The 219455-nt window shown below is 37.9% G+C and overlaps 2 protein-coding genes across 7 annotated transcripts; both read left to right on the top strand.

Moving 5' to 3' along the window:
• Window positions 1-1280: 1280 nt before the first annotated feature.
• Window positions 1281-83836, top strand: STK38L (serine/threonine kinase 38 like). Its single transcript, XM_077870651.1, has 14 exons — window positions 1281-1438; window positions 52265-52409; window positions 56146-56197; window positions 62937-63059; window positions 63316-63399; window positions 70279-70402; window positions 71864-72018; window positions 72772-72874; window positions 73063-73124; window positions 75589-75706; window positions 76112-76235; window positions 77381-77476; window positions 79954-80045; window positions 80152-83836. Exons 2-14 carry the CDS (start codon window positions 52276-52278, stop codon window positions 80277-80279), a joined length of 1395 nt encoding a protein of 464 aa, XP_077726777.1. The 5' UTR covers window positions 1281-1438; window positions 52265-52275; the 3' UTR covers window positions 80280-83836.
• Window positions 83837-90233: 6397 nt separating this feature from the next.
• Window positions 90234-207341, top strand: BMAL2 (basic helix-loop-helix ARNT like 2). Of its 6 annotated transcripts, none has more exons than XM_077870645.1 (16): window positions 90234-90385; window positions 130322-130472; window positions 131963-132064; window positions 148704-148861; window positions 155217-155296; window positions 156634-156726; window positions 158446-158563; window positions 159416-159559; window positions 182838-183078; window positions 183453-183559; window positions 183713-183863; window positions 184765-184823; window positions 185586-185694; window positions 199693-199768; window positions 201525-201633; window positions 203110-207341. In XM_077870645.1, the coding sequence occupies exons 1-16, from the start codon at window positions 90355-90357 to the stop codon at window positions 203244-203246; spliced, it is 1866 nt and encodes a 621-aa protein (XP_077726771.1). In that variant the 5' UTR covers window positions 90234-90354; the 3' UTR covers window positions 203247-207341. The 6 variants fall into 6 exon arrangements, 5 of the variants coding, with proteins under 5 accessions (XP_077726771.1, XP_077726773.1, XP_077726775.1 ...); XM_077870646.1 differs by having other exon boundaries at window positions 90340-90411; XR_013364109.1 differs by lacking the exon at window positions 199693-199768 and having other exon boundaries at window positions 203110-203249.
• The last annotated feature ends 12114 nt before the right edge of the window (window positions 207342-219455 follow it).

Here is a 219455-nt window from a genome sequence, read left to right as displayed (position 1 = left end):
CAATCATGTTTGATCACAATTAAACCTCCTTATACTCGTATGTAGCAATTGTGGTTTCTTTTTTTTAAGGGTTTTATTTATTCATGAGAGACACACAGATACAGGCAGAGACATAGGCAGAAGGAGAAACCCTATAGGGAGCTGGATGGGGGACTCGATCCCAGGATCAGGCCCTGAGTCAAAGGCAGACACTCAACCACTGAGCCTACCAGGTGACCCTTATGTAGCAATTGTTATTTGAGTCTCAAAAGGACCCGATATTGGGGGAACTGATTTCCTCAATAATTCACTAATTACCAAAGCAGTGCTCTTTCTGTTACCATCTATATATGAGAAAGCACAGGGTGTAAAAAAAAAAGAGAGAGAGAAAAGAGAGGAGTGATGTCATGATGCCTCCCTAAGTCTTTTCCATCTATCACTTCTTCTTGGTGAAACTAAAGATAATTATATTCTCTGTAAGCATAATAACAGCTTCATATATTGTTTTAGAAGTCTCTAGAGGGCAAGGGTATAACCCCTCCAGTATTTAGATCAAAGATAAGTCTGTTGACAATAACGATTCTCTTATTTGGTTTGTCCAGGAACGTTTCCTCCAACGCATCATCATCTTCACAAAAGCCACCCCTTTGAGTCAAACCACAGGGATTTCCTTTCTATTTCTCAGATCCTACATCAAGCAGCCCAGTACTGCTGGTTATTTTATATTTTCCACGATAAGCCAAGCAAGTTCTTCGTATATGCCTCCAAGTTTTGGTGGCTTTTCCAAATTCGAATCCCTTTCAAGTCTTCGCCGTGGAGTCATGGTTGAGATGGAAAAGGGGCAAGAAGCCCGAGTGGTTTCTAGATGCCACAGCTACTGACTGAGCGAGTTGGTCAGCCAACCCATCTTTGTTGACCACCTTTTCCTAATTTGCAAAATGTGCGTTTTCGTATGTGTGTGTGGTTATCTCTAACCCCCTTTCCATTTCTAGCATTTTTTTGCATCATATTGTGAAGTCCGGAGAAAAACTGCATCACTCAGGACACGTGGCTAGTATGGCAACACACTGGGCGCTCTCACGTGAGGCCTGAACCAGCTTTACGTAAAGAGGGTAGTTGCCACCGTCCGGCCAACTCCACCACGCGGACCACCAGGAGTTCACCAGGCGCAGGCGGGGCTGGGGGCGGGGCGCAGAGGAGCCCGCGTTGACGACACAAGACTACTTCCGGCTGTGGTGCGTATGACGTCAGAGCCGAGGCTGACCGGCCCAGCCACCGAGAAGCCGCGGAGGGAGGGCTCGCGAGAGTTCAGGAAGGCCGCCCCGAGATTCCGGCGCGGCCGCGGGCGCCACCTCCCGGGGGCGGGGCGAGGGCGGAGCGGGCAAAAGGGAGCGGACGGGCCCCGGGCCGGCTGCGGTCCGTGCGAGGCTGAGCCGGCCGCGGGCGCGACCGGAGGCAGGTGAGTACGCGGATGCGGCGCGCGGCGGCCGCGCTGGGGGTGGGGGGGGGGGCCCGCTGGGCGCGCCGGCCGCAACTCTGCGAGCAGGGGCCCGGGGAGACGTGAGGCGTCTTTGGGCGTCCAGGGACAGCCGGGTGATGCCGGGGCTGGCGGCGGCTCCAGGGAAGCCCCGGCGACGGCCTTGGCCCTCCTGTTCCCCGAGGACCCGGACAGGTCGCCCCGAGCCCGGGGAGGGATCTTCGTGCCGCCCTGCCCCTGTCCCCTTCCGCTCCTCGGCCCCCGAGCACCCCGACCCCGACCCCGACCCCGACCCCGGTCCCTGCCTGGGCTTCATAAACAATAACAAATGTCGCGGCACCGCTCCTGGTGCCCCCCGCGCGCCCGTCCCGCGCCCCGCAGCCGAGGTCGCCGGGGCGGAGGATTCGAGGCAGGGCTCCCATTGTGGGGGCTGCTTGTGTACCGTTCCTAAAAACTGATGCGTCAGATCGCTGAACAGTTCTCAGAGCCACACGGCGGAGCCTCCCAGGCTCCCAGGAGCGCGGAGCGCTCAACACCGGTCGCAGAATCTGTCCCTGCCCCTGGCACCCTAGACGCTCTCTTCCGACATCATTTTCTCCCACTCCACCCCCACCCCCCTTTATTTTATTTATTTATTTATTTATTTTTTGCCTCATTACTGTCGGGGGCAAACGAGTGCTTGTTTGCTAAGGGACTAGGCAAAGGTTGTACCCGATGGAGAAGGAGACGCTTCGTCCTTAGAAAGTTACCAGGTTGACAGCCAGAGAACAAACTTTATTTTCCAAACCAGCGGCCTCCCGTTTACCGATGCGGCTTTGTTTTTTTGTTTGTTTGTTTTGTTTTGTGGGATCGCTTTTCGGGTTGCAAGTTTGGAGGAAGGATATAAAAAGGAATGGGGGAGGGGGGGCGGGGAGAGCTGGAGGTGCTGGAAGCGGTGGCTTGTCCAAAAACTGTGATGCTGTTGTTCTCGCTTGGTAAAATGCAGCAGCAACGCTCTTGTCTGTTTCACATAACTTGTGATAAGTTTTGATAGAAGCCAGTTGCTCTGAAAAAGGCCTCAGTATCAGCTGTCTTACTGCTGAAGTCTGGGGAAACAACGCTTAGTGTTTTAATTTATGCCTCTTGGTTGTAAGATGGGAGTGAAAGCTTGTCTTTTAGGGGGTGGGCCTGGGGTGGGGACTTCCACTTGTCAGGTCTCCCTACTTTAAGGCAGGATCTATTGTTGCTTAAGCCCAATTTTAGTTACCCAGTGCAGATTTTTTTTTTTTTTTTGGTCTCAGTTGTATATCTATATAAGGTCCTGGGAACCTCTTGTGTTTGATTTTTTCTTTGTATGCCTCAGGATATATAAAACAATTAAGTTTACTGTACTCTACCCAGTAGCTGAAAGGTATTATATGTGAGTTAGCCACTATTGTGACTATTTGAGGAAGAGAAATTAGTTCAAAATATGATGTTGAGATTACATTTGTTCATTGCATAGGTTCATCAAAGTACTTTTTTTTAATTTTTTTATTTTTTATTTATGATAGTCACACAGAGAGAGAGAGAGGCAGAGACACAGGCAGAGGGAGAAGCAGGCTCCATGCACCGGGAGCCTGACGTGGGATTCGATCCCGGGTCTCCAGGATCACGCCCTGGGCCAAAGGCAGGCGCCAAACCGCTGCGCCACCCAGGGATCCCTATCAAAATACTTTTGTGTGAAAAATCCTGATCTCAAAAAGTAAAGTTTTTTTTTTTTAGTTTGATGTGGCTTAGCTTTGTATTTTTCTCCTGGTTAAGATGGTTGATAATGTTTTCCATTTGGCTGTGGATGTGTTTAGGATGAGACATAAATTGGGTGTAGTTTTTGTACTCCTTTGAAAGGCCCTGCCACTGAGGAATGAAAAAAAAATTAGACTTAGAAAAGCCACATGAAATGAATGCAGTTCTTTTTTCAGCCTTCTGTTTTTTAGTTTGAGTCAAAGAATAGAGACTAGGAATATTTGTGCATATGAATGAGTCAAAGAATAGAGACTAGGAATATTTGTGCATATGAATAGGTGTCCTCAGCAGTATTTATGTTGAAAAAGGTGGACACTATAAAAACAAAGGAAAATTTGTAGAAAATGGTAACAAAGCAAGGCACTCAATTCAGCCATTTGTTTTTAGAAAAGTTCTGTTCTCTCAAAGTAAGGGCAACATTACTGTGTGAACAAAGTTGGACAATACTTTAGAAAGTGCTTCCCCAGTGATCCAGAATAAGTTGGATGCTTGTTTGATGTGTGTGTGTGTGTGTGTGTGTGTGTGGCACTTTTTTAAAGAGGGAAAAGGGCACAAATCAGAGCCAGAAAGATTTGCATCTCAATGTAATATTAAAATGATTTTATTTTACATAAATAGTGTAGGGTGAATCAAGCAAGCATATTGTCTTTTAGCATCCCCAGGATTACATTAAAATCAGCAGATGGGCAAGTTATGATTAGGTTAGACTTGACATATGCAGAAATTATGCTACTGTATTTTTATATTAAAAGTACCAGGGGCTTTTTAAAATGAAATAATGCACATAAGCTTTTGGGGCATAAGAAATTTTTAAGAAGTAAGTTTAAAAAATATCCTTAGCACTTTAAACATATTAAATTAATCCTTCGTTCCTCCTTCCCTCTCCCCACAAAATTTCATTTAAGTCTTAAGAGAATGTTTAGCAAGGTAAGAACAGTATTTAAGTGCAATGATTACATAAAGCTCTTGTCTCCAGGTCAAGGTTTGCTAACTGACAGGGTATGATTGTTCAGAACCTTTAGAAAGAGGGAAAAGAAGGACAACAGTGAACAATATTTGCTGTCTGGTGCACTCAGACGAGCTGTAGTCTCTATCTTTAGAGAGATACAATCTAATGGGAGAGAAATGTACCCAAATAACTGTAATACACATGCATTTTGTGGAGAAGCCTAGGAGAGGGATTAAATTCTACTTAGATCAGCTAAGGAAGGTTTTGAGTAGGGAAAGGTATTCGTGTAAATGATTTGGCTGATGTAGTTGTAATCATCACGATAAGTAAACACTTTATATAATGCCGATTGCTGCTAAAATCTTACATGTACTAATTTACATGGGCTTAATTCTTTTTTTTTTTTTTTAATTTTATTTACTTATTCATGAGAAACAGAGAGTGGCAGAGACACAGGCAGAAACAGGGTCCGTGGAGGGAGCCTGACGTGGGACTCAATCCCGGGACTCCAGGGTCACGCCCTGGGCTGAAGGCAGGCGCTAAACTGCTGAGCCACCAGGGATCCCTACATGGGCTTAATTCTTATAACCACCATATGGAGTAGGTATTTGTTATTCCCATTTTGCAGTCAGGGTAACTGAGGTACTAAACCAGATAACTAGAAAATGACAGCACAAGGACTCCAACGCAAGCATCTGGTTTATACCTGGTGCTTGTGCTTAATCTCTGTCCTTGTTTTCTCTTCCATTCTCAATAGTCTTTCTCAGGTCTTTTTCAAAAAATTGATTTAGGAAAATACATTTCTCTGGCACATAGATTTAACTTACTTTTCTAGAAAGAGCTTCAAAATGAAGAAAACCCAGGTAAATAAGTTATTTTTGGAATGCTAGGAAATCCATTTCAAAAAGCTGCTCTTGGTGCAAATTAAATGTAACCATTGAGTGGGACTTTTGATAAATATGACTTATCACTTAGTATCATACCCATAAGGATTTAGAAATGAGAAATTGTAACTATATGAACTCCTTTGCTTAATGGAATGTTTGAATCATTGTATATTTTGGCTTGTAACTTAAAAAAATCACTTGGCACTGAGTATTTTTTGGATTGAATTGTGAAGTTGGAATTCAGTTAATGATTGATAGTCTCAGCCCTTTTAGTTTTTTATTTCCACAAACAGCTAAATATACTATGCCCGAATCAGGTTTTTTTGTTTGTTTGTTTGTTTTTTAAATATTTTACTTTTAAGCAATCTCTGTGCCTAGGGTAGGGCTTGAACCCCAAACTCCAAGATCAAGATTTGCACGCTCTAACAACTCAGCCAGCCAGGTGTCCCATGAATCAGGATTTTGAATAGAGGGTTGTACATCTATAAAATGAGGGAAGTTCAATCACTGATACTTTATGTTAGGGCAACTTTGAAAGCTCTTTGGAATTGTAAAATAAAAGGTGCCATAGAAATGCACTGTGCTGGGGCACCTGGGCGGCTTAGTGGTTGAGCACAAGTCCCTCATCAGGCTCCCTTTCTCCCTCTGCCTGTGTCTCCGCCTCTTTCTGTGTCTCTTATGAATAAATAAATAAAATCTTAAAAAAAGAAATGTGTGTGCCTAGTATATAGGCCTACTCAGTAACTTAACTGCTTCTTTGTTGAATGAATGGTCAAATGATTTTATTAATGAAATTTCAAGAATGTTTCACATTTGTTACTGGTTATTAAAGTATTGGGATCATAGTAAACTCAATTAGATACAAAATTTAGGGGGGAAAAAAAGTATATCTGATACTTCAGCTCCTTTGTCAGTGTCCTGATTGACCAAACTCACAATAGAGTTCTAGAGGTGTATTTTCTAAGATTGAATATAGTAAGTGTTCTCTCCATGTCTGAGTTGGGTGGATTGTAGAAAACCCCCACAGTAGGATAATTTATAGTTGATAAGCTTAAAACGTAATAGGAAAAGTAGAAGAACTAAAGCCAGAATTTAAAGCTCATATATTATTATAATTAGACAAAAGTGGCAAAACAAGTTTAAATATATATATATATGTATGTGTGTGTGTGTGTGTATTTTTACACAGCTTAAATTAATAGTAATGGCATAGTATTTCCATGTACCACCATTTGATTGACAACATTTTTAGTATCTTCAGCCTATAATTTCATGCAGATACTTTTACAATTTTTTCTTTAAATTAAAATAATTTTTTTTAAAGACTTTATTTGAGAGAGAGAGTGCGTGAGAATGCAGGAGGAGGCACAGAGAGAGGGAGAGAGAATCTTAAGCAGACTCTACACCCAATGTGGAGCCTGATTCAGGGCTCCATCTCCAACCCTGAGATGACCTGAGCCGAAATCGAGAGTCAGACCATTAATCAACTGAGCCACTCAGGCAACCCTCATGCAAATACTTATAAGGCAAGTATGCTTTGTTATAAGAAGAAGTTAATGTTTCTCTAAATACAGGTTTAGTTTTGAAAGGTTATTATTCTTAGTAAAGAGGAGTGTGAGTTGGTCCCTCAGAGGGAAACCAGATATACTCTCACCTCCTTGCTGGTAGAAATTGTTGGGTATCTTTTCCCCTAATAGACTAGAAAATAGACTTTAAAAATCCACTGAGACGGGTAGCTTCCCTGTTAGATGATCTCTGCACAGGTCTTAGAAAAGACCTTAGCAGTGACAGGTCACATGGTGAGCTGACCATTCACTCACGTTGGGTAAATTCAAAAAAGGCCTCGAACTTTGGCAGTTTTACGATACTAGCACTTCTGTTATGCTCTGCTTCTAAACTGGTAAACAAGCTCCTTGCTTTCTCCTGAATTAACACCAGACCAATTGACAACCCAGATTAATGTTGATTCTCTGGCCACACATGCAGGTTTCTTGTTCTCCTTGTCTTTTGCGGACTCTTACGGATTCCATAGGTATAGACTTTATTGCCACTTGTAAGTCTGATCCCATATACACAGCAGCATCCAGTGTTTACCTACCTCTTAGATTTCTTACCTTTCCCCTTGTTTTCTTATCTTTTATAATTATTTGCTATCTCTACATCTGTTTCCTAACTTTGGAACACTTTCATTACTTTTGCAATTACTGAAGATGATGGAGTTAAAAAATATTTAACACCTAAAATCAGTCACAAATAAAACAACTTCCCCAGAAAAAAGAACAAGAGGATAGAAACCTAAATGACTTTGCATGGTTGTTAGTACCATCTATTTTTGGCAAGCAGAGTTGGTGTGCCTTTGCTATGGAGCCTAGCTTTCATTCTGTCTAGGAAGAGTTAAAAAGGTGAAAATTCAGAAACAGGCTTCTGTACACATCAATAAGCACTTTTTTTTTTTTTTTTTTTTTTTTTTTTTTTTGCGGGGGGGAGGGCTGTCCTGCTCTTTCTCCATACAGTCATTGCTATTCTGCTTTTATGACATTGAGATTTTGGCTCCAATTCTGTAGATTCTTCAGTAATCCTGAAGACACAGTATGTAATATGTCCATTTAACATGAAAAAATGCTTTGTGTTATCTGTGTTCCTCAAACTTTATCTCCCAACAGGAATTTATAGACTTAGCTTTCTGTCTGTCACCTTCCCTTCTGACATGTTCTTGGCTCTTTTTTCTTCCTGAATATCACCAGTGTACTGGTCTAATAATAATTTTATCAACAACAGTAATCACTCACTTATCACTTACTATGTACAAGACATAACGCCAAGGACTTTATATAAATATCATCTCATTTAATCCCTGCAGCAACCCTATGAGTTATTATTTCTGCTTATACATGAAGAAACTGGAGTTTTTGGAGGAGTGACCAGGATCATGTGGGTAGATAGTAAGTGATGGAGTTAGATCTTGATCCCTAAGATCCAGTTTGCTTTCTCTTGTATTGCTTTGTTTTATTTAAAATAACTCATCCTCTGCTATTTAATTTAGTTCCTTCTTCTAGTCCCACCTGAATTTTCTTTCTTTCCTTTTCTTCTTCCCATTTTTAGGAATTATTTACAGTTTTTGCACATCAAACATAAATTCGTTTAGGAGAAGTATACAGAAATAATTCAACTTTACTTATATTTTCTTGCTTTTGGGGAGAGCTATTGTAAGAATAGTAGTTGTAGCCCCTTACATTTGTATTGTGCTTTGTATTGTATTGCAATCCTCCCTCTAATTCAAATCTTTAGATTAAAGGCTGCTACATATACTTTCCTAAGGACTGTGCAAAATTAGTTGATGACACAGTTCTTGCCCTCAGCAATTTTAATGCTGAAATAAATGATAGAATCAAATGTTCTGACTTCATTCAAGCCAATTAAGAGCAGATAAATATTGCAGCAGAGCATTTTCTTAAAAGGTATTATAGTTTTGAGATGTGAGCTGCCTTTTCGGTCAAAATTGAGAGGTTGGAATTTAATTAATTGATTGATTTCTTTTTTAAAAAATATTTATTTATTCATGAAAGAGAGATACAGGCAGAGGGAGAAGCAGGCTCCCTGCGGGAGCCTGATGCAGGACTTGATGCTAGGACACCAGGATCACGCCCTGAGCCAAAGGCAGATGCTCAACCGCAGAGCCACCCAGATGTCCGGAGAAGTTGGAATTTTAGTTCTGCATTTCAAATCATGAAACTTAAAAGTCCTTCATTCTTGTGATTCAGTGAATGATGGTTGAGTTGCTACCTACCTCATCCTGCGTACAACTGGCATTTAACTAAAATAATTATGGTGAAGGAATGGAGTGGAGGGAGGGAGGACAGATATCACTTCAAAAGTGAAATTGAAGAAATGGAGACCCTAACCAGGTTTGATGAGGTATCTTACAGTGTCACTATTGTAGGAAATTGGATGCGAACTTTAGAATGGACAAGCAACATATATTGAACTCTGGAAGTTTGAGAGCTTATTCATTGCTCTATCTTTGAAATTTTATCTTGTGCCAGTATCTTGTTTTACTAGATTTAATTTTTACTAAACTGTGGATATTTTTTCTTGGTTAAGCACTTACCCATTGAGTTGGCCCCAGTATGGAAATACCACACCATGTTTGCACTTCATAGATTTTTGGTATTTGTCATCAGAGGCTGCTGGCCTGGTTTATAATACTAGGGTGTTGCCTTTTGCTGTGTTTTTACAATAGAGATCCATTTCATTTGGACACATCTTTTAAATCTGGTTGAGGATATTCTCCATATGTCCACTATTATTTAGCCAAACTGAAAAGACTTTTTCTATTTTTGTGGCTAGAGTGGAAAAATTTCAATCCAAATTGCATGTATTTGGCCCATCGATGTTCTTAATACTGGCAAATCCTAAAGGAATCACAGACTCATAATGTTTTAGTGAGGTTAATCACCATAATTCACCATTTATCGTCTATTTGCAGTGCACTGTATTAGGTGCATGGCAAAATAGAGATGAGTAAAATGTATTGCACTTCCACTTAGAAAGGTTCAATCCAGTAAGAAACATAATGTATGGGTACAAATAACTGTAATTCAAACAGAAAGTGATAAGTGAGTGACAGGGCGCTTGTGGGAGCAGAGGAAGGAGGGATTGCTTCTGGCTGGAGAGATTAGGAAGGCTTCCTGTATAAAGTGAAATATGAATTGGCTATTTAAGAGTGAAGGCCAGGCCAGGCAGAGGGATTAGCCTGAGGTGGATATATCTCTATAACACCTGATAAATTCTATGTTAATTATTTACTTCTCTCCCTGCCCTATTGGATTTGAGCCCAGTGAGCTTTGAGAACAGGTGTTTTTCAGAAAGCTTTTCGTTCTTTGCATCAACTGTGCAACCTGGTACATTTAATTAAAGTCATACTTTAGTAACATTACATTGGCAGTAGTGTATTTGGAATGGATTCAAGGGAAGAGGGACCAGAAATGAGAAGGCCAATGAAGAGACTAATCTATTTTTATTTAGTTTTAAATTTTTTTGAGTATAGTTGACACATGATGTTACATTAGTCTCAGGTGTACAGCATAGTGATTCAACTTTTCTATAAGCTTTGCTTACCACCAGTGTGGCTACCATCTGTCACCACACAATACTATTACGGTATCAATGACTATGTCCTTTATGCTGTGTGTTTCATCCCCATGACTTATTCATTCCATAGCTGGAATCTTCTACCTTCCATTCCCCTTCAGCTATTTGGCCCAGCCCCGATCTCCCCTCTGGCAACTGTCAGTTTGTTCTCTGTATTTAGAGGCCTGATTCTGCTTTTTGTTTATTTGTTTCGCTTTTTAGATTTGACATATGCATGAAATTCTTTGGTATTTGTCTTTCTCAATCTGACTTATTTCATTTAGCTTAGTGCCCTCTAGGTCCATCCACGTTGCAAATGGCATGATCTCATCCTTTTTTATGACTGAGTAATATTCCATTGCATAGATATGACATCTTCTTTATCCACTCATCTATTGGTGGACACTTAGGTTGCTTCCATATCTTGGCTATTGTAAATAATGCTGAAATAAACACTCAGGCATGCATATATTGCTCTAAATTTGTGTTTTTGTTTTGAAGAGACTAAAAAATCCTTTTTTAGATAATAAAGTTCTAAATTAGGTGGGATTGGGAAAGAGAGACTTGAATGGATGGGTGTTGCTCCTCCATCTTGAGACCTAGGAAGTTCTTTCACTGTGCGAATTACCTATGAGGCACATGTCATGTACCAGAAGATTACAGTGATGGAAGGACATGGTGCTCCCTCAGACAGCAGACAGGTGACTACACAGCCACACTCACAGGTATAGAAATAATTGCAATAGCACATAGCCACTACCATGAAGTAGCAATAGGAGGAGCATCTAAGGAAAAGGAGCACCTATTTGGGAAAATCAAAGAAGCCTTCCAAGGAGGTGGTAGTGTATGAGTTTAGACTTGAAGGGTGAGTAGGAGATTTTCAAGCCAAAAAACAGCAGGAGGACATGATAGCATAGAGATCTAAGATACTGTTTAAGACAGCCACAAGAACCTGAGTTATTTTAGTATTAGGCTGTGGGGCTAGGTAAGATAAATGGGCTCATCTTAATAAAACAGCTTTTTATTTGCCATGTTTTTTTAAGTCCTTTTTTTAAAAAGAAGATTTTATTTATTTCAGAGAGAGAGCACAAGCTGGGGGCAGGGGTAGTGGGAGAGGGAGAAGCAGGCTCCCCGTTGAGCCAGAGACCCCAGTGCAAGGCTTCACCCCAGGACCCAGATCATGACCTGAGCTGAAGGCAGATGCTCAGCTGACTGAGCCATGCAGATGCCCTTGGCATGGTTTGTTTTTATTTTTTATTAATATGTTTTTTTAATATTATCCAGCTCTACCATTCTGAGCTTTTGTAAGGAAATATTTCTGTTGCCTCTTACAGCCTAGTGGAAGTACCTCTGCTGTGTTTCCCACTCCTAGCCAGCAAGTATATTGCAGGTGATAAATTGTCTTTTGCTTCTGTTTTGTGAAATTAAACAAAAAAGGTAATGAATGATACCAAATAGCCAGAGAGATAAAGAGAGAAAGCAATCTACTGAAAACCTTTCCTCTGATGAATGCCTAGAGCCACTAGGATTGTTTTATACAGAGAATGCAGCACCAACACATAGCTTCAAGAGCACTTGACTTGAGGGAGGGGATTGTGGTAGGAACACAATTATTTACCTTTACCATAAAGTTTTATGGAACCTATGAAAATTTCCCAGAAGTGTAATATCTAGTGCTGAAGTCCTTTTGTTCTGGTTCTAGCTTTGCTTTTTTTTTTTTTTTTTTTTAATCTTTTCTACTCTGACCTTTACTATACTATATAACTTAGCATGACTTAAACTTTAAATGATGTCAAACATGAACTCTAATTTGTTTCCCTCCCACATTTTCTGGTCATTGAGAAACCTGCATGGGCAAGTCATGATTCTGAACTATATGTATGGAATCTGTATCAGATAGCCAGAGCTAGGAAGCTAGGTTTTTCACATAGGTTTCTTATGGGTTGGGCCACTGAAACAGAATATAGTTGTTTTCTAAAGACAACCAAAAAGTCAATTAGAATTATATCCATTGTATTCCAGGCTGGGACTTGGCAGCTGTGTTAGCTTTAGTGCCATTAGTGGTAATAGTACAAGTTCTGGGCACTACCAAGAGGAAAGTGAAGACAAGAAGGGAAAGAAAAAGAAGGGTTGCAGAGTATTGGGGGAGGAAGAATGAAGGGGGCTGGAAAAAAGGCTAAAAGGAGTCAAATGCCTCTGATACCTGTTCCAGGTGCTGCTTAGTGGAATGTGTGCCATATTTTAAGATTCAGTTGAACTGCCAGTAGTCAGGTCTGGCATGGATGTATTGTTATGCCAAAAAAGACAGTTTGTCTTAATCCAACATTTCTGGATTGAATAAAACCAAAATTTGTATATATACCTGCACCTCTGTTTTTAGTATTGAGCAGAAAGGGAACCAGAAACCAGCACCTTTTAAATATTAGTGAAAGTTACAGGTACATTTCTGAAATGTAGTAAAACATTTAAGATTTAAGCCCAGTGTTATGTACATAGCCCCCATCGGACAGAGGTGGCTGAAAGGGAAGGGATGCGTAAGTGGGAACAGATGGTTAGATAAAACTGCATTTTCCTACTACTGGTAAACAGGACCCACAGAAGGAAAAATAGGGTAAGAAATTAGATCTAGAGCCTGTGGTCTCCTGTCCAGGTAAACCAAGTACGTTTCACTTTCAGGAAACAAGAAGCTTTAGTTCTTCAAAACGTTTTTTCCGTCACTGGCTAACAAAGCCAAAGAATAAAAATAGGCACACCTTTATTTTTTCTGTGATGGTGATAAAGTTATTTCTCAGACTGTGAGAAATACTGGATTGAATGAAAGTCTTTGACTCATGTTCAGAGCTGAAAGCAGCTGTAGGGGTCATACAATCAGATTCTCTACTGTGCGTTTCCTCTAATCCTTGACAAGTGGATGGTTCATCTTTATCTAAATATTTTAGTTACTGGGTAAAGGCAAAAAATTTAGCAGTTTACAGGACACCTGTACAGGATACAAAAGGACTTTCATTCCTTTTAGTGGCTGGTATTTTCCAGGCTTCTGTCCCCTCTCCTCATTTCTTCACCCTGCACATGCTCTGGGAGCTGGATAATCTCACATGCTCTGATGTCTTTAGGGACCACTCTGTGATGATCACTTCCAAATCTGTATATCTTGCTCAGACCTCTTCTGAGCTCAGGACTCTATTGTCCATCTCATTCCTAGAATATTTAATATCTAAGATGTAGACTTCACTTTTCCAGCTCCATAAATTGAATTGTTTTTGTATGTGTTCAGAAAGAATCAGGATTATGGAAATTTATTTCAATTTAGCAAGTGATCAAGAGACTAGTATAAATACAAGAATGCTAATTAATGAGCTTATTAATATAACTGTGAGTAGAATGGAAGCATGCATCATATGGTCAGCACTCTGTCACCCACTAGGACAGTCTTTGTGGGACGTGTCACTAAGCCATGATAGCCTGATGGAGCCTCTTTCTTATAAGGATGCATCTGCCCACTGGTGCTCTAGATATGGGCAGCCCATTTTAATATTGGACAATGTTAGGGGAACATAGGCAAAATCTTGCATGTTAAACTCCTGCTTCTTTCCCTCTAGATTAATATAACAGTGTTCCATTAATACAATTTCTTGAGCCAGAAGAAAACAAAATTGACAGGGTTTCAGCTTCCTTCCTTTCTTTTTTTAAAAAAACAGACTGACTGACTGACTGACTGACTTATTTATTTATTTATTTATTTATTTATTTATTAGAGAGAGAGAACATGAGTGAGAGGGATAGAGTGAGAGGGAGAGAGAATCTCAAGTGGACTCCATGCTGAGCATGGAACCTGAGGCAGGGCTTGATCTCATGACCCTGAGATCACAAGCTGAGTTGAAGAAGCCAGAGTTGGATGCTCAACAGACCGAGTCACCTAGGTCCCCTGCAAGATTTTAGCTTTCTTAATTCACAGAATTAAGAAATCCTACCTCTCAGAAACTATACCCTGTTCACTTTTAATTGGACTTGGGTATTCCAGATATTTTCAGTCACACATTTTTTGGAATTACTTATGTTGAGAGCTAATTTCTGCCACTCTATTTCATTCATGCTGATATCACTCCCAGAGGGTGATTTAATTTTCAAATTATGTGGGCATTTTTCTTTGTCTCTTTGTACTAACTATAAGGCATTGCCAAGTATTGCAAACTTCTCCAGTTATGTGCTGACCAGTACAGTGTACAATATGACATTCACCTTTCTTTTTCTTGACCCTTATGTCTATTAGCTTAGCTTAATACTAAGATTGCATAAATTTTGGGGATGCCATTTCCCATTTTTAATCTGTCAAGCCTTGTTCAATGAAAATCTTTAGTTGTTCTTTATGTATGTAACAGTTTATCACCATTTATGCTAGCATTTAAGTTTTTTGAATCCAAATATAATTCTTTACCTTTTCTCTATTAAGGTTCATTGGTTAAGGTTAATCTTCTGTTAAAGTTGTTTTGGATTAAAAAAAAATTGTTTTGGATTTTGACTCCACTGTCCTCCTTTTGATTATTCTCTCCAGATTCCAGTTTGGGATAAGGATAGAACTTTATCCAGTTCACTGATAATAGAATTGCCTAAGCCTAGCAAGTCTTGCGGAACTTACTTATGAGTATTATGAGTTTTGTTGCTTAATCAGTTATAAACATATCCAATACTCAGCCTATTTTCCTTCATCGTTCTCCCTTCCTCTCCCTAAAAAAACTGGAGAGTGGGGTTTGATCCATACCTTCAAGAGCCACAGAGATTATTTGTCATTTAGATTTCCCAACAAAAGAAATAATAAAGTTACTTGGCTGGACTTGTTCCTCTTGAATCCATGCAGATTTTTAGTGATCACTCATCTTTGTCTGTTCAAAAGCCATCTGCTTTAGTATCTGTTCTAGAGTTTTCCTTGGGCTGGATGATAAGCACAACAGTGTTTTGTAACATTTTGTAACATCCATGTTCTTTTGTAATGTTCATGTTCTTTCCTCATTTTGAAAGATTGGGCTGTTCATCTCCTGTCTTTTAGCACAGCTTTCTGGTCTTCATAGTTCGTCAGAGTACTTACAGCACTTGGGCACATTCATACATGGTCTGAGATAGGCAAACTGAGCAGTTGGCCAGGTGAGAAGATTTGCAGGGCATTAGGGTGCAGTTCCTTATGGCCTCCTGTATCCTGGGCTTCAGCTCTCTTGTTGGGCACCTACTTTTGGTTTTTGTTTTCCACCCTCCACCGAGAAGAAAGGTGGAGCTCCACGGGTGGGTGGTGGGTGTACACCTCAGTGAGAGTTCTCCTTTATAACACAGGGGTTGTACCTCCTCAGCAAGGATGTCATAAAACAGAAATCTATAAACCATAAAGTGGTATGCAAGTGTAATATTTTTAAAAAGCCAAACAAGTGGTTTTTCTTTTTCCCCCCTGTCATATGTTAACTACACCACTTACCTTAACCCACTTACCCAGGCCTGTTGCAAATTTTCCCTTCCAGATGGAAACTCAGAAGCCCTTAATGGTTTTCTTAAGTTCAGCTCATTGTGGGCATCTGACTTCCTGAGACCATCCTGTGTTTCTTTTATAGGCATCCATGTTATGTATGCCTCCTCTCCATTTCTCTTATCTGCGTCTTTAAAATGTAAGTTAATTGGAGAACTCTTTGTGCAGCCAGTATTTTCAGAATCTTCCCCCTTTTCTCTGTCATTAATATTCTTTGCAGTTGATAACTAGAGTTCTATTTTTTTTATACCAAATCATTTTGAGTTTTAACATTTTTTTGTACATGACCAGGATGAATAGGGGCAATACTGTTTGGTTATACCTTTATCCCCCAGGTTTTTCTGACTCATTCCCTTTCTTTAATCCCTTCTCTCTTACTCTTCTTTCCTGGATACTTTCTGGTGATATAATTTTAGGAATTATTTACTCTAAAACCTATAAGTTTAAACCTGGTACTTTGTCAGGTCCTGGATACATATAGAACATTTTCCTTATTATTCTTTTAAATTCATTTTCAATTTATCATTTACTTTCAACAGAGTTTAAGACAGACAGTGTGGTGTGTCCAGGGAAATAACCTTGATTTCTACTTCCTTAGTAGATTCTTTGCAACACCTAGTAAAATAACAGATATTTCACAAAGGCTTTAGTGTGAGAGGACATAATAAGTATGAATTCCTATGGGTATAATTCAGGAGTAATCCAAAGTCCTGACGGTGTCTACAAGTGCTTCACATTCTGGTAATTCTTTTATCTCTGAACTCTTTTTCTTACCACTCCCGTGTACTTGCACTTCTTACCAAGCCAATCTCCTTGCTGTTTCTTACAGACACTGCTGCCTCATGGCCTTTGCAGTTACTGTTCCCTCTTCTTCCATCTTTTTCACATCATTCAAGCTTCCTCCTCAATGGAACCTTTCCTGATGATTTTATTTACCATTTTAACGCCTCTCTTAGCCCTTGCACACACTCTCTCCCCTCCCCAGCTAGAATATAAGTTCCATAAGGGCAGATGTCCTGTGTCACCTGTTTTCTTACTACCAAGAACAGTACCTGGCCCATTGTGGGTGCTCAGTAAATATTATTCAATCAAAGCTAGTTTAATTAGAATTGTATTATTGAGAGCTTCCTAAAACATATCATGCAGCTTCCCGTTTAGAGTCTCAGGCAAGATTTACTTTTCTGTTCAGTGAACGTTCTGTAATTTGTGTTCTCTAATGTCCCACATTCCCAGCCATTGTAACTTCAAAATTGCTGTCAGGTTTCCCAGTATTTCCATTTAGCCAGTTAATTTCTTCCCATGGTCACATTCATATTCTGAATGTTTCTTTCCCTATTTGAGAGATGGAAGGTTTAGTAAGGCATTTATCAGATGCCTTGATTTTTAGCTGTGGAAGAATTAGAGCAGATATCCCAAAAATTGAAGTCTTCATTACAGCTCAGTTTATTTATGTCAGCTTCAGTCTCTAGAATATTCCAAATCAGCAATTCTTCATGCTCTACCTTTCCACCATTGCTCTATTCTGGTTCAAAGTCCTGTCCCATCAAATCTCAGTGATGCTTAATGGCATTATATTTACTTATTTGTAAAACGGCAGTTTTCTTTCTTTAATACTCATATTCTGATATGTGTTTGCAGGAACCTAACACCACCTTGTTGCTAAAACCCCCTCCTGTTTGTTTTCCTGCAACAAATAATTTGCTAGACCTCGTTGTCATTTTTTTTCAGAGCATGACCAGCTTCTTTCATAGTTACAAGAATATCTGAACTTTTTCTACTTCTTTGATTCTAAGCTTAAAGTCCACTTGATCAGTGAATCAAAATTACATAGTGACTTCTGGGAATATATCCAAAGGAAGTGAAAACACTAACTCAAAGATGTTTGCATCCCCATGTTCATAGCAGCATTATTTACAGTAGTCAAGACATAGAAACAACCTAAGTATCCATTGATGGATGAATGGATAGAGAAATTGGTTGTGTGTGTGTGTGGGGGGGGGGGGGGGCACCTGAGTGGTGCAAATGGTTAAGCATCTGACTCTTGGTTTGGGCTCCAATCGTGATCTATCCTGGTGTCGGGCTCTGAACTCAGTGTGGAATCTGCTTGGGTTTCTCTCTCCCTCTCCCTCTGCCCACGCCCACTGACTATGTCGCACACGCTCTGTCTCCGCCAAATAAATAAATAAATAAATAAATAAATAAAAATTTAAAAATAGAAAAAAAGAAATATATACACACACAAACACACATGCAACGGAATATTATTCAGCCATTAAAAATGAGGAAATCCTACCATTTACAACAATATAGATGGACCCAAATGATATGCTAAGTGAAATAAGTCAAAGAAAGAAAAATACATATGATCTACTTATATGTGGAATATAAACCAAAACAATACACACTCATAGAAAAAATGATCAGATTTGTGGCTACCAGAGTTGGTGGGGAGGGTGGGAGGATAGGAGAAAGGTAGTCAAAAGTACAAACTTACAGTTACAAGATAAGTAAGTACTAGGGATGGAATGTACAACATGATGACTATGGCAAACACTGCTGTATGGTATATAGGAAAGTCGTTGAGAGAGTAAATTCTAAGAGTTCTCATCACAAGAAGAAAAAAGTTTTCTTCTTTTGCTTTCTCTACTTACTGTATCTGTATGAGATGATGGATGCTAACCCTATAACGGGTCATTTCACAATGTATGAAAGTCATACCATCATGCTGTATACTTTAAATTTACAGAGTGCTGTGTTATCAATGATAGCTCAGTCAAATAGGAGAAAGATTACCTAGTGATTAGAAAAGGTTTTAGATCTACCATTTTAACTGTGTGGCTTGGAACAAATGAAATTACTTAAGTCTTCTAAACTTATTTTTATAACTGTAGAAGGGGCAGGGAATGGGAGCTACAGTAAAGTAATGGCTGCTTCATGATGTATTCATCCTCTTCTAAGAATTAAGTGACAGAAAATGATGATGATAAACTTTTATGTTTGGTTTACTATTTGCCAGACACAGTTTTAAGAGTGAACATATATTAATATACAGTGTATATGATGTTTAGTGTGTTTAGCATATCCTTAGCCCACGGGAAGTCAGGAAATGCTAGGTATCATTAGCAGCAGCAGCAGCAGCAGTTCTCTGTATAAACATATTCATTTCTTAGTTTTTGCAAGGTACACTTTCTCATCAGCCAAGAGTCCGTTATAGATGCCTATATGCTAAGGTAACCAGGCTTCCATATACCATTATATCATTCTTTAACTCCGTCCAGTTACTAAAAGAAACTACAAGAAGTCTCACAGCAGTCCCTTCAAAAAGCTTTGATTTTAGGGGTAAGGTCCAGACAATAATAATGCCTTTATTGAGAACCCAGGCATTATGCTTTGAAATTGAATACAAATTATTTATTTAAATTTATTTATTATTATTATTTTTTTTTAAAGATTTTTATTTATTCATGAGAGACACAGAGAGAGAGAGAGAGACAGGCAGAGACACAGGCAGAGGGAGAGGCAGTCTCCATGCAGGGAGCCTGACATGGGACATGATCCTGCGTCTCCAGGATCAGGCCCTGGGCTGAGGGCAGCACTAAACTGCTAGGCCACCCGGGCTGCCCTATTTAAATTTAAAGAAAAATTTCAACTTTTATATATAGAAATGTTGAAAACTGGTTTTCATAATTTATATCTAGTGAATTCTATATATGCTTTAATTGACTCAGCACAAAATGGATAAGTTAAAATACCTCTTCTAAAAGGCAGAAAGCATTATAGAGATTATGCTAAGTGTTGATAGGTCATGCATTCTAAAACATTACCTTTTCCGTGGAAGAAAGAAAGTCATTGAATAGTCAGGTTCTGAAGTAGCTCTTAATTTTATAATGATATAGGTATGTGTATTTAAAGTAGACTCAATAAAACAAAGTATTGTATATGAACTCATTTTAATGTGACACTGTATCCATTTCACCCTGTATTTAGGAAAGGTCAGATAATAAAAGATGATGTAGAGAGCCCTTTGAAGACTCTAAAGAACTTCATATATCTGGGCACTACTACTCTACACATGAAAATATTTCTCATCAGTTGGCAGTTCCCATCTCTTAATCAATAGCAGCATGGCACCTGATTTACATAATAGCATTTTATGAATAAATAGGACTCTGCTCAGATCTTTTGTTTTATTTTATTTTATTTTTTTTTATTTATTTATGATAGTCACACAGAGATAGAGAGAGAGGCAGAGACATAGGCAGAGGGAGAAGCAGGCTCCATGCACCGGGAGCCTGACGTGGGATTCGATCCCGGGTCTCCAGGATCGCGCCCTGGGCCAAAGGCAGGCGCCAAACCGCTGCGCCACCCAGGGATCCCCAGATCTTTTGTTTTAATAGGCATTTCTCTTTGACATTCACTCCAGTCAAAGCCCTCTTTCAAAAGACCTAGTACTTATTGTCATGGAAATTAGAAGGTGTTTGAGATCCTTATTACTACACCCTTGGAAGAGACTTCAGAACCCCCAATATGATTCCCTAGAACTCTGTCCCTATTGTTCCAGCTATGGGGTGTGGAGACCCCCTGTCATCTCTATAGTGTTACACCTAATGGGCCTCCATAGTAGTGTGCTGAAATCATCTCCTGCTATATTCCTTAGGATGGTGCTTGACCTGGCCAAACTGCTACGATATATGTAGCAGTATATATAATGCAGCAAAAGAAGCTGGGGCTGAAGTCAATTACTTCAGTCAACAAATATTAGCATTTTATTTGTGTTGTGTATCATGCTAAATGCTGTGGGGGACAGAATAAGGTATGGCTCTTGTCCTCAAGGAATATGGAATTTAATAGATGACTAACGTGCATGACAGTAAATCCTCTTACATAGGAGTATGGAATTAAATGCCTAAATGTGAGATTCGTAGTAAGTGCTAGACAAGTTCGGAAGTAAGGCATAAACGAGGTTGGAGATATCAAGAACAGCTTTGTAAAAGAGGAAAAATTCATGAGATTCTTTCAATACAAATAGAGAGGGAAAGGAAGGACTATTTTTAAGATATTCTACAGTTTGGTGGTAGGGTTGATTATGGTATGTCTGTTGGTTAATGAGGAAGGAGACTGGAGAATAATGGAAAATAAAGTTAAGTAGTTAGGGTGGAGTCAAATTATGGGGTTTAATAAAAGCCAGGCAAGGAAGTTTAGATTGGAGTGGTAGAAAGGAGAAGGCTTTAAATGTTTTTGAGCCAAGGAATGATAACATCCAAGTTCTGTAGAAGGAACAGTGACTTAGAGATGGCAGAGAATGACATCAGGAAGACCTCCTTCAAACACTGATGCAGTTATGTCACTGACATTGTGATCAGGGCCTGGACTGTTAGGATGATGGAAATAAGAATGAAGAATAAGCTGGGATGGGAGAGAGATTTGGACAGTTTGTTGTTGAACCTGAAACAGCAAAGGGAGAGGTTGAATTGCTTTCCAAGCTTTCTGATTGGAAGAAACGCAGGTGCCGTGGACAGAAATGGGGTTGCTGGAAGGTTGGCTGTGGAGGAAAAGTATGCATTTACTTTTGTCCATAATTATTTATAAGTTATCTGTAAGGTCTTTAGGTTGAAATGTGCAGCAGAGAAATACGAGACAGCAGGCTGAATGAAAAGATAGAGTGAGTTACTCATCTGTGGAGAGTCTTGCCTAAAGTCCAGGGAAAGGATAAGTTCTCTTTGAAGACTGGCATTCATGGGTAGCTTCTCATATATAAATCTGAAAAGAGGGATCCCTGGGTGGCGCAGCGGTTTGGCGCCTGCCTTTGGCCCAGGGCGCGATCCTGGAGACCCGGGATCGAATCCCACATCGGGCTCCTGGTGCATGGAGCCTGCTTCTCCCTCTGCCTGTGTCTCTGCCTCTCTCTCTCTCTGTAACTATCATAAATAAATAAAAAAAAAAATAAAAAAAAATCTGAAAAGATCCTAGTATTTGTGTTGAGTGAAATTACTCTATAAAGTAATTTTCCCCTTCGTGATAAAAGGCATGTTAAGCTATTTTGGGAAATTAGAAAATTCAAAAAGTTATAAGGGAAGAAAGATAACCATTGACAGACTTAGTTGGCTTTCTTTCTGGTCTTTCTTTTTTTTTTTTTTTTTTCCTATCCTAAGAGGTAGGTAAGATAGACATATGTGTATGTATATGTGCGATACACATATGTATATACAATTGTGGACTACTTTTTTCTCTTGCATGCATATTTTTCTTTTTCTTTTTTTACAACCTTGCACTGTTATATGCTTTTGTCACTTGCTTTTTTCATTTAACATTGCATCATAGTAATTTTCCCATGTCATGAATGGCTGCTTAAATATACTCTTTTTTTTTTCAAACAAACTTTTTATAAATTTATTTTCTATTGGTGTTCAATTTGCCAACATATATAATAACACCCAGTGCTCATCCCATCAAGTGCCTCCCTCAGTGCCCATCACCCAGTCACCCCCACCCCTCATCTCCTCCCCTTCCCCCTCCCCTAGTTCGTTTCCCAGAGTCAGGAGTCTCTCATGTTCTGTCTCCCTTTCTGATATTTCCCACTCATTTTTTCTCCTTTCCCCTTTATTCCCTTTCACTATTTTTTATATTCCCCAAATGAATGAGACCATATAATGTTTGTCCTTATTTGACTTATTTCATTCAGCATAATACCCTCCAGTTCCATCCACGGTGAAGCAAATGGTGGGTATTTGTCATTTCTAATGTCTTCTTAAAGAACTGCACTTTTTGAGGGCACCTGGTTGGCTCAGTGGTTGAGGCTCTGCCTTCAGCTCAGGTGGTGATCCCTGGGTCTTGGGATGGAGTGCCACAATGGGTTCCCCGCAGGGAGCCTGCTTCTCCAAGCTCTGCTCATGTCTCTGCCTCTCTCTGTGTCTCTCGTGAATAAATAAAATCTTGAAGAAAAAAAAAAAAGGACTGTGCTTTTTTTCATCATTTGGATTTACCATTATTTAATCACAGTTCTATTGTTAAACATTTAGATTACTTTAGAAATTTTTTGTTTTTCTTAATGATATAGTGAACCTCTGTGACATAAATACTCTTCAGCTGTTACTTACACATGAGCTCTCTGAAAGCTGAGACTTTTGTATCCTTAGCACCTAGGAGAGTACCTGAACACCATAATTGCTTAATTTTTAAAAAGTTCTTGACAGAATGAAAGAAGACCATTACATACTCAGTTCCCCTGACTGCCGTAATTCTAATTCCACGAGGACTTGGGAACCATCCGTGGAAGTCTGGCTGTAAGGAAAGTATTGACCATGTATGGCCATAACCAGGTGTTCTTGCTTCTGTCACAGTAATATTTGTCATTCTCTTTTAATAAATTTGTATTCTGATTTCTATTGAGGCTTATATTAATTTTTGTTTACTTCTAAAAGATGGAGCTACCTTACTGATGCTAATAAAAATCCAATTTCTGAGCCTATAAGGCTGTGGATTGGGCCTGGATTGTGGTCAATCATCAAGGTAATGAATGCCACAGTCAAGAGCCCTCTGAAGAAGACAGTCTGAGGCCTTCACCTTGTAAAAACCCATGGTAGTACTATGTTTCCACATATGAATTTTCAGATGGTACCCTGAAAAGACAGATGTTTGATTCTTAAAAATATTTTAACATATTTGAAATACAAAGACATTATGTTTGACAACCTTTTCATTAACAATATATTTCATTGCCACCCAGAAGTTGGTTTTTAAGAGGAATAGTGTATGCAAAAGTTTATGATGCTTGTTTAATCATAAAGAAGTTTTAAAAATAAATGTGCGATGTTTATATTTTCTTTCAAAGAGCATTATCATATTATTTTCTTATGGTAGTAAAAGCATATTATGAAGAATTTTCAAATTCAGTTCATAGATTCGTTGTATCTAGGGAAGACTTTAGTAGAAAATTAGAGAATTTCTAATTTTATTAGAAGACTAATAGAAAAACCTTTTAACCAAGAGATCTGATTTGAAATGTAGATTTTTGTGCTGGCAGCCATCTATTTAACTCTACCTAAATCAAATAAAACCCTCTGCCTATTAGTCTACCATGATCCTAAAGGCTGTAGAAATACTTCTTCAAATTCCATCTAGATCTCTTCTGTTGTACTTTATGTAACTCTCATGTTCTGTCTCCCTTTCTGATTATTTCCCACTCATTTTGCCTACCTCATATTTTGCCTTTTATCACAATAATGTTAGATTCATGTTCATATAACACAGAATTCAGTTCACTTAGTTCCTGAGATTCTATTTGGTAATGGGTTTTGATTCCAACTGTCCAGGGTTTGGCTTGGACAGATCAGTTACCAAAGACTTAGACATCTAAGTACCTTTTTACTAGAATATTTTTTTCTCCTGCTCTCACCTCAGTCTTGGGGTAATATTATAGCTAGTATGACCTCTGTGTTATAAAATGTTTCCCAATTTGTATTGTATGAAACACAAGTCCTGAAAGAATCACTGTGTAACTCACTATGTTAAAAGATGCCAGAGTCAAAAAGTTTGGGAAATTCAGTTTGTTCTCTAAGAGATTAACTTGTTTAACCCATTATTTCCCAAATTTATTTCACTAGTGGGACCCATTTTCCTTCAGACCCAAGAAATGTTTTGCAGAACACACTTGGACAAAAGATGCTTTATATCATTACTTTATTCTTTTTCTACTTGCAAATGAATTTGACTCAATTGTAAATTTCAGTATTTTGTTTCTATTGCAGGTTTTAAGTTATTTCTTACATTTTTTATCCTGAATAGTTACTTTCCTACTCTGAAATGTCTACATTGTTTCAATGATGAATTCATTATGTAGACTTAACCAGAACTCTCTCTCTCTCTCTCTCTCTCTCTTCTTTTTTTTAAAGAAGGCTTCTCGCCCAGCATGGAGCCGACTGCAGGGTTTGACCTCATGACTCTAAGATCAAGACCTCAGCTGACTGAGCCATTAGGGACCCCCACAACTTTTCTAAGAGGAATATGTTAAATTGTTTTTATTTAAATTTAAATTGTGTTATATATAAGAACATAAAATGTATCTGTGCAGTGTAAGAAAAAAAAAATAATGAAATAGATACCTAAGTAATTTCCATGGAGGTTAAGAAATAGAACTTTACTAGTATCCCAGAAGCTACCCATATGCTTTTCCTCTTTCAGTGGTAAACCAGTTGTCTTCCATTTTTGTTAAGCATCCCTTTGCTTTATTTATAGTTTCATCACCTATGAATATATCCCATTGAGTGAATATTATTTTTTAGCTTGCTTATTTCTGAACTTTATATAAATGGAATTAATGTATATTCTATAACTTACCTCTTTTTTCTTCCCCAACTTTATGTTTGTTTCTGAGATTCATCTGTGTAGTAGTACTTTGTTCATTTTCACCGATGTGTAGTTTTCAATTATTTGACTATACCACAATATTTTTTTGGTTCTACTTCTATTGATGGTCATTGTGGGGTTTTTGTGTGTGTGTGTGTGCAAAGTGCCCAAGTGACCATTGTTAAGTAATGCCCCCTGTACAACATGTGTATCCTTTTGGCATATGTCTGGGAGTGCAATTGCTTGGTCATTGGGTATGTGTCTGTTCAGCTTTACTGAAAAAGTGCAATTGCTTGGTCATTGGGTATGTGTCTGTTCAGTAAAATACTGATTTTGTTCCCCAAAGCAGTGTACCTTCATCAGTAGTGGATAAGAGTTCCCATTCTAATTCCTCAGCAACTAGATCTTGACAGCCTTTAAAGTTTTGCTGATCTAGGGATGTGAAATGGTATCTCTTGGGGTTTTAATCTTCATATCCTTGACTAGAATTGTAATTGAGCATCTTACATTATGTTTATGGACCATTTGTATTTTCCCTTCTGTGAAATTCCTATTTGGGGTTTTTGCTCTTTTTATTTTTTTGTTTGTGTTTTTTAAATTGATTCATAGAAATTCTTCATGTATTTAAAATACACTGTTTAGAACAGTGCCTAATACAAGCAAGAATTATATAAGGAAAGCTATTCATACTATATTACCTTTGTCATATTTAATTCTTTGTTTTTAAGTATTGCAAATATCTTAAGCTAGTTGGTGGCTTATTTTTCATCCTATGATGCTAGTATGGTTTTTTTCCACCTTAGTATTTTAATATTTGTAACTTTTAATATGTATGAATTAAGTTTTTTACAAAATCTTTTTTAAAAGATTTTATTTATTCATGAGAGACACATAGAGGCAGAGACATAGGCAGAGAGAGAAGCAGGCTCCTTACAGGGAGCCTGATATGGGACTTGATCCCAGGACCCCGGGATCAAGACCTGAACCAAAAGCAGATGCTCAACCACTAAGTCACCGAGGTGCCCTTTTTTTTTTTTTTTTTTTTTACAAAGTCTTAAATATATATACAAAACGATGGCATATTCATGGTGGATGTTATATTTCATGGTGGACGTTATATTTCATAACCTATCATTTTTCAATATACTAGTACCATTTTTTGTTGCTATTTTTTCTTAACCCCAGGAAACATTAACCTATTTAATCCCTATTTAATCCCTTGTTCAAATTACTATAATTTTATTTTCTATATTGTAGCCTAGTTGTAGGTGCATCTGTCTCCAAGTGTCTTGTGATTATTTTGAATAGAAAATATTTTTAGCTTCATAATTTCAAAAGTTTAATACTTGTAACTTAGGGACTGCTTGAAATCTGTAACAGTTGCCCATAAGAAATCCAATGAATCCTAATCTATTATTAAGATTGAGTCCTTATGATGTTAAATCACAGACTTAAGTTCTTTGAAATATACAACTTGCTGACCAAACTGTCAATATATTATTTTCTTGGCTTAGTGGTAGTTCAGAGATCTAATTATCTTTCAGTAGATTTTCCACATGTTGGAAGGGATGGCAAAGGGACATGTTAAGCTGTATAATTGTCAAGTTAACAACAGTGGTGAGAGAAATGATAATAACAGTTTCTTCAAACTGACCACATACCATGTGTCAGGTACTGCTCTAAATGTATTACTTGCATTAACTCACAAGAAACCCTTTGGTGGATAAGAAAACCAAGGCTCAGACAGATGAATTTATTTCTCCAAATCAAACAGCTTAATAAGAGTACAATCAGGGAGTCAAACTCAGGCAATCTAGTTGCAGAGTCTTAGACGTAGATTAATAAGATGTTTATCAACTGATATCTGAAGAAATATTAATTACTTTTTCAAAATTAATTTGTAGTTTAAGAGAATAATTCACCTAAAACTGTTTTGTTTTTTAATGTGATGGTGAAAGATTGGGAAACACATTTTCCATGTGATAGATGGAATCAAGTACTTTTAGGTTAAGAGAATTTTCCTCCTCATAATCTTTATTTTGGATTTAAAATACTCTCATTGGTTCCTGAAACAGTTTTCTTTAGGTTGCTGTTATTACTTTGGCTGTTGGTTTTTTCAGATACAATTTTAATTCAGCTGTAGTTCTTTATTCATTTAACTGTAGATTAAGTACTTAGGTGAATTAAGGTCAGTGCATTTCCTCTAAAAATTATAGGGGTAAATGACTAAGTGAAAAGAATGAAACAAGTTATAGCTTCTTACCCATTCTGTTTTGAGTAGAATTAGCACAGAGTTGGAACAGCTATGTATAGGAAAGGTAGTTAGTACTGAGGTGATTGGCTGCAGTGTGTTATGCCGATGACTCAGATAGGGTGTGTATCTTAATGGAAAAGTTTTAAAACTTTGCTATGGGATTTAAATATTATGCTTTTTCCTCTATTGCTTCCCCCTCAAGGAAGGCCTAGGAAGGTAGTAGCTCTTTTCCCTCCCTTGTATGGTCATTCTAAAGGATTGCAAATTAATTAGCCGCATTCAAGGCATCACACAGATTGAATTCCATATTTGTCTTGGAGGGAAGTCCAGACTTCTGTTTGGGGTGATTGAATCTGTGCTTTGTGAGACTGGGTGCAACTTCCTTGTATTCAAGGGCGGGATCATCTTGTCAACAACCAGATGCCTTCTTAGCTGTAAGTCACTTAGAAGAAATGAGCCCCCCCCCCCACACCCAAATGTAGTTTATTTTTAATGTTTCTCCCTACCCTTTTTTATCACCTCTGCCCCACATACAGACAGTGCATCAGAGAAATATTGCACCTGCTTGTTACTTGACAGTAGATTCTGTGAGGATTAATTGTAGACATTGTTTTCTCTGTGGGTTGGAGACAGAAAATTGCTCTTTAACCTTTCCCCAAGTCTCTGATAAGTACTGAAAACTTTGGCAGTTGAATGTGGACTGTAGAAGAAATACATAAGTAAATATTGGGAAAACAAAAGTAAATGCACACAATAAAAATTTGGAAAATTACTGTTTTCCTAAATTAGCTCCTTGAGTTAAAGGTAGTCTTGATGTGTCAAGAAGAAACTTTGCTACTTTTTTTTGAAAAGACTCTCATGATCTTTATGCTATGCTAACAAAGACATTTTGTGTTTGATTTGCTTTTTTTTTTTTTTTTAAACAACAGTGGGGATTTTATACTTTGCTGATTCCCATGGAGTGGTTATGATTTCTTTCATGGAACAGGTGCAGTATTAGTGGTGGGCGCCCTGAACCAGGAGCCTAACTTGCTGGTTCCATTTCTAAATGTGTTACCTTAGGCAACTCTTGTCAACTTTCTGAACCTCAGGTTTTTCATCTTTAAAATAGAGATAGTAATACCTGCTCACCTATCTCACACGGTTTGGGAGAGGCAGTTAGTCCTGCACAACAGTGGCAAAGAGTTCTGGGCTACTGAGTCTGACAAGCTTATTTTGGTTGTATAACATCCGATAAGATACACATCTTTTCTGAGCCCAATTGTTTTTCTACCACTAAATGGCAGTAACCACTTCTCAGGATTAATGAGAAGGTCAAGATCAAATGGGTAGTGTATGTAAAATGTTAAGCCTGTTACCTGGCACGCAAATCTTTTAAAAAAGATTTTATTTATTTATTTGAGAGAGAGAAAGCAGGAGGGCATGGAGGGGAGCAAAGGAGGAGGAGGGAGAGGGAGAAGAAAGACTCCCCTCTGAGCACAGAGCCCAGTGCAGGGCTCCATCTCTGGATCCTGAGATCATGACCTGAGCCAAAGTTAGATGCTTAACCAACTGAGCCACCCAGGCACTCCATACCTGGCACATAACTAATGTTCAGTTACTTATTATAAATTATACATTGTTATTATTATCAATTACATTTGGGATAATATTAATATTTTTAAAAGTTGTAGGTTTGGAATAGAATAAGATTTACAAATTTTGATATTTAGTACCACAAGTTTACTGCTGAGAAAATATAAAATTATAAGAAGGTAAGAATTAAAGGGCATAATTTTCTAATTTCAGAGTAATAGGCATAACAACAGGACATTGTCCAGATGATGTACTTTTCTGGGCTCTATATTTTATTTTTTTATTCAAACAAAGATAATGGTTTTTGAGGGAAGAAATTTGCTTTTGTTTTATAAAAATCAAAACAAAAGTTTATATAGTTTCTGACACTTAGTCCTGACTGAATACCTCTAATACTTTTCTTAGAAGTGCCCTTCTTGGTATTTAAAAGGTACTATGTAATTTATAAGAGAAAAAAATATCTTCTATTATAGTTTACACATGGCAGTAGTCTAACTCTTAAACAACAACAAATTAGCTATCCACTCTATTATATTAAGACATAGGATCATTGCTGATACTGCCTAAACGTCTGGGGGGATGGGTGGAGGTTTGTAGAGTAGCACAAAAATCACCTGGAAAAGAATTTTCATCTTTCCTTACTTGTGCTTTTTATCAAGTCATTGCTAATATGACCACATGGCATTGTCTGTTTCATTAGTTCATTAAAACTCATCACATTCACCACATAACTGCATTTGTTAAGCATCTTCAATGTGCTTGATTCTGCTTGAAGCTGATACCCCACCAGTGGTGAATAGATACTGTTATTTCATGCTGTAGCTTGTATATTATCTTAAAAGATGGGGGGAGGGATATAGTAGAGTACCTAACATCTGCATTTCTAAAGCTGTAACAGTGTCTCAGTAATCTCCACTACTACTGCCTTGGCTCAAGCCCTCATCATATCCTGCAGGACCATTGTAGTATCTCCTGACTACCAAGTAAACCTTGCTTCCCTTCTTTTACTTCCTCCTCTGTTCCCCAAGCACCACAAACCACCACCAACTTTATGTTTCTGCTCCAACAGTTCATCTAAAATGGAAATTGGACTGCATCATTTCCAGGCTTACAGTCTTTAAAATGCCTTCCTTATCACTTTTCAAGATACCATACAAATTCCTTGGTATAACATTCATCATTTTTTTTCAGTCTGGTCTCTACTTTCTTATCCAGTGTCATCTCCTGCCACTTAACTTTCTCCTTCTGCGTATGAGATTACTTACAATTCCTTACTCTCTACCACTGTGAAGGCCTTTGGCATTTTCAGCTCCATCTTCGCTATCATCTTATTTTGTATTGTCATTTGTTTATATATCTGTCTCCCACAATTAGATTGGATCTCGAAAGCAGATATTCTGTGTCATTTTACTTTGTATTCTACCCACATGTAGCACTGCCTGACACATCATACACATTCCCTGAATGTTTGGCAAATAAGTAAATGAGACATTAAAGAAACTCCCACTTGGCCATAGTATATCACTAATAACATTTGCAGTTTTTTTTTAAAGATTTTATTTATTTATTCATGAAAGACACACAGAGAGTGACAGAGACACAGGCAGAGGGAGAAGCAAGCTCCATGCAGGAAGTCTGATGTGGGACTCGATCCCGGGATCCCAGGATCATGCCCTGAGCTGAAGGCAGACGCTTAACCACTGAGCCACCCAGGTGTCCCACGTTTGCAGTTCTTAATTGTGCTATACAGTAACTGTAAGTCAGTTCTATAAACCCAGTAATCATATTATAGTTAAAAGGGAACTTAATATTATCTCATCCAACCCTTTCATTTTTTTTTTTTTTTAGATAGATAAAATCAAAGACACTCGAGTACCTAAGTCAGGACATACAGCTGACCCGTTGTAGTGTCAGGACTGACTGGCTTGGCTACTTGACCCCCTGGCCATGAATGGGCCTAACAAATTGAAATGGGGCAGGACTTTTAACTTGGTAATCATTAAATCATTTATTTTAATTTTGGCTTTTTTTTCCTAAAAAAACTTTATTGTGGAAAAGTTTAAATATACACAATAGGAGAGTATAATGTATTTCCATGTACCATCACCAGCTTGAACAGTTACCAAGCATGACTAGTACATTGAGTAGTAACTTGCATTTTAAAAACAATTTTGCCTCTTCCATTTGAGCTTCACAACTCTTAAAGTATGTAGGGAACTATATAGAGTACTTCACTTCTATGTAAAATGTACAATCCACCAACCTTCCCAATTTCACTTTATAAAAGCTAGAGTATGATGTGAAGTGATGTTTTATGATTTACAGTGTACCTGATTAGAAGCAGAGTTCTGAGGCTTGTGTGTGAGAAGTGTTCACATCCGGCTGTGTTCTCTGCTTAATTTAAAGTACTAATAATTACCTCTAAATGGTATAAACAACATGGAGAACTAAAGAGAGAGAACCTTGGAGGGTTAAGTCTTAACTTCCCGATTTTAATGAAACTGACTTTTAATATCAACTCACAGGTAAGTTTTCTACTAATTTTCAAAGAAAATACTTTTCCTAAAATAATGCTTACTGGCATGTCAGTGGTAAAGAAATCACTGAGATGCCTTGCTTTGCATTATCTAAAAATGATTTTTAAATAAATAACTGTAGAGTTTGCATATGATTTAAATTAAAAAAAAAAAAGGTTCCACCCTAATTCCTCCCAACCAATATTCCCAGCTATGTTTAGCAGTTTTTTTTTTTTTCTCCTTGGAAGGAGATAATGTTCATCCTGTTTATTCAACTAAAAAAAAAAAAAAATCTTTTCTTTCTTTCTTTTTTTTTTTTTTTTTTAACAAATCTAGTGCTGGTAAAATTTTCTGACTCAATAATTTTGGAAAGAATACCGCTTTCCACAAATAGATGAGCCCACAGACTAGGTCTTCTGAGTGAACTAGTAAATTTCCATGATGTTGGAAAACTGGGTGGAGGTTTTTGTGGATCCAAGTCCTATGGAATTGGGATTTTTCAGATCGCATATAGGGGAATAGGATAAGATTCTGGTACTGGATAGCCCCCTAAGCCACAAAGTACTGGGGGGATTTGTCATTGGTTTAATCTTGTATGGGCCACACTTGGCGCACACCATTGTGGAGTGGTTGCAGCAAGAACAGTGGGGGTGATGTTCGCCTATAGGATCTGGGCTCTTCTACTAGGGTGTTGTAAATCAGTCTTGATTTATTAAGCAAATTGAGATCATTACTATTTTTCTCCACACAGACATTTACGTAGATGTCATTAAATTTTGATTACTGGGAAGCATTCAATAAAGGTAGAACCAAGCTACTCAACCTACTGGTTTTTTTAAAAAATTTTTTTTTTTTTTTTTTTATTTATGATAGTCACAGAGAGAGAGAGAGGCAGAGACACAGGCAGAGGGAGAAGCAGGCTCCATGCACCGGGAGCCCGACGTGGGACTCAATCCCAGGTCTCCAGGATCGTGCCCTGGGCCAAAGGCAGGCGCCAAACCGCTGCGCCACCCAGGGATCCCCAACCTACTGGTTTTTGTTGGGCACACCAGCAGCCTGTACCGATCTTTCCCTGCTCTGAAGCCCTGCTTATATCACAAAGGCCCACCCAGGCTTATTTGTCACGCACACTAATTGTTTCTATGAGTTAGTCTTGCTTTGTTCAAAAACATTATGGGATTTTAGAGTGCTCTTATCATCTCTTACTATTTGGGTCTCTTCCTACTAGCGGAGCATCTGGTGTATATTGGGTGATAATGATGCCAGTAGTTTGATCAGCTGTGTGGAACTATTAGCTGGTTTCTTCTATTTTTCATTTTTGGTTATCCTGAGGCCCTAACTGTCTTGCAAACAGCATTTAATAGGTTTATTGAATATCTTATTTTATTTTCTGTCATCAGTAACAGACACTGTGAGTTTGGATGCAGCTTTTTAAAAAGGACTGCAAAAAACTTTTACCTTCAATCTGGATAGTTGGCCCTCAGGTGGCAGAAATACATTGGCAAAAAACAAATCAAAATGGTAATTTGAAATCTGAGGCTAATGTTGGGTTAATTTAAACCATGGTTTTTCTTCTTTTCAAAAAGACGATATCTGGGAACTCTTGGTGGCTCAGTCAGTTAGGCATCAGTCTTAATTTTGTCTCAGGTCATGATCTCAAAGTCCTGAGATCAAGCCCTGAGTTGGGCTCTGCACTCAGCAAGGAGTCTGCTTCTCTCCCTCTCTCTCTCTCCTTCTCTGTCTGTCCCCACACACCCCCCCCACACACACACACTTGCATGCATTTTCTCTCTCTAAAATAAATCTAAAAAAACAACAAAAAAAAAGACAATATCCAACCAAAATCCCAACAGTATTTTTATTTTTTATTTATGAGAGAGAGGCAGAGGGAGAAGCAGGATCCCCATGGAGCAGGGGGCCTGATGTGGGACTTGATCCCAGCACTCCAGGATCATGCCCCGAGCCAAAGGCAGACACTTAACTGACTAAGCCATCCAGGTGCCCCCAACAGTAGTTTTAATTGAACTTTATAGGCAGATTCTAAAATTCACATGAAAGAGTGTGTAAAAGATTGGGGGAGGGGAAACAAGGAAAAAGGGGAAAGGCTTGCCCAAGCAGGTGTCAAAAAATATTTTACAGCCCTGAAAATAAAATAGTTGGTTTAGGTGTGAGAATGAATGAATAGATAAATAGAGCAAAGAGGAGTCTCAGAATGGATTGTTACCCAATGGTTATCTAGTGCAAAAGTTCTGTAGATGGTCTTACTCCTAAGTCTCAGTACACATATTTTTTCTTAGTTTTTAAAAAAGTTGTCCTCTAGGGGCACCTGGCTGGCTCAGTCGGTAGAACATTCGACTCTTGATCTCAGGGTTGTAAGCTCAAGCCCCATGTTGAGCATAGGGATTACTTAAAAATAAAATCTTTTTTAAAAATTAAAAGTGTACAACATGATATTTAAAAAATAAATGTCTGCTGTATTCTTAAGTATGACTCTCTTTAGTTTTGTGAAAGCTTGGGGTATTTTCACATATTTTATAATGGAAAGAGGTAAGGAAAATCACATTTGTAATAACGAACATGATACTTCAGAAACAAAATACTCTGTGAAGAGGGGCTTACCCATTTGAAAATAAAAGTCAGATGAGAGACAATGTAATTAAATGGGTTGTGAGCTTTGGCCCTGGTATGAGGCAGACAGGGTTCCATTTATGAGGTGTATGTCTTTGGGTTGGCAACTAAACTGGGTCTTTGTTTCCTCATCTGTAAGTCTGGAAACATCTACTTCATACAATTGTTAAAAAGATGAAAGATTGTTGTGCATGTGAAACGTGTAGCACTATTCAAGATCTAAAAGTAGTTGATGAAGAGTTACCTATGGTTTTATTTTTATTAATTAAAAACCTTTAAAAGTACGTGAAGGATTTGTTTTTTTAAATTCTTAGATAATTATAAGTCATGAGGATTTCAGAAAGGCAACTTTATTCTCAAGTCAGTTTACAGGTTTTGTTTGTTTGTTTGAGGAAGACAAGCAATTTTTCCCTTAGCAAAATGGACTGCAAATTTAAGAAATTTGGATTATGGAATCATAAGAATCAAAGGAAAACAGTGCTGATTCTAGCTACCTTTTTCTTATTTGCTATGAGAATTTGGGCAAGTTAATTGCTACAGTTGAAGTTCTTAATTTTTATGGAGAATCTGAGAAAAATAAATGGGTTTGAATTTCAGTAGGAGAGATTTAGGTTAAATGTAAGAAGAACTTTCTGATAGTAAGGCTGCCAAACAGATAAGAGAGACTCCTTTGTCACCAGTCTGGAGACCTTTCTGAGGTTATTTCAGGGCTCCTGGGAACCCATCTTGAAGCAGCTTAAATGTGGACTTCAGCCCTAACATGGCAACTTTGCTGGGTTTCTGACTGCTACTCAGAGTTGATTAATCCTCCTGCTCACACAGTAAAGCCTTCTGATACTTTCCCCCTATTTAGACAAGTAAACAATGACAGCATAGGATAGACACTATGTTGTTTAAATAACCTGTGAAATAATTGCAAAGGTTCCCAAAAGATTATAAAACTCTTTATACAGTTTGTACAGCTATTTGGGCAAGAGGGCATGCTGAATGGAGGAAGGTTAACATAGCCTCATTTCTGGGAGGATAGGTTAGTTATTTCTTTTAAAATTCTGTAAAACCAGGAACTACACAGTGCTTTCAGATTTATTAAGAATAAATAAGGTGATCCTGTAAGAAGAGACCAGTAATTCTTTTGAGTTGTCTTTCGGAGGTTAACAGATTTATTTTTGGCTTTGTCAAACTGGCTGAGTCTGGTCATAAAGGGTAGGAGTGATGTTAGAACAATAGAACAGTAGCCCAGGAGTCAGACAGGGTTCAGATCCCCACTCTGCCACTTTCTAGTTCATGGCCTCTGACAAGTAACTTAACATTTTGGAGCCTCAGTTTCTCATTTGTTAAATGAGGAAATGGTACCTCATCCACTTGTTGTGAAGACTAAGTGAGATAGTGCACACAGTACTGTCTGGAGCAAAGTAGGTAACGTGCTTAGTGATGTAGCCATGGTGATTATAGTGATAATAATGACAATGACATTGGCTAGTTGCTTCCCAGAGAATCATTATCTATGCTAGGAAGTCTTCTGCTGAAGAGTAAATTGGCATTATTTTAAAAAAGAAATTATATACGCTGGTCTAAATAAATAGGGTCCAAATAATAGGGTCTTCTTGTTTTCACTATTTTTAGATTTTATTTGTATTCAAGTTAGTTCACATAGAGTGTATTATTAGTTTCGGGGGTAGAATTTAGTGATTTATCAGTTGCATAAAACACCCAGTGCCGTTACATCAAGTGCCCTTCTTCATGCCCATCTCCCAGTTACCCCATCCCCTGCCCAACTCCCCTCCAGCAACCTTCAGTTTGTTCTCTATATTTAAACAGTCTCCTATGGTTTGTTCATCAGTTTTGTTTCTTAAAATCCACAACTAAGTGAAATCATATGGTATTTGTCTTCAACAATAGGGTCTTAATGTTACATCCCAATGACAGAAAATCTTACTGAGCCTGGAAAACCCTTTCTACTTACATTCTTAACCTTTGGGTTGTGTGACAGTAGTTTTAATTCGATCTTATTGATTTGTAAGAAAGTGCCCTGCTTCTAAATTAATAACTGTAGTTCTTACATGAATTCTTCATTCTTTGACTTTTTTCTTAAGTTGTATAAACCAAAATTATTTAAATAATTGGCATTAATGTATGACTTAAGCTATAGAAAATAGCTAAAAATGGGCTATGATAGTTATATTGTTAAAATATAGTCTCATTCTGTTAAAGAATGGATTTTTCAATACAAAAGTGGGCAAGGAACTTAAATTAGGTAGCTTATAAAAGAAGAAATAATTATTTAAAATATATGTAACTCATTGTAGTCAAAGAAATGTGTAAGCAAAAGTGGGATTTTTTTAAACCTATCAGGCCAACAAAGATTAAAGAGATGGACAGTGCCCACTGTTGGCTCCCTCATATTTCTATAGATGGTCAGTTGGCACTATCTATCTGCAAAGGAATCTTATATAGCAATCAAAATTTAAAATGTGAAGATTCTTTGATTCAGCAATTGCACGTCTGGAAGAATATAATATGGAAATAAGAGAGTGCGCAATCTGTGATCAGATATGTTCACTGCAGCATTGCTAAAAATACCTCCCCAAAATGGAAGCCATCTAAGCATCTGTTAGTGGACATTGGTGTAAAACTATGGGACTAGAGAAAATGGAGAGTGCTATGGTCTAATAGCACTAGAGTTCAAATCCTAGTTCCATCACAGTTAGCTGTATTATCTTGGGCAAGTTACTTGATCCAGTTGAATCTTTCTTTCCTCCTTTCTATGAAGGAATAGTATTGGCACACACTTTTTTAGGGTTTGTATAAGAGTTAAGTGAGATGACTCACATAAAGCACAAAGCAACTCATTGTATGTTGGAAAATGTTATTACTGTATGCTCCTTAAAAAAGATAAAATGGGTCTGTTTCTATTAAAATATAAGGGAAAAAGCAAGTTACAGAGCAATTTATATTAACCCATTTGTATTAAAACCACATCTGTGTGTATATTTATGGACATGTTAAAGTTTGGGAAGGTCTCCTCAACAGTTGAAAGTTCAGTGAGCACGTGACTAAAGTTGAGGCACTGTTCAGTGCTTTCACATAGTCAGCCACTTTATTAAAATTTGTTAATATGTTTTAAGTGCTTGGAATAATACCTACACTTTGTAAACTACTTAATAAGCACTAGTTATTAATTCTCACATGCCACCATTATCTCTGTTTTGTAGATAGGGACACTGATACCCCGAGAGCTCTCAGAGTTAGTCAGTGACAGAGCCAGAATTTAAATCCAGGCAGTGCAACACCAGTCTGTCACCCAACAGTTAAAACTGGATGTTATGGGTGGTAGGAGTGTGAGGTCACTTTCATGTTGCAATTTATATATTTCTGGGTATTTTCACATTTTTACAGGAAACATTTTACTTTCATAACTAGGAAAAGGATATTTCCAGTTTGGAAAGAAAAAAGTACATTTTTATATTTTAGGAATCTTATTTCATGTTACAGAATACCTACGGCAGATTCCAGACATCGCAATATGTGTCACTTAGCTTTGCCCTCATGCTCACTCAGATGTCATGGACAAGGAGTGTCCATGATTCCATGTAGTATATAAGATTTTGAAAACCTCACTCTGGGGAATATTTTTACAAGGAAATAATTATTGATTGATAGAGGTAGGGTCCCAGGCTGAATTGAGATCACTTAATGGTGGTTAACTCCTGTAATTGAAATCCTAATTGCTTTTAAGAAGGCTTTGGTCATAATATTTTGGTTTTTAGAAAGTTTGGAGTTGGGGCACCCGGGTGGCTCAGTGGTCGAGCATTTGCCTTTGGCTCAGGTCCAGATCCCGGGGTCCTGGGATCGAGTCCTGCATCGGGCTCCCTGTAGGGATCCTGCTTCTCCCTCTGCCTATGTCTCTGCCTCTCTCTCTCCATCCAATAAATAAATAAAATCCTTTAAAATGAAGTTTGGAGTAAAAATGTCACTCTTCATTATCTGAAAAGCAGGCAGAAATCCGTTATTGATCCACAGATCTGTAATCCTAAAACAGTGAGCAGTGATTCAGCGTTTGACATGGACATCAGTCAAACCAGATACCTGGTAGTACAGAGCTTGTCCCTGGCGGTCAGTGTCCTGATAGCTGGCTTCTCCACGGGGTAATCAGAGTCCAGTAGCTGCCACTGCACAGTGGACTCTCCTGCTAGACCGGCAGCCCCACCTGAAGGTCCAGAGACTGGTTCCAGTCCAGGCTTTTCCACCAGATGGCCAAATGACTGTGGGCCACACTTCTGTAAACTGAGGGAGATGGATTAGATAATCCAGCTTTTGTTTTCAAGTTCTGGGATTCTAACAGTCTTGTGCGTTGGTGAACTAAATTTGCCACCTTCGACCTTTAGTGAAATCAAGAAAAAAAGGCTGAACAGAATTAAACTTGTAAACTGATTTATGGAAGGATTTGCCAGTATACTCACTTGAATTACAGGATATCCTTGATGACAATAAACTATACAATTTACTTTTTATTCCATCTTAGGCATTTTCCCCCTTGCCTAAAGATCACAAGTCAATAAAATGGTGTGACCCTTTTTGATACTTAGCTAATCAGCCGTTCTTTGGGTATTAATTATAAAGGTCAGTGGCTCTAAAAACTTTTCTTTCTGCCCTAGAGCTTTAAGTGTTTTAAATGAGGTGGAGTACCTTCTGGATTTTCTCATGGTTGCAGAAGGCAAGTCATCTGTGTTTAACACAATATCTGAATCTTATGAGTCACATGGTACGTCTGCTTTTAGCTGGGAGCAGTTTTTGTTGGTCACTTGTGATGGTCAAAAAGTCTCTTGGGAGAGTTTAAATGACTCAAAATAACTAAAAGTAACTCAGAGCTACTTACATCTTAAAATTGTAAGCTTGGTGATACCATGTTTTATTTTTAGTCTAATACAATTTTTGCCCTTAGAAGACATTGCTGCTTCTGGCTTGTATGATATTAAATTAGTCTGATCTCTTGCAGTAAAGTGGTTGTCGTTGAGAAGGAACAGCAAATAAGATAGCACAGTAAGAATTTTAAAACTAAAATGAAGGAATGTAAAAGAAATTGGTACAACGGTGGAATCCACGTCCCTCTTGAACCTATTCCATGACGTAGAAGCTTTGAATATTTTTGAGTGAATGGGAAAATTATGAATTTATATATTTTTAATTAAAGTAATTTTGGTAGGAATTTCTATTTTACATTCTCACTTAAACTTAAGCCTATTTTCAGGTTTCATTTTGGGTGTGTCAGTCTGTTTCTCTCTCTCTCCTATTACCATTCTCATTCCTATTAGAAGCTTACTTTTAAGAAAGTGAAAGTCAGGAGTCCAAAGAGGAGCAGCTTCTTCCATTTGAGCCACTGAGTGATGTATGTGTGTGGGCTGCTCCCCAAAGCTTGCTCCTCCCCTTTCCCTTACGGTGTGTCACACCACCTCTCACCACTTCATTGGTTTTCTCTGGTCACACCAAACCTTCACCTTTCGGCACAAAATAGGCATGTTTGATTGTAGTGGTGCTTTGAATCAGACTGTATCTCCTTTAAAGAAGGAGTAAAAGGGAGTGGGGATCTTTGAAGCTAGAGCATTCATTTTGTCTCTTATGACTTTGGAGTAGTTTCCTTACCTTAGGGAAGACTTTTTTTTTTTTTTTTTTTTTTTTTACCTTAAGGAAGACTTAAAGTTGATTTAGTTAAGATCTGTGCTGCCCTGTTTTTGTGATTTTGACATGGGCCTTTGGAGTCACCAGTAGGCAAGTTATTTAAGAAGAACGTAACAAACAGTTTGAGCCCTTGTAAACACATTTAAGTATAAGCCACTAAAAATCTGTTTTCCTAAAAAGAAGTGTAAGATATGACTGGAAAACTGTTCAGAATTCTCATTAGTCTTGTGGTTTGTGTTTAATTTTATTCCATGACTCAGACTTTTTACCGTTCTTCATTATCTTCCACTAAACCAGAACTAAGAATTTGGTTCATAGGAAAAAACTCCTAAGTACAGTGGTACATCAAAAACCACCTTTGTGGGCTGAAAAATTTGGTTTGATTCCCTTTTACTGCTCCCACGTCTGCCCTCACACAATTACTCTTGAGTACTTTTTTTTCTTCTTATAAAAATCATTGTTTTCCCATTATGGAAAAATTTGAATATTTAAAAAATGATAAAGGACAAAATTTAAACTGTCCATACTTTTTATGCCATAATTTGCCGCCCTTTTTTTCATATTGTTGAAGCTCATATTTTATGTGTAGCTAGAGCTTTGTATTCTGTTTACTTAATATTATTTCTCATGTTAAATTTTTTTTGGAGAAATTTTCTTCAGTATTTCTATGGTATTTCATACTATCATCATTCCATCAATCATTTTACCTAATTTTAAACATTTGCTTTATTTGCTATTTTAAATAATGCTTTGATTTAAAAACAACTCTATAAATCTTTGCTGCAATTTTAATTTTTTTCCTATGATAGATTCCTAAAGGTAATATTATCATGTCAAAAAACCCCACAGAACTTTAAGGTTCTTAATACAAGTTGCTGTACTCCTTACCAGAAAGGTTTATATTCCTTTCAATTAACATAAGCACTGGGAGTAACATCATCAACCTGGTGATGTAGATTGTTCCCAACTTCAGCCTCCCTTGTTAGACCAACTGGCAACTACCTTTAGACACCACCATTGTAATAATCCCAGAACCCACATGTGAGGCTGAAGCAACCCTCTATATCACAGAGACTGAGATGGACCACATACTCTGACTTTGTTGCCACACCCCCCACCCAGGCCGGCACAGTGCTGTACCAAGAAGGCCTCCCTGGGCTTATGGTTTTTCCAGTGGGAAAAAGAGCCCAAGGTGGACATCCAGCTCCTCCAGCATTGTGGGATACATCCAAGGATACCCACTTGGATCTTTCCTGTCAGGAAAGATCCTCCCTGAGAAAATCTGCAGGGCTCTACTACTGGCGATTAAATAGACAGAAAAGGAGAGTAAGGTTTATACACCCAGTGCTCAGATCTTGGTGGACCATATTCCTGCTTACAGTGGTGCTTGAGCAGAGACCCCAGCCAGCTGCTCTGCCTCATTTATTAGGGAATTGACTGACAGCTCTGCCTTATTTGGGTCCCCAGTGAACAGGCTATACTGAGTATGGAGGCTGTTCTGTGGCCCTACCAGGGCAGAGAAGCACCTTCACAACTCTGCCCAACTACTGAGTACAATCTTCACTCCCATAGGGCCTATTCTACAGTCCCATTTGGGCAAGGAGCCAAGCCAGCTGCCCTGTTAAGTATTCTATTAGGTATAGCCTCTGGCACTGCATAACCAGAGAACCTGAACAGTAACCCTGGACAGCCTTACAACCCAATCTATGGTACTACCAGTTGCAAAGCCCACCCTACAGCCCTGCCCTACAATGGAGCACAGCCTGTGGTTCTGCCAGATTTTTGAACACAGCCTGCTGCCTCCCCCAGACAGGGAGCCCAGCCAGTGACCTGTCCAACTGGGAGCATAGCCTGCAGCCTCACCCGATGAGGAAGCCTGGACGGCAGCCTTGACCATTTGCAGAGCACAATCTTAGCCCATCTAACTGTAGAACACAGACAGAAGCCCCTCCAAACCGGAGAACTCAGCCAGCCATCTTCTCTAACAGTGGATGGAGCATAGCCAACAGCTTACCTGATTGCGAAGTGCAACCTGAGACCTTGCCCAACCTTGGAGCACAGCCCTACAGTCTGTTTGATTACAGAGCATAGCCAGAGGCCCTGTCCAACCACAAAGTCTTGTCTGTAGCCTTCTTCAACACGGAATCCAGCCAGCACCACCATCTAATCAAGAAGCACAGTCTGAGACCCCACCCAAACAGGAATGATAGTAGAAGCCAGGCCATAGCCCTGCCCAATCTGGGAGTCCACCATGCCATGGAACACAGCCTGTGACCTCACTTAACCAGAGGTAATTGTAGAATCAAGCTAGTGGCCCCACCTGACTGCAAGCACAGCCAGCAGCTCCACCTGGTCAGGAAGCCCTCTCATTGCCCTTGCTTGATTGTAGAACCCAGCCAGCAGACTCACCCAACCACAGAGCCCAGGTAGTTGCACCCACCCTAACTTCAGAGCATGGGCAGTGGCTTCTCCCAACCAGAGACCCTGGTAGGAAACCCTGCCTGCCTATCGATAGATATTACCAGCTGATCTGTCCAGTATCCCAGGCCGAGCTGACTGGTGAAGGTCTTTCCCTGCTGAACCTTTAAAATCTGGAGGAAGAGACCAATTACGTAAATGGCAGATACCAACACAAGGAATCAAGAAATGTGAAGAATCAGATAAACATGACACCACCAAAGGCAACTAATAAAACTCCAAAAATTGACCCTAAAGAAATGGAGTCTTTGAACTATCTGACGAAGAATTCAGAATAATCCTCTTAAAGAAGTTCAGTGAACTACAAGAATATACAGACACACAATGAAGTGAAATTCAGAAAACAATGCATGTACAAAATGAAAGTTTAACAAAGTATTTTGATGGAAACTATTTAAAAAAAAACCCTAGAGCTGAAGAATATAATGAACTGAAGGATTCAGTTGAGAGCTTCAGCAACAGACTTGACAAAACAAAACAAAGCAAAAAACCATACTTGACAAAGGAGAGAAAAGAATTATTGAGTTGAAAGGTAGGTTATTTGAAATTACCCAGAGGGAAAAAGAATGAAGAGTGAAGAAAGTCTACAGATTTATAGGACATAATCAGGAGATGGAAATACATATTATGGATATGTATATTATCATGAATACCCAGAAAAAAGAGAAAGGGACAGAAATCTATTTAAAGCAAGAATGGCAGGGGCACCTGGGTGGTGGCTCAGTTGGTTAAGCCTCTAACTCTTGGTTTCGGTTCAGGTCATGATCTCAGGGTCATGAGATCAAGCCGTATTGCTGAGCACAGAGTTTGCTTGTCCCTCTCCCTCTGCTCCTCCTCCTGCTCTCTCAAATAAATAAAATCTTAAAAAAAAAAAAAAAAAAAAAGCAAAAATGGCAGAAAACTCCCCAAACCTGGGAACAGAAATGGGCATCCAGATTCAGGAGGTGCATTGATTCTCAGTTAGGTTGAACCCAACAAGGGCTATACTAAGACACATTGTAAATTGTCAAAAGTCAAAGAAAAAGAGAATTTTGAAAGCAGAAAAAGAAAAACAACTTGTTAATACAAGGGTGCCCTCATAAGACTAAAGTGATTTCTCAGAAGAAACTTTGCAGCCCAGGAGTGAATGGAATGATATATTCAAAATATTGAAACAAACAAACAAACAAAAACTGTCAACTGAGAATACTATATGCCCTACATTGTCCTTTACAAATGAAGTTAAGATAAAGACTTTCCAAATCAACAACAGCATTGCCCCTAGACCTAATTTACAAGAAATGTTAAAGTTCTCTTCTTCAAGTAGAAATAAAAGAATATAAAAGCATATGAATGTGTAAAACTCTGGTCACATTCTTAAATATTGTAATGGCAGCACATAATTCATACCATAATTCACAACTCTGGTTTAAAAATAAGGATCTTAAAAATAAGCATAACTAAAATAATTTATTATTGAACACACCATATCAAAGAAATGTAAATTAAAACACCAGTAACCTAAAATGTGAGGGGTAGAGAAGTAATGTATAAAGTTTCTGTCTGCCATTGCAGTTAAGTTGTTATTAGTTTAAAATAGGATGTTATAAAATGTAAGCCTCCTGATAACCACAAAAAACCTGTATTAGAAACACAAAAGATTATGAAAAAGAGTCAAAGCATACTTTCAAAAAAAAAAAGAAAGAAAAAGTCATCATTCATGAAACAAGATAGCAAAAGAGGAGGCAAAGACCAAAGGACATAAAAAATAGAAAACAACACAATGGCAATATTAAGTCCTTACCTGTCACTAATCACCTGAAACATAAACAGATTAAATTCTCCAATCAAAAGACACAGAATGACTGAATGGACTAAAAAACAAGACCCAATGATGTGCTGTCAAGAGACTCATTTAAGCTTTAAGGGCACACATAGACTGAGAGTGAAGGGTTGGAAAAAGTTATTTCAAGCAAATGGCAATCATAAGAAAGCAGGATAGCTAAACTTAAATCAGACAAAATAGACTAAGCTAACAAATGGTCAGAAGAGACAGAGAAGGTCATTATGTAATGATAAAGGGGTTAATCATTAATCAAGATTATATAATAATCATAAATAATTATGCACCTGACATGAGAGCACCTAATCTATAACATAAATACTAACAGAAATAATGGGAAATAAACACCTATGCAATAATAGTTGGGAACTTTAATACCCTTTAATGCCCCCTCTCCATAATGGACAGTTCATTCAGATAAAGAATCAATAAGCAAACAGCAGATATGAGTAACACTAGACCAAATGGACCTAACAGACTAAAACAAAACATGCCATTCAACAGGCCACAACACAAGTCTTAACAAATTCAAGAAGATAGGAATTATCTCAAGTATCTTTCTCTGACAACAGTGGTGTGAAATCAATAATAGGAAAGCTGGAAAATTTACAAATACATGAAAATTAAACAACACACTCCTGGACAACTAATGAGTCAAAGTGGAAATCCAGAGAGAAATAATTTTAAAATATGAAACAAATGAAAATGGAAACCCAACATACCAAAACTTATGGAATGCAGCAAAGGCAGTTCTAAGAGTTTATAATAAGTTTATAGTGATAAATGCATACATTAAGAAAAAAGAATGATCTTCAATATCATAACATTACTCCTCAAGGAACTACAAAAAGGAGAGCAAGGTTAACTGAAAGAAGGAATTAATAAAGACCTGAGCAGAAATAAGTAGAGAAGAAGAAAACAATAGAAAAGTTTAACAAAAATTTTGGTTGGTTCTTTGGAAAGATAAACAAAAGTGAGAAACCTTTAGCTAGGCTAACCAAGAAGAAAGAAAGGATTCAAGTAAAATTAGAAATGAAAGAAGATATTACAGCCAATCCTGTAGAAATGCAAAGGATCATAAGGGACTACAGTGAACAATTAAACACCAACAAATTGGATAGCCTTAGAAGGAATAGATGACTTCCTGCAAACATACAATCTACCAAGACCATATCCTGAAGAAATAGAAAATCTGACCAGACCAATAATGAATAAGGAAATTGAATCAGTAATCAAAAATCTCTTAGCAAAAAAAGGCCAGGACAGAGGTTAATATTTCTATAATATGTAAGGAACTCATGTAACTCAATAGCAAGAAGAGTAAATAATCTGATTCAAAATGGACAAAGACTTAGATAAATATTTTTTCCAAAGAAGATATTCAAATGGCCAACAGGTAACTTAAAAGGTAGGTAATATCACTAATCATCAGAGAAATGCAAATGAAAACCTCAGCGAGATATTACTTTCACACCTGTTAGAATAGGTATTATCAAGAGATAACAAGTGTTGGTGAGGATGTGGAAAATCGGAACTCTTATACACTTCTGGTTGAAATATAAATTGTTATGGAGGTGCCCCCCAAAGTTAAAAATAGAACTACCCAATGTTCTGGTTATCTGTCCAAATGAAATGAAATCATTGTCTCGAATAGATAGCTGCACCCCTATGTTCATTGCAACATTATTCACAATAGCCAAGACATGGAAGTAACCTAAGGGTTTATTGATGGATGAATGACTAAAGAAAATATGGTATTTTGATGTAATAGAATATCATTTGGCCATAAAAAAAGGACAGCCTGACATTTGTGACGATATGGATGGACCTCGAGGGCATTATACTAAGTGAAATAAATCAGAAAAGGACAAATACTGTATGACTTCACTTACACATGGAATCTAAAAAAAATTGAACTCCCTAGAAATAGCAGTTTGTTGGCGGTTGCCATGGGCCCCAAGGTAAGGGCAGTGGGAGAAGGAATGGGTTAGAGGTGGTCTTAAAGTGTACAAAATCTCAATTACAAATTCTGGTGATGTACAGCATGGTAACTATAGTTAACAGTACTGTATTGTATATTTAAAAGTTGTTAAGAATAAATCTTAAAAACTTCCCCCCATAAAAATTATAAATATACGATGTGATGAAAAAAAATATATACGATGTGATAGATAACTAACTTTATCATGATAACCATTTCATGATGTATGTATATACTGTATTTACATGTATCAAGTCATTACTTGGGATATCTTAACATTATAAATGTTATATGTCAATTACATCTCTGTAAAGCTGGAAAAACACACATACACACAACAGATGGTATATGAGAAAGTCATCTCATGATTGCCTGGACCAAAAGGGTTTCCCCCTAAATTATGGCTATTTTCACACAGGGAACTTATGTATTATTTTAAGGTTTCCATTTACTTGGGAAAATTGAACGTTTTCTAGATGTTAGCTATTTTTATTTATATATTGTCAATCAGTGTTATTTATCTACTTATTATTAGGGTCCTTATTTTCCCTATACAACTTTAATGTTTAAAATTTAAGCTTTTCATACATTTTAAGAAATGAATTTGTTATTTTTAGCATATACTTTCATACTTCAACATATACTTTTAGTATGCATCGTTATTTTTCAGTTTTCCCCCAAATACTGTCTTTTAATCTTGTTTGATATCCATATTTGTATATTCCAATTTTTTAAAAAGATTTTTATTTATTTATTTATTTACTTACTTATTTACTTATTTATTTATGAGAGACAGAGAGAGAGATAGAGAGAGAGGCAGAGACAGACAGAGGGAAAAGCAGGCTCCATGCAGGGAGCCCGATGTGGGACTCGATCCCAGGTCTCCAAGATCAGGCCCTGGGCCGAAGGTGTCTCTAAACTGCTGAGCCACCCAGGCTGCCCCTGTATATTCCAAATTTTTATGTAGTGATATGTAGCACTGTTTTTATTGTGATTTCTTTTAATACAGTTTCTGCCAATTCAGAGATCACATAGTTACTTATCTATATTTTCTTGTAAATTTTTGAAGTTTAATTTTTCTTTTTTTACTTTATTTCCCTTTTCTTTTCCTTTTTTTTTCTCTTATTTTTTATGTTCACCACTATGAACCATTTGAAATTTATTTTGCCCCTTGGATTGGAATGAACATCTGGCTTGCTTAAATAGAGAACCAGTTGTTCCAACAAAATAAATTGAATAATTCTTCCCTTCCTTCCACAGTCTATGATTAGGTTTCCTCATAAAAAGGCTTTTTTTTGGTTTTTGATCAAGATATTCTTAGGTATTTTATTAATGTTGTTCTCCATCCCCTTCTCCTTGCTACTTTTGTGAACAGGATTATTTTTACATTTCTAAATATAAATCTTTAAAATTCACATTTTAGGGGCTCCTGGGTGGCTCAGCTGGATAAGTGTCTGCCTTTGGCTCAGGTCATGATCTCAGTCGGGGTTCTGGGATTGAGCCCTGCATTGAGCCCTGCTCAGCTAGGACCCTACTTCTCCCTCTCCCTCTGCCCCTCCCCGCATTGGTCTCTCTCTCTCTCTCTCTCTCTCTCTTTCTCTCACTCTTGCTCTATTTCAAATAAATAAAATCTTTAAAAAAATAAGATACACATTTTATTTTTATTTATTTATTTGTGTTAAGATACACATTTTAAAGCACAAATTTTAAACTGAGTCTGGTGACATAACTCAGAATCAGACTTGAACTTAATTTTCTTTCCCTACTAATTTAGCTCTTCCTATAATTCCTATTCTTGCTAATGATGTCACCATTTACCCACCTAGCCCAATCTAAGACCCAGAGGTAATTATAGATTTCAGTCTTTCCAGCTGAATATCTGAGTCTATCTTTTAATCTTTTCTGCTACTATCTTAAATTAGGCCCACTTTATTTTATACTAAACCAGAGATTGTGATTTCAAATGTTTACCAGAAGCAGTCAGGTAATAAAATGCGTGAAGGAGGATGCTGTTGGTGGACTTGGGCAGGATGTCCTGTATTGCAAGGGGGCTGCTGTTTCTCTATCTGGGCATTAATGTGGGTTCATATTTGACTAAGCCGATTATTCAAGAGGACTAGAAATCTGAATTCTTGTGTGAAATCTTCTAATTTCTAAGTCATGGTGCAAGTCAAACAAAATATGACTGCAAGCCACAAGTTTGTAACCCGTGACCATTTATTATTGTGTCCCCCTAACCTGATTTACTTTCCCTCAAACTAATCTACTCCCAGCTTCTTCACCATCCTCCCTGTACTAGCATAATCTCTCTGAAGTGCCAATCAGACAGGATTTTAGAGGTGGTTATATAACTGAACTAACATGAGTTAGTTCCTTGGTTGACTTACAGATGGAAACTACATCGGATGGAGTTGTTGCACAGTCAACTTTATTTGCAGCAAATAAGGAGATTGTGGAGAATGTGTTCCAGAGCTGTGATTCTCCAACAGTGAATGGGTTCCTTTTATTTAGGGTTAGGGTGAATATTTAGAAAGGAGATCCTTGTTATATCATGTGTAGAGGCAGGCATAGGGTCACACATGTGTCTCAAGGAAACATGCCTAGACATGCATGTTTGTTATGTTAATGAGGCTTATGCTCCTTTTTGGGTGGAGAATTTAGCATCATAATGAGGTGGAGGTCACTGTTGGTCACCCCATGGTCCATCTGTGCAGGTATGAGTGGGCGGATAGGCTCAAACTGATCTGAGTGGTCTGGGCCTCCTGAGCCCTTCCCCATAGCAGTTGTTCTAGTGTGAGGGGTAGTTTTGGTTTCCATAATGGGATGCTATGCCCTTTGGGTCTTTTGCCTGAGTTAAGAGATAAGTTGGAAAGAAGAACTTAAGGAAAATGTGGAATAAAGGTTGGTAGGTACATGCAGGTGGGCGGTAAAGTTCAGTCTTAGGGTCTTGGTGACAAGAGGCTTAACTGCACTAAAACGTACCATTTTTAGGAGAGTTCTTGATACTTGGGTAGTAAGTGCTCAGTAAATGTTATTTGTTGGCTGTTACCTTTCACTTAGTTAAAAGCCCTGAATGACTCGCATTTATGCTTAGTGTATTTTAACAGGCAGAAAGGTATTTTATCATAACTCCTACCTGTTATGGAGCTCTACTTTCATCTTCTGCTATTTCACTGAATATACTCAAGCCATGTCTAAACTCCTGTCTATCAGTCTGTTTCATACCCTTACACCTCTTCCTCCCCTGCCCTGACTTGTGAACCCTTATTCCTCCCCACCCACTCCAAGTTTAGTTCAAGTATCTCCTCTTCTGTGAAACCTTTGACTACTCTTAAACCCTTGAAGAGCCAATTTCTCCCTTTTTTGCATCCCCATAAGATTGTGAACTCCCTAAGGCAGGGACTATATTTTATCCTCAGCATTCTCAGTGATTTGTGCAGTGCTGGTACATAGTGTAAATCTGCAGTAAATGTTAGCTGTAAATAATACAACTAGAAAGAGTTAGTGCTGGAACTTGAGCCTCTACCTGACTGAATTTCTTGCTCTTCATATTGTACTGCCTTAGAGGAAAGAAGCTGTGGCTGCCCTATATTAGGGACCCAGGATATACAGTCTCCTATCTGAGGACCTATAGTAGCTCAGGGCATTATGGTTGCAACTAAATGCATTTAGAAACATTTTTATACTCCAAGGTAATACAGTAGCATTAAGGATACTCTTTTCTCTAATAAGTGGTATGTAAGGTGAAATCCCCAGTTAAGTAGTGTGTTTTGCCAGTCAGGTAAAGCAATTCTGTTTTCCTACTTTAGAAGTTTGATGGCAAATGATTGGAGACACTAAATCTATTTATAGGTAGCTTGACTGCCAGATTTGTTATCGCCTTTCCCCAGGCTTGATAAACGAAAGAATGTTGGACTTAACTATTGGTAGTGTCTCCATTAATGACTAGGGGAGTCTGGAGAAAACATGTGGACAGGAAATTCAAGGGCACCTAGTGTTGTTTTTTTATCAGTCCAGGAATTCTAGACTTGCAAATTGTATCCTGTTCTTTTTCTGACTAAAGAAAGGGCTTCAGTAAAAGACAAAGGACAGTGTTAAATCCATTAGAGGAATAAATTTGCAATATAATAAGTGCCAGTCATCTAGATCATTCTTTGTAATAATTTGGTCACTCTTGTTCTTGGTTTTGTTTAATTTGAAGTTTTTAAAGCCTATTTGTGTCTGCTTAGAAGGAAATTATTTTTTCTTTTTTTAAAGCTCTTTTCTAAAGGATATTATTTAATCAAGACTAGGGGTGGGATTTTGTCTTTTTCTGCAATTATATCTCTCAAGTAGGATTTTTCCCCCTGAAATTAACATAACACTAAATGATTCTGTAGTTTTTAATCCAAAGAAAACTATTACACATGAAACATATAATTTCAACTCCATTAAATTTGAGTTCTGTTACCATCATTTAGTGAATGCCTACTCTGTGCTCAGCATTTTGCCAGATGTTATAATACTTTATTACAAAGATGAATAGGTTTTGCTCTAATTTGGTTTTTAAACACAGTATACTATACTTTCAGGTATGTATGTATAACTAGAGTGGAAAGGCTTAATCATGATTAGGTTATGTAGTGTCTGGAAGTTGTTTTTCATTACTCAACACCCACCTTTGAATTTTGGAGTTAAACTCATTACATCTTCTTAAGATGGGAGAAACCTGATCTTGTGTTTAATACCTCTTTTATAAAGACCTCAGATTCTTACATTCTTATCTAATACAACTTCATATTTATTTCTGTACTGTTGATGCATACAATTGTTTAGAATTGTTTTGAATTCCGTAGCATTTTTTTTTGTGTTAAAAATGTCCCCCAAAGTTTTGCTCAGTAATAATTCTGCTCAGCTCGAGCTCCTCAGTTTTTCCTCAATCTGGGAAAGCCCAGTCAGCAGGAGAACTTAGTGCTGGCCATCTCCAGCTACTTTAAAGTACCTTGGGTGAGATAGTGATCAGTCTGTTATTTATTTATTTTTAAGAATCTGCCTTAGTCAGACACCGTTAACATTGATTGATTGATTGATTTTATTTATTTATTTATTCATGAGCGACACAAAGAGGCAGAGACATAGGCAGAAGGAGAAGCAGGCTCCCTGTCGGGAGCCTGATGTGGGACTCCATCCCAGGACCTTTGGATCATGCCCTGAGCCAAAGGCAGATCTGCTCAACCACTGAGCCACCCAAGCATCCCCCATTAAATGTTTAAATTGAGTAACAGTTCTCTTTGTTTGGATGCCATGCTCACCAAGCAATCTTCTGATCCTAATTAAAAGCTTTACATCTGGCTTGCTTGCAAGGATGGAATGCATTTGCCAGAAGATGCAAGTCTCTGTTCCTTGTTGCTCAGTTTCTTAGTGTGTAAATCAGTAAATTGCTATTATGTCATACATATCAGTCTCTTGTGAACTCTGTTAGGATAAAGTAGCTTCCAGAATTTGATTACTCTGGGTCTCTGGAAGCTGAAGGTCAGAGCTTGCTCTACAAAGTCCCTTGGCAGCCAGTCAACTGCCTTCCAAGGCCATACCCTGAATTTATCACACATCTTTCTTTCTGACTTCCACAAGCATTACTTAGGTGTTATTTCTTTGTGCTTTTATTTAAGAGGCATCACAGATGATTTTGGTTGGTTGGTTTTTTCAGTATTCACTTTTTCTTTTAGATTTAAAAAAAATTATTCATAAGAGACAGAGAGAGAGAGAGAGAGAGAGGCAGAAACATAGAGGGAGAGGCAGGCTCCTTTCAGGAAGCCTGATGTGGAACTGGATCCTTGTACCCAGGATCACATCCGGAGCCAAAGGCAGACGTTCAACTGCTGAGCCACCCAGGGATCCCACTATTCACTTTTTGAAAGGACCATATGGACCTTGGATAGCCATAGTTGGGTCTTGGCTGTTTTTCTTCCTAGGAATTGGCAAAGCAATTTGAAAATTCTTGATCAGGTTCAGATCATCTGGACAAATGAGAAATGGATCTGGAACCCCTGGATATTGCTCTTTGTTAGAGCTTCTAAGTTTTTTTACCCTGTCCAAATGTTGAAAAAATGTAACAGGCACTTCTTGTGTTTGATGAGAATTATTTGTGAACTTAAATTCCATATGCCTAAAGGAAGCTCCTTAGAACACCACTGCAAGTTTTATCTCTTCCCCTTTTGAGGATTTAGGATGCACATTGGCCTATTAAAGAAGCTAAGAATATGAGGATAGAAAGTGTTTTTCTCCTGAACAATCTGTGTTTATATGTTGTTTCAGTTTCGGTTACTATGGCAATGACAGCAGGGACCACAAGCACCTTTCCTATGAGCAACCATACCCGGGAAAGAGTGACCGTGGCCAAGCTCACGTTGGAGAATTTTTACAGCAACCTAATTTTACAGCATGAAGAGAGAGAAACCAGGTATAGTAAAGGCTGGTCAGAATTTTCTGTTTGGTTTAATAAGCTGTTGTGTTGCAAGTGGAGAATATAGACATGTTGTCCATTAATAATATAAATATTGTGGATCCTTATATGATGTTTTTAGGTTTCCTATTCAAGCTGACAGTGTCTCTAGTTATTTTCACAGAATGGTTTCTTGACTGTGCACCTATACGTTAACGTCACATGTCAACTGATATCTTAAATAAAATATTTCCAACCATAAAATTATATCTTTATACTTTATGAATAGTTAATATTATTAATTATCCAAAAACATGTATAGGGTGCAAGTGCAGGTGGAAGAATAAAAACATGAACGACATGTTATTTTGCCTTCAGAAAACTCTAGTAAGGGAGTTAATATCCATAAATATTACATGAAAGAGTGAAAAGCATCACAAAGAGAAGGGCAGAGAAGGGAGAGATTGCTTTTGACTGAAGTAACTGGAAGGACTTCCTAAATGGTAGTGGCATTTATCCGGGCTCTCAAGGAAGAGCATTAATTATATATGCATTAATGGGAGAAGAAAAAGATAAAAGAGCAGGAGGAAGGATATTACAGACAGAAGAAATCACCTTTGGTGCTGGGTCAAGCAAGAGCCATTTAGTTCGAACTGGATTCAGCATATCCTGGGAGCCTTAGACACTTTGTTTTTTCGTGGGTTTTTTTTTTTTAAGATTTTATTTATTTATTCATAGAGACACCACACACACACACACACACACACACAGAGAGAGAGAGAAAGAGAGAGAGAGAGGCAGAGAGAGAAGTAGGCACCATTTAGAGAGCCTGAGGTGGGACTCGATCCAGGGTCTCCAGGATCTAGCCCTGGGCCACAGGCGGCGCTAAACCACTGCGCCACCGGGGCTGCCCGACACTTTTTTTTTTTTCCTGACACTTTGTTAATATAGCTATTCTCTTGGGAGTAGAGAGCCTTGAAGATTTTTGAACAGAATCAATGATCATGGGTGTTTCTCTAGAAGAGTACTTTAGTTGTGATGTACAGAATGGATTGTGTGTAGAGAGGTAAGAAACAAGAAAGGCTAGTGATGTAGTCCAGACACATGAAAAGGAAGCTTGAATTAGGATGGTGACAATGGAACAGAATTTAGGATTAAGAAAGGTGGACAGTGTGGTGCCTAGCTAGGTATGAAATGTTGGACAGGTCTAACTGCAGATCAGCCAAGCTGAGCAGAAAATTGAACTAGAAAACAAAACTTGAGTAATTATTCAGAAGTCAACCTAGAGACACAGAGTAGGAAAATATGAAGGAAAGTTAAGAAATATGGAGAATGGTGAGGAGAGCAAACATCTCCAACCAAAGTTCCTAAAGGAAGTGAAGAAAGAAACTCGAGTGGAGGCAGGTTAAACTAAATTCAGCATCAGCAGAACTTCCAGAAGATTCAATTTAGCTCTAAGGAAAGTGATCATAAATGGATCTGAGTGTAAATGTGTGGATATATCTCAACACGAATGGCATAAAAACAACAACAACATTGGTAATAATGTCTTAGACATTTTTAAAAGTAGAATTAAAATATTTTCCAATGGTAGACTATCAGTCAGGAGGAAAGTAAGTGGAATTAAAGTGTTTCTAGAGGTCTTTGTATCTCCACAATAGAGGTACAACATACAGAGTGGCAAAGATCGATTCATTTCAGACTAATAGAGTTTGTAACTTCCAAACTGGTAGAAGGGAAACATGGAATGAGAAAAAAACCTGGTTCAAAATAAGGCAAGGGGGAAAAAAAAATCCTGAAAAACCAAAAAGTCGACACAAATAGAAACCACGCAATCAGAAATGAATCCAAACATATGAGTAATTATACTAATTGTGAATACAATGAAAGTCTCTGGAAATCATCCAATCACCAAAGGAGAATGAACAAAGTAGAACAGAATCAGGGAAAGAAAGACTGCTTTATCAGGAGGCAGACAAGTTATGCATCAGAATTTTGAAGACTTGTTGTCTTTTCTTGATGAACTCTTTCAGTAATTCGGTTTTGCCCTCTATTTCCAAACAAAGAAAAGAATAAAAGTATCTGCTGTTATTTAAAAAAAAAAAAAAAAAAAGTCTCAGCTTGGTGCCATGGAAGTCCTAATCAACAATCAGCCCCTTTTTTCTCAAAGCTTGTGCTTTAGGACTACATGTGATGAATTTTTAAGGCTTAACTCATTGGATATATATACATAATCCAAATAAAGTATGAATCAGAACAAAATGTCAGAGCATTTAGGAAGAAAACTGTTTTCTTTAAGGTTCAAGAGAAGTCCCAGGTCTTCTCATTTAGATATGGTAGAAACGGGTGACGGTTACTGTTTCTCTCTCTGGAGTAAGGGATGACTTCATGAAGTATTAGTTTTGGCAAGTACTGGGGAGAGGGGGCAGTAGAGATTTGGCAGTAGAATGAAATTGCTTGTATATTGATGGGCGCTCCCAGGTTAGTGGTCCTCCTACACTGTGGATTCTGTCTGCAGAGGAGAAAACTCAAAGTCATTCAACAAGCAGCCCTGCAGTGCCCAGAGGCTCATGATAGCAGGCCTTGAGCTTATTCCATCCTAAGGGCTGGGCTTAGAAAAATAGTGTGTATAAAAAGATTAAAAAAAAAATCAGTGCGATAAGCACCAAGGTGTCTGTTACAAATGTTGAAGAAGTAGGCAGAGAACATGTCAATAGGTATCATTGTCATTGGGGTGCTGATTTATGAACAGGCTTTAGATATTTTTGTGATGAATTTCCCATAAGAATAATGGGTTAGGAAAGAGCTTACCTTTAGACATAGTATCATAGATGACAAATACTTAAAAAAAAATGTATATGATGATTTCAATCCTCAACCCTTATATTCCCCTGTAGCTAAATCCTGGAAAGTTAGTCTTATTCTAACATACTCCAAAACTAATTCGGAAGAGCTCTCTCAGCTTTATCCTTAGGAAAAACCAATACTATAGAAATAAAATAATTGATATTCAGTTGGAAATGAGTTGCGAAATTTGTATCACAGGCATCTCTGTAGTTACTAGTTACTTCATCCATCTACCCCTCCCCCACTCCTCTCCATCCCCCTGCAGTGGTTAGGTTAACTAACTTCAGTGGTGTCGTTTAAAAATTATGTATAACTGGACTTGGCGATGCCTAGAAAAGCAAAGGTTCTGGTGGTTAATGGTTTTTTTAATGTATAGTTTTCAAAGAATCAGAATAAAATACACTCAATTACATTGAACATTCTTTCTTGACTGATTAGGACGCCAAGCTTAGACTTCAAATGAAGGACTTACACAAGCTCATTTAGCTAATAATTATTAGGATCAGGATTCAAGCAGGAATATCCACCTTAAATATTTATACTTTGAGTCACTATAGTTACCTTTGTATACTTCTTCTAATGTAAACATTGATAAATGTTAATGATTTTGGTGGTTTGAATAGTACAACAGATTTTCCTCGTTAGAACATTAGTCACCTTTGCCAATCATCGATTTGAGCAGCATTAGAGGCAAATTTTTCATTTGGCCAGTATGACAAAGTGAAATCTGGGTTGGGTTTGTATTTTGAGAAGGAAAACTATTCTTAGTGGTTATTTTGATTCAACTTGAAATATTTTTTTTTTTAGCATAGAAAACTGATGTAAGCTCAAATAAATAAGTGAACATTTCTTAAATGGTAATAGTTAGGAATGTATTTAAAATTTAAATTATTTTTTCTTTGAAAAGGCAGAAGAAATTAGAAGTGGCCATGGAAGAGGAAGGATTAGCAGATGAAGAGGTAATGTTAGCTATAATTACTGTGACTGTAGTTAATGATACTATATATTTAAAAGTTACTAAGAGTGGATCTTAAATGTTTTCACTATAAAAAAATTACTTATGAGGTGATGGATAGCCTTATTGTAGTAATTATTTCATGATATGTATGTGCATCAAAACATCATGTTATAGACCTTAAGCTTGCAGTGCTGTATGTCAGTTATATCCCAAGAAAGTTCGTGCAGGGTCAGGAGGGGGTTAATTACTGTTGAATAACAACCTGGTGACTTTTTCATTTATTGATATCAGATGATTTTATAACTTAGGTAATGTAGATTTTGTCATTTGAATATGGGCTTCTTACTTTGTTGCTATGATGGAGATCCTTAAAAGGAGGCAGCTTTTTATGATTTCAATTCTAGAACATAGATTTAGTGAACAGGGTCTATAGGATCCTAAGTGCATAAAACAAGAAAAGTGGGCTCCAAGAAGAATCCACAAATTACCAAATCTTCTCATATTTTTTCCTGAATATTGCTTAAAACCATCCAGTTCTCTAGTCCATGCCTCTACCTTCTTTTAAACTACTGTGTGTTTCATTTGAAGAAAAATGCCTCCATCTGGTCTCTCTCTTCCTGCAATCCGGGCTGTACTCCCACCCACAGGTTTTCTGCACACTCCAGAGTTCTCTAAAAACAGGTTTGATCCATCACTCTTTTGCTTACTACCTTTCATTGGCTCCCAAATACTCTTGGATAAGGATAGAGTCTTTAATCTTTAACATTAATGTGCAAGACCCTTCACAGTTTGGCCTCTGCTTTCTCTCTCTAGCTGCATCTCTTGTCCCCCACTCGCATGCTGGCCACCACTACTGAGTTACTTTAACTTCCACACGCTTGCCTTTAGACCTTTCATAGGCTTTTTCTGCTGCTTAGAACTTCCTTACTCTTGCCCAATTCTCATTATTCTTCAAGAAGCTCTGGGTCTCAGTTTGGGCCTCAGTTCCACTGGGAAATCTTCCCTAATCTCTTGAAGTACTCCTCCTACATTTTACATTAACACTGTTCCTGTCCCTGTGGCAGCCGTCAAATATCATCTCCCCACAGTAGCAATTTCATAATGTCTTACTCAGCATTATTCCTTCAGCAATGGTGGAGAGCCATATATAAAATAAATATTTGGTGAATTAAGTGAACAATGACCTTTCTCTCTGGGAGTTTACCAATTAGAAGGAGACATGATATATGTATGTGTGTAAAAAAATATGTATACATGATAGAATGTGGCAAATTTTGAAAATACAAGGATATTCTGTATAAGGAATCAGAAATTGATTTAATCAGAATCGAATCTTAAAAAAATAAGTAGATTTACGTTAGAATTAAGACATATATACAAAATAATTACAGAACAATGAAAGGACACAGTAAAGGAAATAGCAACATAAATTGACAGCACATAATGGAAATGCTAGGCTTGTAGTAGTTTATTTTTTTTTTTTTTTTTTTTTTTTTTTTTCTTGTAGTAGTTTATTAAGAAATGTACACTTTGTTTTCTAGGCAGTGGGAGATATAACTATGATTAATTTAAGTTTTCAGGGATCAGAAAAGAATTTCTGTATTTAAAGAGTATTCTAAATGATGATTTGAAATCAAACCATTCTTGAATCTTCCCTATACCTTTCCTAGGACTGTACCTGTATTTTTCTGTTGAGAATGTTTAAATAAAGTATCTTATGATTTGCACCAAATGTGGTTATTTTGTTAATCAGCTGACTCAATTTAGAAAACCCAAGTATTTACATAAAATTATTACAAGAAACATTTAAAAAACTCATTTAATTAAATTCTTTAGACTTTATTCGAGAAAGGTAGTGATTTAAATATGTATTATAATCAATAAAGAATAAAGCTAAACAACCTTTTCTTACATTTATTCATTAATATTAATAACTTATTAATAATCTTATAAGCATATAATGCATATTACATATCATTATATATACATATATATAAATCTTAAGCAGAAGATCCTAATTTGAAATCTTGAGAGAGAAATTATAAAAACAGATGCTCAGGGGCCAAGCAGATAACATGAATAGGGAAGCTGGCCAGGATGTTTTCATGACATCTTAGGTTATACAATCTTTTTGACCAACACACTTTGTTTCACATTCAATTCCCAAGAATATTTTTTTCACTTCCATGAAGAAGTAGATTCTTTTTTTTTCTTTTTCTAAAATATCTGATCCTTGCAGTTTATCTTTTGATAAACTTTACTTTTCACTTTACTGAAAGGAAACAAGAACATCAGCCCCATTTTATATGTCACCTGATGACTGACATCAATGGTGGAGACTGTGACCAATTAGAGACCTGATGTCCCTCAAAAGGCAACTGACTGCCACTTTGACCCAGTGTGGCCAAGTTTCTGTTTTTCAAGAAAAACTGGAAATCTGGACTTTTATGTGAAATCACCTGCTTTTTAAAATATTGGCAAATAATTCAAGTGTTTTAAAGACAACCTGCAGGCCAAATTAAATACATCTGTGGGTTGAATACAGCTTCTAGTTTGTAACCTCTATTATGCAGCAGGAAGTGCTAAGTACATTTAGAGTTATTTTCCTAATTAACTTGTAGAAAATGTGATATGATTTATACCTAAAGATAGTGGCCAATAATAACTATAAAACTTCTAATATTTTTCTGTGAAGATATTTTAATTCCACAAATGCTTATTGTTAGGCTCCATGCTAGATTATGTCAAATTCTACAAAATAGACATTCTCCCCTAACCTTAATATTAAATATGTTGGAACTATCATTATGTGAAGTGGATTTTTCTTTTTAAAGATTTTATTTGGGCAGCGGTTTAGCTGAGGGTGTGATCCTGGAGACCCGTGGTTGAGTCCCATGTCGGGCTCCCTGCATGGAGCCTGCTTCTCCCTCTCTCTCTCTCTCTCTCTCTGTCTCTCATGAATAAATAAATACAATCTTTTAAAAAATAAAGATTTTATTTATTTGAGAGAAAGAGAGCGTGTGCACAAGTGGGATAAGGGGCAAACGGAGAGGGAGATTTTCTGCTGAGCAGGGAGCCTGACATGGGGCTTGATCCCAGGCAGGACCTGGGGATCATGACCTGAACTAAAGTCAGACACTTAACTGATTGAGCCACCCAGGACCTCTGGGGTGGATCTCTTGAAAAAATAAAATTGTTTTATAAAAATCTAGTTTTAAATTGAAAAATAGTATTTATCTTTAACTTATTCATAATAGAAAATCTTCGTAAAATAATTTGTGAAAGTTACTTGTGAAAATTAAACCATGTAATGTGGTTCATGTAGAGCATATATGTGGAGATGAAGTTGCCAGCTGAACTCTTTCATATCTCAGAATTTGTAAGTACACTGTCTTATACAAAAACTGAGCATCCCACAGATCGAGAATTGGAGGAACGCCCATTTAAAAAGGAATGGAGAAAGGAAAAAAAAATGTATGTCTAGTTTTGTCTCATTTAAGCAAATCTTAACAGACATGGAATATTATTCACTCTAATGGAAAAACAAAATAGACAAATTTAAGCTGCAAAAGGGAGCTATGAAATGTTAAGCATGTCCACAGCTTTTGTTGTCCTCTTTGGCGAGAAAGGATATGATTACCACAAAAACATTATTTGGTTTTTAAGGCTACTTACTTAATCTATGCAAGTCATGAGCAGATACATCAACGTGCTTTTTTCATCTCTCTCTCTCTATATATATATATATGTATTTTTTATTTAATTTTAAATGTAAAAACTTAATAGTTTTTAAATTTTAATTCCCGGTATATAGTCAACAATGTTATATTAGTATAATATAGTGATTCAACAATTCTGTACATTACTTAGTGCTCATCTTGTCATCAGTATATTTTTTTTAAGATTTAATTATTTATTTGAGAGAGAGAAAGCAAGTGCGTACAGAAGGGAGGGACAGAGGGAGTCTCCAGCTGAGCGTGGAGCCCTACTTGGGGTCTCCCATCTCAAAATCTGTGTAGTTAAAACCAAGAGTTGGATGCTTAACCAACTGGGCCACGCAAGTGCTTCATCAATATATTTTTTAGCTGTAGCTTGCTTCACCTCCTTCTGGACTGCAACACTAATTTTATGACTAACACCCAGGGGGGCACCAGGGTGGCTCAGTTGGGTTACTCACTGGACTCTTGGTTTTGGCTCAGGTCATGATCTCAGGGACGTGGGGTCTGGGCTCCGGCTTAGCAGGGGGAATTTGCTTCCCTTCTCCCTCTTCCTCTTCCTCTCCCCATGCTTACACTACTTTACGTCTCCATAAAATAAAAATAAAACTTTTAAAAAAAGACTAATATCTCGGAATAGGGTTTTGTTTTTTTAAGTAATGTAACAATGTTATAGTGATGTCCCATTTTTATAGAATTATGTGTTCCATACACTTGTGATTCTCCCTTTTTGCCATTAAATAGCTGTACCCTAGACTACATAAATATTGTTTACTTACTGTATTATACAAGCTATTAAATATTAGTGAACATTATTTACTTTAGTGGCCTCTTTTCTGTTGATTTTGAGCACAATTTATGAAAGTATGTAGTGAGGTCATCTTTTCCATTCAGATTAGACGAGTTTCTGAAACTACACCCAACTGTACTCCATTTTATAGACCACAAAGTTAGAAGCCGTGGAAGAGTTTCAAAATTCTTAAATTTATTCATTTATATAATTAAAACAACCCCCCCTCCAAACCTCTTTACTGCTTTGAGAGACACGATACTATAGTGCCACCATGTGGTCTTTTTAATTAGTCTTAAAAAACAAGCTGATTTGGGGGGGCTCTTTTGTTTTACTATAGTTCATCAGTTATTTTTTAAAAATCATTCAGTGGGCATTTTTGAACAAAAGAATTTTCTTTCTTTTTTTCTAAAAAGATTTTATTTATTTATTCATGAGACAGAGAGAGAGAGAGAGAGAGAGAGAGAGAGGTAGAGAGGTAGAGACACAGGCAGAGGGAGAAGCAGGCTCCATGCGGGGAGCCTGTGGGACTCGATCCCGGGTCTCCAGGATCACACCCCGGACTGCAGGCGGTGCCAAACCGCTGTGCCACCGGGGCTGCCAGAGAGAGAGAGAGAGAAAGAGAGAGAGAGAGAGAGAGGTAGAGACACAGGCAGAGGGAGAAGCAGGCTCCATGCGGGGAGCCCCATGTGCGACTCGATCCCGGGTCTCCAGGATCACACCCCGGACTGCAGGCGGTGCCAAACCGCTGTGCCACCGGGGCTGCCCACAAAAGAATTTTCTTCACCGTTTCTACCATTGATGTGCCTGCGTACATCCACTGATGTACGACAGTACAACATCTGATGTACATCAGTACAGCTGAGCCACACAGATTGCCCTGTTTAAAGATGTTTAAATCAAAGATATAACTCCTTGATTTCATTTTATTACATTAATTTTGTTAGAAAAAAAATTTAAAAAAATTTTGTTAGAAATATCAGAATTCGCAGCCCTGTGGCTCAGCGGTTTAGTGCTGCCTTCAGCCCAGGGCCTGATCCTGGAGACCCGGGATCCAGTCCCACGTCAGGCTCCCTGCATGGAGCCTGCTTCTCCCTCTGGCTGTCTCTGCCTCTCGCTCTCTGTTTCTCATGAATGAATAAATAAATAAAATATTTTTTAAAAAAAGAAAGAAATATCAGAATTCCATTGCACTGGTGATACACATTTACATATTTCCATTTAATTGACTGTTTGCCTTACCTTTTTGAAAACATCTATGCAGGAGTAGTAAGACACCATTCAGTGGTCATACCTTGAGCTGCGTTTGTAAGCAGTGTTTCTGAACTGTTCTGGTTCTGTTGACTTTGACTTTCCTCAAAATGGAACTCCTGAAAGCCTGGTAGGGTTCAATTGAAGATGACCAGGTGCTTAATTTTTTTCATTTTGTTTATTTCCCACTGTGTGCGACTTCTGCCAGGAACTAATGGAATGTCAGCAGAGTTTTGTTTGGTAAGGGGGAAAATGAGGTTTAGAACAATGAAGTAAATGCCTCTTCCAAATATGAACTTCAGGTATTTTATGATCTTATCAACCTTAGAATTTTTTTGGTGATCTTTGGAGAGTGCATTATGAAATTCCTGACTTGAATATTTTAATGAACTCTTCATGTAATTATTATTTTTTTTGCAATTTCATAGTTTTAGGAAGTTGTGTGACAAATCTCAAAGCAGTTTATTAAAATTTATCTAAGAAGAAAGTTCTATCATAAGTAAATCATGGAAAAAAATAAGTAAATCATGGAAATGCTGCTCTAGTATTATTTTTGGTGTCCTACGTCTCAGTAGTTGTTACAGAACTACCCTGGAAATTAGAGAATTGAAGCAAAGTAGATTGCATGACTGTAAAATTCATGATCAGAATACTATTAGCATTTCCTAAAGCTTAACTTTTATGTATGAATTAAGGTCGTATATATATGAATAAATGATGAACTTCATTAAGATGAAATATTTAATGGAGTTCACCCAAGAATAAAGATTTATTAATTGGTAAAAATAAAAAATGTTTTTTCTTTAGATTGTTTTATTCTTTCCAAGCTTACCAAATACTCAACTTTGGTAAATAAGTTCTAACGCTAGTATATAATATTTAGATACTTCACCCCCATTTTATATACTTTAAGTATTACAGGCTTACTTTATAGCAATCTAAATTTTAGAATCATCCTTTTAAATTGTCTTTTTTTTTAATAGAAAAAGTTACGCCGATCACAACATGCCCGAAAGGAAACAGAGTTCTTACGGCTCAAGAGGACCAGACTTGGCTTGGATGACTTTGAGTCTCTGAAAGTTATAGGAAGAGGAGCATTTGGAGAGGTTACTTCTTTTTTAAAGAAACTGCTGTTGAAAATATATAGCTTAAGAAAGCTTAAAATATGTATTCCAATAGTTTAATAGGTATTAAAAGTTTAATGTATCAAAATAGCTTAATTTTAAGAATTCCTAAAATATAAACAAATATGAACAATGGCAAATTGCAACACTGATCTCTTTAAAAGAATTCACCTTTTGCTCCTAAATCAATAGTAGTGACTGTTTAACACTGATAATATGGTCAATTTTTACATTTTAGGTGCGGCTGGTCCAGAAGAAGGATACAGGGCATATCTATGCAATGAAGATATTGAGAAAAGCTGATATGCTTGAAAAAGAGCAGGTATGAGTTCTTTAACACATAAAACCAAAGGATTACCACCGACTAGGTATTAGAGTAATTATTAATATTGGAATTTGTAAAAAGAAGTCTGCATATCTCACGCCTTCTAGCTTATTACTTTTTTGATAGCCTGTTTTATTGTTCCTTAAGTTCTTATAGTTAAAATCTCTTCCAAATTTACAATCTGAAAATGTATTAGCCTGTTCAGGCTGCCATAAAAAAATACCACTGAAGAAAAAAGAAAGAAAATACCACCGAGTAGGTGTCTTCAAACCACAGAAATTTATTTTCTCACAGTTCTGAAGGCTAAGTCCAAGATCAGGGTTCTGGCAAGGTTTGATTTCAGGTGAGGTGCTCTTACTGGCTTGCAGATGGCTGCTTTCCCTCCAAACCCCCAGAGAGCATCCTCTTGGTGTGTGCACAGAGAAAGAAGGTGAGCTCTCTGGTGCCTCTTCTTACAAGGACACTATCCCACTCTCCCTCCATGACCTCCTGGAATCTTAATTATTTCCTTAGAGGCCCCATCTCCAAATTCATTCACCCTGGGGGTTAGAGCATCACCATAGGAATTTGATCCATAATAAAATACTTCTTTTCTGACTTTAGTGAACATAAAGCATACTTTATATGCTTTATGCATAGTTTATATTATTAGTTTATTATGTTCTGACTTTCTTAATTCCTATCACATTTAAGCAAGACCATTCTCCCAAGAATTTGCTGATTTTACATATTTCCAAAATCTGGAAACCCCTTCTCCCCCAATTTCATACTCCTGGATTCTCTGTTTCCTGTGACTTAATGCAGTATAAGCATTGGCCATAAATCTGAAAACATCAATAGTATTATACCAATAGTATTAGATCAATAGAATTAGACCAAAGTCCATGTCCTCATTAGACTCCTCCAATTCTTCTTACTTTGATTCCTACGTCCTTCTCCTCAGCTGGACCAGCCTTGGGTAAGGGAGTGGGAGCTGCTGGGGCAGGTTCACCAACCCCTTCCTTACACATGAGGCTCCTTTTAGTAATTGCCTAAAACTTACTTATTACAGCAGTATAATATTGGTTTTTATTTAAAATGGCCCCCCTTGAATTTTCACTGCATTTTTTCACTTTATTTCTATTTCATGCCTTCAGCAAGCATTTACTGGGTGCCTATGAGGTGCCAAATGTGCCTGTGGTGTTCTAGGTTTAACACAGATCTAGACAGGATTAACAGGACAAACCTGATCCTACTTTTTTTCTAATAGTGGGGAAATAGGCAGACAGCTATTTCAAATAGTCATGATTGAAAAGGACTACAAAGGAAGTTTTTACAAAAGGATAAATTGATGCAGATGATCTGGGGTTAGGAGGAAGAATTAGATCAGGAAATGTTTCTCTAAGGAGGGAATATTTGATGAAAGACTGAGGAAGAATGACAGAAGTCTGATAGAACAAATATTCAGGGAGCAAATGCAGAAGACCTGAGGCAAGAATAATCCTGGCCTGCTTGGATAAGAGAAAGAAGCCATTGTGGCTAGAATTCAGTGTGAAAAGAGTGGTAGGAGAGGTAGGCAGGGGATCAGATCACGTAGAGCTCTGAAAACCAAGATAGAGTGTCTGGGTTTTATTCTAAATGCAATGGGAGGACACTCTTCTTTTAAAAGGGGAATGGTGGGGCGCCTGGGTGGCTCAGTGGGTTAAGCATCTGCCTTTGGCTCCAGTCATGATCCCGGGGTCTTGGGATCCAGCCTGGCATCCCTGCTCAGCAAGGAGTTTGCTTCTCCCTCTCCCTCTGTCCCTCCCTCTGCCTGTGCTTTCTCTCTTGCTCATTCTCAAATAAATAAATACTTGAAAAGGGGAATGGTATGTCTGATTGATGTTTTATAAAGATGAATCAATCCCTTTCCTTGCTGATAGGGGAAACAAGAGTTGAAGCAGAGAAGCCAGGGACGCCTGGGTGGCTCAGCAGTTGAGCATCTGCCTTTGGCTCAGGGTATGATCCCAGATTCTCGGGATTGAGTCCTACATCGGGCTCCCTGCAGGCAGCCTGCTTCTCCTTCCTCTGCCTGTGTCTCTGCCTCTCTTTCTGTGTCTCTCGTGAATAAATAAGTAAAATCTTAAAAAAAAAAAAAAGAAGCCAGTTGAGAGACTGTGAACCAATTCCAGCCAGGATAGGATTGTGGTTTATTTTTTTTTTTTTTTTTTTTTTTTTTAGGATTGTGGTTTATAGCAGAGAAGCTGAAGAAAATTTAGACAGATTAAGTATATGTTTTAGTGGAAGCACCAGAAGGATTTTCTGTGATATCCTGTTTATTGGAGGACAAGAAGATGGGTGAGGTTAGTGAGGGAAAAATGGGAAAATCAGGATAATACCTAGAGTTTTATTTAGGAATGGGATACATGATAGTGTTATTTTCTAATTTAGAAAGACTGAAAAAAGAACAGGTTTGGGAATAGTGGGAATAAAAATGTGGCACATTTTTATGCATAATATGCCATAAAATATGATATTTTATGATATGATAAGATATTAAGTTGACAGTTGAACAACTGTTTGGGAATAGTGAACAGGTTTGGGAATAGTGGGAATAAAAATGTGGCACATTTTTATGCATAATATGCCATAAAATATGATATTTTATGATATGATAAGATATTAAGTTGACAGTTGGCTGGAATATGGAGAGAATATGGAGAGAAGTTTGACTAGAAATATAATTTGGAAGCCATCAACATATTGATCATATTTAGAGTAATGGAACAAGATGAAATTGTCTAGAAAACAAATATAGATAAAGAAAGAAAGAGGGCTTGGATCCAAGCCCTAGGGAACAATAGGCAGAAGAGAAACCAGCAAAGGGGACTAAGAGAGACCATCTAATCAGGTAGGGGGAAACTGGGAGAACATGGTGTTATGGAAGCCAAGAGAAGAAAGTTTATAAAGGAGGAAGTGAGTGGTCAACTTTGTGGAATGCTGCTAAGAGAATACAAGAGGAAAACAGGCCAGTGGATGTCACAATATGGAGATTTTTAACCACTTGATGAGGATATTTCCAGTGGACTGCAGGGCAGAAGCTTAACTGAAATGGTGAGAAAGAAAATGGGAAATAAGAAGTGGGGAATGTGAGCACAGATAAAGCTTTCATGTTCTGCTTTATGAAGCAGAACAAAGAACAGATTTGTAAAGTGAGACTTTGGGTAAAAAGGATTTTTTTTTTCTTTTTTTAAAGACGGGAAATGTTTTGATGTTGATTGGAAGAATCCAAAAATTAAAGATGCAAGAAAGCGAGGGCAGGTAACTATAGGAATACTGTGGAAGACAGAAGAGTTGATCTTTGATAGGAGTGGATACATACCTATCCATTAAAACAGGAAGAAGAGGCAGAGAAAATGGGACCAAATGCAGGGTGGTTGATCTGGCAGTGTCAGGTGCCAGGTTCCCCCCTGAGCGCAAATAAGCGAGGTCGTCATCTCAGAGCAGAGGACAGGCAGGTAGCTTGCTGGAGATGTAAGGAGAGAGAATTTGTGAAATAGTCACAACTGTTGACTCGAAGGGTGGGAAAGCAGACTTGCTAGGGAAATACAGTTGCATGCCCATCGAGATTTATTATCATGAATGTAAAGTGAAACCAGTTGGCATGGTTGGGTGACCTTTCTGTAGTAATCCTTAGTTGCTCTGGGTAGATACAGAATAGACAGAAATTGGAGTCTAGTTAGGGTTAGTGGTTTGTCAGGCAAATACAATGGAGGCAGAGGACAAGGGAGGTCAGAGTGTTTGCAAAAGAATGATCATAGTGTTGAATCTAGGCTGAGTAGAAAAAGAAATGAGGTTGTAAAGAAAGTAACAGAAAAAGTTGTTGAATCCAGGGGAGAGAGATTAAAGTATAAGAATAAGAGATCTGGAAGGATAAAAGGTGGAGATTGGAAATAGAGTTGATTAAAATTGAGATTTTAGAGGGGGTACAGTTATTGGTGATGAGAAGGACAAGAAGATTACTGTGGGGCTCAAAGTGCAGTGGTGGAAGAGATCATTGCAGATGAGGACGTCAGTAGGTAGGGTGTTTGATAGTTCATCCTTTTGGATATTGAAATCTATCCACAAGTGGAAAAGCGGGAAAGGAAGTTGGTAAGCCATGAGATGAAATCATGAATGAGTGAGAGGGATTGACCAGGAGCTCTGTTTTTGATAGCTTTGAAGTTAGATGGTGGCTGAAGGAGTTCCACAGCGTGCAAGGAGCTGCAGTGAAGGAAAGTGTCACAGGGGTTCAGAAGCAGCATGAGAATGAGCACAACCCTACCCCTATCACTAAGTAAGGCGTGAGAGAAAAGCAGGTCATTCTTGAGAACTCACTATTCAGGAACACAGAACCGTCAGTAGACAGCCTAGTTTCAGTTAGGATGACAAGGTGAAGGAACCATCCAGAGGTGACAGGATATAGGACTTTTTTTTAAAACAGACTGATTCCAGAGGAAAGATATTTGGAACTCAAAGAAGGTCAAGGTTTTGAATTGTATTAGAGAATTACAGATAATAATAAGAATAAAGATCTGGGTCAAGATATAGAGCCTCTGAGACAAAGAGATAAATAGGATCTAACTAAGCCATATGGGATTAGTCCTGGAGAGGGTTTTGGAGGAAGGACAAAAGGAGCAGTTAGTTCCAGCTGTAGTCTTTAGTTACTAGCCACCTGTAGCTAACCTGAATTGAGATATTCTATAAATAGCAAATATATACCAAATTTTGAAGACTTTGTGCCAAAATAATAATTTTTATATTGATTACATACTGAAATGGTAACATTGTGGATACATGGAGTTGTATGAACTATATTTAGTTTCAAATATTTCACCTTTTTCTTTTTACTTGTTATATGGTTACTAGAAAGTTTTAAATTGTGTATGTGGCTTTCACATACTGTATTTCTGTTGGACAGCACTGATCTAGAATATTTTGCTAGAAGTTGAAGAGCTTCTGAGCACTGTTCATTCTTATGCAGGGAAAATCTCACTGGAGCCCAAACGTCAAGTCTATTTGCATTTTGTTATTGTTTTTCCCCTTATATAAATTAATCTGCATTTGCTACCATTGAATTTCATTTTAGAAAACCTTTTCTCACTCAGTTTTAATACATCATTATGTTATGTTTATATTATATCTACTTTAATACCAACCAATCCACAAAGTAGCAGGTTATCTCTCTGCTACTGTGGTACTAGGTTACCATGTATGATAACTTCCTATTCTTTGAAAACAGAGGCCCATTTTGAAAACATCCTGTAATCTGACTTCAAGATATTTAAAAACAATTAAGCCAAGTTTATGACGTTTTTCCTGACAGCAACCCATGCAGCATCAAAGGTTTAAGATTTTTCCTTTACTAATTTTAAAATGCCTTGTAAAAGGCAACAGGTATGAATTTTGATGCCATTTTTCACTTTGTGAAACAGATCCAGAGAGATCATAAGGTTTTTCATGTGAGAAAACAAGTTCTTAGTTTTCAATTGTTTTTCCTGTGCTTTGATCTCAGAGCACTTATTGTACCAGGTAATAAATACAGTAATCCCATTTATGACATTTTAAGCAGATCATATTTCATTACCATGAAAAGGCTTAGGAAATCTGGGTCCTCACAGTGCTTTGGGCTAGAGTTCTAAAAATGCACAATGATAATAGCAAAAGGATAAAATCAAATATTATTGTTAATCTTTGAAGAAAATATATAGATATATTAATGCAAAAGCATCTGAAAATTGATTATACCGACCTGACAAATTACTCAGTTTATAAAATTTTCCAGTCTATAGAATACTCACATGAAAGTTTCCCTAGTAATTGTGTGTCTGGCAAATCAGCAGCAAAATCTCCCAAAGTAACACTAATTTGCTATAGATCAGGTTTATGGATATCATAGAGGTTTTGTATTTAACAAATACTATAAAGTTATTACAGACCAAATAATACAGAGTTACTGTAAACATTTCTACTTGTTAAAAAAAAAATCCAAATGTTTAAAGATCACATGAGGCTTTTTTTGAACTAATAACAGTTAAAAATAGTTTGCTAAGGACCCTGACTTTGTCAGACCAACCTATAAGGCATTGCTTACTACTTTTAACTTTCAAAAGTCAGGCCAGGGGCGCCTGGGTGGCTCAGTTGGTTAAGTGTCCACCTCTTGGTCTTGGCTCAGGTCATGGTCTCAGAGTTGTGAGATCAGGCCTGCATTAGACCCTGCACTCAGCACAGAATCTGCTTGAGATTCTTTCCCCCCTCTCCCCTGCTTCTCTCTCTACTCCCTGTCTCTCTTTCTCTTTCCCTCTCTCTCTCTCAAATTAATATGCCTTAAAAAAAATATCAGACTAGTGGGGCCTGAAATTTATATGACAAAGCCAGGATCCTTGGCAAATAAGGATTCTGGTTGCAAGGTTTTCTTTTTTTTTTTTTTAAGATTTTATTTTTATTTATTTAGGAGAGACACAGAGAGAGGCAGAGACATAGGCAGATGGAGAAGCAGGCTCCCTGTGGGGAGCTCGATGCAAGACTCTATCCCAGGGCTCTGGGATCACACCCTGTGCCAAAGGCAGATGCTCAGTCACTGAGCACCCAGGCGTCCCTGTTGGAAGATTTTTGGACTAATCATTTTTCTCGGAGGCCTCGGCTTTTTGTAATGTACCTGTGGATCCCCCTCTTTCTAGGCCTAAAGATAAAAGCTAAAATAAACGATTTCCTGAGGTTCTCTGTATGTAATGAGAATATGAACATGCATATATATTTCAAATCTTTTCTAAAACTCCCCCTTCCTTCCTATTAAGGAACTAGATGGATAACTGTAAGAGATAAACTTGAAAAATGTGTAACATGTTGCAATTCTTTTTTCAAAATACATTCATCTAGGTGGCCCATATCCGAGCAGAAAGAGATATTTTGGTTGAAGCAGATGGTGCCTGGGTGGTGAAAATGTTTTACAGTTTTCAAGATAAGAGAAATCTTTATCTGATCATGGAATTTCTCCCTGGAGGTAAAAAACATAATAGCAATGACAGCCTGACACAAGCACACCTTTATATGTAATTATTATCCTGTTGACTAGGTTTACTCTTCTGTTCCTAGCAGTCATGGTTCTCAAGTTGTTCCTCCTGTAATAATGCTAATTTTTACCGCAAAGCAAATTATTTTGAAAGAATAATAAATTTGGTACATTTTAAATATCACCAGTCTGCATTTACATTATATAATTAGTTAGATTGTTATAAGTCTAGACTTAAGAACAATAAGTCACTAAAGAGAAAGACAACCCAATGGGCCAATGATAGACAATATGGCTAGTCTATAAATACACAGGAAAATGTTTGTTCAACTCCGCTCATATTCAGGGGAATGCAAATTAAAACGAGAATGAGATACCATCTCACACTTATCCAATTAGTAAGAACATTAAGAGTCTGATGAGGCTGTGGGAGAAACTGGCCTCTCTGGTATCTAAATTAATCTCTAACTCTTAACAAAGAGCAATTCTTAGATACCACTGAAATTGAAAGTGCATGCGTCCTACAGCCCAGCAATTTTACAACCAGTGTATTCCCTGAAGATTCTCCTGGAAGAGACCACTGAAAGCATTGTTGTGATAGTGAAAAACTGCATGCAAGATAAATGTCCATCAGTAGAATGGATAAGTAAAATGTGACATAGTTATGGGCTGAAATATTTTTTCAGTAGTTAAAAGTCAGGAGCTATATCCATTTCAGTGAGATCTCAGAAACAGTGGAGTAATAAAGCAAGCTGTGGAATTAAATGTGCAATTGATACCATTTATGTAATTTAAAAAATATATAAAAGACTATAATTTCATAGATTAATATGTATGTATATGAAAACATTTTAAAAATAAGCTATAAGATACCCACCAAACCAAATCCATGATAATGGTTACTTAGCAAAAAAAAGGGAAAAGGGAATAAAATGGAATAGAGGACAAAGAACACTTCTACATTTTTTTTTAAAGACTCGAAGTATCATAAAAAATGTTAACAAGTGTCACTTCTGCGTTGTAAGTTGACCATTGCTTATTCTTTGCCCCCTTTTTTAAGAAAAAATTCCTTGAAAATAAAAGAATGTCTTTTAGTGGGATGATATTCTATTTTTGATGGACTCAAAGCTCTGAACATTTTTGAAACAATACATCCCATTTCCAGGTGTGCTTATCCTGATTCATGTTTGCAGTTCATCATATTTTCCTCAGCAACTTATTCTGGATATTGAGTAGTGGATATTACTTCATTAATTATCTCTGCTCTAATTTCACCTGCTTTCTACTTTAAAAATCATTAAATGTCATGAAACTTTGGTAATGCAATGACATTTTTTTTACTTGGCCCTAGAGACAGTTGGGTGGGTCATACAATGCAAAAATCAGAAGAGGTTCTACAGATACAGAGGAAGCTTGAGGTGTTTCTAATACATGATATTTTCCTTTATGTAGGTGACATGATGACATTGTTAATGAAGAAAGATACCTTGACAGAAGAGGAGACACAATTCTACATTTCAGAGACTGTTCTGGCAATAGATGCAATCCACCAGTTGGGTTTCATCCATCGGGATATTAAACCAGACAACCTTTTATTGGATGCCAAGGTATGTGAATGAACTGGTGACTTACTGGGTTGTTGATTATTTTATGGAGTAATAGAGCTGATTTTGTGATTGAATGAGCAACTACAATTTATATTATTGCTCAACTAGGTGATATCATAGAATGATACAATGGGAGAAGACTTGGGAGTGAAATAACATCAAGGGAGGATGGCTGTCTTTATCTTCTTTCATTTTCTACTTTTAAAAATCATCATCATTGGGCACCTGGGTGGCCCAGCTGATTAAATTGTCTGCCTTCAGCTCGGGTCATGATCCCAGGGTCCTGGGGTGGAGTCCCATGTTGGGCTCCCTGCTCAGCAGGGAGTCTCCTTCCTCTACCCCTCTCCCTGTTCCTGATCTCTCTCTCTCAAATAAATAAATAAAATCCTTAAAAAAAAATAAATGCAATCATTATAAAAATTCTTACATTATAAGAATTCCTATAGGGTGATATGTAAAATTATAAATATTTGATGATGATGATTTTCTTTATTAAAGATTTTTATTTATTTGAGAGAGAGTGAGAGAGAGAGCATGAGCAGGGGGAGGGGCAGAGAGAGAGAGAGGGAGAGGCAGACTCCCCACTGAGCAGGGGCCAGAACCCTGGGATCATGCCCTGAGCCAAAGGCAGAGAGGCTTAACCAGCTCAGCCACCCAGGCGCCCATAATGATCATATTTACAAAAATAATTTATAATAAGCCTTTTGTTTCAAAGTTAATATAATCTCTTGTTTTTTCTGGATTTTTTTTTAGGGTCATGTAAAATTATCTGATTTTGGTTTATGCACGGGATTAAAGAAAGCTCATAGGACTGAATTCTACAGAAACCTTACACACAACCCTCCAAGTGACTTCTGTAAGTTTGATTTTTTTTTTTCTTTCTGGGTAACGTAGCGTAGCTGGCTTAATTCGTTGTTGTTGAGCACTAAAAGTTCTCTTGCTCTCCTCATTCCTTAAGCCAATGTATTTTACATGTATATTTGTGAATTTGTCTTTTGGCGGAGTTTCTCCCTCATGATTATGATTCTCTCTTGTTGAAATTAGCATTTCAGAATATGAACTCAAAGAGGAAAGCAGAAACATGGAAGAAGAATAGGAGACAGCTGGTAAGTTTGCTGTGTCTTTAAGAAAGTTTGCCCTAGTCCAAACATTTCATTGGGGATTTGCTTGATCATTTTGCATCTTCACAATGATTAGTACTTACTTTGTAGCAATGATAGAGCTTCTTTTGGGATCACATAGTTCTCTTAGTTTCCCTGTAACATTTCCTTACCTGTAAAGTGAGTGCTGATTTTTTATGATTTAACAATAGAGTATTTTATGGCTTATACCTATAATTAAGTAATCTGTTTACTAGTAATTAGTACTTAATATAAAATTCACTGAGATGAGTGTGATTGTAGTGAATGCCTTGTGTGTTCCATTTTACATACTTATTCTGAAACAACAAATGCCAATCAGCATAAGTAAGGTGGTTGTGTGTTTCTAAGAATTTCTTTATAAAGTAAATAGGAAGTTTGGCATGTTAACAGATAAACCAAATAAAATTAGAAAGCCGACTGTACCACAGATAAACTTAATTACTCTTAATTACTACTTTTACCTCCACAGTCTTTCTCCTTTATTACTTCGCAAATAGAACTGTTTGCTTCTTTTCCTCTTCCCTTTATCCTGTTAACTAGGTCCATGCACATTATCAGAGTCAGGAATGTGCCTTTTGACTTTGTTTTCCTAAACTCTTGTTCTGTCTGGCACATATAGACACTTCATAAATATTTGTTAAATTCAACCAAGAGATGAAAGGGAAACTAAGTCAGCATTCCCTCCGAGTATTGGGTCAGGTAAACAGACTGAAAGATAATAGTCTGATACCCTCTCAAACCAAATAAAATGGCCTTTTCATGGTTGAACTCATTCTGTCATTGGCCCAAGTAATTAACTACAAGTTTCCTGTGCTTGTAAAAACATTTCAGTGTTTAAAAGCTTTTTAAATGTTTTAAAACTATGGAGCTATGAATTAATGACAGAAACTTCCTTCTACTTTTCAATATGCCACTTTCAGATCACATATTACAACTGAGAGAAGGACTGCAGTATTTCCTACTTTTACGGGGAAAGATGAATAGTGCTTAAAAATGTAGAAGGGAATTCTACTTACAGAGTATTCACAGGTGGTTACTTTGGTGCATGTTTTACTGTTCCTGGGCCATCCTCATGACTTCTATCAATGTTTATTTCCCAAGAGAGATGTAGAGGGGACTCTTAGTATTTTGGGCAGGAGCTCCTTTAGATCTTAAATCCCTCCTGCCAACTAAATGCCAATCAGCAACCCCCAACCTCCACCCCGCAGGTCCTTGAAATAACAAAATCTGCTGGCACACATTTTCAAATGGTCCCTAGCATGCTGCCCTTAATTGAGAACTACTGCCTTAAAGAAATTATTTTTGTAAGATTTTGTGTGAATTAAGAATGAAAAATTCCATTGCTTCCTAATGGATAAGCAGTGCCCTGAAACTAGGTGTATAATGAAAATACCTGATGTTTATATGTATAGTAAGTTGTAGTTTGTTTGTTTGTTTGTTTATTTATTTATTTATTTATTTTTAGTAAGTTGTAGTTTAGAAAGCAGAATTCTTTTCTTATTTCACCCTCCTATCAACTATGTTAGGACTGTGTTATTACTCCAGTTTTCTGTAAGCAGAAGCTGAGGCTCAGACAGGTTGAATAACTTACCTGAGAACACATTAGTAGGGAGTGGAGAACTCAGGCCCACTGGGGTCAACCTCTTTATTCTTTTTTAATGGATTGTTAACCTTAACAATAAAACGATTATTTTACCAGCAAAAGTGGGTTTATTCAGGAATAACAGAAAATTGCACTTCAAGAATGCAAGCTATGGCAAAACCATTGGCAAATCCAACAAAGAAAAGAAATGGTATTTTAAGGGAAGAAGGAGGATTTGGAAGGGGATGTTTTGAATAAGAGTCCATTGGAGAAAAGCTGGAGTTCAGTGTGGTGAAGGTCTCTCCTTGGCCGATTTGCAGGGGTAGTTAATTTTTCATAGGTGATGCAGTGTATGTCTTTTCTTGTTGGGGCCAATAATTGATGATTCTTCCTACAGGGTCTATAGTTGACAGTCCCTGTTGTAATTACAGCAAGTAGTATAGTAGTATAGCTCCCCTTCTAGCATCCTGAGTCCACTTTAGTGAGCTTTCCCTTTATTAATTTTCATAGGACTTAGGGCTAAATATATAAATAATTTGAGTTTTTTTGGGGGGTCAGATATATCTAAAATAACATATTATCTGACCCAGTATATATCACTAAGCTTCCTATGTGATAAAGTATTAAATGAGAAATTAGCTGCTGTTATTTATATATAACATATATATAAGTATATATAAGTACTTATATAAATATATATAAGTATATATAAGTACTTATATATATGTTATATATATTTATATATATAAATATATCTTAAATATATATATAATTTAGTGGTGAGCCATTCTCAGATCTTTCAACAAATATTTAAGAATGCTGGTTTGATAAGTTTTTCCTTTGCAGGCATATTCTACAGTTGGGACACCAGATTATATTGCTCCAGAAGTATTCATGCAGACTGGTTACAATAAATTGTGTGACTGGTGGTCTTTGGGAGTGATTATGTATGAAATGCTAATAGGTATGTTTTATCATTTGTTTATGTACCTACTGTATGAATTTCCATGAGTGCCACTGATTGAACATACTGCAGATACCACGGGCTAAAATGACCAGACTCTTTGACATATCCCAATGTTAAATACACAATAATAAATACCAGCAAACTTTGTAGGGATTCAGGAAGAGAGTATTTAACCAAAACTCCCATGTGTCAAAATTGTATCAGCATGGCCTTTCAGATAAAGGGGGCAGTGCTTTGAATTCTTTATTTTGTTGCTTTTATTAGCAATCTTATTATAAATTGATGAATGGTGACATTTTTATTGTTCATTAGAGCACTTAGGGCTATTTTGTTCTTTGTGGCACATACACAGTAGGTACAGCATATTTAATTATTAAAACTTTTATTTTCTCTGATATGTAGGGTATCCGCCTTTCTGCTCTGAAACTCCTCAAGAAACATATAGAAAAGTGATGAACTGGAAAGAAACTTTGGTATTTCCCCCAGAGGTACCCATATCTGAGAAAGCCAAGGACTTGATTCTTAGGTTAGTGGTTAAATCCCTAGAGGAGTTTATGGTATTTTAAAACTTCCCAGGTGGGATGCCTGGGTGGCTCAGTGGTTGAGCATCTGCTTTGGGCTCAGGTCGTGATCCCAGGGTCCCAGGATCGAGTGCAACATCGGGCTCCCCACAGGGAACCTGCTTCTCCCTCTGCCTGTGTCTCTGCCTCTGTGTGTCTCTCATGAATAAATAAATAAAATCTAAATAAATACATACATACATACATACATACATACAAACTCCCCAGGTACCTAAAAGATCATACTGCTCCTTTTATTGTGGGGGGAAGAGGACCACCACTGATCTATACAAAGAGATCAATAAAGAAAATGTGTTTTTTAAAATCTGCAAACAATTAAAAGGTAGTATGCAACAAAAAAAGTAAGAGTTAAGAAGAGGACAGATGTATTGTTTCAAAGGTCACTCCTGTTGGAATGCAATCACCCTATTTCCTTAAAGAGAAAAGGGAAAATAAATTCATATCACAAGTCTATATATGAAATTGTTTCTAGGCAAAGGATTCCATTCTGTTTCTCAAATAAGATAAAGTGTGTGGTATTGTTGGAAATGGCTGCAAGGAATATAAATTGGGAAACCTATGAGAACAGCTAATTGACGGCATATTATCAAATATCTTTAAACTCTTTATGACCTTTGACCCAGTAATTCTAGGAATTTTGCTTATGCAAATAATTAGATGTGTGTAAAGATTTAGGAAGAATATCTTTATCATGATGTGCTTTTAGTAATGAAAAATTGAAAACCATCTAAATGTTCAACAGGAGTGGACTAAGTAAACTATAATATTTCCACATGCAAATTTTAGGAAATGAAGTTCTAGAAGAACATTTAATGAATTTGGGAAGTTTTCTCAGTATATTAAATGAAAAAATTCACCCGTATTTCAAAAATTGTAATAAAAGATTAAAAGGAAATGGCTTCAAAATGTTTACAGTAGTTGTCTCTGTACAGTGCAGTTACAGAGGATTTCTGTTCTTTCCCATATTTCCCACAGTAAACAGAGCTGACTTCAGTAAACAGAGAAGAAAAATGAAATGTTTGAAAAAAATGCAAATAGAGTACTTTAGATGTAATTTGCATATGATCATTTCTCTGTTTCCATTCTCTAGATTTTGTATTGATTCTGAAAACAGAATTGGAAATAGCGGAGTAGAAGAAATAAAAAGTCATCCTTTTTTTGAAGGTGTAGACTGGGGACACATCAGGTATGCTTATGGGCTTCAAAATTGGAGAGGTCTGAGTGAAAATTTTCTTTTTTTTTTTTTCTTTTTAACTAGCAATCAATTTTTTCTCTGATTCTGCTGCATTAAATACAAGAAGTAACACTGTTATAATTTTATTAAATCAGTGTTTCCTGGATTATATGAGAGAGACTATAGTGGCTGTAGCTTAATGACTTGTTTTAGCTAATGTCCACTTTAAGGGGGAAACCACATTCTGTGCACCTGTTTTGATTTTTATATTCAGAGTTTCGTGATGCAGGCTGATGTTAGCACGACAGAGATGTATTTCCATTTCATACTATAACCCATCATTTTTGTCCTATTATATCATACTGTATACTATATCTCCCTCTAATATACCATCTTCTTTATGAAGTTGTAAGAAGACACAATCCCTTTTTTTCTTTCAGCATTGTGGGAAAAGTGAAAATGATGCAAGTCACTTTTAAGAATTTGCTTATAGTTTGTTGTAAGTGTTGGCCTTTATTCGGATTGTGGCCAAACTACCTTCAATAGTTCTGGGCTGTTCTTTACACAGTGATAGTTTAGAAAGATAAAATTGATCATGCTGTTTTCTTCCTTCCCTTTGCACTTAGAGTAAAAATAAGGAAACTTAACTGCTTTCAGGACTGTGGGGTATGGCTCTTCCCTCATCTGTACCACTGGCATGTTTTCTGGTCTCTTCCAACTCCTTCCACCTCAGGGCTTTGTCATTTGTTCTTGCTTCTGACTGAAATGCTCTTCTCTTTCTGCTCATTCCTGTCTCTACTCCTGCCCTGCGTGGCCAGCTCTTGTTCATCCTTCAGGACAGCATATGTGTCAGTTCCTCCATGCAGATCTTCACTGGAACTCCTACTGTGTGCCAGGCACTCTCCCTGTTGTAATAATAACTAATTTTTTGACCACTTATTATATGCCCAGCACTGTTCTAAGTATTTTATGTATGTTTGTTATTTTACCCTCATAATAAACCTTATAAAATAGGTACTATTATTATATCTATTTTACAAATGAGGAAACTAAAGCACAGAGAAGTAATTCGCCTACAGTGTCACAGCTAGTAAATAATCTAGCTAGAAATTTCTTTTTTTTTTTTTTAGCTAGAAATTTCTAACTAAAGTTGGACTCCTGGGTGTCCTGGTTCTTAACTGCTATGCTGCATTATACTGTACCTACCTCATCTCATTGAACAGAATGATGATTCCCCTTTTTTACAGGTGGAAGGATGCTTAGAGACCATTAGTGCAATCTCTTGCTTTGATAGTAAAGAAATTAGTCACAGAGCAGGGACTTGCCTGCCTAAGGTCGCTGCTAGTTAATGACAAGAGATTGGATCTTAGGACACCAGGGTGTGGTTCTTTTCACTAAACTAATATAAATTTATTAAGTTTTACATTAAGCATCACATTAAATAATGTTTATCACATTAAGTATAAATAATTTGGAATAATTCTGGGAAAAATACCCAGGCTTCTAGATAACAAGCTTTGTTAACTTGTCACCTACTACATCCAGTTAAGTATGTGTTGAAAAAAAATGGAAGGAATAAAAATGGATAACTTCTTTTAACTAGTTCTATTTTTAAACATTTCTAGCATGGGGATCCCTGGGTGGCGCAGCGGTTTGGCGCCTGCCTTTGGCCCAGGGCGCGATCCTGGAGACCCAGGATCGAATCCCACATCGGGCTCCCAGTGCATGGAACTTGCTTCTCCCTCTGCCTGTGTCTCTGCCTCTCCCTCTCTCTCTCTCTCTCTCTGTGACTACCATAAATAAAAAAAAAAAAAAAAACATTTCTAGCATGATAAGGTATTTTCATGACTGATTTTTCCTAATGTCCCTGATCCCCTTAAAATTTAAATGACAAGGTTTTGGGTTTAGATTTTATCACAAATGTGTAGTGATAACTTCATCCTTTGAGCCCCTTAATTTCCCAAAGGGCTTTTTTCTTTTTTAAGTATCTTTTTTTTTTAAAGTAATATCTATACTCAATGTGGAGCTTGAACTTGTGACCCCGAGACCAAGAGTCATATGCTATACAATTTAAGCCAGACAGATGCTCCCCACTAATGACTTTTAATTTACAAATCCTCTTATCCCTAGGATCCAGTGCCCACAATATCCAGCATGTGTTATATAATTATAAAATTGTTTAAACAAAATTTCTTCTGTTCTACTTTCCCTTTCATTAACCTTAACTCTTATTTTTCCACTTTAAACAAAACAGAATGAGAAAGTCTAGGTGCAGAGAAATAAAAATTCCAAGCAAATGGTAATGTTTTAGTAAAATATTTTACTCAACTATGACATCCACTTAAGTGTTTTCAAGTCCACAATAAAATTTCCTTGGCTCTTCTAATATCTATAGAACAACAAGCAGAATTTGCAAGTAGAATTATTTTTGGAAAAATTAAGAGTTCAAGAAAATATACCATGCCACTACTCAATACTTTTTTTTATAGGGAAAGGCCAGCAGCGATCCCTATAGAAATCAAAAGCATTGATGATACTTCAAATTTCGATGACTTTCCCGAATCTGATATTTTACAACCAGGTAAGATACTCTATAACACGATTAACACAATGCATAGTCTGTGAAGATGTTGACATGTTCACTACTGAAATTCCTTTGCTCTTGGTTCATTTTTCTATCTTTCTAGTGCCAAACACCACAGAACCTGACTACAAATCCAAAGACTGGGTTTTTCTCAATTATACCTATAAAAGGTTTGAAGGGTTGACTCAACGTGGCTCTATCCCCACCTACATGAAAGCTGGAAAATTATGAATAAAGATCACATTCGTCCACAACCAAGAGAACTCAGGTAGCTGCATCACCAGGCTTGCTTGGCGTAGATAACAATACACTGAAATACTCCTGAAGATGGTGGTGCTTATGACTACAAGAGGAAATTCTACAGGATTAGGATTTCTAAGACTACTACAGGAATTGGTTGGCAGTGCCAGCTGGCTTTTTTTTTAATATTTTATTATTTTTGTTAACTTTATTATACGAAGGTACTGGAATAAAAGAAACGTACATCCCTTTGTAACTGCACTGCCTACACGCGTATTAAGGTCCATTCTGCCTGTGTGTGCTGTGGCTTTGTACTGTAACACCTCTAATCAATTCAGGAGAAACATATCATTTAAAGCAACATAGGCTAACCTATAGGTAACACTGCAGTATTGCTGTTTACTGCAAATCTTATGGGTCTAGATAATCAAAAAAAGCCATCTTCCATAGTTGGTGTTAGAGTATTTGCCCTATTGGTTTGGACACCTATAGAATGAATAGATATGAAGACAATTTCTGTACTGGTTTTAAGAAATTTTAAAAAGAAAATACACTGGTTATTTAAGAAATAGAATTTATCATCATGTTATTTCACAAACTGCACAGTCGGGAGTGACAAGTTTATAATAAGGAGGAAGCTTAACACCTTCACTCGAGCACTCCACTAAAATATTTACTTTGCATTCAGAAATACTGATGACCTTTATATAGGTAGTCTGTACACTCATAGGGAGATGTACTGTATCATATAAAATGTAAAGTTGCTTTTCTTGTGACAAAAGGACTTCTTTTTTAACAAGAGGACATGGCATTATTTTGATTTGATTATGGTGAGTTGAATTTCAGAAATGACCGTGAAGGCTGCTTGTAGAACTGGTGTATTTTTATTAAACTATTTTTTTAAATGTCAATCTTCTGATCATGTAAATGGACTTGTAGAGAACAAAGAGGTATTTACTTTGGTTTTTCTAGAAAGTTGTTACATATCATGGATGGTTACATTTTATTTCTTTTGGTGAAAATTTTTCCTTTGATAGCACTTGTATTATTGTGCCATTATTTTCTTACACTCCAGACGTACCAAAGATCCTGAACAGAGTGGATGTTCACAACTGAGTAGAATTTTCCTTTCCTGTGAAAATGCCATAGTCAGGCACGACAGATCTTTGACAGAGGTCAGCTTATTGAAGGGCAACATCGTTCATGTTCAGCTACATCACTGTGGTTAATGGAGGTGGAATTAAGGAAATAAATGTGGGCCAGGGGCGGGGGGTTGGGAGGGGAGGTTGTGATGAGGATGGGGAGATGATGTCAGCATCAAATTCTTTAGCTGTTTCCTGAAGGATGAAGTCATCTTTTCTAACTCAACACTTTAATTCTAAAATGACTCTGAGGTTTTGGTTTCATAAGTACCAGTTAAGGAACAATACTTTATCAAATAATGATCTAATGTTTGTCTTAACTGTTAATTGATGAAGAGTGTTTTAAAGATACAACAGTTACAACCATAATCTATGATCAAAATCAAAAGCAGTGATTTATTTGTAGCTATGGGGGAAGAACTGCATAGGATCATTGTGCAAATCTACAGAAGCTTTTATAAATGTTGCTGCTAGGTAGCTCCACAATGTTTCTACAAGGCCATCCTGGTTTGTTTGTTTTTCTCCCCCTGTTCTCTCTCTTTCCCTCTTCCTTCCATTCTTTCTTTCTAGTATTTGTTTGATATTTATTATGTGTTCATCCAATAGTTCATCTCCATTTCTCTTATTTGAGTCATGTGGCAGAGAATCTAGAGGGGAGAGAGAACTATTAAAATTCTAGAGGTCTCAATTTGACCAGCCCTGGTTCTTCTAATTATAACTCATTCTAATTTTAAAAAAATATGTTACTGCTGCTCAGTTTTATGATATTTTTTTCACCCCACTCCATCCCCTCTTTAAAAAAAAAAGAAAAAAGAAAAAAAAGGACTGACTTTTGTTAGTGTGACAGTGAATGATTAGGATAGGAGGAAATTACATCATTTTCTAGTTGAGATATGGTAACTATTCTAGTATAGAACAATGTTGTTAATTCAAGTTGACAGAGAGAGAAAGAGGGGGGTGCAGTTACTTATGTTTACTTTTTAATTGATTAAGAGGAGAGCATATTGGTATATTGGTTTCCATCTCCCTTATTTTTATTAGCGGGAAGAACTTGGAAATGGTTAGGATTTCTTGGCACTGGAAGGGCAGTTCTGGAAAGTTTACTTTGTTTAGTGTCTTACTTTTCCCTGGAGTTAACAGAGTGATTCACAATCTTTGGGGTTTCCTCCTCATCACAAGCATTTCTTAAGTGCCTATCTAAAAGTAACTGAAGACTGTGTCTGTCCTTTGGAAGCTAAGAATTTGATTCATTATGCAAATTAGCTAGATAATTTGCAAAGCACCCTTGTGATTGAATTTTCTCTATTACACACTTACATATTTCAGGTGAACCATATAATTTAAATGACAAAACCCTATCTAATCAACTGGGCATAATGACATTTTCTTTAAATTAGACTCTATTTTGAATTAAAAGAGTTTTATTATAAACTGTGTGTTTTGGTTTTTCTAAGTATATAGAAAGCTTGTATAATTCAGATTATTGATTTCCTGAATTAATGTAGACTTTGACTTTTTTATTAAAAAACCTTTGTATTAAAGCAACTTATGTTATTTTTCTTTTATGCTTTTCTTATTAACCTAGTTTAAATCTTTAAATTTATTGCAGCATCTAAAAACAAAGAATTTCTTATAAATTAATCTTTTCTGAATGCAATATATGGCTGATTTAATAAGCTATAGGTCAATGGAAAATAACATGTGGAATACCTAAAACTTTCTTTGGTTGCTACGGTTTAAGATAGGGTTTCATTTATTTCCATATTAGCATACTACTTCTGTTTTTAAAACATCTGTGTGTCTTTATGCAAATCTGTAAATTTAAAAAATATTTTTAAGTTCATTTATTTTTGATGTTTTATTGTAGACAACCTTCAGACAATCAAACAATACTCCTGGTGGAAGAACCAGCTATCCATTTTTTGATGATCTATAAATTACTGAGTTGAGATTTTAATCAGTAGAAAGGTCCTCTAGTAACTAAACACATTCTCTCTGAGTTGTTAAGGTTCAGAACATTCAGAACAACTGTTTTTGCTATAACCATGACTGTTTCTGCTTGTCTTTATTTAACATTTATTTTCTCCTTAGAAGTGCACTTATTTCTGAAAAGTTTTAATGAAACACTTAGAACAAACAAATACAAAACACTTGGGACTACTAGATATATTTTAGATTTTTATGAAAAAATGTGAGGGCATATTGCTACTTTAAGAAGAAATGAAGTAATAAAAATAGTTCTTAGTTATTTTTTAAAAAGCAATATAAATTATTCAGCAGTTGTCTAGAAAAATGATCATTGGGTTGTCAAGTTCTGTGTTTAGTTACTGAGTTTCAAAAAATGTTCTGGTGGCATGAAGCCTTTTCATTGAAGGTAAGAAAAGAATAAAAACTATGTTTATAATATTTCTGTGATGAGGTGTTTTGGTTTTCTTTTAAAGTTTTGAGACAAGTGTTACCCAAAACTTAATGAAGACTTCTCTATAAATATGTTCAACCTTCACACTTAAATATCACATCAAGAACAAAATTAATATTTGAAGTTTCAGTCGTATTATGTTTAAACAACCAAAATAGTTACACAGGTTTGTATAAAACTACCCCACTCGGGGGATCCCTGGGTGGCTCAGCCGTTTAGTGCCTGCCTTTGGCCCAGGGTGCGATCCTGGAGTCCCAGGATCGAGTCCCGCGATGGGCTCCCGGCATGGAGCCTGCTTCTCCCTCCTCCTGTGTCTCTGCCTCTCTCTCTCTATGTCTATCATAAATAAATAAATATTAAAAAAAAAAACTACCCCACTAGGCTAAAAATCAATTTGCAAGCAGAATTAAAATTGAAAATGCCTCAAGGGGGATCCCTGGGTGACGCAGCGGTTTAGCGCCTGCCTTTGGCCCAGGGCGCGATCCTGGAGACCCGGGATCGAATCCCACGTAGGGCTCCTGGTGCATGGAGCCTGCTTCTCCCTCTGCCTATGTCTCTGCCTCTCTCTCTCTCTCTCTGTGACTATCATAAATAAATAAAAATTAAAAAAAAAAAAAAAAAAAGAAAATGCCTCAAGGGCAGCCCGGGTGGCTCAGTGGCTCAGTGGTTTAGCGCCGCCTTCAGCCCAGGGCCTGATCCTGGGGACCTGGGATCGAGTCCCACGTCGGGCTTCCTGCATGGAGCCTGCTTCTCCCTCTGCCTGTGACTCTGCCTCTCTCTCTCTCTCTGTGTGTCTCTCATGAATAAATAAATAAAATCTTTAAAAAAAAAGAAAGAAAGAAAAGAAAATGCCTTGAAATTAAGTTTAAAATGCCTCAGAATAGCACAGGAATTAGTGATATAAGCAGGTGCCATTACATCCTGTCCTGCGGAAGGCACTTATAAGCAGTCATGCTACTTTTTCCACTGATCTCAGAGGGAGCCAGTCAGAATCTGCTCATCCGAATTACACTCTTAACTGTTTCTGACTTACATCATTTCAATAATGCCATTAAGACAAAACAAAAAAATAGTAAAAAAATAATTTAAAAAAGACGAAACAGTAAAAGCACTGAATGTGAAAATTTGGACATTGGAGCAAACTTGGAGACTAAGTGCATCTTCTTTCAAGAGCATCTTCTAAAAAAAGCGTCTTCTGATAAAAAACTTATATTTGTATACAAGATGCTTTCACTTACATTATTCATTTTGTTTTTTGTTACAATTCTGAAATAAATATGATTACCATCATTTTACATATGATGAACATGAGGCTGAGTGTGACTTAACCAAACACTGGTAATAAATTTCTCTTGAACCAGAGTCCCCCACACCATACAGCCTGCTTCATTGACAAGTTACCTCATATGCTTCTAGACCCCAGAAAAGTACATGGGGAACTAGTGACAGGTTTGTCACTTTGGATACTTTTGACTGCAAGTATTAGAAGATGCAAGTCAAGATGACTTCAACAATAAGGAAAATGATTATCTCACATAACACGACACAAGATAGGGAGCTTCCAGGGTAGTCAATTGAGTATCTCAAAAAACAACATCAAGAACACAGATCCTTTCCATTTTACTACTATGTTGTTCTCATAGTGTTAGCTTTGTCCCTGGTCTTGTTTTTCAGAAGAACTAAATGGCTAGAGACACTAGGCATCAAATCTTTCTACAACATGTAAGTCCTTAGAAACTACTTCTTGGGTACCCTCTTTTTAAAGATCAAGTAAAATCTTTTCCAGAAGCATTCTAAGCAAAGTAACCTTCACATTTTATTGGCCATGATTATGTCATATATCCATTCCTACAACAGTACCTGACCTGGGACTGACTTAAAACTAATCAGGATTCACATCCCTGGTACTAGGGTGAGGCTTACCTAAAGCGTGTGGTTACCTGATACCAGAACCAATTGGACTTTTCACATTCAAGCTCCAAGATAATCAAAAGAGTGCTACATATTTTTATAGCAATGGATCTTACTTAAAACCACCACACCTGGATTTTCTTGCTGGTTCTCCCATAGCTACATTAACATCTTTCCCGGCCCCCCAAAACAGGAGTACAAAGTACCACTGTGCTAGCCCATGGCTCAGCCACTGCAATCCCACTTTTCTTGTCCTTTGGAGAACCAAAAGTATTAGTGGGTCTCTGGACCTCATACAAACAGAATAGCTGTATGGCCCAATGACCAGGGTTTGGTCTCTTCGGGGCTGGCTTTTGCCATCCCTCCCAGCTCCTAATCATTTCTCCATTGGTATCACTGCTATGATACCAGTAATAGAAAACCTCATTGATTTATTTCCCCAAGATCCAGCTAGGAGTGGGGTGGCCGAATTATATATTGGCTCAACTGCTTTGTCTAACTTGAGCAGATGGGCTTTGACTAATAGAAATCAGAACATTCCTCAGGTGAGGTTGTGCTAAATACCACAATATTATCTCTGAATTACTTTATTATTCATATGAAGATGTTCCTTATCAAACTCTTAGACATAGGATGATTTTGGGGGGTAAAGATTTATTTATTTTGAAAGAATGGGGGGAGCTGGTAGGGGCAGAGGGAGAAGGAGAATCTCAAGCAGACTCCCTGCTAAGTGCAGACCCCCCCTCCCCCCCTTGCCGGCCTCCCTCCAACACAGGGCTCGATCTCACAACCCTGAGATCATGACCTGAGCTAAAATCAAGAGTCTGGACCCTTAACTGACTGAGCCACCCAGGCTCCCCATCATAGGATGACTTTTAAGTCTCTTCCAAAAGGAGAAACCCATAACAGGAATGGGTTGTCCTCTTAGGTAAGATAATCATGAACAGAACTTGAAGAACACTCCTGTCCAATTGCATACAACATGAGGAGGACTGAAGAGGACCTGGGATACCATACTTGTTCTAAGAGTGTCCAAAACCTGCAAAAGCTGGGGTGCCAGGGTGGCTCAGGATTGAGCCCCACACTGGGCTCCCTGCTCAGCGGGGAGTCAGCTTCTCTCTCTGCCTCTGCTTCTCCCCTCTGTGTGCTTGTGCTCTCTCTCAAGCTCTCACTGTCTCTCAAATAAATAAAATCTTTTTTAAAAAATGTAGGGGATACATGAAATTTAAAAAAAAACTGCAAAAGTAAAAATTAGTTCAGCTTTTGACACAATACACAAAATAATCTCTAAGGGAAAAAGAACACTAAGCAGTAACTCCATATCTAAAGAGATGTCTGCACAACCATTCCCTCAGGCTTGACCTATGTTCCTTTTTGTATTTTTCTTGGAATTTTAGTTTATTGCTACTTTTGGTCTCTAGTTAGTAGAAATACACAATTTACCACCACCACCCCCAGCAATGGGGGCTTATTAGGAAACTTGATTTTTGACAAGTTGAAGCAGTATTTCCTAAGGTACTTAAAATGTCTTGAAATCAAGAAGGGTGCTCATTTGAAATAAGGATTTAGAACTACAAAATCAGGATCTCTAGGAGTGGGTCTGAAATTCTGTACGTTATCATGCACATCCAACTTTGGGAACCACTGAAAAAGACAGGTTGGACTTTTCCAGACCTCATCAATCACTGTGAGAACACGTATATGAGGTGACAGGTGCACAGCAGGTGAAGTACAAGTAAGTCCACACTCACGGCAGCGCCTGGCACACTGTGGGCACTCTATAAATATGCGTGAACAAATGAATGAAATAGCGGCATTTTGTGGGCAGCTCTACTTTCCATACAGCTGATCTCAAAATCTCATTTTTAATAAAAACATAAATCAACTCTAAGAGCATTGAAAAAGAATGTAGCTTTACTAAAGTTGTTATTTTCCACGGAAATAATGTAAGAGGGTTTGCATTACACAGTGAAGTTCCCTTAATATCCTTTTATTTTTTTAAGATTTTATTTATTTATTCATGAGAGGCAGAGGGAGAAGCAGGCTCCATGCAGGAAGCCTGACACACAGGACTTGATCTTGGGTCTCCAGGATCACACCCTGGGCTGAAGGCACTGCTAAGCCACTGAGCCACCCAGGCTGCCCCCCCTTAATACCCTTTTAAAAGATCTTTCTCAAATTTCCACTCTCTGTGGCTGCACCACCTCCCTCCTCTCTCTCATGAGTACATCCTCCCGCACTTACCTTCTCTGCCCCTCCTCCCCTTCATAGGCCAACCTCAAGCTGATCTTCCCCATACCAGACGCCTACTGTAGGCCTGTCTATTCCTCTAAACACAGTTGGCCTCCCTGTTTCTCCCGACTGCACTCCCACTTATGAGCCTGCTTAGCAGAAACATGAATCTTCCCCAGTATTGACCCTTCATAGAATGTTGGGGGTGGGAGTGAAGGGACAGTGGCCAGGAAAAAAAAGGTAGTTTTATTTTATTATTTTTTAAAGATTTTATTTATTCACGAGAGACATACAGAGAAAGGCAGAGGGAGAAGCAGGCTCCCTGTGGGAAGCCAGATGTGGGACTTGATTCTGAGAATCCAGGGCCACGCCCTGAGCCGAAGGCAGACGCTCAACCACTGAGCCACTCAGGTGCCCCAAAGGTAATTTTAAAAATAAAAAATTTAGTTATTTTCTCCAGTCACTCAGGAGCTCGTTAATGGGTAATTATTTTTATATTTACGCATCATTGGAAATGGTATCTACAATGTAACTGTACTCTGAAGCAGGTGGATTTTTTTCCTTTTTCTTTCTTTCTTTTTTTTTTGCCCTGGACCAACGAAAATATCTAAGTTGTCTTAAGGAACCCTCAATCCAAATTACATTGTTACAATCCCAGCAGGAGGTTGGCAAGCACAGGAATTTATAATTTTGAGGTAGTGGTTGCTAATTCCACCAATACTGTTCCTCCCTGAGTACTTGTCAGTAATGCAAAATTAACAAACTAAGGTCACCCTGGGATTAGCCATGATTCCTGAAAAGCCACGCTGTCCCTGGGCTTTTGGTGAGAAAAGGGCATTGACCAGAAGGAAACATACCATGTGTTCTGCAAGTTATGTTTCAAATCACTTCTGTTACATTTTGCCCAAGGAGAAAATACTAGAAAATCTCTGCTTGGAAATGAGATTACCTTCCTATCCATCTCTGTTTTATCCTATGAGGCATAATATAACTACTTAAAAAAAAAAAAAAAAAAAAAGCTCTGGAAGGGAAAGCCCTAGAGGACAAAGAAAAAGTAGCAAGCAGGATTTAAACTTCAACATTAAAGGGAATGCATGTCAAGCTATGAGACTGACTTGCCCCCAGAGAACCCTATGGCCTGTTCTCCTTGAGCATTCCTTCCTCCTATCATATTTAGGTTCTGGATTTCTTTTCTTTGGCTTTCAGGCTTGGGTGGAAGTGAATCATCATTTCTAAGAAATGAGGACTGCAGTGATTCACCGGTAAGCTTACTGGATGGACACCAGGCTATGAACTCCCAAGGAGATCTGACTTTTACAGTCTGGCTTCTCCCATCTACTGAGTGATCCTGGCCCCGGGGCTCATGTCTGAGCCTCTGTACATACATAGTCTGTTCGGTACATTTTAGCCAGGGCCCTGCTTTACCATGAAGGTGACATTGCGCACGCACCCAGGTCCTCGACTACCTCCCCACGTGCTGACCCCTCCCCTCCTCGGTGTGCATTCCTGAGGGCGGCACAGTTCTTCGCACCTCCCGGTCCCCCCGCTTTGGAGGGCCGCAGCCGCCTACTTCTGCCGGGCAGCACCGACCCAGTCCCCTGGGCCAGGTCTGGCCTAAGGAGCCCTCGGAACACGCGTGCAGCTAGTCAAGACGCTCTAATGGAGAGTCACTAGGAAAATTAATAGATGTGGCCTGGCTGATGCAAAGCTTCAGTGTTTTCTCTGCCGCTCCTTTACTCCACCCCCTTCCTCTACTGGGCAAAGCGTAACCGAGGGGGGGGTCTGGGGACCAGGGGGCGGGGAGGGAGCAGTCCGCTGCGCCCCGGGAAGAGCGCTGTCCGGGGACCCCCGGAGGCCCTTGCTCAACCGTTGCAGGAGCCAAAAGCAGTTTTGTCGGTGACCCTCGTCTCGGTCCCTTCGCACCCTCGTCCCCGCAGCGAAGCCTTCCCTCGCCCTCGCGGTGCAGGGCAGTCCTCCAGCGCCCCCACCTGGCAGGGACCCCCGTCCATCCCTCACCTGCCCCCCGCCCCAGGGGGCACAGCTGCAGCCCTCGGAGCACGCACACCGCGACTCTCACGGGGATCCCGGGACCCTGGCCTCAGGCGCGGGCTCCCCAAAGGCTGCAAGCGCAGCTCGGGGCCCCGCGGCGCTCGGCCTGCAGGCGCGGGGCTCGGGGGCGGCGCCGCCGTGACTCCGCCCCGCGCCGGGCCCCCGAGGCCGCCCGCTCTGCGGTCCCGGGTCGGTGGGGGCGGCCGCGTCCCGCGGCGGGGCCGGCGCAGGGCGGGCCCCGAGCTCTCCCTGCCGCCAGCCCCAGCCCCAGCCCCAGCCCCGGGGCTGCGGCGCCGGCCGGGCGGCTCCTGCGATGGCGGCTGCGGAGGAGGCTGCGGCGCCAGGTGAGGCTGCGAGGCGGCGGCTCCAGGTGCGCGCGGCGCGGGGGGCGCAGCCCCGAGCCCCGAGCCCCGAGCCCCGAGCCCCGCTCCCGCCCGCACCCGGGGAGCCCCGCGCGTGCCCCGGGAGGCCGGGGGGTGCCCGGGCTCGCCGCCCGCTTTCGCGTCGCCCGCAGCCTCCTTTCTCGGCCGCGGCTGCATCTCTGCGCGAAGGGGAGGCGGCGAGGGACCAGCGCCGGGCAGCGACGGGCGAGCCCCCCCGGCGGCCCCCGGGACCCCGCTCGGCGTCTGCGGGAGCCGCTGCGCGGGCTTCTGCGATGCCCTCCTCGGGGGGCGCTCGGGCCCCCGAGCCCGCGTCCTGCGCCCCCCGCCCCCCGCCCCGGGCGCCGCGGAGCCGCCGAGACCCCGGGAGCCCTGCGGGGAGCCCGCGGCGGAGGGGCTGGCGGCCCCGCGGGGTCCCGGGCCCCGAGCCCCGAGCTGGAAGCGCTGCCGCGTCCCGCGCCCCCTCCACGGCGGGCTGCTCGCCTGCGAGGCCTCCCCGGGCCGGCCGGTTAGGGACGCCTGGAACCTACTTGTTAAAGGGGAGGCAGGAACAGAAACCCACAAGCAACTGGAGGAAAACTGGCAGAGGGGATTCCAGGGAAGCAATGGACCAAACCCGCGCTTGCCTCGTATCACGTGGTGATGAGTTTTGACTCTTCTCTGAAGCACAGCAGGGGGAAGTGGTGCTTTTGAAACTCTAATAAGGGACCCCCGGGTGGCGCAGCGGTTTAGGGCCACCTTCAGCCCAGGGCGTGACCCTGGAGACCCGGGATCGAGTCCCCCACGGGGCTCCCCGCATGGAGCCTGCTCCTCCCTCTGCCTGTGTCTCTGCCTCTCTCTCTCTCTCTGTCTCTCTCTCTCTCTCTGGGTCTCTCATAAATAAATTAGTTAAATTAAAAAAAAAAGAATGAAACTCTAATTACAGTTAAGGGAACTTGGGGTCGTGGGGAGATTTCCAACACTCTCATTTGAACTGTGCCCTTTTTTCTGGAAGATAGAAAGATGTGAGTGAGCGCTGTTCTAGCAAAGAGAAGGCCGTATGTATGGGTTAAGCTCAGACATGTCGCTGGGGTTATTTACTTATTTAGCCTTAGTTTCTTCATCTGTAAAATGGGGATAATTACAATATCTGGCTTATAGGATTGTGAGGACCAAATGAGATATAAAATGCACTTAGGTACGTATAAAATGCTTAGCCCAGGGCAGCCCCGGCGGCCCAGTGGTTTGGGGCCTCCTTCAGCCCAGGGGTGTGATCCTGGAGACCCGGATCGAGTCCCACTTCGGGCTCCCTGCATGGAGCTTGCTTCTTCCTCTGCCTGTGTCTCTGCCCACACACACCCCCCCGTGTCTGTAATGAATAAATAAAAATAAAATCTTAAAAAAAAATGCTTAGCCCAGTCCTTGAGGAATAGCAAGTGCCCCATAAACATTGGCTTAATACAATTATTAATTTGCAGCTCCCATTTGCTTTGTGAAGTTGGTGAGCCTTGTCTGATTAACTAAAATGTTATCACAAGTCAACACTGGCCAATTGAAAGAATATTTTGACTCTACTGAAAAAAGAGAAATATGAAAATGCACCTACCCATTCAGAGTGGCGTTCACTCTGAATAAGCCTTATGGGCTTATAAGTTTTCAGAGAAATAGTTTATTGCTGTTTAGCTGAATACCAAGTGTACATTTGGAAATGGTTAAAATTGATCTATCTTAGGTAAGAATAGCAAAATTTCCGTGGGGGCCGGGAGAGCCTGCATTTATTGAGGTCCTGTTACGTATCAAGCATTTCACAGGGGTACCTTCCTTAGTGTCCTAGCAGCCCCATGATGTAGGTGGTGTTATCTCCATGTTGCTGATGAGATGAGAAAACAGGTTGGGCCACAGTTCCACAGCCAGAGAGTGACAAAACTGAAAAAAATCTGTGGCTACTGGCCATGCTGCTTTCCTTTCTTTCCTGTCTCACTGGGTGGTGCTAATGAGCAATGCGTGTACTTTTCAGATACCCTCTTTAGATGAAAAGGGTGAAAAAAATAGGGTTATAAGTTCCCCTATCCCTGGAGGAAATAACATAACAAAACAGGGCTCTCTATCAGAATCCATGGCCATCTTTTCCTTAACACAAAATCCCTGAAGATTTCTTTTTCCCTAGGCAGTTTCCCTAGGCCCTGGTAACACAAATCTGTAAGTGGTGGTGGGGGAGAAAACCCCCGTGGTGCTTACACAGCTGAAAATAACTTTGGGGCTGGTTTTGGCAATGGTCACCAAAAATCAGCTGTGCCTAACGTAATTGCCTGCTCAATTTTTTGACAGGCTTATGGTAAACACCAAGAGTGAGCAAGCTGCCAAGTGACTGGGTGTCCTCCTGGTAAATGGTTCCAGAATCCTTGGAGTCAGGAAGAGGGCAGTCCTGCAGGAGCAGCGCATTTTCAAGACTGTCAGGGATGGCTTGAGTCTTGGCATTTGTGGGGCAGCTTTCTCCCCTTCCTTTTGCTTACCATGGCATGTTGTCACCTGCGAGCTAATCAGAGCACTCTTTCTGAGATGTCGCTCCGCAATTATAGTGGCTTGAGTTCATCTTTGTGACTCAGAAATAAAAAATCATGTGCCGGTCAACTTTGCATAAGCTACCACTCCTGGCCTGGATCCTTAGGGAAAGTTTCAGCCTGAGATGCATTACCCAACATAAACCAGGATGGACTAAAACTGCTTTCACAAGTTTGGGAAGGTGGGGAGGGGTTTGGGGAGGGAGAGGAAAAGAGAATGGGGAAGAGGGATGGAGTGAATAGAGAAGAAGGGAGAGAGTAAAGGAGCAAGATGGAAGGAAGGTGGAAAGTGAGGGACAGAGATGGGGAGATGAGGAAGGGACGGGGGAAGGAAAATGAGAGATGGCAAGGAGTTGGTAGGGGGAGAAGAGTGAATGGGGGAAGGGGAGAAGGGTAGGGACTGCCAGCCCAGTGACGTTTGACTCCAGGAAAAAAGAAAAAGTAATCGAATGTTTAAAATATATAAGGAGGGGCACCTGGGTGATGCAGCTGGTTAAACATCTGACTTGATTTTGGGCTCATGTCATGATCTGGGGGGCCTGAGACTGAACCCCACATAGGCGAGTCTGTCTGAGATTTTCCCCTGCCTCCCCCCATTCCCCCATGTGCTCACACACTTGCGCTTTCTCTCTCAATATAAATAAATAAAATATACAGGGAAAGCCGAAACATATAATAAACACAGTCATTTCACTTTCCTTTTTTTCTTGTGGCAAGACTCCCTGATTCTTTTTTTTTTTTTTTTAATAGTTATTCATGAGAGAGAGAGAGGCAGAGACACAGGCAGAGGGAGAAGCAGGCTCCAGGCAGGGAGCCCGATGTGGGACTCGATCCCAGGACTCCAGGATCATGCCCTGGGCCGAAGGCAAGCACCAAACCGCTGAGCCACCCAGGGATCCCCAGACTCCCTGATTCTAAAGCATGATCTCTTTCTGTGCTGTGAGCATCCTTTCGAAATCTCTCCCTTTACATAATGTTCAGGAAATCATAAATAAGGTAATAACACCTCATTCTAGTAGCCCTGATTTCAGGTGTCCCATTTAGTTGAAAACCTCCAGTTTTCCACCGTGACAGCGGAGTTACGCAGGTGCCTGGGATCTGGGTGGTGAGTCAGCCTCAGTACCATCGCCAGCATTATCAGGGACTCAGTGACCAGGTGCCCTATAGGAGATGAATGTCCCTGAGACCTTTGTCTGCTCTGTGAGACAGTGATTTCCTGTCCTGGTTTCTGCAGGTCTGCTCCCTGGAATGCCCCCTCTCCACCAACCCCAAATACCAGCCCTCCTGTAACCCACCTGCCTCACCCAGTGCCTCCCTCCTTCTGGTGGCAGGAGGCTGTGAGAACTTAGAAGAACCTATAATTTGAACTCTTACTGGTGCTGGCACTACAGGTGGAAGATATTCCCTGCAGTAGCTTATAGTATTTCTGGATGTTTACTGATAATTTATGAAGCACTTGGCTGTGTACCCCCCCCCATTTTCTTCTCTTATGTGAAATCACGTTTACTGGTCCCTCACACATACCATTTAAATTCTATCACTTTATAATACCTCACCCCCTCTATTTTTAAAATTTAAAATATTTCCAAGGGCGCCTGGGTGGCTCAGTTAGTTAAGCCTCCGACCCTTGATCTAGGCTCAGGTCATTATCACTGGGCATGAGCCTGCTTAAGATTCTCTCCTCCTCCCGCTGCCCCTTTCTCCTGCTAAACTTTAAAAAAAAAATCTCTTAAAATGTTTAAATGAGTCCAGTTATATAATATTAAAACTCTTACTTGAAAATGCTTAAATGTTGTTTGACATGATAGGAAATTTGTTATTTACCCAAGTACATTACTGGTATTTTGTTTCTCTAGTCTTTAATCTTATGGTTTAAGTCTTTATATAATATATTTACAGAGAGAGAAACAAAAGCTGGAAAAAAAGGAAATGTGGAGAGAATCACTCATTCTTCCATCAATATGGTTTACATTACAGGATATTTATTATTGAAGGTCAAGATTATTGCCATAAAACAGTAGTTGCCAAAGCACTCAAAATGTTTTATTCATGGAGAAAATGCTTTACTTATAATATTTATTTTTTTGATAGATAAGAAATACACTTTACCATACGTTCCAAATGTATCACAGGGAAAGTGGAGAATCATCCACCAGCTTTCTCTTCCAAAATCCCTCCACTTTGTCTCCTTGTCTGTTATGTGAGGGAATCTACCTTTTCCCATATGTTTTAAACTTTGCTACCTCCAGGCATTGCTCAGGCTATGGGCTGCTCCTGCCTTCCCTCCAGATAGGCGCGTAGAAGTTTCAGGTAGTCTGGAAGGCTGAGCTCAGGTGTCACTATGTTTTCAGCTTGCCTGTGGAGGAGGCGATCAGGTGTATAGGGAAATGGGCATGAGCTTCGGAACCAGGCCATTGGGAATGTGATTGCCAGTTTCATTATTTACTAGGTATGTGACCTTGGCCACATTAGTTCATTGCTCTGAGCCCCAATTTCCTTGTCTATAGTAAAGTAAAATCTGCCTAATTTGGAGGGTTGTGTGGGGATTAAATGACACTATTATAAAGTGTTAAGTGAAATCTGACATACATCAAATGATCATCCCCCTTTTTTCCATAAAATCTTCCCAGAACCTCTCCTCCCCAATGGAAATGCTTCTCCCCTTCTATTTTCACTTTGTTGCTTTTGTGTGTGCCTGTTCTAACACTCGGCCTACTTGCCGCAGGTTACTCAGGTAGATTTCTTAGTTCCATTCCTGGGTTGATTCTTACTCATCTTTACAATCTCCGACTCCTTATACCTGTTAAATGCCTAATAAAGATTTGTTGATTTTAAATGAATGATGATTGGTCTAAGGCGTGGACAGGGCTGGTTCATTCATAAACTATCCATTAAATACATACTACTGTGCTAAGTGAACAAAGACAGAAATGGTAAACAAGAAAAAAGTTTCAAGAGCTTATAAGTAGGTGAGAAGCCGTCAAAATATGCGTAAGACAAGACAGAACCTAGTTAAGATCTACAGTTTAACTGCTACGAGTGAGCCTCCTCACCCAAAGTTGGGAGAAATTATATCTAGGTCATGCAGCAGGGACTCCCTGACCCTCAGAGAAGGTGCCAACTTTAGTATCGATGGGTAGATAACTTGGGGAGGCAGTGAAGAAGAGGCTCTGAAGAAGAGGGTCTTTCAGGACAGAGCATAGGCATGGATATGGAAAGTCATCAGTGATGTGCTTGGAAGAACTGGTGGTAGTATCTTTTTTCTTTTTTTTTTTTTTTTTTTTTTTGGCTTTGGCTTTGGATAGGAAAAATTGGAAAAGGAATTGCCCAGGGAAGTTGCATTGTTAGTGTGGTGGTGGGCTTCCCCTCCCACGCCTGTGGTGCAGCACAGCTGACCCAGAAAGCCCAGTTACACAGGCAGTGATCGGCTTGCTCTCTAAAAGGAAAGATACGTATGTCTTCCTTTTGGCCCCTGGTCAGCAAGAGAGCTTCTATGTCACCTTGAAAGACTAATTGTGGCATATTACAGGTCAGGAAAAAAAAAATGGCAGAGGTCTCAGTTCCTGTCAGGCGATTGGATATTAAGTCTTGGCCTTCACTCCAAATCCTTCTGGACCACTTTCTCTCATCATCTTTTCTTCCCAGAAAAAGGAGCTGCCTCTGTCTTTAAATCCATTTCACATTCATCTGAAAAGCATCATCAGAATTGTTTCATTTATTCCTATCACAGCCTGTTGGGAAGTAGGTATCTGGACTTGTAATGACCTTTCCTATGTTCTTCCACTGTCCCCATCGCTGACAACCCCTTGATGGGGACATGCGCTCCAGGCACATTCCCAGATGCTTCTTCCCAGGCTGCTCCATGGGACAAAGCTGAATAATACCCTTAGCCTTGACTCCCAGCATAAATACTTAGTGCAGGTTTGTAAACCGAAAGGAATCAGGTACCCTGCACGTCTGAACATGCTGCGAATGTGAAAAAGCACTTGTGGAAACACTCATGTGTGATAACCTCAGAAGATGTTCTTATTTTGATTCAGATACAGTGCAGAGAATCTCAGGTTTAGAAGTTACTTAAAAGCAGAAGCTCTATACATATTAAAGTACCTCTTGACCTTTTTATTCCTTAGGAGAGGAAAATATGGAAAGAATAGACCATTATTGAGCTGGGATAGTACCAAAGCCATATGTATTTTACAGAAATATAAATTTTATTTTAAGATTTTATTTATTCATGAGACAGGGGCAGAGACATAGGCAGAGGGAGAAGCAGGCTTCTTGCAGGGAGCCTGATATGGGACTTGTTCCCAGGACCCCAGGATCATGCCCTGAGCCAAAGGCAGGCACTCAACCACTGAGCCACCCAGGGGCCCCAGAAATTTAGAATTTAAAAGATATATCGATATACAGTAGATGGAATTGAAATTGAACACTTTATAAAGTAGATATTGATATTTAAATAAGTGATTGTGAAGATTACTACTTGTTTCGTCAAAGATCTATAGAAAATATGGAAATATTGAACAGAATTTCCAGCTCAGTGTGTATTTCTTACCAGCTCCCTGGTTGGAGGATTGGCGGTCCTCCCTGAGCTACGAGGTACCCCAGGTAGGCTGTGCTTGTACCAGCAGAGAGGCAATATTGGTTTTAGTAGGTCATCCCTTCTGTAAGAGTTACTCAGACAACCACACTGACCTAGAAAAAAAGAGACCAAACCCAATTTTCCATGCATCCTGGTGCTAGTGGCTTCTTAGGACAATTCTCCTTTTCTTTAGCTTTTGGCCTGAGTTCAGCTAGCACTTTTGGCTTATCAGTTTGTTTCAACAATAATCGTAGCTACCTCTGGGGCATGTGTTTGGTTTTAAGCAAAGCACCCAGGACTTGGGTGGGGGGTTCACATTCACACTTCAAATTGTAGAAGGCATCGAGGACAAATTATTTATCAAGAGGTTTAAAAATAACTGTTTAGGGATGCCTGGGTGACTCAGCAGTTGAGTATCTGCCTTTGGCTCAGGGCGTGATCCCGGAGACCTGGGATCAAGTCCCACATGGGGCCTCCTGCATGAAGCCTGCTTCTCTCTCTGCCTGTGTCTCTGCCTCTCTCTCTCTGTGTCTCATGAATAAATAAACAAAATCTTCATATAAAAAAACTGTTTGTTACCTGTTTGTCTAAGAAGAGCCTGGAAGCAGCTTTAGATTCTGATCATCATTGTAGCTATGACATGTGAGGCCTAGATAGTAGTAAAGTCACAAATGTCATTTTGGGTTTTATCACTTTTAAAACTCATCTCATGTTTCAGTTTGTAGAACTTTTAACAGTTTGCCTGTTGCAGTGTCAATGCTTCCCTCTCTCCCCCACTTTTAAAGGGTCTTTCTTCGAGAACAGTCGCCATTTAGTGAAAAGATACACAAATATTTTTGTGAACCCTGACAAATATTTTTCTCAAAGATAAACTGAAAGTGTTTCATTTTGTTAATGATTTAGTTGTCAGGAAGCATTGTATCTTTTTTAAAAAAATTCTTAACATCCACATTTATTTGAGAAATCTTAAATAAAAAATCTTAAATGGAGTGGTTGACATAATATTATGCAAGTTTTAGTTGTACTACATAGCAAATCAATTGATAGTTATATACATTACAAAATGCACACCGTGATATGTGGTTTCTTCTCTCATACGAGGTTATTATAGTATTCTTGACTATATTCCCTATGGTGTACTTTTCATTCCCATGACTTACTTATTTTAAAACTGGAAGTTTGTACCTCTTAATTGCCTTTCCCATGGTCCCCCTTGCTCCTCCCCTCCGGCAACTACCAGTTTGTTCTCTGTATTTATGAGTCTGTTTTATTGTTGGTTTGTTTGTTCATTTGTTTTGTTTTTTAGATTCTCCATGTGAGTGAAATCATATGGTATTTGTCTTTCTCTAACTTATTTCACTTAGCATAATACTTTCTAGGTCCTTCCATGTTGTGAATAGCAAGATTTCATTCTTTTTTATGGTTGAATAAGAATTCTGTTGTGTATATACACCACACCTTTTTGTCATCTGCTGCTGGACACTTAGGTTTGTCTCCATATCTTGGCTATTATGAAAAATGCTGCAATACACATAGGCGTGCATGTATACTTTCAAATTATAGTTGACATTTGAACAACATGGGTTTGAACTGTGATGGTCCACTTAAATGCAGATTTTTTTAAAATAAATACAGTATGGTAACTGTCCATGTGTTTTCTCATTATTTTCTTAACATTTTACTTTCTCTAGCTGATTTTATTGTAAGAATACAGTATATAAGATCTATACAAAATATGTGTTAATCAACTATGTATATTATTGGTAAGGCTTCCAGTCAAGAGTAGGTTGTTAGTAGTTGTTATTGTGGAGTCAAAAATTATATGTGGATTTTTGACTGTGCAGGTGGTCAGGCCCCTAAGCACTGTGTTGTTCAAGGGCCAACCGTGGTGTTTTCGTTTTCTGGGTAAATACCCGGAAGTGGAATTAATGGATTGTATGATATTTTTATTTTTGAGGAACCTCCATCTTGTTTTCTGGAGTGACCTGCACCAACATTCCCACATTTACATTCCCACAAACAGTGCGCAAGTATTCCCTTTGCTCCACATCCTCACCAATACTAGTTATTTCTTGTCTTTGATACTAGCCATTCTGATTGGGTGTGAGGTGATATTTCATTATGTTTTCAGTTTGAACTTCCTTGATGGTTAGTGAATATCTTTTCATGTGTGTTGACCATCTGTATGTTTTCTTTGGAAAACTGTCTATTCAGGTCCTCGGCCCATTTAAAAAATCAGATTGTTTTGTTGCTGTTGAGTTGTCTAAGTTCTTTTTACATTTTGAGTAGGAGTATGAACCTTTCATTGAGTGTATCATTTGCACATATCTTCTTTTGTTCAGGAGGCTGTCTTTCATCTTATTGACTTTTTTTTTTTCTGTGTAAAAGTTTTTTAGTTTGATATAGTCCTGATAGTTTGTTTTTGCTCTTATTTCCCTTCCATGGGGAGACAGATCCAGAAAAATGTTGCTAAGGCTGACATCCAAAAGTTTATTGCCTGTTTTCTTCTATGATTTTTATGGTTTCAGGTCTCACATTTAGGTGTTTAATTGATTTTTGAGTTTATTTTTTTGTTTGCTGTATGAAAGTGGTCCATTTTCATTCTTTTGCATGTAGCCGCCCAGTTTACTAACACTGTTTATTAAAAAGACTATTTTCTCCATTGTATATTCTTGCTTCCTTTGCCATAGATTAATTGGCCATATAAGCCTGGGCTTGTTTCTGTGTTCTCTATCCTGTTCCTTTGATCGATGTGTTTGTTTTTGTGCCAGTACTGTACTGTTTCGATTATTATAGCTTTGTAGTGTATCTTGAAATTTGGAAGTGCGTTACCTTCAGTTCTGATTTTCTTTCTAAAGATTCCTTTGGCTATTCAGGGTCTTTTGTGGTTCTATACAAATTTTAGCATTATTTGGTCTAGTTCTATGAAAAATGCTGTTGGTATTTTGATAGGGATTGCACTGACTCTGTAGATTGCTTTGGGTAGTATAGTCGTTTTAACATTAGTTTTTCCAATCCATGACCATGGTATATCTTTCTATTTATTTGTATCATTAGTTTCTTTCATCAATGTTTTATAAGTTTTCAGAGAATAGATCTTTCACGTCCTTGGCTAAATTTATTCCTAGGTATGTATATATGTATGTATGTACTTACTTACTTACTTACTTACTTATTTATTTAATGCAATGGTTAATGCATTAATTTTTCTTTCTGCTAGGTTGTTATTAGAGTATGAAATGTACCAGATTTCTGTATATTAACTTTGTATTCTGCAACTTGACTGACTTTATTAGTTCCAGTAATGTTTTGGTGGAGCCTTTAGCATTTCCTATACGTAGGATCACGTCATCTGCAAATAATGACAATTTATTTCTTCCTTACTAATTTGAATGCTTTTTATTCCTTTTCTTTGATTGCTGTGGCTAGGACTTCCAGTACTGTATTGAATAAAAGTGGTAAAGAGTGGACATCCTTGTGGTCTTTCTGATCTTAGAGGAAAAGCTTTAAACTTTTCATCATTGAGTATGATATTAACTGTGGGTTTGCCATATGAGACCTTTATTATATTGAGGTATATTCCCTCTATAACCACTTTTTTAAAGAGTTTTTCTCATGAATTGTGTTGGATTTTGTCAAATTTTTTTCTGCATCTATTGAGATGATCATATCATTTTTATTATCATTATTGTGGTGTACCTTGTTGATTGATTCATAGACATTCAACCATCTTTGCATCCCTGGAATAAATCCCGCTTGATCATGGTGAATGATCCTTGTAATGTATTCTTATATTTGGTTCACTAATATTTTGTTGATAATTTTACATCTATGTTCATCAGAAATATTGGTCTATAATTTTCTTTTTTTATAGTGTCTTTTTCTAGTTTTGGTATCAAGGTACTGCTGGCTTTACAAAATAAATTTGGAAGCATAGTTTTTTAGAGTAGTTTGAGACAGATAGGTATTAACTTTTTTTTAAGGTTTTATTTATTTTAGAGCAATAGAGCATGAGCAGGGGGAGGGGCAGAGGGAGAAGGAAAGAATCTCAAGAAGACTGTGCACTGAGCATGTAGCCCAATGCAGGGCTTGGTCTTATGACCGTGAATGACCTGAGCTGAAACCAAGAGTTGGACGCTTAACCAGCTGAGCCACCCAAGTGCTACTCTCTCTTTTTTAAATGTTTGGTAGAATTTTCCTGTGAGGAAATTGGATTCTGGACTTTTGTTTCTTGGGTTGTTGGTTTTTTTTTTTTTTTTTTATTACTGATTCCATTTCATTACTAGTTAGTAATCCATCTGTTCATATTTTCTCTTTCTTCTTGATTCAGTTTTGTAAGAATGTATGTTTCTAGAAATTATTTCTTTTAGGCTGTCCAATTGGCATATAATTTTTCATAGTAGTCTCTTATAATTGTATTTCTGTGGGGTCAGTTATCTCTCCTCTTTCTTTTCTGCATTTATTTATTATTTCTTTAAAATATCTTTTATTTATTTATTCATGAGAGAGAGAAAGAGAGAGAGAGAGGCAGAGACACAGGCAGAGGGAGAAGAAGCAGGTTCCCTGCAAGGAGCTCGATATAGGACTAGATCCCAGATCCCAGGACCACACCCTGAGCCGAAGGCAGACGCTCAACCACTGAGCCACCCAGGCATCCCTTGCTTTTATTTATTTGAGCCCTCTTTTTTTTTTTTAACCTGATGAGTTGGGCTAATTGGTTACCAATTTTCAAAGAACCAACTCTTGGTTTCATTGATCTTTTTTTATTGTTATTTTATTTTTTGTTTTTGGGGCTTATTTTGTCCCTATTTTGTATTTTCTGCTCTGATCTTTATTGTTTCCTTCCTTCTACTTTGGGCTTTGTTATTTTTTCTAGTTCCTGTAGGTGTAAGGTTAGATTGTTTGAGTTTTTTCCTGTTTCTTGAGGTAGGCCTTAGAACTTCGCTTTTAGAACTGCTTTTGCTGCTTCCCAAAGATTTTGAATCATCATATTTTCATTTTCATTTGTCTCTGTGTATTTTTTAATTTCCTATTTGATTTCTTCATTGACCTATTGGTTGTTTAGTAACATGTTTAGCCTTCACATGTGTGTATTTTTTATAGTTTTGTTTTCTTGTAATTGATTCTTAGTTTCATACCATCGTGGTCAGAAAAGGTGCTTGATATAATTTCAATTTTCTTAAATATATTATGACCTATTCTGTAGCCTAAAGTATGATCTGTCCTGGAGAATATTTCTTGTGTACTTGAAAAAAAAAGTGTTTTCTGCATTTTTTTGGATGGGATGTTCTGTATATGTCTGTTAAGCCCATCTGATCTAACGTGTTGTTCAAAGCCACTCTTTCCTTATTGTTTTTCTGTCTGGATGATTTCTCCATTGGTGTAAGTGGGGTAGTACAGTCCCCTACTATTATGTATTATTGTTTGTTTTTCCCTTTATGTCTGTTACTTTATATATTTAGTTGCTCCTATGTTGAATGTATATATATTTACAATTGTTCTATCCTCTTTATCATGTAATGTGTCTTTTGGTCTCTTGTTTAGTTTTTGTTTTTAAGCCTATTTTGTCTGATATAAGTATTGCTATCCTGGCCTCCCCCTCACTCCCTGTTTCCAGTTGCATGGAACATTTTTTTTCCATCCCTTCATTTTCTGTTTTTATGTGTCTTAGAGTCCCTTGTAGGCAGCATGTAGATAGGTCGTTTTTTCTCCCCAATCATTCACCCTGTGCTTGATTGGAGCATTTATTCCATTTACATTGAAAGTAATTGTTGAGAGATTTGTACTTGTTGCTCTTTTGTTAATTGTTTCCTGATTGTTTTTGTAGTTCCTTTCTCTTCCTTTATTCTCTTGCTGTCTTCCCTTGTGACTTGATGACTTCAGCCTCTACTTCATTTATTTCTGCTCTAATCTTTATTTCCTTTCTTCTACTTGCCTTGGACTTTGTTTGTACTTCTTTCTTTCTGTCCCCTTTAGGTGTAAGATTAGATTTTTTTTTTAGTTTTCTTATTTTCTTATTTCATTCTTTTGTATGTAGTTGTCCAGCTTTACCAACATCTTTGTTGAAGAGACTTTTTCCTATTACATATTCTTTTCTCCTTTGTCAAAGATAAACTGACCTTATAATTGTGGGTTTATTTCTGGGGTCTCCGTTCTGTCCTATTGATCTGTGTGTCTGGGGTTTTTTTGTTTTTGTTTTTTTTTGGGGGGGGGGGCATGTGTCTGTTTTTGTGCCAGTACTATACTGTTTTGATTACTACAGCTTTGTAGTATAATTTGAAATCTGGAGCTACTTTGTCTTTTAAACCATTGCTTTTTGCAGAAAGATAAAGAAAAAATAATAATAAAAATATAAAATAAAAAGAGGAAGAAAAAGATAATAGAAGAAAAAAAGAACAAGAAAAGAATAAAACTGACCAAAAGTAAAAACGAGAAAATTTAAAAAGTAAAAAAAAATAATAATAAATTAATTAATTAATTAATTAATTAAAAATACAAAACAAAAGCAAACAAAAGCAAAAAAGCAACACAAAACCATGGTTTGTTTGGTGCCACAGCACCCCAGGGCAGCTGGTGTGGACTTGTGGGTCCTGTGCTCCCTGATGTTGTAAGCTCACCTTGAGCTGGACCCTGCTCAGTGTGGGCTTTTAAGGTGGAGGGGAACAAAATATTTTTGTAGTTCCTTGGCACTTTAAACTGTTTTGTTTTTTTTTTCCCTTGTGCCTCAAGGTGACCAGGGCTGATGTGTGCTTGAAGATCCTGGGCTTGCTGAGGTCACAAGCTCCCTGTGGTAACCAGACCTACCAGCTATGGCATCTGGATCTTTGCTTTTAGGGTGGAGAGGAGACAATATTCCCACAGTTCTTCAGCCCTTTTAAACTCCTTTTTTTCCTATGTTCCAGCACCAGTGGGCTGATGTGGATTTGCAGATCCTTGGCTTCCTGAGGTTACAAGCTTTCTGTGATGATCTGACCCACCATTTATGGCATTGTGACTTGCTAATTATGGCATCTGAACCACCCCTTATGATGTCCAGATCCTGCTCTGATTTGGGTTTTTAAGGTGGAGGGGGACAGAGTGTTCCCATAGCTTCTTAACACTCTTAAATCTGGCTTCTTTTTCTGTGCCTCAGCATGACTAGGGCTGGTGTGGGCTTGTGGACTCTAGGCTCACTAATGTGGCAAACTCACTCACTAAGATGATCCAACTCACCTATTTTGGTATCCGGATTCTGCTCCAATCTAGGCTTCTAAGGTGGGATGGGAACATAAACTGCCCTTCTCCAAACTCTCTAATATGGAGAGTATTCCACAGCTCCTCCGACTCTTGGCAGGTTTCTAGTGCTAGCTCTCTTACATGCCAGTGGCTCTTTGAAACCATGGCTTTCCTGTGTGCCCAAGGTCAGCGGGATCTGTTCCCAGTTCCTCAGTACTATCCCTCCCCACTGCCATTTGCAGTGTTGAGGGTAGAAGTTCCCTGTTAACTGTCTCTTTCCTTCTTCTCTTGCCATTTTTTCTATCCCTGGTAGTTCAGTAGCTGTTCAGTCAGCCCTCATTTCTTCTTAAGGAGGATTTATTCTATTCAGAGGTGTAATTTCGTGAGTTCAAAGTCTTCCTACATTGCTATCTTGAACCTGAACTCTCATTTTACTACTTTTGTCTTAACCTTCACACTAGCTTATAAGTAATTTTTAAAAAGATTTTATTTATTTATTTCATGAGAGACACACAGAAAGAGGCAGAGACATAGGCAGAGGGAGAAGCAGGCTCTCTTCAGGGAACCCAGTGTGGGACTTGATCCCAGGCCCAGGATCACACTCTGAACCGAAGGCAGATGCTCAACCGCTGAGCCACCTGGACAACCCTAGCTTTATAAGTAATTGGTCTACTACCTTTGAGAGAGAGAGAGAGAGAGAGAAAAGCAGACCCCTGCTGAGCAGGAAGCTTGATGAGGGGCTTGATCCCAGGACCTGGAGATCATGACCAGAGCCAAAGGCAGATGCTTAACTGACTGAGCCGCCTAGGCACTCCAATCTACTACCTTTGCTATATATTTTCTGTTATGAAATTTTTACCTTTTATAATTTTCTTCAAGTTCTGTTCTCTTTTTTTTTCTGCTTTTTGAGAAGTCCCTTAAACATATCTTGTAAGGCTAGTTTAGTGGAGATGAACTCCTTTAACTTTTATTTGTTTGGAAAATTCTTCATCTCTCCTTCAATTCTGAATAACATTGCCAGGTATGGTATCCTTGGTTGAAAGGTTTTTTTTTTTTCCTTTTAGCACTTTGAATATATCATGCCACTATCTTCTGGCCTGTAAAGTTTCTGCTGAAAAATCAACTGAGCTTTATGGGTTTTCCCTTGTACTTAATTATTTGCTTTTTTCTTGCTACTATTAAGATTCTCTCTTTAACTTTTTTTTAAGATTTTATTTTGAGTGAGAGAGCACAGGCAAGGGGAGGAGCAGAAGAGGGAGAAGCTGACTCCCCACTGAGCAAGGAGCCTGATGTGATGCTTGATCCCAGAACCCTGGGATCAAGACCTAAACCAAAAGCAGACACTTAACCCAGGTGCCCCTCTAATTTTTGACATTTTAATAATTATGTGTCTTGGTGTGGACCTCCTTGGATTCATCTTCTTGCGGGCTCTATGTGCTTCCTGAACCTGGATTTCTTTTTCTTTCTCCAGGTTAGGGGAATTTTCAACTATTATTTCTTCAAGTATGTTTTCTGCCCCTTTCTCAATCTGTTATCCTTCTGGGCCTCCTATAATGCAGATGTTAGTGTCAGTGTCACTTAATGTCCTGGGGATACTTCAACTTATCTTATATTTTAAATTCTTGTGTGTGTATATACACACACATATACACAAAAGTATGAGCAATACTAAGAGTGGGGGAAAATATATATATATATTTTTCAATCTCTTTATTTTGCTGTTCAGCTTGGGTGCTTTCCTTTACGCTGTCTTCCACAATAGTTGATCTGTTGTTCTGCATCCTCTATTCTGCTGTTGATTCCCTCTGGTGTATTTTTTCATTTCAGCTATTGTATTTTTTTCAGCTCTGACTGGTTCTTTTTAAATATTTTCTATCAATTTCTTAAAGTTCTCACTTAGTTCACCCACTCCTCTCATTTGCTGAGCATCTTTTTTACTATTTACTTTGAACTCTTTATTAGGTAGACTGCTTGTCTCCATTTTGTTTAGTTCTTTTTTCCTGAAGATTTGTCTTATTCTTCATCAGGACCACATATTCCTCTGTCTTCTTTCTGGCTCTCTGTGTTTGTTACTATGTAGGTGGGTCAGATACATCTCCTGGTCTTGAAAGTAGTGACCTTGTGTAAAAGGCATCTGTGGGGCTCAGTAGTGCAAGTACCCCTAGTCATAAGCATTAGGTGCTTCAGAGGTGTCCCCTATATGGGCTGTGTGTGCCCTCTTGTTGTGACTGGGCTGTGACTACTACAGGTAGGCTATGGGTGGACCTGGCTTCCCTCTCCCTGGTATGGGTCTCCTGGAGGGGTGCCAGACCTGACTGAGGCTGTCTACCTGGTATGGTATCATGAGGCAGGAGCCCCTTTATAGGGGTGTCTTCTGGAAGGGGTAGATTGGTTGGAGCAGGGCAAGTGGTGCTAGAATGGTATTGGAAAGTGTGAGAGCTGGCCCCCACAAACTTCTGGCCAGCTCAGCTGAAGGAGGGTAAGAAAAATGGTACCCACCAGTACTTCCATTCCCAGAGAAAGCTCCTACAAATCCCTGCCCCTCTGGCACATGGCCTAATGTTAGTAAGTCTCCTTCATGTGTAAGCAGACACTTTTCAAACTGCTGTTTCTGTGTAGGGTCTTGGACTGAGCAATACTAAGAGTGGGGAAAAAAATACTAAGAGTGGAGTCTCGGTTTCCTGTAGCCCTCCCTCTCTCCTGGAGTTATGCTCTACTGATTTTCAAAGCCAGATGTTATGAGAGCTTGTCTTGCTGGTGCAGTTTAGGGCTGGGAGTGGCCAATGTGGGGCCTGATCCTCTCACGACCCTAGGAGGACCTCTGTGCCTGTGAAGTCCCTCCTGCTTGTGGGTCTCTGCCACACCAGGGATTTCATCCCTGCCTGCATCTTCTTCCCTCCCATCCTTCTTGATGTGGCCTTCTCTTTATGCCTTTGGTTGTCAATGGCAGATCTGTAATGCCAGTCTTCAGGTTGTTTCCAAAGTGAGTTGCACTGTATGTAGTTATAGCCTTGGTGTGTCTATGGCAGGAGGTTGAGCTCGGGATATTCCTGCTCTATCATCTTCCTTAAACTGCAGCCATTGTATCTTTTACAGGTTCTGTGGCATCTGATGTATCCAATCATGCCTAATTAATATTAATCATGATAATAGTGTGTATCCTGTTTTCTGTTTACTCATAAACTACAAGAATTATATTTTCCCACGTGTAACAATGATGTGGGTATAGACCATCCAAATCTAAGTGTGTTTTTGTGCTTTTTGGAAAAACATGCTGATGTTCAAAATGCTAAACCTTGTATTCTTTTTATGCATGAGGATCAATCCAGTCTGGAACCAGTTAGGGGACTTTCCTGTTTCAGTGTGGAACTGAAATTTTGATGAACTACTGTTTCTTGCTTTTGCCTATACCTGGATTAGTTCATAATGCCTATGAAATGTTTGCCTTTTCCAGAATGGTCATAGTCAGGGAAGCATTCTTCAGTACTTATATTACTCTGATTATATTCTGCATCACAACTGAGTGGTTTTCCATGACTGAGATTTCCTCATAGTCATAATGGGTGTTTCTCCTACCCCATGGCCCCATTTCAAAAGCCTAACATAGTCTGGCCTCCAGAGATTTAACCTTTTAACCTGTCCTTCAATGCCTGCTAAACATTTGGATGTGTTGCCATTTCTGTGAAGTGCTAATGTCCCAAACGGACCTTCTGTTGGGAGGGAATGTGGAATGGTGACCTACTTTTGGGTTTAAGAGGATCTGAACCCTTTTACTTAATTATTGTGTGATATTTGGCATGTGTATCAGTTTGGGCTCAACCAGTGGAACAGACCAATAGCAGATGTATGTAATAAGAGGTTTATAGCAAGGAATTTGCTCATGTAACTGTGGGGGCAGGCTGGGCAAGCCTGGAATCCACAGGGCAGGCTGTGAGGAAAGGCAAGCTAGAACTTTCAGACATGGGCTGAAGCAGCTGTCCATAGGTGGAGTGTCTTTGTCTTGGAAGAAGCCTCAGCTCTGTTTTTAAGGCCTTTCAACTGATTAAATCAGACCCACCCAGATTATCTAGAATAATCTCCCTTAGTAAGGTCAACTGATTATGGACTTTGAGCTTTAATCACATCTACTAAATACCTTCCTGGCAACACTTAGTGTTTGAATAATTGAGGACTGTAGTCTAGCCAAGCTGACACAGCAGAAAGGCCATCAAAGCAAGTTACTTCACTTCTCTGAGCCTGCTTCCTCATCTGCTAGACTACCACTGTAGGGTTGATGTGAGGATTGCATAAAATAAGTTAGGTAGACGGTATGGTGCCTTGCACGTAAGGATTCAGTAAAAGATCATTCTATTTGTTGTGGTGGTGGCAGTGGGAGGAGTGACAGTGGTGACTGTGCTCTCACTGACAAAAATGACTTAATCCTGTTTTTTTCTTTTTTCTTTTTTTTTTTTACTTTCCTGATCATTCTGCTTTACTGAAGTGGTTGGCTTCCTAACTTGGTATTCCTGCTTAAAATTTCTTCTCCATCTTCATTTTTCTTCCCCAAGGCTGTAATGGAGGCTTAAAGTAGCTCACTATTCTGTCTCTGAAAAAATGTCTTACTGAAATCCAGGCACACGATTTTCATAGCCTTCCTTGATGTATCTGTCAATAGTACCACTTCTTTCACCAAAAAGACCTCACCTTACTTGCTTAAAGCTAGTGGAATAGAGAACTGCCTTCTCCAGTGGCATCAAAATCTTTCTTTTTTCTGGTCATAAAATATTTATTAAGGTATACTTTAGGGAATATAGTGAATATAAAATTTAGGATCACAATATGAAGCAATTTCACTCCTCTCAAAAGTCAGCCCAGCCCTCAGTGCTCTGCAGATATAAAACCACTGGTAAGACTTCCTAAAGGCAGTTTGACTAGGACAGAAGAGGCATTTCATGAACATTTACAACTAGAGCATCTGAATACCTCTTGTAAGTGCAAAAACACACCACGTTACACTAATGCAGCAACAATGCATTCATATTGTTCTCATTAGTCATTAGTAGTCAACTTTGCATAGAACATCAGAAAAAAGCACAATGGCACTCAAAATGGGCTAAAAAATGAATCTCCCCTTGCAAAACACATTGTAATGGAAGAAGACATTTTTTTTTTAATTTCTCTAAGTGACTCAGAGTAGATATGCATGAGAACTGTTTCTCTGTAAGAGGCTATCGTTATTAAGTTCTGCTTCTTTTCCTTTCATTTAAACTGCAGTATAACCCGTAGCTGGGCAAATAATCGTACACTCTGAGTCTCACTTTTCTCAGCATTCAGGTGAGTGTCTTGGACAAGATGACTTCTTTTGTTCCTTTAGCTTCCTCTTAATTTTTTATTGTAAATTAAGAAAACCAGATATGTTTTTAGGATGTTCTCCAAAAATGTTACAGTAATTTTTATCTTTGAAGATCAAAAGTAGTTTTTTCTAGATCAAAACAGATATAAATAACAGGCAGCACTTAAATATAGTTGAATTAAGTAATAAATAAAAATTTACCTGGGGAAATCTTTCCCTTCCCCACCCCATCAGTAAGAAAGAATGTCTTTGCCTGGGTGGTGAAGTCAGTTAAACGTCTGACTCTTGGTTTCAGCTTAGGTCATGATCTCAGGGTCGTGAGATATTTATCAGATTCTTCACTGGGTGTGGAGTCTGCTTAAGATTCTCTCTCTCCCTCGCTCTCTGCCCCACCTCCCCTCAAATAATATTTTTAAAAATGATGTGTGAACAAATGAATGAATTTAAGAACTGTTAGAGTCTATAGGCATGCCATCTTTGGCATTGAATGTCACACAGGCAAGTGAGTGGGCCATATTCCTCATGGCTTAAAATGACCCAGGTGGATCTGGTTACCTGTGTGACACATCCCTTCTACTAGTAAGGAGGGGCCAGGGATTTCCCAAGCTTGCTCAGTGCAAAGGCATATCCTGCAGAGCATGTATGAGGTAGGCTGTGGATTTGCTTATATTGCTCCCATTGGGATATGTACTAAAATTAGCCTTAAAATGAGCAGATGTGGGATGCCTGGATGGCTCAGTGGTTGAGCATCTGCCTTCGGCTCAGAGTATGATCCTGGGATCCTGGAATCCTGGGATCAAGTCCCACATTGGGTTCCCCATGGGGAGCCCGCTTCTCCCTCTGCCTATTTCTCTGCCTCTCTCTGTCTCTGTGTCTCTCATGAATAAATAATTAAAATCCTTAAAAAAAATGAGCAGATGCCCTGGCCTTCATGCACAGTGTATACTATAAGGCTCTCCATATCTGCTTTTGAGGGCACAGTGTTCAGAGTGGAACACAGACCAGTTGTTTGGGTGTGAATGGGAGAGAGAGAAAGCTTATGGCTTGTTCTCACACCCTAGAATGAACTTAAAAACCTATTTTCCAGTTAGTAACACAACCAGGTAAAAAGGACATGGTAGAAAAGAGCTAGTCTAATCCCCTGTTGGGACAGTCACCTAGTAAGCAGAACTCATCAGTTGTGGTCTTAATGTATCCTGCATATCGTTCCAACTGTACATATTCATCAGGCTCCTTACAAGCAGATGTTCTGCTGTGGGGGCTGGGAATATGACGTTGACACAAAAGATCGCTCCTTCATGGAACCTAAGATCCAACAGATCCTTCCATGTATCCTGGAGTTCTAGGTGTTATCCCATGGCTGGAGTGCTGGTGGCGATGTGGTGAAATGGATTTATCAGGGAACAGGAGCTATTGTACAGTCTTAGTCATTGAGGAGCATGGCCCACTCACTTGCCTGTGTGACATTCCATGACAACGAGGTTATTCCTGTGGAGTGTAACAGTTCCCAAGTGGTTTCTCTTTTCTTTTCTTTTCTTTTCTTTTTTTCTTTTCTTTTCTTTTCTTTTCTTTCTTTTCTTTTCTTTCTTTCTTTTTTTAGAGTGAAAGAGCACAGAGGGGCAGGGGGCAGAGGGAGAGGGAGAATCTTAAGCAGGTTGCATGCCCAGCACAGAGCCCAATACAGGGTTTGATCTTTTGAACCCTGAGATCATGACCTGAGCTGAAAGCAAGAGACAGCCACTTAACTGACTGGGCCACCCAGGCACCCCCACCCCCAAACTTAATTTTAAGACATGAAGCCCAACACAGTGCATGCAGCTGGGACTACTTAACCCCCGAGGCTCTGACACCTGCACAGTGTTTAGTCTTACTCCCAGACCGCTTTCCCCAGCCCAACAAGTTGTTTTCCTATCTGCTGAGTGATTCTCTGCATCCATTCTAACCATTCAGAGCTCTTCCCTCGTGTGAACATTTTGCTTCCTGCTGTAACTCTTAACTTGAGGTTCTCACTTTGCCTATGCTGTATTTGATCACAGTGAGTAAATTCCCTGCTGTTCTCTCTTTAGCTTTTTAGTTCAACATGCCAGCCAGACATTTGGTTTGGCAATGTAAATGTCATACTGGTCACTTTTGCAGATGGTATATTTTGAGGCATTAGTCAATTTGTTAGATATAATCTGAATCCAAAAAGATGCTGTTAGAGTGGTGCCAAAGAAGATTAAACTTAACTCCAAAAAGGGCCAGTACCTAAATATTAAAAAAAATGCAGATGTATGAAAGGTAAAGATGTGGTTTAACAACAACCATAGAAAAGACAGATTTGGGTTTACTTAAAGTCCTGTTCAGGAGTGTAAATACTCACACAGCAGTACCTCCTCCATCAATGTCTGGCTGGATGAAAAAGGCAAAGAACTTAATCAACTGTGAAACTCTTTTTCTTTCTTGTAAAAAGAGGGAGTTAAATTAGACCATCTGTAATGCCAGTTACAATTCTAAAATTATACTGTCCATTCATTCATTTATATAAAGCCCTGATATATTAAATAAAAGATAATGCAGTCTTATAAATAATGAAAGAATAGTCAAAACATTATCAATAAGAGATTTGCTCTCCTCTCTGGGTAGACAATTCCTGGGTGTTCTGATCACATCACACATCAAAGGGATTTTTGGGGGTTAAAGTAAGTCCAGAGAGAGCAACCAAGCTAGTGATAACACATTCTATGAGTGATGTTTGAGGAAGTCAGATGATTTGGACCTGGGGGAGAAGAATTTAGGACAAAAAGTGTAGGATATTATGGTTGTCAACTAAAGTTTGAAGAGTTCTACCTCAGATGACATCTCCTTCATGAAGCCATTATAGAGTATTGTGACTTAGACTTCTCCAAAGACACTTTCCATTCTAGCTGGTAGTTGGGTTACTTCTCTACTTATAAGACTGAGTTACTTGAGAGCAAATGTCATGTCGTACTCATCTTTGCATCCTCTCTGGCTTCTAACACAGTGCCTCGTACAGTAATAAGTATGCAAATACTTGTGACTGAATTGAAAACTCATTTAGGGATGCCTGGGTGGCTCAGTGGTTGAGTGTCTGCCTTTGGCTCAGGGTGCGATCCTAGAGTCCTAGGATGGAGTCCCACATCAGGCTCCCTGCTTGGAGCCTGCTTCTCCCTCTGCCTATGTCTCTGCCTCTCTCTCTCTCTCTCTCATGAATAAAATAAAATCTTAAAAAAAGAAAACTCATTAGACTTTTTAGATACAGAATTGATGGTTAGGAATTAAAGAGATATTTTGGCCTTCCAAGGAGTAAACTTTTCAAAGAATCGAAATGTCGTTAAATCACATGACTTACAGTGAGACAGCACAATGCATTCTTCAGAATGAATCAAATTTAAGAAGGCTAACAATGTCCATTGTTGCTGAGAGTGTGAAGCAACTAAGGTTCATACACTGCTGGTGGAAATGAAACAAAGAAACAGCAACACAATTTGGCAGTTTTTCAGAAAGTTAAACACAGCCTGTCTTACAGTCTGGTCATCTAAGTGCTTAAGACAAATGAGAACATTTGTCTGCACAAAGACTCGTACATGAATATTTGTAGCAGCCTTGTTTTACAATAGCCCCAAATTGGAAACAAGTCAAATGGCCGTCAACAAATAGATTAGATTGATAAACAAAATATGATACCCCCCCAAAGGAGTGTAAAAGAGGAAACCACCAATATATGCAACAACATAGATGAATCTCAAAATCATTATGGGGAAAAAAAGCCAGCTCAAAAGGGTATATATTGTATGCATCATTCTATTTGTATACAATCCAGAAAATGCCAAAAAGTCACTCTGTCTGGGGTTAGGGTGGAGGGAAGGATGGGTTACAAAGAGCATGGGAAGCTTTTCTACAGTTTATTCTATAGTTCTTAATTTTAGGGTGGTTTTTGATATACAGAAATTTTAACTTAATGCTTCTTTCATGGCTTTTACCTTCAGGATCACCCTTCAGAAGCCCACACTTTAAGATTATGTAAATATTCATATATATTTTCTTATACCTTTGTGATTTTATTTCCCTATAGTTAACTCATTTGTTCATTACAAGTTTATTTAGATAAATAGGGGGAAATATAGATCTAATATTTTCAGAATAGTTAGGAATTGATCTAATACGAGCTATCGAATGATACTTCATTTCCTCAATTGTTGAGTGTGAGTGATATGTCAGGGATTATATTAACTGAGAATACAAACATGGTTCCTGCCCTCAAGGAGTTGTGTCTAGTGAGGCAGACTGACCAGTAAAAAGATAATTGTAGTGAAGTGGAATAAGCTCAGTAATGGGATCAATTACAAAGTGCTACCATAATCCCATAGAAGGAGCCCCAGTCGGGTGGCAGGTTTTAGGGGTAGTAGTCAGAGAAGGCTGGCTTCTTGTAGGAGTTAACATCTGACCCACGTCTTGACAGGTAAATTTATGTTACTCTTATTTGAAAACAGGACATTCCAGGCAAAGGATAACTAGGCCCAGGGAGGCAGAGCCATGAGGGACTGTGATATGATTGGGGAGTGTCCCCTAGTGCCCTGTGGCTGTTGCTTGACTCATGAATGAGAGAACAGCACAGGATGAAACCAGTAGGCAGACTGTACTGTGCTATGCAAACCCTAATATTACATGGCATCTGAAATTCCATAGGGAGCACAGTTAGATTTTGAGCAAGAGAAGGAAATAATTAAATCTGTTGTGTAAGAATCACACTGCTAATGGTTTCCAAGTTGAATAGCTTCATAGAACACAGCTTTTAATTCAGGCACTGATCACAGTTTTGAATTATGTATGTGATGATTATCTCCTATGATCTTCAGAAGGAGTGGGAGAAATTTATTTTTTTATTAATTAGATAATTATTTTCATGTAGAAATTTCATGTAGGGATTTTTTTAAAGTAGGCTCCATGCCCAGCATGGAGTCCGATGTGGGGCTTGAATTCATGACCCTGAAATCAAGAGTTGGTTGCTTAACCTACTGAGCCACCCAGACGCCCCTCTGACACTATATTTCTGATTTAATCTAGCTTTGCAGCCAGTCTGGCCCTTAATTTGACTTGTACCTTAGTTATCTCAAGAGTTACACCATCATTCAATCTGATCATGTATGAGGGTAGAGATAGATGCACATTGGTGTCCATTTGGGTCTTATACCTTGCTATAAGTCCATTATACTCAATTCAGATAGATAAGTATTGTACTACTGGATATATATCCAACAAAACTTCACAGATTCTAAAAGTCTTCAACATTTATCTCATTTTTCCTCACATATTGAAGTAATTTAAAACAATAAGAATAAAAAAACATAAAATTTAATATTTTATATAGCATTTATCATTTCTTTTTTTTTTTTTAATTTATTTTTTATTTGTGTTCAATTTACTAACATACAGAATAACACCCAGTGCCCGTCACCCATTCACTCCCACCCCCCGCCCTCCTCCCCTTCTACCACCCCTAGTTCGTTTCCCAGAGTTAGCAGTCTTTACGTTCTGTCTCCCTTTCTGATATTTCCCACACATTTCTTCTCCCTTCCCTTATATTCCCTTTCACTATTATTTATATTCCCCAAATGAATGAGAACATATAATGTTTGTCCTTCTCCGACTGACTTACTTCACTCAGCATAATACCCTCCAGTTCCATCCACGTTGAAGCAAATGGTGGGTATTTGTCATTTCTAATAGCTGAGTAATATTCCATTGTATACATAAACATTTCATAAGTAATTTGGAAACATTATATTTAAAGGCCATATGTATAGTAGCCCAAGAGGGTACCTGGGTAGCTTAGTTGGTTAAGTGTCCAACTCTTAGTTTCAGATTAGGTCATGATCTCGGCATCATGAGATGGAGTCCCACATTGGACTCTGTTCAGCAGGGAGTCTGCTTGGGATTCTTTCCCTCTATGCTTCCCTGTGCTCCCATTTTTCCTCTCTCTCTCTAAATCCTTAAAAAATATAAAGGCTGTAACATAGTTCATCCCATGACTACACTTAGTTTTTTAGTTCCCTTGTTTGTTGATACCTTTAAGGTTGATTTCAGGTTTACACTGTTGAAATATTTTAACAAATTTCTATGTACAAAAGTCTTTGTATCTTTAATAATTTTAGGATAAACTCAGAGAAATAGAATAGCTGGGTCAAAGGACAGAAGTATCCTTTGATAGAACTTTCCAAATTGCCTTTTAGAAAGGTTCTATCAAATGTTATTCCCACTAGAAGTATATGAAGCTGAGAGCCTCTTTATTCTTACCTCTTCTTCTCCAAAGCTCCTTTGCCAGTATAACGATTTATCAGGATTAATCAGTTTGATAGGGGGAAGAAGTATCTCCTCACTGCAGGGATTCTCAGGTTATTTGTAATGTGGTCAGCTCAAATGTGAAGGAGCTGATGATCTGGGAGTTGTAGAAGCTAACCACTCTCTTGTGTATTTCAGAACTAGGAGATGAGGTTGGCATTATTTAAGCCCCCTTGCCATTTTCAGAAATTATTCCCCATTAATTATGTTCATTTAGGTTTTCTGTTCATTTCACCCTCCTCTATCCTCATTTGAATCGTCTATCTCTGGGATGTTACCTCTGTCTTTTCTTAGACATTTTCCTCTCCTGTCAATTCCCTGATGTCATCCAACAAAACTTTGGTCTTTCTTCTCTTTTCCACATCTTCTGTCTTCACTTCCCTGCAGCACGCGATGGGCATCTCTTACATAGACCCTTGAATAAGGTGGAAACACTTTCCCTTTGAACCCCTAAGTCTCAATTCTGCCTGAGGATTATAATCTACTATTTGGACAACTCTCCCACTTTTCCAAACATTCCAACCACCTGCCTCTTCTTTCAGCTCCTTCTCCGTGTCTCTTGCTTTCCTACCTAGCCTGTACTCTGTGACTATTTTACTACGATATGGACATGACTTACTCATTTGTCCTTTGACCTTCTGCATACTTCCCTGGCAAGCGACTGACTGTGGGTAAGACCGTCTGTCTTCTCTGCTTTGGTTCTCCAGCTATCGTGCAATCATGGACAAAATGGTATGCCAGCAAAGCTCCACATCCATGGAATCTAGGGGTGTATGGTTTCCCCTTTACCATTTGGAACTCAAAGCAAGGAACAGAGTCTTAAAGTAAAAAATAAAGCTAAATGCATTTTTGTTTATGAGGTCTGAGATAGTCATACTTTGTCCCAGGGTCTTCCACCTGGGTTTCTTTCTCACCATATCTGAGCCTTCCCCCTCTAAAGTGATTTAATTTTAAGAACCATCCTCAGGACTTACCTTTTAGATATTCTTGCTATGTTTGATGCCATGGCCAAGAGAATAAAATTACCTCCCTACATAGGAGAGACTGATCCCTCTGTGATGTTTCAACATCATATCTAGGATATGTAGTGCTTGATCCACAGGTGGGATCCTGATCCCCACATGAAAGGTTTTTGGCTTTCCCTGTCTGGTGCATGCCATCAAAGCCTTATTTTCTCAGCGCATCTGGAAAGTGTTCAGAGTATAGCTCTGAGTGCAAGCTTCATTACAGAAATGAATAGGAGCCCAGGTAAGAAGCCAGCCATTCAGGTTGGGCAAAGGGTGGAATGCATTAGGATGAAAGTTGTAGCTTTTAACAGGAAGACTAACTTCCAGTAGGGAGGACAGTGCAGAGGTACCCCGTGCCTTGTGAGAGGTGGCCCATGAAATAAGGGGGGCTGAGATGCCATGCTAGGCAATTTCATTAGCTCCCTGCTAATAAATAAAGCTCTGATTTCTCAGTGGGACATCCAGGGCCCTCCATGAACTAGTGCAATCTGCCTTTCCAGCTTAATCTCCTGTTTCACTACCTGTCCAGCTCTACTAATGGATTTGCTGTTCCCCAATAGGTCTCTCTCTCTCTCTCTCTCTCTCTCTCTCTCTCTCTATATATATATATATATATATATATATATATATATATATATATATTCCTATTTCTTTCTTGGTTGTATGTATGTCTTATAAAAGTAAGACACAAGACTTATAAAATTTTGGAACAATACATAAAAAGAGAAGAAAAACCTTTGATTGGCCACTCAGACAAAATACCTGAAAACATTTCACTCTTTCCATGTTTTTTTCTCCCCTGAGTATACATTTTCTTTGTTTCTTGTTTTTATATAGTCTGTGTCTTTCATCCTGCTTTTTAAAGTAAACGTTGCCTAAGCATTTTCCATGTTCATAAAACTCAGACACATCATTTTAATTTTATTCTTTATCAACAATAGAAGTTTATTTCTCACAATTCTGGAGACTGGAAATCTGAGGATGCCAGCATGGTCAGCTTCTGGAGAGGATACTTTTCTGGTTGCAACCTGCCTACTGCAGAAAGAGAATGAGCTGGCTCTCTGGCCTCTTGATAGGGGCACTAGTTCCACTCATGAGGAAATACCCTCATAACCAATATACTTCCCAAAGGCCCCACCTCCCAATACTATCACATTGGGGATTAGATTTTTAACATATGAATGGGGGGGTCACAAACATTTAATCCATATAGCAGCATCTAAGTAGGTTCTAAGGAAAAAAAAATTATCTTCTTGTTTCTTCCTCAAATTGCCAAATTGATTGTGCCAGCCACTCCAAGAGCGGTCTCCTTGCAGTGTTGTGTAAGGAAGGTGGGGTGGGCAGAGGGAAAGGTGGTGGGAGAGCAGTTTGCTTTTGAGATTCTCTACGTGATGGGTATCAAAACCTCACTTTGGGAAACCTGTCAAATAGCTGAAGCCCTGACTCTCCAACCTTGCAAATGATGACAGATGTAAGAACTTTCTATGGAAGAACTACAAGGATTGAAAACAATGTTCATGTAGTGGGGCCAGATATACAGACAACAAGGCAGTGTGGCTACTGAATAAGAGTTATGTGCTTTCAACGTCTCTGATCCTTGGGTTAAAAATTTGAAACTCTGACTTTAAATTAAATAATGGCCTGTTAACCTTAAAAATAAAGCTACCAGTTATTTTACTAACAAAAGAGGGTTGATACAGGAATAAGAGAGAATTACAATCTGGGACAAGTAAGCTGCCAGAAAACTGTAGACGACACTCCAGCACAAAGGAGAGAAGTGCCCTTTCATAGCAGAAAGGGGGCAGTGGGGAAGGCAGTCATAAATGGAAGGCCCCTGGAGTAAACTGAGGCTGGCAGTGTCATGCTTCTCGTTGGCTGGATTGTGACCATCTCTTATTGGCTAGGTTGTTGCTGGCGGATAGTCCCATAGTATCCAGGGGCAGAGAAAGGGACCCTCTTCCTATTGGGTCTCCAACTGAGGAGTGGTCAGGCCTCAGAGCACTGCTGCTGAGCCTCTTGACTCCATTTTTGTGAGGTTTCTCATTAATTTTCACAAGGGCAAATACCAACTAAAGCTTTGCTTCAAATGCAGCAACTGAATGGAGCTACAAAAAAATAAACACTTTCCTGGGCGACAACTTAGAATTACTTCTTGGCAATTCCTTCATCCAAGCCACATCCATTCACCAAAGATGGTGCACTTTTCAACAAACAGGAATAGTGGCGATGCCACAAATAAAACCCTCTCATGTAGGAAGAGACATTAAATGTCGTGGGGTTTTTTTGTTTTTTGTTTTGTTGTTGTTGTTGTTTTTTACCTACAAAAACAGGATGTCAATTTATTAGTGGATGCAAAATATCCCTATCACAGGCCTTGTCTGGGTATCCATATGGGTCCTTCATTTTTCTCCCTGGAGGTAGACCCATGTAAACATCCTGTCTTTAAATCAAAGCTCAATTTCTCCTCCTCTGCCAGGGTCACTGAGGCTGAAATCATGGGAAAACCAGGTTTTCATGGGAGCAATTTTTCTGTAATAGTAAGGTACGTGTTAGAGTCTGAATACTTTTCAAAAATAGCAATGTGAAGGGTCTGTCCACACATTCTGAGAACAGATGGGAATTTGAAAAATGACACACTTATGCCCCTGTATCTTACTATCCCTCTTTTATCCTTATTTTGAGTAAGATATTTTGCAGCTTCAGAAACTAATCTGTCTAAATATCTGCTCTTCCTCAGCATTCAATGGGCTCTTTTTTTTTTTTTTTCAAAAGATTTTATTTATTCATGAGAGACACACAGAGAGGCAGAGACACAGGCAGAGGGAGAAGCAGGCTCCATGCAGGGAGCCCAATTCGGGACTTGATCCCGGGGCTCCAGGATCACGCCCTGGGCCAAAGGCAGGCACTCAACCACTGAGCCACCCAAGCGTCCCACAGTAGGCTCTTCGGATTGACAACTCAGGAAAGGTGGTCACTGAGAGACTCTTTCATGCATTTTCTAAGCATAGTAAAAATTCAGACATAAATAAATCTTGAGGGACTTTCATGATACCTCAGTGAATCTAAGCCTCATCCTTATTTTGAATTTTCTAGGTGATCAGCATTTCTGCATGGTGAATAATGATCTGGGGATCCGGTTTCTGGTCAGATAGGTCAATTTAGTATGTGTTTTGTTTCATATGTGAGAAGGTAAAATTTATTTTGAAAAAATCCAATTTTACCCATTAACCTTGTGTCAGGAGATGCATTTTCTAAAACTTGACCCTGACATGTATTCACTGATGCAACAACTAAACGGCATTATTAATGACGGCGTGGGATTTTACTGAATCCATTTGTTTTGCCACCTGCTCATGATGTTCCTTTAGCCTGAAAAAAAAATGTTGCTGTTATCCCATCACCCCAAATAGAGTGAGGTGTTCTTCTGTCTGTGTTCTTGTAGCATAAACTCATAACTGCCTCTAGATCTAATTTCACCTACATGTGCACATATTCAAGATGATAAACTTCTTTAAAAAAAAAAAGATTTGAGAGAGAAAGAAAATGAGCAGAGGGAGGAGAAGAGGGAGAGGGAGAAGCAGACTCTCTGCTCAGCAGGGAACCTGATGCTGGCTTGATCCCAGGACCCCAAGATCATGACCTGAGCTGAAGGCAGATGCTTAACTGACTCACCCAGGAGCCCCAAGGATAATAAGCTTCTTGACAGCAGGTTACATTATGCTCTTAATAAATACTAAATACTCTCCTGAGCAAAAGCTTTTTCATGATTTGTATATTATACTACCTATAGATGGTATTGTTTATGAATAGTACCAATTAGTACTTTATCTATTATGTGACTAAGCATCTTACAGTAATATGGTAGTGATAAACAGTTTTTTTTAATTTTCTCTTGTAATGCATTACCACAAACCTATAAAACAGTTACTACTTGTTATTCTAGAAAGCTACTTCAGACTGCCAAATCCCATATCACAGGGGAAAAAGGGAAAAACGGAGGGGAAAAAACTGGTAAAAATGAAGTAGTGGTAGGAAGTAGGCCTACTTGTTCGTGAAATAGAATCTGCATATCCCTTATTGTGGGAATTTTATTATTACCAGCAGTCCAGGGGGGTGAATCTGTTAGTTTGGATTTCACATCTCTTTCAGTTTCTCTTTTGAATGTCTTGGGGGTAATGAAGTGAAATATAGTTTCCTCTTTCAACAAACTCTGTTATGTGTCAGGCTCTGTGCTAGGATTTGGGGATAACAGATGATATGATCCTCAAAACTTTCTAGAATTGGAATTTACAGTGGATCTCCTAAATCGTTTTTCTGCCTCTGTTCAGTCTATGAGCTGAAACCTTTTGGAATCCTGAAAAGCAGGATATCAGTGAAGCAATGGAAAGTACCAGAAGCAATAAAATTGAAAAGTGTGAGCATTTAGCACTGAGTAGGACATAGCATCACTTTCGTGGCATTCTTGACAAAAGTTCATAACCTGAATTTAGTTATGAGAGAATATTAGATGAGCTTAAACTAGGTGACATTGTGCACAACTGGCCAGTACTGTACAAAATCCTCAAGGACAAAAGGAGACTGAGAAACGGTTACATTTTAAAGAAAACTGAAGATGGATAACAGACTCTAAATGTTTCATGGGATCCTGGATGGGATCCTGGACCAGCAGATGGACATTAGGGGGGCAATTAGCAGCATCTGAATATTCCTGGTCTTGAGGTTAAGTAAGACATTACCATTTAGGGAACCTGATTTGGAGTATGGATTCTCAGAAACTAAGAAGCAAATGTTTAAGTTGTGCAAATTGTTTTAAGCACAAAGTTATTCATAGGTTAATTTAAATGTTAACATATAGCACATTACTTCAATGAAATTAGGTAGTGGTTTAAAGTTTAAGTTGTATGAAAAAAACTTATTTTTTCCATCCTGCCATTGCCTATGAATGTGTGTGTGCCTGTATGGATGTATTTTCTTTCAAGCATAATGCCAAATCCTAAATCTGAACCCTTTGTAAATGAGTCTAAACCAAATGGCTGCTCGTTCTCCCCTGCTTATGATTCCCATGCAGCTGCTAATTTTCCCCAATTTATTTTCATCTTTGAGGAACTGATACTGAATGACAGACCTTTAAAATATTATACTGATGACCATCACCAGGGAAATGCATGTAGAATGCTAATGTCATTTTATTTTATTTTATTTATTTATTTACGATAGTCACACAGAGAGAGAGAGAGAGAGAGAGAGAGAGAGGCAGAGACACAGGCAGAGAGAGAAGCAGGCTCCATGCACCGGGAGCCCGACGTGGGATTCGATCCCGGGTCTCCAGGATTGCGCCCTGGGCCAAAGGCAGGCGCCAAACCGCTGCGCCACCCAGGGATCCCCAGAATGCTAATGTCATTTTAAATCACTAAAACCTTTGTAAAAGACAAGCATGCTATCATTGTTCAATCTAAATACTGAATTATTTTATTGAGTTAAATAACACATACTACCCAACTCAACATCAAAAACCCCAGTACAAAAGGGCAGAGGACCTGTTAGAAAGTGGGGGAGGGACAGTCAAGTATCTCCCAAACTGAGAAGACACTTTGAGACTGGAGAATGAAGCAGGCCACTCTGTAGAGTTTACACAGAGTTTTATTCAGGGTAACTTACGGACATGGGGCATCAGGTGGAGGATGATCCATGGCAGCTGCATAGTTATTCTCACAAAGTCCAGACTTTAGTTCACAGATTTTACAGAGTGAGGGGACACACAGAAGGGCACTGTAGTGAGACCAAAGGGCTCTCATGCACTTGTTTGACAGCTACCCTTTAATTAGATCTTGTGACATTACCTGTGCATCAGAAAAGACAGAAGACTGTGTTATCTCTAACAGATTCATGGGAGGCCAAACTAAGCCTTCCCACCATCCCAGTCTTGGCAGACATCTCTAAGGTATGTATATTAATCTCCGAGGGGCCAGAACACATAGCCCCAAGAGAGGTCATTGATCAAACATGGCCAAAGATGGAGTCAGTATTGTCAGCACTCTTACAGGCCTCAAGTAGACATTTTCCCAAAGACCTACAGATGGTCAGCAAATACATGAAAAGATGCTCAACATCACTAATCATCAGAGAAAGAAATGCAAATCAAAACTCCAATGAGCTATCACCTCACACCTGTCAGAGCGGTCAAAATCAGAAGACCAGAAATAACAAGTGTGGCGAGGGTGTGGAGTAAAAGGAACCCTTGTGCACTGTTGATGGGAACATAATTTGGTATAGCCACTCTGGAAGACAGTATGGAGGCTCCTGAAAAAACAACAACCCAGAAATATCCTATGGTACAATAATTCCTATACTGGGTACTTACCAAAGAAAATAAAAACATGGTTTGAAGAGATATATGCACCCCTATGTTTATTGCAGCATTATTTACAGTAACTAAGACCTGGAAGCAACCCAAGTGTCCCTTGAGAGATGAGTGGATAAGGAAGATGTGATGAATACATATATATATATATATAGTCAATATATATATTGTATATGTATATAATGCATATATATGTGATGAATATATATATTCTTATATATATAAGAATATATTGAATGTATATTCTTCAATATATATATTCATCTATATATATACATATATATATATTCATCAAGATGTGATATATATTTGTATACACACAGCCATAAAGAAAAGGATGAGATCTTGCCAACAGCATTGACGGATAAGTGAAATAAGTCAGATTGAGAATGATAAATACTATACAATTTCACTTATGTGGATCTAAAAAACAAAATAAGTGAATAAACAAAAAGCAAAACCAGACCTATAAATACAGAGAACAAACTGATGGTTGCCAGAGAGAAGGCAGTTGGAAGGCAAAATGGGTAAAGAAGAGTGGAGATACAGGGCTTCCAATTTTGGAGTGAATAAGTAATAGGAATAAAAGGTACAGCATAGGGAATATAGTCAATGATATTATAATAGCATTGTGTGGTGAAAGATGGTAGCTACACTTAGAGTGAGCAGAGCATGACGTATAGAGATGTTGAGTTACAATGTTGTGCACCTGAAACTAATGTAATATTGCATGTCAACTATATGCATATAAACTTTTTTAAAAGTAGGAATATAGTATAAAATACTATTAAAAATAGTATTAGTATTTAAAAATAGTATTAGTATAATGTATAAAATATATATATAAAATATATAAAAAGTAATGGTATAAAATAATATTAGTATTTTCTTAAAAGTAGGAAAATAGTATTATAGAAATGTATTAATAAACTAAATGCTATTTTTCTGGAAAAAAAATAACATGTATTATCTTCACCATTGAGAAGTGACAATTTGGTGAGGAAAGACAATATCAAAATATCAAAGCATATCCCTTCAAAATGAGTTGTAGAAAAGCAGAATTAACTTTCAATTCCTAACACATGGTCTCATCTAAATAAGAGTATGTGGAGGCTGAAAGTAAATTGGAAGATTAAAAATGAAATCTTCACTCTTTATGAGTCACCTTCTAACAAAAATCTACTACATGAAGGCTGAATTGTTTCCAAAGAACAGATCTTTTCATCCAGAACTAATTAGTCCCACTAACCCATATTTCCTTTTGTTTACAGAAAGCCCTCTGCTTTGAATATACTTCTACTGACATAGCAAACTTAAACTTGATGGAACATAGCTAATTATGGGGCAGTACTCCCATACTCACTAGGGAACATACAAATAAAGACCCTTAGAGCTTTAGGTTTTGATTTTGTGAAAAGAACATTATTTTGGCAGCCTAAAGACGGTCCATTAATTATTTTAAAGGTTAGGAAGTAGGATTGAAATGTGGAGATCATGCTTCCTAAAATGAGAGGCAGAAAATTCTTTATTTTTGTTTTGAACTTATAACAGGGAAACAGTGTGCTTGCTTGAGTATGTTGGAGGATTGGAGGTGGGTGGGAGGGTCTGGTATTATATATACCAGGGTGAACTATGGTTTAGTGTTGTATTTTTCCTATTGGTTTGTGATTTATTGTAAGAAATTCCCCACATTTTTCTGTGGAGACAGATACTGCTCTGTCACTCAAAATCCACTGGATTGAAGTCTGCAAACTGAAATTGGAATTAATCTCATGTTGTCTGGTAATCCTGAATTGTTCCAATTAAGAGAGTCCAAGCCTAGAAGTTTTCAAGTTCCATAAATCAGAAACTTAATTCCCAAGTGGTCAATAATCATTGATAGAATTATTCTCCCCACTTCTTTATTGTGAAATGTACTGTAACTTACAGAAGATTGTAAAAATCCTATGTGTATGTTAAAGAATTTTAAAGATTTGTGAACTCACACCTGGGTTAAGACTTAGAACATGAATTTCTTAGAAGCCCCTGTGTGTCCATCACTGATGGCATCCAGATGTAGCTTTTCTTCTCCCAAAGAGAATTCTGACTTTGCTTTTCTGTATGGTGTGGCAAGCTCTATTGATATTGGTAAATATATATATATATATATATATATATATATATATATATATATATATATATATATTAGTTTTACTTTTGAACTTTCTCTATTTTTTTTTTTTAAACATGCTGTGGGGTTCCTGGGCGGCTCAGTTGGTTAAACCTGGGACTGTAGATTTCTGCTCAGGTCATGATCTGAGGTCATGGGATCAAGCCTCCTGTCGGGCTACACTGGGTGTAGAGCCTGCTTAGAATTTTCTCTCCCTCTGCCCCTCCCTCCTTGCTCTTGTACACCTGTTGCAGTCTCTCAAAGAAAAATGTTTTTAATTAAAAATAAACGGGGCACCTGGGTGGTTCAGTCGGCTAAGCATCTGCCTTCAGCTCAGGTCATAATCCCGGGGTCCCGGGATCGAGCCCCACTTTGAGCTCCCTGCTCAGTGGGGAGCCTGCTTCTCCCTCTGCCCCTCTTCTCTGTGCGCCTTCTCTGTCAAATAAAATCCTCAAAACAATAAAAATTAAAAACATGCTGTATGTTTTTAGCTGTGACTTTTTTTTGCCCAGAATCACTAGTTTGAGATTCACCCGTGTTGATATCAGTACTTTATTCATTGTTACTGCCATTAGTATTTCATTTAGTAATTAAACCATCCGTCTGTTGAAGGAAATTTACTTTCCAGTTTTCTCCGATTTTTATTTTTGCTGTTCAGTTACAAGCAGTGCTGCTAATGCATTTCTGGCACGTGTCTAATATGCATGGAGTTTCTCTATGTACCTGGGACTGGAATGCTGAATCATATATGCAATATTCAACTTTATTAGGTAATACGGAAATAGCTTCCAAAGTGATTGGAGCACTTTACGTTCCCACCAGTACAGCATAAACTTCTCATTCCTTTACATCTTCACTCACACTTGGTGTCCTCAAACTTTGTATCACTAGAGTTTACTTTGGATCTTCCTAATTACTAATGAGATTATCTTTTTTTTTTTTTTTTTGAGATTGAGTATCTTTTCATTTGCGTATTGACTGTTGAAATTCTTTTGTAGGGTGCTGGTGTCTTTTATCCAGTTTTCTATTGGGTTGGTCTTTTTCTTATTGATGCAAAGGCATTCTTTATATGGTCTAGGTATTAATCTTTTGTTTATATGTGTAACAAATATCTTTTCCCAGTTTGTGACTGACTTGTGGTTTCATTTTCTTTGTGGTGTCTTTTAGTCAACATTAACTTAATTTTAAGATTGTATTGTTCAATCTTTCCTTTATTATTTCTACTTTTTTATGTTTTGGAAAGTTCTTTCTCCACCAATATAATGAAGAAATTGTCTCCTCTAGAATCTTCTTTGTTACATTTCTACCTTTTACATTTAGGACTTCACTCCAGCTGGAATTGGTTTTTATATTTGGTATAAGGTAGGGGGTTCAATTTTCTTCTTTTCTGTACAGAAAGCCAGTTGGCCCAGGACCAATTATTAAAAAGCTGTTTTCCCCACATTGATCTGAAATTGCACTTCAGACGTTTAGCAGGTGTCCACATATACATGTCTGGGCCCCGTCTACTTTTCCTTTGGTTTTTCTGTCCCCACAAGAATACCACACTGTATTATATGGCTTTGTAATGTCCTGATATCTGATAAAGCAAGTCCTCTCACCTTTCCTTGGCTATTCATGACCCATTGTACTTCCATGTGCACATGTGCGTTTTATGTTATTTGTGAAGTTCTACCAGAAAAAAAAATTTTTGAGAGGAATTGGATTACATATCTATTTTAGGAAAATTGCCGTCTTTATGATATTGAGGCCTCTATTCCATTAGCAATGGCCTATCTTTCCATTTACTTAGATCTTTTTTAATGTTTATATAAATTTTTATAATTAATAAAGATCTTATATACTTTTATTATATTTATTCTTTGGATACTCTATTTTTTGAGATTATTGTAAATTGTATCTTTTTTTTTTTTAAGAGTTTCTTAATTTGAGAGAGACACAGAACAAGTATGAGCAGGGGAAGAGCAGAGGGAGAGGGAGAAGCAAACGCACTGCTGAGCAGGGAGCCGGACATGGGACTTGATCCCCAGGCGCTGGGATCATGACCTGAGCCGAAGGCAGATGCTTAATTGACTGAGCCACCCAGGCACCCCTTAAAAATTTTCTTAGTGTTTGTTACTAGTGAATAGAAAGACAATTGATTTTTATATATTGACTTTATATACAGCCAACATGCTATACTTTCTAATTTTAATAATCTGTTGATTATTTTGGATTTTCTATATTATTTCTCAGTAATAGCAAAAAACAATTTTCTTCCTTCCCAATTCTTATATCTAATATCTTTTTTTCTTTCTTACTCCACTGGCAAGTCCTCTACTATAGTGTTGAAAAGGGGTAGTAATAAAAGGTGTCCTTGTTTCTGATTATAAATAGAATGCTTTCCATACTTCCTCATTAATATTTCTATATTTATTGAAATGATCACCTTTTCCCATTAGTTAGAAATTATATTAATTTATTTACTGATATTAAACCAGTCTTGGATCCTGGAATTAAACTATCTTGGTCATGATGGGTGACTCTTTGTATACATTTCTGAATTTTCCTAATATTTTTGTATCTTTGTTCACAAATGAGAGAGGCCTATAGTTTTCTTTTATTATACTGCCATTGTCAGGTTTTAATTTCGAAATTATGGAAGCCTCATAAAAAAGGACTTGGGCCAATGTATTTCTTTTTTAGTATATGTTGGAATAGTTGCATAAGAAAGAATATGGTGATATTCAGGTCTTTATTTCTTTTTGCTTCAGTTTCTGTTAAAATTCTCTAGAATTTTTGGATTCATCTAAAATTTCAAATATTTAGGATGTTGTTCATGAGATTTTTACTGTCTTTGAAATCTCTAGAACATCTAAAATTATAACCCCATGTTCATTCATATTTATTTATGTCTTTTTTTCTTAAAAAGTTTTGCCAGAGTTATTACAATTTTCAGTGTTTTAGAAGAATCTATGTTTAGCTTTTTGATATGCACTTGTTTGTATTGTATTTCAACACTTCTGGTATTAGTGATTTCTTTTCTTTGAATTCTTTGAATTTATTTTACTGATCTTTTTCTAGTTTCTTAAAATACAGATTAGGGGGATCCCCAGGTGGCTCAAAGGTTTAGCACCTGCTTTCAGCCCAGGGCGTGATCCTGGAGTCCCGGGATCAAGTCTCACATCAGGCTCCCTGCATAGAGCCTGCTTCTCCCTCCGCCTCTGTCTCTCTGTCTCTCTCATGAATAAATAAAATCTTTTTTAAAAATACAGATTAAAATTGGGGCACCTGGGTGGATCAGTTGAGTCATCATGGACAGGGAGGCCCACTTTTAGACTATAGGCTACTCTGATTTTTATATTTCATAAAACATTTAATAAATCACACTTTATACAAAAAGGATTTTATTATTGTATTTTGCAACTTAGGGTTAAAAATATCCACATCTTTTGATGCTATTCTGGGATGCTAACCAAGCAAGCTTTATGTACCACAGTACATATTTGTGATAGTTAGAACAAACATAGATTGTAATAATAGAAGAATATTTAAGTAGCACGGCACCCTGGTGGCTCAGTCGGTTAAGCAGCCAACTCTTGATTTCTGCTCAGGTTATGATCTTGAGTCCCTTCACCAACTCCACACTAAGTGGAGAGCCTGCTTGGGACTGCCCTCCTTCTGCCCTTCTTCCCTGCTTATGCATTTGCACACTCTCAATGAATGAGTGAATAAAATCTTAAAGAATGTTTAGCTATGACACATCTACATGATGGTATATTGTACAGCCATTAGAATCCCTTATAAAGAATTTGTAATAGCACTATAACGTTACCACAATGATTTGTAACTAAAGTAGAATATACTGTACACTATGATTTCTTTTTTTTTTCAAAGATTTTATTTATTCATGAGAGACAGGCAGAGAGAAGCAGACGCCATGCAGGGAGCCCGATGTGGGACTCGATCCAGAGACTCCAGGATCATGCCCTGGACTGAAGCCAGGTGCTTAACTGCTGAGCCACCCAGGCGTCCCTGTACACTATGATTTCAATGAATTTAATAACAACTATGGAAGAAATTCCAAAGGGAAATATCTCTAAATGATAACATCAGTTGGTGACATTTGATTTCCCTTTTTATTGTGTTTTCCCTATTTTCTACAATTCTTTTATAATTCAATGAGGGAAGTCAGCTTTAAAATATGGACTAGTAAATACATTTCTAACTAGTATTTGAGTGTACATAGTTTGTCTTTCATTCTATGTTGTAATTTAGTTGATATTTTTAAAATATCAAGATAGAAAAACCATTTAGAACATGTGAGAGGGATATATATAAAGTAAAAGTTAATGCTAAAAATAGATATCCTATTATGCTTTATCTCTCATAGACAGGATACTGATAGATGAGAACCAGTGCATTTCTCCTGTGATTTCCAGTCATATGAGCCAATGGACAAAACCAACAGCTCTTGGATCCCTCAGCCCCCATGTGATAGAGTTCCCAAGAAAACGAAAAGGAAGTGATTCAGACCCATCCCAGTAAGTGAATTTATTCCTCTAACCCCATGAAATCTTTCATTCTAAGGAAATCATTTAAATCAAATTTAAATAATTATTTTCAGTTACATGGTAATATTTGGATAGGGGCGATTATTTACCTACCCAACTGCTACTTGTCACTGACTAATCTGTAACTTTTCCATCCAGCTTTGAAGCTTATTAGATATCTAGAGGGGTCAGCTGGAGTCTGAAAGATAAAGGAACATAAGGTTAATTTGCTTAAAATTTATGGTCACAGCAATTGCTTCTTAATTGAATTGCTTAACCATGAGGAAAACATCTTCCTGCATGTTTTGCTAAAATGCTAAATACCATGTTGCTTTTTCTTATTCATCATTTATATGAAAACCAACCCTTGATCAGCTGTGGCCAGTTAAATCATATAAAACTCTTGTTTTCCATGTTCATTAAGCCAGGTAAATAATAAAGTCAGTGTTGAGGATACTTGCCATCTCCTTGTTTATTTTTGTTGTTTAATGCAGCTTGCAGCCCCAAATATTCTTTAATAAACTCCCCAATGCCAGAGTTCATATAATGAAAATGTTAAGACAAAGTAAATATTACAATCCAGAGCAATCCATTTTAGGCTAGTATTTTACATAAATATGAAAGTTGATGGTAGTTCTCCAAGAATGAAGGGAAAAATTTTGCATAGGTGGACATGGTGAGGACATAATGAAATAAACCAGCTCTTTTTAAATCTCTTCTCCCCAATATACTTTATAATTTAGCTAAAACTCCGAAGACAGCAAAATCAGTGTTATTCAAGTGTAAGTACCAATGTACTACCCAAGTCACATATAAATGATTTGAAGGTTGTCTACTGTTTAGGGTTGTCTGTATTCTCTTAGACTCTTCCATTAAGGTGAATAGTCATAAATAACTACAACTGACTAAGTGATTGTCTAGAACCGTTTGCTGTTTTACATCCTAAATTATCAGTTTAGAGTCCCTATTCAGCTCAAGCTGAAAGTGATTTTAAGTCCTTCTTTTTCTTCAGAATCATAAGCACCGTTGTTATTTCTTAGCATTTAAGTAAGATTGTGGCTATTGAAGTGGAGCAGTGAGTACTAGAGGTAGCAGTTTTATGCCACATAGGGGGCATGGTTGAGACCTTACATGGTTTGGGAGTGAATGGGAAAATGGTTTCAGTGGTAGGGGAAGTAATAGAAACATCCAAAGTAGTGACAGATAAAGATTTTTTGGGAAAAGACAGCACTGAAGATTAACCAATTGCCCACATTTTAGAAAATGAGGAAGCTGGGAAGCAAAAATATCAAGTGGCTTACCTAACATTACACAACTAGTTAGGATGCCTGATTGTTAGTGTGGTGCTTTCTTCATTACACCCTGCCTCCTATCTCTCTGCACCTGAACAGAATAGGGTACTTCTAGCACATAAGGAGAATCATGCTGTCCATTTCCCAACATGTATGGGTAGGGGTGACCTAAGACCTCCTTCCTTCCAGGTCGGGAATCATGACAGAAAAAATGGTGGAAAAGCTCTCCAAGAATCCTTTTACCTATCTTCTTTCAACAAGGATAGAAATATCAGCATCTAGTGGCAGCAGGTAAGTCCTGGACTTCCATTCAACATATAATTTCTCCTTGAAGGTGTATAATGGCAGTAGACAGATATTATACACCCCACTGATTTGCTCATTATCTACCTTAGAGCTTCTCTGTTTTGCCCCAATCCTTCTGTCATTTCACCATTTTTCATTCCACTAATGAAATGATGGATGTCAAAGTATTTTATGAGTTTTTACAAAATACTGATTTTGTAGCATCTTTCCCAGAGACTCAGGGCATGAAAGCTAATCAGTGGATATGAAGTTGATTTCACTGGTGGAGCCTCAGAATATTGGGTATCTTTTTAAACAAAGAAGAATGTATGAGAATGTTTACCATTTCTGCAGCACTCTTGGTTTTGAATGGAGAGCTGGTTCTTTTAGAGGGTCATTGATGAAGATTCCCTGGAATGTAGTCATTAAATACTTCTTGAGTACTATGTGACACCCAGTGGACTAAGAGGGAGATAAGACAGATAAGACTAAAGAAACATGTACAACTTAGGAAGATACAGATAATTATTAAACATTATGATGACTGCCATAATACACACCTTGGGTACTGTGGCAACAAAGACAGTTGGGCATTTAAATAAGATTGAGATAAGGAGGAAAGGACAGTTTCCTGCAGAGATCAACTGAAACTAAGTTTTAAATGAAGAATGGAAGTAAGTTATTCAGAGCAGGAATAGAGGAGGTATTTTTAGGTAGAAGGAAAGACTGCAGAGGCATAGGGCATGAAATATGAAATAGCACTCTGCTAATCAGGAAACAAGTGGCTGGCACAATACAGCAGAGGACATACATAGGTGGGTGATCCATGAGACTTGGGAGATAAACATGGACTAGGTCAAAGAGATCTGTTGAACTAAAGAATGTAGAGATTATCTGCATGCAGTCAGGAAAACAGAAGGATTTTAAGCATGAGAGGACTTGATCAAATTATGTTTAAAGAAAAATTGTGGGCCTTTGAGCTTTTTTTATTTGCTAAAGTATATATAACATAAAAATTGCCATTTCAACCATTTAAAAATATTTTATTTATTTATTCATGAGAGACAGAGAGAGAGGCAGAGACATAGGCAGAGGGAGAAGCACACTCCTTGCGGGGAGCACAATGGGGGAGCTCGATCCCAGGATCACACCCTGAGCCAAAGGCAGACACTCAACCACTGAGCCACTCAGGCATCCCTCAACCATTTTTAATGTACAATTCAGTGGCATTGGTTACAGTCACAATGTTGTACAATCATTACTACTTCCTACTTCCAAAACTACTTTATTACCCCAACTAGAAACTGTGCATTAAATAATAAAACTCCATACTTCATCTCCTTCAGTCCTTGATAACCTGTGGCCTATTTTCTAGCTCTATGATTTTGCCTATTCTAGATATTTTATATAAGTAGACTCATGCGGTGTTTATCCTTTTGTGTCTGGCTTATTTCACTTAATGTTGTATTTTGAAATTTCATGTATGTTATAGCATATATCAGAATTTCATTCTTTTTATGGCTAATATTCCATTGTATGTATGTACCACACCTTTGTAACAATGTTACATTAGTATCAAGTGTACAACATAGTCAAACTTCTCTTCTCTATACATTATGCTATGCTCACCACATAGCTACAGTCACCATATAATGCAATTACTGTATCATTGACAGTATTCCCTATGCTGTGCCTTCTATTCCCATGACTTATTCAGTCTGTAAGTGGAAGCCTGTAACTCCCATACCCCTTCACCCATTTTGCCCACCCCCACCCTCCTTCCTTCTGGAAGCCATTAATTCTTTGCATCTATAGGTCTGATTCTGCTTTTTGTTTACTCATTTGTTTTGTTTTTTAGATGCCACACGAGTGAAATCATGTGGTATTTGTCTTTCTCAGTCTGAAATTTTCACTTAGCACAATACCCTCTTGGTCCATCCATGTTGCTGCAAATGGCAAGATCTCATCTTCTATATGACTCTCTAATATTCTGTGTGTGTGTGTGTGTGTGTATACTACTTCTTTATCCATTTGTCTACTGATGGACACCTAGGTTGCTTCCATATCTTGGCTGTTGTAAATAATGTTGCAATAAACACAGAGATGCATGAATCTTTTCAAATTAGTGTTTTGATTTTATTGGGTAACTACTCAGTAGTGAAATTATTGGATCATATGGTATTTCTGTTTTAAATTTTTGGGAGGAAACTCTATACTGCTTTTCACAGTGGCTGTACCAATTTATATTGCCACCACAGTGCATGAGGGTTCCATGTTCTCTACATCCTCGCCAATACTTGTTATTTCTCATCTTTTTGTTTTTAATTATTCTTACAAGTGAAAAGTGTTATCTCATTGTGGTTTTGATTTGCCTTTCCCTGGTGATTAGTGATTAGCATCTTATCATGTGTCTGTGGATCATCTGTATGTCTTTTGAAAAATGTCTATTCAGGTCCTCTGCCCATTTTTAAATCAGAGTGTTTGGTTTTTTGGGGCATTGAATTGTATAAATTCCTTTTTATTTTGGATATTAACCCCTTATTAGATATGTCACTTGCAAATAGCTTCTCCCATTTAGTAGGTTGCCTTGTTAAATTGTTGGTTTCCTTTGCTGACAAAGGCTTTTTATCTTGATGTAGGTCTGATAGTTTATTTTTGCTTTTGTTTTCCTTGTCTTAGGAGATATATCTAAAAAAATATTGTTACAGCAAATATCAGAGAAATTACTGCCTTATTACTCTTCTAGAATTGTTATGGTTTCAGTTCTCACATATAGGTCTTTAATCCATTTTGAGTTTATTTTTGTGAATGGTGATAGAAAGTGGTTCAGTTTCCCCAGAACCATTGGTTGAATAGACTTTCTTTTCCCCATTGCATATTCCTGCCTCCTTTGTCATAGATAATTAACCATATAATGGTGGGTTTATTTCTGGGCTCTTTATCCCATTGATCTGTATCTGCTTTTGTGCTAGTCCCATACTATCTTGATTATTATAGCTTTGTAGTTTATCTTGAAACTATGATACCTCCAGTTTTGTTCTTTTTCAAGATTACTTTGGCTATTCGAAGTCTTTTGTGGTTCTGTACCAATTTTAGGATTGTTTGTTACAGTTCTGTGAAAAATGCTCTTGGTATTTTGATAGGGATTGCATTGAATCTTTAGATTGCCTTGAGTAGAATGGATATTTTAACAATATCCTATTCCATGAACATGGAATATTTTTACATTTATTTATGTCATCTTGAGTTTCTTTCATCAATGTCTTACAGTTTTCAGAGCAGAGGTCTCTCACCTCCCTGGTTAAGTTTACTCCTAGGTATTTTAGACTTTTGGGCACTCTTGTGAATGGGACTGTTCATGTAAAATCTTTTTCTGCTAGCTTGTTATTAGTGTATAAAAATGCAGTGGATTTTGGTATATTTTGTATCCTGCAACTACTGAATTGATTAGTTTTAGTAGTTTTTTGATGGAGTCGTTAGGGTTTTCTATATGTAGAATCATGTCATCTGCAAATAGTGACAGTTTCACTTCCTCCTTACCAATATGATTGCCTCATTTCTTTTTTTAGTCTGATTACTGTGACTAGGACTTCCAATACCATGTTGAATAAAAGTGGTGAGTGGACATCCTTATGGTATTCCTCATAGAAGAAAAGTTCTTAGTCCTTCACTACTGAGTATGATGTTGGCTGTGGTTTTTCATACATGGCCTGTATTGTGTTGAGGTATGTTCCCTCTAATCCTGCTTTGTTGAGAGTTTTTATCATGAATGGTTGTCGAATTTTGTCAAATACTTTTTCTGTGTCTACTGAGAAGATCATATGATTTAAAAAAAAAAAAGATTTATTTTAGAGAGCATGAGCAGAGGGAGAGGGAGATTGCCTAGTAAGCGGGGAGCCATATGTGGCTCAATCCCTCGACCCTGAGATAATGACCTGAGTGGAAACCAATAATCAGATGCTTAACTGACTGAGCCACCCAGGCACCCCAGGAAGATCATATGATTTTTATCCTTCATTTTGTTGATATGGTATATCATGTTGATTGATTTGCAAATATTGACCCATCCTTGTATCCCCAGAATAAATCCCACTTGATCATGTGAATGATCTTTTTAATGTGTTCTTGAATGTAGTTTGCTAATATTTTGTGGATGATTTTTGCAACTATGTTTATCAGAGATATTGGCTTATAGTGGGTTGTTTTTTTTTTTTTTTTTTTTTTTTTTGGTGTGTGTCTGATTTTTGGTATCAAGGTAATGCTGGCCTCATAGAATGTATCTAGAAACTCTCTTTAGATTTTTTTGGACTAGATTGAGGAAATAGGTATTAACTCTTCTGTAAATGTTTAGAATTCACTTGTGAATCCATCAGGTCTTGCTTGTTTGCTTGCTTATTTATTTATTTGTTTGTTTGATGAAGAAGAAGAAGAAGAAGAAGAACAACAACAACAACAACAAGAACAGGACGGGGGAGAAAGAATCATAAGCAAGCTTCACACTCAGCATGGAGCTCAACATGGGGCTCAATTTTACAACTCTGAGATCATGACCTAAGCTGAAATCAGAAGTCAGATGCTCAAATGACTGAGCCACCCAGGTGTCCCTGGTTGTTTATTACCAATTCAATTTCATTACTAGTAATTGGTCTGTTCAGATATTCTATTTCCTCCTGATTCAGTTTTAGAAGATTGTATGTTTCTAGGAATTTATCCATTTCTTCTAGCTTGTCCAATTTTTGCTGTATAATTGTTGTAGTATTTTCTTATAATCCTTCCATATTTCTGTGGTGTTCTTTTCCACTTTAGTTTTTAATTTTATTTATTTAGTTCCTAATATTTTTCTTGATGAGTCTGGCTAAGGGCTTATCAATTTTGTTTATCTTTTCAAAGAACCAGTTCTTGATTTTATTGACTTATTTTCTTTCTGTCTGTCTGTCTGTCTCTGTGTCATTTATTTCTGCACTAAACTTAATTATTTCCTTCCTTCTTCTTTGGGCTTTGTTTCTCTTTTTCTAGTTCTTTTAGGTGTATGGTTAGATTGAGCTTTTTTTCTAGGGTTTGTTTTTGGAGCTAGGTTTGTATTGTTACATATTTCCCTCCTAGAACTGTTTTTGCCATGTCCCAAAGATTTTGGACTGTTTTTTTTTTTATTTTTCTCTATATGTTTTTAAATTTTTTCTTTGATTTCTTTTTGACTCCTTGTTAAGCCTCCACAAGTTTGTGGGGGTTTTAGGATCTTTTAGTGATTGATTTCTAAGTTTCATACTGTTGTGGTTGGAAAAGATTTGTGGTAGATTTCAATCTTAAATCTATTGAGACTTGTTTTGTGGCCTAACATATGATCTGTTCTGAAGAATGTTTCATTTGCATTTAAAAAGAATGTATTCTGTTACTTTAAGATGGAATGTTCTGTATATGTGTGTTAAGTCCACCTGGTCTAACGTGTTGTTCAAAGCCACTGCTTCCTTATTGATTTTCTGCCTGGATGAAATACCCATTGATCCATTGTGTGTTAAAGTCCTCTGTCATTATTGTATTATTGTCAATTTTTCTATATTCATTAATGTTTGCCTTATGTATTTAGGTGCTCCTGTGTTGGATGCATGGATATTTACAATTATTCTGTCCTCTTGTTGGATCAATCCCTTTATCATTATATAATGGCCTTCTTTGACTTTCGTTACAGTCTTTGTTTTAAAGTCCATTTTGTCTGATATAGGTATTGCTACTCCAGATCCAGATTTTTTTCCCTCACTTCCCTTTGCATGGAATATTTTTTTCTAGGCTTTTACTTTGTCTATGTGTCTCTCTAGGTCTGAGGTGAGTCTTTGGTAGACAGCATTTTTTTTTTTTAAATCCATTCTGCCACCCTGTCTTTCAATTACAGCATGTAGGTCATTTACATTTAAAATAATCATTGGGGGGGAACCTGGGTGGCTCAGTGGTTGAGTGCCTGCCTTTGGCCCAGGTCATGGTCCCAGGGTCCTAGGATCAAATCCCACATCAGGCTCCTTGCAGGGAGCCTGCTTCTCCTTCTGCCTATGTCTTTGCCTCTCTCTGTGTGCCTCTCATGAATAAATAAATAAAATCTTAAAAGAAATAAGTAATTATTGTTAGTTATGTACTTATTGCCATTTCATTATTTTTACCTGGTTGTTTTTGTAGTTCTTGTACTTCTTTTCTTATTGTCTGTCTTTGTGATTGATAAGTTTTGGTAGCATCATGTTTGGCTTTAAGTTAAAACACATTCCCCTCCCCCCCAAAAAAAACTTTATTTAACCCTGTCCTTCATGTTATACATATATTGTGTTGTATATCTTTATTCATAATTTTCTAACATCTAATTGTGGCAATTTCTTTTCTACTGAAAGAAGTTCCTTCAACATTTCTTGTAAGGCTAGTTTAGTGTAATAGAATTACTTTTGGGGGAACTTCAATTCTGAACAATAACCTTGCCAGGTAGAGTAATGTTGGTTGTAGGTTTTTTCCATCAGTACTTTGAATATATCATGCCACTTTCTTTTGGCCTGCAAAGTTTCTGCTGAAAACTCAGCTGATAGCCTTATAGGGTTTTTCTTTTAGGTAACTTTTTGCTTTTCTCTTACTGCCTTTGAGAATCTCTATTTTTTAAGTAGACTCTGTGCCCAATGTGGGGCTTGAACTCAGAACCCCGAAATCTATCTTTAACCTTTGACATTTTAATTATGTGTCTTGGTTTGGACCTCCTTGGGTTCATCTTACGTAGAACTCTGTGCTTCTTGAACCTGGGTATCTATTTCTTTCCATACGTTAGGGAATTTTTCAGCTATCATTTCTTCAGATAAGTTTTTTCCCTTTTTCTCTTGCTGCTTCTTCTAGGTCCCCAACAATGAGAATGTTTTTTCCCTTGATCCCTTAATCAACCTTCATTTGTTTATTATTATTTCTCTTTTTGTCATTCACCTTGTGTGCTTTTCATTAGCTTATCTTCCAGATCGCTGATATAGTCTGCATCCTCTAATCTGTTGATTCTCTCTAATGTATTTTTGTTATTGTATTCTTCACCTCTGATTGGTTCTTTTTTACATTTTCTCTCTCTTTATTGAAGGTCTCACTGAGTTTGCTCACTCTTCTCTCCAGCCTAGTGAGCATCTTTATGATTGTTACTTTAAATTCTTTATCAGGTGCAGCCCAGGTGGCTCAGAGGTTTAGCGCCGCCTTCAGCCCAGGGTATGATCCTGGAGGCCTGGGATTGAGTCCCACGTCCGGCTCCCTGCATGGAGCCTGTTTCTCCCTCTGCCTGTGTCTCTGCCTCTCTCTGTGTGTCTCTTATGAATAAATAAATAAAATCTTAAAAAAAAAATTCTTTAGCAGGCTTATTATTATCTCTATTTCATTTAGCTCCTTTTTCTGAGGTTTTGTCTTATTCTTTCTTTTGGAACAAATTTCTCTATTTCCCCATTTTGCTTGACTTCCTGTGGGTGTGAGTGTGTGTGGTTTTTTTTTTTTTTTTAAGATTTATTCATAAGAGACAGAATGAGAGGCAGAGACATAGGCAGAAGAAGTAGGCTCTCTGCAGGAACCTGGTGTGGGACTTGATCCTGGACCCTGGGATTACACCCTGAATCAAAAGCAGACGCTCAACCACTGAGCCATCCAGGCATCCCCCTGTGTGTGTTTCTATGAGTTAAGCAGAATAACTACTCCTAAATTTGTTTTTAAGATTTTATTTATTCATGAGAGACACAGAGAGAGAGAGGCAGAGACAGAGGCAGAGAGAGAAGCAGGCTCCATGCAGGGAGCCCAATGTGGGACTTGATCCGGAGACTCTAGATCACACCCTGGGCTGAAGGTGGTGCTAAACCACTGAGCCACCCAGGCGTCCCTCTACTTCTAAATTTGAAGGAATATTCTTATGTATGGTCATCCCCTATGTAGATCTTATGTGCTTGGTGACTTTCACTGGCTGGAGATGTGGCTGGCATGGGCTGGGTGTCCCAGGACTCTCCACACAGTGGGCACCCTGGTAAGACAGGGTCAGTGTTGTCCCTGGGTTCTCCCTGCAGCAGGTGCTCTGGCAGGATAGCTAAAGCTAGGGTGGCTGCCTGCCAGTGTATCTCAAAGCTCTACACCTAGAGGGAACCTTGGCCAGATATTTGAAGCTTACACAGGTATTATTCAGAGTATCCTGGGGGCTCTCCACACAGAGGGCACCCTGACAGGACACCTGAAGTGCATGTAAAGCTCGGATTTCTGGAGGCACTATTTGTAGTGGGTGCCCTAGTGCAGTGGCTGGAGCTGAAGCAGTGTGTGGACCAGGAGACCCCTGAGCTCTTTGTACAGAGGGTGTCCTGGTAGGATAGCTGAAGTGGGTACAAACAGGTATGTTCTAGGACTCTGTTCAGAGAGTGCCTTGGAGGGGTGATGGCTGGAGCCAAGGCAGGGTACATGCCTGGGAGGGAAGGGGTGTTGGGTATTCTGCACAGGAGTTGCCATTTATCCATTCACCTGTTGGTGGGCATTTAGGTTGTTCCTATCTTTTGGCTGTTGCGAATAATGCTATTATTATTTATGAACATTGATGTACAAGTATCTGTTTGAGTCCTTGATTTAAATTCTTTCCAGTATATACCTGGGGAAATTGCTGGGTCATATGATAATCCTATGTTTAATTTTTGAGGAATGACAAAACTGTTTTCAACATTGGCTATACCATTTTACACTCATACCAGCAATGTGCAAGAGATCCAGTTTCTCCATATCCTTGCTGACATTTGTTATTTTCCATTTTTGAAAAGAATATAGCTATCCTACCAGGTATGAAGTGGTACAGACTTACATTTTCAAAGAATCACTCTGGAAACAGCATGGAGGATGTGCTGAAGGGGGAAAACCCAAGAGGCAGAGAATATAGCTGAGAAGTTCTTGCTAGGGATTGTTTTCTGACTATTGGTCTAAGAGAATGGTCCTGGACAGCAGGGCATGGAAAGGGAAGGACATATTATGATACGTTTAAAAGAGAATTGCTGATTGTTGGTTAAGGAAAGCAGGAATACAGGAAATGTTCAAATTTTCTGACTTGGTTACCTATGCGGAGCATGGTGTCATACACTGAGATTAAGAGGTAGATGGTGAATTCAGTTTTGGACACAATGAAAACATGGTTATTTCTGGGATCTCCAACTGGGCACTTGGATATGAGGTTCTGGCACTCAAGGTTGAGGCCTTGTCTGGAGATATAGATGCATATATCATTGATATGACTGTGACCGTTTCAGAAAGCCATTGCAGTGATTAGCATGGATGCAGTCCTTGGGGGAAATATATGGAGTGGGAAGACTTGGGGGCTGAGCATGTACTCTGGTGACACTCAGGCCTAAACACTATAAAGGGAGGAGGGAAATCTACCACAAATGTGAGAAGACATGGCTCTGATGTAGGAATAGTATCTCAGAAACCAAAGGAAGAGGGTTTTAAAAAGAGGAAGGCATGAAAAGGAGCAAATCTGTAGAACATTTTGATTGTATTTGTTTCTAATTTCATTTGTCTTTGATTTAGGGAGAAAGCCTACATTTCATTCAAAATGCAGTAAAACTAGTTGTTAAGGAAAGCTTTCACTGTGTTTTGGAAAAAAATATGTTTCTGTTGTATAAGATGCTACCCTAAGAAAGTGTGTCTAAGTAATGTGACAATTATTAATGTCAGAAAGTTTATTAAAATCCCTATGTAAAAATATGACTATAGGCCGAATGCCAGCGTGGAGAAAAAATACAGATAGTGAACTTACTAAATACCTACATTTTGCTGCAAACAGGAAATGAATTGTTTGGCTGATACACGATCATATGTCTTTTTTCTGTTCTACCAGGGACCATTAAATAATAGTATATTTGGATTTCATAAGTAGAGTAAGTTTGTCACCAAGAAGGCAAGTTCAGTGTTCATTTGCCAAAACATCTGCAATCAAAGCAAAAGCATGATTTAAAACAGCCAAAATTTACCTTTTGAAATTGAGGTGATGTGTATGTATATATAGTTCCAGACCATTAGCAAGGAAATCGTTCACCTGTTTAATTATTTTCTGTTTTATTCCCTAAATATGAAGTCTGGCTAAAAAGGGAAAAGAGAAAAGAAGCTAACTTAATCTGACCTGGTCTTTTGCTTCAGAGACCAATCACAGAGCAGACAACGATCAGTGACAGGAGAGGCAAGGTGGAAGGCATACCAGCCTTCACAGAATAAGCTTCATCTAGCCTCCTCTTAGGTATATGACCTTGGGCAGTCGTTAACCTTCCCAGCGTCACTGCCTTTATCTGTAAAGTGGGGATGGTAACAACTACATGATTCTCAAATGTGAGAATTAAATATTTTTGACAAAGTACCACAACTATGAAGCTATTCTTTAGACAGAAGGAAAAGCATCCCTTAAGTTTTGATCTTAATGGTCATTTTTTATTTGGAGTATTTATAAGCATCTCTTTATTTATAAGCATCTCTAATAAAGTTTATTAATTTTTTTCTATAAATAGAATGTATTATTATTTAAGCAGGAAACTATTACTCAAAATACCTCAAGTAAATAAAATAGTTCAAAGGTAGGTTCAGCTTTTTTCACAGCTCAGAAAAGGATCAATTGTTGCATCAAGAGGGAAATTTGACAAGATGAATCAGAAGCCTTAAAATAGTTTTCCCTAAAATTATATTTCTAAGGGTTTATCCTAGGAAAAATAATCAAATATGCATGTGCCATAATAGTATTAGCCATATTATTTCTAATATTGAAAAATTAGAATATTGAAATATCCAATAATAGAAATGATTAAATTATGGGCTATTTAATCAATTAAATCCTGCTCCCCAAGAATATTTGAAGCTATGGGAGAATATTCATGTTACAGTGTTTAGTGAATATGATATGAAAATTTATACTCCAATATCTGAATTTTATTATATAACATTCTATATATTATACATTCATATATATATATTCTTTAAGATTTTATTTATTCATGAGAGACACAGGCAGAGGGAGAAGCAGGCTCCATGCAGGGAGCCGGATGTGGGACTCGATCCGGAGATTCCAGATCACGCCCTGGGTGCCACCTAGGCGTCCCTCACATATATGTTCTATTTATAGATGGAACACACACCTACATAAATAGACTACACACATACATATCTAAATTAAATAGTCAAAGATGATTTTTTTTTTTGTATGTATCGGGACACATGTTTAAGAAAGACGAGAAGGATGGGATGTCTGCCTTTGACTCAGGGCATAATCCCAGGGTCCTGCTTCTCTCTCTGTCTGTGTCTCTGCCTCTTTCTCTGTCTCTCATGAATAAATGAATAAAATCTTAAAATATTAACTGTGATTATTTCAAGGTTAGATTACAGGTGTTTTCCTCTGAGTTTTTCAAGTCCCCTCTCCTCAAAAAATGATGCATTCAGAAATAAATATTTTATTTTATTTATTTTTTTTTTTTTCAGAAATAAATATTTTAAATATATATTTTAAAAACATCCTGCATAATTTTCTCTCTTTTCTTTATATGTAATGATCAGCACTGATTCTTATATTATTGTCTCTCAGTCTTTTTGGTAGTCTGAATGTTCTTTTCTAATAGGTTCTTTAGGAAGAGCTCATAGGATCAATGTGCCCCGAAATTTGGCAAATGTTAATAGTTTGTTTGCAGTTTTGTAGTTGGAGGTCAGTTTGGATAGCTATAAAATCCTGGACTCATATTTCCCTTCCTTGAGTATCTTAAATTTGTTAAACTATTTTCTTTGGGCATTAAGAATTATTGAAAAATCTAGTGACGATCTTGTTTTCTTTTCCTTATTGGTGACTTGGCCTTTTTGCCTTGTTAATTTTTTTTTTTTTAAGAGTTTTACCTATTATATGAGGCTGGCCCATGGTTGGCCCTACTGAAATGGTTTTGGTATATTTTCAATGTATAATTTCAAGATTTTTTTAATTTTAGGGAAGTGTTCTGGAATTGCAGTTTTAATGTTTATTTTGTTCTATTGTTTGGCATTCTTCATGATCCCTATCATATTTATATTGGTTTTGTGTGTGGTGTGAGAGGTTGGCTTTTGTGTGGATTACTTTCTATTGAATGTTTTTAAAATCCTTTTCACCATTTGAGGGTTTTTTTTCTTATTGTAGTTCAGTTGACAGGGTTATATCAGATTTGCATGTACAACATAGTGATTTGACAGTTCTACACAGTACTCAATGCTTACAATGATAAATGTACTCATCATTTGTCACCTTATGATGTTATTACGATATTATTGACTATATTCCCTCTGCTGTACTTTTCATCCCTGTGACTTATTTATAACTGGAATTCTTACCTCCAAATTCCCTTCATCTATTTTGCCAATCTCCTCAGCTACCTCCCCTTTGGTGACCACCAGTTTCTTCTCCATACTTTGTTTTGATACATTTGGAAATATATTTGAAAATTATATTTTTTATTTTTATTTTATTTTTTTAAAGATTTTATTTATTTGAGAGAGAGAGAGAGAGGCAGAGACCTAGGCAGAGGGAAAAGCAGGCTCCCTCCAAGGAACTCGATGTAGAACTCGATCCTGGGACTCCGGGATCGTTCCCTGAGCCAAAGGCAGACACTCAACCACTGAGCCACCCAGGCATCCCTATATATTTTTTTAAATACTACTCAATCTGCATAATTTTTTAATGAGGAACATATTTTGTCCACATCTGTTTATTTAACTTTAGTAGTGGTCTGGTAGTAACTACATTTCTTAATAAATACACATACATGTATGTATATATATATTCACACATGCATATATATATATATATTTGGCATATTATGCTAGGGACTATACTACTGTTAATATTACTGGCAAGTGAGGACTTTCCAGTTTGCAATGATATTAATTAAAATATTGACAAAATAAATTCCTTTTGTTTAAAGATCTGAGATGCTCAATTCATTTAGGCTATTTTAATACAGCCACCATGAACTATTTGGTTAAGCCAGCAATTGTTTTGAAAATTACTTTATTCAGTATTATTTATATGAAAATTATATTTCTCAGAAATTAGCATGACATATTTTTTAAGCCAAGCACCAGTTATTGTTTACTGTCAGTTAACATAGTTTTTGTTGCTGTGATGGGGATGATGTGCCTGTCAGCCTTGGGAGAGCTACTCCTTGTGTCGACAGTAATATTCATTTCCGGTCATTAGGAGCTCAGGGTAGCATTTCTAACCAAAGACTTACTAGGAATTAGGATGATGGTACTTCACCTCACATTAATTTTCTTTTGAGAATTACATAAAAGCTGTTTTGTATAGTTTGACATTTTATCCTGCTTTTTTGTAGAATGGAAGATGGTGAACAACAAGTAAAAATGAATCAGGTGCATTGAATCATTGAGATTGGTAGACGGTGGGTAGAAAAGGGTGCCCATGCAAACCTTTAGCCAACGTAAAAGGCGATGTCAAGACAGAATTGATTCCTGAATGTTAGGTCTGTCTCATTTGTTATGCTCTGATAAGTGGTGATTATCAAGTACCTGTTACCTTTTCTATCCACTTGAATAACATTTTGTCTTAATGTGCCTTTAAATTTTTCTTAGAGGGATTCTTTCTTAAAATATTTTCTTTAAGCACCAGAGAAAAGTTGATTCATGCTATAAACAAATCACAATTACTTATGAAAAGCATCTGATTGTTAGGAATTCATCATAAACTCTTTGTCAGTTTCAACATATTCTCAATGTCAGCAAAAATTTTTCTGTATCTGGCAACATGGCCAGATCTCAGTTTTGCTTTATCTTCACTTATTCTGGTTTTTGATATGATTTACAAAACACTGACATGGGTTAAAGTGGAATTAACAGTACATAGAATTAAGAGCAAGCTCCCTGCTGCTAACTTGTCAAGCAGAGGACCAGCCTCTGGCAAATAGGCCTTTCCTTAATACCATCCTCCAGAAATCTTTTCACGTGCATCTCCTTCAAGTAAAGTGCCTTATTCAAAAACTAGCTATTTCTGCCTTCCTCTGAGTTTCCTATCTCTTATAATCATCATTCATTGTTCTCACAGTGGCCTTGCTCCACCACCTGTTCTCACCTGTCTCTAACTCCTACCTCTGAGATAGAACACCCCATCTGCTGTACATTCCTGGAATCAGGCATCTCTGTCCACTGCTATTGTCTGTGCTAGTGGGTAATACTGGTAGAAACGAGAGGTGATAATTCTAGCAAGAGGATAACTAGAACATTCTTCTAATCATAAAATTTTAGGGACACCTGGGTGGCTCAGCAGTTAAGCATCTGCCTTTGGCTCAGGGCGTGATCCCAGAATCCTGGGATCGAATCCCACATCGGGCTCCTGCAGAGAGCCTGCTTTTCTCTCTTCCTGTGTCTCTGCCTGTCTCTGTGTCTCTCATGAATAAAAATATTTTTTAAAAAGCATAAAATTTTAATCTAAAAATTACTCATGAATGGACCAAAGTATGAGTCCATAACTGAATTTTATGTGAACATACATATAATTTGAATTCCATCCAGTTCACTCAAAAGTACATCTTTTGTTCCAGGAATGCATTACCCAAGGGTGAATGTTTGGCGAGGGAGGGGAATATTATCTTCAGCAGTTTTCATTAGTGTTCTCCCCTCCCTCATTCTTTTATGTGGAAAGATTACATTTCCTTTTATCTAATTTAAAGTTGCTATAAAGACAGGTCAAAGCAAGTCTCCTATTTCTTTCCCATCAGATTGTCTTTTTAAATTCATCTTACATGGAAATTCTGGAGGTGCCATGATCTAAGTGTTGTAGGAGAAACAGACAAATGTTTATAGTTAAGTAATATGAAGAGTAAAGAACTTAATTCAAATGTAAGATAAAAATGTAAGATACACATTTTCCCCCTACATTTTACCATCTATGAAGAATATCAGTGGCGTCTTCTGGTTAATTGGCAACATTTTTCTTTCTTTGTGATGCATTAAATAATACTGAATTTCTGACAGATGGTGGCTTAGGTTTGGTGACATATGGTAGTAGTATAAAAGATATTGAGGTAGCTGAGAGAGGAAGGTGATTAATCATGCAGTAGTCACAGAAAGTTTACTGGGAGAATAACCAAGCTTGGTTTTGAAGAAGGAATAGATTTTTTAAGGAATATAGAAGGGAAGGACATTCTAAGCTTAGTAAAGAGCAAGTCAGAGGAGATGTGAGAGACTTGGCATGTGCAAGGATTAGCAAGTCATTTGGCATTGCCGCTGAATAGTAACATTTGGAGATGTTGGGAAAGCATGGAGAGATGAAACTGGAAATGAGGGATCAAGCCAGGTCATAGAGAACCTTGGGATGTCATTAGGGAGCTTGGCTCTCCCTCTTAAGCAGTGAAAATACATTTTAGCAGTTTTATACAATGGAATTAGATGACTTCATTTGTTTTAGAATGATAATTCTGGACGTCAGGGTTTGTATAGACTGGAAGTGGAAGACCCTAGAAATATAGCAGGTTAAAAGGCTTTCACGGGTAGTGTCATGAGCCAGCACCTAATGAATTAAGGCAGTGACCGAGTGGATGGAGAAGAGAAGACATATATAAGAACTGTTTTAAGAACTAGAACCTATAGGAGTTTGTGATTATTTGGCTCTTCAGAGTAAAGGAGGAGGAAGGGTCTAGAATGAGCCTAGTGATGTCAGCAACCAAGATTAAACTCTACAGGAATAAGTCAGGGGTAATGGAGGAAGGAGAAATAAAATGGGGTAAATTCAAAGAACTATTCATTATGGGGTTCCTTGAGGCTTAAGGCACTTGTGAATCATTCAGATGTGTAATTCAAGTTCCGAAGCTCAGCAATGGGGTGAAGTGTGAATGAGATAGAGATGTAGTAGTAAGTAGCTTATGAACAGCTCTAAAGGCTTGGAGAGGAGGAGATATCCCAGGGTGAAGCTGTGGGGTGAGGAGAAAGTAGAGCCAAGTGGGGAACTTGGAGACACCGCTATTTAAAGAAAAGAGGAAGAGCCAATAAAGAGACTAAGGGACTGAGCGGAGCAGAGAGGATGGAGGAGCAGGAGAGGTCACGGGAGCCAGCGGAAAGATGAGGAATGAAGTACTGTCAACTTCAAGGCAGGGATCAGCAAGGAGTTGCCTCAAATAAGGATGACCCCCGCCAGGCATAGTGTCAGCGGTTGGGGGCTTGTGCAAGGTTGATTTGAACAGATGGAAATGTGCCTGCTTGAGAAGGGAAAGGCGGGGTGGAGATGATGCTCTCCAGAAGCTGGCCAAGAAGGGAAGACAGTAGCAACATAAAAACCCCCAGAAGTGAGGAAAGGTGGGGGAAGAGGTTCGCACACACCTGTAGCCCCATGGGAGGGAGCCATGGAGGAGAAAGAATGAGGTGCAGATGCTGAGGATGGAAGCCCACACCAGAGAGGACTGATCTGTAATAGGAGGCTACCCAGCTCTTCCTCTTGAGACTGAGGGAAGTTCTCAAATGACCGACAGGGCTCCCAGACCCATCTTAGTTCGTGAAGGTTTCTGGAAATAAGATAGGGAGGAAGGAGCATGGAGGAGAGAGGAGCCTCCTCAAGCTCCAGCCAGTGCCTCCAGGGTAACTGGGCGTCTACTCAAGGTCAAAAAATAAAGAAGGTTCTTTTCCTTCTTAGAGAAGCTCATAGCCAGACAGAAAAGCGGAGGAGAGATAAAATGAACAACCTGATTGAAGAGCTGTCTGCAATGATCCCACAGTGCAACCCCGTGCCACGGAAGCTGGACAAGCTTACAGTTCTAAGAATGGCCGTCCAACACTTGAAATCTTTAAAAGGTGAGTTTGGAAAAGGCTTCTGCACTTGGATCTGCAAAGTCCTCCCTGTAATCGAGGTCCCGGATTCATTGGTTTTGCTGTTGGTGGCTATTGAAATTCTGTACGGATGTGTCTTTCAGCTTTACAGGCATCTGGGGGTTTTTTTGTTTGTTTTTGTCTTATAGGCATCAATTTCGAGGCTTGCTCATATTCTGTATGTGGAGAGAATACTAATCTGGGTATCGAAAATCTTGGTTTCAGGAAAAGCTTTATCTTAAATGCATGCAGTAGGTCTCTCCATTTGTGTCATCTTCAATGTCTTTCATCAGTGTCTTAAGAGTTTTCAGAGTACAGTTCTTCCACTGAGAAAATTTATTCCTAGGGATTTTATTCTTTTTGATGCAATGGTAAATATGATTGTTCTCTTAATTTTCTTTCAGCTAGTTTGTTAATAGTGTAGAGAAATGCAATGGATTTCTGTATGTTGATTTTGTATTCTGCAAGTTTACTGAATCCATTTATTACTTCTAATAGTATTTTAGGGAGTCTTTAGGATTTTCTATATGTAGTATCTTTTCCACATAGAGTTACAATTCTCCTTCCTTACCAATTTGGATGCCTCTTACTTCTTTTTCTTACCTGATTGCTGTGGCTAGGACTTCTGGTACTATGTTGAATAAAAATGGTGAGAATGGGCATCCTTGTCTTTTTCCTGGCCTTAGAGGAAAAACTCTCAGCTTTTTCCACTAAGGATTAAGGTAGCTCTGGGTTTGTCATTTATAGCATTTATTATGTTTTGTTGAGTTTTTCTGAATGTTGAATTTATCAAATGTTTTTTGATAAATTTAAAATGCGTCTGTTAAAGTGATCATATAATTGTTATCTTTCATCTTATGATGTGTATTATGTTGATTGATTTGCAGATACTGAACCATCCTTGCATCTCTGGAACAAATCGCACTTGATCATGGAAAATGATCCTTTTAATATATTGTTAAATTTGGTTTGGAAATATTTTGTTGAGGATATTGGTGTGCTGGTATATCGGTCTGTAATTTTCTTGTTTTGTGGTATCTTTGTTTTTGGTATCAGGGTAATTGGCCTCAAAGAATGAATTTGGAAGTTTTCCTTTCTCTTCTATATTTTGGAATGATTTGATAAGGGTAGGTATTAACTCTTTAAATGCTTGGTAGAATTCAGCTGTGAAGCCATCTGACCCTGGACTTTTGTTTGTTTTTTTTATTACTGATTCAATTTAATTACAGGTAATCAGTTTATTAAGATTCTTTCTTCCTGATTCAGTTTTGGGAGATTGTAGTTTCTAGAAATTTATCCATTTCTTCTAGTTGTCTAATTTTTTTGCATATTTTTATAGTCTTTTTAAATCTCTTGTATTTTTGTAGTGTTGGTTGTAACTTCTCTTGCATTTCTGATTTGATTCTTTTTCTTGAGGAATCTAGCTAAAGTTTAAACAATTTTGTTTATTTTTTTAAGTTTCTATTTCATTTATTTCCACTCTGATCTTTATTATTTTTTTCCTTTTACTGACTTTGGGTTTTGTTTGGTCTTTTTCTAGTTCAAGTCTAAAGTTAGATTGTTTGAGGTTTTTCTTCTTTCTTAAGGTGGGTCTGTATCACTATAAACTTCCCTCTTAGAATTGCTTTTGCTGCATCCAAGAGATTTTGAACCTTTGTTTCCATTTTCACTTGTCTTCATGTATTTTATCCTTTCCTCTATGACTTCTTTGTTCACCCACTGATTGTTTAGTAGCATTTTTTAATTTGGCCTCCACACATTTATTTGTGTTTTTCTAGTTTGGGGGGGGGGTTCTTTTGTAATTGATTTCATTTCATAGTGTCATAGATGTTTGATTTCAATCTTTTTTAAATTTCAGTCTTCTTCAACTTATTGATACTTGTTTTATGGCCTAACATGTGATCTATCCTGGGGTGTGTTTCATGTGTACTTGAAAAGAACTTATATTCTGTTGGTTTTGTGTGGGATGTTTTGTGTATGTATATATCTCTGTTAAGCCCATCTGTTACAATCTGTCAAAGCCACTATTTCCTTATTTTCTTCTGAGTTATCAATCCATTGATACAAGTAGGGTGTTAAAGTCCCCTACTATTATTGCATTACTGTTAATTTCTCCCTTTGTCTGTTAATGCTTGCCTTACACATTTAGCTGTTCCTATGTTAGATGCCTATTTATAATTTTGATATCCTCTTGTTGAATTAATGGCCTCTCTCTTGTGACAGTGTTTTAAAGTCTATTTTGTTGATATAAGTGTTGCTACTCCATCTTTTGCTTTGCTTTCACCTGGAGTATCTTTTTTCATTCCTTCAGCCTGTGTCCTTAGCTCAGAAGTGAATCGCTGGTAGGCAGCATGTAGTTGGGTCTTGTTTTGTTATACATTGAGTCACCTTATACTTTTTTATTGGAACATTACATTTATTTGCATTTAAAGTTATTTGTGATAGATATATGGGCATTTAAAAATTGTTTTCTGGTTGTTTTTGTAGTTCTTTTCCATTCCTTTCATCTTTCAGTCCCTTCCCTTGTGATTTGAGGACTTTCCTTAGGGTTATGCTTGGATTTCTTTCTCTCTTTGTGTATGTATTGTAGGTTCTTGGTTGTAATTACCATGAGTTTCATATATAATATCCTAAGTGTATAGTAGCCTATATTAAGTTGATGGTTTTTAACTTTGAACACATTTTAAAAACACTACATTTGTACTCTTCTCCACATTTTATATATATGATGTCACATTTTACATCTTTCTGTGTATCCCTTGACTAATTCTTGCAGATATTATTTTACTACTTTTGTCTTTTAACTGTCATACTAGCTTTGTAAGTGGTTGATCTGCTACCTTTACTGTATGTTTGTTTTTACCACTGAAATATTTTTCTTTCATAATTTTCTTCTAGTTATGGCCTTTTCTGCTTAAGAAGTCCATTTAACAAAAAATAGAATCTTTAAATCACCTTCCTTGGATTTCTACAGGTGGTAGACAGTGACTCCTGTACTCCAACCAGCTAGCTGACTGTGTGCAGATCTGGAGAGTAGGCAGTGGGGAAAAGAAAGTACAGTCTTGATCCCTTCAGTGCCATGCAGAACAGCATAAGTGTGGGATCTACTCAGCAGGCTTCCTTTTGGGAGTGTGACTCGAGGTCTCGTTTTCCTAACGATCCGTTGTGAAACAAAATTCTCTTTTACCCACAACTGGATCTTGCATAAGCTGTTTGCAATAATTCTCTTGAACCTTTTAGCCATGAACATTTGCAGGCCCAACTGAGGTAATTTGATTGCAACTCTAAAGTTACCCAACAGTTTTCACATTCACAGTGCCGAGGGAGGAGGACCTAAGGGAAAAGTCATGAATCCATCAACTAATTCAGCAAACAGGCACTGAGCATCAAGTAGGTTCCTGTCTGTGCTGGGAACTTGAAAAGGAAGGAACGAGATCTCTGTGCTCCTGGGGTTCACAGACCCAGGAAGAGATCATTAAAATCCAGGGTAATAAGTGCTACAGTGGAAGCAAGAGAGAGAGGAACAACAAGAGAAGTTCAGTAGGACGACTTACTATCTAAATCCAGAGCAGATTCCTTGGACCAGAGCTCAGGTCTTTGCCATTGGCCCTTCTGAGGGGGTCAAGGACTCATCACAGGTCCTGAACATACCCTTTGGTCGGTGCTGCCCACAAGTGAGAGGACTTAAGGCAACTGGGTCTGTCTGCTTTCCAGTGCACTTACCGGAGTATACCACCCAACTTGCTCCACAAAAGCCTGGACACCAGATCAACCAGAGGGCTGCACATGGATCATGTTATTTTGGTTCTTACATAATGATAGAAGGATGGTGAAGTGAATTTTTGCATTATAAAATAGTTACTGGAAAAATGATCATGGGTTGGGGTGCCACCACAGTGTCACATTTACATAAAAAAAAAACAGCATTTTTAGACCTTTTAAGATTTTATTTATTTAATCATGAGAAACAGAGAGAGAGAGAAGGGGCGGGGGCAGAGGCATTGGCAGAGGGAGAAGCAGGCTCCATGCAGGAAACCCGACGTGGGACTCAATCCCGGGACTCCGGGGTCACACCCTGGATCAAAGGCAGCGCTAAACCGCTGAGCCACACGGGCTGTCCTTGTTCTTAATTTCTGTACTCACCTGCCACAGTTTGCTGATGACACTTGTCTGCAGACCATGTCCTCCAGAGAAACTGTGGGTATTCCGTGTATGCAGTTATAATACTGGGGCTCAGCATTGGGGTACAGTGGTGCATGCATGTAGGTCCCAGAGGAGACCTCCTGGGTTCAAAGCCTGGCTCCCTGATTTACTAGCTCTGTGACTTACTCAAGTAATTACTTAACATTCTAATCCTCAACTTCCAATCTATAAAATAGGGATAACACATTTACCTCATAGGATCGTTGTTAAGAGTAAAGAAAAACACCTATAAAGGACAAGCACGGTATTTACTCACAGTGCAGATGGGGGTAGGAGGGGGAAGTGTTACTGTGATTTTCATCATTTTAACCTAATGAAAACTGTGATAAAGGTAAGTGATCACATTTCCTTGTTTGTTTTTGCCATCAGAAATCTGATAATCCAATTTGTTATCCCTCATTGGCACAGGTACAGACTATCACAGTGAGTGTTTTATTAACACACTTCACCTTGGCTCAGCTCTGCCCCTACCCACCCCCCTCATCATTTTCTCCTTAGCATGTCCTTGCTCACTGTTGGGGCTCACCCATTCTGGCTGGTTCACCCTGACAGGAGTTCCCCAGCATGCTTCTATCAGCCTTGCTTCAGGCCAGACAAGCAGATATCACTGTCTTGCTCAACTTGACTTATTGCTCTACCCTGGCCTGGAACTGAGTCTGTATCTTTGGGCTCTTTCTCAACTCCCTCCACAAGGTTGCAGTGTAGTAATTAGAATACCAAGAAATCACTTGAGGGGAATTCTTGGAGGCCTACCTAGAAGGTAGATTCTGAAAGAGAATTTCATTTGTTTATGCCAGGCTCATAGGGTGCTATCAGTCTGAGAAGACTTTATCAAGTAAGACCATGAGGGTTTCTGCTTTTCTGGGGGTTTTCCCACCACTACGTAGGTATTTTGTGAGTTTGGGCTGCAAATCCATCCAAGGGCTAATTTGTGATTAAAATGTCCCAGGGTAGAGAAGAGAACAACAAAAACCTCCTAGAGTATTAATCTATGTTTCTCTTGCAAAAGCAACTTTTCTTGCGGGCCTCCGGAAGACAGGCTTGAGGTTAGGGAACTTGAGAAGTATAATTCAGGGAAAATTATTTACCTGTGAATCAGCTTTGCCTGGAGGGTATCTGAGGGTAGGGCATCCGCAGGGAGGGCACCTGGACTTCATGGACTGTCCCTTGCGCCCCCTTGTGGCCACGAAGGGCTTTCTCCTGTCGAGGTCAGTGTATGCCTTGAAGGCAAATGTGATTTGGTGCCTCTCTTACTTCTCTCACCCAAACTTTTAACTAGATTGTGACCTGCTGGTTCCTCATGTTGCCAACTGTTCAGTTAGAGACTTTTATTAGAATACAATAAGCTCTGTGCTAAGGGCTTAAAATGATTTCATTTATATTTTATACATTTTTATATATTATCAGAAGTCTCCATATGGAAAATCTTATGAATCTGTAGAAGTGGTTTAAAGTTCTACAGTCTTCCTATTTAGCATAATTCACATGATTTTTTTTTTTTTTTTTGAAGTAGGCTCCCAGGGATGCCTGGGTGGCTCAGTGGTTGAGCTCAGGTCATGATCCTGAGGTCCTGGGATTGAGTCCTGCATCCCTACCCTATGCGGAGCCTGCTTCTAGGTCTCTAGGTCTCTCATGACTAAATAAATAGAATCTTTAAAAATAAAAAATAAAATAAATAAATAAAGTAGGCTTCATTCCCAGCATGGAGCCCAACATGGGGCTTGAATTCACAACCCTGAGATCAGGACCTGACCTGAGATCAAGAGTCAGGTGCTTAACCAACTGAGCCATGCAGGTGCCCTTGATCAGTTTCAAGAAGCTAACGAATTGTAGAGTTAACTAGATTCTTGAATATTGTTGAATATTATTCTAGTGTTATAGAAAATATATTTCTCTTTTTAAATATAGCTCCTACTGTCTACACATTTAAGTATAAGGGAATAAGTAGTTCCAAGAACAGACAGTATAAAAGCAGGACATGTTAATCTAGGAACAATGAAAGAATGATTACAATAAAGTCGTAGAATTGTGCTAAAATACCATCTCCAATGCAGCCGCAGCAGTGCTCGTTTTCCTTGGGCGCTTACTATGTCTCCAACTCTACTATACTTTCCATAACTTCTGGACTTATTTTTAGGTATGACAAGTTCTTATGCAGGAGATAATTATAGACCTTCATTTATTCAGGATAATGAACTGAGACACTTAATCCTTAAGGTAAGTAAAGAGTTCTTTTTGTCTAAGCTATATTTGTCCTTTCAATTTTACCTGAATGGGAGGCGAATTTTCTTCAGTTTGCTTCCTGCTGTAAACACACATACTACACGATATTACCCTTAATACAAAAATAAGTTGCACAGGTAACCATGTCTTAGCTGATTAGAGTGGAGACAGAGGATAGGCACTTTCCAAAGTATGGAGCAAAGCTTGTCTTTAATCCTAAACCAACACTGCGTACTGCATCACCTCCTACGCATGGGATCTGTTCCCCTCCATCACCATCTCCTTCAAGGCCATCGACTTTGTATCTTATTCCTTTAGGATCCTGTTCTCTGCACATTAGCCAGTTACTGCTTACTGAGCTATTAATTGATGCTTTGACATTTCTGTTTTCATTTCATATGCATGGGTTTTCAGATTCACTCGTCTAAAGGTTTATTTGATGTCATTGGCTTATCCTGCCCCCAGGAGGTGATAAAAGTCTTGATCTTGTTATGACTCGTGGGCTTTAAACTGTAGCATAATTAAACAGAAAGATTCTTCATATACATATGTACTTTTCCATTTTTCTTTTAATTTTTTAAAAACCTCTTCTTTGATTTCAACAGCTGAATTTAGATATAATATTCCTGATAGGAATGTAGAGGAATTTTTTGAAGATCAAGATTTTTAAAGTTAGCAAAATGTACAGTACACTTTGGAAGCTTTCTCACCAATCTTTAAGTTTTTTTTTTTTCAGTCATAATGTAATACCAGTTCTGCCCTTAAGAATATGTCTTCCTAATTCACTTCATGTTTGTTTCCAGTTAGAAGTTAATCAAGGAAATGTCCAGTGGAGTGCTAGACTCATCCCATGTCCATATGTATCCATTTCCATATAGGCTGCTTCAGAAGGGATATACTGGAAAGATTTCAGTGGGAGTAACTAAATGTTAGAATCTTTTAAGTTTAGTTTTAAATGAGTGATTCATTATTCAAAAAGTATATTATAGGATGTCTTCTCTTTTCTTTGTCCCTAGTCTGCATGGTCCCTTCATCTCAGCACATCCTCGGGTAATTGTTATTGATGTGCTTGATATCTTTCTAGTTTCTATATATTGTATAAAATTTGGCATAGGTCATTTTTGTATTGCAAAATATCTCAACCAAATATTCCATGGCTAAACTTCCCATGTCAAATACTAGTTTAGACTGAGATTTGACGTTCTTCATATAGGAAAATTTCCTAATTTTACTAGCTCTATGACCACTCTTGCCACAGTAATTTTCACAGTATCTGAATATGTGTAAGAAAGACATTTAAATGTATTCACTTTTATATTTTTAAATCCTAGACTGCAGAAGGCTTCCTATTTGTGGTTGGATGTGAAAGAGGAAAAATTCTCTTCGTTTCTAAATCAGTCTCCAAAATACTTAATTATGATCAGGTATCCAAAACTGAGGATATTTTCCACACGACATTTAATCTTTTTGAACATGTACTTCTGAGTTCTCTTCCTGAACCCTATCTTCCCCCTGCTAGGTTAGAACTCCCCCACCTACCCAAAGAGATGGAAAGATGTATGGAAAGAGGATGGGTTTTGATTACTGATGAGGGTGTTCACTATCTGATCTCCAGCAAGTTATTTAATTTTCCTGAGCTGTAGCTTTCTCTTATGTAAAAAGGGGAAATGGTGATTACACCTGTCTTAAGATGTAAAGACAAAACAGCTGTCATATTTGAGATTGTCTGAAAAATGTTAGTTGTCTGTTTCCTCCAAAGACAGCGTTATTATTTTTTTAGCATTATTATTTATTATTGGGCTATATGCATTGCATAACTTTTGATCTAAGCTCTGGCAACAAACTCTAAAATTAATCCTTTATTTAACTAGCTTTATAATCTCTTCCTGAACACTATTTGATTTGCACTAGTTACTCAAAAGCCATAGCTTTTATTTTATTATTATTGTTATTATTTTAGCTTTTTATTTTATTAGTAGTAACTAATACTAATCCAACTAATACTAATAGTTCCCATTAATTTCACCTATATTCTCCCCAAACATGAAAATGTGGGAGACATAAGATTCACAGATAATGAGTTAAATAACAGAAGAGGTATTACGAGCCTCCATACAAAAGGAGTAAGAACCAAATGAATCATGCAACTGATTGTAGCTACAGAGGAGACACAAAGGCAGAGTAAGACTTTATTGTTCTATTTCTGAACAGGAGAGAGAATATCACACAGAGATAACTTCCGATTCCGGATAGCACTTAAGTTCCAAATTAGTGAATCCAGTCCCACTGGGCACTGACCTAGCATTTCAGATCATTCGAGAGACATATTGACTACTCAGGAGGACTTTGGAATCCCTACATATAGGGTCTGGTCCTTAGCTTTTCAGATTCAGAAGCCTGATTTGCTTTGAAGCAAGGTTATGGGTAGAAACTTATTTTTAAAAATATGAAATATCTAACCACCAAGCAATCCAGGCTATTTGTCCATTTGTTCTGTCCTCTATAAGAATGTCTACTTAGGTAATACAGGATTTCACAACAGAGATGATCACTGTAGGTCAGGGAGTGTCTGCTTAGACTTTAAGATGAGCAGAGAAGGAGAGGAAGGCATTTTGAGTAGAGGAGTAAAAGGCAATTTACTGGAGTGGCTAGGGAATTATAAGTTTGTAGAGAAAGGGTAATGAATTGTAGGTGATGAAACCATGCAAGTAAAGGCATAGACATGGGAATGCTGTACATATTGGCATAAGTGGAATGGGAAGTGGGAAGTATTCCCGGGTGGATTTTGCTTTTTTTGAGTCACACCATAAAAATCACAGATACTCTGACTTCCATATTATAAATACAATCTCTTTACTTTTATCAAGAATAAGAAAATTTAATCATAGTGTGATTTAGAAGTAACAAGTGAATTGGGGGATGTTAACAAGGGTTCATTGTGTGTCTCCAGATATGTTTTGTGTGCATGCATTTCTATCTACAAGTATCACTGAGCTTTTAACACTAAGTTAATGTCACACAGTGTGGTAGATGTATCTTTGAGCTTAAGAAAACACTTTTAACAGTATTTACCATATGTTTATATGAAGAAATGTAGAAAAATTATGGTACTGAATTTAAATGAACATCTACCTTATAAATAGGCTAGCTTGACTGGACGAAGTTTATTTGACTTCTTACATCCAAAGGATGTTGCCAAAGTAAAGGAGCAACTTTCTTCTTCTGATATTTCACCAAGAGAGAAGCTGATCGATGCCAAAAGTAAGTGCTCATTTCAGCATGCCTATATAATATATGTAATATAATATTATAATTATATAATTATATATTACATAAAAGCACAGCTATACAATATTTTGAAAAATTACCTGAATATGGTTTTATCAAGAGGAGATTTAATAAACTTTATAATCGTTAACCTCAGAGTTCGAAAAACTATAACCATGTAGAGAATTCCTGTATTCGGACACACATAAAAAAACAAATATATGAAGATGGTTTGGGGAGAATGCAATTGCTTCATATTTGCCATTTTTTATATGCTAATAAAACCTTCATAAGAAAGTATCATTTTGGGACTGAAAGATTGCTGGGGTTTCCATTATTTAGCTGTATGCTGAGAGAGAATTCTCTTTCTTATATGAGTTAGGTCTACTCAATATGAAAGACCTTGTATAATTGGGCTTTGGCAGTGTAAATATTCTTTATCTTCTCTGAAAATATGTCTTTGGAAATGCTTGGTGCCAAACAATTATTTATAATATAAAGTAACTATGCTTTACACCACTGATTACCACTGTGAGTTTTTTTCATCTAAAAAATTTTTAATTTCATTTCACGTAGATTACCTCTGTTTCCACCCATAGGGGAAAAAAATGAAAATAAATTGCAAGTATTTACAAATTATACAAATATGATTGGCAAATACTCTCTTTGATATATTTCATTTTGTGGTTTACTGCACAACAATGTCATTGTTTTAAATAACCATTTTTCTTTTTCAATTTATTTTTTTAAAAAGGTAATCATTTTAAAATGTGTCTCTCCTGACATTTCTTATCTATATGAAAATATTTTTTTCTACCTGTTCTCTTGCCTCTCCTGCTATAAAAGCTGGTTTGCAAGTTCATGGTAACTTTCACAGTGGAAGGACTCACGTGTATTCTGGCTCAAGGCGATCCTTTTTTTGTCGGATGAAAAGTTGTAAAATCTCTGTCAAAGAAGAACATGAATGTTTATCCACCTCAAAGAAGAAAGGTATCATCACTTTAAAATGTCAAGTGATTTAAGGCATAGAAATGAAATTAATGTCCTAAGACCTTTCTATGCAGAAATAATGAAGTGTATGGTTAAGGCAAATAATTGAGGCCAAAAGCACTTATGGAAATAAGATTGTTTTTTTAACCAGACTTATTTAGATTGACTTATAATAGCTTTCAAATTTATCAGGTAATTACATACTTATTTTATTGCCCAAGATTTTAATGGTGCTGTTGAAATGGGAAAAAGAGTGTGACGAGATTGAAATAATTTTTTGTTGTGACATCCCATTATTACTTTTAAAATATGAAAGTTAGGTCTATTTGATCAATTTTGGTGAAAGTTTACTAAGATGTTCCAAGTGTAGTTTCAGTTCTTTTGGTTCTTTGGTAAATATTTCTAGTTCTGTTTTCTTGTGATTCTTTTATTAGATTTGTCTGATTTACATTTTGAATTGATTTAATCCTCATCTATTTTACTTGACTGAGAAGTTCTGGGGACTTCAAAATGTCTCACACTTTTTTGCCTAAGAACACATTAACCTATTAAATATAGGATTTCCTATGCAAATCTTAATGTGAGATTTGCTTTCACATCCTTTTTTAAAAAAGATTCTATTTATTTGACAGAAAGTGCACAAGCAAGGGGAGTGGCAGGTAGAAGGAAAAGCAGGGAGCCTGATACAGGGCTCAATCTCAGGACCCTGGGATCACGACCTGAGTTAAAGGCAGATGCTCAATCAACTGATCCACCCAGGTGCCCTACTCTTACATCCTTTATTTTTTTTTTAATTTTTTATTGGTGTTCAATTTACTAACATACAGAATAACCCCCAGTGCCCGTCACCCATTCACTCCCACCCCCCGCCCTCCTCCCCTTCCACCACCCCTAGTTCGTTTCCTAGCGTTAGCAGTCTTTACGTTCTGTCTCCCTTTCTGATATTTCCCACACATTTCTTCCCCCTTCCCTTATATTCCCTTTCACTATTATTTATATTCCCCAAATGAATGAGAACATATAATGTTTGTCCTTCTCCGACTGACTTACTTCACTCAGCATAATACCCTCCAGTTCCATCCACATTGAAGCAAATGGTGGGTATTTGTCATTTCTAATAGCTGAGGAATATTCCATTGTATACATAAACCACATCTTCTTTATCCATTCATCTTTCGTTGGACACCGAGGCTCCTTCCACAGTTTGGCTATCTTGGCCATTGCTGCTATAAACATCGGGGTGCAGGTGTCCCGGCGTTTCACTGCATCTGTATCTTTGAGGTAAATCCCCAACAGTGCAATTGCTGGGTCGTAGGGCAGGTCTATTTTTAACTCTTTGAGGAACCTCCACACAGTTTTCCAGAGTGGCTGCACCAGTTCACATTCCCACCAACAGTGTAAGAGGGTTCCCTTTTCTCCGCATCCTCTCCAACATTTGTTGTTTCCTGCCTTGTTAATTTGCCCCATTCTCACCGGTGTGAGGTGGTATCTCATTGTGGTTTTGATTTGTATTTCCCTGATGGCAAGTGATGCAGAGCATTTTCTCAAATGCATGTTGGCCATGTCTATGTCTTCCTCGGTGAGATTTCTCTTCATGTCTTTTGCCCATTTCATGATTGGATTGTTTGTTTCTTTGGTGTTGAGTTTAAGAAGTTCTTTATAGATCTTGGAAACTAGCCCTTTATCTGATATGTCATTTGCAAATATCTTCTCCCATTCTGTAGGTTGTCTTTTAGTTTTGTTGACTGTATCCTTTGCTGTGCAAAAGCTTCTTCTCTTGATGAAGTCCCAATAGTTCATTTTTGCTTTTGTTTCTTTTGCCTTCGTGGATGTATCTTGCAAGAAGTTACTGTGGCCGAGTTCAAAAAGGGTGTTGCCTGTGTTCTTCTCTAGGATTTTGATGGAATCTTGTCTCACATTTAGATCTTTCATCCATTTTGAGTTTATCTTTGTGTATGGTGAAAGAGAGTGGTCTAGTTTCATTCTTCTGCATGTGGATGTCCAATTTTCCCAGCACCATTTATTGAAGAGACTGTCTTTCTTCCAATGGATAGTCTTTCCTCCTTTATCGAATATTAGTTGACCATAAAGTTCAGGGTCCACTTCTGGGTTCTCTATTCTGTTCCACTGATCTATGTGTCTGTTTTTGTGCCAGTACCACACTGTCTTGATGACCACAGCTTTGTAGTACAACCTGAAATCTGGCATTGTGATGCCCCCAGATATGGTTTTCTTTTTTAAAATTCCCCTGGCTATTCGGGGTCTTTTCTGATTCCACACAAATCTTAAAATAATTTGTTCTAACTCTCTGAAGAAAGTCCATGGTATTTTGATAGGGATTGCATTAAACGTGTATATTGCCCTGGGTAACATTGACATTTTCACAATATTAATTCTGCCAATCCATGAGCATGGAATATTTTTCCATCTCTTTGTGTCTTCCTCAATTTCTTTCAGAAGTGTTCTATTCTTACATCCTTTAAAAGAATATTTATACTGAGCTGCAAGATTCACTTTATTTACGAGTTTTAGTCAAATCTTTTTTGGCAACCACCTAAGATGATAATCACTCAATACTCACTTATTAAGCATGTACCTGTGCCAGATCAGAGACTGTACTAAGCATTCTAATCCCCATGAAAATGCTATTATTACCACTGATTTAGAATCATGGAAGAGAGACTTAGAGATTCAGTAACTTGCAGAAAAGGAAATTGGTAAAACTCGCACTTGAACCTAAACCCCCTACTCTACTGATATACTGTAAAGAAACATAAGTGGAATGAACATTAAGGAGGGAACATGATGTAATGAGCACTGAGTATTATATAAGACTGATGAATCACTGAACTGTACCTCTGAAACTATTATATATTAATTGAGTTTAAATTTTTTAAAAAAGAAAAACATAAGCAGAATGAATCAGCAGTCATAAGAGAGGATCTGTTTGTAAACCATCAATTGCTGCCCTCTTGCCCTCGGCTCTGAGTGGGCTAGAGTTGTCTAAAGTAACTTGTAAGGCCTCCTGGGGTTGAAGTCACAGCTGACCTGGTGATGAAGACGCTGTGGAATCCAGCTGACTGGGATCAAATTTTGGTTCTATCACTTGCTAGCTCTGTGATTGTGAACAGGTTTCTTAATTCCTCCAAGCTTCAGTTTCTCTGTCTGTAAAATGAAATTATTCACAGCCTTGTATGGCTTTGTGAAGTAGTAAATGCATTGATTCTGGAGCCAAACTGTTCAGGTTTGAATCCTAACTTGTGAGTAACTGTGTGACTTAAGATAAATTACTAAATCCTTCTGGGTCTCACTCTTTTCAACCATAAAAAGAAAATAATAGAACCTCCCTCTAGGGTGGTTATTAGGATTAAATGAATTAATAATACATGTGATGTGTATACCATGGTTCCTAGCATAGTAACACTAGATAAATGTTAGGAGCTGCTATAAATAATAATATTAGAAAACTATTACACCTAAACTGTTAGGGTGTGCAAGCAGATGGTGGTGTCATTACCTTAGAGTGCCTGTTTCCTCTGCTTTTCTTCCCAAGTCAGTCATATTAATCTCATATTAATCTTATATTTGATATGGCCATATAATGTGGCACTAATTTCCAAGGGCAAGAATATTCCTTCTGTGTGAATGGTCCAAGGAGTCATACTCCATGTAGACCCTAGACTCTTGTACATTTTACCCTTAGGATTTGACTAGAGGTGAACTAATACCATATTGAGTAGATCCAACCATAAGACCCAACCTAATCTATACAGCAGTCCATGTGAAAGAAAAACAATGGCAGCCAATGCAACTACCTTAACATGGCTGAAACCTCTGTGGTGTTTTATATAAGTTATAAATTAAGTCTAAAGTTATCAGGTTTTTAAAGTGTTTTAAAGATTGCTAAATTAGGGAATGATAGTTCCAGTCTAAGAAGACAACATAGGAAGACCCTGAACTCTGGGATCCCTGGGTGGCGCAGTGGTTTAGTGCCTGCCTTTGGCCCGGCGCATGATCCTGGAGACCCAGGATCGAATCCCACGTCAGGCTCCCTGCATGGAGCCTGCTTCTCCCTCTGCCTGTGTCTCTGCCTCTCTCTCTCTCTCTCTCTCTCTGTGACTATCATGAATAAATGAATAAATAAATAAAATCTTTAAAAAAAATAAAAAGGAAGACCCTGAACTCAACTTCCTCCACAGACACCAAATCTACACCTATTTATAGAGCAGTTTTTCCTGAAGATCTAAGGGCTGACTGAACAGCTTCTGCACAATAAAAAAAAAAAATCATACAGAATGGCACAATAACAAAGGGAAACCATAACACTGAGAACTGTAATGGGGCAGGGTGGTACTGTGAACATATCTGTCTGCACTGGGGCACATGAAAAAGCCACAGTTTAAAGGGGCAACTAAAATATACAGCAACCAGCCCTACTACCCTGCCAATGGCACGGAGCTACTAGAACTCTCTCCAGGTCGGAGGGGCTGGTGAGCACCACAGTTTACATTCACCCTCCCCCTTAATAATATGGGTAAGATCTGGGTCTGGATGCCCTAGCTGGCCTTCTGTGTCAAGGAACCCCAAACAGCTTGCCCACAGCAGCCCCACAACAGTGCACAACAGGATATCCCTGGTTACTACAGCCCCAGCTGCTTTGTGAAGGTGACATAAGAGCAAAGCACCCTGGAACACTCCAGATCCACATCACTTCAGTTCCAGATGGCTTGCTAGGGCACCCCCAGTGCAGAGTGCTCTGAGACAACCCCCCCCCCAGCTCATGCCTTTTTCATCTCCAGCCCACCGTACCAGGGTCTCCTTGTACAGAGTGCCCTAGAAATACCTGGCCCATATACATCTCAGCTCCATTTGCTCCAACAGAGCAACCTCTATGCTGAATACTCCTATACCTGGATGTGCACCCACTTCAGCTTCAGCTATCCTGCCAGAGCACCCTCTGTGCAGAATACCCAGGGACCACCCCAGCCCATGCCTACACTTCAGTTTCAGCTATCCTGCCATGGTGCCTTCTGTGTAGAGAGCCTCAGGACCCACTTGCTTGCACCCACTTCTATTTCAGCTGTGCTGCCAGGGTATCTTCTTTGTAGAGAACCCAGGGACCTCTTTAGCTTGTGCCTACTTCAGCTGTCCTGCAAGGACACTCTCTATGCAGATAGTCCTAAGAGCACACCAACTCATACCCACTTCAGCTCTGGCCATCCTACCAGGGTAGTCCCAACATGGAGTGCCCTAGGACCCCCACTGACCACCAGCTACAGTTCCAACCAGCCAGTCAAAGTACTCAGATACAGAGTCTATACAGGAATCACCATGCAAATTCCTTCAAATGTAGGAGAAATAGCTGTTCTGCCTGATTCATAGAAACAAACACAGAAAGTTAAGTAAAATGGGGAGACAGAGAAGTATGCTCCAAATGAAAGAACAAGACAAAACCTCAGAAAAAGAATTAAATGAAATTGAAATAAGCAATATGCCAGATAAAGGATTTAGAGAAATTATCATAAAGATTTTCACCAGATTTGAGAGACAAGTAGAAGAACTCAGTGAGAACTTCAACAAAGACATAGAAAATATAAAGGAGTAGTAATCAACCTTGCAGAATACAATAACAGATGCAAAAGAATGGATAAGCAATCTGGAAGATAGGGTAATGGAAAGCACCCAAGTTGAATAGCAATAAGAAAATAGAATTTTAAAAAGTGAGGATAAGTAAGAGATGTCTTCAACAACATCAAACAAATATTCACAATATAGGAGTCCCAGAAGGAAAAGAGAGAAAGGAACAGAACACTTACTTGAAGATGTAAGAACTGAACAATTCTATCCCAGGGAAGGAAACAGATATCCAACTCAGGAGGCACACAGAGCCCCAAAGAAGATGAAAGCAAAAAGGTCTGCATCAAGACAGATCATAATTGAAATGTCAAAGATTAAAGAGAAAGAGAAAAATTTGAAAGCAGCAAAAGAGAAGCAATAAGTACCATACAAGGGAAACTCCATAAGGCTATCAGCTGATTTTTCAGCAGGAACTTTGCAAGCCAGAAAGAAGTGGCATAATCTATTCAAAGTGCTGAAAAGAAAAAACCTACAACAAAGAATACTCTACCTGGCAGGGTTATCATTAAGAATTGAAAGAGAGATAAAGAACTAAACTGGCATTACGAGGAAATTTGAAGGGACTTCTTGAAGAAAAGGCCATGCTTAGAAGTAAGATTATGAATAACAAGATTTAAAATATGGCAACATATAAATAAAATATGGTAGAGGAGAACAAAAAAAATCTTTCAGAATATGTTCAAACTTAAATAACCATCAACTTAATATAGACTGCTATATACTTAGGATGCTATATATGAGCCTAATGGTAACCACAAACCCAAACACCTACAATAGGTATACAAAAAATAAATAGAAAACTAAAGCAGAACACTAAAAAAGAGTCCTCAATTGTAAGGGAAGGGAGCAAGAGAAGAAAGAAACAGAAGAACTACAGCAACCACCAGAAAATAATAAACAAAATGATAATAAGTACATGCCTATGAATAAGTACTTTAAAAATAAATGATTTAAATGTCCCAATCAAGGACACAGGGTGATTCAATGGATTTAAAAAAAACAATACTCATCTGCCTACAAATGGCTCACTTCAGACCTAAAGACCAATGCAGACTGAAAGTGAAAAGATGAAAAATTCTATGCAAATGAAAGCAAAAAAAAAAATGGGATAGCAATACTTAAAGTGGACTCTAACATAAAGACCATAATGAGTGACAAAAGAGGCAATATTTAATGATAAAAGGATTAATCCAACAAGAGGATAGAACAATTATTAATATTTATGCATCCAGCATAGGAGTACCTAAATACACAAAGCAAATGTTAACAGACATAAAGGGAGAAATTGACAGTAATACAATAATAGTAGGGGACTTTAACACCCCACTTATATCAATGGATAGATTATCCATGAAGAAAATCAATAAGGAAACAGTGCCTTTGAATGACACATTAGACTAGATAAACTTAAGAGATACATACAGAACATGTCATCCAAAAACAGAGTATACATTCTTTTCAAATGCATGTGGAACATTCTCCAGGATAAATCACATATAGACCACAAAACAAGTCTCAATAAATTTAAGAGGATATAAATTATATACACATATTTTCCAACTAGAACTAGAAATCATTCATGAGAAAAAAAAATCCTTAAACACATGGAGGTTAAATAACATGCTACTAAACAATGCATCAATGAAGGAATCAAAGAGGAAATAAAATACATGGAGACAGGGGTGCCTGGGTGGCTCAGTTGTTTGAGCCTCTGACTTTTGATTTTGGCTCAGGTCATGATCTCAGGGTGGTGAGATGGAGCCCTGTGTTGGGCTCTGTACTCAGCGGGGAGTCTCCTTGAGTTTTTCCCTCTGCCCCTCCCCCACCACGTGGACACATGCAAGCATGCTCTCTAAATCTTTTTAAAAAATACATGGAGATAAATGAAAATGGAAACCCAATGGTACAAAATTTGGGGAACACAGTGAAAGCAGTTCAAGGGAAGTTTATAACAATGCAAGCTGACCTCAAAGAAAAGAAAGAAAAGAAAAATTTCAGTCTAATCTTACACCTAAAACAGTGAGAAAAAGAACAAAGCCCAAGGTGAGTAGACAAAATAATGAAAAGCAGAGCAGAGATAATGTAGTAAAGACTAAAAATCCCAGAAGAGAGACAACCAACAGCTAGTTCTTTGAAAAGATAATCAAAATTCATAAGTGTTTAGCCAAACTCATCAAAAAGGGACCCAAATAAAATCTGAGAGAGAATTGCCAACACCACAGAAATACAAAGGATTATAAGAGAGTACTATGTAAAATTATATGCCAACAAATTAGATAGCCTAGAAGAAATAGATAAATTCCTAGAAACATACACTCTTTCAAAAGTGAATCAGGAAGAAATAGAAAATCTAAGCAGAATAGTTACTAGTAATAAATGGAATCGGTCACTTAAAAATTCCTAACTAAAGTCCAGGATGGATTTACAGGTAAATTCTATCAAACATTTAGAGTTAATACCTTTATCCCACAAACTGTTTCAAAAAATAGAAGAGAAAGGAATGCCTCCCAGTTCATTTGATACAGGATTCCTCTCATACTAAAATAAAGACATTCCAAAATATAGAGAGGCCAACATCTCTAATAAATATAGATGTAAAAGTCTTCAGTAAAATATTAGCAAACCACATTCAACAATACATTAAAAAGATCAGGGATCCCTGGGTGGCGCAGCGGTTAGGCGCCTGCCTTTGGCCCAGGGCGCGATCCTGGAGACCCAGGATCGAATCCCACGCCAGGCTCCCGGTGCATGGAGCCTGCTTCTCCCTCTGCCTATGTCTCTGCCTCTCTCTCTCTCTCTCTCTCTCTCTCTCTGTGACTATCATAAAAAAAAAAAAAAAAGATCATTGAGCATCACCAAGTGGGATTTATTCCAGGGATGCAGGGATGGTTCAATATTGGCAAAGCAATAAACTTGATACATCAGATTAATGAAAGTAAAAATCATGATTATCTCAATAGATACAGAAAAAGCATCTGACAAAATTCAATGTCCATTCATAGGGAAATCTCTCAACAAAGTGAATTTAAAGGGTATATAACTCAACATAATAAAGGTCAATATGTAACAAACACAAAGGTGGCACCCGATTCAGTGGTGAAAAACAGAGCTTTTCCTCCAAGATCAGAAGCAAGGATGTTCCACTCTTGTCACGTTTATTCAATATCATACTGGGGGTCTTAACCACAGTTATTAAGTTAAGAAAAAGAAAGAAATAAAAGGCATTTGAATTGATCAAGAGGAAGTAAAATGGTCACTTTTGCAGATGACATATTGGATGTAGAAAACCCTAAAGACTTTCCCAAAAGACTACTAGAATTGATAAATTTAGTAAAGTTGCAGGATATAAAATTTATATGCAGAAATTTGTTGTGTTTCTATACACTAATAACAAAATAGCAGAGAGAAGAATTAAGCAAACAATTTCATTTATAATTGCACACAGAAGATTAAAATACCTAGGAATAAACTTAACCAAGGAGATGAAAGACCTGTACCTTGAAAACCATAAAACATTGATACAAGAAATTGAAGGTAACACAAATGGATATTGTTAAAATGTCCATACCACCCAAAGCAATTTATAGATTCAGTGCAATCCCTGTGAAAATACCAGCAGCATTGTCACAGAACCAGAACTAATAATGCTAGTTTGTATAGAACCTTAAAAGATCCCAATAGCCAAAACAATCTTGAGAAAGAACAAAGCTGGAGGTATCATAATATCAAATTTCATGATATACTACAAAGCTATAGTAATCAAAATAGTGTGATATTGGCACAAAAGTAGGAAGAGATAACTCAGATTAATGGAACAGGCTAGAGAGCCCAGAAATAAAGCCACACTTATATAGTGAATTAATCTATGACAAAGGAGGCATGAATGTACAATAGGGAAAAGATACTCTTTCAAATAAATGGTGCTGAGGAAACTGGACCACCTTCTCACAGCATACATAAACTCAAAATGGATTAAAGACCTAAGTATGAGACCTGAAATTTTAAAAATCCTAGAAGAAAACATACGCAGTAATCCTTCGGCCATCAGCCTCAGCAACATTTTTCTAGATAGGTCTCCTCAAGCAAGGGAAACAAAAGCAAAAATAAACTATTAGACTACAACAAAATAAAAAAATTTTTGTGAAGGAAACCATTAACAAAATGAAAAGGCAGCCTAGTGAATGAGAGTATACTTGCATATGGTTTATCCAATATGGGGTTAATATCAAAATATATAACTTACACAATGCAACAAAGAAATAATCCAATTTAAAAACAATCTGAATAAACATTTTTCCAAAGACCTAAAAATGGACAATAGTTATATTAAAAGATGCTCAACATCAGTAAGCATCAGGGAAATGCAAATCAAAAGCACAGTGAATGAGAACATATAATGTTTGTCCTTCTCCGACTGACTTACTTCACTCAGCATAATACCCTCCAGTTCCATCCAAGTTGAAGCAAATGGTGGGTATTTGTCATTTCTAATGGCTGAGGAATATTCCATTGTATACATAGACCACATCTTCTTTATCCATTCATCTTTCGATGGACACCGAGGCTCCTTCCACAGTTTGGCTATTGTGGACATTGCTGCTAGAAACATCGGGGTGCAGGTGTCCTGGCGTTTCATTGCATCTGTATCTTTGGGGTAAATCCCCAACAGCGCAATTGCTGGGTTGAAGGGCAGGTCTATTTTTAACTCTTTGAGGAACCTCCACACAGTTTTCCAGAGTGGCTGCACCAGTTCACATTCCCACCAACAGTGTAAGAGGGTTCCCTTTTCTCTGCATCCTCTCCAACATTTGTGGCTTCCCGCCTTGTTAATTTTCCCCATTGTCACTGGTGTGAGGTGGTATCTCATTGTGGTTTTGATTTGTATTTCCCTGATGGCAAGTGAGGCAGAGCATTTTCTCTTGTGTGTGTTGGCCATGTCTAGGTCTTCCTCTGTGAGATTTCTGTTCGTGTCTTTTGCCTATTTCATGATTGGATTGTTTGTTTCTTCGGTGTTAATAATAAGTTCTTTACAGATCTTGGAAACTAGCCCTTTATCTGATATGTCATTTGCAAGTATCTTCTCCCATTCTGTAGGTTGTCTTTTAGTCTTGTTGACTGTATCCTTTGCTGTGCCAAAGCTTCTTATCTTGATGAAGTCCCAATAGTTCATTTTTGCTTTTGTTTCTTTTGCCTTCGTGGATGTATCTTGTAAGAAGTTACTGTGGCTGAGTTCAAAAAGGGTGTTGCTTGTGTTCTCCTCTAGGATTTTGATGGAATCTTGTCTCACATTTAGATCTTTCATCCACTTTGAGTTTATCTTTGTGTATGGTGAAAGAGAGTGGTCTAGTTTCATTCTTCTGCATGTGGGGGCACTTGACGGGATGAGCACTGGGTGTTATTCTGTATGTTGGCAAATTAAACACCAATAAAAAATAAATTATTTTTAAAAAGCACAGTGAAGTATCACCTTATGCCTGTTAGAATGGCTAGAATCAAAAAGACAACTGTTGATGAGGATTTAGAGAAAAAGAAGATTTAGAGAAAAAAGACTTGTGCACTTTTGGGGAGAATGTAAATTGCAGCTACTTGGAAAACAATATGGAGGTTCCTCAAAAAATTAGAAATACTGTATAATCTAGTAATTCCACTTCTGGATATTTACCACCCCTTCCCAAGTGAAAACACTAATCTGAAAAAAATATATGACCCCTGTGTTAATTGCAGCATTATTTACAATAGCCAAGATACAGAAGCAACCCAAATGTCCATCAATAGATGAATGGATAAAGAAGTGGTGTACACACACACAAAGGAATATTTTAAAAATTTTATTTACATTCAGTTTACTTCTAAAATTAATAATGCACTATGTTGAGTTCAGTGATAAGTTGTATATAACACCCAGTGCTCATTACATCACATGTACTTAATGCCCATCACCCAGCTACCCTATCCCACACCACACACTAGACTATTACTCAGCCATAAAAAGGTTGAGATTTTTGACATTGCCACAATATTGCAAATATATAGATGGACCTAGAGGTTGTTATACTAAGTGAAATGAGTCAGACAGGCAAACACATAGGATTTCACTTGTATGTGGAATCTAAAAACTAGAACAAATGAATAAACAATCAATATAGAGAACAAACTGATAGTTGCCACAAGGAAGGTGGGGAAGGGGAGACGGACAAAATGGATGCAGGGGAGTGGGAAATATAGGCTTTCGGTTATGGAATGACTAAATCATAGGGATAAAATGTACAACACAGAATATAGTCAATAATATTGTTAAAGTATTGTATGGGAGCTGCACTTGTGGCAAGCATAACATATAGACTTGTCAAATCCTTATGTTATACACCTAAAACTAACATAACATTATGTATCAACTACAATTAAAAAGATTTTCAGATTAATTTGTCTTTCCTTCTGGGAAGAGAAGAGTTTCCATATGGTCACATTTAGTACTAGTATTTTATTGTCTTTGTCTTGGGGCATGCCTAGTGCCCAGTGTAACCATGTTTTCCTCTGTAAAACTTGATTTTAACCCTCCACTCCTTGTCTTGCCATCTTACTAAACTTCTAAACTTTGCAACCTCACAAATTTGATTCTTAATCTAGTCTTTTTGAGAACCACTGCTTTAGACTCTTGTCTCGAGTATGAGATTACCTGGGAGTAGAAGAGGAGGAAAGGGCAAGGAGAGTGGAGGAGAACAGATGCCCTGGGCAGCAGTGCCCAAGATGGGTGTTGAAATTCCATTGGTGGGAGAATCTCATAGCTTCTATCATAATCGTGGTTTTAGAAAACCCTGCATACTTGCTACACTTAAGTAAGACTGGTAGAGACAAGCATGATATCATTGCCAGACACAGTAGTCTCTAATTTAGTAGGTTTTGGTTAGTGAGTAATTACTGAGTACCTACTATGTACCAGGCACCATACCAAATGCAGTGAATACACTGGAGACAGGCAGTCAAGTCATTGCTCTAGTGAACACTGTAGTACAGTGAGGGGAGGCAGCTGGTCAACATGTAAATTAATAAATATTTTAGGTCGTAGAAAGTGCAATGAAATCAATAAAATGGAATAATGAGGACAGGGACTAGGAAGAGGTAGTTTCTGTAGCATTCTCAGAGAATGTCTCTCTAAGGTGACATTTGATCTGAGACCTGAATGATGAGAAGAAGCCAGCTGTGTAAAAATCTCTGGGAAGAAATTCCTGACAGACAAGTGTAAGTACCTTGATGTAGGAAAAACTTGGCATTTGGGGGCACTTGGCAAAGAATAGTGTGACTAGATCTTACATACGGGAGATGGTGATAGGAGGCAGCTGAGGCCAGATTTGTAGGTCCACTAGGGCTGGGGACGGTGGTGTGCTGGTCAGCGTTTAACAGTCAACTCTCTGACCATAGTTCTGAGATGAATGTTGGTTAACATTTTTCTTTTTGTTGAAAGTGAAATCATGAAGACTGTCAGAACTTCACTCATTTTTTAAAATATTTGTGACTTTATTGAAATGATAGTTTTTAATGAGGATTATTTGCTCAATTTTTGTGCCTTTTACTATATAGCACCTATGCTTTTAAGTTTGATCTTCATTATTAGTATTTTGTCCATCATGTTCATAGGTGTAGACAATCAGGAAGGAAACGAAACAATAAATCAAGGCCTGACTTGTAGCTGCGCCAGTTTCTGTGGCATAACTAGTCACACTTTTAGCGACATGAGACCACTGAATGTGGTAAAGAGAGGGGATGCACGACTATATTGTGTCCAAAAAGAATTTTTTTTCAATAAATACTTATTAACTACATACTATGGACCAAATGCTATTCTATATGCTGGGACCAAAGCAATGAACTAAACAAAAACTTTGCTGATGGTAGTAAGTGCTATAATAAAGAAAATAAAACAAGTTAGATTTAGAACCCGACCTTCAAATCACTGTTTCACAATGTGTTAAAACATGGTTTTAAAAAATAATAAAGCATATTTACATAGCTTCATTAGATAAGATGAGATGTACAATTTTTAAAGAACAAGTTTTACCATTAATAAAATTTATTCTTAAAACATTGCTTTCATCTTTTTTCCTCTATTTTTAATTTTGTGTTTTAAAATATACATATTTGTATAAGAGTAGATATATAAAATGTATGCACATGAGAGGTGCTTACATTTTTTATAGCATGCAAGATAAAAAAAAATGTTTAAAGGCCATTGCTTTAGAGATTAGAAAAGTAACAAATGAGCCTTATAGATGCCCCTAGGAACATCTTTGCATTTTTAGTAGACCCCCTAACCTGATAGTAAGGAAGAATGTTTCTGTGTTGTATTAGGTCCAGCGGGAACTAAGTGACCATTACCATCACTGCAGTAGATTATGAAATACCAAATTAGATACCCTGAGTATGGTCCCCACTTAGGACCTCCTATTTACACCACAGGAGACATGAAGACCAGCTGGGAGACCCTTAAGCATTTCAAGGGATGTGTTCCCTAACAAGACAGACTCTAGGGCACGATCAGCAGTAACATGAAAGATTTAAGAGGGCAGTTTGATGACCTACCTCACCATCATAAATGCTTAACCCTAAATTGAGAAGTGCCATTATGAAAGAGAAGATTGAATTTGTCAAGCCTAGGACTCAGGTACCTACCCAAATGGCTCTGGAGGTTTACCAGCCTTAGATCTCCAAAAACGAGAATACCAGCAGCAGCATGAGGACAGCCCAGTGGAAGGAATGGAGAATGCAACCTACTGGCAGATCCAGAACCATTAAAATACAGGCAACACTTCTTTCCAGGAAATCTTCCCTGACACTTCCCTTTCTGCTGGGTTAAGTCCCAGGTACTCACCTTTGGTTTGGTAGGGAATTTAATAATAACCTTGAGCACTTTGCTGCACTCTTATCAGTATTAATCTTTTGTATTTGTGTCCCACACTAGAATGAGTTTCATTGTTTCTCTAATGCCTGACATTGCAGATGCTTAGACATTTACTGAAGGCATAAGTGAACTTCCTGTTGTCTTTTTTCCCCAATTGACCACATAATTGCCCTCAGCTCAACAAGAACAACTAAGAATCTAGTGCATTAATCTACACCATAATGTTTTTTGTTTCACCCAAGAAGCAATTTAAACATTTTAAAAGATTTGATCCCAAGGAGTTTCAGGCGTGAGAGTGGGGCCCTCGTGATGTAATTAGTGCCCTTGTAAGAAGGGACAGCAGAGAGTTTATTATCTCACATGGTAAAGTGGTAGCTGTCTACAAGCCAGGATGAGAGCACTCACCAGTACTCAACTATGCAGTTATCCTGATCTCAGAATTCCAGCCTCCAGAATTGTGAGGAAACAAGTTTGTTTGAGTCACACAGTGTCTGTGATACTGTGTTATGGGAGCCCTAACTAACTAAGATGGTGAACAACTGGGATCATTTTAACATAATTCTCATAAGAAGTAAATCTGGAAAGGCTCTGTAGTGGGAACCAAAGGAATCTGGGTCTTGTTGAATACATCTACATTTATTAAATATGCATTTTATAATTTGGTTTGAAATATGTAACTACAAGTCACAAATTGATGGTTGGACTCTACCTTGTATAGGTTCTTCTGTCACCTTAGATTTTTTATTTCAGCTTTTGTGGAATTCTAGGACAGCACATCACTGAATATATACATTCTTGGAGGATTTTTCTTAAATACATTCTTGGAGGATTTTTCTTAAATAAAGGAGCCCAAGTAAGTCACTGATTATAATCTTAGAAGAATGATACTTTCTGTGTCTAGTCTTTTAACCCTTTGCAAAGATACAAAGAAAGATGTCCTCCATGAACTGCATAGTACTGTTACAGTATTTTGTAAATATTGAATCATAAGCAAAAACACATGTGTATAGTTCTAGGTTAAAAGAAACTCCAAGCAGCATTTTTGAAGGATGTAATAATCAAATGTTAGTCTTTCTACATGGTTTCCAAAGGTTTTATTATAAGTTAGAAATTTATAGAAGAGGGCAGCCATGGTGGTGCAGCAGTTTAGCACCGCCTGCAGCCCAGGGTGTGATCCTGGAGACCCGGGATCGAGTCCCACGTCGGGCTCCCTGCATGGAGCCTGCTTCTCCCTCTGCCTGTGTCTCTGCCTCTCTCTCTCTCTGTCTCTCATGAATAAATAAAATCTTTTTAAAAAATTTTATAGAAGAGGCAGAGGGATTTTTTAATAAATATTTTAAAATAAATATTGATAATCTTATTGGAAAAACATTTCAAATAGTAAATTAAAGCTAATTCATAGTTGAATTTTTTGATGAGCTAAAGGAACTGGCATATTTTTAAGTCCCTCCAGGGTTCCAAGTTCTCATAGTAGGCTTTGCCTCACAACAGCCATGCTGGTGGACAGGATTAGGACAGAGTAGAAGAGGCCTGGACTCTGAATTCAATAGTCTTTTTTTTTTAATGACTTTGTTTATTTGAAAGAGAGTAAGCATGAGCAGGGGGAAGAATAGATGGAGAGGGAGAACCAGACTCCACGCTGAGCATGGAGCCTGACTCAGGGAGTGGGGAGGGCAGGATCATGACCTGAGCCAAAGGCAGACACTTAACCAACTGAGCCACCCAGGTGCTCCTCGATAGGGCTTTAATATCACGTCTGCTGCTTAGCAATTGTACAACTGGAAGCAAATTTTTCTCAATATATGAAAAATGGGTGTTATGGACTGAATCATATTTCCCCAAAATTCACACACTGAAGCCCCAACTCCCAAAGTGACTGTATTTAGAGACAAGGCCTTTTAAGAGGTAGTTGAGGTCAAATGAGGTTATAGAATGAGGCCCTAATCCAGTATGACTGGCCTTCTCAATAAGAAGAGGGGAGCCTGGGTGGCTCAGTCAGTTAAATATCTGACTCTTGATTTCGGCTCAGGTCATGATCTCAGGGTCCTGGCTCCACACTCAGTAGGGAGCTGACTTGGGATTCTCTCAATCCCTCTGCCTCTCCCCCTCACTCGTGTGAGTGTTCTTTCTCTCTAAAATAAATAATTTTTTTTTAAAAAGGGGAAAGAAAAAAAAGGGGGGGAAGAGACACAAGGGATGCATACACACAAAGAGGTCACATGGGGACAGTGAGAAGTCAGCCATCTACAAGCCAAAGAGACCTCAGAGAAGGCAAATCTGCCAACACTTTTGGACTTCTAGCCTCCAGAACAGTGAGAAAATAAATTTCTGTTGTTTAAGCCGCCCAGCCTGTGTATTTTGTTAGCACAGCCCTAGCAGACTGATACAATGGGTATAATACCACCACCTTATGGGAGTCAGGGATTACATGTGGCTAATGCAGTACTTGGCTCCTCGTAGGCACTCAATAAATAGAAGCCATTATTTGTAGCTCAGAAGGAGAAGAAAATGAAATAAAATTCACTTCTTCAGCAAGCAACTCAATGATTATTTAAAATCTATATGCCAATCACTTTGAATAAATACCTAATTTAATCTGAATAACAGTCCCATGTAAACCATCCTTATCTTGCACCCAAGGAAACTGAAGGAGAAAAAGTTTATGTAATTTGTCTGAAGTCACAGAGAGAGTAGCAGAATCAGGAACAGGGCTTTAAAATCGGTATTCTTTCTACTATGCCACGCCACCTACTAAAGCAGCTTCCTGGATGCCAAAAGGTTATTGATGAAAGAGACCCATTCTCAATGATTTCTGCAGCAGACACACAGCAAGGGGGTTGGCTTTTGTCGTAGGAATGTATTCCTGCCCACACACGGATGTTCACACCCACGTCAAGCTGGGCCACACAGATGCCTGCAGTCAGAGTCAAATATCTTTTCAAAAAAGACTTTTTAATCTGCTCAAGCACTTGAACCAAAAATTCACTTTATACTCCAGAGCTCTGTGCCAGCCAAAGACACACGGCCAATTTGGCCGAAGGAATGGTAAGGGCATGTGTTAACAATCAGTGTGGCCTTTCTTTGCAGTGCCTGGTTTGAGGACAATGGCCTGTAGACAGATAGCTTGACCAGGGTAAGGTAACAACAAAATTGAACCCTGATTGGCCACATGGATGGGTTCTCACACGTGAAATCATCTTGTATTCTACTTTAGCCAAGGAAGAGTATCAAGCGAAATAATTATATTGTGCATATAGTTGCTCCTAAATGTTCTTCCCAGTAATAGCCAATGCGATTATGTTTTAAGACCACTCCTGATTAATGTGGAAAGCTCATAGTTAGTAAAGGTGATTTTCTTTTTTGCCACAGCATGGCAGTTATGTTTAAAATTTTAATTTTTAAGACTATTCTTTAGAACAGTTTTAGGTTTACAATGAAAATGAGAGGGAAGGACAGATTTCCCACCTACCCCTGCCCTCACACATGCAAAGCCTCCCCCAATACTAACATCTCCCACCAAAATAGTACATTTGTTGCAAGGATGAACCTACACTGACCTATCATCATCACCCAGAGTCCGCAGTTGACCTTAGGGTTCCCTCATGGTAGTGTACATTCTGATGGGTTCAGGCAAGTGCATAATGACACATATCCATCATTATAATATACAGAGTATTCTCACTGCACTAAAATCCACTGTGCTCTGCTTATTCATCTCCTCCTGGCAACCACTGATGTCTTGTCTCCATAGTTTTGTTTCAATTACACTTAAATTTAAAAGAAAGACTAGGGATCCCTGGGTGGCGCAGCGGTTTGGCGCCTGCCTTTGGCCCAGGGCGCGATCCTGGAGACCCGGGATCAAATCCCACATCAGGCTCCCGGTGCATGGAGCCTGCTTCTCCCTCTGCCTGTGTCTCTGCCTCTCTCTCTCTCTCTCTCTGTGACTATCATAAATAAATAAAAATTAAAAAAAAAAGACTATAAAGCAGCCCTTTTATGCTAACTGAAACTGAGCTTACAATTTATGGAAAAGCCATTTCTCAACATTGGCCATGAGTCACTCAAGTGGGGTTTCATCACACTGTTCTGATTTTGTACGTTTGAGATTTTTCCATAATAAAAAGTTTTTTAAAATAGGATTGACAAAAAAAAAAATAAGATTGACAGTAAAAACATGATTTATGCCCTAATTCTAATGTGAATGTTATAGACTCAAATTTTGAAAAAACTTCTAACATAGGGATAAAATTACTTATGTATCTCTACTTATGAAATCAAGGGCTGATGAAGGATGGATGACTACTACCAAATATTTTGGGTGTTTCTCAAACTTACCTTAATAAGATCATCAGTGGGACACTGGGGTGGCTCAGTGGTTGAGTATCTGCATCAGGCTCCCCATAGGGAGCCTGCTTCTCCCTCTACCTATGTCAATGCCCCTCTCTCTGTGTGTCTCTGATGAAAAAGTAAATAGAAGATCATCAGTAATACAGCAGTACACCCAGAATCCCTTTGGCTCCCTGTGCAAGTGTGGCAGATGCTGTCAGTATACTGTGACCTATCCTCTTCGAGCCTACCACTTCAAGGGCTTGCCACCTTGTTTCCAAAGTCCAACCTCCATGACTCTGCTAGACCTTCTCTCTTCTTTAGAGACCATTCTGCCTACGTTAACTAGGGGTAGACCTCAAGTCGTAGAGAATCAATGCTCCCTGTAAGCATGCCCCTCATCCACTGCCTGAAGGGAACTTATGAATAAACATCCTTTCTTTTTCTTCAGATTACTTAGTTCTGAGGCTCTTTTAGATTTTCTCCCAGAGTGCCCCCGCTGAGATATAACATTGATTTTCCAAAGTGGCAACTTGCTGGAGAACATATCCTTTATTAGTTTCCTTCTTTTTCCTGTCTCGTCCCACTTCCCTACTAGTGTTCCCGGAATCACCTATCAAATATGCTTCTTGTACCTGAATCCTGGTCTCAGGATCTACTTCTGTGAGAATTCAAACTAAGACACAAGATACCAAGTTGAGAGACCTAGGCTTCAACCTGAAGAAAAATTTCATGAAGGATTTTGAAAAGATGTCCTATAAATGAAGGCAGTGTTTGGCTTAATACGAATTTTTCCCCCTTTCCAAAAATCATGGAGTAGGTTATACTTGAATCTACCCTGTGCAGCTGCTGTAAACAGCTTGGTAAGGACTGGGGCCCATGACCCCAATATTTAGGTAAAAGTCTAAAGATTTTTTTTAAGATTTACTTATTTTAGCAAGAGAGAGAGACAGCATGTGAGCATGGGGAGGGGCAGAGGGAGAGGGAGAAAATCTCAAGCAGACTCCCACCTAAGTGTGAAGCCTGACACAGGGCTCAATCTTACAACCCCGAGATCATGACCTGCATCAAAATCATGAGTCAAAAGCTTCACTGACTGAGCTACCCAGGTGCCCCTAAGAAATCTTGAGATAAGGGGTATTTTATGATATTAAAAAAAAGCCTAAGACAATTGATCAAATGGATTGCAGTGGATGGAATTACATAATCCCAACTAAAAGTCTGCCAGCTGAATAAATGTTCACAGTGAGAATTGTGAGACAGATTAAATTGGAAGTTTGGTTGGCAACCCTGTTATTAGAGAAGAATCAAAGTAAAATGCTAGATATGATGAGATTCCATATTAATGTGAAACTTTTTTTTTAGCCAGTATCATTTGTAAATTCACAAGCAAGTGTTATCAGAAATGCCAAAGTCCGTGTATGAGCTTTTTGACTTTTGACTGCCATCTAATTTTAATATGAATGAAAACCTTGTATTTACCATTTATCCCAATTTTATTTACCTTAAGGTATTTTGGATGTTATAAAGAAAGGAATCCGGTAGGACTCCCAGGTTTCTCATTTAACTACCTGGATTGACAATGATCAATAAACAGAATAGGGAGTAAGTGATAAAGATAGGATTTGGCTGCATAATATTCCATAGTATGCATATACCACATCTTATTTATTCATCTATTGATGGACTCTTAGGTTGCTTCCATTTATTGGCTATTGTAAGTAATGCTGCAATAAACATAGAAGTACATATATCCTCTCAGATAAGTATTTTTGCTTTTTTGGGGTAAATACCCAGTAGAGGAATTATTGGATCATATATTTCTATTTTTAAGTTTTTGAAGAACATTGGTTGTACCAATTTGCATTCCCACCCACAGTGTATTAGGGTTCCTTTTTCTCCACATCCTTACCAACACTTGTTATTTCTTATATTTTTTATTTTAGCCATTCTGACAAGTGTCAGGTGATATCTCATTGTGCTTTGGATTTGCATTTCCCTGATGATTAGTGATGCTAAGCATTTTTTTTCATGTGAGTTTTTGGCCATCTGCATGTCTTCTTTGGAAAATTGTCTAGTCAGGTCCTTTGCCCATTTTTAATTTTTTTTTTTTTTTTGGTGTGTGGGTTGTTGAGTTTTATAAATTCATTATCTATTTTGGATATTAACCCCTTATTGGATATATCATTTGCAAACATCTTCTCCCATTCAGTAGGTTGCCTTTTTGTCTTACTGATGGTTCCCTTCACCAGGGAAAACCTTTTGAGTTTGGTGTAGTCCCCATAGTTTTTTTTTTTTCCTTCACTTTTGATTCTGTAGAAATATTACACAGCCATGAAAAAGGATGCTATTGTACCATATAAGACAACAGGGACAGACCTGGAGGGTATTATGCTAAGTAAAATAAGTCAAATACCGTATGATTTCACTAATATGTGGAATTTAAAATGAAAGAACAAACAAACGAAGAACATAAAAACTATAAACATAGGACAAACTGATGGTTGCCGAAAGGGAGAGGGATGAAGTTATGGGGAAAATGGGTGAAGGGGATTAGGCGATACGGGCTTTTAGTTATGGAATGAATAAGTCATGAGAATAAAAGGCACAGAATAAGAAATACAGTCAATGATACAGCATTGTATGGTGACAGATGGTAGCTACACTTGTGAACATAGCATAATGTTTAAACTTGTTGAATCACTATGTTGTATACCTGAAACTAATGTAACATTGTGTGTTAATTACGCTTAAATTATTTTTTAAAAAAGAAAAAAATACATGTGGTTTTTTGAAAGAGATAATGACAGATTAAGACATCTGTGGACCATGGAGGTGGTGATGTCTGTTAGGTGATGAGTGCAATGTCCTATGCATGGTTTACTAGAGCTAACCTAGGGGTGCCTGGGTGGCTCAAGTTAGTTGGGCATCTGCCTTTGGCTTGGGTGATCCCAGAGTCCTGGGATCAAGCCCCATGTCAGGCTTCCTGCTCAGCAGGGAGTCTGCTTCTCCTCCCTCTGCCCTGCTTTCTCTCTCTCACTCATGCATATGCTCTCTCTCTCAAATATTTATCAAATAAATAAAATCTTTTAAAAAACAAACAAAAACAAGAGCTAACCTATCTGTTCACTGCTTTGTTCTCAAGCCACTTCCTCATCACAGACTATGCCTTCAGCAACGTCTGACACTCTTGGCTCTGGGCTTACACTGGCTGTTCCCTCTGACTGAAACACCATTTGTTCCCTTCCCCCTTCATCACACAGACATCTCATGTTTGGACACCTTCCACGACAGAGCATTCACAGCTCCACTCTTTCTGCTGTGACTGTGGCATTAACTCTCAGTTTCCTGAGATAATGGTGCTAATATAAGAACACCTCACAGGATTATTAAGATTATACATTTAAAGCACTTAAAACAGCATAGCATATAAAGTATTCTCCAGGTCTTTGCTATTACTAGTAGTTGCTGTCTTATAAGATTTACTTATTATCCTCTGTTCATTTTTTTTTTAATTTGTTGTAATAACAGTCTTGCCAAATAGTGATTTAAAACAATGAATGTTCTGGTCTTTTCTAAATCTTATCACAAACAACAGTAATAATTTTTGCCAGGCTTTTTTCTCCCTTCTTTTGAAAATTTAAGTCAGTTTTTTTGTTTTTTGTTTTTTTTTTTACCTGTGGATTGCTGTAATCTATATACTGCCAATTTTTTATGCCTGTGTTGCATCTCATTGTTTTAAGAATTTCCTGATACTTGAGCATATGTATTATCTCTAATTTTTTATTATTTTGATCAGGCCTATTTGACAAGCTTTTTCCTATGAATTAATTGCTTGAGAGTTTTCTGAAAAGTGAAATTTAAATTAAAATTTATTTTTATACCTTTTATGAATTTCTCCAAATGTTCTCTAAATATTTTTATAGTCTATTATAACCATAGATAAAAATTAACAATTATATAAGTGCTAAATAAGAAATTTAAGAATTTCTGTGTAATTAACTGTTCTTTATAAATTTTGAATATGAATTATACCAAAGAGTTAGCTAAAAATAGCACCTTGGTGGCAAAGAGCAAGGGAGCTTGAAGTTTAACTTTTTCTAACAAATATGAATTATTATAATTTTAAAAACTGGCTTGGCAATATATTAAGCTCTAGGCCTACTTAAACGTAAATTAAATCAATCTTTTAACTTTTTATTGTAGTAGGTATACTTTATGAGAAAAACAACCCATTAATAAGGTTGTTAAATGAAATTGATGATTTCTTTTCAATGCAACATCTTCCCCTTTCATATTTTAGCACGTTTAAATGCTAAAATGCTTTATAGCATAATTATAACTATTATAAATGTCAAAGAAATTTAAGAGTTTATTCACAATGACTCAAACATTCTTTTTTAACAACTTTTGACTTAGATCATAGAAAATTCTGTACTATCCACTGCACTGGTTACTTGAGAAGCTGGCCTCCAAATATTGTTGGACTGGAAGAAGAAAGGGACAATAAGAAAAACAGTAGTAATTTTACCTGCCTTGTTGCCATTGGAAGATTACATCCATATATTGTCCCACAGAACAGTGGAGAGATTAAAGTGAAGCCAACTGAATTTATAACCCGGTTTGCAATGAATGGAAAATTTGTCTATGTGGACCAAAGGTGAACATTAAATGCCATAATGATTAGAGTTCAATGGGGTACTTAAGGCTATTAAAGATGTGCTTTGTAGCACTGCTAGATAAAAACTGGAATATATTTTAGCCAGTGGTGCAGAAACTGAGCATGGTCTGTGGCTACAATTTTATTAGTGAATGGTTGAAAGAGCATTCTCTGGACTGGGTGGGTGTCCATTCTATTTTGTACCTTAATCTGGGTCTAGGATAGCCAAAGGAAGCCCAGTGATGCATATGGGTTACTCATCCCCCTGTCCACTTTCCTACTATCCCTGACCCTGACTATTGGTATGGGGCCAATAGTACTCTGGAAGGGAATGCATTCACCAATCTGAAGTTTATTTTCAATTTTAACACCAGGGCAACAGCAATTTTAGGATATCTGCCTCAGGAACTTCTGGGAACTTCTTGTTATGAATATTTTCATCAGGATGACCATAGTAATTTGACTGATAAGCACAAAGCAGGTATGTATTCAGTGGGGTAATTTTCTGGTATTTTTTAATTACAGCTTCTACTCATGTCTCATTCCTGTGAAATCTGAAACTTGAATTAATCCTCAGGTGATTGATTTATATAGTTGTAGACCATTATGCTAATTACCACCTTCTCCTGTTAAGTTCTACAGAGCAAAGAGAAAATATTTACAGATTCATACAAGTTCAGAAAGAAAGACGGCTCTTTTGTAACTTTAAAAAGCCAGTGGTTTAGTTTCACAAATCCTTGGACCAAAGAACTGGAATATATTGTGTCTGTCAACACTTTAGTTTTGTAAGTAATTTTTTATGTTGTTAAGACCTTTATGTTAACTTCAAATGAGTGTCTTTTCTCATCTTGCTAAACCATTAAAGTTGTATGATCATCTGGTTTTGTAACTTGAGGACATTTTTTTTTGGCAATTAATTTACTGTTCAGTGATGTTACTTCTCATAATCTGAAATTATGAAAATTACTTCTCATAATTTTCCCTTTTGTAATACATTTCTTTTTGCTTGGTACAAAATGTGATAGTAAATACATTCACTCAAGCTATTCCTTCCTACTCTTCATGGCCTTGCCTTGTCCCTCCACTAAATGATGAAGTTGTAGCTTTAAACTATATATTTTTGTAAGAAATTATTTTGTCCTGCACGTCATTTTTACATGCACATCTTCTAAGCCTGGGGTACTAGAAGTGATTGTTTGGGAATATCTGGCTATGACTGTGTCAGCCAGCCTAGAAGAAGCGCCAACTTTTCCTGATTTGCTTAATAGGATAACATAGCCCATTCTAAGTTGTTTTTTCCTGTAAGTTTTTCTTCATGATTGTTGTAAGGTTGCATCCAGCAAATTCTATTTCCTAATCTACTATATTTAGTTTTTTTTAAAAGGCCCCCAAAGCTTAGTATCTCTAACAGTATCCCCTGTTATTCATTCCAATAATCCTTGCCTTCTTATCATTAGTATACAGAGTTTGTTACTGTGAGAAAATGTACCTTACAGAGTAATAGGGCATTGGGCAAAAGCCCGGGTACTTAGCATATCAATACTTTGATCTCTTGTGATGATATTAACAACGTGTATATATACAACAAAAAGGCCAAGAACTGATAAATACACAGGGCTTTAATGTAGTGACCTTAATAATTTCCTTTACTTAAGAAAAATCACCTATGGTATTTCTTAATTTTAGGGGACATAGTGAGATGAGAGAAGTATCATTACTTCCTTGCAGTTCTCAATCATCAGAAGGTAAGCTTAGTTTTAAAGGATAGAGATTTATTACTAGGATTGTTGCTATTATTACCATCTTTTTCTGTTTGGAGAAGGAAACATTTCAAGGTAAAACTGCAAAAACTTCTATAGCTTAAGTTATCCTTTTCAGAATTTCTACAATACTTTGATCATACTTCCATTATAATCTTACATCGTATCACAATAGTTGTTTGCTCAACTGGCCTGCCACTAGACTGATTGCTTCAAGAGTAGGAATGGTATTTTATCCATTATCTACCCCTAGCAGCCTCCATAGTTCTTTGTAGTTTGTGTTATTCAATACACATCTGTTGGGCAAGTTAATGAAAAGCATTAAGAGGAAGTTTTTGCTTATCTTGGTTTTCCACCATAGAAACATTTTAATGCATTACTTGTACAAATAAAAATAGAAATATTCAGGAATATTAAAAATAAAGCAGTATTGCTCTAGCTTTAGTATGGAGATTACAATGGGAATGAAATATCTGTACTCAAGGATTACAAGTTATGATTGTACCCTCAGTGATGTTCTATACATTTGATTCCTATCATTCTTTATACATAGCTTAAACCATCATGAGTTATGTTTGTAATGCAAGCATGAATGGCTGTAACATTTTAGGATGTAGCTATTTCTCTTAAAGAGGGAAACAGGAAATATATTTGAGTTGAAATAAAAAATATTAACCAAAGTTATATATATACATATATGTTTTAAAAGTCTTCAATTGAATTTTTCCTTTTGTTGTTATTATTTAGAATCCTCTAAACAGTCTTGTATTAGTGTGCCTGGAATGTCTGCTGGAATAGTACTTGGTGCTGGTAGTATTGGAACAGATATTGTAAATGAAGTCCTAGATTTACAAAGGTAATGTTTTATTGGTCCAAATATTTTCACAAGTTAAATTATTATATTTATAAAACCAACATTTAAAAATCAGGAAGTTTCCTGTGTGTAAACAGTAACTAGTTCAATAATATAATGGAAGAGAAGATCATTTTTCTAGAAGTAACAATGAAGTATTTAGACATGAACTTTACAAGTGTTCAGAATTATATGAAAACAAATTTTTAATGCTACAAAAGTTCACAAAAGATGACTTGAATAACTTTCTGGATAGTTGTTTTTTCAATGGGAAGACCACTACTGTAAGGATGCTAGTGTTTGTTAAGCTAATCTATGAATTCAATGTGGATCCAGTCAAAATGGCATCTTGCATATGTTTTTAGAATTCAACAAATATTACTAAACATATCGAGGAAAATTCTAAAAACCAAAAGAGATTAACCCTAATTGATATTAAAATATATTGTAAAGTTTTAGTCACTAAAACATTTCAGTACAATCCACAAATAGATTAATGGGAAAGAACAGATTTCAGAAATATTCCCAAACATATATGGGAATTTTATTATATGGCAAAAGTGGCATTTCAAATCAGTGAGGGGAAATAGATTAAACAACTAAGAGCATTATAATAACTCTATAACCAATGGGGGGGGGAACGGAAAGCTGAACACCAACTTTATTCTTTATATTAAAATAAATTTCAGATAAACCAAAGAGTTCAAAGTAAAATTTAAGAACTATAGAAGTATTTCAAGAACAGAGATATGAACTCTTATAATCTTAGTTTGGAAAGTCCTTTCTGGGATGCCTGGGTGACTCAGCAGCTAAGCTGATCAGCCCAGGGCGTTACCCTTGAGTCCCACATCGGGCACCCTACATGGAGCCTGCTTCTTTCTCTGCCTATGTCTCTGCGTGCCTCTCTCTCTCTCTCTCATGAATAAATAAAATCTTTAAAAAAAAAAAAGTCCTTTCTAAGCATCATAAAAAATCCAGAATTCATAAAGAAAAAAGTTGATAAATTATATAAAAACTGAAAACTTAAGTGTAATAGCCATTATGACAAAGGTAAAATAATAAATTGCAGGAAATATATGTTTCATATGCTAAAATGAACTTAATATATCTTACTATATGAAGTTTTATAAAAGAATAAACTATTTAAACTTTATAAATTTTATAATTTTATTAGCTTTTATTTATATTAAACTTTATATAGGATATAAAGTTATTAAGTAATTTTTTAAAAGAACCCAATAAAAAGAGAATAGAATAGAAAAAATTGTAAATGGTACTGAGCCTTCAACAGTTGCTCAACCCCCACCGAGTATTGTATATAAGTGGTGAATCACTGAATCAACCTCTAGAAACCAATATTACACTGTATGTTAACCTCCTAAAATTAAAACAAAAACAAAAAACAATTGCTCAACCCTACTCACAGTTACAAATATATACAGCTGACCCTTGAACAACATGGGAGTTGAGGACATAATCCACTCCTCCAAATATCTTCATATAACTTCTAAAATTTAAATACTAATAGTCTACTGTTGACTAGAAGTCTTACCAATAACGTAGATAGTAAATTAACACATATTTTGTAATGTATTATATATATAGTCTTACAATAAAGTAAGCTAGAGAAAAATCATAAGGAAAAGATTCTGTTCCAAGATTGTGACATAAGAAGACCCTGAATTCATCTCTGCCACACAAACACACACACCAAATCTATACCTATTTATAGAGCAGTTTCTCCTAAAGAAGAACTAAAGGCTGACTGAACAGCTTCTGTACAATTGAAGATATAGAGACTACAGAAAGAATAGCAAGAAAGATACAGACACGGTAACAAAGGGAATCCCTACCCTTGACACTGCAAACAGCAGTGGGAAGAGATCATGCTGAGGGACTAGAAGCAGATTTGTCTGCCATGGGGCATACACAAATAAGCCACCATTTAGAAGAGCAACTAGAATCTACAGGAACTAGCCTTGAACTTTGTCCAATAGCAAGGGAGCTCCTGGAACTCCAGGTCAGAGGGGCTAGCTGCCACAGCTTATAGTCCCCCTCCACCTAGAGAGTGTGGATGGGAGCAGGGTCCCAGCATCTAGGATGCAGCATCCTAGACGGCCTGTTTCTTCAGTGAGCTTCATGCCCCTAGCCCACACCAGCCCTGCTGTCCCAGCAAGGTGGTCTCAGTATAGCACATACCAGGTCAGTGTTCACTACAGCTCCAGCTGTCTTGCAAAGGTGATACAGGTACAAAGTACCCTAGAATATTCCAGGCCTGAACCACTTCACTTCCACATGACCTCTGGTGCAGAGCACTCTGGGACCACCTGGCTCATGCCTGCATTAGCTCCAGATGCTCCATCAGGGTGCTTCTCTTCACAATGTGCTCCAGAACCCTCAGGCTCAGCCCTGCCTAATTTCCAGCCATTCTGCCAAGCTTCTCTCTATGTGGAGAGCCCCAGAAACCCCCAGTTTATACTGCCTCATCTCTGCTGTCCTGCCAGGGCACCCTCTGTGCAAACAGCACTGGGACTCTACTGACCTGTGACCACTTCAGCTCCAGCTCCCACCAGGGCAGCCCTAGCATAGAGTACCCTGGGATCCCCATCCATGCCACCCCAGGTCTAGCCAGTCAGCAAAAGTTATCAGGTTCTTAGTCTACATAGAGGACAACCTTACACAAGCCCATTTCCTCAAGTTTAGGAGAAGTAGCTATTCCACTTAATTCATGGAAACAAAAACATTAAGTCAGTCAAAATGAGGAGAAAGAAATATGCACCAAATAAAACAAGACAAAACCCTAGGAAAAAATAAATAGAGATAGCCAATCTATCTGATAAAGAATTCAAAGTATTGGTCACAAAGTTACTCACTGGATTAGAGAGAAGAGTGGATGAACTTAGAATTTCAACAAATCGGGATCCCTGGGTGGCGCAGCGGTTTGGCGCCTGCCTTTGGCCCAGGGCGCGATCCTGGAGACCCGGGATCGAACCCCACATCAGGCTCCCGGTGCATGGAGCCTGCTTCTCCCTCTGTCTGTGTCTCTGCCTCTCTTTCTCTCTCTGTGACTATCATAAATAAATAAAAATTAAAAAAAAAAGAATTTCAACAAATCGATAGAAAATATTAAAATAATCAGGATTGAAGAATACAGTGACTGAAATGAAAAATACAAAAGAGGGAATCAATATACATTAGCATATACAGAAGAATGGATCACTAATTTTGAAGACCAGATAATGGAAAGCATCCAAGCTGAATGGCAAAAAGAAAAGATTTTAAAAATAAGGATGGGTTGGGAAACCTGGGTGGCTCAGTGGTTGAGCATCTGCCTTTGGCTCAGGGCATGATCCTGGAGGCCCAGGATCGAGTCCCACATCAGTCTCCCTGCATGGAGCCTGTTTCTTCCTCTGCCTGTCTCTGCCTCTCTCTGTGTCTCTCATGAATGAATGGGTAAAATTGTTAAAAAAAAAAATGACGGGTTAAGACAATATCAAGTGAACAAATATTTGTATCATAAGAATCCCAGAAGAAGAAGAGAGAGAGAAGTGGGCAGAAAACTTATTTGAAGACACAGTAACTGAAAACTTCCCTAGCCTGGGGAAGCAAACAGACACCCAGGTTAAGGAGGCAAACAAACAAAAATCCTCAAACAAGATAAACCCAAGGAAGTCCACAGCATGACTTCAGTTTTTGAAGTATCTTCAGTTTTTGACAATTATTAAGAGGATTTTAAAAGCAGCAGAGAGTGGCAACTAGAAATGTATAAGGGAAATCCATTAAACTATCAGCTGATTTTTCAGCAGAAAATTTCCAGGCCAGAAGAGAGTGGTTGGGTATATTCAAAGGGCTGAAAGGAAAAAATCTACAACTAAGAATATTCTACCCAGCAAGATTATCATTAAGAATTAAGGAGAGAGGGGCAGTAGGGTGGCTCAGTCGTTGAGCATCTGCCTTTGGCTCAAGTTGTAATCCTAGGGTCCTGGGATTGAGTCCTGTATCAGGCTTCCCAAGCAGGGAGCCTGCTTCTTTCCCTGCCTCTGCCTCTCTTTATGTTTCTCATGAGTAAATAATTAAAATCTTTAAAAAAATAATTAAGGAGAAATAAGAGTTCCCCAAATACAAGTTAAAAGATTTCACCACCACTAAACTGGCCTTACTTGAAACGTTAAAGAGAATTCTTTGATCAGAAAAGGCTATAAGTAGAAAATTATGAAAGGAAAAATTTTCACTGGTTAAAAAATATACATAATGAGGGTCATAGATCAACCACTTATAAAGCTAGTATGATGGTTAAACAAAAGTAATAAAATCAGTTATAGCAACAAAAATTAAGATATATAAAATTAAAAAGTATAAAATATGCTTTGGGATTTTCCATATATAGAGTATCATGTCATCTGTGAAGAATGAGAGTTTGACTTCTTTGCTGATTTGGATGTCTTTTATTTCTTTTTGTTTTCTGATTGTTGAGGTTAGGACTATGTTGAACAATAGTGGTGAGGGTGGACATCTTTGTCAGGTTCCTGACCTTAGGGGAAAAGCTCTCAGGATTTCCCCATTAAGAACGATATTCACGGTAGGCTTCTCATATTTGGCTTTTATGATATTGAGGTATATTCCCTCCATCCCTATACTGTTAAGAGTTTTAATCAAGAAAGGATGCTGTACTTTGTCAGATGCTTCTTCTGCATCTATTGAGAGGATCATATGGTATTTGTCTTTTCTTTTATTACTCTAATGTATCACATTGATTGATTTGCAGATGTTGAACCAGCCTTGCAGCCCAGGAATAAATCCCACTTGGTCATGATGAAGAATCCTTTTAATGTACTGTTAGATCCTATTGGCTAGTACATTGGTGAGAATTTTTGCACCTGTGTTCATTAGGGATATTGATCTCTAATTCTCTTTTTGGTGGGGACTTTGTCTGGTTTTGGGATCAAGGTAATGCTGGGCTCATACAAAGAATTTGGAAGTTTTCCTTCCATTTCTATTTTTGAAACAGCTTGAGAAGAATAGGTATTACCTTTTCTTTAAGTGTTTGGTGGAGGGCAGCCCGGGTGGCTCAGCAGTTTAGCACCACCTTCAGCCCAGGGCCTGATCCTGGAGACCCGAGATCGAGTCCCATGTCAGGCTCCCTGCATGGAGCCTGTTCCTCCCTCTGCCTGTGTCTCTGTGCCTCTCTCTTTCTCTCTCTCTCTCTCTTTCTCTGTGTGTGTGTGTCTCATGAATAAATAAATAAAATCTTTAAAAGAAGTCTTTAAAAAAATAAATGTTTGGTAGAATTCTGCTAGAAAGCCATCCAGCCCTGGACTCCTTTTTGTTGGGAGATTTTTGATCACTTCTTCTGCTTTCTTGCTGGTTATGGGTCTGTGCAGGTTTTCTATTTCTTCCTGTTTCAGTTTTGGTAGTTTATATGTCTCTAGGAATGCATCCATTTCTTCCAGATTGCTTAATTTGTTGATATTGCTCATAATATGTTCTTATAATTGTTGATTGTGATCTCTCCTCTTTCATTCATTATTCTATTTATTTGAATCCTTTCTCTTTTCTTTTTGGTAAGTTTTAAAGCAGCTCAGGACAAGAGGTCAATAACCTACAAGGGTAGAAACCTATCCACAGAGACCTGGCTGGACAGAAAGGATTGGTATGATATATTCAGGGTGCTAAATGAGAAAACCATGCAGCCAAGAATACTTATCCAACTAAGATGTCATTGAAAATATAAAGAGAGATAAAAAGCTTCCAGAATAACAGATACTAAAAGAATTTGTGACCACCAAACCAGTCCTACAGGAAATATGAAAAGATATCCTTTAAGCCAAGAGAGAGCCCAAAGTAACAGACCAGAAAGGAATAGAGAAAATATTCAGAAACAGTGACCTTACAGGTAATACAATGGGTGCTAAGTTCATATCTTTCAATAGTTACTCAATGTAAATGGGCTAAATGCTCCAATCAAAAGACACAGGGTTATCAGATTGGATAAAAAAAAGCAAGAACCATTGAAACACTGTCTGCAAGAGACTCATTTTAGCTTCAAAGACACCTTCAGATTGAAAGTGAGGGAGGGGGATCCCTGGGTGGCTCAGTGGTTTGGCCCCTGCCTTTGGCCCAGGGTGTGATCCTGGTGTCCCGGGATCAGGTCCCACATCGGGCTCCTGGCGTGGAGCCTGCTTCTCCCTCTTCCTGTGTCTCTGCCTCTCTCTTTCTCTCTCTGTGTCTATCATGAATAAATAAATCTTTAAAAAAAAAGTGAGGGAGGTGGAAAACCATTTATCATACTAATGGACATCAAAAGAAAGCTGAGGTAGCAATCTTTATATCAGACAAATTAGATTTTAAACCATAGGCTGTAATAAGAGATGAAGAAGGATACTATATCTTAATTAAAGGGTCTATCCAACAAGATCTAATAATTGTAAATTTTTATGTCCTAACATGGGAGTGGCCAGTTATATAAGCCAATTAATAACAAAATTAAATAAGCACATTGATAATGATACAATAGTAGGGGACTTTAACACCCCACTCACTGCAATGTATAGATAATCTAAGCAGAAGATCAACAAGGAAACAAAGGCTTTGAATGACACACTGGACCAGATGGACTTCACAGATATATTTAGAACATTCTATCCTAAAGCAACAGAATACACATTCTTCCCAAGTGCACGAAGAACATTCTCCAGAATAGATTACATGCTGGGTCACAAATCAGATCTCAGTCAGTACAAAAAGACTGGGATCATTCCATGCATATTTCCAGACCACAATGCTTTGAAACTGGAACTCAATCATAAGAGGAAATTTGGAAAGAATTCAAATTCATGGAGGTTAAAGAGCATCCTACTAAAGCATGAATGGGCCAACCAGGAAATTTAATTTTTTTTTTTTTAATTCATGGAAACAGGGCAGCCCAGGTGGCTCAGCGATTTACCACCACTTTCAGCCCAGGGCCTGATCCTGGAGACCCAGGATCGAGGCCCACATCAGGCTCCCTGTGTGGAGCCTGCTTCTCCCTCTGCCTGTGTCTCTGCCTCTCTCTCTCTCTCTCTCTCTCTCACTCTCTCTCTCTCTCTCTCTCTCTCTGCCTCTCATGAATAAATAAATAAAATCTTTTTTAAAAATTTCATGGAAACAAATGAAAATGAAAACACAACTGTTCAAAACCTTTGGGATGCAGCAAAGGCAGTCCTAAGAGGGAAGTATATAGCAATACAGGCCTTTCTCAAGAAACAAGAAAGGTCTCAGATACACAACCCTACTTTACCCCTAAAGGCACTAGAGAAAGAACAGGAAATAAAGCCTAAATCCAGCAGGAGAATAGAAATAATGGAGATTAAAGCAGAAATCAATGAAATAGAAACCAAAAGAACAGTAAAACAGATCAACAACACTAAGACCTGGTTCTTTGAAAGATTAATAAGATTGATAAACCCCTGGCCAGACTTAGCAACAGCAGTTCTAAGAAGGAAGTTTACAGTGATACAGGCCTACCTCAAGAAACAAGAAAAATCTCAAACAATGTAACCTTCCATATAAAGGAGCCAAAAAAGAAGGACAAAATGCAAAGTTAGTATAAGAAAAGAAATAATAAAAGCCAGTGTGGAAATAAATGAAATAGAGACTTAAAAGATCAGTGGAACTAAGAATTGGTTCTTTAGAAAGATAAACAAAATTGATAAACCATTAGCCAGACTCAACAAAAAAGAGAGGTCTCAAAATTAAAAATAAAACAGAAGTTGCAACCTACACTGCAGAGGATTATAAGAAACTACTGTGAAAAATTATATGCCAATAAACTGAATAGCCTAGAAGAAATAGATAAATTCCCAGAAACATACAGTCTTACAAACTGAATCAGGAAGAAATAGAAAATCTGGACAGATCCATTACTAGTAATAAAATGGAATCGTGATCATCAAAATCTCAACAAATAAAAGTCCAAGACCAGATGGATTCACAGGTGAATTCTACCAAATGTTTAAAGAATTGTTAATACCTACTCCCTTCAAGCTATTCCAAAAAAATAGAAAAGAACGTTTCCCAGTTTATTCTATGAGGCTGGCATTACACTCATACCAAAGCAAAACAAGACAGACATTATAAAAAAACAAAACAAAACCCTATATAGCAGTATCTCTGATAAACATAGATGCAGAAATCCTCAGAAAAGAATTAGCAAACCAGATTCAAAAATGCATTAAAAGGATCATTGAGCATGATCAAGTGGGATTTATTCCAGATGTAGGGATAGCTCAATATTTGCAAATCGATGAATTTGATACACCACAATAACAAAATGAATATGGAAATCACATGATCATCTTAATAGATACAGATAAAGCATTGGGGAAAAGTCAACATCCATTTATGCAAAAAAAAAAAAATCCAACAAAGTGGGTTTAGAAGGTACATACCTCAACATAAATAAAAGCCATATATGAAAAAAACAGAATGGACATTACACTCAATGGTGAAAAACTAGAGCTTTTTCTCTAAGACCAAGAACAATAACATCCCCTCTTCACCACTTTTATTCAACATAGAACTGGGAGTTCTAACCATAACTATCAGACAAGAAAAAGAATAAAAGACATCCAAACTGGTAAGGATAAAGTAAAACAGTTACTTCTTGCTGATAACATGGAACCATACATATAAAACACTAAAAACTCTACCAAAAAACTAGGAAATAAATGGATTCAGTAAGTTGTGAGATACAAAAACCAATATATGGAAGCCTGTTGTTTCTATATGCTAATAAAGTAGCAGAAAGAGAAATTAAGCAAGAAATTAAGAAATTAAGCAATTAAGAAATTAAGCAATTCTGTTTACAATTACACTTAATAAAATACCTAGCAATAAACTAAGGAGTTTAAAGTTCTGTACCTTGAAAAGTACAAAATACTGATGAAAGAAATTGAAGAGGACACAGACAATTGGAAGGACATACTATGCTCATGGATTGGAAAAATATTAAAATGCCCATACTATCCGAAGCAATCTACAGATTCAATATAATCCCTATTAAAATACAAATAGCATTTTTCGTACAACTAAAACCCTGAAATTTGTATGAAACCATGAAAGTTTCCAAATAGCCAAAGCAATCTTGAGAAGGAAGAACAAACCTGGAGGTATCACAGTATCAAATTTCAAGATATATTCTAAATCATAAAAAAAATTATGATATTGGCACACATTTAGACACATAGATCAATGGAACAGAAGAGAGCCCAGAAATAAACCCATGATTATATGGTCAATTAATCTATAAAAAAGGAGGGAAGAACATGCAATGGGAAAGGACAGTCTCTTTAATAAACAGTTCTGGGAAAACTGGATAGCTACATGCAAAAGAACTTATACCATACACAAAAATAAATTTGAAATAGATTAGAGACCTAAATATGAGAACTAAAACCTTAAAATTTCTAGGGGAAAAAAAGGCAGTAATCTCTTGGACACTGACCTTAGCAACATTTTCTAGATAGGTCTTCTGAGGTAAGGGAAACAAAAACAAAAATAAACTACCGGAATTACATCAAAATAAAAAGGTTTTACACAGCAAAGGAAAGCATCAACAAAACTAAAAGGTAACCTACAGAATAGGAGACAATATTTACAACTACTACATTTCGTAACAGCTTAATACCCAAAATAAAGAATGTATACAACTCAACATCAAAAAGACCCTAAACACCACAATTTAAAAATGGGCAGAGGAAACATGAGAGACTCCTAACTCTGGGAAACAAAGGGTAGTGGAAGGGGAGGTGGGCAGGGGAATAGGGTAACTGGGTGACGCACTGAGGAGGGCACTTGATGGGATGAGCACTGGGTGTTATACTAGATGTTGGCAAATAGAACTTCAATTTAAAAAAAAAAAAGAATAAAAAAATAAATAAATAATAAAATAAAAAAGAATAGAAAAAAATGGGCAGAGGATCTGAATATACATTCTCCAAAGAACACATACAGATGGCCAATAGATACATGTAAAGATGCTCAACATCACTCGTCATCAGGGAAAGGCAAATCAAAACCACAATGAGATATCACCTCACACCTGTCAGAATGGCTAAAAATCAAAAGACAAGAAATAGCAGGTATTGGGGAGACTGTGGAGAAAAAGCAGCCCATATGCATGGTTGGTGGGAATGTAAATTGGTGCATCCATCGTGGAAAATAGCATAGAGGTTCCTCAAAGAATTAAAAATAGAAATACCACCTGAGTGGCTCAATCAGTTAAGTGTCTGACTCTTGGTTTCAGCTCAGGCCATGATCTCAGGATTGGAAGATCGAGCTGTCAATGAACTCTGTGCTCAGCCGGTAGTCTTTTTTTTTTTTTTAATAAAAATTTTTAAAAGATTTTATTTATTCATGAGAGACACAGACAGAGGGAGAAGCAGGCTCCATGCAGGGAGCCTGATGTGAGACTTGATCCCGGGACTCCAGGACCATGCCCTGAGCCAAAGGCAGACACTCAACCGCTGAGCCACCCAGGCATCCCAGCAAGGAGTCTTCTTGAGATTCTCTCCCTCGCCCTTCACCCCACTAGCACACACACGTTGTCTCTCAAATAAAATCTTTAAAAATAGAAATACCTATATATGATCTGTTAATTCCATTGCTGAGTAATTACCCAAAGAAAATGTAAGCACTAATTTGAAAGGATCTGTGCACCCTATGTTTATTGCACCATTAATGATAGCCAAATATGGAAACAACCTAAGTGTCCATTGATAGATGAATGGATAAAGAAGTGTTGCAATAGTGTTTACACAGTGGCAGTATTCTGAGCAATGAGGTTTGTCTGAGGTGCAATTATTGCTAAGAAGTAGCATATGTGCGTGTGTGTACGCACACACACGATATTACTCAGTCATAAAAAAGGAATGAGGTCTTGCCACTTACATCATCATGGACTTAGAGGTTGTATACTGAGTGAAATAAGTCTGACAGAGAAATACCACAGGATTTCACTTCTATGTGGAGTCTAAAAAATTAACAAAAAGCAGAAACAGACCCATAAATACATAGAACTGATGGTTACCAGAGAACAGGAGTGTGGAGAGGATGGGTAAAATGGGTGAAAGGAAGTGGGAGGTACAGGCTTCCAGTTACAGTATTAATAAGTCAATGGAAAAAAAGGTACATAGAGAATATAGTCAATGGTAATGTAATAACATTAGTGACAGATTGGAGCCACACTTGTGGTGAGCACAGCATAATGTATAAAGTTGTTGAAGAACTGTGTTGTATGCCTGAAACTAGTGTAACATTGTGTGTCAACTATACTTCAATGTAAAAGAAGATGAAAAACATAAGAAAAAATATACTTACAGTATTTATCAAAGAAAATTCATGTGTAAGTGGACCACTGTAAGTGGACCCATACAGTTCAATCCCATGTTGGTCAAGGGTCAACTTTATATATAAAATTAAACAAGGTGATGAGGTTTTTCATTTATAAGATTGTCAAAGATTTGAAAGTTTGATAATACTCAGTATGGGTGAGTGACTGTGGGAGTAAACAGTGGGAAATAGTTTTTAATTAATAAGTTAATACAAATATTCTGGAGGGCAATATGATGATACCTATTAAAAAATGTAAATGGTTATAGTCTTAGACTCAAATTCTACCCCAGGAGCAAATATTCTTACACGACTGTGCAAAGGTCGATGAATAAGACCTTTCATTGCATGCTTGTTTACAGTAGTGATTTAAATATTTATCATAGCCACAACTTGTTATGGCATACCTATACAACAGAGTATTGCGCAACTGTTAAGAATTAGGTAGTTCTATTTATACTAATATAGAAAGCTCTTTAAAATATGTAGTTAATAGCGCAGGAATAGAACAAAAGAATAGTATGTATAATAACTCATTTGTATAAGAAAAAAAGAGATGAGTTTATATATGTGAATATGTGTATATGCAGGCTCCTAATTGCCCATCTAAAACCCTTGAGACCAGATAGGCCTTGAACATAGAATTTCGTTGGATCTTAGATCGTGTTTTGGAATTTACTTTTTTTAAGAGAACAATTAGTTATCTCATGGGCAGCACCCCATAATCCAATTAGTATTTATGCTTTGAGAAGTATTTACAGGTTAAATGGTAAAATGTGTGGGAGAAGAGTTTGGGGTATATATATTAAATAAGATTTGGGAAAGAATTACTGAAGCTGTTTGGTGGATATATGCTCTTTCATTTTATTATCTAATTTTATATCTTTTTGCAGTTTTCCGTAAAAAAGCTTAAAGATATTTCTAAAGTGAATAGTTGTAAATACTGGCAGAACAAAGTAGGATAAAACATTAGCCTCATTATCAGGTCAGATTTTGCTGAGTTCAGATCAATTCTGATTTTACTGCCACAAGAATTATGGAAAAATCAGTTTTTTTTTTTTTTAAGAATTATGGAAAATCAGTTTTCAAGGCATTTTGGATTTTGGAATTGTAAAGAACCTAAACCCCACAATCTATAACAATACAGAAAGTTGTTCAGACTAGTTGAGTCTGAGTCTTCTCATATTTACAACTAGGTGTTGAAGAGTGGGAGATATAGAAGAGGGAAGAAATTTTTGCTTTTTGTTTTCTACCATTTTGTTAGTCTAATTTTTTTAAGTTCTCCTATTAAAAAGTTTCCACTAAAGGAAATCATGGAGACATTTGTCATGTGACTACTGTATGTCCAATTTTATTGAATATTGAATACTTGCAATGTGCTATATGCTTTAAGTATCGAAAGTATTATAAATCATACACACAAGGATATGCACATAATCCATCATACACTTTGATCACAAATTTCTTTACAACACTTAATATGTAAAACTGGCCATAGCATAGGGTGTATTTTTAAATGCTTGAGTGTGTAGTTTGTACAATCTTGGCATTTAATCCTATACTGACTTTTGCTATAGGATCCAGGGTTCCTTCTAGATTTAAGGTTTTACAACTAAGTGACTTAAGTAATGAAAAACCTATCAGTGAGAGACAGTTTATCTTTTAATTGGAATAAAATATATATAGTATTTTTTTAAGATTTTATTTATTCATGAGATACACAAAGGCAGAGATATAGGCAGAGGGAGAAGCAGGCTCCCTGCAGGGAGCCCCACGCAGGACTTGATCCCAGGATTCTGGAATCGTGACCTGAGCCAAAGGCAGATGCTCAAACACTGAGCTACCCAGGTGCCCCAAAGTTTAGTATTTGAACCATTTTTAGGTATATAGTTCAGTAGCATTAAGTACATTTACATTGTGGTATAATCACCACCACCATCCATCTCTAGAACTTTTTTCACCTTGCAAAACTGAAACTCCCACCAAACTATGATGTCCATTTCCCTCTCCCCTTAGTCCCTGGCAATCACCAGCCTACTTTCTGTCTCTGAATTTGACTACTCTGAGTAGTTCATATGAATGAATCATATTGTATTTGTCCTTGTGTGCTACTGTCAAAGTCTTGAAGAGACCAGTATTATTATATTAGGTCTTGAAGCGATTAAAGTGTAGGATATTGTTTACATTGTTTTGGGGTTTGTTGATTTTTCTACCTGGGGATAAATTATAGTAAAAACAGGACACATTTTTCATTGAAATAGGCAGGATATTAGGAAAATTTCTTTATTCTTGGTTCTGTTATTTATATGGAATTGATAAGGAACAGAATCTTGATGTGAATGCCTACTTTGAACTGCTATTTATTAATCCATTACTTTACCACATGCTTTATTAAGACAGACAACATGATTTACCTAAGAGCTCTTAGCTCAGAGTTTTAGGTTTCTATTTACCACAGGGTGTTTTTCAACAATCCATAGTAGAAAAATAAGTATGGCACTGAATAGGTTGTCTAATTATGGAAACTGTCCTGACCTTCAGTCTCCTGTTTTTCACTGTATTTTTAAAATCATATTATAAGATAATTTTTCCTCTAAATACATAGAGAAAATTTTTATGTGTCACTTTTTGAAGGTTACAGTCTCCTTCTCTTGATGACTCAAGTCCAACAGATTTAATGAAAGATTCTTGTGCTATCAACTCCAGGAAAGTAAGTACAATAAGTAATAATACACATGAAATAAGTGGGTGAAATTTGTTCCTTCTTAATTATTTCCCTTGAGAAAACATGCCATCCTATAAAATGAACTCTTTCCATGGTTTTTAAGAAACAACATAGAATAGTGGTTGACAGAAGTTTCAGCACACTTACTATCTGGGTCCATGTTGTGACTTTGACACTTACTGCTTGGTAAGTAACCTCAGGCTTGTTTTATAAACTTTGTGCCTCAATTTCCTCATCTGTTAAATAGGGGGTAGCAAATAGCACCAAACTTAGAGTGGTGTGTGAATTACTTGATTTGATATAAAAAAACAAAAACTTAACAATGCCTGGTACACAATATATGCTCAATATATGGTAGGTATTATATTATTTTAATGGGCTCCAGTTCAGTGGATTAAATGTACTCCTTATGGTCTGGAAAAAGAAATTTTAATACTGTAAACTACAAGTATTACATACTGTTTAACTCGGTTTAACAAATACTATTTATAATACATTGTTACATATACAAAATTGACTCAACATAGTGCTACGCATCTGGAAGAGTCAAGTACAATAGAATTGTAAGGTATCTCAGGGAACAGCAGGATCTAAAGTAAGTCTATAAGTGGTCTAAAAAAATAGGAGAAAAGAGAAATCTGACCAGAGACAGAAAGAACATTGAAAAAAAATGTTTTTATACAAATGTCATGAGTCTTTTGGTCTAGTATTTAACTTCTACTCATACATTTAGTAAATGTTTACTAGGTATCCATTTTGTGCCAGACAATAGGCAAGAAGGAGGGAGTTAAGTCATCCCAACATAATCTCCAAGCAGTATACATTATGTAGACATTTTATAAATCAAGATCATCAACTTAAGACAATACAGGTAAATATTGTACTTTTTCCCACCGAGCATTATTGCATTTATTTAGTGTTCAAAATAAACTTTTGTTTCATAAAACATAAAACTCAGATAGTGGTTACCTTAGCAGAAGAGAAAAAGGGATGTGGTCAGAGGATAATTGCCACACTAATAAGTTGTCAGTAATACTACATTGGTAAGCGATGTATGTTGATGAGCTACTGATTAACTATTTGCTTGGTCTGTAACTATGTAACAGTATATTAACTTTTTGGTAAAAGCCTCCAGTTTAATCCATTTCTTATTCAATAGCACTATTTCCCATTGTAGTTTCAGGTGAGACACAGTTTCACCATCATTTTTCTTAAAAATAAGCAGCTTTTCCTTCTTAATCTAAAACTTGTCCTTCTAGTATGTGCATTCATTTATGGTTATAACGAATGTGAACTATGGAGTCAGGTGGATGGGTTAGAATAATGGTCCCAACACTTGGGCAAGCTATTAGCTTCTTTAGCCCTTAGATTCTTGACCTCACAACATTTGAAACATGAAATGAGCGGAGCCTGTGGATTGCCTAGCACACAGTCCTCAGTAAATGCAAGCTGTCACACCAATGAGGGCAGTGGTAGTGCTGCCAACATTTGGCCTACATTTGATCATTACTAAAAGATCTTTATTTCATTCAAGTAGGAACCTTAACTGTTTATTATTTTTAAAATAAAATAAATTTATTTTTTATTGGTGTTCAATTTGCCAACATACAGAATAACACCCAGTGCTCATCCCGTCAAGTGCCCCCGTCAGTGCCCGCCACCCAGTCACCCCCACCCCCTGCCCTCCTCCCCTTCCACCACCCCTAGTTCACCTTAACTGTTTATTATTCTGTCTTTTCAGACGTCAAAAAAGGAGTTGATTCCACTAAATTCTTCTGAAATAGGGAAGTCAGAGGCTACAAGGCGAAACCAAAGTGCTGTTCCTCCCCATAGTCATGAACCACTCCTTGGTAAGATTTCTTGGCAACTGCTCGCCATTTTAGTTTTCCAAACACTTTCTTAATCATTAGGTTTTCAGACATAGGAGACTTCTAGAGAAGCAATGAGCTTTAAAACTAAGATTTTTCCATTCAAAATCCTAAGCACAATAATTAAACTCTTTGACTTTAAGGTGTATGCTACTCAGTGCCTGGACATTGAAAATTCCGTTATCAACAGAATTAGTTATGGGTATTGTTAATACATACCATTTAAATAAAAAAGTATTTAAGATGCAATTATTCACTTAACTATATTTATGCAGACTCAAATCAAGTAAATTGAAGTGACACAGTTTTATATCATCCATAACTAACTACTACTACTAACTATCTACTGGAAATGTAAGTTAAAGAGAAAACAAGAACTTGAAAGAAACTGGGTTTCAGCCTCACAGAGCATTACATGTTAATCATCTCAAATTCTATTTTACTTTGAAAGATTTCTAGAAAACTTTGGCTAATATGTAGCTGTGTGTTAACCCATAATTTCTAGGGCCTCTTCCTTATCTCTAACTTAAATAATCTTACTTCTATGGTTTCTTATTTCCTTTTTCAATGAAAAATCTCTTATAAGATTTTTCAGATTTTTGGAAGGGGATGCTTTTCTGTCAGGCTTCCCTTTCAGGTTAAAGTAGTACAGAATTTGGGGATCCCTGGGTGGCTCAGCAGTTTGGCGCCTGCCTTTGGCCCAGGGCGCGATCCTGGAGTCCCAGGATCGAGTCCCACGTCGGGCTCCCGTCATGGAGCTTGCTTCTCCCTCCTCCTGTGTCTCTGCCTCTCTCTCTCTATCATAAATAAATAAATCTTTAAAAAAATAATACTTTAAGAAGTACATAATTTTCACAAGGAATGATAAAGTTAAGTTTATCCTTCCAGGCTCTATACATTCATATGCATAGAGACTAGCCCCTAGGTCCCAATTGTCTGGGAGTCCATACCTTTTAGTGCTGTTATTTTCTATTAGAAAACTCATAGATCAGCTTATTTTTGTGCATCAAGAGTTATGTGCAGTTTCTGACAGCACTTTGTTATAAATTTAAAAATATATCCGCCTTATGCAATTTAAGACACATGCTTTTCCTTCGAAATTCTATTGTGTAGTATTCTAGCCTTGCGATTAGTTTTTTTGAAGTTTTAATTTAATTCCAGTTAACATACAGTGTAATATTAGTTTCAGGTGTACAATATAGTAATTCAACACTTCCATACATCACCTGATGCTTATCACAAGCGCACTCCTTAATCCCCTACACCTATCTCACCTATCCACCCACCCACCTCCTCTCTAGTAACCATTAGTTTGTTCTCTATAATTAAGAGTCTGTTTCTTGAATATCATTAAAAATGACTAAGCAAGCCAAAAGAGAGAGAGAGAGAGAGAGAGAGAGAGAGATCATCTTTTAACCTCCAAACATACTTACACAGGTCTGTATTTTAATTTCATAGGCGAAAATGCCCAGCTGGATTTTGATGCCTTGTGTGACAATGACGACACAGCCATGGCTGCCTTCATGAATTACTTTGAAGCAGAGGGGGGCCTGGGAGACCCCGGAGACTTCAGTGACATCCACTGGACACTCTAGCATTTTACTTTTAACTCTTAAAAATTAGGAAAGTGTTAAAGCATTTCATTTACAAAAAAACTGTATAACCTCTGTACTGTATTGATACTGATTTTATCTTTTATTCCTCAGTAGTCTACCAATTGTTATAGATTTGCACCTTACTTCCACAGCAGTATGGGGAGATGTGAGGTTTCCCTTTACAAAGAATGGTTCAGTTCCCTACTGACTTCTTTACTCAGTGACATGGCTTAAAACCCACTAGTTGCTATCCCTTTGTTAAAATACTTCCAACCAAGAATATCACATACATCTTGTTTTGGTTTTGTTTTTATTTTCTGATGCAGTTTTTGAGTTTGAGGAGTTTCGTATTGCCACTTTCCTGTGTCTAAGATTCATTTATAATGGATTTATAATAGTATATTTGTAGAAGTTGGAGCATCTCCATTTCTTATATCTTATATATTGAAGACAGGGCTTACACACTTTAAGAAAACGAACATTTAAAGAGATGGTACAATTGGTAGTCATAATTCCAATGTACACTGTATTCAGTCATTGCACATTTGAGTAAACAGAAAGCCAGGATAGTTAGCTTGGTCAAGAACATGAGAAGGACTTTAAGAGGATTTATTTAAAACTCAGGGAAAAAAAAAAAAAAAAAGGTTTCAACCTTGCTACAGAAAAGAAAAGATTTCAGGCCCTAGATCTTGGTAATTATCCCATACATGTAAGAATTACTGTTAATATAACTATTCAAGATTTTCATTATATATAAAACCATTTTTTTCTGCAGAAAGATACTTAATGAAAGATCAGCCATGGAGGAAAAAACAAGCCCAGGCAGGTTAACGTTCTTGGGTAAAGTCCCAGTTAAATTCATATTTTAAAAATGTTTATTGCACATAAATCAGTTTCTTTATACACATTTGGGAAAGCGATAGGTTCACTGGTGAAATGATTAGTTAACTGACCCAGGAACTAAATGTGGCCTTCTAGATTAGGCAATTACAATCACTGTTGCCTATAACCAATTACATGAATGCTAAGTAAAGTTTTGAAACTGAGGCAATGAGAAAGAATTTAAAAAACAATTTTCTAGCTATAATTACAAATTTGGAGATTGTCTTTTAAACTTGCAATTGAGGGGTGGCTTATACTTGAGCACAAGAATATTTAGAATCATGTATGTATACATACCTTTTTGAAGGTCATACTTTCATAATACCTTATGTTTTTTCATAGCTCTTTCTAGTTTACCAAGTGTGTTCTCATAGATTTTCTTTTGTGCCCCACAAGTCAAAGTATAATAGACTAGGAAATTAATGGGGAAGCCCGAGGCTTTGATATAGGGGATCCAAGGTGTTCTCTTCCTCTACGTGGCACTACACTTTCCAAGTTATCCCTCTGAGCCTTGCACCAAAACAAAGCATTATTTTGACCTTGCACATTTCCTTAGGCTGGATGTAATAAGTTAGAACATTTGTCAAGCAGGTTAATAGCAAACATACCAACAGGCAATGGGCCAAAAGCACGTCCTCCCTTCAGGCCTGACCACAGCAGTGGCTATCTGGGCAAGGGTGTATTGGCACATTGTCCTCCAGCCAATACAAGGTTCCAGCAATATGGGAGGGTAAGCTCCCACTTCTGGGACTTGAGAGACATGTAGGTTTACAAGAAGCCAAAGAAACCCTACAAGATGAGGGAGATGGGTTTGCAGTAGGCTAAGCATGATAGTTTTAAGTCTGAAGAAGGGGGATCAATCACATCTGTTAAGTCCGAGGCTGTCCCAATGTAACAGTTTAGGGTCTAAACCTTTGCAGGTTGGGCTTGGCATCCAGAGTTGACCTAAGCCAGTAATAGCAAGATGGATCACCGTGGCTGGATGGCCTTGAAAGCAGAGGGCCAGACCCTCCCGATGCAAGGATTTGGGAGGCAGAGTTTCCAGAGGCCAGCCATTGCTACCCCACAGAGAAGCAGTTTTATTCTCTTTGCAAGAGGAAGAGTTGGTCTGTAGACCAGTGGGCAGATAGTCAATTGAAGGCTTTGCTTTTCTACTAACCCACTCGACTGTTTTTGTTTTTGTTTTTTATTTTGTAGATTTTTGTCCTGGGCCCAGAATCCAATCCATACAATATAGCTCTCCCAAGTTTAGTGTTTTCTCTAAAGTGTATATGTAGCATTTACATTGAATTGCTATTAGGCATGACAGATATTTTTATGGCTTCCCCTATATTACTTTTTCTCCAACCCATTAATTTCCTGCATTTTGAAGCAAAGCATCTACATGTTAAATGAAATCATAAAAATATTAAAAAAAAAAAGAATATCCTAGTTCTGTGATTTTTTCCTAAGAAAAAAAATCTTACAATACTTACAATACAGTACTTATAATACTTACAACAAAGTACTGGAGTGGGGAAGAGCCTAGGAACAGAAAGAGCCTGCTCAGCCTCAGTTTAGCTGTTTGACCTCAAGTAAGCCATTTAAACACACTCTGTATGTGCCTCAGTTTCCTCATCTGTAACAAGAGGTTTGATCTCTAAGTTTACTTCCAGTTCTGATTCAGTGATTCTAATCTGTGGGCCTTGAATATTAGGGTCAGACTCTAGAACGGTGTCATCTAGTATACAGCCACAGGCCATGTGTGGCTATTGAACACTTGAAATGGAGATACTGCAAATTGAGATAGGCTGTAAAATTCTTACCAGGTTTTATAAACATAAAATATCACACTAAAAGTTTTTTAACAGGACACCTGGCTGGCTCAGTTGGTGGAGCTGTAACTCTTGATCTCAGGGTCATGAATTCAAGCCCCATGTCAGATATAGAACTTACTTAGATAAAAATTTTAAAATATAAAAACTATATTTTAAATAAACTGTTTTATATTGATCACATACTCAAGTATTTTGGATATACTGAACTATATAAAAAACATTTTACTTTTTACTCTTAATGTGGCTACAAGAAAATTATAAATTACACATGTGGCATGTATATATCTATTGGACAGTGCTACTCTAAAACATTTTGTTAAGTGGATATTATTGAAGTAGGCCAAAAGTTATACAATAATAACTATGATATTTACCTCTAAATGCCGTGGGTTACGGAACTGTTGTTTATTGATCCTTTAGTATAATCAAATAACTGTGAACTTCTATCAAAATTCAAAACTTTTTTGAAACCAGTAAACCTGAAAATGTTATCAGATATTTCATTACATGATGATAGCCTGAAATCAAATAAAACTTGGGCTATAATATTGACACCCTATCGCAGTCACAAAATTTGGAAACCCATTGAGAAATTGAAAGACAGATAGGAAAATAGAAAATAGAGGCTTCTGGTAGATAAGTAGGATTAAAGTACTTCATTGCAGTGTCACAATGGGAAAAGGCTGTATTTATTAGTCCTATTCTTTGAGGAATTTCTAGAATTTTATAGCATCTGGGCACAGTAAATGAAATTATCACTATCTAGTTATTAGACCATGTTTAGTGTCATTTCAGATCCTGCTCTAAAAAGGCATCTACTATTCAGATAGGTCATTGTTTGGCTCTGGAATTGGAAATTCAGATTTGCCAAACACGGTTATGGGAAGAACCGGAAAAGATCTAGTTATCAGAAGCCATAAGGGAAAACTGCCAAGTGGCCACTAGGTGTCACTTTTCCATTTCTATAGTGCTTTGTTTTCATTAATATTTCCAAGTTCTATGGGGCCTGAGGGGGGCATTTATGACTTGCATTTAGATTAGGTCTGCCTCTCTGGTGTTAGTTGTTTTATGAAAAATGCTTTTTAAGAGAAGTCTGGGAAGATGTTTCCCCACATAATAAAAGAACTTTGGTTTAAGATGCTTTCCAGAGGTGTTGCCCGTAAAAGGGGACTGTAGAAAGAAGACTTGTCTAACCTGGAACATGCTTTATGAATTCATTTGAGAGTATATGGTATGTGTGTCACTGCTCCTACATCCCTGTGCTTAGATTTGTTTGTTTGTTTTTTTTATACAACTTTTAGCTCTTTTCCAGTTTACTTGCTCTTGTCTGTATATTGGTATTTTTTAAATTTTGTGGTAAGTAATGAAGAGTGAAATTAAAATATATTTATAATAATTACTAGTTTGAAGTTTTTTAAATTTCATGTATTTTTTTTTTAAATTTTTTTTATTTATTTATGATAGTCACAGAGAGAGAGAGAGAGAGTGAGAGGCAGAGACACAGGCAGAGGGAGAAGCAGGCTCCATGCACCGGGAGCCCGATGTGGGATTCGATCCCGGGTCTCCAGGATCGCGCCCTGGGCCAAAGGCAGGCGCCAAACCGCTGCGCCACCCAGGGATCCCCTTAAATTTCATGTATTAAACCTCTTCCAAAAAAGTATATCCTTAACTACTTTCTAAAGTGGAAACATAGACTAGAAGATCCAATCTTCTCAAACCACTGTCCAGAGAGATACATTGAACTACATTACTCTGTATATATGTGTGTATGTTCATGAGGATATGCTAACTGCTGTAACAGTCTGCTTGCTCATAATGGCACTCAGAAGTTCCCAGCACATATTGTTCATCTATCTGCCAATCTCAATGGAAAGAGAGTTTCTCCATTTCCTAGTAATTCACACAAAATTATCCTTTGTTTGGGCCTTTGGATCAACTTGGTTCACATAGATTTTCGTGTGGTCACCAGGCTAGAATATACAGATTGATCAGGTTTTCACTACATGCCCAAACCTGTATTTAAAGGCATCCTTGAAAGGGAAAGGATGTCAAAAATAGCCAGCTGCCTGACATCCTAGGGCCAATGGAAAGAATGGAGACATGTGCAGACAGGACCAGAAAAACTTGTAATTTATAATAGTTGATGATTTCAGAGAATTGTAGCTTAGCTCCATGAACCTTGAGTCTTGTTTTTGGTTGTTTTCTTTTGGCGGGGTTGGGATAGTGGGTAGCAGCAAGTTGTGTTATGTGTTTTTAACATCGGTCACATTTTTTGTTTAATACCAAGCCACTAGTTGCTTTGGAGGACTCTGTCTGTTGCTTCAGTGTGTAAGAGACTCCATAAAGAGTGGTCTTAAGTTCTTGTCCAGCTGTGTGTCTCTGGCATAGGATATATTTTCTTAGGCAGTCATAGTTCTTAAACTTACATTTAGGTAGTATTTTCCACATTTATTCCTATCCAGGAAAAAAAAAATCAGTTGCATTTTACCTTGGGAATAAATATGTCACATTTTTAAAATAACTTTTTTCTTCAAAAGACAATACTAAAGTGAGAAGGTTAGATTATGAAGACTTCTAACTTAATAGAACTCTTGAAAAATCTTTTAGTCCAACTCAAAATGATGATATAGGAAAATCCTGAATCTACTTCCTCTCCTGGGTAGACCAAACCTACAGCGGGGGGAGAGGGGAGAGTGAAGCAGGCCTCCCAGAGTCCTTGATACTGCTACATGTTGTCCCACTCTGCCATGATCATGGTCTGCATTAGTCTAGAAGGTATGCTACTATGGGCTGGGCTTGAGCTGCTCGCCCTGGCTGTGCTCTGCCTGTTGTGGATTCCTGGGGCCAGCCTGTGGCCTGTGAGCCTGTTTGCATCCTTACCCTAGAACATGACAAAGATGTCCAACCATTTGCACCACAATACCCAGATCAATGCCATCCTGGCCACTGAGCAGTTTAAAGTTGTGCTGGGCACCCCCAGGAGCCCAAATCTGCTCTTACCCTGTGCCATGTACACATCCATCTGCACCATTACTTCCAACAAGAGGACATTAAGTTCTGTAAATCTACATGCAAGTAGGCCCAGAGGGCTGCAGGCCCATCTTCATGGAGTATGGCCACTTGTGGTCTGAGAGCCAAGCTTACAAGGAGTTGCCGTTTATGACTGTGCATCTTTCATAAGGCCATTATTACTGTGGAAAGAGTGAATTTTCCTATGGATCCTAGTAATGGAAACCATAGAGGAGCCAGCAGTGAATGCTGCAAACGTAAACCTCTTAGGGCCATGCAGAAGACCTAGTTCCAAAACAACTATGTCATTCAGGCAGGCTGAAGTTAAGAGCTAAAGGCCAGATGCCATGGCATGGCTGCAGTAGTGGAGGTGAAGGAGATTCTAAAGGCTTCTAGTAAACATTCCAAGCACACCATTAATCTTTACACCAAGTCTGGCTGCCTACGTCCTCATTAATATTAATGAGTAGTATATACTATGGGCTATAAAGGTGAGTAATGCTACAGATTTCTCAGCAATATAACTTTCCACCAAGAGTAATGGAAGGACCAGCTTTGTAAGAACAGTTAAGCACTGGGATATGAAGCTCTGTCATCCTACAATAAAAGTGATTGTAGCCATAGTAATTCCACTCAGAGGTCTGGCAGGAACTCTAACTCCCTACAAGTGCACAGCTAAACCCTGAAATGCAAGAACAACAGTGAACTTCATATGAAGACTTGCATCGCTGAACTAGCAAAGGAAAACTGCACTGTTGAACATGATATTCTGTTACTTACCACGTAAATCATGCAGTAATGGGCATTACTTCTGCTTTTCTCTTTTCTCCCTCCCTTTTTTGTAGTCTGAGTATGGATCCTTAAATTATATATATTTTACTTAACAAAAAACACAATTTATAACAATTGTGAGAAGTTTAAGACAAGAGGAGAATCTTAAAAGCAGTGAGGAAAGCAACTTGTTACAAACAAGAGAACATCCATTAAGACTATCACCAGATTTTTCAGCAGAAACTTTGAGGAGTGGCACCATATGTTCAAAATGCTGAAAGGAAAATAATTCTGCCAACCAAGAATACTCCATCCAGGAAGCCTATCGTTCAGAATAGAGAGATCAATAGTTTCCCAAACAAATGTTGAGGGAATTCATCACACTAAACCAGGCTTATAAGAAATGCTCAAGGGGACTCTTTGTAGAAAGCAAAGACCATACATAAGCAGGAGTGAGAAAAGTAGGAAGCACCAAAGCAGTAAAATTAAGAATATGTATAAAAATCAGTCTAGGGATTCACAAAATAGGATGTAAAATATGACATCACCTAACATAAAATAGGGAGGGGAGTAAAAATTTAATGCTATTTATTTATTTATGAGAGAAAGAGCTTGAGTGTGGGGGAAGAATAGAGGGGAAAGGAGAGGAAGGTGGAAAGATTCTAGGGCTGACTCTATGCTGAGGGCAGAGCCCAATGCAGGGTTCCTATCATGACCCTGAGATCATGACCTGAGCTGAAACCAGGAGTCAGATGCTCAACCAACTGAGCCACCCAGGTGTCCCAAAAGTTAGTGCTTTTAGAATGAGTTCAAACTTAAACAACCATCAACTTTAGATAGGCCTAGCTGCATAAGATGTATATAAGCCCAATAGTAACCACAAATAAAAAACTAGTAATAGATATGCAAAAAAATAAAGAGGAAGGAATTCAAGTATTTATTTATTTATTTATTTATCCACAATAAAGAAAGCCAGCAAACCATAAAAGAGAGCAAGAGAATAAAGGAACAAAGAACCACAAAAACAAAGCAAGTAACAAAATGGCAATAAGTTTATTTCTATAATACTTATTTTGAATGTAAATGAACTGAGTGCTCTAATCAGAAGACAGAGGGTGACAGAAAGGATAAAAAAGCAAGACCCATCTATATGCTACCTACAAGACTCATTTTAGACCTAAAGACACTTGCAGATTAAAAGTTAAGGGATAGAGAAGTATCTGTCATGCAAAGCTGGGGTAGCAATACTTCCACTGGACAAAATAGACTTTAAAACAAAGACTATAACATGGGACAAAAAAAGATACATCACAACAAAGGGAATAATCCAATAAGAAAATACAATTGTCAGTGTTTATGCACACAACACGGGAGCACCTAAATACATAAAGCAGCTAATAACAAACTTACTGGAAGTTAATTGATACTAACACAATAGTAGAGGACTTAAGCACCCCATTTACACCAATGGATAGATCATCTAAGCAGAAAAATCAACAAGGAAACGGTGGCTTTGAATGACACAGCAGACCAGATGCAACTAACAAATATATTCAGAACATTCCAGAACATAGTCTTTTCAAATGAACATGGAACTTTTCCTAGAATAGGTCACGTTAGGCCACAAAACCAATCACAACAAATTCAAAAAGATTGAAGTTATATCATACATCCTTTCCAACCACAATGTTATAAAACTAGAAATCACAAGAAAAAATCTGGAAAGAAAAAAAAAGAAGAAGAAAAAATCTGGAAAGAATACAAATACATGTAGATTAAATAACATGTAACTGAACAACAAATGGGTCAACTAAGAAATCAAAGAAGATATAAAAAAATACATGGAGACAAATGAAAGTGAAAGCGATGATCCAGAATCTTTGGAATGTATCAAAAGTTGTTCTAGGAGGGAAGTTTATAGCAATACAAACCTACATCAAGAAGAAAAATCTCAAACAATCTAACCTTACACCTAAAGGAGCTAGAAAAGGAAGAACAAACAAAACCCAGAACCAGGAGAAGGAAGGAAATAAAGAGTAGAGCAGAAACAAAATAGAAAAAAAAAAAGGCAAAAAGCAGATCAAGGATACCGAGAGCTGGCTCTTTGAAAAGATCAAAATTGATAAACCCTTAGCCAGATGAGGGTCATGGGGGGATTTTAGTAAAAACCAGAAATGAAAGAAAAAAAAAAAACCACAGAGATACAACGGATCATAAGAGAATATTATAAAAGTTGTGTGCCAAAAAATTGGATAACCTAGGAGAAATGGATAAAGTCCTTAAAATTTAACCTCCTAAAACTGAATCAGGAATAGAAAAATTGAGCAGACCAGTTACCAACAATGAAATTGAATCAGTAACCAAAAAATTCCCAACAAACAAAAGTTCAGGACCAGATGGCTTGACAGGTGAATTCTAGCAAATGTTTAAAAGAGAATACCTATTCTTCTCAAACTAGGCAAAAAAAAAAAAAAAAAAAAAAAAAGGAAAGCTTCCAAATTCATTTTATGAAGTCAGCATTTCCCTGCTACCAAAACCAGATAAAGAGCCCCCCACAAAAAAGAAAAAAAAAAAGAGTAAACAATAAGCCAATATATATGACGAACAGATGTAAAACTCTTCAACAAAATGATAGCAAACCAAATCCAATAATACGTTTAAAAAAATCTTTCACCATGATAAAGGGGGATTTATTCCTGGAATCCAAATGTGGTTAAATTTTATAAATCAATCAACATGATACAGGACATCAACAAGAGAAAGGATAAAAACCATATGATCATTTCAATAGACGCAGAAAAAGCATTTGACAAGTACAACATCCATTTGTGATAAAAACCCTCAACAAAGCAAGTTCAAAGGGAACATACCTTAACTTAATAAAGGCCATATGTGAAAAACCTATAGCTAACATAATAATGAAAAACTGAGAACTTTTTCCATAAGAATGAGAACAAGAGAAGGGATATCTACTCTCACCACTTTTATTCAACTTAGTACTGGAAATCCCAGCCACAGCAAGCACAGAAGAGAAAGAAATAAAACACATCCAGATTGTTAAAGAAGTAAAACCATCAGTACTTGCAGCTGACATGATACCATATATAGAAAACTCTAAAAATTCTGTCAGGAAACTAGTAGTATAGATAAATGAATTCAGTAAAGTCGCAGGATACAAAAATATACAGAAATCTGTTGTATCTCTATACACTAATAATGAAGTGGCAGAAAGAGAAATTAAGAAAAACAATCTCATTTACAATTGCACCAAAAATATCTACTGAAATAAATCAAAGAAAGACAAATACCATATGATTTCACTTATATATGAATTTTTTTAAAGATTTTTTTTGAGAGAGAGAGAGTGGTAGGAGGGGCATAGGAAAAGGGAGACAATTTTTTTTTAATATTTTATTTATTTGTTCTTGAGAGACAGAGAGAGAGGCAGAGACACAGGCAGAAGGAGGAGCAGGCTCCATGCAGGGAGCCCAACGTGGGACTCGATCCCAGGTCTCCAGGATCACGCCCTGGGCCAAAGGCAGGCGCTAAACCACTGAGCCACCTGGGCTGCCCAAGGGAGACAATCTTAAGAAGACTCCCTGCTGAGCACGGAGCCTGACTCTGGGTTGGATCCCACCAGCCACCCAAGGTCCCACTAGATGTAGAATTTAAAAAATAGAACAAAACAAATAGGCTCACAGAGAAGTGGTGGTTGCCAAAGGGGAAGGGGACTAGGGATGGGTGAAATGAGTGAAGGGAATAGAGAGGTACAAATTTCCAGTTATTTGGAAGTCCCAAGATAAAAAATATAGCATGGGAAATATCGATAATACTGTGATAACTTTGATGGTGACCAATCATAGCTAAACTTACCATGGCAAGCATTGCATAATGTATAAAATTGTCAAATCAGTATGTTGTACACTTGATACTACTAATGTATGTCAACTATATTTTGATAAGTTAAAAATTGAAAATAGGACATATGATTCAACAATTCAGCTTCTGACTATTAATGGAAGAAAATGAAAACACTAACTGGATAAGATATCTGCACCCTGATGCTCACTGTGACATTATTTACAATAGCCAAGATGCAGAAACCACCACTGAGAATGAACAGATAGAGAAAATGTGTTATATGTGTATACACACTCATACACATGATTATTCAACTTAAAAAAAAAAAGGAGAAAATCTTGCTATTTGTGGCAACATGAATGTATCTTGAGGACATTATGCTAAGCAAAACAAATCAGAGAAAGACGAATATTGTATGACCTCACTGATAGGTGGAATCAAAACACAACAAAATCAAGCTCAGAGCATAGATTGATGGTTGGCAGAGGCGGGGAGTGGGTGAAATGGCAAATGTGGTCAAAAGGTACAAACTTCTAGCTATGAAATAAATATATCCTGAGGAAGTAGTGTCCAGCATGGTAACTATAGTTAGTATTGCTGTGTTGTCAGAAAAGACCCCGAATAGCCAGGGGAATTTTAAAAAAGAAAACCATAGCTGAGGGCATCACAATGCCAGATTTCAGGTTGTACTACAAAGCTGTGGTCATCAAGACAGTGTGGTACTGGCACAAAAACAGACACATAGATCAGTGGAACAGAATAGAGAACCCAGAAGTGGACCCTCAACTTTATGGTCAACTAATATTCGATAAAGGAGGAAAGACTATCCATTGGAAGAAAGACAGTCTCTTCAATAAATGGTGCTGACGAACTAGGGGTGGTAGAAGGGGAGGAGGGCGGGGGGTGGGAGTGAATGGGTGACGGGCACTGGGGGTTATTCTGTAGGTTAGTAAATTGAACACCAATAAAAAATAAATTAAAAAAAAATAAATGGTGCTGGGAAAATTGGACATCCACATGCAGAAGAATGAAACTAGACCACTCTCTTGCACCAGACACAAAGATGAACTCAAAATGGATGAAAGATCTAAATGTGAGACAAGATTCCATCAAAATCCTAGAGAAGAACACAAGCAACACCCTTTTTGAACTCGGCCACAGTAACTTCTTGCAAGATACATCCACGAAGGCAAAAGAAACAAAAGCAAAAATGAACTATTGGGACTTCATCAAGAGAAGAAGCTTTTGCACAGCAAAGGATACAGTCAACAAAACTCAAAGACAACCTACAGAATGGGAGAAGATATTTGCAAATGACGTATCAGATAAAGGGCTAGTTTCCAAGATCTATAAAGAACTTATTAAACTCAACAGCAAAGAAACAAACAATCCAATCATGAAATGGGCAAAAGACATGAAGAGAAATCTCACAGAGGAAGACCTAGACATGGCCAACATGCACATGAGAAAATGCTCTGCATCACTTGCCATCAGGGAATACAAATCAAAACCACAGTGAGATACCACCTCACACCAGTGAGAATGGGGAAAATTAACAAGGCAGGAAACAACAAATGTTGGGGAGGATGCGGAGAAAAGGGAACCCTCTTACACTGTTGGTGGGAATGTGAACTGGTGCAGCCACTCTGGAAAACTGTGTGGAGGTGCCTCAAAGAGTTAAAAATAGACCTGCCCTACGACCCAGCAATTGCACTGTTGGGGATTTACCCCAAAGATTCAGATGCAATGAAACGCCAGGACACCTGCACCCCGATGTTTATGGCAGCAATGTCCACAATAGCCAAACTGTGGAAGGAGCCTCGGTGTCCATCGAAAGATGATGGATAAAGAAGATGTGGTTTATGTATACAATGGAATATTCCTCAGCCATTAGAAACGACAAATACCCACCATTTGCTTCAACGTGGATGGAACTGGAGGGTATTATGCGGAGTGAAGTAAGTCAATCGGAGAAGGACAAACAGTGTATGTTCTCATTAATTTGGTGAATATAAATAATAGTGAAAGGGAATATAAGGGAAGGGAGAAGAAATGTGTGGGAAATATCAGAAAGGGAGACAGAACATAAAGACTCCTAACTCTGGGAAACGAACTAGGGGTGGTGGGAGGGGAGGAGGGCGGGGGGTGGGGGTGAATGGGTGACGGGCACTGGGGGAGGGGGGGGGGGACACTTGACGGGATGAGCACTGGGTGTTATTCTGTATGTTGGTAAATTGAACACCAATAAAAAATTAATTAAAAAATATTTAAAAATATTGCTGTATTGTATATTTGAAAGTTGCTAAGACAGTAGATCTTAAAAGTTCTCATAAGAAAAAACAATTGTAGCTATACATGGCAATGAATGTTAACTGGACTGATTTCTGTGATCATTTTACAATATAGAAATATAAAAAGTCATTCTATATTATTACACCTGAAATTAATATAAGGTTAGGTCAGTTGTCTCAATGAAAAAATTTCATTTTATACTTGGTTGAGAGGACAATAACCAAAAAGGTTTTTCATCTATCAGAACAGATATATTGACCAATAGCATATAGTCATCTGACTGTTGGGAGGTCCATTTGTTGGGTACCTCTGAAGGGTTTCAGAACATGCCACCCCAAAATTTGGTACATGGATTATTTGGAGCTGAAGACACTCAAGAGATGGCAAACATGGAAAAAGCTCTCTGCCCCTCCTACCTTTCTACCTAAAAGCAGAACACAGGTTTCCCCAGGAGAAAGGTACCTTCCCTCTATGAGAAAGAGAAGAATATTCTTATCAGCAGAGGGGGAGTCGAAGGTGAAATGGACTTCCACAAGCACACGTATGAAAATAGCCCTGATTTTCCATTAGTTTCTCCATATATTTACTAGTCCCTATTCCACAATCTATTGCCCCTAACCCAATTTATTGTGTTTTGTGTAAAAAGGTATGTACGTTTTGGGGCCTAAAGCCTTCCTTAGTTCATCATTGTCCTTCAGATTTCCGCATATACATAAAAATATTAAGTTTGTATACTTTCCTCCTGCTGATCTTCTTACATCAGTTTAATTTTCAGGCCGAGTCACAGGACTTGGATAAGTTTTGATCCTAAAAGCTTTTTAAATAAATGTTTTATAAGTAAATATATAGAAAATTTCTGAGTGAAAATCATAGTTTTTTCTGACTTTAACATTTCCTCTGTTTTTATTTTATCAGGCTGCATTTAGATTACTTAAATCAATGAATTCCATTTCAGGAATGGTGTTGATGTATGGCTTAGTATTTTTTTTAATTAATTAATTTATTTATTCATGAAAGACAGAGAGAGAAAGAGGCAGGGACACAGGCAGGGGAGAAGCAGGCTCCATTAGGGAGCCTGACGTGGGACTCGATCCTGGGACCCCAGGATCACTCCCTGGGCCGAAGGCAGGTGCTAAACCGCTGACCCACCCAGGGATCCCCTGGTTTAGTATTCTTCTATAGTTGCATCATACAGAGAACACATTGACACAGAATACATTTATTCTTGGAACAACCTATCCAATACTTCAGTCTGTATTCTCGAGTTGTTAAATATTCTTAGAGAATAAACATCTAGCCTTTATTAAATTCTTACTAAGCAGGCAAATTCCTAACTCTTCTACATGTATTAATTTAAGCTGCCTAACAACTGTGAAGATAAATGCTAGTTTTACCCTGTTTTACACGTGGGAAAAAAATCAAGGCTCAGAAAATTAGGTAAGCTTGACAACGTTACCCCACTTAAGAGCAGGGGAGTCAGAATCCAGACCTACACAGTCCACATTTGTGCTCTTAATCTTGTAATTGTGGTAAACCGTTTGATTTATTGTGGGACTTTCAGGGTCTTCCTGCCTTTTCCTCACCCTCCTTAATTCAATACACAACAATTTCTAAGATTTTTTTTAATTATAAAAAGTCACGATCTTAACCATTTTTATGTTAAGCATGCAGTTCAGTAGTTTTAACTCTATTCTCATTGTTGTACAACAGATCTCCAGAACTTTTTCATTCTGCAGGATTGAAACTCTGTACCCAGTGAACAACTCCGTTTCCTTTCCTCCCAATCTCTGGCATCCACAATTCTTCTTTAGAATTTTGGCTGCTTTAGATATATAAGTGGAATCATGCACTTATGATTTTTTATGACTGGCTTCTTTTGGCAAAATGTCAAGTTTCATCCATGTTGTAGCATATGACAGGATTTCCTTCCTTTCAAGGTGAAGTAATATGTATATACCACATCTTTATTCATTCTACCTCTTGGCTATTGCAAATAATACTGCTATGAACATGGGTGTGCAAATATATCTTCAAGATCCTGCTTGCAGTTCTTTTGGATATATATTCAGAAGTAGGACTGCTGGATCATTTGGTAATTCTACTTTAAATTCTTCTCTTTTTTTTAAGATTTTTATTCATTCATGAGATAGAGACAGGCAGAGGGAGAAGCAGGCTCCATGCAGGGAGCCTGACATGGGACTCGATCCCGGGTCTCCAGGATCAGGCCCTGGGCTGAAGCCGGTGCTAAACCGCTGATCCACCAGGGCTGCCCTCTTTTAATTCTTAGATCATACTATTTCCCATAGTAGCCACACCATTTTACATTCCTACCACCAATATATTTCGGTTCCGATTTCTCCACATTCTTACCAACATTTCTTATTTCCTGCTGTTGGTTTTTTTTTTTTTAATGGTAGCCATTGTAATGAGTGTAAGGTGGTATCTCCTTGTAGTTTTGATTTGCATTCTCTGATTAGTGGTGTTGACCATCTTTTCATATGCTGTTGGGCATTTGTGAATCTGGAGAAATGTCTATAAGTATTTTGCCATTTATTTATTCATTCATTCATTCATTCCAGTATAATTAATAGTGTTATATTATTTTCAGGTGTATAGTACAGTGATTCAACAGTTCTATGCATCACTTAGTGCTCATCATGGTAAGTATGCTCTTAATCTCCTTCATCTATTTTATCTATCCCCTCATCCACCTCCCTCTGGTAACCACCAGTTTTTTCCTCTATATTTAAGTCTGGTTTCTTGTCTTTTTCTTTGTGAACAACTCCCTGTTGTTTTCTTAAATTTGTTTTCTTAAATTCCACATATGAGTAAAATCATATGGTATTTGCCTTTATGTGATTTCATTTAGCATTATACCCTCTGGATCCCTCCATGTGTTATAAATGGCAAGATTTCATTCATGACCAAGTAATATTCCATTATACACACACACACACACACACACACACACACCACATCTTTCCTATTTGTCTATGGCTGAACACTTGGATTGCTTCCATAATTTGGGTATGGTAAATAATGCTGCAAGAAACATAGGAGCACATATATCTTTTAATTCGTGTTTTTTTGTATTCTTTGGGTAAATACCCAGTAGTAAAGTTATTGGATTATGTAGTAATTCTATGTTTTTAATTTTTTGAGGAACCTCCATATGGTTTTCCAGGGTAGTTGCACCAGTTTGCATTCCCACCAATAATGCACAATAATTCATTTCCCTTCACATCTCACAACACTTGTGTTTTTGATTCTAGCCATTCTGACAATTGTGAGATGATAACTCACTGTGGTTTAATTTGCACTTTCCTAATGTGTGATGTTAAACATCTTTTCATTTGTCTGTTAGCCATCTGGTTGTCTTTGGAGAAGTGTCCATGTCTTCTACCCTTTTTAAAAATTGGATTGTTTTTTGGAGTTGAGTTGTATAAATTCTTTATATATTTGCATGTTAACCACTTATTGAGTATTATCATTTTCAAATATCTTCTCCCATCTGGTAGGTAGTCTTTTTGTTTTGTTGATGGTTTCCTTTGCTGTGCAAATATTTTATTTTGAAGTA

The sequence above is a fragment of the Canis aureus genome, chromosome 25, assembly GCF_053574225.1.
Source record: "Canis aureus isolate CA01 chromosome 25, VMU_Caureus_v.1.0, whole genome shotgun sequence".
NCBI lineage: Eukaryota > Metazoa > Chordata > Mammalia > Carnivora > Canidae > Canis > Canis aureus.
The sequence above is the reverse complement of the archived record's forward strand: the minus strand, read 5'-3'. Positions and strand labels throughout refer to the sequence as shown.

What these genes read in the sequence shown, in the direction of transcription:
- STK38L (XM_077870651.1), top strand. Translation starts at nt 52,276, where the DNA reads ATGGCAATGACAGCAGGGACCACAAGCACCTTTCCTATGAGCAACCAT. An exon ending in CAACCCTCCAAGTGACTTCT is followed by an intron (nt 72,875 to 73,062) that starts GTAAGTTTGATT and finishes TGTTGAAATTAG; the next exon opens with CATTTCAGAATATGAACTCA. An exon ending in ATCTGATATTTTACAACCAG is followed by an intron (nt 80,046 to 80,151) that starts GTAAGATACTCT and finishes CTATCTTTCTAG; the next exon opens with TGCCAAACACCACAGAACCT.
- BMAL2 (XM_077870645.1), top strand. Translation starts at nt 90,355, where the DNA reads ATGGCGGCTGCGGAGGAGGCTGCGGCGCCAG. An exon ending in GGAGGAGGCTGCGGCGCCAG is followed by an intron (nt 90,386 to 130,321) that starts GTGAGGCTGCGA and finishes TATCTCTCATAG; the next exon opens with ACAGGATACTGATAGATGAG. An exon ending in AGTGATTCAGACCCATCCCA is followed by an intron (nt 130,473 to 131,962) that starts GTAAGTGAATTT and finishes CCTTCCTTCCAG; the next exon opens with GTCGGGAATCATGACAGAAA.